Raw genomic sequence first — 288358 nt, 5'->3', positions numbered from 1 at the left:
ACAGTCCTGTATCAGCAACTTAAATAACTTCAGGTCAAACTTGAACTTTAACTTTAAAAAATGTATTTCCACTCTCCCCTTTAAGAATGATGGGGTTAAATTCTGTGTTTTCGCTTGTGTTTTCAAATATTTTTAACCAGTTTAAAGCTTCCTGACTAAACTGACGATTTTTGTGTACAGGCCTTCTCCTGAGGAGGCTGCTCAGTGGCGTGAGAGTCTGGACCGAGTCCTGAACAACAGCTGTAGGTTGACCCTCTCTTACTCTCACTTTTACTGACACTTACTGACACACAAACACTTGCAATGCACCCACAGCAAGTGGCACAATTAACTTACATTCTTTCCCTGGAAGCTTAACCTAACTTAAATGATACCCTACAAGGTAAATCTATAAACATTTCTCTTAAGACATTGTTTTTTTGGGATAAGGCTAGGCAGGTAGTTTAACAGCTTTTTGGCCCAATATAGATTCTGGGTCCTCATTAAGTGACTACATGAACAGATTTTTGTCCCCACAACATTATTTATAGCACAGGGTAATTGCTGGATTTTAATTCTCATTACCTCCAGGGCAGGCCTAAACAATTTCTTGCCACCCCAGCTGTCAAATTTCATACATTAATTTAGATTCTTTTTAAACAAAACATGTGAATATAATGCTCTGCTATGGCCGCATTTTAGACTAAGTGAATTTTACTGAAAAAAGACTGAAAACTGTATTCGGGAAAATGTCTGGAAAAAAATTTGGAAAAAAAATCTATTTATCGATTTCTAATGCCACCTTTTACCAATAATGTCATGATTTTGGGTTCAAATATCTTCATTTGTGACTCTTATGTGACTGTCTGCAATCAAATCAGCATTATTTCAGCAACCCCACAAAGTCTCCATGCCACACTCATAACACCCCACAAATATTTCTCTAGATCCTGCCCTGATTATCTCACAGATGTGACTGTGAGACACTGAGGAGTAGAGCTTCAGATTGGACCTATTTCAACTGACTGATGAAAAATCAACTTGTTAATCTTCAGCAAACACTGTCAAATTAATTTTAAAATGTTTTCAACCTACTCCTCAGTTAGAAGAACAACAGCATGGCTTCAAATGATTTCATCAATGAAATGACATGACCTGAATGTTGCTTGTTCACGTGCAATTTCAACGAGATGCCATTTCTGCACACCAACATTTTACACATAGCAGAATGATGCTCCATTATTTCCCCACAATAAGAAACGTCCTTGTTAAAATCCAAGCACAGGACACATTTCACCTGTTCTGGTAGCCTTTTCCTTAAACTCTGCAGTGTTCCTCCCAAGCAAACACTAAGGGCATCATTATTTCATACTATGGCTTGTTATTATGTAACATCTGGCACATCGGTTTAAAACATGCCTTCCCTGCGGTCTGGTGTCTGTCTAGTAGACTGTTTAAACATGTACAGTACACCTAGCAGGGTTTCCATAACAACCATACAGCTTGTGTGCTTGTTATTTTTTTGTATTCACACTGTGTTAGATATCAGTGACCATTTGTTTGTTTCATTGAATGATGGAGATGATGATTTTTATCGTCTCATGCACATTAACATACTGTATGCCCACCTTGCATAGGCTTACAACACACCACAAACAGCACAGGCATTTTCAAATCATACTAAAAAGTTTACAAATAAACTATACAGTTTTACATAATCAGATTTTCAAACCTCAATATCTAGATTAAAATCCATAAACTACAAACACATTGCATGTCGCTACAATTTAAATGAACTACATATGCTTCATATGTGTTTCAGCTGGGTTCCTTTATCAGTGATAGATTTTAGATAGTTAGTTTTGTGTCCACATCTTTATGCACAACCTTATTCTGTTATTATACAGTTATTCATTTTGTGCAACTGCATGTCAAGAAACTCCTCACACAAATAAACGTATATCCCAGAGTGGTTTAAGCCTCATAGGCTACTACAGCTTAGCTAAATTTTAGTGCCATTTCTCAGATTTTAAATCAATATCCCAATTTGCAAACTGCAATGTGAATTTTTTATCTGATACAGGATGAAGTAATCCAGGATCACCTTTGTCCAATAAAGTATTTTGCTAATGTAAACATCATGTACATCATAATTATTACATTACATTATCATAATTGGCAAGTTCATATAATAAGTCTCGACTGTATAACTGAATTTAATTGTAAAAACATCTAAATGATATGTATGGTGGTTGGAATTGTGTTTTTCCACAGACACCAGCTTCTGGCTCCACTGTATACTTCACAAAGTGAAAGCAGAAACAGAAAGCCTGAGAGCCAGCAGGACTGATGATTAACTCTAATGGCTAATGGTATTTAGCGATACGTGTAAACTCCCTTGCTAATAAGTCACTTAAGTTGCCCCTGTGCATCAAAACAGACCCACGCACACATGTTACTGACCGGATGATGTGAACGGAGAAGCATTTTCTCTGCAGACCTCAGTAGGTGGCAAAAGACCTTTCTAAGTGGCTCCTTCAGCACAGGGCTAAGAGATTTATGCTTCTCCTGTGTTTGCATGCCTGCACGAATGTGTGTATGCATCTGAGTGCGTATCGGCCCATGGAGGCTATGTGTGTTATGGTAACATCTCCAGGGAGAAGTCTAAATGATTCTACCAGCGTTGATTTATTGCACGGTTGCTGCAGACTGCAGTGCCGCGATTATTTACCTACACGAGATTTTACATTAACATTATTCTTTATGGCTTCTCCCTTGTTAATTCCCATGGGCTTCTCAATGACTTATTACCACTCAGACATACAGTAGCACTATCCCCCGTGCTTCGCCTTTAAAAATTGCATAATGCAACGTATATTATGGAAACAGGAAATAAATAACGTACGTTTACTCTCAGATAAAAAGAACACATTTAATTATAAGAAATTTTCATTGTTTCGTTATCTGAAAGATTACACAGCTTGTTCAACCTATGAGGGGCAGTGAAGTTAATTGAAACGTACAGAAACTAAAATAATTATGCACATAAATCTGGCAGAACTCTGCTGACATCAAAGTAATTTATTCTAAAAATCATAAATGCAAGAAAAACAAACTAAACATGATGCTACATTTTCTGCTGGTTGTTGCAGCTCTGAAACAAAAACAGCTTGTCATCAGTACTTGTGCGTGCGTGCTTCTCTTTTGTGTGTCCTTGTACTGAAGGGCTTTCAGAGGAAGAAAAAAAAAGCTGCAGCTTGATTGAGTCTCGGTGCTATTTTGAACCAAACTAGCCATCTAGATTGCAGATAAAAGCCTGGGGCCATAACAGAATGCTTATCATCTGCAGCACATGCTTGTTGAGACAATGGGACCTTTTTCAGGCATTTTGTTAAATTACAATGGACTACATTGAAATAAGCGGTTATTTTATCAAACCTTATTTTTTGAGAAACACCATTCTTTCTACATTGTCCAAATGAAAGTTGTGTTTCTGTTTTGCACACTGTTTTCGACATGTGCAAAAGGTGGTTGTCTGTTTTTGTAAACTGAAGCTTAGTTTAGGTATTTTGAATAAACATCTACTTATTCCTGATCTCTGTTTTGGGTCCATCCAAAAAGTTAAAAAAAACTCATACTAAAAAATGCAACAAAATGGACAATACGTGACTCTTTCCTGTGTGACTTGGAACATAATGATATTAAGGAAGAAGAGGTTTCTCAGTTCTCTCAAAGGCTCCATTACTGATGTAGTTTGAAGTCATTGAAGTCTTGTGACTTGCAGATTCTTTAAAAGTTTCTTTCTTAATTTCATAATTTATTACAGAGAATATTCTAGTACTTATTTTATACAGTCCAACAGAGGAGAGGTAAAAATGACTGAAACATCAGATTGTGAACTTGAATTCCCTTTTGATGTCATGCCATATGTACAGCATTTTGTTTAATAATCGTAGCAGCTGGGGATGGATGAAAGCTGTTAATTTAGGGATGAAAACAGATGGTCTGATTACTGTTGTGGTTTTCTGAGGGTCATTTTCCTTTTTATCCCTCACTACTGGGAAAAAATATGAATGAAAAAAAAAATTTATGGGCCGAGCTGACATTTTGACATAGTTTGACATGGGAATATTGGTGTATATTCTAGTAATATAATGACACATTTATTGCAGTGTCACTGCCATGTTTCTCCAGTAGCCTAGAACAGACAGACCAAACACTGGCTCTCGATAGAGCCTTACACATTTTTTGTATTTTGCAGCCACCTAGTTTTTCCTATGTTTAGAACAGGAGGATGAGGCAATGGGGTTGTAATCTGCAACTACAATGCTAGGTGCCACTAAATCCTACAAATTGGAACCAAATAACCACTTGTTGTTCTATATTCTATTCCTATCAATACCTGTCTCTCTCTCTCTCACTCTCTAACACTCCCCCATACTTTCTCCATCAGATGGTTTGAATGCTTTCCGCAGCTTCCTGCAGTCTGAGTTCAGTGATGAGAATATTGAGTTTTGGATGTCCTGCGAGGAGTTCAAGAAGACCAAGAACCCCATTAAAATGGCCGCCAAGGCCAAGAAGATCTATGAAGACTTCATCCAGTCTGAAGGACCCAGAGAGGTCAGAGACTCCTGTGACTTCCCCCTTTTTTATGAGCTCAATTCCACATGGAATAGAAAGAGATCATCACATTTAATCAGACATAGTGGGCTTTACATGATCACAAACTCTCTCTCTTTAATATAACATGAAAGTCACTTTAACTTGTTCACCCATCACTTGACAATAATCTGCTACTTATACAGACCACTCATTTTTTAAATATAAATTCTGTGCCAATTCTGCACTGCCACAATTAAGCACAAAGGAGTCTAATATATGCAGAGACATGGCCTTTCATCATCAACTAAGTTTGTTAAGATTACATTTCTAAATGTGTGCCGAGTACATAGGAAATCTACATTCTTTGGAAGATGCCCTCTGTATGTTGGTAATGCATGAAGCAGAGCATTTTTGGAAAAGTTTGTAATAAAAATAAATAAAATAAAAGAGAACTAATTGTTGGAGGCAAAGCTGCCCGTATAACAATGTCCATACATATGATTGAGTGAGAGCCTTTATCTAATCAGTGAACGAATGTGTAGAGAAGAAATACAGACATGCTTGAGTGTAAACAGATGAGGTAACAGACAGAGAATGTACTGAGACTCTGCACGCCAGTGAACAGCACGAGAACACACACCGGTAATAAACACACACGTGCTTAGCACATTTTCTGCAGTAATTCCATCTTGGGTTAGGGACTTCTAGCTCACTTTGGAGGGAAATACTGTGACTGACCTGAAGTAACTCCTGTGTGCTTTCTCACCAAACGTTAGATGAGAACATTGATATCACTCTTCTGTTTGGTTGCTTTATATTTACCAAACCGTTAGCTTAGCACAAAGACTGTAAACAATGGTTAACAGCTCTATGGGCTCCGTCCAAAGGTAACAAACTCTGCCTACTAGCACATCTAAAGCTCATCAATAACACAATATGAGCTTGTTTAATCTGTACAAATGTACAAGCGACATGTTATGGTCACACTATTTATTTTCTGCACAGGATGACTGGATGAAACAAAACCATCAGAAATAAAACATTGGGCTATTTTTATGATAATTTACAGAAGACATAGTGAGCACATAAAACAATAGCTGTTAAAAACATTCACAAAGTCTTAATTGTTTATGGACCAGAAAGTGTAAAACAAAAAATGCTACAAGGTAACATTAATGTGATCCATTGCAAGTTTCAATTCCATAACAGTATATCTAAGTACAAGCTACAACAATAAAATACAGCTTGACATTTAGGGCTGGGTATCATTTAAAAAAACTATGATACCAGTCATAAGAGAGTGATACCAATGGAGTACTTCAAAGTTTTGATACTACTTGGCACTCCTTCGGCCAATACCTTAATGGAATTGATACCCAGCCCTACTGACATTATACATAATGCAAGTTCAAACTATTAAACAGCACCATCATTTGGGCAGAATCTTGCCCTGGTGGCAGGGGTTAAGGTGCTGACCGTTCATAGTAAAGTCCCTGTTTCGAGCTGGGAACCCGTGTTGCCTGTCATTCCCGTTCTTTCTCCCCTCTCTATGGTCCAATTGATTATAAAGTCATGAAATAACCCAAAAATACTTCTAAACGTTCAGACTGCAGTTCATCAACACTATTTATGGTACATTTTACTGCTGATACTTGTTTTTTTCAGTTAAGTAAAACTTAGGATCCAAGTACATTTATGGAATTATTTATCTTTGAAAGACCAAAACAGCTTTATTACAGCTCAGAATTAGCTTATTACCACCAGTCTCCGAATGTTTTAAACAAGTTGTTGTAAACATCAGGTTGCTCTGGTTGGTCCTTTCCTTGGAATAATCACACAGGACTTGATGAAGTTTATGTTTATATTTCATTTGGAACAATCATAACAACTGGGCGGTTAAAAATAGTATCTTTCCTAAAATTGTATTATGATGATGTGGAATCATACGCTTCCTCTTTGTTTCCCTGAGTCCTGTCTTACAGGCACATCATCGCATTTCTGCGTACTTACATCATCAGTTTTCACATTTACCATCAACACGTTGTTTCTGACAACATGTCCTGTCATCCTCCCGCCACAGGTGAACATTGACCACTTCACCAAGGATGTGACCCTGAGGAACCTGGTGGATCTCTCCCCTGCAACCTTTGACCTGGCCCAGAAGAGGATCCACGCCCTGATGGAGAAAGACTCCTTCGGCCGTTTCCTCCGGTCTGAGCAGTACCAGGAGCTCCTGGTCAACTAAGCCTGAGCAGAAGTCTGAGGAGCTGGGGTGGGGAGGGGTGGGGGAGGTTTCAAACAGCAGTTAGCTAACATGAATATAGAAGGAAATTACTTTTTTAATTAAATCTTTTTAATAAACTACCACTGTGTAAGACAGCTCGAGAACCGAAGAATTTTATTTTACAAAATATCCAAAACGTAAAGGGCGAGAAGATTCTATTTTCAAATTATTCTTTGAATGTAACTAAAGGGAAAGACTGCGTTTTGAAATAGCCCTCCCTCCCCACCCAACACACACACACACACACACACACACACACACACACACACATTTGAACTTCTATACAAGTGAGGACCTCCCATTGACAACAATCATTTGTTTTCCTTTTAAAGAAGTGAGGGTCTCCCACAATTACCTCAAGTGTCAAAAATGCCCCCAAAAACCTGACAGGTTCTCACACAAAGGTAGAAGTACAGGAACATACAGGAACACACACACACACACACACACACACACACACACACACACACACACACACACACACACACACACACACACACACAAGTCATGATCCACATCAAAACAGATGCAAATGTGTTTATATGAAAAACATACAACTCAATCTTTTCAATTATGACCCAAAGTCAGTTCTTCATCATGAACACTCACACTCATGAAATTGAAAACATTATCAGACCCACAATTGTGCATCAAGGTGTTGTTGTAGCTTTGTGTAACCATGACCTCATTGACTGCCATGCGCAATGTAGCATTCTCCAAGGACTGTCTGATAAAGAGCAGTAAAAATGTCAGCAAAGGGGAGGTTTGCAATGATAATCGATTCACTAGGTGAGAAAGAGAAGAATACTAATCTTTCTTTGGCCTGCTCTATTTGTTTTCACTATCAACAAACAATATCCGGTCTGAGAAATCCACAAGGTATCCCAAGTAGTGTTTGCACAGCCTGAAGAGTTCCTACAGTTACATTTTTGAAAAGCAGTAACACAGTACAGCTGGGCCTTTTACATACCTATGGAGACAGTGTTTGCTAGCATAACACTTTGATGCATAAGTATAAATTAATGCAAGGCCGATGAGTTCATTCTGGCCACTTTGGTGCCCTCGGCCAGAATCCACTGGCGAAGAGATTGATCTCTTTCTTTTAATATTTTTCTCACAATTGTATTACTGTACTTCGATCAAAATGTATTCAACTTCTGATCTGTGTCATGTCATCAACACCCTATGTAACTACCTAGCTCACCTATGCCTGCCATGCCTAAATGTAAAATTGATGTGGATTGTTTTCAATAGAAAGCTAACTATTGCTAGGGGTCACATTGTAAACTAAAGCTAAAGTAACCAAATTAAAATATGAATAAACGAAAATCATTTTGCAATTCTGCAACACCTTAAATGTCCGGAAATGTTAAATCCTTCTAAAACAATACAAAACCCAGGTTTGACCCTCCTTTCCCTACCGCAGACATAAGAGTCTGATTCAGAGAGACGTAAGTGACATTTAAGTGATTTGTGGTTTTCCCAAGAAGACTCAAAGATAATACTGCCTTTGAGAGTGCTTGGAAATGATTTGACCTATAACATTTTCTGTCTATGGGGGGAAACCATTGGCAAAACTCTAAACAGAATGACAGTAACCCTAGCTGGTTGTTTTAAAAATCAATGGATGCACTGAATAATTTCCAGTAAGGACCAAATATTTTGTCATTTGTTAATAAAAAGGACCTGTAACAGAGTGGACCCTCCTCTATAATCAATGAGTGACTAATGATTATTATGTAACTCTCCTTTTGTTTCTTCCACTCTCTCACACTCACATAGACAGTTAGTTTGGATTTCCACCAAAACCCCCCTTTGGTTGCGATGCATCCTGTGAGAGCCACCCTTGAGAACAGTGCTGGCTGGTTGGCTCAGTGGTCGAGCTCCTTGGCTACCACTAAACCGCAAGTTGCTAAGATGGGAAAATCAAGTAGGAGGGAATCTCAGAAAAAAAAAAGTAAACAGAGCCGTGATTTTAAGGTCTGTTTCCCGTGTGATAATACCAAAGGTTTATGCATGCATGCCGAGTTACTAAAAAGGTCCAGACCTGGTTTTAGTGCTGGTTTTAATACACCAGTAAAAAACATGGGAGACAGAACTTGCAAGGTTGCAGCACTAGACAATGCCAATACTGGTTATTGAGAATCATTGTGTCATGGTGTTTTTAATTACAAACCATGGAGCACATAATATTCAAAGTCTAAACTCAAGGTTTAAGGAAATTCAAGGAAATAGCGGCATTGTAGTCACATAAGTGCATTCAAAATGTTCACAGTTGATAAATCTGACGTTATATGTACTTTTCTTTTGTACTTGTTTTTCCAGGTCAACACTTAATACTTTCAACCACAAGTTATTATTCACTGTAACAAAACACTGGTATTCACCTAACTTACACTAAGCTGAGACATAAGACGGATGTGATGGTGGATTTGGTGTTGGTGTGCAATGTTTAAGTTTCCTAAATATATACATTTAGTTGAATGTAGCAATCAAAGTGTGATTATATTTACTCTTAATGCTTTTTTATATTAAACAAAAGCATACATGTCTTAACCAATACAAGAATATTGTTATCTAGATATTCAGCACTTTATAAGTCCTTATTGTTCCCTTAAATCCGACTTTTCAACGTATTCATTAAATTTTGTGAATTTATAACTTAAAAGGCATTGGAACGACCCACAAATCTGAGAGATTTATTTAAATTTTAAACAGCATTGACAAGGGTTTATTATGGCACAGATTGGCCAGTCTGGTGTCATAACCTTAACTGTCATACATGTCAAAAATCGTGTCACAGAAAAAAAAACAATAGGGGCTTTAACAGTGTTGAGTATGCATTATTTGTTGTAGACTTGCATGTACGTTTGAGTCGACCACATAAAAATATATATGCATACAATTCCTGAAGATGTATTTATTTTACATGTAAATATCGACTATTTACAAGTGTCTAAGTTATTCTTAAATACAACAATGGAACCCATGATTCTTGAATGAAGAGCTGGCAAGGACTCTTCCCAGTCATATACACTGTTATAAAAGAAGAAACATTTGACTTTCAATTGTCACTTTGTTTTTTTTTTCATCAATATTTGTGTACATAAGAAGCACCTCATGATTGAGTCTTAAAGACTCCAATGAAAAGTAACTACTTACTCATAAAATGAAAACGCATTGCAATGCAGAACCCACAAAATCCTCAAAATCTGTTATCTTAATAATGAAAAATGCATGCTCCATGCACGTTTGTCCTATAAAACAAAACTGGGAACCACTCATAGAAAAACAGCTCCATAGTGCTACTGGGGTAAGATTATAGGGCACAATTTGGTACCAATAAGCAAGTGTTAGCATGTTAAACTAAGCTGGGGAACATGGTAGATATTTTACCTGTTAATGGTCAGCTTGTGAGCATTTCAGCGTGTTGATTAGCATTTAGCTCAAAGCAATGCTATGCCTAAGTACAGCCTCAAGAATCTGCAAGCATGGCTATAGACTATATAGACTTTCTTACAAATTCCTCCCCAAATGTTCTCCCAATTTAGATTACTCACAGTCCTTGACACTGCTAACTTACACTAGCTCCATGAGACATGATTTCTCCAGCTGCATCTCTTTCACAAGGAGGGTGTAATACATTGGATGTTCTAGCTATACAACTCTATCTATGCAAGCAGCCCAGTGAGAGTTACATATATAGTGGAGCTATAGTGGAGTTACAAGGACATGATCCCTCACTGGCTTCACACCAGTTTTGGAGGCTCGTCCAAATATGTCAAATATCATATGTGAAACTGAATAAAAAGTTTGGTGGGTCAGGGTTTAATATTTGACAAAATGTCAATGAATTCGGTTAAGTAGTTCTGGAATTATCTTTGTAACTATCCAAACGGACAGACAAAGACAAACAGGAGTGAGAACAGAAGGGAACAATCCTTAAAACATTCAAAGGAAAACAGCTTTAAGAAAACGCATTATTAAAAAAAAAAAACTGTTCCCTCGTTTTGTGATTCCTCCTCAGAGTAAATTAATCCTTTGAAAGAACAGAGCAGCATGTGAGGAGTAAACCACTAAAATACATCAGTGATGAGTGCAAAACAGAGCGGAAACAGATGCGGCTGAGGAACTGGCTGCCAACACAAACACTGTCAAAGGCTGACGTGGACGCATCTATTACTACCGCAGTTCCTAGAAATAGATGGAAAAGGTCAGATGCATTTGGTCCTCGAAGGAGGTTAGTGACATCTCTGACAAAGGTTTTGTTCAGTTCAACCCACTGCTTTTACGTGTATGGTAAACTGTCACATTTACAGAGGCCTTGTTGTAGCTTCAGAGAAAACGGAAAATGTGAGCTCACATAACAAGCCAGAACTCCAGAACCCTGTTATGCCTAAAGGTTTAAATGTCCAGTGTATAACCTTTAGGAGGATCTATTTCCATTAGAATGAGCTATTATTTATTTACAGCTGGCAAAGCGAACACTATTCAGTTGTTTGCAATCTGCAACCTCACCACTAGATGCCACTAAAACCTTTTCACTGGTTCTTCAAATGTAGCTGGTTCTTTAGGATCTATTACTGTTCTTGAAACAATGTACTAATGAACAAATAGAGTTTTAAGCACATAAATAAAACTAATGACTACCACCACCAGAGTTTATGATTCAGATTACAACCTAACCTCTCTGAATTTCACCTTATATGTGACCTGTATGGGCCAGTAGCCAAAGAAGAATCGTGTGATAAGGATTTCATGATAAAGTTTTCACAAAAAGATTAATTACGTCTGCTTTGCCAACAGTACTTATGAGCCCTCTAAACACAAGCAGACGTGCAGACATTTTCAAACGTCTCCTGGAGCACAAACAGTACAGAGCCCCCCTGGTGACATTGGATAAAAAAAAGAAATAAATGCGTGGCCACTAGATAGTTAATGCGTGGCCACGAGATAATTCACCTTCAGTAGCGGGATGGTTATCCATATGGAGCTGTCAGTGTCAGTGAGTGTCTGCTTTTGTATTCAAGAGTAGCTTTGTTATTATTGTCATGGCGAGTGTAATGTCAATAATAATGCAATGACGGGCTGAAGGAGCTTACGTCTAAGGAGGGTTTTTTATGGGTAGTATTAGTGAGTGTCTGCTTTTGTATTCAAGAGTAGCTTTGTTATTATTGTCATGGCGAGTGTAATGTCAATAATAATGCTATGACGGGCTGGAGGAGCTTACGTCTAAGTGAAGCCGGACATGTCACTGTTGGTAATGCTAAATACAGTCCCTCCAGAAAAACGCAATTATGGGATCGCATAATTCAGCGCATAATCAGACAAAGTCCGCACATATATTTATTTTCAAAGACGCCGCACTTTCGTCGCATAAATCACAGACTTCCGCGCAAAATGCGCGAAATATGAAATATTTTCCTCCTGTTGCCATGGGAACGTTATGAAGTGACGTCATCGGAAAGCTGCAAACCCCTCGAAGAAGACATTATGAAGTCCGCAAATCAGTCTCATTTGTGTGTTGTGTTGTGTTGTGTTGTGTTGTGTCTTGCTAAGAATTACTCCATGCCTAACCGCAAATGACTGAAGTATGTCATTGTAATTCATTCTTATATTAAAATACAATGAAATTAATTCAAACTTGTCCATGTTAACAATCAACAGTCTCTGCATGGAAATGACTGCCATAATTATCTCGTGGCCACGCATTAACCATCTTGTGGCCACGCGTTATTATCTCGTGAACAGTGATCAAATTTGAGATAAGAAACCATCTAAATGTAAGTTTAATACAGTCTGTTATCGGTGGGATTCAGTTTCAACCTATGGGAGACACATCTACATCGAAAGTTAAACGGACATGTTGCCATCTAGACTTGGGGAAAAAACTGATTTGTACTCCCCAGAATCTAAAATAGTCGGTGGTGATGGATTAAGACCATAAAACTATACAGTGTTGTCTATGATTACTCAAGCATCATTAAAAGGCAGAGGGCATAGGTGCTGCAGGATCGGTGAGCAAACACTTAGTTCCTCATTAAACACGGCAACCCTCCTCGAGTTGTTTTCAACATTGTGGCAAAGAGTTCTCACGGCTTCAGGGCTTTTTATAAGCTTTATAGAAAAAGAATGATCCATTTTCATGTGTGAGAAAATAAAATAACATTCTGATATTTCCCCTGGTGATATCTGTGGATGGGAGCGAGAACCAGAGCTGGCAAAGCTATACCCACAGGGTTTCTTGGTCAAGGTCTAAGCGGTTGGAGCTGTCAACCGAACTGATGACACATGAGCTGCTTACTTAAGAGTGAAGGTAACATTACTGCTTTAAAAGATGCCCTCAATTGACACGAGGACTACATATTATGCCAAGTTGGCATCCAGTTTTAGGTTGTGAGAACACTGTTGCTAGGTGACTGCCACTGAAAATGGAATTTGACTTAATTCCTTTTAAAGAAATAAAAATATTTTGTGTGCATGTGCGTGTGTGTGAATGATTGTTTAAGAATGAGAAAGGCATAAACAAAATATCTAATAATACTGTACAAATGTAAATATTACTTTTTCCACTGAAAAAGTAAAAGCCTGAGATGAGCAAAAATTATTTGAAATCATCAAAAAGCCTCATCAACATGGTGAAGTGAGGACAGCTTAAGATGAGTTAATATGTGGTCCAGTTACACCTAGTCCTCTGAGAACCACTATAATGCAAAAAGACAAGAGGGGGGAGCTTTCCACAAATTTGTGACAAATAAGGGCAACTGGCAGGGGGTGCCTAGAGAACAGACACTGAAACTCATACTACAACAAGCCAAGCAGCACAACAACAAAAGGAGGGGTGCCATGCTATGCCGCAGTTTTCTTTTTTTTTCCATTTTTGGCCTTTTATTGCCTTTATTGATAGTGAAAGGCCAAAGATAGACAAGGAAGGGGGGCAGAGAGAGAGGGGAGGACGCGCAGCAAAGGGCCGCAGGTCAGATTCGAACCTGGGCCACTGCAGCAACTCTGTACATGGGTCGCCAGCTCTACTGACTGAGCTAACTGGGCACCCTATGCTGCAGTTTTCACTGAATGGACTCCCAGACACTTCCACTGTACACCGTTCAGCCATAACATTATGACCACTGACAGGTGAAGTGAATGACACTGATTATCCGGTTATCATGGCACCGGTCAGTGGGGGGGGGATATATTAGGCAGCAAGTAGACATTTTTCCTCACGTTAATGTGTTAGAAACAGGAAAAAGAAGTAGCGTAAGGATTTGACAACTTTGACAAGGGCCAAATTGTGATGGCTAGACGACTGGGTCAGAGCATCTCCAAAACTGCACGTGGGGAGCGAACAGACGAGCTACTGTAGCTCAAACTGCTGAAAAAGTTAATGCTGGTTCTGACATAAAAGGTGTCAGAACACACAGTGCATCGCAGTTTGTTGCATATGGGACTGCATAACATTAACGGTGCCCAGGTGGTCACAATGTTATGGCTGATCTGTGTATATCACCAGTAATCACCTGAAAGACTGGGAAATGCAGTGGAGCAGCGATCTATTCCAGTACTTCCCCAATCTGTGGACAACATGATCCACAAATGCTCCATTCAGTCACCTTATGCTACCTTGTGTGCTTAGAAGCAATAAAACAAAAATAGACTTTCATTAATGTGTTTATTTGGTATAATTTCCTGTGGTCATGGTGAATAATGGGAGAGGTTTTAATGAACTATTTACAAAATGCAAAAAGAAATGAGATGTGGAAATCAGTGAGGTCAGTAAATGGATGTCGGTGAGCTTAAATAGAAAGAAAACAAATGCAAAGCATAGAGATGTCCTCCCCAAGGGACCTGAGGAGGCAACTTTTATGATTGCTGAGAAGCACTGGGCCAAGGCGCTCCTGGTTGTACTAAGCTGACAGCCACACCTACCACTCAAATATTAAGTAAATGTGTGTTTTGCAATAAAAGGCTACACAAATACCTAGTTAGCTGTGTCTGTAAAGCTGCAGGACATATAAGCATGGTTAGTGCTGCTTGCACTAGACGTAACTCTGCAACAAAAGTCTTCTGTGGTGATTTTTTGTTAATATTATAACTAACCCCTGCATTGTTACCACATTTATCAGAAGGAGTTGCTGTTGCAAGTTCATGTTATGTTGGATTTGATTTAGAAATTACAAGCATTCCCACCATATTTAAACTGACACATGCATGCATATACATAGAGCTAGACCTGTGAGACTTTGTGTCTTTGTCAGGGTTTTATATGGTACAGTCACAGTTCTGACTAAATTAAAAATTATCTTGCGGATTTATCAGCTGTTACAAAGGATGACCTCACAATGTCCAATCTATGTACGTATGAAGGCCTAGTCGTATTAACCCGAACCAGATGGTGTGGAGTGGAAATAAACTCAGAAACTCAGCAATGACGTTGACCTACATATGACAATCTATCACAATCTGATCAAGTACTACTGAAAGGAAGCACTTGTGCTGGAGAATGAACGAGACATATAAACGTAAGGTCGACAGATATTTTATTGGTTGAGTGTATAAACTCTTTTTTTTGCATGTTTTATTTGGAAACATCACATAATATAATAATAATAATAAAACTCAAGCAAATGAAGCATCAATTAGTATTCATTGTTACAGATGTTTCTAGGTCATGGTTGAGTGTTTTACCTGTTTATTCCTGCACTACAAATTAACGTGAAGTGCACTCCTACAGCTTCTGACTGTGGTGTGGAATTGTGAAGAGGAAAGGTTTTAATCACGTCATCTCTTACCTGCCACCCAGGTGCCCTCAGACTGGCTCTCTGGCCTTCACACCTGCTCCTTATCAGCTAATCATCCTGCTGACCTACTGCCTGCCTGTGCAGCTGCATCTCATCTTCTGATCAAGCTTCCTGTTTGTATAACACTCCTTCAACAGACTTATGTAAGAGCTGGCTTTGTTACCTTGCCTCTCTGTGTTAGTATTTCACCCACAATTTTGCAAACGCACAGTGTATGGTGTATAAAATTGAAAAAAGTTTGTTATTTTCTGCATTATGGAGAAGGTGCTAGCCATTTTGAACATCCCACTATTATTTGGGCACATTGAGCTTTCAGAGGTAGCACACATTATGTAATTTGAGTATGACGAATGGTCTCAGACATATTGCTCTTTACCACATCTTGGAAAGGCAAATTTATTTGCTGGAGAACACTGACAAAAGTATTGTGGTAAGTGCCTCTCATCCCCTGAACACCACACTGAAGTCATACCAGAGCACCTTTGGCTGTACACTGAGACTACATCAGACACTGAGAACAATAATATCAATATTTCTATTACTCTTTGGTATCATTGCAAATATTACTTTGCAATATAATCTCTAATACTACTTCTGTTTTTGTTTCCTTTATTTTACAACAAAAAACATGTTGTTTTGTTATTCTATTAAGCATTAGCGTTATCCTTTACTCCTCTTAGAGTTTATAGTTATTAGTCACTGTTTTCTCATGTTACTGTCATTTTTGAGCAATCTCTGGCACAAGAACTTCCTTTGGGATTAATAAACTTCTATCTTATCTTATTTTAATTAATGACAGAAGAGGCGTTGATCCAATGTCATAATGAGGTTACCTAACCAATGAAAAATAGGTCTGAGGCTTTAGGTTACATAGGGAATGGCAGTATAATTGGAGGGAAGGTAAAATCTTCATTAGTCAGAACAGGGTTTTGTGTTTTTTGGCATTCATTTCTGTTTTGCCTCAACAATGCAGGTTAGATAAAATGGGAAGTCCTCCCTTCAAATAGGGAGGACAAACAGTAAGAGTATGTATTCATTGCCAAGACCGCACTTTATGCACCACAAAGTCTGTCTCACTATTCAATATGCATAATGTGATTTCCAAAGTAATGTGGCAAGTTTAAAAGGACCAGGCGAGAAATAGAATTGCTCAATTTTAAGCTATAAGTTGTGATGAATACAGTATCTACATTTTACTATGGTTACATAGTTTTCATAAAAATCATCTCTGCTGATCTGCTCTTAAATATTGTCATGTTGTTGCAGATAAAAAATCCTGAAATAAGAAAGAATCCCTGATCCCAAACTTTAAGTTTACTCATATTCAGCTTTTTGTTAGACACAGCCTTCCTCTGTCCGTCAAAAACCTCATCTATTCAACAATGACTTCAGTATTCTTTCTATGCTAATAAACAAATTCCTTCTCCATATAATTAAAAGCGTGTTTTTGGTGTGTTGTGTTAGCGTGTGTTGTAGTTTTCTGGCAGGCTGTTTTTCTGATTCTGCATCCTTTGTTCTTCTTCTTCACTGGAAGTTTTGATGAGGAGGAGGAGGAAGGGGAAGTAGACTGTTCACATAAAGAAATCATTATGCATCAATTTTTTCAGATAGCAATATTTATATTTACGAACTTTTACTCTGAAAACTAACATAGTTTCCCATAAATATTTAATGGTATCATCACAAACAAGTGTCAAAAGATGTCACAAGGCTGTCACAAACCTGTTGGCACGAACAAAAATACAGCACAACAAAAACACAGTGAGATGAATCACTTCATCCCTGCAGTGTTTATTATTCAAACTTCTCACTACAATAAACCAGAGATCCAGACATGCAGCCCCAGGGATGTATGTACTGAGTGCATGTGTGTGTTCGTGCCATGGAGATCAGCGACTGTGCGCGTGCACTTGTCATCGTGTACGTGCTTTCTTGCATGCATGATCACATTAGACCACCAGATCATCCTGTCAGGGTTTAATTAGCAGCACACACAGCTGCTTGGTCTTAGGAAGGCAGGAGAGAACATTCAGCAATAAGCAGGTTAATGCTGAATGAACCTCTGATCAGGCCTGAGAGCCTGAGCCTGCACAGACCCTGGCTGGTATTACAGCTACAGGCGAAGATAGTACACAAACGCAAGCCTTGTACAACATAACCCCTATATAAAATGCTGTAGATATATTTCTCTTTTCCAAAATGAAAATGCAGTGTCCTGTGTGATCCTGCATTCATGGTATACTACTGACATTGACAATCCCCTCAATGTCCCTTTTAGTGTCACCCTTAGGTTGATATTTGTGGTTTTTAGTGAAATGTTTTAACTATCGGATGGATTGCTATGAATTTAGCTACACATAACCATGTGAGAGCCTGCTGACTCAAACTTAAACACAATGTGCAAGTAGAAGTAGTGGTGACTTTACAGCCTCTTCTTTTTAATTCATTTTTCTATACGGGAGGTATCATAGATGTCTGGAAGGATGTAGAAAGGGGTTAAGCATGCCCACAAGAAAATATTTTGTATTCAGCAGCACACATCTACTCATTGTCTTGTTATAAATACCCACCTGTCCTGTCCAGTAACCACTCAATGTGTTAGTCTCTAAGAGTAAAAAATAACAAAAAACTTAACAAGAAGCCAACCGTCACACACAGAGCCATCCTACAGTCTTCTTCCTACACTGCTGTGCCTTTTTAAAATAAATGAGTCGTGGGTTGAGCAAGGGCATCAAGCCACTACATTTGTCAAAATCATGTCAGCCCTGGAAATGGTTTAAACATTTATGGAATGGGACTCCTTTTAATTACCAAAAGCATATTTGTTCTCATTTGGTGCTTTTATCCCAACATGAGTGCAGTCAATTACTGCGATTGCATTAGGAAAACCAGACATTGTTTCAAATTGCATTTTCAAGCTGCTCACCCAGAGCGTAAGGAAAACTTTTATTACGAGGGGTTCATTTCAATCAGGCAATCCAAGACTGGGATAAATGTGTTAAGTGATTGCTGCGATATTCCATACCTATCAGTCAGTTCACTCTGGAATATCCCAGTGGCCAGAACGCCCAGAGTCATTAACTGGAGCTGCACTGAGATGGAACTGTTCCGGTGGGTGGGTCCTTCAAAAGGTGGGCCCAATTCAGCACAGATTTCCAAGAGATTGGCTCTTGGTAATCTGAATCAGCTTATTAGCCATTCATCATCAAATGCTATGAAGTCCTCATTGTCCATTGTTGCCAAGTCTTCAGGCGATGCCAAAGTAGCCTCAATTTTGCATTACACAAGTGACCATGAGCACTGTTTCCATCCCTTGTGCGGCAGAGAGAGACGAGGAAGGTTTTGCATTGTGTATGTTCAAGTTACCTACTGCAGCTTTAAGGTATGATTTCAACACCAACTTTGTAGAGGTTTGGTCACACTTACATACCTGTGTTGTCATATCTTCCATATTTGTCCATTTTAAATTATCTGCAAAGACAAAGGGAAAATTCTGACTTTACTCTTTTTTTAAATTTTATATTCAGCTTTGATTTACTTAAAACACAGATTTAACTGTACCTCTGTCACTTATTCAGATACTTTTCAAGTAAAACCAAGTTCACACATAATGTTCATCAGTGTGCATTTGTTTGACAGAAATATGTGGGCTGGATTGACAAGGCTTTTTTTTAGATCTGTAAGAAAATCTGTTGAAGTGGGTGCTTGTGGCTTTGTTTGCGATAATGATTACAATAATTATGACTGTCTGTACATTTCTCACAGTCATCATGAGGCCTAGTCTCAATATAAAGTACTTCGAATATATGATGTCCAAGTTAAGTTATGATGGATTTCTCCCACAGATAAAAGTGGAGCAAAAATACAAATCATTTACTCACCAAGCAATTTGAGTAAACATAAATTAAATATTTATTCCTTTGCACTATTTGTAATTGTTTACAGTCTACAGAACAGCTGAATGTTTCTTTTTATATATATGTGTGTGTGTGTGTGTGTGTGTGTGTGTGTGTGTATACCTATTTCTCACTCACATGTATGTACTTATTAGTTATATTTTTATTTTTTTTCTTTGTTCAGCTTTGTAAACTGTTCTGTGTACGTACATTGAGAGCAACTTAAAAAACAAGTAAAATTCCTTGTATGTGTACACATACTTGGCCAATAAAGCTGATTCTGATAAAGAGCCTGTGACTAGGGCTTTTCTGCCCTCGGTTCACGTTGGCTTGAAACATGATCACTTCATTGTGTAGAATTTGCTTTCATTGTCATTCAACTATAGTGGAGTTTAGTACTCAAAACAAGCTGAATCCTTCGTGAAGTGTTGGCACCCTGCAAGCCGAAACAAAGAGCTTCACTTAAGTTAATTTAATAAAAGAAAAACATTGTTGTTTCACTTAACTTTTCCAAGAAAAGTAGGAAATGTATCGATCATTGCACTGCAGTATGTTTCTGTAACTTCTGGTTAGAGCTCTGTTTAAAGGTCTCAGTTCAGAGGTGGTATTAGTGTATCCCTACAGGGCATGACTGTCCAGCAGGTGACAAACCCACAGACAATTATCTCCCAACTCTGCAGTTCCTCATAGCTCTACAAAGAAAATGAGTCTTTCAGCTCATTGTCTTTGTATTATGGCAAACACCTTTACTGTTTTGGTTCTGTCACATCACTCCACTGACAGCTGTTTCAAGCTAAAAGACAAAAGCTTTGAGGGAAACATAGTGCACACCAAATTCCGTTTTCTATTAACATAATGGTGAAAATAAATGTTATTAACATACCTAGCAAGACACAAAAATGTTGATACTGAACATATCAGTAAAGTGTTCACTGACAAACTATTTCACTTGTTTGACGCCAAAATAAAAAATGTCACAGTACTATCTACTCGGAGTGACTACAGCATTATTCAGAAGTTAGTATTTAACCCAAAAATCAGGAAGTGTAACCAAAGTGCTTTTGTTGCAGGAGTCTGGACACAAACCCTGGGCTGTAGTGAGACAGTCCTGCAACACCAACATCATCCTGTAACACCAACTTTACAAGGTGGTAATGCATCGATGTTGTGTAGCCACAGCCCATCAGTAAATGATAATAATTGATAGATTAACCAACAGATGGGTCAAAATTTAAAGGAAAACCCAACACAAACCTCCTAGTCTCTGGAACCCTCTCCATTATCCTATAAGTGTTTTATTGATTCACATCATTTTCATTCTCATCAAACCATTCAATGACCCTTCGTGTCCTGTATGAAATCATATGCATTTGTTACGTTTCTCCACTCTTTCATTGAGGTTTTTCCTTTAATTTGTCACCCGTCTGTATCTTTTGTTGCCTATAAGAGCACCAAATCAAACGATCCTTAACTGTACAAAACTTTGCTCAAGGGAGATTTACTAGTTTTTACTGTAGCCTCATTTCATGCTAGGAAATGCATCTTGAGTGACATTTTTTTGTTAAACTGCTACTTTCATGCTCAACCAATTATGTTGAACTTGTTTTTTTTTAAGCTAAAATCAAAAGTGTTCCTATTTCTTCACACATTAAGTATTCAGATTCTGAACAGAACAAAATATATGAAATGGATCGTTCTTGAAAGAGAGGCTTGCTTTTTATTTTTATTTTTTTGTCAGAGTATCTGGTGCTGGTATGACAAAGATGAAGAGCTGATGAACATTTTAAGGGTCTGGCAACACACAAACCTGCCTGAATAAACTGCCACACTAACATTTCATTATTCAAGTTTTTAATTGAGAATCTGTGTCACCTTCTGTTTTATTTTCTTTATGCTGTCTCAAAGGATTCACCATCCTGATCAGAATAAAATATTGGATTAAAAAGTCCATCTCATTGTTGAGTATTGGCATTAAATATCACTCCAAGTCCAAATTGTGAATGTTTTTCTCCAAATTCTAGCTGATGCCCCTCTCACAGAGTCCTCCTAACTACTCCCACACTCTCATTCATTTTAGATGACAGATAAGAATTCACACAAGCACACTGGCCCCAGTGGATTTATCACTTTCTTGTAGACTGCTGTGTTTTAGCTGCAGAATCCAACCATACTGAGGCTGACACACTAACAGCAGTATATCAGACAGGAATGAGAAGGTGTGTATGTTAATTAATTGTATTACTTTTAACTCTACCTCAGGAGGTATTTTGCTAAAAATGACCGCCACCATCATCTTCTTAAAGCATAAATTAACCAGCAACACAGGCTAAACAGCAGCATCAGCTCAGCATGCTCAAGATGTTTTCAAAGACTAACCTCATTTTAGGCCTGCATAGAAAAACTCCTGCAGTACTAATCCACTTTGAAGCGCCTGTATAAGGGTGCTGGTGAATTATTAACCCAAGCACTATTACTGATTTTTCCTCTAAAAAAGAAAAAAAACTATCTAGGCGTCTTTCATTCTATTTCTGTGCCTTTTACTAAGCAGAAAAGCAGGCAGACGGAATTAACAGTAAGGAAATATTTAGGCATGTTGTCTGTTAAAGTTAGATGCGCAGAAGATTAGATTTTAGCACGTTTATTTATTGTATAGTGCGTCGTGGTATCAAATGCATTGGACTTGAATAGGCATGGAGTTAGGCTGCGAGTGTGAATACAGCTGCAGTAAACAGCCCTAACGTCATGGAGGTAAATCAAAACAAATACATCTACCAGGTAAACCAATCTTAGACACAGAGGAGAACAAATCACAATCACTGTTGATGAAAATAGAAATGTGCTTTGAAAGACTGGAGGTTAACATGGACTTCAAAAATTGGTTTTGGAAGTTCAAAACTAAGATTTAAATGTCTTAAAATACTTAAATGCGGTGTCATAATGTCAAAACAGTTTTGGACTCAACCTTATACACTATAATATCATATCACAAAAAAACTTGTAAGGTATTTAACATGCTCTGCCAAGATATAAAGTCAGCTTTGCATGCTGGGATGTCTGACACTGATTTTGAGGGACGGATCTGAAGATGAAAATATGTTTAAAACACTGCAAACCAATTTAAGTGGGAACTTGCCAAGGTCAACCAACCACTCAGCTAATGTGCTGCTACATGTGCTTTCTGTTCTTTTTTTACTCAGATGTCAATTCAATTAAAACAGAAGTTCTGCTCAACAAAAGAGCTACAGCCATAGAAAGGATTTTCATTGGGTCTTGCTTTCTTTCTTTTGCCCAAACTGTCTTCTGGTGATTATTAGATAATAATGTTAGATTCTGATGATCTGCAGACATTACACAATCACTGCCGGAGATGATGGGAGACCGCCTTATGTCTGCTGATTACACATGATTACTCTGTGATTACAAAGGGACAGTCTGAGTCCCTCCATGAAAAAGTTTTTTTACTCTGTTACTCTTCTCTTCGTTTTCATCATCATAACAAGTTTTATTATGAGATAATTATCTTATGATCATTAGAAGTTTGACGTCAAGATTGTAAAATCTAAAAATTAGAAGAGGTTGCTGGTTCACTTCAAAAACACTTCACGGTGGGCGATGACCGTCCCTGATGATGTGTACAAACCTGTACTTGGGTATGTGTACCTTTTTTAGCCACACTAGGGACACGGCTTTAGGGATGGTCCAGACTGAAATATCTCAATGACTATTGGTAAGATTGCCATGAAACAGATATTGAAGGTCACAAGAGGATGAATCCTAGTGACACTGGTGATCCTTTTTATTTATTCTTGCGGCACCATGAGTTTGACATTTTTGTTTCCAAGAGAGATGTCGCAACAGTTATTAGAAGGATTGCCATGACATTTGGTACCGATAGTAATGGTCCTCTAAAGATATATTGTAATGAGTGTGGTGATCTCACTGGCATTTCTTCTAGTGCTATCACCAGGTCAATATTTTGCTTCATTACAAAATAACAACTAAAACTAATGACATTTCCAACTGTACTCCAGGTCTCAGAAGGTAGAGCATGTTGTCCATTAATTGGGCTTTCCTGTAGGCATGGCAAGGTGTCCTTTAGCAGAAACTGAACCCAAGTTACTCACAGCTCTAAAATTGCTATATAGAAATGCAGTCTATTTACTTGGTTAGCATAGCACAGGGGGGTAGTGATAGTTACCTAGTGATAACGTTAAGCATTAAACTCAATTTAGTTTAATGCTTCCCCAACACTGTTACAATAAGGTAACCTAATGTGACATTATCAAGTGCAAACTCATTGAGCTGCTAGAATGGCTGTCAAACTCTTGAAATCCAGCTGAAACAAGACTAACCACACACAAAGTTCTGATTATCCAACACGTCATTTTATTTGTGAATCGTCACAGATATAAATAGAACAATGACATAATTAAATAAATATCTACATACAGCGTCTTGTTTTCTATCCATCACAGTATACACTTTGTTAAATGTTTTAGTACGCAAGGTCACCAACATATTAACAGTTAATGAATTAAAGTGAACACACTATTAAGAACCCTGCACAAATGACAGTAATAAACATCAGAACAGAACACTTACTGCTTGACTTACAGGGGAATACTTCAAAATCCGGTCACAATTTAACCTTTTATTCCTACTGTGTGGCGACATGCAGCAGAAAATCAATACTATGTCAAAGCATACTTGAAATTCCCATAAGAAGTAGACAAAGCTAACATTTGCACAGTGCAGAGATCTTATCTATACAGCACAGCCGGTTGTTACTGTGGTTAAGCCTTGAGATATACAGCAGGTTGTAGACCAACAAATTACTAAAGTGGTGACAGTAATAATATAGAATAATATAGTTCCAAGAGATAGGTCTTTACTTTTATACCACTTATCACTGAATGTCACTCGACAAATTTTTTTGTAATGTCTGGTGTTCAGTTACAGTTAAATTGGGTCATTCTTATAAAGAACTTGATACATGACTTTAAAGATGTAACACATTTATATTGTTATAACTCAAATACAACTTCTCCTTCACGCTGTTCCACTGCTCCACTCGCACCAGGGCTGTTTTGAAGGTGTGTCTGTTGAGTGGAGGTAGCTTTAGATAGTTTTAAAATATTCAAATATGTATCTGATATATGCACAAGTAGACACAGAGTAACCACTTAAAACACTTAAATGACTAAATACGTCCAGGAATTAACAGCAAGTAAAAAAAAAGAAATAAAGTCTTGACCACATGTCACTTTAACCTTTAAGTCACCTTTTAAACCACTGGCTTGTCTATTCTATAAACACTGGTCACAAAAACAAGCCGATCTTTACCGGTGTCTACCTATCATACATTTTCAGTCTTTGTCACCTTCTTCTACTCTGTCCTGTTTGCTTGTTGTTTAAGCGCCACCAGTTAACGCCTGCCTGTTCCCGGCACAGTCACAGTTTTTCTTCTCCTTCTTCTCCTGAGCTGCGGTGGTCTGTGTCTGACACATTTCCTGGATCAGCTTGGAGTTGAGGAAGCGCCTGTACGAGTCTTTCTCCATCAAGGTGTAGATCATCTTCTGAGCCTCGTCGAAACAAGATGGGCAGGCGTTCTCCATGTTCTGCCTCGTTACTTCTCTGGTCGATGCGTCTAAGTTTACCTTAAATTACAAAGAATGAAAAAGGTTACGATACTAAATGAAAATCGATTTGAAATTTGACACACATGGAAAAAAGTGGAACAAAATACAAAATCTAAACCTAATCAACTATTTACTCAGTTTACTTTATTTCCCAATGGACTGTAATGTGCCAAACTGCCTTCATCCATGCAAAGCATCCAGCTTAATAGTAGTTCATGTCTCTTTTGTTGTTGTCCTGTTTATTCATGCTAGTTCTCAAATTCCTCGTATGTGTACACGTACCTGGCCAATAAAAGTGATTCTAATTCTGGGGATCATGGGGATAATCATCAAACCATAGCGTTTTAGCCTGTAATCAGGAAGGTGACTCATTGTCAGGATATAAGTGTTGTGCGTATGCATTATTCATAGTTTTGCAGTCACAATCAGCTTCAAGTATTCACTTCATTGGAGGAGTGTGCAGTTGCATTAATAAGATTTACAGTTATGCCCTTGAGGTGTGTTTCAGGCTTTGAAGCAATGTCAACATTTTTCCTTTTTCCCTTTTTTTCTCCTTTTTTTTTTAGAATCATTTCTGCCTTGTTTTGTCCACTTTGTAATATTTTTTAAAGAAATGCTGTATTAAAGAGCTTAAGTTAATGTCACATTATTGCGACAGTTTCCGCATACTGATCGAGCTCACTGATGGTTTGGAATTTTCTATCACTAATGTTAAGTTTCCGATAAAAGGCATTACCTCCTTAGGAGCATCTGCCTCAACATATTGCTGGTAGATCTGCTTGGCTTTGGTCGCCAACTTGGAAGGTACAGTCTTCTTGTAGTCTTCACAGGCGAGCCAGAAGTCCATGTTCTCTTCGCTAAACTCTGACCTCAGGAAGCTGGTGAAGACCATACGACCCGCTAACACAGACAGAAAGAAATATACATTTCATTAATACAATTACAGAACCATGAGTGCAGGTGTAGAGGTTTGAGATGACACACATTGGCAATGCTGATTCATGCTGTAGAGTAATAAATGATACATTGCCGCTCCTTTTTAAAAGAATAGGAAAATATAGCCTTGTCACATGTCCCAGGTAAAATGACCTCAATCTGGCATACTTGGTTGCCAGACGTTTTTATGAATGATGCAGCATAATCAGTTACACCGCTCCGTTTTTAGGTACCAGTGCCTGCCAAAATGCTTGTAACTACCCTGGCCCAAGCTGAAAGCTATATATGGTTTTAAACACACTCCCAGTTGTTCATCAGGTGCCAGAAAACAGCAACTGAATCATTATCACATTCATTTTGAGACATTAACATAATGACAGCAAGACAACATGAAAAAAATGGTGCATTAAGCTGCCTTTCAGGATGTGTCCCTGGGGGGGCTAGATTGATCTGGACTTCAGCTGGATTGCTTTAAAGCACCAAAGTTAAATAGGCAGCTGTCCTCCCCATGCAAATGGAGCTAAAACATTTCAGTTTCTGGTAATATAAGTTGTTAAAAGAGAGTGAAAGATGAAAAAGTCGATTCAAATTTGCTCATCTTGAGAGGAGAAATTAAGGACTCAACAAGCAATGCCAGGAAGACTAAAAAGCAGTGCAACTATACGGAGTTCTTACATTATCACAGCAATAATTTCATCCTGTCTTTTTGGAAGACAAGCGTTTTCCAATAACCAAACCAATTAATTAAAGACTGCAGTAAACACAGACCTGAGCCTTTGTAGAAGTCATATTTTTACCAAACTGATTAACTACTGCTGCTCCAAAACCCTACATGACTTAGTGAACAGATGAGGAGACCACTGAGACCAGCATAAGATAAACAAGAGAAGATCAGACCAATAAGGACTGACAGATGAAGGAAGACATGACGATGGAGTGGAAGTCTGTGGATGAGGTCATGGAACGGAGCAGGTCAGAACTCAGCTGGTTCCCTCAAGGCCATTGCTCCCATTTTGTGTCCATGCACAGTGTAATTCTCAGAGGGCTTATGCACACACAGACACATATAAACTCAACACTGGTCAGCGTGCCCTGAGGGGCCATTGAGTAGTGCCTTGAGACACGTAGCAGAAGACCAGAGCATGAGAATGTGTCAGAGAGTGCCTGTGTGTGTGTGTGTGTGTGTATGTGAGCACAATTTGTATGTTTCTTTCCTGCAGCCTCCTTAATGTTCCTTTAACATCATGCACACAGAATTAATGTGTCAGAGGATAGGAGCAGGGTGATGCTACTTAATTAGCGCTTCTTAACACATCTTCTGTTCTACTATTATTTTATTTTTAATTTTATCCCTGACAAAGAGTGAAGAAGGAGATTAAGCATCACTTGTCAGATCGCCAAAACCTTACTGGCATCCAGTAGCGAGGAATGTTGAGGTCAGGGCCTTGTCTGATTATATTCCCATGATTACAGCACCATCATGTCACATGAGAACGGACATCTTTAATTTTGAGGGGGTTTTTTTTGTAAACCCAAGAGAGATTCAGCTGAAGAACTAATGACTCAAGCATCCGCCTGACTGTTAATGTCAGTATTATTAGTATCCGACAAACTAATTTGGGTTTGCTTTGGATTTGAACACAAGCTCATTAGCCTCGTTCAAGCACAGGTTGAACTTCTGTAGGTGTGAAACAATAATGCAACACTTACTTTCACTGCTCATCATATGGCTGAAAGACTCCTTCCATTTCTCCACCTCAGCTACAGTAAGCACCCTAAAACACAGATACAGACATGTTCGTTAACAAGGCTGCATGGGCTTCCCAATTTCAAAGAAAAGCTGAAATATGCTCGTATGTCTGTGTAACTCTTTGCTAAGTTCCACTTCACAGAATTTGTCTTCAGGATGTATTAGGGATAGAAATGATAAAACTCGATCAATAAAACCAATCAGCTTGTATTCTCATTAGGAATTCTGCATAAAACCACTTCCATTCTGTGTACATAAGGTTTAATGAGGTAACTGTTTGTGCAGCACTTCCTCTATTGAACAGGTAAAGAAACCGACCTGCTGGCTTCCTGTTATCCCACCCAAACACATACCAAAAGAAACTATTTGAAATATTGTCTGAAGACATATTTCCATCATAAGAAGACACCTTTTTTTGGAGGTTTTCCTTTTGCTCTAAATCAGTACAGCCATTCCAGACCCCAGCTGCACCAATTCACTGATCAATAATGGCAGCAAATCCAATCATACCAGCATACGTCATCTGGCATTTGCACAACAAAATCTACAGTACAATAATGCCTCCCTAAAGATTTCATCACCTCAGAAACAATGACATTAACAAAAATAAATAACAGCTATACGCAATTAGAAAACTGTAATCTATATTCCTATTTATCACTTAAATAATTGTCACAGAGGCTTTACAGCACGTCTTTGTGTTGTGAATGGAATGAATGATACTGCTGCTGAACAATTATAGCAGGAAAACTGAATATTGATTATCTATAAGTGTCTCTGAATGGGTTACATGCTACTGAAAAGGGAAGGTCAGGGAAAGTGCCATCATTGCTATCCTGCTCATGAACATTAAGAGGCTTCTTGAGGTAACACAGCCTGAGAGCCGGTCATTAAGGCCAGAATATGCTCAAAACAACATGTTTCAAAATGTTTACCAGAATATGTAATCATATGCCCAAGTAATATGTTAGGCTTTAGAATTGTTCTCCATGGTAACATTAACCAACACCTGCAATACAATTACACACATGAAGGGAGACACAGGCTGATTTCAAAACAAAACAAAGCAAGTTCCACTGAACCACAAGATTCAAAAATCAGGCAGGAAATTATCTATTTCCCATTAAATAAAATGGCTTATCAACTAAATGCGTCAGTGCAAGCTCCCTTTCCACAACAGCCCATGCTTCTCTTTTCTCATCACCCTCATCATTCTCGTCACTATGTATCTCGTGTCCAGGCCAATGGCCAAGAAAAAACAAAATGAGTATTGGACTTAATAATAAAACTAAAACTCAAAAGTCTACGATTAAAGATAATTACTGAATAAAATGTATCATAAAGCAGCATTTATCCTTTTAATAACTGGGGGAAACCATATGCTATTTCCCTGTGGAGTGCTTATCCACATGGAAATACAATGAGTGAATTCCTTATAATGCAACATGTACAGAACTTCTCTCAAGGAAACATGAATGGAGAGTTCATTTATCTGAGCATTATCCTTGTGAATTTCTTCCAGAAAGAGCAGTTTCATGTGGGAACAGACAAATAAACACAAACAAATATCTTAAAACATCCACAAATTGAACTGGTGGAGATAAGCTCTTCTGACCTCTTTGCAGCAGCAGCAGTCTTCTCTTTCATCTGCTTCTGATCTGCTGCATGGGCTTCAGGCTTCTGGAGTAAGAAGCTTATTTTGTGCTTGATGTCTTTGGCGCTGTGGAGAGGCAGATGAGGACAGTGAATGAAATGCATCTTGGAAGATCTGTTCGTTTGCAGTAACACTATCTGACGTGCTTGTATGAAGATCTGCTCTTTGTAAAAAAGCGGTTAGCAACCAGTTCCTCTTTTTCTATATTTAACTTTTTTTTTAGGTTTAGGGATGAAATAGCAATTGTTTTACCTAAAATAAAAAGTATGAAGCTCATAGAAATCGGTACACACATATTTCAAAGCTGCATTTTATTGCTGTTATTTTAGCAGGAATATAATAACACTTTTATCCACCTGTTAAAACTTTAATTTGTCTTACCTTTTCAAGCATGTTGCAGGGAGTGTTGCAAGTCCTTTACACATGCTGCACTGTTAAAGATCCAAAGTCAGTACTGTTGCTGTAAATGACGAGAGGCAACAATGTGATTGTGGGCCAGACTTTTTATCAGTGTTCTTCCGTGGTTAGACAGCAGGCTGTGGGTGTCTCCACCCCCAGCAGTGGTCTTATAGCTCCAGAGTGCTCAATGACAGAAAACTGACCAATCACATGAGGCAGGGAGAGAGAGAGAGGGAGAGAGAGGGAGGGAGAGAGAGAGAGAGAGAGAGAGAGAGAGAGAGAGAGAGAGAGAGAGAGAGAGAGAGAGAGAGGGAGACAGAGAGAGAGAGAGAGAGAGGGAGAGAGATTGGGGAAATTTACAGCACACAAAATCGTATGTAACCAAAACAAAAGGTGTTTTCCACTGAGGGAGGCGTCACATAAATTTGAGGAATTACTGAAGTCAACACTCTGTGGAAAAAAAAAAAAAAAAAAAAAAAGAGCTTTCTCACACTGAAAAAAGAAAATCCAGGCATGGAAACTGTCTCCAGCCTGATTGTCAGTGCTTTCAGGGAGGAATTTGTGAGAAAGTGTTGTAATTTGTTTGTACTGGTGGACCCACTTTCCCTCAACATACAGTGGTGAGAGATTACAGTCCTACACATATTAATAAAACCCTCTTTGTGTCTCTGTCATACCACAACTGTATACTATATATGTGGCATAATGTTTGCTTTTTGAAGTGTGCAAACATTCTATTCACATTCCTGCTTTGTAGTAATTGGACATATTGCAATATGTACTCTAATGTACATTAATTAAAAATGCAACTTTTAAATGACACTGCCATTTCACACACACAAAAAAAACACCAATAGGGAATGATCCAATACATTTGCCAACAGCTCAAACTGTCATTGAAACTGTGACTTTGGGAACTCACTGCTAATTAAACTTAAATGAAATACTTTCTTGTTTTTGGCATCTATTTGGACCTGCCTCCCCCTGCCCCCAATTCACAACATACTGTACTATATACTTACCACTATACTGCTACTGTTTTGAACTAACCAAAAATGACGTAGAGCATGCGATTAGGGACAACAGATATTAGTTTTGTTCTCCTGGGGCTCTCCGCCACCATTTGCAGTTCACTTGACATTTGCAGCTCTAAGTAGCTTGTGCATTTGCACCTTTTTTTTGAGCAACAGTAAGAAAAAATCCAAATGTCCAGCACCACAGATCCACAAATTTAATTCATTTTAATTCAAATCACTTTATTTCAGAGGCACATAGAGAAGTACAATAAAAAAAATACACATAGCATGCAGTATAGCATTGCTGATTTGCAGTTTTGCATTGTATAGAATACAGGGCAAAAATAGGGTACACATTATGTTCCTAACATAATATCTATAATAATATAATAAAATGACTTTATTGATGGGTAGTCTTAGCTGCATGGTAATTCAATAACATAGATAAGGCGATGAATGAGGTAGAGGTCCAGGGCCAAAGTCATGTGCAAGTGTCAGAGGGTCAGGGAGGGTAGGGCACTGAGGAGCTGGACAGTCTTGGGGTCTGCCCTTCTCCATTGTGTCTTCACAAAGCAGTTCAGCCATCTTGCTCTCTTTAAACACCACAGTGTGGTCAAGACCTGTTCTGACCTTCAAATGAGATTGCCTTCCATTTACAAATACAAAAACTAGCTCAACAACACTGCAAGGTCCACGACCTCAGAACAGAAGAACAATTTGCACATCTATTCTCATGAGACAAGTCCGCAGGAGAAGGACGAATTTATTAAAAGTTGCTAAATAAACTCCTGCACACTGTCTAACTTGCAATAATACATTTATTTGTGGCATTTCTGTGCTAGACATTCATGACAATGAGAAGCAATATGCATGTGCAATAGGAATACGTGCAATAGGAAAAACCAAACATCATATAACAGTCTCTAATAACACTATAAGGCTCTATAAAAGTAAAACCCTATGTATGGAAACAAACATAAATGTACCCCAAAATTAAATTAAATTAAGTTAAATTAAATGAGTGGAAATGAATGCTTAAAGCCTAACGGCTAAACTGCCTTCTCAAAAGCATACATTGTAGATGTGCCTGTAGACCTGCATTTACATCTCACAAAAATGGCCAGACACTACATCAGTGTATATATATTTTAAGTAACCACCCAACCAACAGCATTTACTTCTACCCTATCAAGGCTGCATCCATTAAATTAAGTAGGTCCCTATAAAATAGATCATCCAGGCTCCAGTAGCAATCAAAACATGCACATTTGTGGATGAATCTAACATAACATATAGAAAAGTCACCCCCAGTAATCAATTTAATGAAAATCCTCCACATTAACATGAAAAAAATAATGCAGCATCAATGCATACATATACATAAATATACATGTATAAATAAATGTGTAAATAAACACAATCAACAGGTCACATCGGTAAACGAACCTGATAGACATGAATGTACATATACTGTCTGGACAGGAACAACACTTCAGATTAGTCTGAAGTAAAAAGGACATACAGCGATCTAGAAAAACTCATTATATGGGATCACAGGAAAATACTCAGCAATTCATCATTCAGCCCTTTAGGAGCCAATATTTGAAGAGTATGAATCCAGTAAGGCTTTGGGTAGTTGGTCATAGTCACCACCCCTAGGTGGTAACGTGACCTGTTCAACAGCTACAGAAATGTAATGAAGAGATGCCATGGTGACCACCACTGAAATGCACAGTTACAGGTTCATTCTGATAAATTCTGCATGTTGTGCGTTTGTGCTCACTGAACCTTAAGTTTTCTGGTTGTCTTCCCAACATATGCAAGTCCACAGTGACAGCATGTCATATAGATAATGTGTGGATGCACAAGTGATAAAGCTGTTCATGTGAAATGTTCTACCTGCAGGTACATGAGGGAATGGGAGAAATTATTAGTTTTCATGTTATTGCACTGTGCCCAACTGCCCAAGGGGATGCAAAGGTGACTTGAGGTTACTTGACTGGATTTCTTATTGTTGTCATAATTTGCATGAACCAGGTGATGCCTCATGTTTTCCCTCTTTTCCTTACAAATAGTGGTGGGTCAGACTTTGAGATATGCCAGATCTACTGCAGTAAAGTGGACAGAGTGATATACTAGAATTTCTTTTGTTTTTTTTCACTCTTTTTGACAGAGCGTGTCATTAATGGTGGACAACTTCTGAGGACCAACTCATAAGCTTGATAAATCACTGTGCAAATGTATTCACATTTTCATGTCTACTCCATTAAGCCCTCCATGGAAGAACAAATCCTTCTCAGTTGAAGAAACTGATTAATAGAGAGAGCCATTTTTGGGGGGACTCGGATGAATACTTGCAGCCAGCAACATGGTGTTTGTGTCAGTGTCCTTCCGGTAAAGTGCTGAAATGATTCAACCTTTTTTTTCATGACCCACATGCCTAAGAAACTCACTTTTTCATTGTTTGATGTAAATTATAGATTATTGTTGAAACTGGTCAACAGAGCAACAAAATCATAAAGGATCATGGAGTCAAGAGTTAGGACAACATCTGGCAAATATTGTCAATGAAATCAGTCAAGTTCTTTATATAGGCTTGTCTGTGCTACAGTGGGATGGCCCGAAGGTCAGAGAGTGATTTATGTACTTTTGGAAAATTGTATATTATAGGTTATAGGATGCTTGCAATATTGGAAGTCCAATTCTGATTCAGAAAGTCAGAAATCCAGCCTCTTTTTAGCATCTTCAAGATAAGAGGCTATTTCTTGTTGAAAAGAAGTGGTAGGGTCATGATTTATCTTTTTGTGATTTTTTTTTCTCAGCATCCTTGACCTAAGAGACAGAGAAGTCTGTGCTTACACATCAGACTTTCATTAACTGAAATGGGTTTCTGAACCAAAAGGTGCACTATTAGTCCAAAGCCACTGCATATAAATCAGGAGTAAAACCATTAGCTTGAGAGTGAGCTGAAATTTACTGGATCATTGAGGTCTAACAAATGTCAAAGGCATAAAACATTTGCAAAGCCAATTTTTAAGTGTTTTTAAATCCAGCATTTAATAATTTACATCCATATTTACAAGCTTGCCCTCTTCTTTCTGGCCTTTGTTGGACCACCACCTATAGATCAGTGGAATAGTGTGACGCCATTGGTAGGACTGTGTATCGCATCAAGCCAGACGAAAAATAGACTCTCATCAAAAAAGTGCTACTAGAGGTGTAAACAGGGAATTTAAGGTTTTTGTATCTCTGGCTTGTTAGTGCGACCATATTTGAATGTCAGAAAATTAGGTGTGAAAAAAAAATACTCTCATTTAAAAAAGTGCTACTAAAACAAAGAGCAACACAAAGCATTATTTCTGATCTTGGAGCATATAAGGCCAGATAATGTGACAGAGAGAAATGATAGAGTGTGACGAAAACAGAAATATTCAATTAGGTGGTCATCATGGAATGATACCACATCTAATCAGGCTCAAAATCCATTCCCAACATAAGGCTATGAGAATGAATTAATTAATTGAATGAACTAATTTGGCTTCAACATCGATCAGGTTAACAAAGAAAAGGAAGTCCCATGTCGGACAGATTCTTCAGGCTCAGCAGGAGGGAGAGATACAGAGAAACTCTGGGTTTGTTTAAGAGTCTGGGTTCACATGCTCAGTTATCATGGTAACTGATCCACAGTTTAAATAACCTCTCTTTCTGGAACAGAAAACCCAGAGTTTCCCTCATTGCAGGGTTAACAAGCACTCACTAAACCAATGCTTTCTAGAATACACCAAAGAGCTTCATGATGATAAAAAAAACACCCAAAGTGCAAAAAAATGATACATATATATCTTTATTCATATTTATTCCATGCCTTAATTATGGATGCACAATTGACTAATTGAAGACACTGTTTTTTACTATTTTCGATGTTTTCTTTTAAACTAAAAGTAAAAGATATGTTACTGGCATCAACCGTAAAGAGAAAAAAATATATCAACAAAATGCTTACAGTCTAAGTGGTCTGTTGTTAATGGAGTGAATGTGACCTAACACTGACGTTCCCAGTCTGGCCCTGCTTTGATCTGCTCATTCATCACGACCTGCGAGGCCAAGCTGACTCAACAGCCTCACTCCCAGGTAATAAATAAATGAGGTCAAGCTATAGGCAAGCAGATGTAAGTTCAAAGTCCAGAGGATAACCCTCCGATAAATGCATGCACCAAAACAAGCGCCGCCTCCCTCTTTTCTTCTTTCCATCTCCCTCCTTTACACATGACCTTACGTCTAAATCTGTAGCCCTGAACAGTTTTGTCCTTTTATCTGATGCCTACAAGCAGCTTGGATTATTTTCTCAGAGTGATTTAAGAGCCGCTGTAGCAGAAACGTACCTTCCTGATTTGTAGCCAACATATGTAGGCATTTAAAGCATGGAGGGCTGCCAAAGGTTCCCTTTAGAGGAAGAATCAACATTTTGGCCAATTTTGAAAAAATTACAATCATCGAGGAGGTCATGATGGTTGTTTGTGCATTTGGCAAATGGTTTTCTAAATGATAAATGTGCCAGCTCCCTATAATCTACTGACAAGTGTTTTCACACAGTTTGCAGTCCACTTTCATCAAAAAAATAATAGCCTCACAGATGAAGGAGAACAAAGACCACCTTCATTTCCTACAAATTACAGGCAGAGGAAAGTGTTATGCATTAGCAAAAATTTATTTTCAGGAAAACGTGGTGTTTCTTTGGTTGTCATTTGTCAATGTTTTTTTATTTTACATATCAGAGGATATATTCATATGTATTATATCTGCAAATGCTCACAGCCGACATATTACCTGGATAATCATACGTCTGTGGAAACTAAAATGGTTTCCACAGACGTATGGTTAAGATCAGGCAATTAAGTGCAACAATTTAGTTAGGGTAAGACAGCAAGTTGGAGTTGGATTTGCTTTGTCAGAATAGTCTGGTGGCATAGTAGACACGTTTCCTTATTTTACAAGTGCTGTCTTGTATTGTCAAGAAAGGGTGATTTCTTAAAGAGTGGGATGGGTTGTCCAGCTGTGATAGAATGCAACTTTACTATTTTATGCAACATTTGACTGGCTGGTTGCCGTCATGAAACCAAAAAAATATAAAATTTCTCAAAGGGAACACAGAATGAATGATTTACAGAGCAGATGTGTATGCCGTCGCAGACAAAAAGTTGTAACACTGTAATGGGTCCGTTTGGTTCCTGTCAGTGAGGGGTTGATTATGAATTTCCCCCTCGCAATCTCCTGTTACCAACGGCCACTCATCCAGACAGCAGGATATGATTAGAGCGCCAGAGGCCAGGCTAACACGGCGGCAAGGTAATGAGCCTGTGTGTTCCTTGCACACACATCACACCTGAGAAGCCAACCTCATCTCTCAACAAGCCTTTTCGACTGAATCTCATCAGGTGCAGCAGCAGCTAGACACAAATGTCCAGGCGTTCCTTAAGACCTGTTGACGGAAAGCGACAAATGCACAGAAAAGCAGTGCAAACTGGGCAGATCCTAGATTGTAGACTAAATGACAGAGATGAAAGACAAAAATGAAACTTAGAGAAAATGCAAAATGAAAGGCAACAGCAAGTATAGCAGTATATTGTATTCATAGTATGTTTTACTTTTTTGAATTGTTTTGGTACTATGTCCTCAATGTATTTAATTTAACCTTTACACCTATATACCTCCAAACTGGATTCATGTATGCATTTTCTGATCAGTCAGGGCAACAGCTTGGTTCCCCCCCTGCCCCCGCTACTCTCAGTGTTACTGTCCCTTTGTACTTCTTACATACATTGCTGTTTTTCCAAACGCCATTCAAATAACTCCTAATTTGTTGTTATCATACTAACCATAAATTACCTCAGAATACCTTTGTCTGGAGTTAATGGGAAATAGCCTCCAGGGATGATTCAGAGTAGAAATCCTTCTTTTCCATTTTCAACATGTGTTGTGTCCACAGCCTTCCTGCCAGTTTTGTTTTGACCAAAACAAAACACCTGAAATAACTTGCAGCGCTGCTAATCTCATTCAGCAGATAGGCACTTAGGACAGCAATCATCAGAGCATGTGTTTAATGCTGTGGGTCACACCACATTTACAATTTCACTGATGGCTCCAAAGGTCAACAGGAGCCAAGGCACAGCTGGATATGGACCCTCATAAACCACATCAAGTGACAGGGAATGGCCTCGGTAAAGTGGCTCAGGCTCAGTAAATTATCCCGATCACGCCTCTCCTCCCCACTGATCTCACAGCTCCTGGGACGATGGACATCAGAGCCCTTCATAAGCCATCGACTTCATTCCCATGAGTTAGGTAGAGGACAGATAGCGAAGGATAATTACGTATCTTGTATGGTCAGGAGCTGCATCTTTCATTATGAGAGACACTCAATGTGACAGGTAAATCTGTCAGGCAAGATGTGGAAATTAAAGGAGGGGCAGTCCCAGTCTGACGTCATTATTTAATTGAGGCTTGGCTTGTTTACTGACTTTGTCTTGAGAAAACCAAAATCAATGACTGGCAGTGTATCCCAGATCACACATGGGTCTGCATTACCACAGTTTTCCTGGCAACATTGAAAAGGAGTCCGCAATGTTGAACCGTCATGTCTGTATACAGTAGCCCAGAACGGACAAACCAAACACTGACTCTAGATAGGGCCTTTTTAAGAGGCCACTAATACTATACGGCTCAACTTACCCCGCTCCTATGCTCAACTTAGTTGAGCCACGAGACCACTTTTTTTGGACATGCTATATTATCGAAACAGTTATGTTTACACTCATTCTGTTTGTTTGAAGGGATGCACAACATCCTGAAATATATGCAGATATATTAGTTAGCGACAAAACTATGATTGCCCTGATGTAGTGATCCTAAATATGAAAAATGGCTCATCTTACCCCACTCTCCCCTATTGCGGCTCCAAACTGGATTCATGGTTCATGGATCTGCAACCCCTGTAGTTAAGTTATGGTTAATTCAAGGTAACTAATCTGCTTGGTTCAGGTTAGGGAAAGACTCACACATTGTCACCTAATCCAGTGTTAGTAGAAAAGTTTTACTTTAATTGTTAAAAGAAACCAATATAAAGTTGATAATGTAGGTCACTTTAGTGTTTGATGACCATGCAGCTGGATGGAGGTGGTAGAACTGACAGGCTGTACTTTTAATCTTGAATTCTTATTTTAGTAGTTGTTTTCATTGCCACCATCTGTTGGACTGGAAATATTGTGAATATAAATGTATTCTACACTTTGTTCTCACAGATAACATGTCAAGTCAGTCATTGTACTGTAGCCCAGTACTGTCATCAGTGGATTTTTCTCTGGTGAAGTGTCTTTAGCTGTCACTGTTTCCTTCAAGCACTACATGCTAACTACAGATTCTTTTTCTGTATGTCATTCTCTGATGAAGTGTGGTTAAAACCTTTCCAGTCAACACATATTCACTACTGTGCTATGCAGGCTCCTCCACCCCAACCTCTCCACATAAGGACCTAGACAGGACTAGAAGAGTTGTTTTTTATGAAAATGTCACTGCTGGTAACTTTGAGTAGGTTTGTCTGGCATGAAACTTTAAACATTGGCTGACTAATAATGGGTTGCTCGGAGATTACTGTAAAGACAGCTTTCATCATGCACCCTCAGCCGAGACAATTAGCATATCGAACCCAAACAACGACGTAGGCTTTTCCAGCTTCAGCTAAATGACCCGTAGCAGAGAACTCACCGTGCTGGTGCAGAGGAAGAGAGAAGGGTACTGCGGCCATGGCGGGCCATAATGAGCTGTGATGAGGTTACGTGTGGAACAGCATGCAAGATACTTATCAGAACCGCTGTTGTTGGGAGGCAGTATTCATAGCTTTGATCTAGCATGGGGAGGTTGTGATGATGGAGTTGTGTTTGTGCACACGCTTCACACACACTTGTTTATGTGCTTGGCACTGTGAGTGTATGTGAGTTCGGGATTGCCTGCGTGTTGTGTGTACGAGCATTTTTGTGTATTTGTGCGGCTGTGAAGGAAGATTAAGTGCTCTGCAGAGTGTTTTCTCTCCCCGTCTAGAAGTCATGAACACCTGGCTTAATGGGAGCCACTCTGACTGTGTGACAAATGATGTAACACTGATAGATAAATGCACACAAGACTTTCCCTTTTCTGGCTTGATGCTAAAATTAAAATGTTAATGTCAACCCCAGTAAGGCCGCTGCTGTCGTTGTACAGCTGTTTACAGCAGCCGGAGTTGTAACAAACCAGGTGGTAACAGATTGCTGCCACCAAAAAGTGGAGTCACTGGAGCTGAAAAGAACTTCACTTCCCAACTTTGCGATGTTTCCTGCTTAAACTGGTTTACAAATAAACTATATAAATAAATAAACCAAATTTAAATTATAAATATATCCACTCCTCTTCTGCCTTTGACAAAGAAAATATTTTAATAATGACGGATTGTTGGCCTGCACACCTAAAATCAGTTTTCTGTGTTTAACAAAGCCTCACTTCAGCAGGGAATCAAATCTTGTGGGCTTGACACCTCTCACATTTGTTATCACCACAACCCTCTCCAACAGTAATTGAAATGTGAAAATTTGCACTTGTGGAAGCCAATTTGAAACTAGAAAACTGCTCTCAGAACAACTGTTGATCCTATTTAAGTTGTTTTGAATCACACATAAATATAATGTTAAAAAAAGATAATTTGTGTTTGAAAACTGCCATGATTAAAGTATTATAATACTACATGTATTATTTTATCAAGCTCTGCTGATGATAATTGTCAGTCAGCTGGACTTTGTCTGTTGATGGTTTATAAAGCAGTCACTGCTGTACAATGTAGCACACAAACAACAACTTTCTATAAATATAATTACATCTGTGGTTATGTCATATAAACACTGACAATCAGAGGCAGATTGACCACGGCCCCTCTAGGGACAAGTAAGTGTTTTCGGGTGCCATAATGTGACCGATGGCCAGCCGCAGGCCGCAACTGTAGCATGGGAGGATGGTCTGTGTAATAACAAACGTCAGGGTCTCTCACAGGGAGAAAAGGGGAACCTCGGTTTATTGTTATAATGTCAGAGTGCATAGGGTTTATTACACATCCAGTCTGTTTTTAATATCAGTAGACATACCTTGTATTTCTGCTTTCCAGTGCAATATATCAGTGGTAAACATCACCAGGGTGTCCTGAAAGAAAGTATACAACTCATGGTGCACTGTGGCTGTATTTATCTTGTGTGCCACATGATGTGGTATTTACAATATATAGCCCCAAACCCAGTGATTTATTTATCTTGGTTATTTAGGGACTTACAATGTCCTGTATATGGGCAAATCTTGAAAATTCATATTTGTTGTGTGCCACATGAGCTGTAGATAAAATAACAACAAAATAACCAAAGACAATATGCCAGGATATACTTAATGATGTATAAATAAATTAAATCCAAGATGGTTCAGAGAAAGCACCAGTGCAGCTGAAAATGTTAAAGAATATGGGTGGACCTAATTGTAATAGAGCACTGAGTTTTGCCCTAATCAGTTAGTATTGAGTGACATATCAGTCCCAATGAAGTCATTATCAGTTGAGATTGAAGCTGAGGTCAGGCTGGATGCAGGCCCTTCTTTGAACTTTCTTTTTCTTAATTAAATGGTATTGAGCAAGACCCACCCAAAAACTACTGTGGTTTGTTATTTTTTTTTATTTTACTGTCCTGTAACAATTAGTTAGTAATTTATCTATTTAATCAAGTAAATTAGTTTTTTTTAAAATTTTTAAAAGAAAAAATATTTAAAAGGGGGAAAAAAAAGGGGGGGGGGGGGGGTGATGATGCACAATGAAATGCAACGATGGTAGTCTTTTGGGATTAACAGAAAAACGTAATAGAATAAGGTAGTTTTCCCATAATCCATTTAACTCCTTTTTAGTAATACTGTATTTTGATTAACCTGTGTGGTTACGTGTGTGCATGTGTTAGAGAGTGTAATTGTGTATGTGTGTCGTCTGTCCAATCACTTCCAATAAAATGGTCACACTAAGTCCACGATTAGCCTGTCATGAGGTGTGTAATTTGGGACATTAGGGTGCAAACAGTGATGTTGTCTCCTTTTGTTTGTCATGGAAAATTCTATTTTAAAGTCATTTTCCTCTAAACTGTTGTTTAACCTCACACGTAAGCACAAGGACAAGAGCATTTAAAACAACAGTGTAGATTAAATTTGGGACTGAAAACCACGAGCATGGTTAAAAATAAAACAAAATAGGCTTCTAATTTGTGTAAATCAGCCACAATGTATTTGGAACTTATGTGACCTTCCAAATCATTTAAGAAATCCAGATGGCAATACCATCAAACACTGTCTATATTGTATGGTTAGTATTACGTTTAGGATCCTGACTCTGTGCTGCAGAAAATAACAACATAGTTTTCTTGTTACAAATTACAATTCTTCCGGTGTTAAAATGTATTTATATCCATGAACACACCTAATCCAATAAGTGCAGCTCAGTAATGCAATTCAAGCTTGAAAAAACTGTTTTCTATGTTTTAGGTCAACAAGTAAATTTTGTCAATATTGCTACTTCACATTTAATTAAACAACCAGAAACCTCCAGCTCTTTTTGGGGAATGAAAAAAAAAAAAAAAAAAAATGAATTTAATTCAGGCAAAAACTATTAATAATAAAATGTATTTGAGTTAAAAATATTTATATATTAAAAGTATTCAATATAAGGATTGAACATGTTGACTGCATTATCCAATATTTGGCCACTAGGGGGCAGAAAAACTCAAGGTGACAAATGCACAGCTCCAATATATCACCTTATTAAGTTTCTGTGACTGATGTGTTAGGGAGCAGTCGCTTTGTAATCACGCAGCAGACACAGCTTAGCATTCCTGATTAGTCCAATATTCACCTTTAGCTCTGGTTTGGTCTCCTCCAGCTCTTGGCTCTTTTAGGTCAAACGCGTTGCAGACTTCTTTTATCCAACTGCAGCTATTTTTATGAGCATATATTATATTTAATGTACAATTTTCATTTGTTCATTTTCATGACCAATCATCACATAACTTTAGTAAAGTAAAAACTCTTCTGAAAGATTCCAAACAAGGAAATTCTCAAGTACCAATATGCATTGTGCTACAGAACATCAGTATTTGGTCAATCTCCCACCTCTGGGGACCTTCAAGTATGTCTGGCCAAACTCCTCTTAGTAATGTCACAGCTGGTGTTTTGTCATTGAGAGCTGATGGAAGACATCACTGATTGGTACATTTAGATAATAATCTTTCACCAAAACATTCAAAAAAGAACAACATCTTATGTAATACCCAGAAGAGCTGTGTGTGTGTGTGTGTGTGTGTGTGTGTGTGTGTGTGTGTGTGTGTGTGTGTGTGTGTGTGTGTGTGTGTGTGTGTGTGTGTCATGGATGACATACTGTATAGAGCACTGAGTGAACTGTCCTGTATCTCCTTGAGGGAGAACCACTGACAATATGGGGCCACCGGCACAGTGAACACTTGATCCCAGAGCACAGAGCTGCGATGGGAAACAACATAATCTAATGTACAGCTCAGTTTATTAAAATAAACTCACCTAAACCCCACATCGTCCATTTCTTTTTTTCTTTACGTTATAAATATAATGGTGAATGTCAGAATTTGAAATACTCCTCATGGTGGTCAGCCGTCTATTCACCAACACTTTTGGTCAACACTAAAAATTGTTCCACATCATTCCACAAGGTATATTAAATTGCACATTACCATAGCAACAGCACTGAAGCTTCACACTAATTAATTCTCTGGTGATAGCTACCTAACCATGAATTAAACTGACTACAAACTAACGAAACATCACTGTTTTGAATTGGTAAGTCAGTGCACTTTCAGTGGAAAATACTGGACAGGGTTGTTGTTCACTTCCTCCTTGTCCATTATTGTCTTTAAACAGGCTTCCTTATCATGTGTTACCACTTATAATAGCGGTAGTGAGTGAATTAGTTTGATTTATTACATCACAAATCATTATTTGTTTAGGAAACGTGAGTAATCATGTGTTTTTACAAGGTAATTGAAAAAAATGTTTTTATAATGGGAATCAGGGGGCAGAGGACTGATTTGTGCACTAAAGTACGTCTGATAACAGTAAAAGATTCATCTGAAACTCTACAGTATGTCTCAAATATATTAAATTATGAGTTTCGAGAAAGAGTACCACCCCTGTAATCTGAGTCACATCTTCCTTTACAAGAAAATAAGAATTCAGTCCTCAGTCAGTTTCCGTCATTTGTAATATTTCATCACAGTCATTCGTTTTTTTCATAATTTACATTTTTTGGGGCAAAGTCAAAGGAAGTTTTGTAGCAGGAGTTCAAAAACATATTGGGCAAAACCGGACTGGGCAGTAGATGAGTCAGGGAAATGATGATGGACTGAAGTTTTCCTCTTTCAGGTCTGAGGCACACTGTGGTGGGAAAGTCTGATGAGATGAACTGTTTCTCAGTCACAACCCTCAGGCAAGAGCCACAGTTGTTCCCCATTTCCACCTTAACTCATTCTTCTCCTGCTGCACTGGTTACAGCCCTCTAATATATCACTGTTGATAAATCAACCAGCCGGTGACGTCAGAGATTGGTCTCTGTTCTGTGGATGTTCTGAAGGGGGTCATTGATACATGTGCAGTGGAATAGTGTTATATTTGGTGATAATTTAGTCTGTTTGTCTGTATATATGTGTATATACAGTGTGTATGTGTATATATATATATATATACTGTGTTTCACCTGAAATTTTTTCTTTAAATTCATTTGGTATTATATGTACATGTGTTGTTTTAATCTCTTTCTCTGAACATACTGGGTATATTTTCATTAATTCTAAATGTATTCATAGTAAACCAGTTAGGGCCGCCCCAACTTCCACTGTAGCATTACCTCAGAACACTGTAAACATTCAAAGTACCTCCATGTGTGAGTTAAACCAAGCATCAGTTTTTGGTTTGACGTTGCAATATACTGTAGCACCACCTTGTGTCTTATATAAGACAGTGTACACTCAGAGTAAATTCACAAGAATGGACAGTATTTCTAGGAAGTGAGAGGAACACTTGGCTAATTTTCAACCTCATCTTTATGACCTTTACATATGCTGTCATCATTGTATGCATGTATTTGCAAAGAGTCTAAATCCTACACCTGATGATTCGCGCACAGGCCAAGCAATATGTCTTCTTGGTTTCAAAGCCCAAACTTTAATCTTACTTCTATCTTAGAACAAGAAGGACAGTCAGAGGCGGTTGCTTTATACCTCTGTGAGTGCTAAAATGCTCTCTGCCCTTTTCAAAGAAATGTCCTGGTTAAATACAGGTTTAAGAAGTGTCACATCAGAGGAGTCATCTGAAATGCCCCTTCCTCTCTGGCCAGAGAAAGAAAACTATTGATGGATGAAAAATGAGAAAATAGCAGTTTTGTTATTCTTAAATTCTTGATGCTTTTGAGGCGAAAAAGTAATGTTTGGACAGAAGGGGAAAAACTGTTTTCTACTTAAATTAAAAGAGTTGATTTTGTGTAGACTCACTTTATTAGGCTGAATTTATCAGTCTCACCTCACTGCTGGAATTTTGTAATATGTACGCATGATGTTGTGTTGATAGTATGCTAATGATAAAACTTGCTTTTGCCTTGTGAATCTCCACTCATAACAATGCAACTCTGGAATTTTCCAGTCAGGGAAGAACAGATACAGATGTATGGTACAATGTCTATCAAATGCCATGCCCACATGGTTTCTTGACTTGGGTGACATCTAGTTCCTGTTCATAGAAGCTGAATGTACGTATTGTAAGTGTTGCTTTGGACAAAAGTATCTGCTGTATGAATGTGATGTAAGGCCACAGAGGGTACACAGCTGCCACAAAAAACGGCCTTTACAGGCTAAATAGCCCTCCCTGTGACTGTTAAATTGACATTTGCAATTGGTAAATTCTTTAATCTGAGATCATGATCTATATAACATAATTCTCTAAGGCTGATGGGAATTCACCTTTGGTGGTATCCTGTCATAAAGTGTTGGGCAAGTGCAATTTTTACCCTGTTGGTCCTGATCACAGAACACAGTAGGATCCCCTGGGGGTCCATTAATGTCTGTAATATTCATAGCATCCAAAAGTTTGTCCAGATAAGTGGTAGATGAAGTATTACTTTATTAGGCTGTTTTCTACTTAAATTAAAAGAGTTGATTTTGTGTAGACTCACTTTATTAGGCTGAATTTATCAGTCTCACCTCACAGCTGGAATTTTGTAATATTGCATATGTACACATGATGTTGTGTTGATAGTATGCTAACGATAAAACTTGATTTTGCCTTGTGAATCTCCACTCATAACAATGCAACTCTGGAATTTTACTTAGTCAGGGAAGATCTAACAGATACGGATGTATGATACAATGTCTATCAAATGCCATGCTAACAGGGTTTCTTGTGTTTCTGTGTTACGTTCTTAATTTTACGTCCATTAATGTCTGTAAAATTCATAGCATGATGGCATTCCATCCAAAGCTTTGTCCAGATAAGTGGTAGATGAAGTATTCAAGTTAAGCAATTAGCTACATTTCAATTTATTTTATAACAATGCATCATATTTTATATGGCCATTTGAGTTGTTTTTTTTCCTAATCTGTCAGATAATCTGGAGTTGTATTTATGCTTGCAGCTTGAATTAGAACTGTGTTCTGTTTGTTTTTCTTTGAAACAAAACAGTATGTTGTACCAACAAAAAAAAAGATCACTGCCTGTTGACACGTTGACCTATGGTTTGTGGATTTCAGGCAGGGTTAAGTCAGCACATTGTATGTTTTACTTGTTTTGGTTGCTCAACCTTAACTCTGTGTTTCACTTATAAGTGTAACCATTAGGAAACATTTCACTTAGTTTGTGATATTCTTCAATAATCCAGTTCATGATAATTCACATTTCTTGAATCTGTCCTGCTGGATCTGTGCTTTGCCATGAATTTCAAGCCCCTTAATTCAGATTGGTATGTATGAGCTTTCATGTCCCAGCCCTTCTGTGTATTACACAAGTGTACCTGATAGAAGTTGCAACACAGCAGCTGCACAAGAAATATCGATTTTTAACCTGTTGATTCTGAGGAGTGTTTATTTTGCAAAGACAAAGGTTACATGTTTCACTATCACTGCAGTGACTGCACCATCTCTTTCCCCCTCAGTACAACCACTGAACTGGAGCAAAACATTTAGAATTGATTCAAAGTTCAGGAATGTTCCCCACAGCCTCCTTTTAAACAGTCTAAAGAACATTAGGGAATGAGAGTGAAACTCATTTGCAAAACAAATTATTCATTCTCTGCAAACTCTCGCATGACATTCAGGGATGTAATATTTCAAATAAGTCGAAGTTCAATTTCAAATTAAAGTTAAGCACTGAAAGATTGTGGTCAGAAGTATACCATTTCTTTTTGCTGAACTACAAACATCACACTACTACAGGCAGCTACAAGACCAAAGAAAGATGCTGTTGGACATACAGTAAATACATGGTTTGTGTGGCGATCTACTAGGGTAATATGCAGTGGTAGAAGAAGTACTAAGATCCTTTACTGAAGGAAAACACCATTAATGTAGAAATACTCTACTATATAACATTTAGGAGAATCTATTGACAGAATAAAATATGAATAGCTGTTTTTATTGTGTTTTTGTTACCTTAGAATGAACCGTTTCTATCTACAGAGGCAGCATGTCAACTTGCACTGCTTGTGTTTCCTCACACAAGTTTCTAATAGTGGAGATTTTAATTTAAAACCTTAAAGGACCAGTGTGTAGTATTCGGTGGCATCTAGTGGTTTAAATGCAGATTGCAACCATTTGAATAAAAGCTCAGCCTTCCAAGCATGTAGGAGAAACTAGAGTAGCCACGAAACTCACAAAAAATGTGAATGGCCCTATTTAGTTTTGGTTTGTCTATTCTGGGCTACAGTTGAAACATGGTGGCTCAACATTGCAGCCTCCATAGAAGAGGACCTTCTCCCTCTCTAGTTAAAAACATCTCATTCAGTGAAAACATAAATAAATATGCATGACTATGCATAAATAAATAACCATATTATATTCCATTTCTGCCAATAGGTCCTCCTAATACACACAAATTCCCCTTTAAACAGTACTACAAACAGTCACTACAGCTACAAAGCTTTCTGTTTCTTTACTGTGACGTAATCAAGCCCAGGAGGTGTAAATGTATTTAATGATGACAATGATGACCTGATACTGCTTTGGTCAGCTTGTTCAGCTGCATAATGAGCTATATGTTTGAATAGACTTCTGTTTCATTATTGACATCATTCTTTAACTTTTTGATTATGACTACTGTACAAAGATTAAGCCTAAAGAGTGGATCAAGTGACTTCCAGTCCGCTGACTGTCCCCTATTGATCCCAGAGAAGAGAGTTTGACTGCAGGGCTGATTAACTCCCGACTGATAAGCTCCATTGTGCAAGTCTGTACAGTAGCTGATTGGTTGGCAGATAGATCAACTGATGCAGCATTACTGGGGCCGAAAAAGGGGGTGTGGGTCAATGGTTATATTTACCTATGATGACATGAAGGTCAGTAAGGTTTGTGTCAGTAAGGTTTGTGACAGTGTGTGTGTGTGTGTGTGTGTGTGTGTGTGTGGGTGTGTGTGTGGGAGGGAGAGAGAGAGAGAGAGAGAGAGAGAGAGAGAGAGAGAGAGGGTGTGCTTATAGTAAACAGTAGCAGAATATAAAAGGTCACCATATCCCTCATGTCATCACATCTCTCCTACGTGAGTGTGTGAGTGTGTGTGTGTGTGAGAGTGTGTTTGAGAGACAGAGTAATCCCAGGCCTTTACCATGAAGCACTGTGTGTTATTGCCGCTGCTGCTGGCGTTGGGGTGCATGCACGTCCACGGTGCTCCGGTGGACCAGGCTGGCATGGAGCAAGGGTCATGTGATGACGCAGCAGCGATTGGCGCTGCAGGACTGGCTCTCACCAAGATCAACCAAGACCGGCAGGATGGCTACATCTTCAGCCTGCACCGCCTGTCCAGTGTTCACATGACGCCACATGTAAGTCCCGCCACTGAGTGCCGCCATGACACTGAACCCAGACCAGCTCATTTAATGTTCTTGGTGCTGTACTGTTTCCCTAGAGAGCAGACCAAGGCCATGTAATCATTTCAGTTAAAAGACAGGGCAGGTTTGATTATCAGGGTACTCATTTTTTTTCTGGGTACAATCCATTTTAAATTTCCTTGCTGAGATCTTGAAATGCGAAACCATCAGAAACAGATGAAGACTGGATACCATGAGAGAAACTTAAGTTGTGCTATCTTTAATGTCCGTTTGTCTATTTCATTGTAAAGTGCATTGCATTGTAGGTTAAAGTTAAACCAGGAGATAGCTCTACAAATGGACAGTTAGGTAATGTTCAATCCTGTCAAGAAAAGGATTTAGATAAGTGGGTTTAAGATAGTATGTTGAAATCCTGTCTGGTGGGTTTTTAAATGTATTTCCAAACCAAATGTCCATCATGGGGTTAAAAGTTGATTAAGAAACCCACGCTCAATATAGTGGCCAATTTAACTGCAGCGAATCTGTAGTGTTGACCTGAAGTGACAACGAGTAGGTAAGACAACCGCAAGAACGAAGCAAGAAGCTAGTTAGCAATACATAAAAAGCTGAGGCAAGGAAAATTTATAAGAGAAGATTAAAGAATAAGTAAGTAAGTAAGTAAGTAAGGCTTTATTTATATAGCACCTTTTTGGCACAGAGATCCAAAGTGCTTTACAAACAACAAATAAACATAAGGGTATAACCATACCCATCATCAAACAAACATAGGGAGCATGTAAATACAAACAAAGAAAGATAAAACAAGAGAGAAAGAATAAATTAAAAGAGAGACGACAGATGAGGAAACAAACAAGGAGATGTATAAAAAGGCTTGCCTGTGGAGGTGGGTTTTGAGTGACTTAAGGTGGGAAATTATAAATCAGGATTTAGTCTGCCAGAGCTTATCTGGCAGGTCGTCCCTAAATATGTTTTAGGTTTTGAAATTCATTATAAGTTAATTATGAGTGATTCAAATCACAAATAGCATCAAACATTGAAGTCAAGGATGTAATTAATGATGTGTCAGCTATGTAGCAAAGACAGATCTGTATTGATTGTGTGGAAATTAGGCGATACCACGGATTACTGGAAGGGTTACAGTTGTCATGGAAACATTAATTTATCATCAGTTGAACCATCACACAGTGAAATGAGAAGATCATTTCCATCAGGAAGTAATTGACTATAATTATTGCTTGATAATTGTGTGGTATGCGTACATTCTGAAGTGTGTGTGTGTGTGTGTGTGTGTGTGTGTGTGTCACAGGGAGGCAACGGCATGGTTTTCTACCTGACTCTGGACGTCGTTGAGACCAACTGCAGTGTCCTCAGCAAGAAAGACTGGAAGACCTGTGAGGCTCGTCCCACACATGACACACCGGTTAGATAACACACGTACACACACTCTTGCATGCACATATGTTCCTAAACAGGTCCACATCTAGTGTATACTGTTATGGCCTTTTTTTTTTTTTACAACAAAAAAAAAGTCTTTTTATCATTATGTTGTGTTGTGTGTTTTAAATTCTATTATGTTTTATTTGCTTGCATTCATGTTTTATACTTTCCTGCTCTTCCATAAAGATTAGTTAAGATAAGTTAGCAGAAAACAACTTCTAAAATAAAAAAAGTAATATAAAAGTAGTAAAACAAAAATCTGAATATAAATTAAGTCTTCTTTCTTTGTATATGTGCAGCACATTAAATATTGCATGTGTGTATTATTGTTTTGGTCTTTGCAGGTATATGGACAGTGCAAAACTGCCATCTTCATCAATAAAGTGCAAAGAGTGGTCCGTCTCTACAAATACAACTGTGTTATCAGACCAGGTAAGAAAAATACTAATAATAACAGCAATTGTTCTTTCTTTAATTAACATTAATTCATCTTAAAATTCTGCCAGTGTGGTGAAACAGTTCAATATCTTCTCAGTTTAGTTGAGCTTGTTTGACTCTCTTGGAAAGAAGTGAAACATATGACAGATTTTTAATAAACTACCTCAGATTTGGTGCATTGCAAAACAATAATAAGGCACATGCACGTTGAAATTCAAAACCACTTTCCTCTCTGCTCAGTTCCTGCAGCTAAGGTGGCTGAAGTCTGCCCTGACTGCTCGTCTCCCATCGCCATGGACAACGCTGAGGTTCAGAAGGCACTGTCTCTCTCGCTGGAGAAGTTCAACAAGGAGACCGGGTTGGCCAATCGTTTTGCTCTGCTCAAAGTCACCCGCGCTACCTCCGGGGTGAGTTTTCCAAATGTCCAGAACACAAATGTATCTCATGACCTACTGTATCCTCCTGGGTAAATGGTATGGTGACTGATGGTGACTGTTTGTTCAGAGGGAGGATGAATTCTCTTGTGGCTAATACCAAAAATATCAAAACTCTCGAGGGAGTCACTAAATTGTGGATGAATCAAAAAATATAATTAGCATTGTTTCTTTCACATAAACATTGAAAAACTTGTTGCAGGAGCAGGTGAGCAAACAAAATTACCATTCTAGAAGGTTCAACAAACTTACCATTACATAGAGTTGTACTAAATCAAAGTGATATTCCACCCAAACATGTTTTATGTATTCAAAACATTATTAAACACCGGATTTATGTCAGTTATTTATTCAAAATCTGACAATTTCCAACATAAAATTAGCACTGAATCTTCCAGAGAAACACTTTTCTGAGGTTAATCCAAATGCTTGCTATGTAATAAACAGAAATATTTTTTTCCAAAAATGGTTTAATCCACTCCTCTCATAATCCTCATGACCGACCCCTTTGAACTCCCATCTTAAGTGTGTTCAGTGGTCCCACCTCCTGCTCTTCCATCCGTCAGTTATTTTGATTATTCCTTTGTTAAAAGTTTTTCTTTCTGTGTGTGTGTGTGTGTGTGTGTGTGTGTGTGTGTGTGTGTGTGTGTGTGTGTGTGTCCAGATGGCCATGAAGATGTATTACAATGTAGAGTACACCATCCAGGAGACCACCTGCCCCAAGAGCGCAGAAGCAGCTGATAAGTGCCCACTCATGGAGTGCGAGTTCGCTGTGAGTCGTGACAAATTGTTGTTTCACAGCATTTTTGAACACAACACAATCTCAAACACTGTTTAGTTAAGCTTGCAGGATCTGTTTCGTATGTTAAAGAGATAGTAATCCTTCATGTTAATTATTGCTTTAGTCCTTCAGTTAAACAGTCAGTCCATGTGTCATGTCTACTTCTTCTCAATGCATCTCAACTCTTGTACTGTCACCAAACCCTGAGAGAGATTCAAGACAAGTTTTTATTCTGGATTTCCATTTGTGTTCATATCAGTTAGCAAGTTTATTCCAGCAGAGCATTCTTCTGAAATTCAGTTGTTCAACTATTAAACTTGACTTTGCCACAGGCATAACCATACCTCTGCTCCATTCTCTCCTCCCTTACTTGTTTTTGCTTGTTCTTCGCTCCTCAGCACAAGGGCTTCTGTAAGGCATCCCTCTTCTACTCTCCCACTAATGATGCTGATACCAGTGTAGAGTGTGAGATCTATGAGCCTGAGGTAAGACTCACTAAGCCATTATAAAACACACAGTGTCACATTGATGTACTGTATTTCTTTCACCTGTCTTCTTTCTTATAGTACAAGAAAAAAACAAATGCTCATGTTTTAAATGAACTAGAATTTAATTTATAAGAAATCAATTAAACATGAATCTGTCCCCACTGATTAGACTTGGATACAACTATTTAATTTCTGATTTGAACAGTTCTAGTTCATGGTTCATCTAATTGATGAGATCTGGTGCAGGGTTGGCACAATGGAGCAAAAACTTCAATTAATCAATCAAACAGGTTGCCTTGCACTGCCTGACCTCTTTAAAGCCATTATTTATATACCATACAATGTACAAAACTACAACAATAAGATCCCAGTAATAAAGTGGAATTCTCCTTCACAAATAGCTCCGAAAGCAACACATCCTCCTACTTAAACGACAGAATAGGTTGAATGACTCCCAAAACGAATGAGTACATTACATGGTTATCATTGTGAAACAGTTACAGTTTGGTTAGGTTTAGAAAAAGATCATGGTTTGGGTTAATACATATGGTATGTTATGTAAGTAAGAGTTAGGGTTAGTAAGTCACATACTTAATATAACTTGAACTTTAAATAAGTTAATGTTTGGTTTCCCATGGGACCCCAGTCTCCTGGGTAAAAGTCTCGTGGGTTTTTTTACCTATCCATCTATCTACCCCAAACTCCTCTATATGTGGACTTTCTCGCTTTTCATACTGCTCCAGTCATAGTTACTACGGCCACTAGAGGTCACCACCTAACAATAAACATACATATATGTCGTAATAAGCCGCTAGCACAATCGACCTATACAGCATTCTTGTTATGCAGTTTATGCTGTATCTTTATGGTTTATAACCATGGTGGTTATATCAGAACTGGTATGCACCATACATCACAATTTTTTTTTTTTTACTGTGTTTTCCAGGCTGCTGAGAGAGAGAAGAAACTGCACCTGCTAGGCGGAGAGACTGACCACAGCCACACTGACACACACGGACACAGCCACACCCACGACCAAGCACACGCTGCCGACCAGTCTCACACACATGACCACGTGCACGACCACACCAAGAGCCACTCTCAACACAACAGAACCCTCCAGCACGCTCACGACAGCGACCACCACCACACACATGACCACGAGGCAGGCAGCGGCCACAGGCACGCTCATGATCACTCCCATGACCATGGGCATGGTCACGATCACGTGCACACTCATCACGCCAAGGCACACAACCACAGTGGTGACTCACCCAACCACCACCACGACTACAAGCATGGTGACGCAGTACACACCCATGAGCACGACCACGAGATCGCACTGGACCACGACCACAAGCACGCTCACCTTCACGAGCACGAGCACCACCACCATCATCATGACCATGACCACGAGACCACAGTCCACGACCACCCAGAGGGCACAGTGAGGATGCTGCCCGCCATGGACCAGCCCATGACCCTGCCTGCCTTCCCTGATGTCCCCGTCGGTGGCCCAGAGGTGGGAGTCACCCTGCCTGCCAAGCCCAATCCCCAGATCCCTGAAGAGAATGAACCCGTCATCCTGCCCTTCCCTACCTCAGTCTCAGCCAAGTGCCCCCCTGCAGTGATAGGCACCACCCTGGTGGAGCAAGTCTTCAATGAGGACCCCATGTTCAAGCCAGCTGCATAAAGTAGCTTGTGGAACCCGCCTGGGAACTGATCTTTAAAAACTCACATAAAAACAGAGACTGAAGGGTAGTGAAGACAGGAATTTGCTCCAGACAAAATGGTGGTTTATTATAAGCACCGAAAATTTAACTTTTCTTGTCTCTCTTCACTTAAACCATCTACCCTACCAAAAAACTACATTTACATCAACATCATTTCTCTATTGGTGGGAAACTGGTGCAAAATAATCTGGTCATTTCCTTTTTTACAATCCTCAGAGACTACAAAACTGTAAACACTGACCACAATATGCCCATATTCACATGGCGGGACCATCTTCAACAGTTCTTCATCTTGAGTCACTACAATCAAGCCATCAAACATGAAAGTTTTCTATGTTTGCATGTTATCTAAATAAAAAAATAATTTGATATACCACAAATACTCATCCAGTGTTTTCTGTATTGATCAAAGCCAGCCATTTTGTGTTGATTCCATGCGTGTCCCCAACCCCCACAACCCCCAGTGTTTCCTGCCAGATGATCTCAGTCCTGTCACTTTCTTCAAAAAAAAGAACAAATGAAGGGTTTACATAAAAGGCAGCAGATGGATTTTCAAAAGGATAGTAGGTGTTTTATTAATTTGCTGACAATAGGGCAAAGAAAGTTACACCATTATAAAATTTTAAAACGCGTCCTTTCCTGATGTAAGTATATATTTACTGTGTAAGTATATGTGTACCCACAGCGCATAATATCTAGATTTTCAGGTGATTATATACTAATACCTATAAATATTTTATTACATTTCTGCCACAAAATTATCGTAAATCTTACACAATGGACCTTTTTAACATGTTATAGAATAGTAATGAATGTTATGAATAGTATAAGAATGTTTATGGTAAATATTCTTTAATAAAGTTACTTGTTTAAGAAAGCTGCCTTCTAAGTACGTTTGCGTACCCATACCGGTGCAAAATCTTTTAGTCACCAAATCAGTAATCTGTGAATGCTTCTTATTGCACTGATTTTGTATGCTATCTTGCCAAATAATTTCATTTGCATTTGGTGGGAACATACCATTGGATAGTTCAGACCTCCACAGGCAGACGGATACTCTAAATTTGTTATTTGAATAATAGCGAACTTTTCATCTGTGTTAGAATTCACATAGTAAAAGCTGATTTTTGGAGAATATCTAAATTGAAAATATTAGGGCTATATGAAAAATTATAAATTGGCAAAACGTTAAGTCAGTGACAGAGTCACTGAGTTATTCTATTAAAATGTATCATTCTGCTAAATACCACCAAGAAAGAGCTTAACATGTATATAATATCTGCATGTTTGAACTAAATTTGTATGATATGTTCAAAGATTATAGCAGATTAAATTTAACAGCCAAAGCCTGGAAGATTTTGGCAAGCCAGCCGGCTATATGAGATTGTATGGAATATGAATTTCAATATGGTGCAGATTGGGTGGCGAAAGGGCTCTCTGTCATTTTGATGCGTTTCATTCAATGTAAAACATGTATGTCATTACAGATGTGAGTAGTTTCTCCGTGTGTTTTTAGTCACTATGCTGTATTGACACACCAGTAATTTTGGGCCACAATGCTATAAGCCTCATGCCCTCCTTGAATAGTGTGTGTGTTCAAGCACCAACACTGCCCACTAGAAGTGTATGGCACAACGTCACCGTGCTTTGGGGAGTGGGTGTGTAGACCCCAGCCAATAACAGCACGCAGGATGTTAACCTAGCCACCAATTGCCAGATCGTAACCATCTGTAACCAGGAGGAAGCTAAACCCTACTCATTCTGCGTTGAAGTCTGATCAACATAAACGGGTAACTGCACTAACACATAAAGGAAGGTATGTATTTAGCTATATTTATAGCAAAAATGTTGGTATTTGTCTTTTTTGTGAAAATATTTCGATAGAAGATAATGAGAAGTGGTTTACGCTGTAGCCATTTGCAAAGTTTCTACATTTTGGCCCATGTTTTCACCTCCACTTGTACTTGTACAAGGGGAGTTGATTCCAAGCGGTCAACAGCTCCCATACTCTGTATAGGAGCAAGCTACAGACTTTTTACATACTGTAGATTTTTGATGAGGTGTTCCTTTTAACAATAATATTGTCACATCAAAGAAATTAAATTAGGTGTGCTGTATTTGATTCTGCTTTTCTTTTATTTAGTTAAATTCCCCTGTTCCCCAGTGAACTATGACCCCTCAGCCAGTCACTGACCTACCAAGCAGCAGATAACAGCTGTTTGTTCATCCTTTACCATCTGTCCAACCCTTTTTGTGATTTCGGTGTGTGTGTGTGTGTGTGTGTGTGTGTGTGTGTGTGTGTGTGTGTGTGTGTGTTGGAGGATGAGTGTGTACCTGCTAGTCCTGTGTCTGGCTTTGCTGCAGCAGGAGGGGGGAGCCAGTTCAGACCCTCCAGGCTGCAATAGCACTGAGGTGGTGAGGGTGGCGGAAGAGGCCCTGGAGCAGATCAACCAGGACCGGACACACGGATATATCCTGAGCCTGAACAGACTGTACGACGTCTCTCATACTCCTGAGGAGGTGAGGGTGAACTCTTGTACACATGCATGCACACACCGTTTTTTACACCATTTTCCATCTTGACAGACTTATTTACAGAGAGAGGGCAGAAACAGTGGATGGATGAGGAGCTTTGTTTGCAGCGAAATAAGAAGAAAAGTAACTGTGTTAACGTGTGTGTCCAGGAGAAAGATGGGTCACTCTACAAACTGACCATTGATGTCTTGGAGACCAGTTGCCATGTCACCAGCAGGAAACCATGGAAACAATGTGGTGTCAGAGGTATTGGTAGTGCACCAGTAAGTACAACATGGTGATGTATCCTCACTCTTAAAATAACCTCAACCCAGGGCCAAACTATAACTGAGCCTGCATTTTGTTTTTCATTCATTTAACACTTTATGCTTTTTTTAAGTTTTTTGTTCAGTTTTTATTCACTTTCCATCCGAAAGAAACCCTGAGATTTGTTTGTTTGTTGACCTGGTTTAGTCATTTGTGCATGTGTCTTGCTGTGTTTTAATTCTTCAGGTGTATGGAGAGTGTGATATGTCTGTCTATGTTGACTCTCAAGTCACACTTCAAAACTACTCCTGTGCAATTCGTGAGGGTAGGTCTATGGAGTCTGCGACTTCCTAGATGGACTGTTAAATAAACTCTTTGCCACAGCTACATTCTATTGACCGCTGACCCTGTTCATTCTTGTTTTTAGTTTCTGCCAGGGGACTGTTGCGTACTTGTCCGGACTGTCCCACAGTTATCGACCTGAATGGGCCCCAAGTCAAGGAGACAGCAGATCTTTCCCTCCAGAAGTTCAATAACGAGAGCCGCCTGACCAACTTCTTTACTCTCGAGAACATTACAAGAGCCAGTATGCAGGTTAATAAAAAAAGGAAATGATCAAGTAATCAACTGAATGATGTTTGTTTTGAGTGGAGATGCACAGAGATAAGGCTTAATGTCAAAATCTAAGACTACATTTCCCACAGATGATGTATATGATTTGTGTGCTTTGTCAGTGGGTTGTTGGTCCATCCTACTTTGTGGAGTTCACCATTGTGGAGACGGTGTGTTCAAAGACAACAGATGCCAGTGAACTGAGCGACTGCCCACCTATGGACTGTCAGTTTGCTGTGAGTCACACACACAAATGTATTAAGAGTGTTTTAAGACACTGATTTACTGTACCTGATCAGCGCAAGTTCATCGGCCTAAAGTTAAACAAGTATAAAGAATCACCAAATGGCTGTTAGATGCTTATTTTTCCAACATGGAAGACAGTTAAGAATTCTCCTTGGAGAATATGTGTGAGCTTTACCAATGGGAGAAATAGTCATAGCAAGTCATATTTGCAGTTTACGTATGCATTTCCTGATCTGCATGATTTGCTACATATTCTTTTACTATTTAACATAATTGTTCTTCATTGATTATTACTGATTGCAGTTTTAAGGTCCTGATCCCATGTTTGCCTGCTGCTGAGAGTACTGATATTACTTACAGAGAATAGTTTATATGTAATGTAATGTTAGTCAGCAGGCAGACCTGGTGAATTAGTGTCTCAATCTGTTATTGCTATTACTATTATTAATGTTCCTTAAGTTATTTATATTCTTTATATAGTTCCATATTGCACAGTTTATTTGTTTCCAAGGTCTTTGTACAACTTCCCCCATTGAAGTGAGTAATTGTTCCTGAATTTGAATGTCATTTTCTTAATTTTATAAAACTGTTATCAAAATAAGTATTGTTCAGTAACCAGTATCAAAGTCAAGGTATCGGCACCAGTATCCATCTATCCAGTATCTAAAGACATATAAAGATACCCACCCCTACCACTCATGTATACATTTACAAATGAACTTCGTTCCTGAATATTTAATTTATCATGTTTAAACTTCTTTGTATGTGTCTTGTCTGGGCTGTCGAGGTTGTTGTGCACACAAATTTTGAATCCAGACTACTCTTGATCTGTTTTCTCTCAGCATAGAGGCTTCTGTAAGGGCTCACAATTTGGCCGTAGTTTCGACAAGCCATCTCAGAAGTCTATACGGGTGAACTGTGAGATCTACGAACCTCAGGTACCTGTTACAACTGCAATGATGCACCACATAATAGGGCTTAATATATGATATCTATATGAACAATAAACCAGTTATTCTAATCCTCGTACCAATCGATTAAAGGACCAGTTTTAAGGTTGCAGTGGCATTTAGGGAGGAAGCTGCAGATTGCACCCACTTGAATACAGTGTGTAGGACAGGGTGGCCCCGAAAACTTGTGAAAAACATGAATCACAGTATCTGGCGTCAGAGTTTGGTTTGTTCTTTCTGGGCTGTGGTAACATGGTGGTTCAGCATGGTGAGGACAGCAAAGAGGACCCACTCCCTCTGTAGATAATATATATTTTCAGATCATTATACACTAATGAAAATATATCTATTAATATTATGTTCCATTTATGCCAGTAGAGCCTCCTAAATGTTACGCACTGGGTCTTTAATTGCATCTCTGATATCCTGATATATGAAATTTAGATTCATGGAGGCTTTAAGAGAGCATTTCTTCAAAATTGCCATAATAAATACAGTTTATTTTAACACTGAATCTAAGACTAAAGTGATGGTCGCTTGCAGTGACAAAACACACAGAGAAATACCACCCAATTCAGAAGCTCTACAGAGCTTTTTAGTCTTTTTAGAGAGAGCCCTCATCAATATATCACGTTGGCTGTTTAAGCTGATCGCAGTAAACTGTAAACTGTCTCTTTCTCTGTTCTCTCCCGCTGCAGGCTGCCGCTGTGGAGGAGCAAGCCCATGCGAAGGCCAACAGCGGGCACACTGAGCATCAGCACGACAGCCACACACACCTGCACCCTCATGAGCACATGCACTCAGTCACACCCAGCTCAGGCCTCACTGTCTCCAAGCCACAGGGCTCCCTCGGGACTGTGGTCAATAAGCCTGCTCCTCTCAGGTCTTCCCCAGCAGCCAGCTCCTGCCCCGGCCAGGAGAAACTCAACATTAAGATCATGTATAACATGGAGAACTGATTGGCTGGGCCAGGACGGTTGATCTTTGATCAGTTACTTAGCTACATTTTACCTGCATGTTGTAATTAGTTTAGAAAGACAACTGGGACAGGACAGTAACCAACAATAATGAAATTTCATTGATTGTTTGATTAAAGCATTTACATAACTGGAAGTTATGTGATTTTCTGGCATAGTCTGTGTGTGTGTATATGTATATGTACCGGCGTAAGATCACCCATTGCCTATTTGTTGTCACACCAATGCACAAATCTCTGCACTAAATTTTCCTGGGAACACCTGAGGGATTGCCCAATACCTGGGACAATCATTACCATCACTTAAGGTTCTTATGCAATGGAAATATTGTTTACTAGGCTACTCCAGTACATAGGACAGACCTTAGATACTTGGCAACCACAGATATTTCTAGTCTGCTCCGCTCAGCAAACCCTTTCACCCGACCATGGTATAAGAGAACATAATTCTTCTTCTCAGGGTGGATTTTTGTGAACTCATTGTACAATGTGAAGAGGACTAGGGAGCTGACACAGCCCTGAGGGACACTAATGCTGATTTGTCTGGGCTCTCAGAGGGCATTATTGACCCCTACACTCATGGTACAACTACTAAAAATCTTAAAATGAATTCTGATAAAGATCTGTGGGGTCTCTATAAATAATTTTATATGGAGTGCAGTCCAGATCTATTCTATTTAAAAAGTGTTTTAAGATAACTATGCATATAAAATTGCATTGAATTGAATTTAACTGAATTTCTGAACTATCCCTTCCTTCAGAGGAGAAGTCATGGGGTTCAAATTACCTTTTGCATAATTTTCACTTCTGTTCTGGTTCTTAAATGCCTTTTCTTGCCATTACCTCATTAATTATGTATGGTTTGTTGTTGTATATGATCAGTAACAGTCTCAGTAGCATTGTCCATATCCATCTTGTGAAAGATACTCCACTCAGTAATATAAAATTGAATAATGTACTAATATATCATTACATATGATTACAGTCAAACAGGGCAGGCAAACACATTTTTTGCTGTATGGTTTACTCCATTTTCCATATTGTGTTGTATGCTGCAAATGCTTAGTAGTCATTATTACATTATGGGTCGGGCCACACCCATCTTAAAACTCTCTCTTAATTTTGATCTCAACTACACACCTGTAAGGTTTCATGACTGTATCTTGCACGGTTGTGATGCTATTGTGTAGAAAATAGCACAGACCACAGACAGATATTTAAACCTGGCAAAGGACTCAAAGTCGTCTCAGTGGTAGTTCCCGCTACAGTTGATGTTTCTAGGAGCACATTTTCCCATGATCGGAGCCTTCCACAGTGTCCCTGACAACGAAAACATGCAGTAGGTTTTCGATGAGGCATTGCTTTAAATGAGGCTCTAAGGAATTAAATAATAGTGTCACTTAAAATGTAATTAGGTGTACTGTATTCTATCAGCTTTTTTAAATTCCCCTGTTCCCCAGTGCACTATGACCTTTCAGTCAGACTGAGTCAGCCATTGGCCTACCGAGCAGCAGATAACAGCTGTTTGCTCATCCTTTGGGAAAGAGGGGAAAGTCCAGCAACAGTCTCACATGTGTCCGTCCAAATCTTGTTTGGAAAAACTAGGATTACAGGTCTTGCAAAGGATTTACAGACCAGGGTCTGTGTTAGTCTAAATGTTAAAATATCTACCAGGATAGGTTTTCAATTGAGTGAAATTAGGGTTTTTACGTAGCCCATGTTGGAGGATGAGTGTGTACTTGCTGGTCCTGTGTCTGGCTTTGCTGCAGCAGGAGGGGGAAGCCAGTTCAGACCCTCCAGGCTGCAATAGCCCTGAGGTGGTGAGGGTGGCGGAAGAGGCCCTGGAGCAGATCAACCAGGACCGGACACACGGATATATCCTGAGCCTGAACAGACTGTACGACCTCTCTCACACTCCTGAGAAGGTGAGGGTGAACTCTTGCACAAACACACACACACATACGTGCACAAAAGTTTGAACAGGGTTCTAAACCGTATTGCATCTTGAAATATGCAACAGTATTTACACAAAATAGGGCGGAAACAGCGGATGGACAAGCATTGTGGTTGCAGGGAAATGTAAAACTAACTCTGTGTGTGTGTGTGTGTGTGTGTGTGTGTGTGTGTGTGTGTGTGTGTGTGTGTGTGTGTGTGTGTGTGTGTGTGTGTGTGTGTGTGTGTGTGTGTGTGTTTGTGTATCCAGGAGAAAGGTGGCTCACTCTATAAATTGACCATTGATGTCATGGAGACCAAATGCCACATCACCAGCAGGAAACCATGGAAACAATGTGAAGTCAGAGATATTGCTGATGTTCCAGTAAGTACCACATGGTGGCGTATCCTCACTTTTAAAAATAAGCTCAACCTGACCTAATTTGCATTTTTTAATATACTTTTAGACTGATGCCAAAGTTCTGCTTTGTTTAGCACTTGCAAGTTAAATTTATGCTTTTTTTAAATGTATCAGATCATTTTATTTAAATTTTCACGAGTCAAAATTCCAAATCCTTTTCCTGGTGCAATGGATTCCAAATCTAAAAAAGAAATTAAAAGGCTCAAATAAGTTTTGTAGCTCCAGAAAGCTTTTTATTTTATTTTTTACCAAAAATGGCTCTTCTGTACACCTACATCTGTGTGTTTGCGTCCTGCAGGTGTATGGAGAGTGTGAGATATCTGCCTACGTCGACTCTCAAGTCAAACTTCAACACTACTCCTGTGCAGTTCGTGAAGGTAGACGGACGGACTCATTCAGACTCATCTGGGATTATTCTTCCTTCATTACAGGATAACACAAAAACACATTGTGATAGAACACGTTGAAAGTCTATTTTGTTGGCACTTTTCCACTTAGCTTCTTCCCCACTAGTGAGGTGTGAAATTAAGATGCTGATATACACTGAATTGTTTCTCTATGCTCTGTCCTATAATACCTCCCTAAGGCAAGTAAACATGTCATCCATGAATGATTATGCAGGGTTGCTTTTAAAAAAATACTGACAAAATACTATACAGTTTAATTTTTTTCACAATTTGTCTCAGTGACTGAGAACACATCTGAATAAAGCAAGCTACCAGAGGGAAGGGAGGGGTGCTGAGGATAGCTGGAAGGGTTCACACTGCAGGATGGAGGTTGGGGGAGGAGTACCTGTCATTGTATAAAGTTCCAGGGTTAAATCCTTAACAGCCTCAGCTACAATTTAATACTGTTAATTCTTGTGTTTAGTTCCCGCCACTGCAGTGGTGGATGTGTGTCCGGACTGTCCCACAGCTGACAACCTGAATGAGCCCGTCGTCAAGGAGACCGCCAATCTCTCCCTGCAGAGGTTCAATGAAGAGAGCCACCTGACCAACTACTTTACTCTGGAGAACATCACAAAAGCCAGTTCACAGGTTAAGAAAACAATTAAAAAATCAACTAAATAATATTTGTTCGGGGTATCTATGGCCAGAGATTAGGGTTCATGTTTGCAAAAATGCATACAGACGATCTGTCTCTTGTTCTTTGGTTCTTATCAGGTTTGTCCTTCTAGCCTTCTTAGGGCTACATCTTCATTGTTCTGTACTCTTTAAAGGATTGGCTACTAAAATATGGCATAACTAATGTCTTTTTACTTTGAAAAGCGTCAGGGCTGGGTTTTGATGTCGTATGTGCAGCAGTGGCACTTTTATCAGGTTGATTATATTTGGTCATAACACACTGTGTGAGAAAGTTTAGAAATCTTGACTGAGCAAAAACTTTGCAACCGAATTATTATTTTGGTAAGCAGTTTATAGGAGTGTTATAAATACGTATACACATGTATGTAAGTATGATGTCTTTGTGTGTCAGTGGGTTGTTGGTCCATCCTACTTTGTGGAGTTCACCATTGTGGAGACAGTGTGTTCAAAGAAAACAGATGCCAGTGAACTGAGCGACTGCCCACCTATGGACTGTCAGTTTGCTGTGAGTCACACACACACAAATGTATTAAGAGTGTTTTAATACATGATTTACTGTACTTAGAAAAAGTTCTTCAGACTTGTCCAAGCTATTCAACTGTTGTGGATTTCTTTGCTCTCAGCATAAAGGCTTCTGTTTCGGCTCACACGTAGCCATTGAGGACGAGTTTGAAATCAGACTGCCTGTTGGAAAGAAGGACAGCTCATTTCGGAAGCCTGTAGAGGTGAAGTGTGAGATCTACGAACCTCAGGTACCAGCTTCAACTGCAGTGATGCACCACACACTTAATATATCTGATCTGCATGAAGAACAAACTAAGTCTCCTTATCCATGTACCAATCTGTTATTGTATCTCTGACATCTTGATATTCATCCTGAGATTTAGATTAAGGGAAGCTTTAAGAGAGGTTTTCTTAAAAGTTGCAGTAATGAATAGAATTAGTTTTACTGTCTCTTTCTCTGCTCCCGCTGCAGGCTGCCGTTGTGGAGGAGCAGGCCCATGCGAAGGCCGACAGCGGGCACACTGAGCATCAGCACGACAACCACACACACCTGCACCCTCATGAGCATATGCACTCAGTCACACCCAGCTCAGACCTCACTGTCTCCAAGCCACGGGGCTCCCTCGGGACTGTGGTCAATAAGCCTGCTCCTCTCAGGTCTTCCCCAGCAGCCAGCTCCTGCCCCGGCCCGCACAGACACAATCTGGGTTTGGGCAAACTCAGGCTCTGATTGGCTGGACCAGGAGAGATGATCAGTTACTCAAGCTACATTTTACTGCATGTTGTAATTAGTTGAGAAAGACAAGAAATTGTAACTTAAAGTAAAATATGGGAAGAAAATAAGGTATACCGACAATAATCATTGTAAATAATCCGATCACACTGATTGATTAAAGCATTTACATAACAGGAATTTGTATCATTGTCTTGCATAACATGGAAATATATAAATACATATCAGATTAGTTTAAATTAGATTCAACTTTATTGTCATTGCACAAGTATAGGTACAAGACAACGAATTCATAACCAGAAGTGCAAAGTAGTAAAGTGCAGAGTCATTTACATATGTTCAAAAGATGTAAAAAAAAAAAAAAAAAAAAAAAAAATTTAATAACATTATAGATATATATATAAATATACTGGCAAGATATTTACATTATGAATAGTATTAACAGAATGAACGCAGTGAGGTAAATACACTAAGATATATACGGCAATAGTTCTGTGGGGACATTTTAAAATTACTTTTATTAATTACAAGCTAATTGTTATATATTTAACCATAAAAGGTCACTTACACCACACATAGCCTACTTCACTAGTACATGAGGGTTGGACAGAGAAGTCACGAGAGGCAAAGATACTCCGTGAATAAAAGAAGAAGAAGCCATGAAAAGACTCTCCTTATCCTGAGAATCATCACATGTTGAGTGACAACAGTCTGTAATAAAAATATGAATGAACTATAGTAACAAACCCCTCCTCTTTCCCCGTACGACGTCAAGTATAAGGTAACACTATAGAGTGGCCTCCTGTCGCTGTCACCTCAAAATTAGCTCGCCGTGATCGTATAGTGGTTAGTACTCTGCGTTGTGGCCGCAGCAACCCCGGTTCGAATCCGGGTCACGGCAGTCTTTTGAGGTCCACCAAGGCTTCCGTCCACTGTCTTAATAAAAAAAGTGTTGGTATCGAGGTTTAACTTTACACAAAGTTCCTGAAACTATTTCTAATAAATAACCACAAAAAAGTTCCACATAAACATCAGCAAGCAGTTGCTGTTGACGTGTACAAACTGATTTTAGGCTTGAAATTACAGTTAGTCAGAAAAAGATAAAAGTAGAATTACTTTACAGACATTGTGAGTAGATAAAGTTTAAAAAGGGGCAGAGGAAATGGAAAAGAGAGAAATCCCCAGGATGCTTTGAGTCCTCAGCCTTTGAACATGGATGGCTGACACAACGTAGCTTACATAAAATTCACATCATTTTCAGTTTACAACTTTTTTTTGTCCAATTTATTATAACACAAAATAAAACAACAGCAACAAGTTTCAGTATTCGGATCCAACTACACAGTGTGCTGGAGTTATTGTGTGTGTATCTCAGTCTGTGTGTGTGTGTGTGTGTGTGTGTGTGTGTGTGTGTGAGTGTGTGAGTGTGCAGACATATGTCATCAAGACTTTTCTCCTTGGCTGTTATATCAGACTGAAAATGAATCACACCTCTTGGCCTTGATAGGTTTACTGCAGCGCGTTAGGCACCGGACTGAGTCAAGAGGCCCACAACAGAAGAGGCTTGCTCTGATTTGTGGCGACAGTTTCATAGGCTTGTTAAGGCCGAAGCACACAATGTGCTTGGTAGACGGAGAGAATGTGAAACAGTTCAGGGGAAGAACAAATCTATTGGACCTCAGGCTCCGGGGGAAGCTGGCTGAATACAAATTCATTTACTCATTTATAAAAGAGTCCTCTGGCTGCCGAGCAACAAAGTGACACATTTTTACTGTTACCCAACACAGAGTGATCCAAGGAAAGGAAGGGTCACTCATAAAGGCGCAGTAGCTCATACAGTGTCATATAGTACTCTTGACACTGGTGATTAATTAAAGGCAGTGCAACAGAGATGTAATCACTTTTATCTGTTTATAATGTGCAAATAAATGTTTTGTTTTCTTTTAAATGTTAATTAAACTGTAGAAAGGCAATTAGTTATAGAGATAGCCTCTGTGTGAAAATACACATCATCAGTTATGTTATGTTGTCTGGATGCAATAAAATGAATGTATGATATGTATTATTCACATTGTAAAAATAATAAGACATATCAGTCAATAAAGATGATAAATTGTGAAACTGTGCAGTTTTCACACGTTCAAGGAAAGTGCACTACCTCTTTACTCACTTCTGTCAGACGATTTCACTGATCTTATCTGTAAAAGTAAAAAAATACAACTAAGAGATCTAATTGTGCAAGACACTTTTATAAATGTTTTTTTTTTTTTTTCCTTTGTGAATTCACACAATAGATTATTTTTGTCAGAGAAGTGGAAATATTCTGCAATTCATAATGTGTCCACATGATGTCACCCTTAGCTTCCGTTTTCACTTCACAACTCTGGTGGATCTGCACCAGAGAGTTATGATATAAACCAATGACGGTCAATTCTTGATTTTACTTTCTTCTGAAGTGTAATAAGTGAAGACAGCAGGCAAAACATGAGTTGGGCTTGTTGGAAATACATATGTAATAAAAAGAAACATTGTGCTCAGGTCAGTTGTCTCTCAGTGGTTATAAGGACCGTCAGGGGGTCTTAAAGAAAATGTAAGGGCTCTTCAGATACAACAGTTACACAAAATAAAGTGCTTTTTTAAAGTTTTATTTTCAGAAATACTCAATACTTTCACCACTTGAGTTTTGTAAAAAATCCTTTAAATGAAATAATCTGGTTGGTCCTCACTTCAGTTCAGGTCGAAATATCCCAGCAACCCATTGTATAGATGGCCATGAACTATTCACAGTGCCCTTAAGATAAATCCTGCTGACTTTAGAGATCCTCTGACTTTTCATCACTATTTGATGGATTGCTGTATAATTTTGTGGAGACATTCATGTCCCCCTCAGGATGAATTACAGTAACTCTGGTAAATCCAACTCTAACATTCTAATCAGGCCCAATTTTTTACTTGTATTATACTTTGGTTTATTACCAAATATCCACAAAGGTTTTCTGCAAGACGTTCCCATCAGCCACTTGAGGCTGGCACCAAAACCAAGTCAATTTCCATAAGCTCCAATGTTAAAATGCCCAAATTTACAGCAGAAATAAACATGTTTACAGCCTGCTACAGGTCTCTGCTTTGGTCTCTATGGCTAATTACATTACTAAATGGAAGTATTCAAATAAAAACTATGCTGGACATCCGTTTTGAATGTATGTTCAGCTTTTCATTTGGTGCATCAACAAACACAACAAATAATCATTCAACTGCAGTCCACCAAGCAGATGACTTAATTAACACTGGGTTGTAAGAGCCTTGTATGTATGCAGATAATGGATTTTGCTGGCTTTGTTTGTGTATCAGAGGCAGATTATATCAGTAGTAATCATAGTTATAATACCCCTGAGTGTGAGCTGCAGTTTCTCTGTTCCGTTAATATTCCATGTGGTAACACTGCTTCAGGCACAATTAGAAATGTATTGTTGTCATCATTTGTCCGACTACTTCCCTTCTTGTCTGTCTTCACTGAAACTCTCCTAGGAGATCTACTCCTTTTAGTTATGTGCCCCACATTCTGTGAAAATCGCCATTATTAATTCAGCTTAAGAGGCCCTCAAGTGGTGTAAGGCTGTGTGTGTGTGTGTGTGTGCGCGCATTGATGTGTGCTCAGGCAGTCTTGTACTCACACACTCATTTGTGTGTAAGCTTGCTGTTGCTTGTGGCTGAGATATATGCCAAAGAGACAGTATCTAAGCTTCAGGGCTCCTGCTGACACACTGACCTCACACTGAAAGGAGTTGGCACCAAAAGAAAACCAAAGCTCCGATTCACACTGAAGCATGAGGCTGGTGCGTTCAGATGAATTCACTCAACAGAGCGTTTTTGAAAATTCTTGGATTTGAAAAATACGACCTTATTGTGGACAGAGGAAAATGGGTTTTCAGATTACATAATAGTCTCCCTATTTACTATAGTGCACTACATTTACTTTCTGAATTCTGACTGTGTGAATGTATCCACTGTATGGTGCCCGCAAAAGTTGAGAGCGACTCTATAGCTTTTAACACAAGATGATGAAAAGCAAGTGTCCAAAATATCCACTGCTCACTACTCAGTAAGCTACTGAGTGTCCATTACAAGGACCTGCACAGGTAACTTTGAGTGGCTTTTGCACCCCCAAATGTTATGTGTCACTTATCACCATGTACCTGAATCGTGTAGAATATGGTCATTTAACAGAATTTTCAAATTTGTAAATAGTTTTAAATTTGAAAGATTAAACTGGGTTGGCTGTGGCTCAGGAGTCCGCTAATCGGAAGGTTGGGGCGGTTCGATCCCCGGCTCCTCCCACCGGTCCTTTGAGCGCGATGCTGAACCCCAAATTGCTGCTGGTGCTGTGTCATCAGTGTGTGAATGTGTGTGTGAATGTGGCATGTAGTATGCAGCGCTTTGAGGGGTCGAAAGACTAGACAAGAGCTATATAAGTACAGTCCATTTATCAAATCCTGCATGCTCCTTGTAAACAAACACCTGTGAGCAACCATCCATTCATTTCCGAAACCACTTGTTGTGTTCGGTCTCTGCCCCAGCATGCACTGGGCAAGACACCTGAGACAAGCCACCAATAAGGGGCCTAACACGGTTTACCTCAAACAGTTACAGTTTCACCAAATCCTTATGAGGGCAAACACATCATTAAATCTGATTTGCGTAATACATGTAACTCTCATGTAGGATTAGTGGTATTGAGTAGAAATAAAGACCTCCCTTGACTCAATGACACAGGCTAGCAGGCTGCGGTCTGCCCAGATTGTAAAAAGCTTTCGTGGTATAGCTCAGTCAGTGCTCTGCTGAAAGATGCTACAGTATTGCAGTCATTTCTTTTATTTCCTGCTATGTGGCTGTGAAAGCCTTACAAGTTGCCTTTAGGCTTTTAAGTGGAACCATGCTGTTATTGTGCCCCGATCTCCAAACCCTACTTCATGTAGGGAGCATATGCTTTAGAAGCCAAAGCCCTAATCAACAGATCAACATGTATTTGAAGACCTGGCAGGGATTAGGTCGCTCTCTATCTTTTTTTAAAAGAGCCTTAAGAGCGCATGGGGTCCCTCAGAGGGGAACTGTGATTGTGTTCAGGAATAATTCCTCATGCAGAGACAGCAGCTGTTCTCGTCTGCCATCTAGCTGTTTTGTTTCCATGAGAGCAAGGTGGTCACGGGGACTTTTAAGCAAAATAGTGTGACACAGCAGTTTTTATGGAGATAGCCTTCAAAATACCGCACGAATAATAAAACGAGGCGATAATATAAGTGCTGTGTGGGCCTCAATGTCAATACGTGCTTGGGAACTTGAGGTCATTCGAAGCTTGGAGATTGTCTCGTATGTTTTAAAATGGTCAAGCTGCTATAGGTTAAAAAAGTTTCTATAAGGGAACGAATTTTGATGGATGATGATGAGGTTTTCATTCAACAGCGAGAGCGGCAATCGAGAGGGAGAGCCGAATGTTACATGACAAAATTTGGTAGCCAGTTTTGAACCCAGAACGGTAAAAGTAAGTCGTGCAGCATCATCCTGCTATCATATAAAACCCTCAGGACACCATTAGCAGCAGTACTTTTCCAAAGAGGTGTATTACTGCTGCCCCACTTCCCCTTCCCTCGCCGCCTGGGACTACCTTTAGGGGAGCGCTGCATCTTTACTCCCAGGGTGACACAGATGGTCTGTGCATTATACAACATGACAACTGCATTAAACATGAACACAGCTGTACTGTGTCTACAAAGCACAAATCATCGGTTTATGGAAGCTCTCTCGTACTGGAGGTGCTTTTATTCCAGATGCTTGAACAGAATGTGTGGAGGATGCTCAGTGTGAAGGATCCTTTTAAACACCAGCACATCATCATTGTACATGTTTGTTGGCAGCTGCATGTTCTGACCAGACTGTGTTTTAAGCTGATAACATTTTTTTTAAAAATATGTTTTATACGAAAGACATTGTTCTGCATCTTAAATATGTCAAGACTCCTACTGATGCAATTATGAATTAGTGTTTTTTTAAGTCTCATTTTGATGTTACAGGACTTTTCATAAAATTAAGGTTAGAAAGCTGCATTTAATCCTCAGACGACCAAAGTGAGGATTTAGATGTTATGTCTCTCTGCTTGTCCTTACATGTTTGATTACTGAAGCAGCCTAATCCACTAATGTAACAAACAGGGAAACATGAGTAATAACATTCAGAGATTTGAGGGACATAAAGTGTATATCAAGGGGTTTATATATTGATAAGGGGATCAAAACATTGTGAAGAAACTGAAAGGGATAAATCACATAATTCCTTATTCTTACATTGACCTCTATAGGTGCTAACAGGCATGGCCACTAGTTGGTAGCCTTGCCCTTTTTATTTTATCCAGAGACAGAGGTTTGTGAGCACTACAACCTCATCTGTAAGGCTATATTAATATTTCTTATTCTCATCAAAACAGACTGGATTGGAGTTTAATTACTACAATGTAATAACAATCTCATGTGCTATGTTTTCACTCAGCATGAGCCAACATTTTTTTCATATTGTGCTAAAAAAAAACAACTTTTTAAGTGAATGTATCACCTCTGTTAATAGAAAAGCCAATGTTGACTGAATAGAAATATGAATCATGGTGGGAATACAGTAGGTGACACCACGCCTCGGTTTGCCTCTGTGTGTGGAGGGTGGGAGGAGAGAGAGAGAGAGAGAGAGAGGGGGCAGGTACCAGACCTTGAGCCCCTCCTCCAGAGGAGCCACGGTGCGCCTCTGTTCCAATGGAAACAGGTGGGATCCCCGGACTCCTCCAATCACACCCCTCCCTCCATGCGGGTGGGGGTTGGGGGTGGGGGGAGTCCAGGGCAAGGAGGCAGGACCCAGCCAACTTCCACACTCACAGCAGGAAAAAGTCGGGAAAACACATCTGTCCCCCGCATGTTGCTGTTTCCTGGTGGCCCTGCGTGAGTTTTTGGAAGCTGTTGCGGTGAGTACCAGCGGGGCAGCGGTTCACCGGAGCGCTGCCGAACGAGTTGCCGCCACTTGGCCGCTGTTGAGGGCGGTGTAGCAGCGCCGCAACGCCGGGACGGTTCGCTGCGATGGAGAACATGTACTAACCGGATTTTTTTGGAATTGTTTTTCCTTGGATTACTTGCCGGTTAAACCGAGCCGCCTCGGCTTTTTTTTTTATTTTTTTTTATTTTTTTTGATAATCTCTTCGGTTCCTCTGGTAGTGTGGAATAGTAAATACTTTTTTTTAAAAATGCCTGCAAAAACCAAGTATAACCTCGTTGATGATGGGCATGATTTGAGGATCCCGTTGCACAACGAGGAAGCGTTCCAGCATGGGATCAACTTCGAGGCAAAGGTAACTTTAACGTTACATTCACACACAGCTGTGAGGCGTTAAATAAGCCTGCGTCAGCCTTTAACGTCTTATTCACGGATAACGTCTGTTTTTGGTGTTGTCCTCGTTGGACAACGTGTCCACAAAGACATTTTAGAGACACTGTACTTCTCTGTACAGGTTTTATATATTTAAAAGACAGAGCTCGTAAAGCAAGTTGTTTAGCTAGTTGAGAGGTTGAAGTTGCGCAGAGTTAATCATTACCTTCAGTGGACACTTGAAGTGTTTCACAAACGTTAAATAAAACCCAAATGAATTCCAACTGTTGTTTTATTAATGTGTTAATGTACCTGTCATCTTTCACCCCCCCTGCGGCGACAGTACATCGGCAGTCTGGATGTGACGCGGCCGAGCAGCAGAGTGGAGATTGTGGCTGCGATGCGGAGAATACGGGTGAGTGGAGTCTTCACAGAACTCCGTTTAAAATCCGTCCATTTTTCCGTTTATCGCTTTTCAGCTAATGAGCATATCTGGCAGAGTACGAAATGAGGGGTTTTAGGATTAACTGTGGCCCACGGCTGTATTCGGTGATAGTGTGATTGACTAAACGGCGATATCAGGAAAGCATCAACTTTTTGAAACTGGTTTTACTGTCCACTCCTGTGAAGCCAGTTTTGGTTGAAGTTAAATGAAACTGAAGTGATTGTGATCTGGGTTTTTATTTCTGATGCTGAAACTAAAGAGAACACCAAAAATTGTAAAAGTACAATGTGTAATTTTGCCAAGTATCCCATATATTGTGAAATATTGATAATATTGTATTGTTGGACTACTTGGGTGCCCTTTCCCACTGCAGCCCCCCCAGAGAATGGCCTCACAAATCACCAAAATAAAGTAGTGTGTAACAGCTGATTGGACACATTAACTGCAGTGTTATCATTTAGAGACTGTGTGAATGCACCTTGGAGTTTAAACCGTGCAGACTTTGTGTTGTCCCGGACTTGGCTTGCCTGGTGGGGGGGGGGTTAGGTCTCCCATGTGCTCCATCACTATTTTGAAGTTTCCTTTGAAGCGATGCACTGGAGTGTGATCCCCCCCCCTCGCTCCCTCATTCTGCTGTGTAAACCTAAGATTTACAGCTTTTTCAGCTCCAGAAAGTAGACTTAATCTTAATCAGTGTGTCTGCCAGCTTGGCAGCAGCTGGCGTAGCAACCTAATACAGGTTGTGCCAGTGGTGTAGAGGTATTTGAGGATTATGGTGATGAACTGGTAGGTGTGCTGGGATTAATTGGACGATTCCTTCAAAACCACACACACACACACACACACACACACACAGTGAGCACACATTTTTGTTTGTATTTTATTACTTAATGGTTTTAAAGGAATTTGAGAGTGCCATAAAGCAGCACTAAAATAAGGGTTATGCCGAATGAATGCACCATCAGTTCACTTTTCCTGACATTTAATTTCAATAACTGCCTGTTTCTATTAAATTGACTGTAGGATAGCAACGCCAGCGGCAGTCGGACCACAGTCTTTACCTGCGTGCTGTTATGTGATGAAGTTCCTTCCAGCAGGACAGCCACTCTCGTATACATGTGCACACACAGAGTTGAGCATAAGGTGCAAACTGTCCTTATTGCTGTGACCTGCTCCTATAAAGCGGACCTCCCAGCGTGCTGCCATGGCAGCTGTTGTTGTTGGCAGGAAAACAGGCTTTGGTTTGGCTCCGTCAGTGTGAAAATGGTTTGACACTGGTTTGACAACACAATGGAGGGAAACCACAGGTATCTAACTTGGAAGTCACACTGGAAAGCATGGGACTGCTGGACTAGCTCTGAGGGCATTTGCTTTACTTGGGCAGGAAGTAAGCCAAAGCAATTGATTTAAGAAGAAAATAAAGAAATTAAAACCTTAGTGAGTGAACAACGTTGTTTTGGCAAATTAAGAGTGATTGACCTATTTGGCAGGAGGATCGTGGCTGCTTTACATCAGATAGTTTTCATATTGATTAATACATGCTCACAGCAACCACAGAATTCTGACTGTTACATAACATGTTGTTTTTTTAAATTGTCATTCAGAATCTGAACCCTTTTTATTGAATCCTTGTGGCATAAGAAAATAAAACCAAAATATGTTCAAAGCAACGTTATTATATTTATGTCATCCCTCAGATTTAATAAAACTATAAAATATACAAAAATGTCTCCCCTTCCACAATATAAATGCTGGTTAATGCGTGAACTGATTTCTAAAAACTGGCTCTTCTGTGGGATTATTTATGACTACAACTAAGGACACAACATTTACTTCATGCTTACACTATACTGCTGTGTCACCACAATTCATGCATTTTATGACATTTTCCTTGAATTCCCAAAATTTTGTCCCATTTGAGTCGGACGTTTAACCAAAACAATGTGAATCGATATCATGGTCTTTTTTCATGTAAGGCAGAGACAACAAAAAAAAGGCTTTTAGTTAGAGAAATGATTGTTTTTACTCTCTAAACTGCTGGATGTTTTTACTGTCAAGCACATACAGAAAGTGCTGGGGAAGTATTTGAGCCAAAGCATTGTAAAGGCACAGATCAGAGGCTTCTACTCTATCCGTTGAATGAGCAGGAATATACAGGTACACTAAAACAATGACACAGTTTTCCATCCGCCGGTCGATGGCGGTGAATAGAAAGATTTCCAGACCGCTCGAAAGCCTTTCTGTTCAGTCTCTACAAGAAGTGGGTTAGGGCCCACTGCAGGTATTGATTAATCAAATTATCGAATGAGAACAACTTTTGCTTTATTAAAGCAATAGCAGCAGTATAGAAATAGTAAATATACAATAGAGAAAATAAGACCGGTCTGTTAAACGGTTTCAGAGTTTTCTCGAGGATTTCTTTCAGCAGTGGAGGGAAAGACTTCTGTTCTAACCCCACTGTACTGGTGGTACTTTCAAAGTGGGATATTAGTTTTTTTTTTTACTAAAGTAAACAATCTGATCCTTCCTCCACCTCTGCTTAGCACACCCACAGCCTAACCTGCGTTACCAGCCAAGCCTTCCCCTTTAAGAAAGGTGGGCTTGTGGGTAATTTGTGCCGTCCTTTTTTCGGAAGTGAGTCTTTCCCGGTGTATAATACCATAGTTATAATACCAAAGTTACTGAAACAGTAATGTTGCGGTAATGTTAACGTTACTATGGTGTGTAGCTTGTTAGTGGGTTTACAGCAGACACACTGTACAGAGTTTTTCTTCATTTATTCTGTCCTGTCTCTTCGCCCCACGCTATTTTCTCTCTCCAAAGTACGTTGTGCGACAGTCATTATCCGCGCAAAACACAGTGAGCTGGCTGTATATGCAAAGAATATGCATCGATGATTTTTAGTAACCGAGCTACTAAATCAGCGAAGAATCGTTTCAACCCTAAAGTGTAAAGGGTCATCTGGCAGAAGCTTGATTAAATTAACTACAATTATTTTTACTTAATTCAGTCATGACAGTGCTTTTTGGCTGCATCAAGCATAATCTTTTCTTACCAAGTACTTCAGGGAGAATGAACCACAGACTCATCTAGTTTCCAGTTTGTGCTTTCATGTAACTTTTGATGCCCTGTGGAGTTTCTGAAATAAAGTTTTGTAAAATGATGCTCCCCACAGTGTCTGCTCTTTTCCAAGATTCCTATCAGCCTCTCCTTTCTGCATAGTCAGTCAGAGCTATGCTGGTTGCCAGGCAACCGGTTGATGTATGGTGTCATTGTTCATTGTGTGCATGAGTCACCTGTAAGCCAGGAGCTGATAACAAACTAATGACATGGCAGGCAAAGCAGGAAAAAGCCACCTACCAATACGTGCGGCGCTGCAGGATCGGGTGTAGTTTGTGGGTCTCGTATGTGCACGCAAACACACACACACACACACACACACACACACACACACACACACACACACACACACACACACACACACACTTTGTGTTGTGCATGTTGTTCCTGAATGATTAATTACGCTTCCCGGAAACAAATGGGGAAACCTAGTTTATCACAGATGGAAAAACTATTTAAGCTTCACTTGGTGAAAAAAATGTATTGCTTAAAAAGTTTTGTTTATTAGTTCATGAAGTGTATCTGAGTTGTTCCCTTTTCTGTTTTAAGGCTGCAACTCCAGATTACTTTCATTATTGATTAGCCTTCTGAGCCTTTTGTGATTATTTGTTGAATTAATTATCTAGTCTCGAAAATGTCAGAAGAAGTCAGAAAAGATTTGTTGAAGCTGAAACAAGGAATGCGTGACATTTCTGCTGGATTAATTACATAAAAGTAGACTTGATTAACAAAGTTGTTGATTCATTTTCTGATGACAAACTAATAACTTGATGGGCTAATCGTTTCAGTGCTAGGTCTGTTATTTTCCATGTTTTAGCTGTGAAAGGTTTGAAAATAACCATCTGATACGGGTTGAATGAGCTTTAGAAAACAATCTTACCTCCTTTTTTTCTCACTGAGATGAACATGCTGCTTAATATAAAGGTCCTTTTATAAATGACATTTTTTATTATCATCATCTGGCAAAGTCTGGTAGCAGCTTATCTGGTTAAAAGGAGAGGAGACCTTTACAGTGAATTAAAGGGATTAATTTCTCATTAATCTGCCTTTGCTGGGTTAACTGACCGTAGGAAGATTGAGCAGCGTGGGATGAGAAGATTAGATGTGTCTGAGGTGACGTCTGAGGAGACTGAACGAGCACAGCGTCGGTGCTGGAGAGGAATAAAAAAAATGCTTTGCCCATCCCTCTCGCTGCCCGGCTGAACAGTGCAGACCGGGACCGTTGTGTGTTCACCGGGCAGCTAACAAGCATCTTTCTTAACACCAGTTAACGTGGTTAGAAAACCCAGTGGAAGTTCATTAATCTGCATTTCACTGTGCACATAAGTATCTTGTTACTGTCTTTACACTGTTCATGAGTTGCACAGTGTAGTTGGATCTGGAGTGCAGAGATAGACAGGAGGCAGTATATTAGCATTTTAATGATGCATCGCTGGAGTGCAATAACATGAACAGAATCAGTGTAGTATCTGGTTGCGAGCCATGATCTGTACACTGTTGACCTGTGTTAGATTGCGTCTGTGTTTGCCATATGCCCATATGCTCTGTTGATTTATGCTTATCTACCGCCAAGGCCTAATCTCACTCACAACACTTGTACAACTAACTGATATCAGGATAAAGGGACAGCATAATATACATGTTAACAGTAAACTCTCATGATACACTAACTGATTAATAAAGTAACAGTTTTCAGCTCTAACAGCGATATTCACACACGTCTTGGAACCGTAAATTGTCTAATTTAATGACAATCAGGGTACTTTATCATGATAGAATACTATGAGTGTTAATTTATATGTCTATAAAAAAACAAAAAATATTGATTACTTTAAAAGCAATAACAAGCAAATGTTGGAGTTTTAGTTTGATGAATGACTAGAGTGATTAATCGGTTTAAAATTAATAACTGTCAGCACCGATTTTAGTTTTTTTGCCAATTGATTGATTAATGGAGTAATTGTTTCAGCAGTATTGTCGGAGAATTTCAGAAATTTCCAGTGATTGAATATCAGCGACTTAGTTCATCCATCTTGCCAAATTCTCCCAGCTGGGATCAATACAGTATCACATTAACATGAACAAGCTGTAATCACTGTGCTGAGGCTGTGCTATTACCTGTTACAGCTAGGCTGTGTGACTCACTGAGGTAATTAGATGGTTGTTAGCGCCTTTGACTTACACTTTGAACATTGTGCTCTATCTACTGTGTGCACAGGAAAATACAAACATACAGTGTTTGCACTCGGAAGGTAGCAGCGGCTTTATGTACTTAAGGACTATCTCTCCCCTATCATGGCTTTAAATGGAATTTATAATGGTATCCTTATTTATAAGTGCTCACAAGGATGTGAGATGAGAATGACGGATAACTACAAAAGAAGAAACAGAAATAAAGAGTGTAATACAATAATGATGATGATGATGATGATGATAAGTGGCAATCATTAATATAGAACAGCTATGGTGCTGTTTATTATCACGTATCTGCCTTTAATTAGTGGCAGGCAGCTGGAGTTAACTTGCCTCCGTGTGACTGACATTAACAAGATATAGAAGATCAACGTCTGTCCAATTAATCCACCCAGATTATATGTGTCCCTCAGCAGAGATGTCTTTGCACTAAGAAAGAAAGACCTCCAAACACTCTCTTTTATAGGTAGTCTGTGCTGCTGTTGAATGCAGCGCGCTTTTTCTTTACTTCACTAAAAATGAAGTAATGCATCAGCACACAGCTCTGTCAAACTTTTTTCCTTTTTACTAATTTACAAAAGTAGATGACGTGTGGAAAATTACACAGTAACTAATTCACACTAAAAGTCCATTAATAGTGGTGTTAATGTTACAGCAACTGAAGCTGAAGAAGTGTCTTTGAAGAACCAGTATTTACTCTGAACTATATCCATCACGTGGCCAAAACTCTAACGGCACCTCAGCCAGTGGCACTTTTTATTAAGAGCTGGGCAAACTTGGCTGCCATTCTCCATACATGCCTGTGTACAGTCCCCGCTCACCACAGCAACAGTGGAGTAGCAGCTCTGTCTTTTTACACACATCTACGTAACGGCCTGAATCACTTTGAATAACACTGAGGATGTAGATGTAACACTGTCAGGTCAGAGGGAAGTCACTCGTGCTTTTGTCTGTACGTCATCTCCCTAGCACACTCTCACGTGGAACCCCCCGTAGTTGGCCTAATCACATTTTAAACCACGAGTTGAAGTGTCTTCAGGTAAGAGAGGAGGGTAAAGCTCACTTTACTATTTAAGGGCTTTTCAATTGCACACTTGGTATCATTTTTTTTCTTCAGTAATGTAGCTCTCTCCCATTTCCTTAGATGGGACTTTGAATGAAGGTGTCCTTCAGAACTAGAGAGGCTGTTCATTCCCTGAAGTAAATCCTGCTCACTGACCCCATCCAGCCGTGCCTCTGTTACATTTGGTATCTAAAAGTGAGTGGGTCTCATTTTGGTCATTTGAGTGACTATTCTCATCCACCTGATGACACTGAAGAATGACTCATGCAGCTTGTCAGCAGAAGTTGTTTGACTGGTTAAAAAGTAGTTGTTTGCTCGCCACAAGGCGTGACTGCTTTCGAGATCCCTGATATCAACTTCCTGTTACAACTTTCAGGAAATTTGGAACTTTGGAACTGTTTACACTTAGCATTAACCTGCGCAGTTACTTAAGCCAGTGTGAGATGGGGTCTTTGCTTGTTTTCCCCAAAGCTTAAAGCTGCAGTAACTTTCATAAATTGGTTTATTTAAAAACAGTTATTTTTGGAATAAAAGTTACCTACTGCAGCTTTAATGTTATGTTTTATAAAGGTATAATATATGTTTTACTCATGTTAGCAGTGGCTTTCTTTTATTTCAGGTGAGGCGATGGGCCTCCACTGTAATAGGCTGTGGGAACACTGCAAGGCCTAATACACACATGTCCCTTTTCATCAGAAAGAACTTCATCGAAGTTGTGTTCACCCCTTTGCTTTGTAGCCAAACCTTTAACAACATGGCGTCAATGTAAAGCTCTTTGTGTGGACTGTGACAGAAAGTGCAATGCTGTTGATGGAGAAACCGATGATGGGGGAAAAAGTGGTGAAAAGGGTATCTCACCTGGCAGTGTGTATTTTTGAGCCTCAAATTTGTTAAAAATGGAAGAATTTAGAAAACAGACCAAGTGAGTTGGAAAAGTGTCTTCTAGGCCTTTTGTTTACCGTGTTGGTGAAAGTTAAGAGCCAAAGTGTTTCTCTCCTGAATGGGTTTTTTGTTGTTGTCTCCTTTGATGGGAGGTGTGATGCATTTACTGCCCTCTGCTCTGACTTGCGAGTCTTTGCTGCCTCATTCAGAAATGTCACCTCTTCAGATGAGGAAGGATTAAAAAACCCCAACAAAAGGGAAGGAAGGGTAGAAGGAAAAAAAAAACACCCACCACAAAAAGTAGAAGAGGAGGAAGAGAAAAAAAAAAAACCCCCCCCCCCCCCCCCCCCCAAACAAAAAGGAAAGACAAAAAAAAAAAAAAAAAAAAAAATAAAAAAAAAAAATAAAAAAGGAAATAGATATAATTTATTTGTTTGATTTGGGGAAGATTTTTTTTTTTTTAAATTATATATTTTTATAAAAATAAAATTAAATTTTTTTTTTCTTTTAAAAAAAAAAAAAAAAAAAAAAAAAAAAAAAAAAATACCCCCCCCCCCCCCCCCTCTTTGTGAAAATAAAAAAAAAAGGAAAAATAAAAAAAAAAAAAAAAAATTTATATTTATTAAAACCTTTTACAACACCCCCCCCTCCCCGGAGAAAAAAAAAAAAAAAAAAAAAAAAAAAAAAAAAAAAAAAAAAAAAATAAAAAAAAAAAAAAATATTATAAAAAAAAAAATAAAAAAAAAAAAAGAAAAAAAAAAAAAAAAAAAAAAAAAAAAAAAAAAAAAAAAAAAAAAAAAAAAAAAAAAAAAAAAAAAAAAAAAAAAAAAAAAAAAAAAAAAAAAAAAAAAAAAAAAAAAAAAAAAAAAAAAAAAAAAAAAAAAAAAAAACCCCCAACCAACACCCCCCCCCCCACCCCCAAAAAAACCAATAACAAAATAAAAAAAACCAACCCCAACAAACCCCAACAAAAAAAAAAAAAAAAAAAAAAAAAAAAAAAAAAAAAAAAAAAAAAAAAAAAAAAAAAAAAAAAAAAAAAAAAAAAAAAAATTTTTTTTTTTTTTTTTTTTTTTTTTTAATCTACCCCTTTTTTTCTTTTATTATTCTCCAAAATCCCCACTAAAAAAAAAAAAAAAAAAAAAAAAAAAAAAAAAAAAAAAACACACACACCCCCAAAAAAAATCAAGCATCAATAAATTTCATTCCTGCCTGGTCTCGTCTCTCTCCACCACAGCTCTCTGTTTCTCTCTGCGAATTCTCTTCATCTCGCCCTCTATCTCAATTCCCTCCAATCCCGCCCTTTCTCCCCCTCTCTATCACCTTTTTTATTTCATCCCTCTCCTGGTAGCGTGCCGGCCCCCTTTCCATCCCCCGCGCTGTCCTTTTCCCTCGAACAATCTGTTAAGCCCCTCACATTGTCCTGCCCTTCATCAGAGGCCGGGTGAAACATTGGCTGATTCACGGGTTCTTTTCTCAGAAATAGGGGGGACTTTGTCAGCCCCTGCTGTAACTAATGGAGACACAGACTTAATTTCATCCCCCCCTCCCCCACCCTTTTATAATTAACGTCTGCTGTGCCACCGAAATATATCTCATCCTGCAGGATTTTTATTAACATTTTAATTCTGAGAACATTAAATAACCCAGAGATGCGTATCCAAGAATGAGGTCCTCCCATTTGCTCCTTGGAAGAGGGATTGTTCTGCTGTTAGGACAGGAAATCGCTTAATAAATTAAAAAAGGAGGTAGACATTTTTTTACTAATTTCAATCTGATTCAAACAGTAAGTGACAGTAAATTTCAAACATTTAGGGAGTTTTACCAGCGTTTTAGAGAGAATCTTATGTCTCTGTACAGATATACAGTGTATTTGCTGCTGGGTTAGTCGGGGAATTAATCCTCATCCAGTGAGTTTGAATGTTTGTGCATGATGAAGATATCTTTCTGTTTGAGGAGAACACACACCACCCTCCTTAGCCTCCAAGCTGGCAGTGACAAACTAAGCAAACAGCCTCAAACTGAGTTGTCAGCAGTATTAACTGCACTCCAATTACATCTTTACCTCTTTTGATCCCTCCCTCCATCTCTTCGTCTGTGCTTGTATCCCACAAACACGATGCTGCTGCCGCTGTTCACAACCCGCCGCTTCACTTGCTCATCGTCTGTGTCTGACAAGATAATGTAATGTAATAGCACACAGATGCTGCGGGTCTACCCCCTCTCCCTCCAGCGTTTCATTTAGAATCCTTTTCCCTCCCCACGCAGACACTACAAGCATCGTCGCATGCACAACCTGACTCTCCACTCCCCCCTCCTGTAAATGTCAGCAATAAATTGGCGAATGAGTCTGAGTTGTGCCCTGAGCCAGACGGTGGTGATGTAGGAGATTTGGAGTTCATGTTGAGCCGGTTGAGACTTTGACACGGTTGCCCCGCAGCATCAACATGGGAAGTTTGCGGTGGAAAAGATGCTCAGCCTGGCAGAGAGAAGAGCTTTCAGAAGTTGAGGAAAGGTCAACTTCAGAGGAACATCACTGCGCTTTCCATCAGATGTCAAAAGTAAAATACCTGCTTTGACATCAGTGATTTGAGTGTGGCTGAAGGTTTAATTTGCTGAAAAGACTCAATCCTCGGTGCCTTTTTCCACACCGATGAGTTGCTCAGGAGTTTTAACAGCAACTTTCCTGTCTGGTTTGGGGGAAAAGTCACGCAACTTTTGCAGATGCGGGGCAGGTCACCTATCAAACTGCAATGGGCAGCCAGTGAGGGACTTTTTTCATTGCTTGTGTTTCACAGTGTGGGACTCTACAGAGAAGAGGAGAAGCAGATTTCTTTTTTTAACATTAGATATGTGCCAGTCAGTATCAAGCACTTCTACATGGTGGTGAGGATATAATGTGGGGGTATATCTGTCGGTGATGAAATCTTCCTGAGATCTTCCCTGGCCCGCCTTTAACAGCCGTTTCCTGCCTGAGTCAGTATCTTACAGAGAGTTTCACACATTATTGTGTAACCAGTGCATTACATTGAATGTATATGGATGTAAGCTTTGTTTTTAATAGTTCAGCTGTTGAAATGAACTGTTCAGTCCAGTATGTCTGAAATGTTACTTTTCCTACAGAACAGAGGAAGGCATTGGACCAACAAGGGAGCCAGAAAACTGACATCAATATAAAGTGATCAGGTCTCAGTCAGTCCACCGGGAGCCATTGTTTCATTCTGAGCTGTGTGAACGTACAGGACACAGTTAGCAACAAGTGTTGTGCAATCTGTGCGAGTCTGTGCATAATCGAGCCAAATATTTTCTTGTTCCAGCTTGTCAGATATCAGCATTTGCTGCTTTTCTCTGTTTTGTATCATTGTAAGGGGAATATCTTAGACTGTGGGTTGGGGGGAAAAAAGCATTTTGAAGACAACACTGGGAATATTTCACTAAATAATGAACCAATTAACTGAAACAATACTGAAGACATTGATTGATAATGAGAAGAATCACCAGTGCCAGAGGTCGTCCTGTAACTGTCCTGACCATGGTGGTGAAGAGTTGGTGTGCGTCCGTCTGGCAGGGCAGAGGAGGCTGAGGTATCCCTGCTGAGGCCCGAGGATGCCATTGTTCAGTGGCAGGTGTAAAACTGGTGTCTGGATAGCTTGCGCAGAAGTGTGCACTCACGCCATGTCCACTTAATTTTCTGTCCTTCACAACACCCGGTCTATCTTGTGTATCCTTGCGTTGGCGGGGTGACCCTCCGACCTTATTCTCTTGTTGGAAATAAGAGCCGCAGACTCCGGCTCCTCTTCTGCTCACGTTCGGCCATTCCTGTTCGGCAAGATTGACGCAAAACATGCAGTCAGACGGAGATTACAACAAGGTTTTGGCACCTCCAGCAACACCTCTACAGGATTACAAACCGCTCGCTGACAGACCACACACACACACACACACACACAATGGCTGCAAACACCAGCTTTTCAGTCTCTGTGCTCCCCTTCCCTCAAAGGTCTGCTCCTCTCTGATTTCATTGGGCCCTTTATTATGTGCACAGCATCCACTTAACAGTTGAAAGTGGACTATTTATGAGCGCCTTCAGGAACAGGTGGAGAATCAAGGCGTCCAGAGATGTGCAGGAACAAAGTTCTCCCTCTGGCTACGTTTTCTACTCTACCTCCTCCTCTTTAGCGTCTTCTCCTCCTTTCTTCTTATCTTTTTTTTGTATGCTTGCTTCTCTAGGTATCTCTTCCTACATCTCTCTTCCTCTTCTTCTGCCTCATCCTCTGCTTTCCTCCTCCTCCACTCCTTTTACTTTATCTTTTCACCTTATCCCTTCCTGCCCTCCTCCTGCTTCTCCTCTTTTTCTTCATCCTCATCCCCCTAAGTTCCCCTTCCCCCTTTACTCCTCCCCCTTGTATTATTCTGTCTTCTTGTTCCTGTCCCTCTCCTCTTTATTCTCCTTTAGTTCTTCTTCCCTCTTCATTCCTCCCTCTCCATCTATTCACCTTGCCCCTTCTCTTTCTCGTCATTATGCTCCTCTCCTCCCTCCCCCGTGCAAAGTTTTGATCATTGTTGGAGAGCTTGCCATCCCTGCATACCGCCTGCATACTTAGCGTGGTTTTCATAGTTCAGCTCTCAGTGAGAGTGGCTCTTCCCCTCTGCACACCCAGCGATGTAGTTCCATGTTAATTTAAGGTTGACTAATTAGTCGGCAAATTGACATTTTAAAGCAACGATAAGCCCAAATTCTTACACAATAATAAGTTGGGAATGAATTAATGAACTTTCTTCCACAGCTGAACCCCAAGGTAGCGTTTTCACATTGCTTGTTTATCTGAACAAGACAAGTCGTGCACTCATTTGTTAACGACATTGAGTGATCAGAAATGGTTTAGAAATGCTTTCTGTGCTGTTAAGAGAAAGTGTAAATAAATGGTTTTATTGTAATCTGTTAAATGTGATGTTTCTGTTGAAGCAATCCAATCAGACCATCCAAAGCAAATCATTTACTATTTTACTACTTCTGTGGTTTACCCTTTAATGAAGAGACATAGGTCTTATTAAAGTTAGCAGGCCAAGAACTGGTTCTTGAAGGACCAGTGTGTACGATTCAGTGACATCTAGCGGTGAAGTTGCAGTTTGCAACTACGTGAATACCACTCAGCCTTCCAAGCGTGAAGGAGTGAAACTACGATGGCCATGAAACTCCAAATAAACATGAAATACCCTCTCTAGAGCCAGTGTTTGGTTTGTCCATTCTGGGCTACTGTAAAAACATAGAGGTTCAACATAGTGGCCTCCATAGAGGAGCACCCGCTCCTGCTGATATGGAACTTTGGTGGAAGAATGTCAGAAAACATATGCATATAATACATATTTATACCTGTTCATCCTGTATACTCACAAACATGGATATATGAAAGCGCACACTCAGTGGCACAAGGCTGAGTGATAATGTTATGCAGTCATCTGCCGCTCCCAGGCTGACCTTGGAGCTGCCCTCATCTATCAGCTCCGGGCTTCGGTTTTATCTTGCCTCTGCAACCATCCCTCCCCCTATCTCCTCTCTGCGGCTGCGTCTCAATCCTGCAGTCGGCCCTCCTGCCCTTATCTGCTTCCCTTTGCTGTATCTTAATGCTGCCAGCAGCCTATCAAAACACCTCCCCTAACCTCGGCTGCATTTCGGCGCTCCCAGGCCTCGCCCCCCTCTGTCCTTGGGTAAATCAGAGCTTCAGCTAACCTCCTTGCCTCTTTTTGCATTTTCTCTAGTCAAATTAAGTCTGCCAAATAATGATTCCCACTTCCATTAATCCTTTTAAAATGTCACAGGCGTTTTTGAGCCAGACGTCACTTTGCCACGGGAAGTTTAGGAAATAATGGTGTTTAACAGCAAAGTCAGTCAACAGTGTTGAAACCGTCATCTCCCATACATCCACGGCATAATAGTAATATTAAACGCAATACAGCTGTCTTGTATTCTTTCCTTGTCTGTTCCTCTGAAGGTTTCCTCTGGCTGTAACTGCCGCCACATGGGCTGTCATATTTTTTATGCACAAAAAAATTGGACAAGCCGAGGAGAGTATCAGACCACATCCGCCTAGGATTGCTTCAAATGATTCCCCTGCCTTTCAGATTGGCACAGATGAAAGAGAGTCAAGGAAATGGGATGATAGGGAGGTTACAGAGATTGTTAGCTCTCCAGAGTGAGTGTGTGTGCGTGTGTGCTCGTGTGTGTTTGTGGGGGCTGGAAGGATGAAATGATGTTGCCCTCCAATATGGTTTTAATGAAACCCTTTCCCCTCCACAGACACTTTCATTAAAGCTGCAGGCTGCTGCTGTCAGCCCTCCTTTACCCACAGACACTGTGTGGATAAACTCCTCCTCAGAAACCCCCCAGCACCACAAACATTCTTCATTCCATTATTATTTCTATGTCTTTCTTGTTTTCTACTCTCTCTCAAGCAGTATTGCTTGTTTCTGCCTCCCTTTACTCATCCATCCCTCGCTGTCCCTCTAACAGTTTCATTCTTTCTGGTACAAACATCTAATTGGTGAAGCAGTTCAAGGAAAATACAAAGAAAAAGCCACTTTTGTAAAAACCAACATCATGATTATATGATTTGAAAACATCTTATGTATTATATCGCAAAACAGTTTTATTTATGATGAAAGTTGTAATCAAATAGAATTCATAATGATAAATACAGCACTTAGAGGTAATTATGCAATCAACTGCTTTGGGATTTTGAATTTCCAAAACAGTATTTCTGTCATTCATTGTGGCATTTGGCATCGTTAAAGAGGAATCTATTCAGAATCTCTCCGAATCTTTAAGTAATTCCCGTTTGTGTTACGTGCTATTAATCAGTCTCTAATCAGACTACATTGGGTAAACAAACCAACTGCACAGCACTAAATGGATACGACATCCATTTAGTGCTCGAGCTATTAATCAATTATCAGGATTGTTGTTGATTGATATATCAAACAAAGAGCTTACAATGTGAAGATTTGCTGATTTTCTCAGTTGTATATCGCTACTTGCTGACATTTTTTACCTGATTGCCCCTAGATTGTTTTTTACAGAGAATCTTATGGAAAGTCATCGTTTGGGAAAAAAGGGCAGGCACCTTCAAGAAATACTGAGTGGATTGTTCATTACTGTATATCATAAGCAAACTTCAACCAGTTGGATCAACGAACCATATAACGCAGTCAGACTCTTATCGAAAAAACATTTTCAATTCTTTGCTCTTCATTTAATGAAGAAATACTTTCCAGTTCTGATATAACTGATGCTAGCAGCATCTATGCTAACTTATACGGGGGCCACGGACGCTTCTCACCAGCGCCCACCTCCTGATCGGTGTAGTCTGGTACTACTGTAGTTTGGCCAGAAACACATAACTTGAAGCCCTAAATCAAGATGGATTGTCGCATGATCTCAGGATCTCGCCAGTCCGGCTGCCCTGCAAGGTTATGAGATTTGATCAATTTATCTATTCACCTATTAATCAAAAGAAAGGAAAGAACTAGTCCGATTAAATGATAATAACAATAAGCGTCCCTTGCAGCCCTATCTCCATTGTAATGATGGACGACGGTGACTGCATGCTTTGATATCAATCTTGGTATCGTCCCAAAATATCATCCCACTCACTTATCTCTGTCTCGCTGCCTGCTCTCCACTGTAGTTTTTCACCTCGGCTGACATGCCCGTCGTTTTCCCTGCCGTACGCGGTGTCAGAGGGGGAACAGGGAGAAGATGATGCATATCTTGCTGATTGTCTCGTTCACAGCTCAGAGGAGAGCACACAGCTTAATTGATTTTAGTTTAGTCTGTGGTTGGGGTGCTGTGAGGGGTAAAGTAGCATGGAGGTCATCCATCACTGTCATCATCATCCATCACGGTGCCGGGGGTAGAGAGGATTAAAACACAAGTACAGGAAAGTTAAGAGGTGAGAAACACCAACTCAGTGTCTCATCACTTACCTCTTTTCAGTTCCTCGCTCTTTAAAGAGGTGTGTGGAGGTCTTTAACAGGTGTCTAATAGGCTGGCATTACATGTTGTTACCCTACGGCCCATTGATGTTTCACATATATCCAAATGATGATGTTGTTTGGTTTGGGTTTGCTGCAGATACGTTGAGGCAGTAAAGTTGATTTATTCCTGTAGCCACGTAGCCCGTAGCTGATCATGTTAGACTCTAATAGGGAAAACCGCATGGATGATTGTAAAATGCAAAAGATTTCGGCAAGGTCTCTAAACATTTTTATGTTTTTCAGTTGCAAAATTGGTCTTGAATCTCATTTTGATGGGCATTAAATCATCTGGAACTTGCTGACACCCTTACTCTTTGCCTGTTTCTTCTCTTGCTGCTGTATGCCTGTTTAAAGGAGAAACCGCAGTTAATTAGCAAAGAATTCCCCTTGTTGTCACCCTATGTTCAATAGCTATTGGGCATTTCTGCGGTGCAGCAGTACTACCCAGGCTACTGTAGAGTTTGGGGTTGAGACCAGATGATAACATTTGACTTCTGCAAATGTCTACACATCAGAGACACCCACAGTTGCCACCACTCTCCTCTATCCACCACTTTCCTCTGTTTTTCTAGGTTGGTAAAGAGATGGATAACGCAGTTGCAAGGATGCTGAAAGTCCATTTATAACTTTGTCCTCACCTCGTTGGTTCAGCTAGATTTCGGTCCATTCAGCCAAGCTGCTGCATTGCCTCTTTTCCCCCAAATCTGTTTGGTTGTTGTCATGTGAATGTCTGAAGTGTTTGCATTTTGTGAGGTCAAGTTCTTTTTTCTGCTGGTTCACCTCTCATGGAGAGTCGCTCACAAGAATAGGTTAATCCTTGAGAGACTGACACACGGGGTACGTGCTAGGCAGCAGCCAGGGACTTGTGGCAGGCATACATTATGGTGTCAGATATGGTCCACATGGAGTAAATGTATTGACCAGCATCTTCAGTCTGTTGTTTAGAGATGAGGACAGGAGCTGATGACAGAGTGCTGTCAGTTAAGCAGCTGTTATTGAAGATGCAGGAATCCAGTTACTTCATGCTGGCATTAGCACAGCAGTGATCTCTCTGTTGACTCCCTTTGTGAGTCCAAGAGTCCAAGTAAGACTTGTTTTTGGATGGTCGCAAATCTACTCAGATGGGCTGCTTGAATAAATGATACATTCAGTATATTTTATACATTTATTGAAAACACATAAAAGAAAGCATGATACGATAAGATGCGGAAGCATTTGCTGTGTAACTGTGTATTAATTAGGAAAAAACAGACAATTACTGTCTTACCGGGGGGGTGTTTATTATTATCACTGATTATTTAAAGAAATATGTCACCGTACTACCTTGTTGAGAGGTAATGGCTTGGAAATGTATTATTTGGTCACATCGTGTTTGCCAAGTCTTGAAAAGAGAAAGCAACCCCAGTAAAGGTGTTTTTTTTTTTTTTAAATAACTTCACTCTTCATGTCACAGACATCTTGTTAAAAAAGACGTAGGGGAGAGTGGGGTAAGTTGAGCCAAAGGGTAAGTTGAGCCACCCCTTGTTGCTAGGAAATGGTAAAAAACATTGATACTCTGGGGTAAGTTGAGCCGGTGGCTACAGCCAAAATACACTCAATAAGTGTATCCAAAAACATATTCTGTGTAACTTACCCCATATAAGTTGAGCCACAAGACCACTTTTTTTGAACATGCTATATTATCGAAACAGTTATGTTTACACTCATTCTGTTTGTTTGAAGGGATACACAACATCCTGAAATATATGTAGATATATTAGTTAGCGACAAAACTATGATTGCCCTGATGTAGTGATCCTAAATATGAAAAATGGCTCATCTTACCCCCCTCTCCCCTAACCCACAAACCTCTATTTGATCAGATTGAGCCCTCTGCACCCCCATACGGGAGCCCGTTCAGTATTTAGTGTTACAGAAGTGATTACTTTCATCCAGGTTAACATTCATGTCTGAACAGTTCGCTGAATATTGTTTTACTCAAAATTGGTCGATTTGGCACTTCACTTAGTTAAGTTCATGCTGGTCAGATTTTAAAATGGCAGTCTTTCTTGGCCAGCCGCCAGCATTTTTTATCTCACATTAAAGCACAAAATGGTTGGCAAAGTTCTGTTTTTGAGCTCAATGAAATGATGTTTCTGTATGGTAATAAAATTATACTTGGAGAGAAAAACACAGGGCTTATGATGGCAGTGCAGCTTCCCTCGCAATAATTTAATTGAAACTCCCAGAAAAAAAAATCTGGTATCGGAAGGCATTGACCCCTTCAACTTGAGATCCATAAAACGATACAATTTCATTCTACCATCTCCATTGAACCTGAGCCGTAAGCGATTATTCTGGGTTGTAATTTTTCACAACTCTCATTCATTTACCATGGGCGATGACTTTTTGTCCCTTCTCATATACTTGAATATTCCTTTAACATTGTGCGCCTTCTGTGCTGATTTGCCGCATTAGTATTGCCTTCAGCCGTCCTTGCAGAGTTCAGGAGGTCGGAATTATTTCCTGTTAACAAGCTCCTGTCGGGATTTGCGTTGTTGTTCATATGAGTCAACCAGATCGATAACAACAGAACTCATTCGGCACAGTGTTTTTCATTTGCAGCAGATTTTTTAAATAATATGTGGAAATACAGCTTTTCTTCCATATACGGGACTCCCAGTGCTTGTTAATTACTGGAGTGCAAACAGAAAGGTTAGTAATAATTACCCCAGTCATCCTATTAAGCTCAAAGCAGGAAATTGTCTCTAAAGTATTTCAAATAGCAGCATTCTCAAGACATATGAGTTCCCGGACCCGGTGCTGAGAACAGAAACAACATGAAAGCAAGCAAACTTATGTTGGATTTAACTTTAAGACACTTCGACGTGCGTTATGAACGTTTTAAACACAAATCCAACAATCCAGCTCCCACAGGTTTATCGAAAGACAAATTCTGTCTGAGTGGAAATCACTGTCTAGCTCTGCTGTGACTCCTCCAACTGCACACATGTCACACAAATTGCCCTAGCATAGCAGTATGATGTAATTTCATCAGGAATTCTCCCCCACCCTGCATTCTGTCGTGGAATGGAGTAACATCGGGGGTAGCTTAGACCCCGACTGCACTCGGTTAACCTCAGCAAAGTTTCCAAAACTGAGTCTAATGAATCAAGTTGTGCTGTGGATTTGGAGTCATCAGAGGCCAGCTGCTGTGTTGATAAGGCAGCATCTGAGAGCAGACATCGCAGCGCCCATGCACTCAAGGAACACGCATGATCAATCATTTAACAGATGTATGGCTGCTGTGTTTGTGTGTCTGATTTGCTTTCGCTGATCAAGGCGGCTTGTTTCAGCGATGTGGGTTTTCTTTTTTTATCTCATTAGCTGGTTGTGTGAAATAGAGCTGGTTAGAGGGCAGATCATGGCTTCATGCCTGCCACCAAGGGAGAGAAAATCCAAGGAGGAGAATATGCCTGAAGAAGTGGGGTAATGTTGGAAAAATCTATACAGCAGGAGAGGGAACGTCACAAAGTAGGAAGAAAATGTGAACAAATGAGGACATAAACTAAAGAACATTTTCTTCTGCTGTTGAGGATTTGACTGGAAGTCATTAGAGCCTGGCCGATTCTCATTTTAGAATTAAAATAGACCTTTTCTATGTGTTTCTATGTGTCTATATTGTGCTTCGACATGACTATGCAAAGGTACTCAGAAGGCTGCTTTCTTGAACAAATAACTTTATTAAAAAATACTTAAATATTATTGAACATATCAAATATTATATTACCCCAAGCATTATACACCAGGCGGAAAACAGATTTCATATTCGCACATATCAAGCACATACGCCGATGCCAATACTGGTGCGATACTGATATGTCTGCATCGGCCTCAACAGACCGGTATATTGGTCGGACTCTAGAAGTCACTGTTTGATTCTTCAAAACCAATTTTCAGAAACACTGAGTACAGCCATATTTCAGGCTCATAGTTTTCATTTATTACTTATTTTCACAGAAAAATTGTGGGTGATTGGTTTTCTTCATCCCGAGATTTTATGTTCCCAAGCATCAAAACGCTTTTTCCTTTCATCCATAAAATGTCAGAAGATGCTTCCCAGACCCCAGGGTAATTTCTTAAAGTAAAGTATTCCATTTTAAATAGTATAAGCAGAGAAAAGTAACAAATCACCTTCTGAAAAGTTGGAACCAGATTTTTTTTTAGCAGTTTTGCTTAATAAATGAACTAAATGATTTTCATTTTCAGAAGTATTATTAATTTTTCATTAGCTAACTAACTAAAAAAATAAACGACTGTTTGTTTCAGAACTATTCATGGGTGAACTTCTGATTAGGGAAGTCAGTTTTCCATTCTATTCCCAAGAGAGTACCACTGTGCTAGACACACTTTCCTACGGGAAAATGTTAACAACCATTTGCTCCACTGAAGCTACTCAGTTGCTACCGATAAAATAGTGGTCACACTGGGCAGCTCCCAGTGGCCGACAGCCACATTCTGGATATACAGAGCAGTTCTTAGGTGTGTTTAAATGCTGGAACACACAGCATCATTAGACAAGAAAAAATACTGCAATTAGTCACCAGCTGGAAAATTAAGAGTACAGTCTTAACCCTTTGTACCTTTTTAAAGTTTAAAAGCAGCTATTTATCCCACACTAATGGAGAATTAAGCTGTGGAGAGGTTAACAAGGTTTGTGTGTACTGTATCCTGTACCGAACCCCACTTTAGTGTCAAAAACTCTCTCAGTCAGCACTGAACAAAACTAACCATGCATTGTTCTCTTTTGGCACGCACTTTGGTGTTTACCCTGAGACAAGACCCATATTAACAGAAGGAAAACAAAACCTGCTGAAAGTAAGCCAGCATAACCACATGTCAGAGTATTGCCATAAATCAACAGAGATCAATAGACCTATGTTATGTGGTATTTATGCAGCATGAGTAAAACAAGATGTTGAGCAAATACCGGCGCACGGCAGGACATACTGTACTCATAACAAGATGCTGTGGGAATGTGTGTGTGTGCATGTGTTGAGGGGGCCGGTCTGTTGTGGGTACAGAATTGTAGTTTAACCTGTTTTTATAATGCTTAGGATGTGTGTAATGTCAACATTTCTTCTCACCCTCCCTTCTCTATTGAATTCTGGGATAGGTTTAACCTCTTCCACTCCACTCTTCCTAATCATAAACCCATTTTGTCTTTTTTTTTTTTTTTTGGGGGGGGGTCATTTTATACAGTTGGATCAAGTTTCAAAAATCAATACAATAAATGATTACTATTGGGACTAACATCATCACACATGAATACATGGGCGGTCATTGAATCTACAGCTTTCCATTCATACCCAATTTAGGTATGATGGGGGGAGGGAGGGGGTGTACTGGAATGTTTCAGGAAGGAGATTTTATAGAGGGGAAATGGGAGAACAATAACTCTGGCTTCAGTGTACCACAGTCTGATCAGTGGGGCAGTGAGCTGCCTGCCTGCATTGCAAAAAATGGCGCACACAGCAGGAGGAATTCTTGTGCTTAGGCTCTAAAGCTGAACTCTGCAAGATTTTATTGCAACATGAAAAAACTGAACGCCTCAGTGGTTTCAACAAAAGGCCCAAAGTGTCCATCACAGCCTCAGGATGTGAACGTCTTTAATGGAAGAGACCAACCCTCCAAATTTAACTTAAAATTAGTTGTTGGTCCATTTGCTCCAGGACACTAGCAACAGGACACTGCCGTTTCAAGAATAATACTGTTTTCGGATCTTATATCGCTATTATTAAGGTTTTGTTAGGTTTAGGCACAAAACAACTTGGTTAGGGTTGGGGGAAATATCATGACTTGGGTTGAAATAACCATTTTGTTAAGGTTCAGGGACATTCATCATCATGGTTGAAATAGTAATAACTTAACAATCACAATCAGGGAACAGCCACAGTCATGGTTAAAAGAGACCAACATTGACCCGTCTTCAGACTTTGCTGCTCTATAACATCACTTAACGTCCTCCTTTGCTCCCCACAGACAAGTGTAATAATTACTACGGCCACTAGAAGGCTTTGTCACTTGAATGTAAACATTGTGCATTTGCTGAAACGACTCGCACTCTTGTTCTTTTTGGGAATATTGTCCCAAACGCACAGTGAGCAGACGGCCTGGTCTTTTGCTGGGGCTAAAATTCCTGACGGTGATTCAGGAGGAAAGGCCAGGTGGTTAGCGTTAATCCCCTCTATGTGCTCAGTACAATTTTCGTTATATTGTAAGATATCTTGTGCTGCCTTATGGTAGCGTTAAAATAAAGGTCATGGCGTATCCAAAAGGGAAAGAGTTTATTGACTGAATGAACTTGGAGAATGTCAGAGTGTCATTTAAAATGACACGAGGAAGGTACTGGATGTTACTGAAGTGCTGGAAGTTATTGTTGGAATTATTTGTTATTTTTTTGTTTATTTAATTTTACCCTTTGTCAAAGAATCAGAGAATCTGACAAAATACCTTGAAAAATTTCCTTTGTGCTTAAATCCCTCTCGTTCTAAGTTGAGAAAGGAACAGAACAAGTGATGGACCTTGAATGAAGAAAGAAAGGAAGCAGGTGAGGAAGTGGTTGAAGAGTTCTGAGACCAGTAGCTCAGATTCCAGCAGCAGCTGTAGTTTATTTGAACAGTTAAGTCACATTTGTTTCTTGACTGTGGTTGAAGGTGACTTTTTTTTTATTGCTCCTGTTTTTTAGGCTTCCTCAGGGAATGTTTTCTGTGCTTAAAATCTTGTAAAATATTACTTAAAACTTCCCACGGTGCAGAGCTGTCGTAGAAATGAGCCACTGGAACGCTGTTAGTGGCAACATTCTGATCCTCAGCACTCCTTGGAGCTGGTCTAATTTGCCATCTCACCAGAGACTCAAGATAATTAGTCCCAATGAGGGATTACCTTCCGGCCACTGCACATTTCAGATCAGCCAGACAATATGACCGCCCTGTGTGACCCCAGATGCCACAGATCTGTGAGTGAACTCTTAACTGGCTTGCTGGAAAGCAGGGAGGCTGCTTGTTTGACACTTGGTGAGGTTGATTAAGTGAATTTGTATACAGATCGCTTGGGATTGCACTTACTGAGCTGAAAGTGTTGCTCGTCAATGAACTGCCTCCTGGTTTATTTTCTTGCATATAGTCACATACATGTCGAGTTTTACAACCACAGCATTTTTTCTTTTTATTTCCTTTCATCAGAGGGTCTGTTTTGAGTTGATGTTGCATTATTTTCTTATCACTTTCATCTTGTAGCATCCTTTTTAGAGTTCTGCACAATTTGCAACATCCTAATTGTCTTGTAGATAAAGGCAGGTCCCTAACTGACATGGGAAGCTAATCGTTTTATTTTAAACTAACTAATGGTATGCGGTACTAATTAGCCAGTCTGCTGACTTATTGGTTAAATGTCACTGCCAATGTGCAGAGCTGACTTTTAGTTTGTTGGTAGAGTTGCAGGGTCGGAAGATGTGGAAAGTGCTGACTGACTGATATCAGAGGATCTCAGAATTCCCCAGTGCAGTTTAATCCAATAAATGCATGTGAAAGCCTTAAGTCTTGTTTTGGATACACTAATGTACATTTCCAAAGTGGAAATTAGCAGCTAATGAGATACTGTCCACATATAGCTGGCACTGCAGGATATTTGACATACTTACATTGTTTTGCATACATTTATAATAAAACATTACTCAGTATGCTTAAGAAGGTGAATGATGGTTAGGGTTCTGTTTTATGCTGACAGCACTTTTTCCTCAGGTAGTGTATTATTAACATCAGCAAAAAATGAAAAATGACATGACAAAATTGACTCATTTGGAAATTTATAATCAAAGCTTCCCCCTTTTTTAATCAGAATATGTAGTATTGGAAACCATTAATAACTTTGAGCATGACAAATAACCCATGATGATAATAAACCAGATCTAGAATTAAGGTTCATATGTTTGAGCATAAAACATGGAGTAGTGTTTCGTTCAACAGTCCAGACGTGGAAATAAAGCAAGTGTTTGACTTTTCATTTTAAAGTTAAGCTGTATGTATGCAAAAGGGCTGGTTTACAGCCCAAAAGACAGAACTTATTCGGTTTTGATTGTTGGAATATCCATTTTTGTGATTACATTTATTTTCCCTGGCTTGGGCAGATAAAATAATTTTGACAACACTACACAAAATTTGGTTTGTGAGATGGAACCGGTTAATGCACTGAATAATGTCCCTTGTGGGGACAAACATCTCCATTTCAGCCCGTCTTCCTCATCTCACATTTGTCCTTGTTATGTCTTTGTTTAATCTCCTCCCACTGCAACCGTACAGCTGTGACTCCTGATGTGGAGTCTTAATCTATCATCACTCAGACAGGTTTACAGTCAACTAGCACTAGTTGAATGAATGGGCAGATGGATGGATCAGTGATTGATCTGTGCACATTATCAGATCATAAATGCCAGTATTAACAACCATAACAAATTCTAACAATGCACACATTTTACACAGTACAACTATGTTCTTAGGTCATGTAATGGAACATCAATTATAACACAGAATAGTTCAAATATTGTATCTTCTCATGCTCAAGTACTATCAAACATCCCTTATGGAAATACTTCTTCATTTTATTAGTGGAGGTTCCGAAACTTACAGTTAATAAAAAGGCTCCAAAGCATAATACAAAATAAGGGAATGATGTCACTTAAATCATACTAAATGAAAAGCCATAACATCTCACAGTTGGTGTTTTTAGTTATATTAGTCATATTTAATTGCCTTACTAGCACCACACTGTCACTGTTCATTTAGCTGCAGTATTCATTAGGAGCTCCCAGTGGTTGTACAGTTTTGAGGTTTGATAGCGCATCCTCAGAGCTTAACATTGTAACCTGTTACTAAAATATTCATAAGCCCTAGTATCAGAGAGCTTTGAAGTCTGCCAGCACCTGTGGCAGAATTTTCTACCAAGAAAGAGGCTGCTGTTTAAAACAGGCTGCATATCCTGTTCCCGTTTGAAACCTTACAATGGCATTTATATTTCCCGAATCTGCCTGAAAAACGTTAAGGGGGGAACTAATATCCCTGGCTGTTGTCACCGCAACTCTCAAGGGACAAGTTCAATTACGTGTCCAAAGCTCTGACCACAGGACCTTTACCAGGTTGCAAAAATTCCTTTCTTTGGCTATAATTCAGGGCACAATTTGTGAATATGAAACTTTCTACTTATAAAAACACTGGATTCCTCAGTAATCTGTCTGCTCTCTCGTCCACAACTACACCTCCAATTCTTCAAACCTCAGAATTTGTTCAGTCTGCAACATAATCCCCCCCCCTTTACAGGAAAAGGGTCTGAGTCATCCTGTAGAAACAATGGTGTGATTCTGACACACCCTCGAAGCCACAGTAGCAACTTTTAGTTCAATGCAGAAGTCCTTCAGTAGGCATCCTGTCCTTTTGTCCATGCATGGCTGGCTAATGGGTCGTCCCTGGCTCTCTTTCTGAACAGTAGTGAATTATAGTATTAGCTAATGAATAATGACATAGGAGGACTTTGCTCACAGTGAAGACCTTTTCTGCTGTAGCATGCTATACTTCTTCTTTAGCCATGCTATTAAACATTGATCATGCGCTAATAAGGGGGGATGGTATGCAATCCACTTCCTCGCCCTTCACAACCCCCCGATGATGATAAATTGCCTGACGCAGTGAGCTATGATAGCTTAGTTTATTCGCATAATTATTCACCACAGCTCACGTGCATCCTTTTTGCTTGTTAATGACAACCAAAGACAAAATATAAATTGGGATCAACTAGAGTTTTCATTCAGAGCCATGCAGTGTAGGTGGTCAAATGTCAGCCAGCAGTAGTTGGAGTGGGTGTTCACTTCCGATATTTTGCTCCCGTGCTTTGCTGATAAACAACTCAAAATAAATCCAAGATTTTCATCACACAGTTGATTTGAAATTGATTGATGAGGTAGCAACACCTTCAGAGCTGCAGGTTCAAGGTGCTCACTGCATCAGTAATGGGGGGTGGGGTGATAATATGCAATATTTAGTATAACATAGAGCTAGCTTTGGTTCAGATTTTTTTTCAGCTCTCTTTTTAATTTTCTGCTTGCACAAAAACCTCAATAAGATTAAAACACCTTCCGTTGTCAGAATTTGAATAAAGTCTTAATGAGTATGTATACGGCTGCTAGCACTGAGGTCAGTGTCTATAATCACAGCCTTTGGTGAGGGTTATTGCAAATAACAATGCTGTTAATGTTGCTGTAGATCTGCCGGAACTGGGCTTATGTTCTGGTCTACTGTTGTACTGATTTGAATGACCCTGTAATTAAGCTTTGTGCTGATTGGCTGGATAATTTTCACATTTAACATGCTTGTAAAGCACAATACCATGAGAGTGGAAATTGAATATGAATCACAATTTGCAACATGTTGGAGGGCACCGTGTTGTGACTCGCGCAGTGAGTAAACTAAGGTGTTAAATAGTGCCGTATAATAGCCGTGCATGCATGTATACATGAGGCAACCTCGTGGGTCTGAGTCTCACGCAAAAGGCTGCACACTTCAAATGTGCTCGTAATAATAGATTTTAAAGTGTTTCCATCAGAATGATCAGAATAATTATAAATCCTCGTAATGAATGGATTATGAAGTTTATAAGTACTGGATAGAAAACGAGGAAGAACACAGGAATAATTACAGCCCTGAATGCTCCTGAACTGTCAGGAGGACTGCAAATGAGCAGCTCTGACACCCGCACAAGTTTGATTTGGCTTAACGTTTCTGCACATGAATAGGTGAGTCATCTTTGCCTCAGTATATCAAAACATCATTAGCAGTTTTTTATTCTCAAAATCGAGTCCACTTTTCCGTTCACTTCCCTGCATTGCTGAAATCTTTGAAATATCCACCATTGTTCTGCAGAGCACTTTGAATGAGTTAATTTGATTATTTTTGCGCGCCTTTAGAAATCGGCCCTGCCACAACAGTCTGAACCCGAACTCCCCCACCTCACATACCAATGAGCTATGAGAATGAAACCCAGATGTAATTAAAACCATAAAATATATCACCAACTGCATTAAATATGCAACTAGTTATACAGCTATAACTGCATGAGAAGGCTGTGGGTTGGAAAGATGCCTGCCCACAGCTGAAGTAGTGTGGACCCTGTAGCAGTTATTTTTTAAGCCTAGGTGTTATGAAATGTTCAGATTTAGTAGTTACGCAGGTCACAGGGCCATGTTTCTATTATGACTGGGATGAAGGTAGAGCGCTGTAGTGTCAGAAAAATAATTTGTCAGTGTTGTGTTCCTCTTTCCGATATAACAAGGGAAGTAGTATTGATTAACTCCTTTGGCCAGTGAAGGAAGTTAGTGTGTTTTATTCTTCTTTTGTCACTGGCCTGCTGTCACACTCAGAAACACAATTAAATTCTGCCAGCTAAAGGCTTGTTTTCCACTTTGCTAGACAGAAAAACATTTCACATGAGCAGGGTTCCTTTGCAAATCTGGAAAGTCTGCACAAAATCTCAATATGCTTAACAAATATGCTGTGTTCTGAAAGCCATACTCGAAATGTTTTCAAATGAAAAGCAGGTAGGAACTTGAACTACAGTGTCATTATTACTACAAGCTTTGAAAACTTTAGTTCTATGCCTCCCTCAAAAGATGCGAGGAATGACATTGTCAGCTTTTGTAGGTTGTACGTATGCTCATGCACAATGAATGAGATTTCTTTTGTTTGTTTTCTTTGGGTTTCTTTATGCACCCATCTCTAATCTAGTGATGGTTCAGATTGGATTTCTCCTGTCTGGCAGAGCCTGACCTCGCTCGTTTCAGCTCCACGTTATCGCAGCGTGAGGCTAAATGACATTCAATTGGAGAAATGAAGCTAAGGTTGTCTTGCTCCCCAGGCGAGTTTCATGTGGAGCTGATCAACTGCGGGATGCTAGCAGCCTCTTGAACACTTGAACGCTTTATTAAGATGGATCTGTCCAGCCTCCCTTCTACTGATGACAGTGACACAGGCTGCTTGTGTAAACGTCAAGGCCAGGAGTGTAACATCTACGCCTGGATGAAGGCTTTTTCATTTTAGAGACAGATTAAAAAGGGGCAACTCAGTTAAGTGGCTTGTATTACTTTGCAGATATATCCCTCCACCTCACTCCAATCTAACTCTGTGCTCCCATTTCACTTCATGAAAACAATCTCTAATCTCATTTTTTTGTATTTTTTCTTGCATTTGTTTCTTGCTTTGTCATTATTTTGTACGTCAAGATAGTACACGTATACTTACGAGGCAGGAGAAATGAGAAAACGGCCGACACACATAATGTGTAATGCTTCCCTGAGTACTTGATACAGCTCCTGATCGTGCTAATTAAAGTAGATATCACCACTGATGCTGAAAGAATTAAAAGGTTTTGAAATTAAACTTTTTTTTTTTTACCAAATCAGTTTTGTCTCTTGTGTTTATCACACCACAGGTAATAGATGGAAGACGTGGATCTATTTGCATTGCTAATTTTAGCAGAATAAAATGTTAACTGTGCCCATAGGCTCAGGCCAGCTGTAGACGGAAACTGAAAGTGAGTTGAGCCTCATGTGAGAGGTGATAATTAGATGATAGCAGTCGGTTCCTGGTTCAAGTTCCGGGGAAATAGAAATCTCTGAGGGGAAGAACACTCCTTTTTGACAAGAAGTCATGGTGGTTTCCTTTAATGAGACTTATATCCCTCAACTGGCCAGCAGTATACGACTGTGACTATACAAGCAGCTCCCAGGTCTTATCTGAGTGTTTGTCACAGAGTATGTGGAGCCATGTTTTAAGGCAAAGAGGCCATCCGAATCTGCCAAAAGCAATCCTGAGTGAAAAAAATTCAGCGTTTTTGTACTTTGAGGTGGAATTTGTTTTTTGTATTTGAGAGTGTGTATGCAGCTGTGCTCATTACATACTGTAGGATTGTAGAGGTATTATGTGGATGTTGACCCGTTGTTGGGCAAGCAGCCAACGTCGTATTTAACTAAGGAAAACACAGTTCCTGTGTTTGTGCTCTTATCTTTGCTCCATCCAGTTTTCTGTGCATAATGATATGAGTAACTAAAGTATTATAACTATAGATGGAATAAGAATGGAGTAGTATTAAATTGCTCACACAGTCTACAGAAGTTGTGCGGTGGGTACATTGGCTGTCAGGGAAAAATTGCTGTGCTTTATGTTGGAACACAACATCAGAAGAGGGTTCCAGAGTTGTAATGAAGTGCAATGTGGACTAGAGTTAGATCAAATCATGGGAGATGGATCAGGCTTTTTATAACTAATGTTGTCCGTGAAAAAATGGATTGGGCACATAGGTTGGGTTTGAATGGGGCTGTGTTGGTGACAATATGGCAGTACCTTATGTATCGTCACTATACAATATGTTGTGATATATTGCAATACTGTCAGCAAGGCAGTGTATTGTGTTTTCAAAAAAATCTAGTTTTGGGAAAACAGTCATAGTGTAAAGAACACACCAACATACAAACCTCCCGGGGTATCCCAAATGAATGTGTATGAATGAATTAGTTCTGTGTGAATGGGTGAATGTGGGGTAGTGTGGAAGTGTGTGGGTGGTAGACTAGAAGTCACTATACAAGTACAGTCCATTTACAATAGCGGTTGGGGGTTTAAACACAAAAGGTTTTTGAGAATTGATATAATACCACAAGCCAAAATAACGCGATAAAATATTTTCGCACAGAAAATATACAGTTGAATGTCAACATATTGGTGCACTTTGCTTTGTTAAAACAGTTCAGAAAAGTGTGCTGGTCTTCAAGTTGTGTGCCTCAATTGTGAAATGGTAATTCTGCAACTGTCAGAGAGAGTTTGATTCTTGTCAGAGTCCAACCTGGCAGATAGCGCCTCTCTTCATGCATGAGAAGAGTTAGTGCCCCAAAGCCAGACTGAAAACCACTTGGACGCGTATTAACACCCGTTTATGACTAACGAGTCTCTCTCTGTCAAACCGCTTAGAGCTCATTTGTTTTGAACTATACTTTGAACTGTACCTAATGACAGAGTTGTCCGCTGCTAATGCAATTCCCCCACCCCCTGTCTCATTGCCAAAACTTTCAGTAGGCCCGAGTCCATCCATCAGAACAAGCTTCATCAGCGCAAGCCAGGCAGTCGTATCAGAAATAATGTGTTCTTTATAATGGGATGGCCATAATGTTCTTCACAGGTTGGGGTATTAACTGAGTTCATACATCACCCACACTGCAGGAACTAGTTTGACATAGAAGCACCTCTGGGATGATAGGGAGGTACTCTGCATACCATTGGTAGATAATGATCAATATAACTGCTGTGAACTAATGGGAAAAAGTAAGGTGAGTGAGCAGGGTTTTCCTCATGGGTGCTAATTAGAGGTTAGCTTGTTTCAAAGTTTTTCCTCATAGATACTTAAAATGTATAGGATGGTGTTTATACATGAGGGTAAAGGCCGGAAAGTTATGAGATGGTATGCGAAATGTGGTTAAATGTCGAAGGAAAAAAGAAGAAAGAAAATGGAAAGAGGAGGATATGAGTGGTCAGCGTCAGACAAGGATAAAGGAAACCGACCCCCTGCTCCAAGAAATGTTCCTTGCTGCGTTGGAAAAGCCTCTGAAACATCATTTGAAGAGCTGCATTTCAAAAACAAGATATCTAGTATCTTCTTTTTCCACTTGGCTGAGCTAAAAAGAATAAGTAACATAAATGAGGACGATGGTTGCTTCTGTAGATAAAGAACTAAAGAACTCAGTGTCTGCAGTGATGGTGTGATGCCAAGCAGATAGTACATTTCAAAGAAGAAGAACTTACTGCCTCTTCTCCAACTGGAACAAACCTTTACATTTCATCAACCAGGGACCTTTCCTCTGATGTCAAAATCGGATCATACCTTCGCTAAATACTTTTTGATCTACACAATCGAGCTGCAATGATTAGGCGATTAGTTGTATTGAGGTAAATTGTAGTTGAATTAATTGGAAAGTATTTTGATTGATCAGTTAATTGTTTCAAAGAAAATATGTCCAAATTCTCTGATTTAAGCTTCTCAAATGTGACCATTTTCTGGTTTCTCCTATGACGGTAAACTGAATATCTTTGGCTTGTGGACAAAACAAGAGATTTGAGGACATTTCTTTTGGACTTTGGGAAACAGTGATCAGCATTTTCTGGACCAAAAAACAAATCAGTTAATCTAGAAAATAACTGACAGGTTAATCAATGATGAAAATAGCCATTACTTTCAGCCTTACTACATAATGATGCCCATCAAAGAAAAACTAAAAAGTAATACCAAACTGTTCTGGTCTGCAGTCCTTTGAGTGCTTTGTTGTTATTTTATGGGTTTTTTTCTTGCTGCTTTTATTCTGCTGTCACTTTTTTTTATTTTTCAAACGTTTTCTTACTTTTGGTCAGGAAAGTGTTGTCAGCTCTGGTTTCATTCTTGTTGTAAAGTCAGTTTAAGGTTGTACTGAAGGTTGTTTTTTGTCTGTCTGACACCTGCAGAAAAACTCAGCAGCACAGTGTTGTGTGTTGCTGAGTTTTCAGCCCTCCTTTTCTTCTTGCCCAACAGTACCAATAATACACAGTAACACCTGCTGGGTGTTGGGTGACCTCATAACGGCATCGGCACGCAGACACACGCCAAGAGAGAAGGCTGAGTACAAGAAAAACAATTGAGAAAACAAGCTATAAAGGCACACATTTCTACCCAAAGATATCAAAACCACCTATCTTCAGATTAGTAGCGAACCAAATGGAAGTATGGTGGCCTGAGACAGTGTTGCCCTGTTTCTGAATTGTATAAAATGACGCTTAATATAAAATTTTACTCGTTGTCACCAAGATAAACAGGCATATATAGCTGTCTGGAGTTAACTTTATGACGCAGCTTTGGAATATAAAGTTATCCATCTATTTGCAATATGTGTAGGATCGGATTTAGGCACGCTCACGTCTGAGTGCTGTATATAGACCAGCACGCCAAGCATTTCCTCATGTAATCCCAGTCGTCTACTAGGCATCACGCGTGATAAATCATTGGCTCCAAGGGGAGATTTGCAAAGACTGTTTTAGTGTGAATAATTTCCTCCCCACAATAAGTGTGCATACTTTCAGCGTTCCTCTCGGACAGCAGCGTTCTTACACCTTTTCTTAAAAAAGCAAAATCACAATCAGAGTACCTGATTTTGTGAAAGATAAATGGAAAACACATGCACCTTGGGCCCTATAGCTTCACCTATCCAATCGTAGCTTCAAGATTGGAAACATAGCACTTAGTGTACATTGTTCCTTACAAGCTCAACTGTTCCCTGTGGCTCCGGCTGCCAATAACAGCGCCCTGGGAGACAGTGAAGTGTAAAGCTGGAAGTGTAGAGGGAAAACTTCTGTAGGTCATCCAGGGCAAACACATGCAGGCAGCCACTCACACCTGCAAGAGAGTAAAAAAGAATATCTGTCAATACTGGTTGTCAGGAGGAGAAGGAAAAACTCCAAAGTGGACTCACTCACATGCAGAGGCACAAGCACACGCACGTTCTCACCTTTTCCAGTGACCATGGTTCCATTTTTTTTAATTACTGAGCTTCACATCTGCTGATCATTTTTCAGTCAAGCATGAAACCCAGCCAGCTTGTCCCCGCTCAGCATCAACGCCATTCTTCACATTATGCAAATCAGGAGAGGATCACAAGATTGGGAGAGGTCCTGCAATCTCAACATCCACAATGGTGGCAATGACGATAATGAGTCCAGCAAAAGTCCAGCAGGATGGTATGCGTTACCATAGTTACAGTGCTAAGTTGCTTAAATGTAACAGCTGGAGCTGTAGGAGGATACGATGGGTGTAATTTAAGAGAGAGAGAGAGAGAGAGAGAGAGAGAGAGAGAGAGAGAGATAGAGAGAGAGAGAGAGAGAGGCTGAGTTGTAGATGGAAACAGGTGATACTGTATATACAGAGAAATACACCCACTCTGCAAAGTGTTTGGATTTGGGCTGCAGTCTAAGTTCATAGGAAATAAATACAGCAGCGTCCTGCTTGATCACTGGTGATGTCTTAAAATCTTAAGTTTCATTACTACCTCTGTTTCTGAGGCCACTCTATCCACTTTTGCATAATACATCCGTGAGTTTGAAGACTCACCTGATGCCTCAACGCTGCACATTCTATGGCACAGAATTTTACATTTGCATGCAGTGAAGGTTTCTGTGACAATGAACTGGACTCATTAAAATGAATGCATTTTTGACACAGTGCTATTGTCAGTGATCTATAATTGGTATTTTAAATCACATTATTTAGTAGTCTAGTTACCAGATTTACCTTTGAAGTATGCTACCTTACCTCTATTGAAGCCTATCAGCAACAAAAGGTTACATCTAATGCCATAAAAGAAGTGGAGAAAGTGAAGTAACTCATGCATGCCTATTTTTTTTTGTATGTAATGAATTCAGTCCACTGAGGAAAATAGTCATGACTTGAGCCCCACACTCATTAAGTCATATTACCAGTCCTGTCATGTGGTGATCCACCAGAGGTTTGGCCCTTGTCCCTGTTAGGGCTCAACCCTGAATTTTCGGAAGTATCGGTTTAGATAATGAGTATAATGAATGAAGAGCTGTCATTAGTGTTAGTTTGTCAGGGTGTGAATGAATTTAATAGTCTTTTCAGTAAATTGACCGGGTTAAGCCAGAGTTGGGTTTAGTGTGGTTTCATGTTGCTTTAATTTTCCAAGTAATGTGAACTTATTGCTTCTATGCCATTACATTCAGCTAAGCTTCAAAGTATCCAGCTAAATGCACTTATTTGTCAACCTCATCTGGGCTCAGTTGAAAGTTAGATGTTTTCCTTTTAAAAGTCTATGAAGTCTGGAAGCTTTCTAGGACTTAAAGCAAGGACATCACAAGCATAATCAGGATGAATCACACTGTATCAGTAGTCTGCTTTACATTCATACTCAAAATGATTTTATATTCTGTAGTATGTTTAATACATGTTACTGTTCCAAAAGGTATTTTAGCTGTTTAGCTTAAATTGTCAATTTCTTTGACAAACTGAGTGTAGTTAGCTACTCACTCTAACTTCAAGTGATGCTGGTGGTAAAGAAAAAAATGATCACAGTGTTGAGTGCGGCTCTGAAGCCGGAGTTGGTAGTTGCATTGCTGAGAGCGGCGCATTGGTCCGTGAGCTAGGCAAAAAGAGATCCAGCAAACGCTGTCAGCTTTGATACCATTCTTCCCTGGGAAACTCTGGCTTTGAAAGGCATTCCAATTACAGTAACTTCGCCTTGCAAAGCAAAGCCTGTATCACTAAGTAAGCCTGCCAGTCTGCCCTGTTTTGTACTCCATATAAGTCCAAGAGAGCTGTCTGAGCATGGTTCTACCTGCGTGAGTGCATGCATGAATGAAAACGTGTGTCAAGAGTTCGAGCGAGGGCCAGTTTAACTTTGGCGGTGTGTCAGAGCGTTTGCTGACAGGAAGGGAGTGCTGCAGGGGGGTTGAGTCTGATAGCTGCCCACTCATATTAGCATGCAAATGTGATGGATGGTTACAAGGTCTAAAAGTGGACCAGACACAAACATTCAAAAATATCAAAATTACTTTTTCAACATTACAACACATTCTTTCAAGTCTTTCTTACTGTTTGTTGAGCTCCCGAATTCCTCAGCTACAACAGATAAAAGTGCTAGTGCATGCGTGAACACACACAAACAATAAGTAAATTCATTGATTAGTCAAGTGACAGAATTGTAAATCACAGCTATTTTTTTATATTCAGTTATGCAATTTAGGATTAAATTACTCAAGTGTAGAGTTGCAGTTTTTCTTGATTTCATGTCTCTACACAATAAGTGTTAACAAAGTTTTACTGTCAGGACAAAATAAGCAGTTGGAGGACACGTTGGGTTGTGAAACTTGCAATGGGTATTTGTCTTTATTGCAGCCGTGTTGTAGTTAGAGATGTTCCGATACCATTTCTTCCTTCCCAATACTGATTCCGATACCTGAACTTGTACTGTATCAGCCGTTACCAAGTACCAATCCGATACAAGTAAGTTCTGAAATTGATGGGTAGGGCGGATCTTGATTTTGCTATTCTGGGAAGAAAAATGGCAAACAGGACACTGCTGGGAAGTAGGAGGGTCCCATTTGAGGGGTAAAACATTACATGGTATCTGATCGGTGCACTGGTATTTGTATTGGAACAACTCTTAAGAAGCACAGGTGACTCAACCATTGCGCATCTTTTTTTGGCCAAAAAAAAGTCATTTGAACTTACTGAGAATATGAATGAACAGTGAAGAAGATGATTATGTCACTGTTGGAATCCACTGAAACCAACATGAATTCAGAGTGACCACAGTTACTTTTTATCACGCTTGCCTTGCCCTGGCTCTATGATACTCCAAAGACCATCTCTATTTATTGACACAGCTGATCAGGCAGTGGCTGCAGCATCAATAAGTCATGGGTTGGTGTACTGAGCCGGCCTTCCTTCCTTCAAACTTCGTTGCTGGCAGCATTCTTCCTTCTGCTGAAGTGCAGTTCTCTTTTCTTTACTCCCTGAAGTTGAAACAAATATCAGGACCAAAGCAAGCTGCCAGTCAGCCTCGGTCTCGGCTTCCCTCTACTGCTTTTTCCGTGGTCTGCTGAGCACGCACAAGTCCAGGTCGGCCCCACATCACAGTGTCCACAACTGCCATTGTAAGACTGTGACAGCATTTGAAACTGCTCAGAGTCTGCAGGGAGAGAACACTGAAATGGAGGTGCCTCTTCTACTTTTTTTCTTAAACATTTATCTTTTCAAATTCCCTTCCCCTGGGCATGTGCACAAAAAGCCTTCTGCCCGGGTCGCCCCCTTTATGCTTATGTTGGATGTTGGTTGTGTTTTTTGCACAGAGGGTAATCTGAAACTTCACAAACCAAGCTTGTGCTATAGAGAAAGGGATGGTACAAACATTTATTTAATTTCATGCAAATAAAGGTTGTTGTTTGCTGGGCAGTCAACCATTTGACTGGATAAACAGGATACCTGGATTCAAACCTGCATACTCGCATCCACGCGCCAGATGCTCCACTGCAGGCTGACTTAACACCCCAAATCTATCCGCACCAGTGTCTGCCTGTTCGTTGGCGTCACCAGATGTGAGGGAATTAATTTCAATCCCTGTGATGAAATGGGAGACAAGGAGAGACATTTTAAACCCTGAAACCCTTTGGAATAACTGAAAAGGAGATTACTCCACTCTCTGTGGAGCAGTTGAATAATAATGTTGCAGCATTAAAGGAATTTTTAATTTTCACAAAAGCGCTTTGACATAACTCCCTTAATCACAGCCTTTTTTATCAAGAGAAACATTGATGGGGAAATTTACGATGCCCTTTGCTAATGGAAGGGCCTCAATGGAATGTTTGATGTTTGCTTGTGAGGTAAATGATAACCAGACTGGGTTATTGGGGAATATTCTGCAGAAAGCATGACTGAATTACATAAAAATCTGCTTTAAATGTATTATTTTTTGGTACAGGCTTTTTTTTTGTACAGGCCATATGCCCGACATGAACATCTTCTCTTCATCTATACAGGGTTTAAGTTTCATTCTCCTATATTGTTTGAATCCTATTGAGAAAGCTTTATCTAGAGCTGCCTTCTGCTCTGATGGAGTGGGATCATTGAGGATCACTATCGCTAATGCAATTTGCTCTGTTCCATATCTAATATTACCTGTCTGTGAAGGTGAAGCAAGGCTGGCAAGAAGAGAGATAGTTGGCTTTTTTCTGTGGGCCTGTACGACTCTTTCTGATTTTTCTGTTCTCACTCTCCCGCCACATCAAGCTCAATGCTTTCTGCTTTGTAGACACTAAAAGCATCGTTCTGAATTTAGCTTTCACCGGTTCTTTCTGTTTTCTCTATTTCTCGCAGTTACCAAACCCATATGGTCTGAGTGAGAATTTCTAACTACTCTTCTATCAGCGCTACACCTTCAACCTATTCAGTAATGTCACTGCAGGGTGGATGGAATTTTCATAATCAATCTTGTGAAAAACAGTTCGCCTTACCTTTCTTGCTCCCCCTTTCAGGCAGTCTTATAATTTTGTTTAGACAAAGAACCCCCGCCCCCTCCCCCACTCCTCCAAAGCCATTTAAATTCACCAGCAAGTGCTGTAAGAGAAATCCAATTCTGGCCACCAACCTATGGAGTAGAAGAACAAAGCGGGGCATTTGCATGGAGTGCAGGGGAAATGGTGTGTTGTGTGGGAGATGAGACCGAGAATTCCCCTGATTGCTTTACTGATCAGGATATTGAATAGGTGCTCACAGAAATTGCTCTGAAAAGAGAAATTGGCTAAATAAACCAGCGAAAAGTAAGAAAGGACAAAATAATTTAATGGGAAGCAGGTGAGGCACAAATTATGAGCTTGATTTTACGTAAATGAAAAGGTTCTTGTTATTTTTACAGACGTTTTTTATAAAGTTTTCAGTCCAGTCAAAGCCGCTTCCCAGACAGAAATGGGCTTGGAAGTGAATCTGAGTGTGACTATTGGTCAGGTTTGAAAGCGGAAATGTTCTTGTCCTCTGAATTGTTGGCTAAAAATTGGAGAGATTTCTCCAGTCGAACAAAAGAAAGAAAATAACAGTGGCTTCAAGTGGCTACAGTTGAAATTGCCACTCATTCAAAATGTGCAGAAATAACAATAATCTTGTCTGAAAGTAGAAATATCGTAGTTATAGGTCAGTGGCATCTCAGACCTTATTGGTGTGTGGGGTCTCTATCCAGGATGGGAAAATAAGGCTCCTTATCCAACTCCCTGAACATATGGGTTTGCCATTCAGTTGAACACAATAGGGGTGTGGCTGCATTCAGTTCACAAGCTAAATGATTGTACTGGTCATCCTAATTTATATGTATGTGTGTATATATATATATGTATGTATTTTGAGAAGAATGCCTCTCTGCCCTGGAGCTTGCTATCCTCTCTTTTCCCTACTGGGAAACCAGTGGCAGAGCTGATAAGATTGTCAAACATGGAGCCTCTGGCCATAGCTCACCACAGCTCCGGCATCCACACAGATCCACCTTTACTTGCTGTGTAGATGAAGGCAAGTACAGGCTGTTGGTGCTTCATATAACAGCAATACCATGAGATAAGATAGAGCAGAACAGAGGAACCCGTCCGCCACTAGTGTCTTGAATATCAGTAACAGTACAGACCAGACACAGAGTTGGTACAGTACATACACTGTGTATGTATGTGTGTGCTGTGTGTTTTTGTGTGTGACAGCTCCCCCCTGGCTCTTTGTGAGGTTCTTCCCTTGTCAGGTTATTTCAGGCTTTGTTTGGCTTTTGAGTGGAATAATCTCAATGGAAGAGGAACAACTGCTGGGAAAAGTATATCCTGGAGCATCCTTCCTCTTTATATGTGTGTGTTTTGTGTTTTCTGTGAGCGACAGACATTTGTCTCTGAAAATCCTTGTTCCTCCTAGCAGTGTGTGTGCATTTGCGTGCCTGTGTGTGTATGTCTCTGCTTGTATGATCACGCCTGCAAGCATAGATGATTGTGTGTATATTTACTAGAGGTTTTTTTTTTTTGCTGCAGGGGTGTGTGTCTCTGTTGATAAGTGAGCTTGTGGCAGCAGTGGCAGTCCAAGACAATAAAAAGACCATTTCCTTGACTCTGCTGGGAGCAAGAATGCTGCGGTCATCAGTCTGATGCCCACATTACTATAAGCCTTTTAACAGGAGCCTTTATAGACAGAGCAGAAAAACTGACCCCTGTGGCCAGCTCCTATTGTCTTTGTTTTGCTGTAGATGATGGAAGACAGAAAAAGCTCTTTTCCAACAAGAAAGAGATGGTGAGGAAACAGAGAGAGACATGTTCAAGATAAGAAAGTCTGGAAATAGAGGGGTGGTCATTGTTTTGGTGTCTAATTCTGGACATATAACCACTTGATGAAGGCTCTCATCCAAAGTGCCTTACTGTACATTAGCCTGATTGAATAACTAGTAAAAATGGCCCCAGTGGGAGTGAAACTGTGAACCCCAAAAGCACCAGTGCCATGTCTACCCAGTAAGCTACAGCAGTGCTGGAGAATCATAGCAGATGATACACTGCAAAAGCTGTAAGAAACGATAGTGGTGAGGGACCACGATCGGCGGTTGCATAACAGGCATTTTCACATTTTCAGACTTGCGGTCTGGAGGTAAATAATAGCCAGTGTCACATCCAAACAACCGTAATGGCCGATAATGAGCAACTGGTCTTTGCCAGGACAGACAATAGATGATTCTGCTCTATTTTCCCTTCCTGTCTTGTTTCCTCAGCAGGCTTGGCGTGACAAGGAGAGAGTGATACAAACACAACTTTCTTTGTTGTTACCCATGTATCTGGAGGAAGAAGTGCAAACATTATTGTGCGGAAGACACTAGAGAATATTCGTTTTTAAAATACGGAATTTGTAAGTCAGTTTGGCATTGGTCTAACTGTTATTGATTTATCCTTGTTAAATTCTGATTAGTTGCCTGCTTTACCGTTGCCTGCAGAGGTGTCTTATGAGCCAGAAGCAAACAAGGCAGAAAATTACTGATTACATGCACCTGATAATGCTTCTACTTCACTCAAAGCACAAAGTGGTTGCAAATATGTTGGTTTTTTTGTGTTAAGCTGATGAATAAATCTTTTTGTCCCACCACATGGCCTTACATGCAGAATTCAGCAGTTGAAAATCAATGCAAAGCATTTGGGACTAGATTTCACCCCAGTTTTAAAAACAACAAGCCAATTTGTTTCTGAATGGTTGGCTGATCCACAGAGGAAGAATATATGACTCAATAGGTTCTATCTTTTAAGGTGGAAGCTGCAATTCAAGTAAAAGTGGCTGAGATTTGTATAGCAAAGCTACACATCAAGTATGTTGCTTTATTTTTCTTTTCAAATTAAGTTGGTGACCTGTATTGGTCCAAAAAGCCTGATTGGAGTATCCTTACAATTGACAGCAGCATGAGGAAGTGATCCAAGCTTGGGAAATACAAAAAAACACCTCTTCTATAGTGACAAAACTCTGTCTAACTGAAGAACCTGGGCACAGATTGTCCCGATTCTGAAAGGTATACTAAAGACAGTGGACAGGGACAACACACATGCATGTTTGCATCTCACAGACGTACGCACGTGCAGTATCATTTGGGCCAAATGCCGACCCTACTGGTGGAAGCGTCGTGCTGCAGTGACTTGTTAAGATACTGCAGCAGTAATGAATGAAGCCAGGCTCACATGCATATTCCTGAGGAGACCTACCTCCGCATGCAAGTGAACTTTTACATTACATTATTACATTCATTTGGCAGAAGCTTTTGTCCAAAGCGACTCACACTAATTGCATTCAAACCACACAGGAGCAAGAGTTAGATATCATCCAAAATTAGAAGTGTATCCCTTTTTAAAGAGGCCATATTATGCTTTTGGGGGGTTTTCCTGTGCGTTAGTGTGTAATATAGACTTTTTTTGTGCATCCTCGCCAGAGAGAGTTACTGCTCTGGCACTTGTTTGTATTCAGCCTTTTGTTCCATTACAATATTACATCACATTGTAACAGGCACCACCTATAGGCAAGGTGACTATCGAGTCCCGCCCACTGAAACCAAAACTTTAATTGAAGCAGTTATTTAGTCTGCCCAAACATGATAATGATGACCCTAACCCTACATTAGCACTGGAATGAATGGAAAAATCCTGTAAAAGTCCACCAAGAATGCTGTGCAATTAACTTCAATCCACACAGCTTGAGGGAATCTGCAAGTAGGAATGTGTTAAAATTCCCAAATCCAGATGTGCCGCTCTGATGTCCAAACTGGAGCTGTAAGCTGTAAACATATACTACCTGAAAATATCGACTCAGAAAATTAAATACTTATTAATACATCCTCATTTTCATTACTAAAATTAGAAATCAGGCTGCAGCACCACACAGCACAAACAGGTGTTCCTCTACCTTAAGGCACTGTATCTTTTAAATAGAGAACTGTGATTATATAGTCATGTGTTGAAATCCCCTTTCAGGTTTGAAAGCTTTATTTACCTAAGGCCTGATTGACTATTACAGTGTGTAATCTGCTCATTAAGCTGCAGTCTGCCTCTGGGTACTCTTCAGACCTCCCTTGTTGGCAGGTGCCACTGTTTATAATCCCTGACTAATACCATCCTTGTAATACTTGATACTGTCGTGTATATTTAGCTTTTTGTCAGCAAAAAAACGGAAAAGGACACTGTCTCAAAAGTAATGGCATTCCCCTAATCCAGTGCTAACTGGCCTTGTAAAACACAGCTCACCGTTGTTAATAATCTTGTAGGGAAGGTACATGACACGTTTTATATGATCCAGCTGAATGATTTATTAAATGTGATCTCTGCTAATGATACCCTTTGCAGTCCCCTCTCTGACTAATATTTCACTCTAAGGTATATTTGATGTGTACAAACAGGATGTCTGCTTTTAGTGCCTGTCAGATACATTGTGGGCAACTTCATTAAACTGCCAATTAATGCTGTAAGAGCTGATAATCCTTTACTGTGTCTTCTGAAGGGCTTTATCGTGACAGCCAGTAACTGCTCGGCCCACGCTGTAATTTAATTCCAGGCAAGACAACACTGTCAACAGCAGAGGTTCCTCTCTGTAATTGGTTGCCTGGTGGTGCTTTTTCGCCTCCTGTTTGTGATTGTGTGTCTCTACATGTGTGTTTCTTACTGAGGTGAGGAGATTAAAGCTGTAGTGGGAGCCTCGGTAACACAAAGATTCGGCGAGTGTTGTTTAGTGTTTGCTTTGGGCATTGTTCTCTTGTGTTCTGCTGCTGTTAAAAACAGTCCAGCTCTTGGGTGGCCTTTTGTTGAGGTTTCCAGTCCAATGTGTGGCACAGTGCTGTCATATGGAGCAATGTTAGCAACAGGGGGATGCAGGCCCTGACAACTTGGCTGTACATCATTGTCCATACAGGATGCAATGACTTTCTGAACTCTGCCAGCTACTAAAACATTTGTTTTCCAGGAGACTGTCGTCATCAGAAAGATGACAGCATTGGCCAATTTTGGTCAAATATGATCTATGAACGACCTATGTTTATATTTTCCTGACAAGCAGGGACTGCTGGTCACATCCCATTTCCTTGACCAGCCTTTAAACATAGCGGATGCAGATGAGAAAACACACATACTGTATAATTTTCTTTTGTAGGAGTCGTTTGTTGGGGTTTTTGAAGGCAGTGACAAATGATGTCATCCTGTAACCTTAAATCACAGTGTGGTTGCTGTATAGTGTCTCATTTCCACTAAACATTAGATTCAGCAAAAAAGAATAAATATAATATATATACTATTCACTGTTTTTTGTAATTGGTGAAATATTCAAAGATAGAAGTTAGAAGTTTCATGTTGTCGGTTGCTTCCTGCATTTATCAAATAAAAAAAACTAAATCAATTTTGGCTGCCAAAATGCTTTTTGTCTCTGCTTACAGTCCAGTTCCGTCGCAGCCTAGATGCCATGATAGCACCCAGCAGAGTGTGCTGCTATAAGCACTTTTAAAAGTATTGCTTTGACTAGAGGTCATAGTTTCGGATAAGTTAAGGTAAAATACCAATGATCCCTGGGATTGGGAATAACAGTGCCTTACCCACCTTTTCTTTATCACTGCCTATACCACGGAATAATAGTAGTACAGTGTGGCAGAAATGCAACGTATAATAAAAGAAAGTGCTTTTTTAGACCTGTCTCAGTCTGCTTCCCTCTCTGTCTTTGGTAATTCCATGTTCTATTCCTCTCTTCGGGTCTACCTTTTTATTTTGTTTTTGCTTTGTCTGCCTTTCTGATTTATTCAAACCACAGACAGTGGCTTGAGTCTGTCAAAGTATGAGTAATAAATGGACCCGATGCTGGACTTAAAAAGGCTTTTGTTAGCATCATGGTGAAAGAATCAAACCTCCTTGCCATACTGCAGACATGAATAAAAAAAACACTGAATACCTACAGAGAACAGCAGCCACCCTACATTAAAGCTACTGTAGTCTGTGAACACACACACACACACACACACACACACACACACACAGTAAATTGGCATGTGTCACTGAGGAATTCAGAGGATGACTGACTGACAGCTTTTGACATGGTAATGAGTGTGACTCTCACCGGACCAGCCACTCTCCGATAGGGAATCTGTACACAAGAAAGGTTGGTGTAGATAAAGAGACAGTTTAAAACACTACCATCAGACCTAACTGCAGCCTATATTCACACACATTTGTCTCAGTGCTTGTTGGGACATGATCGCGCCATCACTCATTTGACCAAATCCATGTTATTATATCACTTTCTTTCATCTGTAGATTGGTTTTCCTAGATCGGTAGATCGACCTCTTCAGGGACAATAAAGTAGATGAAGTGAAAGCTTTTGTTGGCGTTCTCTTTTTCATAATTTTGAAGTTGTTGGTGTTTATTGTCGTCTCTCGTCCCAAACTGTCGACTTATACAACATTTGCTGTCATTGCTGCCTTGTTTTTGTTAGGACTGGTCCATCTGAAAAGTACAAAGAGAAAAGGAAACAGAGAGATTGAGATTTGACATATTTACAGGCTGAAATAGTGCAGATAATGAAAGTAATGCAGTCTTCCATCCCTCTGAGTCAAACAAGTGGAGGAAGGGAAAATGTTCCTATAACCTACTTTCTGGCCCTTCAGGCTTTTCATCCTGCTGTGCTTACTCAACAGGTTGCTTTGATACTGATGTGGGTACTCAAGTGCCACCTGATCCTTCAATTAAAATCTCTGTGGTACTGAAAATGATGTTTTGCTAAAAAAAGCAATTTTATTTTCTTGCAATACAGCTTTAGTTTGTCACCATTATAAGGTTGCAGTATACTTGACTTTGCAGTGTGCCCTGAAATGTACTTTACTTATTTAATATGTGAATATAACACAATATAACTGTTTTATTGAGACGCTTCTAATGATGTTTTTCAATTGTAAGCATTTGAACAGAAGGGTGTTACCACCATATAATACTAGCTATACAATGCTGTACAGAAACAGTGCTTCTCCTTATTTGTTTGTCTTCTCATGGATCATAAACTGTTGAGGATGCTGACCGAACTATGATATCATTTGCCACCCATGGCATATTTAAGACCCTTTTACCAGGTTCTCTTTTTTAAAGGGGTCATTCCTGGACATCATTTTTAACCAACTAGTATGTTCACATTCACTACCCCTGTATAAAATCAAACACGTTTTAAAAATGACCACTAATTTAAACTAATACATCTCCCTGCATTATCATTGTAATCTGTATACATGCTGTACTAGAACAGAAAGCTTGACAGGCCTATCAATAGTAACTAAGGGGATCGTGGTTTCAATTTGCAAAGGGTCATTTGGCTGCGATTATAGATGAGTTTTAGTTCCATTCTATAAAAATATTCCTTCAGAACAAATGTAATGTCCCCAACCTGGTGTGCCCTCATAATAAAGAGGAGTACAATAAAAATTATGGTCTTGCTTTGATATAATCAGCGGTTCCACTTTCATTTGACATCATCAAATGAAATATATTCTGAATAAAAGAGAAGCTGTAATCTCTCTAACCAATGAGGGCCATTAGCCGCTTCAGCTTTTATACAGCAGGGCGCTGAAAATGAAGGCGTGCTAGAAGTGATTTGTCAATACACCAACTGCCTCTAAATTGAGTTTGTCTCTCTATCCTTTTGAGAAAGAGAGGGATTTCTCCTCTGACATGGTTCAATAAGAGCAAAGAAAAGCCCCCGTATTTATCTCCTCACGCTCTCACTGCTGTTCGTGGAGGAAAAACTAACAGGAAAAAGGTAGAAGCTGATGAGAAAGACTGATTGAAAGGCTGAAATTACTTTAAATGACCTTAGTGGCTTACTTTCATCTATGCCTTTGATAGTAAATCCATGCTCTGGAATCCATCATCACATCATACATTTGTCTGGAAGATGTTGCATCTTCAAATCAGCTTCCCACAATCAGTCAGTGTATGGATCGATCAATTTCACACGAAATCCGCCAACTGAACAGCACTACAACCACCCTAAGGAAGGTAGAAGACACACTAGCTAAAGATATTTCTAATGAAAGAATCTGATATATCATCATCTTATGCTTTAGATTATAAGTCAGATGGGTATTGACTGAGCTGACAGGAACCTCTGTAACTCTCAAGTGAGGCAGAGAGTGATATCTCTCATTCTTTAGATGTCAAGATAAGCATCTGTTGTCTTTGAAGCTTATCTATCTCTATGTACGAATCCATCCAACATGGGTATAGATGTATGACCTCCGAGGGAACAGATGGAGAGAAAGAAAAGAGATCAGTCAGGCGGTAGGCAGAAAACGTGCAATTTAGGAACTGAGACGAGGAGACAGTGACAAAGTGTCAGAGGAGAAAGTCTTTAACTATGCATTAACGCTGTGACAGTCGACAGAAAAATAGATTTCTCTTGTTTCCTATAGGACACAACAGGAAACTGTGCCAACAGTCTTGGAAAGTCTCATTTATCAAGCCTGAAGACTAAAATTCAGAAGTAGAATTTTTTCACACTTGAGACAGTCCAGATGTCGAAATGTCTTCTTAAATGGATGCAGTCCCAAATGTTGCCTTTTATGTATTAGTGATACATGTTGGACCAAACTAGAATCTCTTCTCAGCAAAGAGAAAACTGATTTTAAACTGAGTTTATGGTTGACTGCCAGTCTTTATGACATTTTTTTTTGAGTGTCTCAGTCTGCTGTTCTCACGAATTCAGTGAAAAGGTGTTGCCGCAGAGTACAGAAACTGACAACTCAATGCTATAAACTGCCGCCGTCAGACTTGTAACTGACTGAATTAGATTGGAGGACCCTAAAGCAACAGCCTCCTGTTCACATTTAATCACCTGTTTGCATCACATCTTCAAAGTCATACAATTAAGCCATTTATTCTTTTGATTGTTCTTTCTTCCCAACTATGCTGTTGGGTATACAAGATATACACTATGTGGGCCAAAGTATACGGAAAATGGAACAAAGAGCACGGACACCCCAATAATAATATTCCATTCCAATACCATGGGTATTAATCTGCTGATCTTACTCTCTGCTGATATTACCACTCTTCAAAGGCTTTCCACCTGATTTTAGACCCTGCAGACATTTTCCTCCATTCATGTACAAAAGCATCAGTGAGGTTGCACTGATGTTGGGCAATAAGGTCTGGCTTGCAGTTCCAATTCATCCTGAGGTATTGGATTGGGGTTGATTTCTCAGATTCTGAGAAAGACCCTTTCTTTTTGAAGCTGGCTTTATGCATGGGGCCATTTTCACGTTAAAACAGTAAAGGTTGTCACCTAGGTTGAGCTTTTGGTCATATCATATTCCATGGATTGAGTTCATCCATGAAAAATGTATGATTAAGACTATCAAATACATCTGAAGACTTGAATATCAAACGCTAAAGTGGCAGATTCATTAACATAAACAATTATTGTTAAAAAAAACCTCATCAAAACCAAACAATTGAAAAACTGGACAAAACTATAATCTTTCAAGTGCATACTGTGAATCAGAAAACGGTATTTGTCACATGTATGTATTCTTTGAAACTGTAAGTTCATTCTTGACCTTGGAAATGGCAGTTGGTAAAACAATCTCACCTCAGTGTCCACTTAGTACCTGCTGAAGCTTTTGATTATATCGCAATATCTTCCTCAGCAGATGGAGTTGCCCCGTTGTCGTATATTTGTAGATTTCCAAATTTCCATTTCACTGAGAAAGCTGAGATTGGAAGATAATTTTTGTCCTTGGAAAGGTATGATCGAAAGCTCCAGAGCATACTGAGTATACTCTGGTGATATTGTTTTGCCAATATATGTATTTACTTTAGCGTGGCCACATCATACATCACTTTTTAAACTATTATGTTGCAGCTTGTATGGAAAGGATATATATATATATATTCTTTTTACATCAGTCTAATGTGATCTCAAATTGGTTTTCCTGAGAAGTTTCTATTATATTGCTTTTCTTGTTAGACGCTAAATGCACAGGCTGATTTGCACTTACGTGTGTGTGTGTGTGTGTGTGTGTGTGTATACCAACATACTGTATATTTGATTGCAAGTGTTGGCTTCGATCCAAAGACACTGCTGCGTCGCTGAGATTGATGAAACATGATGGACCCTGTAGCGTCTTCAACACAAATGGTTTTGGAAAATGAAATGCCTTTTCATAAACAACATTGCTCGAGATTGAATCAGCCACCGGTCTGTGGAGAAAAGGGGAGGGGGAGGATGTGGCGAGCAAATCTCAGAAAGGGGGAGGTGGGGGGGAAGCGTGAGGAGCAACTGAGTGTAAAAGAGAGAGAAAACACAACGAGCCCTCTATCAATATGGTTGTGGGAATGAGTAAAAAAATGACAGCGGTAAGAGAGGAGAAAGGAACATACACAGATCCACTAGAATGGCCAGCAGTAAAATATTAAGATTAAGATACGGATGGTTAACGGGCAAAAGGGGGTTCATGTATAGGAGAGAGAAAGGGATGAAAGCGTTGTGGTTGGCAGTAGTATGTGGCGGTGTAAAAAGCTGAGAAAGATGGTCTCTGGGGACTTGGGAACTGTGGTCTAATCAGAAGATGCAGCAGAAGTGCTTCGCAGATGAGTGGATATACAACACAGGCTGTTACGTTACTGTGGTCGAAAAACCCTATAATTCAGTTGAATTGATTCTTTTTTGTCCTATTATTTTGAAGTGGAATTGTGCAAGCTCACCTATATCTATTATCATGACCCTCAGATCTCCAGTAGTGCATTATGAGTTTGAGAATCTTTGCATTGAAACAGATTGGAGTTGATTTGAAGAGCTGCCACTTTTATTAGACATTTAAGCCATCATTGAAATGTGAGGGGAACAAAAATTTGATCGGTAATGATATGAAATGATCATTCTACGATTCACAGTCTACGATTACAACGTCAAAGCATCTAGAAAAAGCAGTGGCATGACTAAGGGAACATATGCATTCTATCTTATGGACAACAAAATAGTTCTGTGACGTTGTAAAATTAAATTGTTAATGTGACCCTGACAACAAATCCAAGAAGTCAGCTTTTAGCTCATCAACCAAAGAATCAGATGCACCACAAACAAATAGGGCAACTGCAATTTTTACAACATGGCACTATGCTTTCTGTGCTGCGTTTAAAATAATTTGACTAAATTAGATGTAAGGTGCTTTTAGAAACGCCAGTGGTTGCCATCTCCCCCTTAGTTCCCCATGTAAACATGTCAACAGCCGTGCTGCTGAGGTAGGCTGCAGTGGCAAGGAGAGAGGAGGCGGCAGCCATTCTCGTGATTGCCCGCTGCTATTTGCTGCTGGTGTCAGGGTTGATGATGATTGAGCTTTTTTCAACTTGTGTGACCATGGCAACCATACAGAGGAAAGCGACACATGGGCGCACATAATTTTGCTGGTACCTGAGTTTCTTGAAGTACACACCAGTTAACAAACATATCAGCCAATAAAATTGGATTGGATGAACCACGTGTCTATCACCGTCTATCACAAGCGAACTATAGATCAGATCAACAAACCATATAATATGGTCAAACTCTTATAGAAGCCAGTCGGGAGAGGAGCAAAAAAACAGAAACATCCAGAATAAAATAAGAAAGACAGAGACACGAGTGAACATTCAGTATGTGTCTTGTATAAAAGTTGTAGTGAAATAGGGGGGTGAAACTGAACTAAAGAAGACACTGCTTCTCACAGCAGGAGTGCTCTAGTTTGCTCCTGCGATGGAGAACCGAAAGAGAGAGCCTTTTATATTGTAGATGTGGAGGCCCGGCTCGTCCTACAAGAGCTCTGATTGTTAGTTTTCTTTCTTTGTGTGGCAGTCCCTCTGGCTCTCCTCTGGCGGAGGTGTCAGAGATATTGTCTGCTTCCTCTATCTGGGTGATTTAAGGTTTCACTGATTGGTTCTCAGGTGTATCTATAGTCGGCCCAAGCGCCCGATGACTCAGTAATCTGTCTGTCTTTTGATGTATTCCAGTTATACTCCCACTCTGAGTTTCTTCCTCTTATAAAATAGTAAAAGACGAACTAGTATAAGTGTACAAACCATGTGAGTGAAAGGGACTTTTTTTGGTCTGCCACCTCTATCGTTGAGGTATGATCAAGTAGCCAGCTACTTGGTTGACATTAGAGAGAGATTGCATAAGAAACCCACACATACTGTTGACAGGAAAGGGAGACAGGAGTTGGACTCTTGTCTCTGGTGTCTTTGTTCATCCAACAATTCACCCTCCCTGACCTCCTCCCTCAGACTTTTTGCTGTCACATTAATTCCACCTTTGCCACTGACCATGAGAACATTCCTCAGGAAACACAGACGTGGGCTGTTTATTGTATTTTATTTTTTGCAACCATGGGAACAAATCCAACAAATTCATAGTTAGAGAAGTTTGAGTAGCTTGAGTTTGACCTTGTGTAGGGATTGGATGGTAAACTAGCACTAGTTAGCACAGCCTTTGATGCTTGTATTAAATAAGACCTACATTTTTGCAGGTACAGGTCAGGCCATGGCATAAATCCTGATCCTTGCAAACCTCCTGTTATATTCTGATGGTCAGTCCAAGCACAAAGTGAAGGTGATGTAACAGTTGAGAGCTTAAGGTAGTATTTGAGAACTCCAGTTTTCAAGGTTGTTGTAAAATATTAAAGTTCAGTTAAGGATGTGCTTCAGTGGTGGACACTTTACAAGGAGACAGGGCATAACATTAGCACTAGCCACCAGCCAAATGCTGGTAAAATATGCAAGTGGCTGGTAGATTTGTTACACCTGCCAGCCTAAATAACAATGGTGATCTATTGAGTGGCTGGCCAGCGAATTGAATCCCACAGTAACAATGTAACTATATGGGATATGCCATATGTTAGTAACCAAGCATTAGCTCTCTCAGAGATCCTCCTACTGATGCACTTCTAATGTTGTAAACCAGTGACCAGCAACATGAATACTCTACTGGCTGCACGATTGACTTTGTGTGTAGTTTGAATTGCAGAGAGATAAAGAAAAGAAACATCTTCCAATGAAAAACAGTCTTAGTGTGAGCAGTGACTTCAGGTGCTCTATGAAGTTTAAAACCACATGCATTTCACTTCATCAAGCACCTAATGACAACACGACAGTTTGCACATTTAAGAGACCTTGACTTTCAGTTTGGGTAATTACAAGCTTAATGACCTGAGCTGTTAATTAAAATGCATATTATCACTGTATCATTGCCTCGCCCTCCCCATCTCTCCATATCTTCTCCTTTTCTCTCCGTTTTGCCTGTCTCTGTAATTCTTTACAGCCCTCTTGACCCCCTTTCCTCTCTCTAGAGTAGACACATCATTGAGATGCATCTGTGCTCGTGATTGGTCAGGGAGAAAACCTGCTGCTCAAAAAGCACTGATTTGGAACAAATTGACATGTGGGGAAAGTGGAGCCTCGTGGTGTGTGTTCGTCTGCGCGGACGGAGGAGGCTGGGCTGACTTCGCAGGGCTGGCCACCACGCCAGCAGAAACAGTGTTCCCTGTATGAAATATGGACGAAAAGTTGGACTACAGCACCGTAATCATTTCAGAAAGGCCTTTGTCAATGAGCTGAATAAATAGCTTGTTTAACAGCATACCAGGCGCCCTTTACCTCAGCAAACACTCAAACTGCTGCCCTGCTGAGATCATTGAACACTTTCATTGACTGCCATTAGTCGACTTCAGCTGTGTACTGTATCCAGGTGTGTGTCGACATGTTTATTTCAGTCTTTTATTTTGCTCAGCGTACGTTCAACCTCCCTCAATGAATTGTGGTCATCAACAAAAACGCAGGCTTGTATTGTGCTCTCCTGGCTCCCGGCTGATATTTCTGAGTGAAAATAGCACCACTGGCTGAGGACGCCATTGTGTCGGTGTATTGGAGTCTTTGTTGCCAAAATGATGGATTATACTGGAAACAGGAGGAAAGGACCTTTAGGAAATGACGACCTGTTTATCAGGAAACTGCGGCTGCAAATGTTAGACTGACTTATTTGCATGATGGATGAGCCTATTCTTGGACTGAAGTATTCATTTCATTTTGGTTTGTTTACATGTATGCTAATATCCTGTCACTGCTTGGCGTACCGAAGCGGTCCATCCTTAAACTGCAGCACGTAAACAAATCCTGTTTATTGTAAGCCAGAGCAGCCAAACACAGGAAATACCTGTCCACACAAGACACAAATTAATTAACAAAACAAAAAAAAGAGAAATGCCCATCACAGTTTACCATAGACTAATGTGATATCTTCAAATTTCTAATATAGCAATTAAAAAAAACCTAATCCCCTGCAAAAACCCAAGACAAAAGCAAAACACAAAATGTTTAATAGGAAGAGTTTCATACACTGCTTCTGGAGTTGCTGATTCACCTTCTGATCTCATTAACAAAGGAATGCTAATTTATAATTGAAATAACTGAAATGAAATTGAAAAACTGGAAGCACACTTTACAAAATACTAGACTAAATCAGCTGAACAACAGCTGTTACTATGACACACACACACACACACACACACACACACACACACACACACACAGAGAGACACAGGGCTCATGTTGCCTTGGCACTGCAATCACGTTACCCAAGAAGGTCATGTTTCTCTAACAGAGAGTTCACCTCTGTTGAGCCTTTTGTTGGGTGTACAAGAGCACATAAAATGAGAGATATTGTGAAACCGTTAATGATGTGCCACAGTGGAGTTGGATAAGTGTGAACATCATGAACTTTAGGTTACATTTATTTTTAATGCCAAAGATTTTTAGCGAAATAAAGGACTTGATGTGCAGAGGCCTTCAGTCATGTGAATCTACATCTCAATTTTTTTTCCCCCTGCTGTTTGTCTTCCTCTTGTGTCAAACATTATTGAGGCTGCAGTTGAAATGACAAATTTAATAGCATTTTAGGTGCAAATCCGGGAGGCTCATCTAGCAGAGACATTAGGGATTATTCCAAATGACCTAAACTGTGTTGTGAGCTGTTATCTGTGCTCATTAAAACACCCTCACCACCTCATCTGGTGTAGAGGTGCTACATTTGGGGAAAAGTCAGACTGAATAAATTGCCAGTTGTGTAAAATGAATGCCTGTGCGATTCCTCAAGTGCAGCAGTTTCTGTGGTACAAGTGTTTTAATTACATGCATTCATATTCTCATATTATACAGATAGATGCAGCGGTGATATCATAAATCATATCGCTGCTGTACCCTGGAAAGGAAGCTGAAAGCACCAGGGAGAGTGTGAGCTTTGCGGTGGTAGATGTGCATTCAATGATGGGGCCATATCAGACAGGAATAGACAGGCTTATTAGAGTTAAGTGCTTTCTGTCATATTATGCTGCATACACTTAGCAAGTCAAACCCTGCTTGAAGTCTGTTAAATTGCTGCTGTAATCATCTCTGTGGAGGTCAATCATGCAATCCATCAGGCTTACCAACGTTTAAATCTTGTGCAGCACAGTCAACATTACAGCAGATTACTGCGCACCCATAAAACTACCAATAAAACACATTCATGCACTTTGAGACTTGAGAATAATGGTTTGTGCTTGTGCTTTCTCTATATTACTGCATGAACATATAATGTAGAATAATGATAATAATTTGTTGAAGGTATCAACAGGTTGTTGAGTACAGTGGCTACATTTTTGTCCCTGTTGATTATGGTATGGTATATTCATTTTATTATTTATTAAATGAATAACTTGCAATTTTACCAAAAACATTCTGGTTCATGTTGCTTCCCTCTCCCCCACGAGCCGGGTCGTAACAACATTACCTCTCTGGATAGATTCAGAAACCTGCTGTGTAAACCATTGTTTAACAGTCCACTGGTATAAAGAGAACAATGAGTCTTCCTCAGTATACAAACTGTTCTTTCATTCAAAAATGAAAGTGTAGTTTCTGCTGTTGTGGCTTTTCTTGAGTAAGTTTGTTTCAGTTGTTGCTGTTTGGTATACTGTATGCCCTCTTTTGAATGAGCTCTGTACACTTTGTTGTAAAAAATTATAGTTCATCATTATACCAGTATGTGTGTGTTTATTGGCAAGAATCTTCCGATATGATACATATCACGATTACAGTTGAGTATATTGCAATATATTGGGATACTTTAAGACAATATATTGGGATTAAAAAAAAAAAAAACTGTCAAGAACACAGATGAATAAAATCTGAGTACTATTTGTTTTTGACTAACTGATAAATTGTTTAGTCCAAAAATGGCTGAAAATGGGGACAAGTGCTCACCACGGTTCCTGGAAACGAAGGTGTCATCTACCTATTGCTTACTTTATCTCGATAACATAGATTTGATTCATAACTATATGAGTTTGAAGCTGGGACCGAAAAAAGGTTTGGCAGTTGTATTTAATAATTAAACCAACTAAATCTTATCTAAATTGTTGTAGGTGAATTGCCTGTCCATCGACTAATCAATTAATCAACAAGTAGTTTCAGCACACATACTTTTACAAGGCAGGCTGGGACATAGGAACTTGTGGACCCTTCATAGGACCCTTGGCAAACCTCACACTCTTTGTCCATCAGTCAGCAAACAAAACACACTGACAGCCAGGACTGCTGTGTTACAGTCAGCATGGTTTGTAACCCAGGGTTGAGGAGCTGATTGGGTTCCTGCCCAGCTTTGTTGAAGCTGCTCGACTTCACAGAGCGATGCTGACGAGGCCCTGAGTTCTGCTTTCTGTCAACCCCTGTTATACCATAGACCATTCATAAACAGTCAACCTGTTGTGATTCAAGGGCACAACATATAATGTAGATGTTGAATATATGTATGCTGGTAGAATGAATGACCTTCTGTATTAAAAGGAGTTTTAGGCTTAGATGTCCATATGCAGGCACAGTACAGCCTCCATAAAATGTTTTCTTGGAAAAATGGACTTTAGCCTCTGATATCACTTCTAAACTGTTTTTATATGTATGCCGTAGTAAGTATCTAGAGCTAAAATAATAATACTTAATGAAATGATTACTTGATCAATATAAGAAATTATACTAATAAACGACTGATCTAAGTCCTTTTTTTTCAAGCAAAAGTGCATAGTGTAAAACAAGATACACATTGGTTCCAGGTTCTCAATTGTGATTATTATGTGTTGGATTTTCTTCTTTTTCTTCTCTAACTTAAACAAAAAGTAAGAGCTCTTGATTACATAACCTTAGGCTTTCTATTCCGAACATTAGACCAAACAATTAACTGATTAACTGCTATGTTTGAGTTTGTCTGCATACCTTGGCTGGCTGCAGCCGGGTGCTCTAAGTTTTGTTACTATAATTCACCAATGAATCATTTTTATTTAATTTTATTTCATACAAAAGAGAGTATGATTTAATGGCTCTTCATTTAAGGTCTCAGCAGGGATAAAGAGAAAATATTACAGGTTAACACAAATGAAGAACAGCTCTTATTTTATTGAATGTGTTAATGCTTTTATAAACCTAAGGGGAGTGTGTTACTTCACTGCTTTTATATGAACTTGAGTCTAAAGTGTTTACAAGGAAAAATGCAACTGAATTAGAGAAAACCGAGTCAATATTAAATGAGTCCAGAGTGACACTAAAGAGGACAGACAATCCACTGACAGAGAGGGCGACTGACAGCTACAGCAGCAGGAATATTGACGGATTGATTGACAGAAAGTGCCAGCGAGCAGTTGGAAAAACATGACAGATAAAGTTTCAAACAGCATCTGCGTTCAGATTTGATTTAGAGGTGACTGAATGCAACACGTGGTAAACACAGTCAGACATCGTCTTTATAGCAGCAGCATCAGCATCAGCCTTTGTATGACATTGCAGATTTTGTGCTACCAGTCCTGCCAGAAGCTTTGGATTTTGGCAGCAAGTGAACTCTTAAAGAACTTCATTAGGCAGAAAACCTGCAGAGGCCTCGGCCAGCTAAATGTTATTTTTTCTGTGTTTGCTGGAGGTGGTGAAGTGAGTCAACTTGTCAGCTGGTTTGGACAGAGTACTGTCTCACTGCTGTTGCTGTTTTTCTTGCTGTTTTAAGTTTCCATTTCTCACTTCCTTGCACAGAGCAGATTTCCCTTGAGCATCAATACATGAAACTATAATTTAATTTGAACAAAGAGGGTGTATCTTGCATTATCTCAGGGTGGAAGGTTTTATCACTTAGGCTCATAACACAGTTGCTTTCCTGCAAAAGATTGCTTGCTAGTGCAGCATTAATGAGGGTATACTTTCAGTGGCACCATAGTGTATCACCCAGCAAGACACACAAACTAGCCAACTTAGTGAGAGTGCTGACGGACAGAAATAGAAATACAGACGGAGCTAATGTCTCTCCGGACTACCATGACAGGTGGTTCTATACGTCTCAATTACATCCCACTAATTCAGAACACCATCGATATGTGGAGGATTGTTGTAGAGGGAGGCAGGCGCTCACCTGGCTGCATGTGTGTTTGCATATTACCTTGCACTTGCATATGAATGCAGGATTCCAACAATAACGTAAAAGCCACTTGATACACTTTGTACACCTGCTTTGGATTTGATATGCAAATGAAAGTGTTTCCACACTGAATGGACTGGTCGGCCGCTGCAGTGCTGTTGAATGACAGTGCTCACAGCTCCATTAGAGACGGAGGAGATGATGGAAGCTGTCTCAGTCTGATCTATGGTGTTTAAATTGGCTGTGACAGAGGTCTCCCGACCATGCTTTGTTTATTCAGCAGGGCTTATTGTCATTTTCTGTGACCAATCTGTTCATCATCACATAGTAGAAGAACTGTAATTGGAGTGGATATAAATCCCTGCTCTATTATTACAATTGTTAGTGTCAAGGTGGGAAAGAAGTTCAAGTCAAGAATTTAGTTTTTAAATGTTTCTTTGTACAATTCACATGGTGGACCTCAACTTCACTCAAGCACCTGGTTGGGGTTAAGTGCCTCGCTCAAATGAATTTCATGGCCATTCAGTTTGTCAGATGCCAAAAGATATAACAATAAATAATTTTCAGACAGCTTTGGCTGTCTTGTAGCATTGATTGTTAATAACTGGCAAGTACTGAAAAGTTGCATATAATGGTCTAAAACATCTATTTTTGCAGTTACAGTGTTACTTGCTATAGGCAGTACATGATTGGTGAATGAATTACGTTTTTTTTATTGTCATAAATACAGCTATACCCAGCTCACATGAGCTCACAATAACCCACTAATTAGTATAAACCAGATCCAGAATGCTGTGTATACAAACATATTACGTTGTCTACAGCAAGTGAATCACTAACAAAACCTGCACTGTATATGTAGAACAATGGATAAATCAGAATACATACTAGATAAATATTCCGTCTTGCCTTCTCTCCAGGCTTTTGAGACAAAGTTAGCAAACATCAAAATTAAATAACCATTCCAATTTCAGAGTTTCATCAAACCATGTGATGGAAAATTGACACTCTTAAATCTTCAAAGTATGCACAGTACAAAAGAAAGTGGGATTCCCAAATCACACAACTCACAGTCAACTTCAGTGGTCAGTGGAAATATACCAGTTCTCAAGTGTGCGACTTAAAATTGTTGGCTTCTAGATAATTGAGTTGTAACATATGATTCATGGCCATAGCTAGTCTTTCTTACTTACTCTTACTTACTCCTTGGTCAGATATTGCCTCAGTTAATCAGAATATTGTTCATTATTTACAGTATTTTTTTTTCGGAACAAAGTTCTTGTATGTCTGTTTGTATCGAGTTGTAAAGAGTTTTTACTGTTTTGTCGTTTTGAAAAACATTTCAATTCACTTGACTTAAAGATGCTATTACATGAAAGTGGGCCAAAATATTTTTCAAATTCTTTCATTCGTATCCATTGTTGATCCTGAAGGTCATCCTTCATTTCATGTTTTCAGTCTCAGGCTACAGCAATTGTGTATTTCCAATTGTGTGTACTCAGTCACAACTCACTTTCTAATGGGAACAGAAAGAAATTGTTATATTGTCCCTGTTAAAATAACGTTCTTTCTTCAGCTCAAAGCCCCCATGTAACTGTCTTTTAAATAACAAACAAAATGTATAAATGAACATTATATTTCTTCACTTTCTGGTACTGTCCTTTATAATGTGGCCTCCAGACATGACTCACACTTTTCCGTCTTTAAATATTTGAACAGTGTGACTGTCTGTAACAATGTCACTGTCTACCTTAATCCCTCAAAATATTAATACATCCCTGTGTGTCTTCTCTCCACAGTATGAGTTCAAGGTGAAAAACATCAAGAAGAAAAAAGTCAACATTGTGGTGTCTGTCGACGGCGTGAAAGTCAATTTGAGGAAAAAGAAAAAAGTGAGTTACTCCTTTCTTTTATCGGAGCTCTTATTTCTGACGTGGAAAAGAAGGAATTGATTAGAACTGATTTTACTGATCACTTTTAAAGCACGTCTGGGACTGGCCCCAAGCTATGTAGCAGCATTGTTGACCCCCCATATACGCAGCCTTAGATCCTCAGGTACTGGCTGTTCTGAAGTTGAGGCTTAAATCCGAAGGTGACTGTTCTTTTACCACCAGGGCCCCTGGGCTTTGGAATGACCTGCCGGAGGAGATAAGGCTCACACAATCAGTCACTTCCTAAAACCCATTTTCATAGACTTGCTTTAATGTGATGTAGTTTTGTATTTTATTTTATTGCTTCTATTGCTTTTGTTCTCTCTTCTTTTTGTATTTATTCACCATCCTCATCTTTCATCTTCATCATCTTCCCTCGACCATGTTTTTCTTGTTCTCTATTTCTGGCCTGTCTCTCTTGTTTTTGCTTCATCTATAAAAGCACTTTGTAAACTGTCTTTAAAAGTGCTATATGAATAAAGTTATTATCATTGTTACTAGAGTATGGTAAACTGCCAAGAAGACAAATCTGGTTACTTTTGTAGTAACAGTACCAACAGGTACTGTAGGCTACAATGTCTTTCTATTAAGCTTTAATTGGCTCCCATTATCATTGTAACAACGTACGTTTCTTGTAACATCTTAAACTGCTTCTTATTCTATAGGCTCATATGTTATAATGAGAGAAGTTTAAATCTCGTTACTATTAGAAACTATGCTTATTTCTTGTCTTCATTGGAGGTGACAATGTGCTGCTGTTTAGCAAATAGCAAACAGAGACATGAAGTTGATATAAGTGGGTGATACATTGAATTAATTTGATTAATTAAGATTTTTGTGCTTGCACATTGTGTGAAATCGCTACATCATAGAATCGTTGTTTACAACATGTACAAAAATGATTTATGGTTATTTTCATCCAGGAAGGAAAGACTGAGACTGAAATGGACTCTGCTCACTGATCTAAGGTCTTGGTTTGTGTTTGTTGATGAGATATTTACCTTAATTTGAAGACATTAAGCCGCTGTAGTCTAGTGGACATTTTATGGTATTGTATTCTACTTTGTTTGGTCTGTCCCTTACATGTGGAACTGTTATATTTCCATACTCTTCTTAATTGAAGGTTCTGTCAGTAGCCGGACACATATTGAAAATATGTGTAATGTTGACAGCCCTGCCACTTGTGCTATACTTGTTCGCTGTTTTGCTCATGTAGCCCTGAAAATATGGTGTTTCAATCATGCTGTAGTATATAACAGCCAGACAAAACACTGTTGTGCTAGATGTGGGGTCAGTCACTTTAAAGAACCAGACCAGATCCATTTCCTGATCCACAGGATGTGTGTGGCAGGAGGTGGTGATCGATCCTCGTCCTAATTAGAAAGCTGATAGAGGTGAGCAAGGAGACATTGAAAGGGAGGACAAAGGGCCTGAGAGGAATCGAAAGTGCAGGCGAAGATGGGACAAGATGTTGAAGAGTAAAGAGAAGGGATGAAAAGGGAGGATGGAGTTAAAAGAAGAGAAAGGAGCGAAGAATAAACTTGAAGAAACTGGAGACGGGGCGGGGGAGTGTGTGTGTTGGGGGCGGGGTGGAATCTGCGGTGAGGCTCACAGCTGTAATCCACAGAGACAGACTGGAGAATCACAGGGAGTCTGACAGGTAGAAAACCAGTAGATGGGAACAAAGGGAAGTTAATTTAGCAGTGCCGTCCATTCTCCTCACCTGCATTCAGTTTTTCATCTCAATACATTTATCCGGACTTAAAACAATTCACAGTTTTTCATGGTTTCAGGCTGCTTTTAGAGTCCTCTAAAATGTATTGAATATTTAATGTAACAGTAGTAACTGCCCAGCATCATCCTGTGTTAAAACTGTTGCCATTTTTAGACAGATTATATACAGATTATTGTTTTACCGGTCTGCAGGTTGGATGTGAAAAGTTCAGCATAGCCAGATTTTTTCAATTTATTTTTTACCAACCACTCAGAAGTCAAATTTCAAATAAAATGAATGGACATGACTTGTTGATCTTTTTGCATTGGGTGCAGAGTTGATATGTGGACAATTATCTCTCTAAATTCCCCCAACAAAGCTGCTGCCACCAGATTCTGCTGGAAAATATTAAATGAGTAATGAATTTAAATTGATTGAACCCGAAATTTTAATAAGCTTCTATTAAAATGCATGAATCTATCTATCTATCATTTTAGTGCTGCAGCATGAAGAATGGTATCTGTTGAAATATTTGGCTCCAGCAAACAGTCATGAAAGACTGTAATTATTACACCATATATTAGACTCTAAGTTAGTCTGCATATTTACACTCAAAAAACATGGCAAATTTGGATATGTAGAATTTCTCTATTGCATGTATGCAACACAGGGAGACATACTGACCTTCACTTGTTCTTATAGGCAGATGTAAGTCGCAGATATACATTAGTGTCAATAAAAGAAGGCTTAATTGAGTTGTCTTAATGGTCCTCTAAGGAGCAGCCTATTCTCAAATTGTATTTGGTTCTGTTTGGGCGGGCCGCAGTTTGGATGGGCTTTAATACAGTTGCAGAGTGGGAGGAATTACTTCGGAAAGTAGAAGTTCCGTTCATTTTCTCCATAGACAGTGTTTCTCCATGACAGGTGCCTCACAGGTCTTCTACAGCCTGAATGGTGTGAGAATTAAACAGCAATTGCAGATACTTAAGGGGTTAGTGTAGATGCTGCTACAACAGTTATATCAGAAATGGAGAATATTTCTTGATTGAAAGGATGAAAAGAATGGTACTGAAGGCTTTTCTTGATGGGATTTTTTGTTTTGCTCTTCTCCTGAGAAGAGTTTGATTATGTTATATGGTTCATTGATTTGACTGATTAAAGTTTGCCTGTGATAGACAGATTATTAATTAAATCACCTGTCAAGGGCCTTTCAAAAGGGACATTTTACAAACATGTCCCAGATGGTTCTGTGTAACAAACCATCTGGTGCAGTCAAGTTAACGGAGGCTGAGGTTTGTGGGTATTGTAATTTTGGCCATCCGCCCCATTTAATGGTATACTATTCTATACTGAGAAACATTGAAGACTTTACTAAAAAATAAAATGGGAATTTACAGTCAGGAAAGTTAAAGAACCAGCGATTCCTCCCACTCAGCATACTCTGTTAAGTCTATTAAGATCAGATCTGACTGTCCATTGGGTCCAGGTAGACTTTTCACTGGTCCACTTCAGATCGGGTCTAAAATTTTGAAGCCATGAAAATGTTCTTACTCGAAAACAAACCCAAGAGAGAGAAGATGTGTGACGGAAGTGATTTGATTGAACAGCCCTTCTGTGATGTATTGGCTGATGGGAATAATATTAAAGGCATCATTGGCTTGCTGGCTGGCTGGAATGAAAGGCAGGGTCGATAAAAAGATGTTCTGCCTCCACCTGTTTTCTTGTCCCATTTGGCTCCCTGAAATGTCAAGTGCAATGGTCAGCAATCTATTTACATCTCTGAGTACGTCGGAGCCAATGAAAAACCGGAGATTGGAGTGATTGAATGATTGAGTCAACAAAGCAATGTGGAGATGGGAATCAATATGAATAATTTCGGTGTGCTCATGTGTTGACATTTTGATTGTGATAAACTGGAAGGTAGATTTAATCAAACAGGCAGACAGACAGACAAAAGGAAACCGTAAAGATGGAAATGAATGTCTCAAAGATGGAGATGTTCTAATAATTTCCACACCAATAGAAATAATCAGATGCATCCCACTCTCGATAATGATACAAGACGGAAATATATGTATTAATTTTATTTTGTTCAATTTTCAGTTTAAAGTTTGAATGAATGTTTTTCCTCCCTTCAGTCCTCTGCTTTATGTATTAAAAATTCACTTTTGTCTGAACTGACAGTTTTGTTTTTTTTTTGTTTCCACAGAAGAAGGAGTGGACGTGGGATGAGAGCAAGATGATGGTGATGCAGGATCCCATTTACAGGTAAACTGGATTATTTTGTACATATCATTTTATTTCTTTAGTCCAACTTGAAATGCTCATTTATTTGGTTTTTAATTCTTATTGAAAAGACTTCAGTCCTTATGGCTCATTGCGCCTCTTCCAAACAAATTTGAATCCAAACTTGATTAAATACACTGTGGTGGCTCAGGAAATGAGAATCTTTTGTCTCTGTCACTGCAGGCGTTGACATTTCGGAGAAGGAAGGATATTATTGCTCGTTGATGATAACTTTTACTGACACCAGAACAGAGCAGCACAAAGGTTTCAGAAAAATAGATGAGTTATTAGGAAGTGTTGATGCGTAAATACGGTATATCAGAGATAAGAGGACACTGATAACATGGAATACAGAGCTGTGACAGCAAAATGTGTGGAGTCAGAGATGGGTTTTTGTCTATGGCTGAACAATACTTTTTAATATTGCATTTTGAGAAAAGGCACTTTGGCAGAAGATGCAATAAAGGCATTTGGAAAAATCGTTTCAGTAATGTAATGAATAAGAGAGGTGATGATAATGAGAACAAGTCCTGAAATGGAAAACTGTTATTGTAATCGTCACAATATTAACACAACATCTTCAGTAATTCTACAAACCAATTTAGTCAACAATTATGAAACTGAAACTTAGTGTCCCTTTTAACAAGCCAGTACTTTTCTCAAACAGCGTATCACATTTTCCTGCTGTGCGCTTTTGGCTGCAGCTTGAGGCACCTCATTTACACCAAATGGCTCTGCGACCCCACCCTTCCTTATCCTCTGTGGTTGTGGAGGTGGTTAGGTTTTGGGTGGAGGATCTTTCTGCTCCATGATGTGCTGGTGTGAGGGTGGTAGCTTCATTACTTGAGGTGACTGAGGTGACTAAGTGTTACGGGTTGGATAATATTTCTAAGAACATTATACATTCATTTTAAAGGACAGAAGCCAGTGCCTTCCAGTGTCTCTATCTTGCACTGACTCTGCCTCATGCAGCGTCCTGGACAATCTGGAAAACCTGGAAATTTAGAGACTAGTTTTCCAATCATAGAAACACCCCAAAATTGATATTGACCAAATATCCTGCAATTGTATTTCAAAATAAAATAAATTCTATGTGATTTGAACTTATTCATGCTCCGCTGAGGCTGCAGCAGAAACTTCGTCTGTGGTGAGAACAGCCAAGCGTGCCACGAACACGAGGTAACACAGAGTGGAAAATGTTCTTTTAAAAAGAGTGGGAACACTGCGCATCTCATTTCCTACATAAGGACATCTTCTGTTACCGAGAAATGCAGAAAAGACACATAGTCTCAATATGGAGTATATTGTTCTGTGTGTGTGTGTAAGTGTGTGTGAGTGTGTCAGAGAGCAAGGATGTGTTAGTGAGATCTGGAGTCTACACATGTCTACACTCAGTTCATTCAGTCCATTTGCTACAGAGTTAGTGCTGAGAGGCAGCTCGTGTGAATTGGTGGCTCAGATGGATTGCCTGAGAAATGAGAGGAATACACCATTAATCTCTCTTTCTCATAGACACACACACTCATACATGCAGTCACCTAGAAGTTCCGTCAATCCAGAGAAGGATGCATTACTAAACTAGTAAGGAACCTTCATATTCTAAAGAGTAGTAGAAAGAAAGCTAAAGACTGGTTTTGCCACAGACACACACAGTTCATATTCTGTATTGAATGACTCATATTTTATCCTCTCTTTCTGCCTTCCCTACATACACACAGGCACACACACACACACACACACACACACTGACACTCTCACTCCCAGGCGGGCACAGCTCAGAAGTGCATCCAGGAGCCCAGTTGGGGCTTCAAGCTTTGGAAATGATTCTGTCAGAAAGATGGATTTTGCCTGGCTGTTTGTGTAAGCATCTCTGAGCTTAAAAATTCGGAGAGATTTTGTTTGGTTGGATATGCCTTGGCTTGTCCCGCTCATCTGAGCCTTGTGCACAGTTTTTGATATTACAGTCACAGAGTTTCCCCACTGGAGGCGGCTGGATTAGCTAGCGGGAGGTGGGCGTAAAGCAGAGAACGATGGGTAAACCTCAATCGATCAGTAGCTGTCATCTGCTAAGCTGAGTCTGACACATCCTGAAGCCATCTTGTTTTTTCTGTTACAAGACAATGGCCCAAACACGAGCCTCACTCAAGTCCTGTACGGTGGAATAGACCGGTCCCAAGTCCATTATTGGCTTATTATACTGTATGAGAAAGAAAATTAAATGTTGTATACAATATTCACCTTTGAATTTAGGTCCAATTTGGTACCGATGATGTCAAACAGCACTTCTTTAAAGGAGCTATATGTAAGAATTGACCACCTGTTGAATGCATGCTCCCCTTCCCTTAGATCTTTAATTCTTTCAACCAACAGCTAACTTAACACTGTCAGTGACGTTACACAAATTAGCTACCATTATAAGCTATCGCTAAATAGCCACAGCCACGGACAGTTATTGCTCGCAGTTGCAGCAGAGGGATCCATCCTGGCAGTTACACATCAGTTTCTTGATGGTGGATGTGACTGCCAAGACATATCTGTCAGCTACGGCTCAACAAGGAAACACCAGGGGAAACACTGAACTGAAAAATCTGTCAGAAAATCCCTCCTCTTTAAACATACAGTACATAAGGGATGTGAATGTTGTACTGCAACTATGCCTGGCTCTGTCCTTATAAATGTTGGAACCGCTTCCATCACAGAGCAGGGTCTCAATACCCAATCCTACCAGAAGCAGGTGTTAATTCAGTAGAAGTGGCCCACCGCTGCTGTGAACAGCTGTGGAAAACCCTGAGTCATACCAGATGAGAGTAGGAGTCTCTTGACCTTGTTCTGTTATCAGACAGTGTATCCTCTGGTGGCCTTGACAGATTAAATTGAATTAATAATCAGCCACATTCTTACATGAAACTTATGTTTCAGCTCTGTTTCTTCTCACCAAACAGTACTGGGATATCTATGTCCTTGGCTTCTTTCAAAGTTATGATACACTGGAAGTTAATTTGTTATCAATATTCAAGGAGTGCAGTTAATATCTCTCAGCTTGAGCATCGCGTATCTGAATTTTATTTGAAAAAAGTGACCTCATGCGGTGTGCTGTCTAGTTATAAGCAGAAGTGAGATCAGTCTATAAATGTAAATGTGGGAAAGATTTAGCATGTGAATCAACCTCATATCGTTAAAGTATAAATTAGAAGGCCACAGGAAATCCCCATGTGAGACAACACGGTGAGAATGCAACCTTTCGGTGATACTTTTGAATTAATGCGCTCCGTGGGCTTTAGTGATAAATATTCACGTCCAGCTTTTCAAATGCAGGGAGAAAAATGCACATCAAAGACCCTCGACTGTTTTAAATGCTCCTGTGTGTGTTTTTCACATTCACAGGCGCTGGACGCTGCGTGTCTAAATCATTTGGGAGGATTTAGCCGAGCGCTTTGCATTTCTTCTGTGCGTTCCTTTTCATCTTCAGCTGCTTTCTAGCTGGGGCTGCTGGCTGACTGCCACCAACTCTGTCCACCACCGCGTATGCAACAGTGCTGGCAGGGGCGACACGGCAACGATCACACTCAATCGCATTTACACATTTACTTGTAAACATGTCTAAAGAGACTTGTGAGAGTCCACCAACTTCCAATCCCCCTAATCCTAAATCTGACGTAGCCCATTAACTTGGAGACAATCAAGAAAATATCTCCCCTCTGAGGGTCTAAAACTGTCTAACTGTCTAACTGTCTAACTACCTAAGGTAAGAACAACAAAGCAGACATTTAAAAACATTTACATATGTGCAAGGATATGCAAGAAGTGCTTCTCAGAAACACTGCACACACAGATACAGCTTCACACTCATACATATTCATTCAGACAGTCACAAGTGTGCCAGCATACTTGAAAGATTTATATACTGTCCTATAAAACAATCCACATGGACATAGACAAGTAATCTAGAAGACATTTAACAACTATTCCGTATCACGTACGGTCCCATGCTGCACTATAACTATAAAACTATGTCTACTGTCACTACCACCTGCTCAAACAATGTCAGATTGCTGTCAGATAAGGCAGGTCTGAGGCTGATGTAGCTGTACAGGATGTAGCCGACTCCTCCCATCTGAATACCACCACTACTACTAATAATCATATAAAATGGTAGAGAACTTTTCAAAAGCTAAGTTACAAAGTACTTCACATAAGACAGCAAATGATTAACTGTTTAGAAAAGAAATGACACTGAACCAAATTAAAATTTTAATTAGGCTCGGAAGACACTTTGCATGTATACCATTAACCTTGCGGTACACTTATCCCGTACAGTTGAATAGACCGGTCCCAATATTGGCACTCACACTAAATGTAATCCAGTAAGGCTTTATTCATACAAGAGAGATCCTCAGAAATGTTAAAGAAAAAAGAAAGACAGCATTACTGCACTTCTAGGATGTCTGTTTTGCGGTGGAGTTCAGCTTTATTCATATCACAGCACAGTCTCAGTCGAGACTAGTTGGCTACAACATGTACTGTAAAATACGACTCCATTAATATTAAATGAATTCCATACAGTATCTGCCCAGTTTAAAGTAAACCAAATACATAAAAAGACAACTCAATTGAAATCAAAATAATTGCTCCCATCAAAACCCTCCAAGATGAGAGGGGCTGATTACGACCAGTGTAAGTGAAGTTCTCCTTTTAGACTAGTAAGCTTCTCTATTGTTTATTGGATACAATTTAAATTGAGTGCTTTGTCATTATGTCGGTCCATTGTATGCTCTGTGCCTACACTCTGCTCCAGATGAGTGTTTGATTCACTCATATTATGTCACTTCTAAAGAGTGGAACTGCGTGGTGAAAAGTGATCAGACAGGGTGCAGAATGTTTTGGGCACTCCACGTCTAACAGGTCTGAATGATGCAATATCTACTTGTGACCGGACCAGTCGCAGATTGTGGCCTTAGTGTGGATTCGAGTTGTACCAAGAGGACTGAAGAGGTAACATACATATACATACAAATACATATTCTTGCCATTCTTATCCTTATGACCCTTGAGATTTATTTTGGGACCCCATGTGAAGTCTAGACTGCTCTTAATAGTCCTGGAATCTTTGCAGAGCTCTTTTCCACCAACGAGAATGGAATTTATGACACTAATTTGCACAACTTGCCATATTAATTGTGTTATGTTGCTCACCATTTCATCTATTTTGCAACTGTTCACCCTCTGAAAGCACCTTTAATGTAGCATTGCAACGAGAAGGAGGCAACACTGCTGCATGTTTGAGCTCTTGCACTCTGTTGTTGTCAGTGATGCTCACATCTGCTCTTTGGCTTGTATAGCAGCATCATGTGTCTGCAATTAAATTAGGTCATTTGCAGCCGCATGCAACCTGTGAGTAGACATGACCCTGCCAGTGGTGCACAGTTACAGCAATCTGTTACAGCCTACTGCTAAATCCAACACGGTTGTCCTCATAATACAACAGTAATGTTGAATGTTTGATTTTTTTTTCTGGCCATCATGTAAAATTTCAATTCAGTTCAGTTCAACTTTATTTGTATAGCGCCAATTCATAACAGAAGTTATCTCAGGACACTTTTCAAATAGAGCAAGTCTAGACCGAACTCTTTATAAAGTTATTTACAAAGGCCCAATACTCTGCGATGTACATAACTGTTTGAAGCTGTACATTGCACTTAGCAGGTCTCTTCTAATGCAGTAGTAGCTCTCAGATTATAGTAATTATTCGAATAGGCTTCTTGGCTGAACATTTGAATCTTGAACAGAGTAGAGTTCACTTGCACCATCCAAGGCGCTGAAATAGGCTTTTTTTTTTTTTTTTTTTTTATAAATTCTGATGAAAAAATGGATAATAGAGGACTTCTGAAAGAACATAAATGGAGAAAATTGTGAAAATTTAAATTGAGTTCAGAATTGTACTGTAGCCTGCGAAGATTCATAAAGCATTAAGATGTGTATGTGTGTGTGTGTGTGTGTGTATGTCTAAGGCAGGTACATGTGAATCACACCTGTCTGTGTCTGGGATTCTGTGGCCCCCCGAATGGGCCATAATGTCCCAAACTCTAAGGGTCTCCTACTTTTTCACAAGTAGACTACCACAAAAGAATCATATTACTCTCCATGGCATTGGAAATGTCCTGGAAAATTATGTTTTGAATAGAGATTGAGCCTGACTCACACCTAGTGAACGCTATGCTGCCCCACATGATGGAGTACACCACCGTGTACTGTTCTCTTTGTATATTTTCCATTAGAGTGAGCAAAATAATATCTAACAATTAAAAACCAAATCAGCTCCAGAGAACAGTTTATGCTCCCATAATTTGCACCAGAGAGGAGACTCAATTATACATCAGAGGAAATGTCTCCTCGACTCCTTTGCTGCACACACCATCTGTTTCTTCTTATTCATCCATACTTCTACAGAAACACTATATGGTCACGAGTCATCAGATACTCGAATATATGAAATGAATGTCTAAATCAAGTCTTGTTTTACTTTTATTACATATAATGCATATTGCACAATAAGTAGTCATTTGGGCAGTCAGGTGAAACATACTGTAAAACCTGCTTCCTTTTTAAAACGATTACGTCAAACGATCTTTGCGTTGATCTGAAATGTTTCGTCATTTGGAGAAAGTGAACTAGTCCGTAAACCAGTGTTTTGAGGGCCTGTCAATATGAGTGACTGGAGAGACCAACCACAGAGAGGAGGACTGTTCTTCTAAATGGGATACATGTTTAATTTATTGAGCCACAGTGCCATCCAATTACAATGTCCTTCAATGGATACTTTGCAGATACGTTGATGAAATGCCTTTCCTTACTATGTGGATTAAAATCCTTAAAAACGTATTTGCTGTTGCAGATTAGTAGTATATAAACACAATTTTTGAGAGACCAAAAGTATCATAAGCTGTCATGTGACATCTTCAAAACTAATTAGCATTTTAAAGGAATAAAGGAAGTTAACATTGCAGAAGAAATGGAGACTAATGGCTAATGATATTTTTCACCAGCCATTAGTACCTAAGCTGCATTGATTTGATTCTCTGACCTCACAATAGGTACGGTGGACACTGAGGGTCACATTCATCTCAACCAGTACACATAAAAAACACAGCGATGAAAACCTGGCCCTGTGCTGTGATTCCAAATTATCTACCGGCTATCTGGCCAGTGTCCCCAATTTATTTTTCTATTCTATCCTTCTATTGCCACTAGTCTCGTAATACTCATACATATTGACTACACAGGGCCATACCTTTCACGTCTCCCGAGATTACCTGTGAAATCCTTGTTTTTGTCTTTTGTGACATCTCAAAGCCATGAAGTCAAAATCTCATGGATAAGAACAAAATTTTAAAAAGCTGGCACAGGGCTAGTCCATAAAATAATAAGGCGTTACAACTGAAAATTTAATATGCAATGATTAAAACTAGCTATAGTTACCAATGTTGATTTTTTATAAGTTGAAATAAATAAATACTTTCCTGTAAGTCTGGCTTTGTCTCCTAACACAGACACTGCATGTGTGTGTGTGTGTGTGTGTGTGTGTGTGTGTGTGTGTGTGTGTGTGTGTGTGTGTGTGTGTGTGTGTGTGTGTGTGTGTGTGTGTGTGTGTGTGTGTGTGTGTGTGTATATTTTACATTCCACCTGCCTGAGAGCCGCAGCCTCGGGGCAAAACCATCAGACCAACTCACTCAGGAGTGTATCAGAATCCTCTGGATCAAACACATCTACCCACCCACACACATCAAACTGGCAGCTTGAGCACCTTTTTTTAGCCAGCGTACGCACAAAGTTCTAGGAAAACACAAACATACGCACAAGAAAGTCATCCAGTTGTAAAAAAAAACCCACACACAAAGTCTTTATTTATCTCTGAAGCATGCATACATATTTACACACACCATTTTGACTTTAGGCCACCCACCAATTCAGAGCTGGAGCTGCAGGCCTTGGAGGAGTAAAACAACACTGCGGCCATGTCCAGAGTACTAAACAACTTAACACTAAATCATTTATACACTTCACAAGCTGCTTCATTTAGCAGTATGTCTCAAAATCGTGTTTCCTGTAAATAAGTGCAGAAAAAGCTGGAAGTACCAAGACAATATTGAGAAGTGATGTGCTTATTATTCCGCCTGGTCTGAAGCTGTTGACTTAAAATAATGCTGGCGTAGGAAGGATCCATAAATAAAGACCCTGGAGTTATTTGCTCCATAACAAATGATGAGCTACATGGCAGTGGTATCTATGATTTCTGCTTTGAAGGTAGGAGAGGTTGAGAGGTAGGGGTTGAGAGTACCTCAGGTGATGAGTCTGGGCAGTTTGCCTTTCATATGGGGAAAAAGTCCACATGTGGAAACCAAATGTGCGCATCGACTTTGATTTGATCTCTGCTTTGTAAAAACAGTCCAGATCCTACCTCACGCAGGGTTGCCAGATGTAAATATTAGGAAAGCACATATATTTTTGTTCCCTATGGTTATAGATGATTTGATAAATCATTTCAGACATGCTTTAGGATCATGATGAGTTACAGCTGAAATTATTCTTCATACACATATATAATTAGTATCCCCTTAATATGTCAGTGTTGGCAGGCTCGCCAGAGAAAAACATTAACACACACACACCAGTATAAACTGACAATAAGGCGGTTGGGTCCTCATGATTATTTGTTTGTGTAGATGAACACATAAACCAGGCTTGGTGGATTCTCTTGGTGAGTGAGTCTGCGAAGCTATTCCTCCATCCCTGGTGTTTCATAACTCACTTAGTCCCATGATGAACAGATGGCACATGCAAGCAGTTGGTAACCGTAGCGGCAGATGATTGAGGAAGCTTGTCTAGAATACAGCTTTACTTCCTGCAGATACGCCTGTAATATCATCATTTCACACTTGATGAAACATTTGTGCACACTGATAAAACTTATCTGAGCTGTTTGTGATTTTAGTTACACAATTATCCTTAATCCTATTTTTTAGGCAAAAAATATATAAAAAACTGTTATACTGATTAAGTTGAAGGTATTCAGTTCTGTTATTGAATTTTTATAAAAACTTAAATTTGACTTATATACATTATTGTGGCAACCTTGTTGTGACTGATACTGGAGCTTTAAATTCTGTTATATATTCCTCTAAATTTAGATGCCTGTAGGTATGTCGTTTGATAAGACATTGCAGAGGAGTAATGCCAAATATATCTTGTAGGAGTCTCTACATTACATTGTTATAATGTTATTATTGGTTATGCAATGCGTTAAAGTAAAAAAATAAAATATTGGCAGACATATTCCTGTCAGATATTTAAAACTTTCAGAACTTTGTTCGATATAAATTGGTAATTGCCTCAAAACTCAAAAAAAGAGTTGTTCAGGCTACAACTGTAATAGTGTGTCAAATATTTTATCTTTCTTTGCTGACTCTACACTAAACATGACTGCACCGAGCAGTTTCACATGACTTGAGAAACGTACTTGCTTGTGTCTTGCAGCGTTTCTATGCGGGTGTGTGTATCCGAGAGTCATTGGAAAGGAGTGAGAGTGTGTATGTGGTACATGTGCGTGTATATACATGAAGTATCTGTCTCGGGTTACCACTTCTCCAGCCGTCAACTGTGGTAATTGCTGTCATCCTCTGAGAAGCCGCCCGCCCTCGTTGACTCCCCACTATCAGCCTGTATTAGAAGTGCTTGGCTCTGCCCCTTCATTCTCACTTCAAACCCCTCCAGTAAGAAGTTCACACCCACCCAATTAAAGTCAATCTTATGTTTGTGTGTCCTAGAAACACCCTGATTATGTGATATGGAAAACAAGCTGTGATCTCCACGCATTTTGCTTTGATATTTCAGTGTACTCATGCCATGCTAATTACACACTGCTAATCATTGTGAACACACACATCAACACAGACACGCACAGGAAAAGCCCATAAAGTTTCTCACAACCCCATTCAGTCCTATACAATCTCTGTCTCAGCAGTATGCTATTCCTCTGTGCTCTGAGCTAATGGACTGTCCAGTCAAATTTGATAGTGTGCTCACTGCCCCAAAGCGGAAGAACTCACAGATGAGAAAAGTAATGGAAAGAGCTATTTCTCTTGGAAAGAAACCCCAAAATATAGCTGTTAACATTTAAGGGGTCAGTTCACTTAAATTACAAAAGAAGTGCTCACGCAGTTTTGTTTTTATGTGCCCAGTTTTTGAGATATCTGTCTTTGAAGCTTCAGTAATGACTCCCATATAACGGAAGTAAAGGAAATTTCATCAATGCCCCTCAAAACTCAACAGCATGTCCTGGTTGGTCTAGATAATCTGCAGAGTAAGCCTGGGCAATAAAACAATACCAATATATATCAGCAACACTTCGTCAATAGGAACTATAAGAAAGTTGTTTAATAGAATATTTATAGTTTCACTTAAATACATTAAATGCAAACTGCCATTCATTCACTGCACCCTATACAACACACACTCAGTAATTTATTATGGCCAGTATTGACATTGTGGACACTTACACTCTTTATAAGTGGAGTTGTGCAATGATGATTTTACTATCTTTACATTGTGACACATTGCATTGTGGGATTGTTAACAGAAAGTGGTGTACATGCCATAAACGCTACTTTTCCAGTGGGGAATTTTAAGATAATGTTTTTGGCAGACGTGTAACTGGGGGGGAGAAAGAGGAGTATGACATGCAACAAATGTCGCCAGCTGGAACCATCCTGGCAACGCTGCGGCAGCCATACGGCATGCACTGTAACCATTCGGCGCTCTGTGCAAATTCTTGAGAGCACTTATAGTGAATATATTTCATTGTAGTGCACGAAAGAGGGAGCTTTCTGACACAGACTATGATTATTGGTAAAACCAAACAATCTTTGGTGAAAGAAAATGTCTCGAATGTACCTTTTAAATGTATTTTAACTGCTCATAATCTGCCAGGAATTGGTATGTTTATTATTTCTTTGTAATCTGGATCCTCTGACTGGATTCATGAAACCAGTTGTGGGCACTTAATAGCTACTGTGATTCCCAGGAAAATAAAGTTTTGCACAGCCAGTTGAGTCTTTTCCCACACCCAGATCAGAGGGACCCTGCGGTTCTCTGCATTATTACAGCGCTGGACACTGTCCAAATACTGAGAAAAACACCATGAGCCAGGCTTAATCATTGACAGTCTCAACGCATAACAGTGTCCCCCACAGCTCGGGCAGCCTCTGTCTCCTCCCAGTGTGATCCATAATGGAGAAGGTAAAAAAGAAGCAGCCTTCAAATAAAACATCTGTACAGCACCAGGTGATGCCTGTGAAGCTGGTTTGGGGTCCTGCATTATTCCTCCAAACCCTGCTTTGACTGACGTTTTTAATTTTGTTACAAGAACTAGTGAATCACCTGACTGGGCCTACGTTAATCATTTCTGTCCCGAGGAAACAGATGTCATTAAAAACCTGTTGCCTTAATTTCCATGATAATGAAGCTCTTTGGATTTCTGACATTTGTATATTTCAAGGGACAAAACACTTAAATCAAAACTGTGTCCTCGATCCCACAGTTAATGGTACACATACGCCGCATACAGATATCATTTGAGTTAATGTATGTCCTGTGTGTTTTACTATGCTGTAGTTTCATTAGTTATTTAGTCAAGTTTTATTCACTTCATCATATGCTTTTTAAAGTTTTAGATTTGTCTTTTTAAAGCCTTAAGATGGCTTAAAATAACAAAACGTAAAGTCCCTGCTCAACTCAAAAATAAGTTTTTCTGGGCCCCTGGTTAGCTCATTGGGTAGAGCTGGTGACCCATGTACCGAGGCTGAGTCCTTGCTGCAGCGGCCCAGGGTTCGAATCCGACCTGCAGCCCTTTGCTGCGTGTCATCCCCTCTTTCTCTGCCCCCCATTCCTGTCTATCTTCAGCTGTATCTATCAAATAAAGGCAATACAAGGGGAAAAAAATAGATACGTTTTTCTTGTTCCTACAGTGTGATGTTTGATCTTCACTGTGCAGAATGATGTATGTGCAGAGTTTGACACTAGAAGGATGTTTTCACTTTCATCTGCTGAAAGTGGAAAGGTTCTCTGTGCTCATTGAACATCTGAGTCATGCCTGGTCTAGTATGCACTACTTCTTTTACAGAAAAACCATATCAGACACACGTTATTGTTCCAAGCAGATGATATATATGTGTATATATGATATATACAGTATGTCTCAATATAGGGGAGAGTGGGGTAAGATGAGCCATTTTTCATATTTAGGATCACTACATCAAGGCAATCATAGTTTTGTCGCTAACTAATATATCTGCATATATTTCAGGATGTTGTGCATCCCTTCAAACAAACAGAATGAGTGTAAACATAACTGTTTCGATAATATAGCATGTCCAAAAAAACGTACCCCATGTATGGGGTAAGTTGAGCATAGGAGCGGGGTAAGTTGAGCCGTATCCCTACCCCCCCCTCCTTTACCCATGTGGTTCTTACATTCACAGACACCATGAAATGATGCCTTCCTCCTAAATATTTGGTCACATGATCAATGTTTTTTACCATTTCCTAGCAACAAGGGGTGGCTCAACTTACCCTTTGGCTCAATTTACCCCACTCTCCCCTATGTCTGGAGGTAATCTTTAGGCTTTTGTTCATAGCTTCCGTAACATTGGTCACCCTGAAATGGAACTGTAACACTAGATTAGTTGTTTGGAAAGAAGAAAGTGGCAGCAAAATGTCAGCACATTAGTTCAACGGGCCTGTAATTGTGTCTAAAATGACCTTTAACTGTTAACTGTGGCTGTGCAGCTCAGAGAAAACAGCACTAACTAGAGAAAATGGCTGTACGGCTGCCATGATTATTGGATTTACTGTCCTGTCTAATCTAAATTAAAACAATATCTGGAAAGGTGATGTAGGTCTTAAAAGGCATTTTAATTTTACTTTCTTTTGTCTATCATGGTTTATAGCTTTCCAGCATATTTTTGACTCATGCAATATATTGATCATCTCAGTCCTCAACTGAATTAAATGGCCTCGGAGGGTATAGTTCTGTGTTATTACCATTGCTGACACTTAAAGAGATTGCATTTCCAGAGAATGTAAGTGCTTCAGTTTGTGTGTCTGCATTTATTTATTTCTTCCACACAGATCCAAACGGCTGCAGCTGCTGCTATAAACCTCTCTCAATTGAATGTAAATGAAGATGAAGACGGTTCAGTTCTTGTTTTCCTTCTCTCTGCCCACTCATTGCTTTCCACTGCCTCCGGGCATTGTGTCCGTCTGTGTGTATGCGAATCCGTTGGTGTGTGTTTAGGTATGTGAGCATGACCTTGGTTTGTGTGTCTGCATTAGAAGACAGACCACATTCTCCTGGGTAGATCTGGGTGTGGTGGCTGGCAATGATACACACACACACACACACACACACACACACACACACACACACACACACACACACACACACACACACACACACACACACACACAAACACACACAAGCTTGAAACCATACACACTGATCAGTATACAGAACAGGAAAAGGTGATTTGTCTTTGGGAGTAAGGGCTTGTTGTGGCACTGAGTCAATTCTGCCGCCTTCTGCTTGTCATCTTTACACAATTGTTCCTCATCTTATAGATACAGCTGTATTTTATTTGTACTTACGGCTTACTGTTTTCATTCCTTACCAATTTTTCACTGAGAAATACCTTTAATTTTAAAAAGGAGATGGTCAAATGAAACTGATTTCTCACTGATTTTTGTTCCCGGGCACGAGAAGATGTTCCATTATCTGCTGAAAGATGTATTTGCCCCTCAATATTGATTGCTTTGGTCCAATTCTACCTGCACTCATTAGACTTTTGAGTACTGTTTACACCTCTATGCTGATACTTCGTTGGCCTGTTGGACGAAGGAATGTGTGTCTGCACATTCACATAATATTTGTGCTCTGAATTGCTATACTCTATGCAGTATATTGCTTTCTAGCTGGCTTGCAGTGAGCTCCACTCGCTGTGATGTGTGTGTGACTGTGTGTGTGTGTGTGTGTGTGTGTGTGTGTGTGTGTGTGTGTGTGTGTGTGTGTGTGTGTGTGTGTGTGTGTATTTATGTACATTTTCACACATCTGTACCCTATGCTTACATAAGGCGTGTATGCTACCTCGGCTTGAGGTTCTAAAAACCAGACTGTGGTTGTAAAGGAATTACCCTCCCACTCAGCTGACTGATTAGTTTTCATAACAACCTTAAGAGTTACACACACTCATACATATTTATTCACAGATGGACACTGTGGAATAGATGTTTAACTTAATTTGAGATCTGACTTGACATATTTAGCATGTTACTCCCTGAAGTTCATTCATATTAAATAAGAGAATGCATTACCACTGAAATGTATTGTTGGACTGCAGATGCATTTAATTTGTTTTAAATATTCATCGGTAAGCGCTGACTAAGTTAGGTTAAGGGAAAGCTATATAGTGGGAGGAGCTCTGTAAAGCTGACTAAATGGATCTTTGAGTTAAGACTATTATTTTCTCACGCATATTGATGCCAAGGTCAAGAATGTATTTCCATTCTTAAGTCGAAAGTGTGGAAAAGTTCCAGAAGCATTTTACTTACTGCAACCACTATAATAAGCACTGAGTTTTCTAGTATTAAAAGTAGTAGTATCCTTACCTGTCTACTTGGGAATGTTGGTTATACAAACCCCAATATCTTCACTGGCCGCAGGCCAAACAAGCCGAGCTTACCGTCCACAGAGAGTGTAGATTTTGGGTCCAGTGTGCCTGAGGGAAGGTAAGTGTGGGACATAATGGCAAGGCAGAAGTTGTCAAAATGTATTATACTCCCAATAATAAAGTGTCATATATCACTTAAATAGGTCACTGACAAATCAGTCTCACAAGGTCCATCAGTAGTTGTTCTGGAGCTTTCCATCCTATCATACGAATATATTTTCTTTTATATTTTCTTATTCAAATTATAGAATCCTTTTTTTATTTCTGAGGAAGGGTATTCTCGTCTAACTGATTTGAATCTTCATTTTTCTTCATATTTGTATCACAATTTAACTGTCTCACTATATCTTTACAGTCCTAGTTCTGAGCGCTTTACAGATTTCTAGTTCATGTTGGCTTAAAGGTTGAGATTGAAGGTTTATTCTCAATGTTGGAAACAGCAGTTGGAAAAACAGTCTTACCACATGGTCCATTTGTAGCTGTTTTGGAGCTTTCAGTGGTATGACTTGATCTTCCTTTGAACCTCTAATTATTTTTTATCTTAGTGCATACAACGAAACAATGCTTTTATTACTTCTAAACAAAGATAGGAGCTTCCTAATATGTAAAAGTCAGCACTGGCATCCCAACAATGCATGTTGGAGAATAACACTGAGTTAAAATAAAAGAGTGGGAGTGCGGGAGGAAAGGAAATTGACAGAAAGAGCATTTAGATTTGATTTATTCGACATCTCAAAATATATACACCATTACAAACACTGACAAATACATATTGATTGAAAATAACAAAAAAAAGTCAGCAAAATAACTAAAGGACAGTTTGGGTAGAAGAGGTATTGAAAAGGACATGGAGGAGTGGTTGGGCTGAAGTCTGCTGACTGTTTGTTTGGTAGAAAGTGAGAAAGGGAGGATAAGAGGGCAAAGTTAATGAGAAAACTTCACTGTGGAAGAGTTTTAAGATGTGTTCACTTTGTAGAAACAATAAAAGCTGAGGAGAACTTTCTAAAAAGAATCCTGCAGTCTTTCTCATTTTTGATGCGTCTGAGTTTTGAATTTATTATGACGTAAATATGCGTATCAGTCATATCCACATTGTTCTGTCTCATTCTTGACTGACTCATCCAAGTTGTCATTGTACCAGACTGATGACAGATATCTGAGTGTTGCTTTTTGTCGAAAAATATCAGATAAAATCCACATTCAAATACAAATAATCATGTTGGTTGCCTGCTCTGTGTCTAAGATTATACTATATTCTGTGTGCTGTATAATCCAGAACGGAATATTAAATATGTATAATGTCTTTACACTGTTAACACAAATTAAATTTTGGTCGTATGTGGTGAAAAAAAGACTGAATTAGAATGCTTTCAGCAGGAGTGTCTGCAGATTTTATATGTTAGCATCTCTTCATCCGTCTGTAATCACATATGTATGAGCTGTGCATGAGCTTTCTATGTCTTTTTCTTGCTTGGTTCTTTTTTTTTTTTACTTTTATCCCCCTCAGTTTAAATGGTGTTTTATTGGTTCAGTTTTCTTTCTCCTTCTACTTTCCCTCTTTGTGTCGTTCTCTGGAGACTTGGAAAAGATACAAAGACTCCATACATTTATCTAATTCTCATGTCAATGTTGCAGATTGTATGTATATGTGTATATGCATTAGTTCAATAGTTTTTCTCTCTCTTGATGTTTGAATATGTAGGTTTTGCAGCAAGGACAACAGATGGCTTAGGCTTCAAAGGGAGTAAAAGTGGAATACAACTAAATAAGGAAAACAAGTATTGAGTGAGGAATAGAACAGATAAAGGGGAGCAGAACAAGCAAGCTGTGCAATGACAGTCCCATAAGAAATGTTACTGTCATAGCTGGATGTTGAACAAAACTTACTGTAAATTATAAACAATCTAAAAGTTCTTGTCGGGCTGAATACCACCCCCAATAATCTCACAACTATCAAGGAGATACCTCCTGAAATACCTAAGATATGCCTGAGATACCTAATTCAGATATCAATGGGCAACCCAAAAGGCATCATAGGTGCCTGTGGGGAAATTAAACTGATGTAATTTTAAAAATGTATCATCCTTCTAAAATTAACTTGCTTTGAACCAATGTGGGAAGTAGCTGTGGAGTCAGACATTATTTGTAACACACCAATCCAAACTGCTGAGTAAGGTCAGTATCGGTGGATTGGGTACCACACCAATCCCAGGCCTCATGTTCCTTTCATATAAACGTGAGTGCAATGATTTCCTCACAGTATATGTATTTTGAATGTGGGGAAAAGAGGGCACTAGTATTGGATTGGGAATCGGAGTTGGTAACCTGACACGCTTGGTGGCTTCCTTGGACGACTTATCAGATAACGCAGTCAAACTCTTACCGAAGACAACCGGTAGAAGAGCAAAACCATTCAGTTCCATTCTTTGCTCTTCTTTCAATGAAGAAGCGGTAGCAACATCTACGCTAACCTCCAAACCACTGTGCATAACTTGAAGCTTGACAAGCTGGGTTCTTGGGTGATCTTGTGTGACTTTGTGATCTTGTGAATCCACTAGGTAAACGTACTGGTGCATCTTGAAACATTATTTAGACTAGTTTTGAAATGGTTCAGATTTGTCTGCAACATTTTCTTCTCAGAATCCTGCAGCTTCAAAGTCCAGACATGCACATTTTCACACACACTCATACACACCAACACATACATATGACCAAAACCAAAATTTATTGGAGATCGACACCCCTTAGGCAGAATACCAAAATACCATATCAATATTTTACCTGTCTTGATTTGTTTCCAGGTTTGTATATTTATGTGAGCGAAAGCGGGAGTTTTATTCAGTTTATCTGAGCTGAGCTCAGGTTATTGTAGGGCATAACATATTGATTTAGTGACCTCATTTCTCATGAAACACCCCCAAATAGGTTCATATACATGCACAAACCGAAGTGCTTACCTTTTTAGTAAATAATGTATCAAAGAATAAAAATGAGAGAGATCTGCAAACTTCTCACCTTGACTTTAACAAGTTCCGGAGGAAATTGCCTGTCTGCTTGATGATTAAGTCTGTTTTGTTGTGTTACGTTCAGAATTGCCAAGTCTGTGCTGTAAAATTTCCGGGGTTTTCTTTATGTGGGGACACAGGAGTTGAGCTGACACAACAGCTTTTCTGATAATGAACCTCTACCTTTTCACTCTGCCTTTTATAGTCACTTTTAATCAACATAATGCCCGATCAGTATGCTGTGTAATTAAGTCTGGTTTATTCTTGGCGATGCCAAATCCATGCTGTTCTGGAAAAGATTTGGGGTCTGGGCTATTGCGGAAACCTGTCTGTGTAATGAACTATGCAGGGAAAAGAACAGGGCTTTGTCTTTAGTGTGAAACGGTCAAAAGGCTTTGTATAACCTCTTTAAATGTCCTTTTGTTTAAAGTGGTACTCCACATTAAATCAGCAGCTGAATTCAAAGTTAAGTCATCCATTGCAGTTATAAGCCAAGACACATTAAACTGAGGAGCATCAGCAAATGTAAATGTTTTCTAACATAACTGTCAAAACCAAGGAAAAAAACTCACATTGATGTCTTACTGACAGGCTGCTGGGCTTTGTGAACTTTGTGTACTGGCAAACTCACCGCGAATCAGGTAACTACACACAAATCTTTTAATCTTGGCTGACGGAGACAAGCACTGAAAAAGTAAATAAATATGAACGTCATGTCACAAGGCAAGCACTAAACTCCACTAACACAAACACTAATTCTCATGTTTTCTGTGGTAAAACAGAAACTGACATCCATCACAAAGTGTTTCCCTTGCCAATTGTCTATGGCACTCCATGCGGAAGAGAGAAAAAGAGAAACTTGGGGGAGGGGAAGCTAAACTTGGATGAGATGGTGAATGGAGAGATGAGGGCAACACAGACTGTTAACTCTGCAGTAAAGCTGGAGGAGAGTGAGGTGGACCACAAGTGAACTGTGGATCTGTAGTAAAACCTGATGAAGTGGATTATAAAGTGGTAGCTATTCTCTCATTCACAACACATTGCAGTTTGCCCGGCGTTTTTGGATGGTTGTGTTCCTTGTGATGTCAGTGGTCCCTACTCCAGTTATGAATATCAAAAAATAATCTTAAAGATCCCCTCCAGACAGTAATTTGTGTCTATAAAAAGGTTAATTTCCGTATTTAAATCCTTCTACTCCTTCTACCTCATTAATAATTCCAGAATCTATGAATATGCTAAATTGGTTCATTTCTAAAGTTTTCCTGCTGGACGCCAGGTGTCTCCTAGTTTTAAACTACACTGTAAAGTCCATTCTCTACATGACTTCACAAATATGACGTCGCACTCATGCTCATACGCCCTGCCCCTTAAAAAACACATTTTCAATGAGCACAGAGAAACTTTCCACTTTCAGCAGATTAATGTGAAAACATCCTTCTAATCTAAAACTCTGCACGTACATCATTCTGCACAGTGAAGCTCAAACATCCAACTGTAGGAACGAAGAGACACATATTATTGAGTGGAGGGGGACTTGAACTGGAATTAGAATCCCTCAACCCCGCACAATGAATGCTTTTTTTATTTCCCAACTGACCCAGACTTGAACAGACTAAGCCCAAGGTTGTACAGTTCATTCGGTGCTTTCTCATTGCAGTGGGATCATCAGCACTTAAGAAACTAGGACGGTATAGAAAGTCAGACATATAGGACAGTTAGATTACGTGAATAGCTTGTTCAAACCTAAAAGAGAAGGCGGCATTTGCTAATTCTTTCTTCCAACAAGTTCAAATACATAAAGTTGTTAATTCACTTAGCCAGCTCACTCAGTCAGCTACGTACATTTCTAGACAATAAGTTAAGTTGTAAAGTTAAGATTTTCTTCCCAGTGTTAAAACACATTTGAGAACCCTATTAAAAAGTCGAGACGGATCTGGCCCTGTATTCTTGAATTTTAACACGTATACCAACTAGCCTAATGGGCAGAGATTGCTGTAATTACTGCTCAAAAGCTCTTTCTTTTAACGGCTGCAACTTCTACACTGTGCAGCTGATTGTCACTAAAACTGTCAATCACACCTGGCTCTTCTTACAAACGGCCCTAATTAGCCTTAGGAGGTCAGTCTAATTAACTATTAGAGTCTTAACACACCGTAAATATAACTGAGATATCAGAACCCACCTTTCCTTTCAGCCTACACCGTTAAGTCCAATGGATGAGCCATAATTAAGTCTTTTAAATCACATACAATTTCCAACACCACTGCCTGTATTGATTACATTTTCTGGGATTGTGTAATTTCTTAATGATTCATTTGCTGCCTATGACATAATTTGCTTGATTTCTTGATGGTGGTTGGCCAGACCAGGGTGAAAATGGTGCCCTTCAGGACTTGTCAAGACATTTCAGCTTCATTTTTTCGTTTGTCACGGTTTGAAGAGTTACACGGGCCAATATCAGATTGAAAGCACACAGTCAGCACACCAGCCAACCGGATATTTTCATGGCTCTACAGTGATCCACCGAGTCACGATGGATGTTTTTAGGGGGACACACTGCAGTATCCCACGTGCGTTTCATGTTACTGAAGCTGATACTGGGGCTTTTATAGATTTCCAATAACAGGATGGTAAATGCTGGGAGATTATATTAATGCAGATGTATTTGGCTTTCATTCCTGAAAATGATGCTCTTGCTAAAATAGGCACACACACAAACATACACACACACCTACCTATAGCCCGATCTGGCACAGGTGCATTATTGTATTGATTCCCTGTAACTGTGCGTTTGTCGATTCTGTGTGTGGCGCATTTTCTCTTAGCCTTTGATTTATAACAGCTGTGTTTCACAGGCAGCAATTTATCAAAGTAAAAAATGACAGAGGCCTTCTAAAACAAGCCCACTTCATTACTCAAACACCACATCACAGCCCCCTTGCATGATAGATTCAGTCTGTTAACAAGAAGGGCTTATTAACAAGGTTAGCTGAGTGTGAGGGAGTGTGTGTGGTCATCGAGAGTCTTGTTAATGAATACCAGGGCTAATAGCTGGGTTTCACGTGTGTTTGTTTGTGCATGTGGAACCTGTGCGGTCTTTAAACAGAAGCTTTTCCGCTTATGTTTTCCTGATGGAGACGAGGCCGCGGCAGGTTAAATGTGAAGGAGCAGGAGTTTTTGTTAAACTTGTAATGCACCGCTGAACTTTAACTCACCGGATGAGTCTTGAATCATCTGCTCAACTGTCTCAATCCCCTCTCAGCTTCTTATTCATGCACAATCTCCGTCTCGCCCTTTTCTCTCTCCATCTAGCCATTCACTCGTAATCCTTCACACGCTCCCTTTCCTGCCTCTCTCCATCTTCTCATTTACTTTGAGTGTCCATCCCTGCATTTCACTAACACTCTCTGGGCTTTCAATCACAGTCTTTTGCTCTTTCTGTCTCTGCCTTGTGCGCTAAAGTCTGCAGCCTTTTCCATATGGTCTCTTATCACTAACAATAAATTAAATCTAGGTGCCATTTGCCCGTCTTTATGGCAGAATTGTTCTGATGGCTTCTTTTTTAGGATTTCAATATGATTTTTTTTTCCTTTAAAGGAACCTGCTTGAAAGAATCTTTAAATAAAAACAAGAAAAAAACTTGTGAGTCAAGACATTTTATCACTGAATAATGAATTGCCACAGATGAGGGTAAAGTTTGAACAGTTAACATAACTGTAAATTGAATGATTCTAAATAATATATTACACTATAAATAAAAAATACATTTTAAACTTGATTTAAGAAAGCCTACAGTCTATAGCCTATACAATGTGCATCATGAATATCTAAAGCAGAATTTCTCCACAAGAGGATTTCCAAAAAAAAAATTCTGATAAGGTTCTTTTTACTTTTGTAGCAAATAAGTGTCTTAGCTATACTGGAATCCCCCTTTAAAGTGTTAGCTGTTAACTGTAGCATGTAAACTGCCCCCACTACAGACAATTTGACCTCAGCGTCCATAATGGTAGCTACAAACCGAGTTATCAAAAGCTACAGAAAATATCATTGTATTCATTATGTCTCCACAATGTGATAACATGATTAAATAATAGGGTGGCTCGAGTGTCTATACATGTATCACACATTGCATTCTGGTCTATTGATTGACCTTCTGCTGGAGAAACTTCCTCAGTGGCTTTCTCCCTGTATGATGTTAAATATTGAGTCAAGACATTTTGATTCTGAGGCACTGATGTACGTTTCCAAGAGGCCAGTGTAGATTTTAATTTAATTCCTATCTTATTTTTAGATTTGTCCTCCAAATGTCTCTGATTATCTAGATGATCTAAAATTAAAATTGATTAATATTGATCACCAGGGCTACAGAGTGTGTAAATATTTTTTATTGGGCAGAAAAGTTATGTCATGTTTGACTCCTTGCACTATTAATGATCTTTCCTGTTCTGACTCCAGAGCTGTTTGTCTAAATATCTGTGTTGGGATCAGCCTACCTGCTGTGTCATTGCTGACTGCTTGCTTTCTGCCAGCAGATGAAACAATTGCATCCCAGCTTTGAGGGATTGAAAATGGAAAAGTCTTCAAACTCCTACGAGCACATTTCTTTTATCCAACGGTATTGTTTCTGTTGTCACAGATTAAGTGACACTGCTACTGTGTTGATTCACACATTGACAAAGAAAAGTGACATTCATTCATGTGAAAATATGGATTTTTGTAACTTGAAACAAGAAAAGCAGCCCTTTTTAAATACAACATAAGAGTTTTTTTCCGTAGGCAGTATTTGTAGTCGATTTATATAGCCGTTATCCATCTTTGACTGCTTTCATGTGGAGCCTCTCTTACTCCGAGATCCGATCTATCTGACGCATCTTCACCTGAGTGTTTGGCAGCTGTTCCTGTACGAGACACTTGATAGAGATGTATCTGAGCCGTCATCTCTGCTCTACTTGGGGATTTGTCACATAAGCCAGTCAGCTAAGCTCACTTTTACTCACTCTTGGCTGAGCTTCACTTGTCTGGCAGCATGTAATGTTCCTTTTTTTATCATTGTCTGCAATTTTTCAATAAGATTCTCCGTAGGTGACAACTGGCAGAACATAAGACCCTTTTCCCATGCTTTAAACAGTCTGTAGGGAGATTGATTTTTATCACAGTGACTTAGGGTTGGGAGTGAAGGGAGTGCAAAGAAAGAGTTGAAAGGGGAGACAACTACAAAGTCTCTCCAAAGTGCAGCCGGATGGGAGCGGTCAGTTTTCTGCCAGTACTGTAGATAACACAGCTCGATAAAAGAGACTCTGTTTGTTGACATGGACACTTACATAAATGCTTCTGCGACCCTCATTAAACTGACTGACCTTGCCTGAATTTACAGTGCCACTGTAGTCTCTTGTGTATAATGTTGCCTTATTTCCAGCAGATACTCTGTAAACTGTATTGTCACATCGAATCCACATCATTTTCTGCTCTGAAATGCTCATTAGCTGTAGCAAGCAAACAAGGATGCATCAAACTACTGTTTAGTGTATGGACAGTGACAGTTACTGTGAAGCTAGACATATTGACTAAAAGGTTTTGCTACCTTTACCAAAACATTGTTTGAAAATTTAATGGATGAAATAGATGTTATCACACCTCTTAAAGGAAGACTACGGTTTATTACAACCTGGGTTCTGTTTCCATAGCTCTGGTCTTTGGGCCTATCAGTTATGGTATCACAGAGCAGTCCCTGAGATCCGGGAACACAGCAACATAGATGTAATTTGGATCAACGAGGCAAGAAACACAAGCAGTCAGGCAACCGGTTGTAAACAACAGCCAACAGGTTAGATCAGAACATTAGGACAAGCGGTCCATGTTAACATCGCCACAGTTTCCAGACAGAACTCCTGGTTCAAGTTAAACCCACCATTCTTGCCCACAGTTCTCTGCATTGAGAGATTATTACTGACATTACAGGTATGCTCCCTCTGTCTCCCTCCAAATAATCTAAACTTTTGGCTTGTTCACAACTCGTCTGATCATCTTTGGTGAGCGAGCTGCACACTTTGATGAGATCAACACATATTATGAATGAGAGACTCAATGGACAGACCTGTGTAAATAAAAGGTTTTCCTATAACAAGCAGGATTAAGTAGATCAGAAAACATCACGTTGTCCGAGTCCTCCAGACTTATACCACAGCGTGCCGTATGATGGGTTTGTCTACTTCTTTGCTCTATGAAATTGTATTAAAATCCTCACCTGTCGTCCCATCATCATTATATTGTTCGAAATCTGTTTCTCCACTGCTGAAATCTCGTGTTGTGTTAAACTGATAGCTGGCATTTTATCACGCATGTTGTGAATATTTCAAGTTGGACTAAGACAAACCACTACTAATGTGTTGTGAGAAGCTGTAACATCACTTAAAATATCTCTGGCAAATGAAACCCAATTTAATCCCAGCAGCATCACTCTGGATCAGAAACCTGGCTGAAACTCTCGTATTGTGTGTGTGTGTGTGTGTGTGTGTGTGTGTGTGTGTGTGTGTGTGTGTGTGTGTGTGTGTGTGTGTGTGTGTGTGAGAGAGAGAGAGAGAGATTGTATGAGTCACTGCAGATAGCGGTGCCTGGTATTTTGCTGCTAAGCAGAGTTGACAAAGACACCATCCATACCACAAGACCTCAGCTAGTTTGGCTCCCAGAGAAAAGGCCAAAACAAATACCACAGAAATGTCACAGAGTGTATAGATAAGACCCCTGATTTCCAGTACAAAACACAAAAATATGCACATACACACAAAACCAATATGCATGGAAACACACCCAGACACTCATTTTAAACAGAGACAACAGGGTCATTTGCATAATCTTCACCTAATTTCTTGCTCTTGCCTGGTTGTCTATTGTCTCACTGTGATAAATTACCCCAAATATACAACCAGGCTGCTTAATTAAGGCGCTAATTGCCCAATTAGGAGCTGTTCTGCCTGAGGTTTCTGGTACTTCCTACAACCGGTTGATATTTCAAGTTTAATGTATTAAGCAAGACCAACAACTGGCTTCTGAGAGGCATCCATTCATTAACCTTCAAAATCCAGCCGTAATCTGGATAATGATGAACTTATTGTGCTCTAGTGGAGATTTTCAGGCCACAGACAAATCATTTACGCATAAATGAGGCTACTTTGAGCATGCTGAAGTTCATCTTCAGAACATCTTGCATCAGATTCTGTGCATAGGTTTATAGTAGAGACTGTAATAGTTCATCCATTATGTTAGATATTTAGTTTAAATTATTCATTCAAAGTAGTGATGTAGAATGCAATCACTAACAGGGCTTGTACTGTTAAAGCTTGCCGATTTGTTTTACAATAATAATCCAATTTTTGAGCCTGATGAGCTTACTCATCAGGCTCCGATGAAGCCTTCCAGGTCACAGATGTAACATGTATAGCATGGAGGAGGCTATTTTGGTCTGAGTACACTGATAAAAGGTTGTAATAATGATTTAGGAATCTTTCTTTTATAGAGAGCTTCCTTTTTGCCCCTTTGCCCATTCAATTGCTGTTTATAAAAATCTTTTTATTAATGAAGTCTGCATCTCTTTGTAAGGTCTGAAAAAGGCTTCAACTTTCTTCATAATAAGCTTGAAAAAGGCAAAAAGGGGGCACAATCGTCATAGTAATAAGGTTGGTCGTTATGCTCTAATGAAAATTTTTCAGGTTTCAGCCAAAACATGAGTGAATCAAGCGTGAAGCTCATTGCTATGTAGATTTTAGAAACTTCTTCAAACTGGGAGCTGTGTTTTCGATTGTATTGTGAAGCTGTTCCTTTTTTTCTCCTTGCAAATTCCCACAGTGACGCTTTCTGCAAGTCTGGTTTCATAATTATAACTTGATTATACAGGGCGAGGAATACATGTTAAGTATTGCAATCATCAATTCATCTTGAATGTTAAATCTCACTGTGGGGAAAGGGGGAATTCCATTAGCAAAGCACTCTTTTTCTTTTTTTAGTCTACTTAACGATGAAACAAATACATTAAACATATATGTTATATATAAATGTTCACTGCCACAGTCCAGAATGTGTCAAGGTTTCCAACAATATCCCATCCTGGTACCCGAAGCAAGATCAGTAAATGTTTTTTTATGTTGAGGCAACTCAAAGCACTTGGTTCGGGTTAGGGAAGGATTGTTTGAATATTGTTGGTGTGAACCACGGAGTCTGATGTGGACATAATATGCTTTGGAAAACATTTCACTTCCTCCTGTTGTAGAATATTGAAATATTGCCTGTGAACCCATGCAGCAACAATGTTCTCAACCAGTGTATTAACTATACAAGTGACTTACACATGGAAAGGCAATGTCCACACACACAGCTGATTTCTGGATAAAATCAAAGAGCTGGGGTCACCAGATACTGTATAAGTCCTGCCTTCTACACTGTAGATTATTGACGAAAGTTCTGATTTCTGATCCCACCCTCTCCCACTTGGACTCTGAACACGACAATTTCCAGCTTCTTGCTTTCAGTCTTGTCACCATATTGTCACCTGCAGTGCTTTATCTCCCCAGCAGTGTTCTTTTGTCATCATAAATTAGATCCGGTGTGGAGCTTAACTCATACAATGTTCTCCCTCTTGCACGTTATTGTGTGCTATCTCTTTTGCTCTCCCTTTTGGTCCCAAACTTATTTCTTCCTATTTACCTGCTCTGCAGGATATTGTTTGTAGCTTCACTGTTGGTTGCACAGTCTCTCCCTACCAAGAGAACTCTATTATTGTCTCAAACTTAGTTCCCCCTGCATCCTCTTTCACACAGGATATTTTTAGTTGTAATAGTATTAACCTCCCCTGTCTCCTCCTCACACTGAAATGTAAAACTGTTGTCACTTGAGGTATTTTTTAAAAACTTTGAATTAAAGTTTACCTCGCTTTCAATGTGTGTCTCTGAGCTTCCTCTCTCAAAGTCACATAGATATCTCTGAGGAAGTCTGTTCCTTGCAGTTAATTTCTAATCTAATCACAACTTTCTTTACCCCACTCTTTAGCTTGAGAGCAAAAATTTGGTGTCTTGCCTTTGGATTAAAACAGGCTTAAAATAGTGTTTATTTTTGTCACACTGAAACCCCCAGAGAAACGGGCTGGGTGCCTATTTTGCGTCTTAAGATACATTCAGAAACGCTGCCAGGCTCTGATTCTGTTTTGCATCCTATTAAGATTTTTATTTTTTTCTAATTTCTGACCTATTTTATCTTTATCTTTCAGGATATTCTATGTATCTCATGACTCCCAGGATCTGAAGATTTTCAGCTACATAGCCAGAGATGGACAGAGTAATGTGTTCCGCTGCAACGTCTTCAAGTCCAAGAAGAAGGTAAGAAAGACGGCCCCTCCTCTTTTGAAAGCTTTCACCTTTTAAGTTCAAGTAAGAAAAGTCGTTACGGTATATGCTTGAGAGTGGGGTGCTCTGTTTTAAGCTGTACTGGCAGTGTGAACCAGGACAGCTGCAACCCAACAGAAACAGACTTTGGAGAACATTTCCCTCACAGTAAATATGTTTGGACACACTGAATTGGGTTGTCTGTGCCTGATCCGTCCCTTGTACCCAATCAGCACTGTGCATGTGTAACTCTCTCTCTCTCTAGCTTCTTCCATCATCGGCTCTGGAAAAAAACTTTGTGTTTAATTCAGAATGTCATTGATTAAAACTCTTTAAAACACATTTTAAAATCTTCTGGATGAATTATGTGATATGGTGACTTATATGTACATCCCATCTATAAGTATGTGAGGTGTCCTTGGGCAAGGCACTCAATGGCAACCTGCTGGAGTGCAGTTGCTCAGTAGCCTGCAGCTCAGACTGTGATTGCACTGGGTACCTTTCATGTGTTCTCTAACTACCCTGTTTAAAACTTGAGTGTGAATTGAATTGTGTGTGCATTTCCAAGCACATATGTACCTTGAACGTTTTTTTTAAATGAAGTGAAGCTTCGAACATGTTAAGAAAAAGACTGCACGTCCATTTTTGTCATGCTAGTGCATTGGAGAGGAGCAGCTACACTGCTCTTGTGTTCAAGACAGAAACTGAATTATTACATCACACTAACATTGGGTCTTTGTTGACATAAGAGAGGTTATATTTCATATTATCAGAAAATAAAATGAAAACATCATCGCTACCTGAACCGTGAACTGGTAAACCAAATTCGATTTGCTAAATTTAGTGATACGCAGAAGATAAAGAAATAGACTGCGAGAGGTGTGAGAAGAAAAACAATTGACTCCTGTGTTTGTTTTGATTTTCTATTATGTTTGTGAATGAATTTTGCATGAACTGCAATAACCAACTCATCAAACTTTGTTTCTGTATAATGGCAAGATGGAAAAAGGCAGCCGCTAAGTGTTTCATTTCCAATGTTTTCACAGTCTGTTAGTCTGTAGTGTTTAAAGCAAATAAAATCTAATCTAAATCTGTCTGCGTCACATCCTGGCAACCTCCAATAAAGAGACACACGGCGGTCGGACAGCAATAATTCCTCCTGGCACTATAGGCTCGTCATTGTTGAGGTTTGAGGAACACGTTGAAACCCCGTTTGGGATGGACGTGTTGCTGCAGAACCGAGTCCAGCAATGTGACACAGTTAGAAAATGTGCTCCCAGTTTTCCACTTTAGCTGCCAGTTCGCAGGATGTGATGGTGTAGTCCAGGGGTTAGCCCGAGCGAAGCACACACTGCCTCATTATCTCTTACAGACAGACCGACAATGACACACACACACACACACACAGACACACACATTCTGTTCGGAAAACAAAATGGAAAGTGACGCATACTGAAATTCTCCAGGGCAACTACAGCCCTGAGGCCAATAAGCTGTGTGTGTGTGTGTGTGTGTGTGTGCACAGCGGTAACAGAGAGACGATTGGGGGAAAAAATATTTTTAATGGAGATCATTATGTTTTACATTTACAACTCACTTATTACTGTCTACATCTGGATAATATTTCAGAACATTTTCAAGTTTGTCATAATTGTTAATATATTTTACGCTGCTACTGCATGGTTGCTAAAATGAGAAGAGAAAGTTTGTTGGACAGTTTGTTTTGAGGAGTTTATTTCTGGTGGAGGGTGTGGGTGTCTGGTGAATGACAGAAGGCAGAGCTTCGAATACACAGAAAAATAAAGTATATAATAAGTAACATATAAACTAAGTAAACAAAAGTTTATTTGGCTTAAGTGTGACGGATCTTTTTGGCCACTTGCCATATTCCCTACAACCATATAAACTTGTTAGCAAGCAGCCTGTTTACTCAGCCAGCAGACACAGAGCAGCATGAGCAGTATTCAAAGTCAAATATTTGCCTTTTTTAATGATCTTTTCTGCTCATGTGTTTGTTGCACTTTCTTCACCAGCTAGTTTTAAACTTTGTCTGCGTGCTGTTTGGTGCCGGGCAGGTCGTGTGCAGTGGGTTCTATCAGAGTATTTTTTTGCCGTAAACAGCTGAAAGTGACACTGATTAAAGCAGTAAGAGTGAACCAGGCGGTAAAGTTACAAGCTGTAAAACTGGTGGGAACTGTCGGGTCTCTGTAAATAATTTTATAGGTAGTACGGTCTATGCTCTATTTGAAAAGTATCCTGAGATAAATTCTCTTATGACTTGGCGCTATACAAATAAAATTAGAAAAGTTTAATTAGAAAACCCAAACAATGAGCTGACAGACGCTAGGCTCAGGTGGAAAGCAGTGGGGAAATTCAGTGTTGTGTGTTTATTCTCTCCCTTTCACACCAGTGTGTAGGATTTAGTGATATCTACTGATGAAAATACTATATATATATATATATACTACTCAGCATGTAGGAGAAACTATGGTGGCAGCGAAACTCTCAAAAAAAAGGCCCTGTCTAGACCAACAGATCCTAAATGTTACACAGTGCACTTTATGCAGCTTTAAATAAAACAATACCAATATCTAAAATAACATGATCAAATGAAAACAATATTCCATATAAAATACAATTCTGTCAGCAAGATTAATAACCCAAATGGTTATGTTCAAATATTTTCTTACTTGTTTGTGCCTATAAATAATAAATGAAGATCTTTCTGACAGAATGATCTACAATGTATGGTCCACTGTTTGTTTGCAGCAAATAGAAATCATTTCAGATCCTAGAACATTGTGTAAGGAAGATAGAAGAAGAAACCAAAGAGAGACAAGTCTCAAGTAAAAATAAAACATGTATAAAAAGGGTTACACAAAGAAAGATGTTAAAGAATGAAACAGACAGGCAGGAGAATGAGACACTCTTGGCATAATGGGCATATACATATCAAACATGCAATAAAAATGTCATCCAAAGCAGTGTATGGTTTTGTGCGAGTGCGTTTTGACATGTGGAAGGTTGCGAGTGTAAGATTAAGTAGAAGATTAAGCAGACTTTATTTCCCTCTTAACTACCAGCAGTGAAAGAACGGCACGGCTTTAAATCATGGTGGCATAAAAAGGCTTTAGTGGCCTATCAGTTCTAACTCTGAGACAGGCTGCGTGTCTCTCTCTCTCCCATTCGGACTCACACTCTCTCACTCTTCCCTTTCTTCCTCCAATCGACGGTTTAAAGGAGGCTAATGAATGACCTGGCCTCTATTATGTAGAATTAAAGTGAGAGTGATAGAGCAGAGACCAGTGAGTGTTCATCAGAATACTGAGCGATGCTTCACCTGACAGGTCAGTGTGTGTGGTTGTTGTTGTTTGTGTGTAAGCCTCTATAATGAGTGTATTTTAGTGTGCTTTGTCTGACTGGAAGAGGCAGTTTCAGGTGAGAAATAAAAGTCTGAGCGAAGGATCAGGAGGTCGGGACCCCTGCATCCCTGATTTTTTTCCTCTTGACGTCAAGTCTTCTGAGTTTTAGTGAAACTTCTCTACAACTGTCAAATAGATTTCTGTGAAATTTGGTACATACATTCATGCTCCCCAGAGGATGCCTCTTACTGACTTTGGTGCCACTAAGTTTCACCACCCTAAGGTTAAATTGGCCGACCTAAATAGTACTTTGCATAGTAAAGCCAGTCCAGCTGAAGACCATATCATGTGTTAGTATCTTTACAGCCTCTGTCCAGTCTTTATCCCATATCTTCACCACCGAGGCACTAACACATTAACAAGCCAAGCGGGAAGAGAGATGAGATGAAGATAATAAATAGGATGCATAAAACCTGGTTATGGTCTTTTAAACCTGATAATGGACTACAACACATCCCATCTCTGCTGCTAAATAGAGCCCTTCCAGCTGGCAGCTGTCCTTTTTTATGTTGTTATTGTTGCAATTATATTGATAGGCCACATGATTGATTGATTCCCCACTGGTTTAAAAACATAAAAAAAACAACACATAATGGACTTCAGTGGGTTAAAACAACAGCTCTTCTGTATTTATTCATCCAGTTATGGTGGATAAAGACTCATCTGTTGTCCACAGCCGGTTGATGAGATGGAGAGAGAGTTGTGGTTATTGTGTCAAGTGTTAATTGAGTTCTCTCTCTGTGGAAAGACGCCCTTCAACCATATGTTGCTATTCAGTCTCGGCTAATGGCTTCAACTTGTTCAGCCTTGGACGAGCTGAATCGTTTGCCTTTGAGGATGATTGAAAATAAATGAATGATTTCAAATCTTTCTTTGCTGAAAGGTAATTACATTGGAAAGTACTGAGCTACGGCATAAATGAAGCCTTCTTCAAGTGTTGTTGTCTAAAAGAAGTGCGTTGGATTTTCATCTTAACATTGGTGGTGTTTAAATGTAGGTGGCCAGGATATGACTGAAGATCAATGGTTTCCTCATTGACATTGAGGAGCGCTAACAAAAAAGGACGTACAGCTGTCTCCAAACATATCAACGATAAGGACTCGCATCATTCTTGACACAGCTTGCTTAAGATAATTGGATTTAATAGCCTTTCAACACTTTTTATTGAATATCCATATCTCAGTAAAATGATCTTCCTGTCTTAGGCTTTTTGTCTCTTTCCTGCTCTCTCAATTTTTTTCCTCTCTGTCAAGGCTGCAGGGCTTTTACAGCAGAGGTAGAAATAAGCCACAGTTGAACAAGTCGTTGCATACATAGGGTATGTGTGATTGCTTCTTTCCAGATACTACACATTGGTGTGATGTATTGATCATGAGATGTCAGTAGTGAGATGTAAACACATGCAAAATTCAATAATGCTCCCCTGTTATAGGTCAATGTGTTCTTTTTGTGAAACAGGATAGTTAGTTTCTACCAGCTCCGTCTAACTCACTCCCTGTCTTAATCTCCAGTGTTTCTGTCTCCTGCTATGTTTCGATTTACAAATCCTCTTGTAAGCTGTAGTTTCATGAAACTTGACCTGCGGTATCTACGCTTAGTTTTTTGAAAGTAAAAAATTTGTTTTGGTCTCTGTGAGTCTAGACTATCTGGTCTGAGGAGGAGGGGCAGGTTCAGTCTGGCATTTAGGGCCACAGCAGGACACCTTTTGTAGGCTGCGTCCTTATCCATCCTCTGAACAACTTAACCTGCTGTCTGCTCAGTCTTCCATAAAGCTACACCTGAACCCTGTCTGTCAGTAGACGGTAGCCACCATAATTTTCTATATCCTGCTCAGGGTAAAACAGGGCACCAGTCTGTCACAGGACTAATAGACATACAGTACCACTTTCATACTTATATTCACACCATTCCTGGGTCCACTCCACTAGAAAGGCTCAGCTAGCTGGGAAACCAGACAGCCATATTGGTGTTGATAGAACAGGTGAAGGCACCACTTGATTTTTTTTTACATCAATGTCTTTAATACTGCCTGCCAAAATGCCTGTTAGTTTATCTGGATGAATCAATGCAACTCAGTCATCACCCTCCTTCCGACCAGAGTTGGATAAGTGTCAGACGGCGGTTAAGGAAGGAAATTGATCAAATGATTTTAAAGTTGAAATGTAATTTAAATTAATCAAGGAAAGAAGAGAGAGAAAATAAATAAAGATGGACAAAAATTGAGAGAAACCGAGAGAGAGAAATAGAAACTTAACTTTTATTTGGTAATTGCTCATTAGATTCTGTGTAATTCTGTTGGTTAACAGTAAAGTTCATATAACTAAACTGCACACTGCAGTTTTATGTATCACCATGCAGAAGGGAGTGGATGAACTTCTCATGACTGCTGCCCTTGACAGCGCAGGATGTGCTAAAAAATCTCCAGGTTTGATACCCATATCCAGCATGGTGTCGCAGTGTGTGTGAATGTATGTGTGTTTGTATGACGTACCCTTGCTTTGTGCACCGCCTGAAAATCGAGCTAATGGTTCAGAAGAGTCAGCGAGGCATCATGACTTCATTTCATCACACTCCACTTACTTCATGCTCTCCCACTCAGACACGCTCACAGTCACACACAAACTTTCTCATTGATTAGTACTTATTTGGGTCTGATAATGTTTGTCTGCAGTGCACTCACACACTCACCTCTCTGCCCAGTGTAAGTCCTCCTTGCTGTCCCACTAATTTCCTTGAGGCAATTAAAGTGTTTGATGAACGTCAGGCCAGGCTGTGCCCTAATGATTAACGCAGTGGGCAAGGGTTCGCTGGTGCAACTCTCTAAATAAAACTCTTCTCCTATCCTCTGCTAACACCTTGTGTACTCTAAGTGATGGGTCTGTTTGTCTGTGGATGTGGTTAATATGTAAAGACAAGATCAGAGAGAATAAACAAGCTTATCAACAGAGGAAAGGCTTCAATCAGAAGTAACACCCTTGTAGAGGTGGGCGATATATATCGTTTGCGATAATATCGTCATTGTTGTTTTGACGATGTGCAAATTTCCATTATCGAGTATTTAAATTACTTTGCCAAAAATATTGAAACGCACGCGGAAACTCCTCACATCCACTTAATACACGGTGCAGCAACGCTCTCTACAGCATGGCAGGATTCAGTCACACGACTAGTGGACCCCACGTGATCACATGACCTCTCGCTAGCATCCTCCTTGCAACAGTCTAGCAGCACGTTGTGATGGTAGAGAGGAAATGCAAGCACCTCCAGTCCCTGAAGCTACCAGTACTTCAGATGATTTAGTGCCGAGACGTGGGTCTACCTCTCTGGCATGGAAATGGTTTGGTTTCGAAAAGACTTTTTTAGCGCAGCGCTCAGAACGCTTCAAGTTGAAATCTGTTCAACTTTTAACACCGCTGGGCGCTCGGAAAATGAGTTTTTGAGCACTCTCAGCGCTAAAAACGCGTTTGGTGGACACAAGTCCTAACTCAGACAATTCCAATCACATTTTAATCACTGATTATCTGATTATGACTGATTATTGTTATCGCCAAAATCCCCCAAAATAACGAGATATTATTTTTTGCCCATATCGCCCACCCTTACTCCCCTGCCATCAACTCATTGTTTACCCTGCTTTTTATTAAATTGCATTATATTCCCTTTTGTCCCTCATCTTTGCTCTAACCAAGATTTCCAAGAGGACAGCGAAACCACCGCTGAACGTCTGAGTAATCTGAGATAAATAATGCATTATGCTTTAGACTAGGCCCTATCCTATAGCCACTAAGAGAGAGTATTCTACTGCAAGGATCCAGCTCACTGGCAGTTTGATATATATATAGAGAGAAGTGAGAGATAGAAAGACAGAGATACAGAGAGGGTACATTTATTCAGTTCAATTGACAGAGAGGAAAGTGATGGGGAGAGTGATAGTGACGGAGAAAGAGAGCTAGACAGAGATGGTGACAGATGTCCAAGTTAAGAACTATTTCATGTCTTTGCAGCAGGATATATACAGACTTTGCATTTGAGTGACAAATCTCTTAGCAGTCTTGTCAGCTGACAAAATTGGAGATCCATTGGAGAATTGGCTCAGGGCATAAATGTCTAGATACAGGACAACTGTCCTGATAAAAAGTGAGTTAGCTGAAAAGGATTTGTGTGTTGGAAGGGGCCTTCCATTTGACAAAGGTATAAATAACACTGAAGACTTGGGCAAGGCACTTTTATAAGGGATTAAAGTAATTCCCTTGTAATTCTACTAGCTCCCTCCCTCTCAGCAAGTTTAACAGTGACCTTAGGGGGCATGGCTTCAACACCCACCAGAGTGAGTGACAGACTGGCCACAGCAGTGTACCAGGACCAGTAAACTGGTAGTCAGAGCTAACCAACCATAAGCAGCTGATGTCAGACTTTCCGTGTCCGCACTGGAAACACAGAGAATCCGCTGGAGCTTTAAAGTCACTAGAAGCACAGTCATGGCTCTTTGTAAAAGATGTGTGGTACCTGTGTTGTAGCACAGCTAGCAGCTGTGTTGTTGCTAAGGTATTGGCTCAGAGAAGCTAACTGTCTCATATGCAAACCACTGCACCAAAATAGAAAAATACTAAGTAGAGGCTTGGTAAATATGGGCATAAAATACTGTGAGCTATGCTTCTCGATCAGTATACGTTTGACAATGAACGCTGCAGTTTTACAGACTGCCACTCAAAGCAGAGGCTGGGGGAGGTGGTCTGGTTAACACTCTTTTTGATGACCCCTAAAAGGTCTACTCTATGTCAGCATTAGGCTTGCCAGGTTTAGGATGATGTAAAACAATAGAGGGCATGTTGAGCCAGTTTCAACACAAAATGCTGATTTTCATAAATTTGGTAATGTAAATAATAACAGCAGCATTGATGTGTTTCATCACAGTATAGTCATATTATTTAGTTGACAGCTCAAAGAACGCATTTTAGGGGGAAGGACCTCCTTAATAAAAACAGTTGCTAATAAGTTGTATAGCAAAACGTTGTCAGTATCTTCCAGAACAACCCATATGACAGTTCCAAAAATGACTCTTAATGAGCATTTTTTGATCTTCAAGTTTAAAACCACTTGGTAATTGTTAAGGGACGTCACCTTGGTTAAAAGAAACCAGTGGGACATGAACCACAGTGTCCTGTGTCAAAGTCGCATGCTTTGTTGACCCAGTCTTCTTATTAAGTAGATGTTCAGACCAGTCTGAACTCTGCTCTCCGCTCTCCCCAAAAAGTCTGTAAACAATTTCAGATTACAGAACACTGCTGGCAGAGTTTAACTGGAACAAAGCACTGAGCTCACATCACTGCTGTTCTTAAGCCCCTGCTCCGGCTTCAAGGTGTTTTTAGGATCGATTTTTAAGATCCTGGTAATATAAATATATTCCCACATGAACACTTGACTGTCTAGTTGATATGCTCCAAATATATATCCCTGACCTCTGTAGTGCGCACAGATTCACAGACTCTCTGCTGCTTACTGTACCAAAGATTAAAGACTACAGTGAGGCCGGCTGCTGCAGCTTTGGACACAAACTTTACTACTACCCCTCCTAACACTGCATACTTCTGTTCAGAAACTATTTTTATAAATGTTCCCGCTTCCTCTGTTTTGTGTATTCATTCTGAATTTTTAAGTAAATAATCTTAGTGTAAAGTTTGCCTCTGAATCGTAGCCCCCAGTTTTTTCAACAAAGTCTTTTTTTGTGCTCACCAACAAGTTTTTCCTAGTTGTAAAAAAAAATTAAATCAATGAGATTAAAAACTGGGACATCATCTCTGTGTGCCAGAACCAGTGTGTGGATGAGATGGATGCAGTTAAGTTATCTGCTTTGACGTTATTGAAAAGTTTGACTTTGATTAAATCAAACCTTCAATAGGGACAAACTGAGAAAGTGATTCAGGGACACATAAAAGGTAGATAGAAAGAAAGAGACTGTGCACAGCATTGTGTTTGCGTGTTTTCCAATCAGTCACTGTATGAGTCAGGGGAGCTCGAGCCTTTGGTGTGTTCACTGTGTACAATAACACCAGCATCTGCTTTCATCCCCTGTATAACTGCCTCTGGAAATGTCTTCAAATAAAAACACATGTGTTTACTGTCAGGCTGAGGAACAGCGTGGGGTGACAGGAATAGAGGGTCCACAGAGGAGGAGGAGGAGGAGGAGACGGGGGGGGGATTGATGGATGATGGAGGAGATGGAGTTGAAGAGAACAGCACAGCATGGAAGTACTGTACAGAGGGTCTGAGAAGGATGCAAGGGAGGGATGAGAGTAAAGAAGGTTTTTTTTTACAGAGGTTTTTTTTTTTTTTTTTTACAAAAATGAGACACTTTCATAAGTAAGCATTATATCAGCATGTGGGCATCTCTGAACAATCTCACCCCCTCAAGTGCAAATTAAAGGTTAACCAAGCTAAACCGCATCAATAATTCACTTGTGGCTCTCCATAAAGGTCTTAAACATGGGGACAATACTCTGGGCACTGTATTTGATGTATTTTCTGTCTTGACTCTGTTAGATTGATGTCTTGACGTGTCATTCTGTCACCTGAAGTTTCTTTTAACAGCAGTCTGTTCCAAGACAATTTTCTCTTCAAGTGACAATAACTAATCTCATCTTTCCTCAGTACTGGTAGAGCAACCCGTCTTATCTGTTTAAGATATTAATGCCTGTGGCTAGAAAAATAGAAAGGAGAGAAGACAGATGTCACAGGGGCACCAGCTGAAGATGGTTTACGCTGCATTGTCTTTATAATTCATAGTATGATGTCTGTTTGGACTTTGGCTGCTCATTTACACTCTCTATACTCAGCTACTCTTGGTCGTCTTTCTTGGGTTGGTTGATAACATTTCCTGTTACAATAGATACACAGGTCAGTTGGTAAAATGGTTCTAGCTGCCAGGGCTGCTTTTGACAGGCACACGTAGGCATTATTATATTCAAATAAAATGCAACTGATGCTGTGTATATAGGACTTATAGCTGTAGCTAATTTGCAGTCTTTATCCCTGGTTAGGCTTTCAAAGAGTAAAACACAAAATACAATACAGGGAATCATTACTGATTAATATTCCCTTTTAGATTGTTGTTATTGGTAATCCATGTACATTTATGTTTTATGTTACCATATACCACATTGTCCGTTGTCTCTTTTCTGAATAATCCTATGAAACATGCGTATTCTGACGATAAAAGCTTGGATTTAAACCATAACACTTTTGAAGTGGCAACAGGCTGTAAGTTAATTTTAGTGAGATGACAAATGCAGCTCTGTGATCGTTGGTGCAGTAGTAGCTGTTGCTCGGATTATGTAAGGGTCAGTATGACATTTTCAGATCTGGACAAAAATACCTATTTGGCTGATACTAGCAACTGCTGGGTAGTCACTATGGAAACATCAGCACTAAATGAAGCCGAAGCAGCATGTTTTAATGAAAAGAACGAAATAATAAGAAGAACAAAATGCCCTGAGAGCACTAAGACTGCAGACCTCGCCACTGAGCAGAAAGCAAACGTGTTTTTGAGTTTTTCTGACCCCAAAAAACAAAAACATCTGTCCAGGCCCAGCACCTCAGATATTGCCAAAACCGGTTTAAGTTTTAATGTAATAAAACACCCAGATGTATGCAATAAATTATGTTTCTCTGCTACGAAGCCTAGGGTCACATAATGTTCTGAGAGTGATCTGGACTGAACATTTTGTGGGACATAACTTCAGAGTTGATAACCGGGACAAGAAAGGATTTTGTCCTTTGGCAGTGTCTTGATTCTGTCCTGGCTTTTAGGCCACGCTGCATCTGTTCTGCTCATTCAGCTGAGGATGAGTAGTGTTTGGAGGCTAGGCCTCAGTGCTTTAAAATAACATTTTTCTCTCTCCACTGTGACAAGTCAGACTAGAGAGGCCTGATAACAGACAGAGAAGTCACCTAAGTTGGTTTCACTTGACCTGCCTTTTCAGAGCAGGGTGGAAAGAGTAAAGGAGGAGATAAGCAGACACATCCATCTCTTTGCACCTGAGGACAAAGGAAAAATTCTTCTGATGTTCCACTGAGTTTGGACTGTAAACCCAGACATGCTCCTCTTTCTGAGACTTATTGCGTTACAACATCAGGTGACCTATAGATAATTTAGAACTGCATTTCCTACCTATTGTGTGTGTTTGAAATGAAATACACACGTTTCTGGAACAAATCTGCGTCAAGGCTCAATATACAATACTGGACAACACTTCCTGGAAAAATACCCTGGTACATGAAGAAGTGATAGGTTTGACCTTTTTGGTTTGTTTGGAAACCAGAAAAAGATAAACCCCAAATCCAAGGAAAAGTCATCACAATACTGAAGAAAATGTTTGAATTTGGGTGTAAAACACTGAACAGCAATAAGCATTTTGAACCAGATGGCAATACAAAAGTGGTACCGAATGTTTTCCTGAGAATTACAACTGCATTTCTCTTTTTCTCCCCCCCCTCCCGCCTGCCCACCCACCCAGAGTCAGGCCATGCGTATTGTACGGACAGTCGGCCAGGCTTTCGAGGTTTGTCATAAACTGAGTCTGCAGCACACACAGCAGAACGCAGATGGACAGGAGGACTGCCACAGCGAAAAGAACGACTCCTCGGTCACAGGTACACAAACACACACACACACACAGAACATCATGCTCCTGCAAAACAGTCAGCATCCCGTTCTTAGTGCTCTGCATTGCTGCTCTGGCCTCAAGGTATTTTTGAAAATCTTGATACTTGTCATTTATCAGAACATGTAGTGATCTGTGCTCACTTCTTCGTCATAACTTTGAAGTATCAGAAGGTAACATTAAGAGCTACAGAGTGCATTGTGAATGTTTCATGTGGGAGTGCTGTATTTTCATCAAAGTTGTTGAAAGAGAAAAAGTATGTTTGTTGCAACCTTGTAGATGTTCCCTGAAAGTTCATGAAGTGACAAATAGGAAAAAAAGTCTACTGCAGCTATAAAATCTCTCTTTGAAGAGATATTGAAGAGTTCTCGTATTCCTTGAGTATCACTGAACACTGATATGTCTTTAAGAAGGCTATGGTCACTGAGGACAATATAATAAACAAGTCAGCGGATATGTATACAAAAATGAAAGATAGAATTGAGTCAAGAACTGTGGAAATAATGTTACAACGCATTCGAAAACAATCAACAAATAAACAAGAGAGAGAGAAACAATCGGGCAAACAGAAGAAGAGCAAGATGTATACCATTTTTTTGCCTCTCCATGAATTACTTCCACATATTTCAGCGCCGTAAAGTAGTTGGAAAACAATATGAACACGGTGAAAGAGAGGTCTGCCCAAGGTTTCTGCCTCTGTTTTTTTCCTTGCCGCTGTCGCCAAGTGCTTGCTCATGGTGGGAACAAGATTAACAGTATCTGAAATATTTGCATCCAAGTTGTCCGTAAAATAAATTGTATTATTGAAGTTAAATGAAGGTTCATTTTTAATGACAACCAATTATTCAAATGATTTTCTGTTGGAAGCAATGATGTCTTTTACAGTGTGCAACATATTAACCCCTTTCTCGCACAAAACACAGCAGGGGATTTTACAGATGTAAACACAACAGAGCGTCCATGCTTTTTTGAAGCAAACAAAACAATAAGAGAAAGAAATAAACAGGCAGGCAGACGTGTGGGTGGAGTTGATGTAACGGTTCAGGGTTCAGTGTGCTGGGGCGGTGAATGGCTGGAAATGTGAGGCGGTTGTAAAAATGTTGTGAATATGTCCAAAATAAAGAGTCTGATAGGAGAACCCCGGGACCATTTTGATGTGTGAAACATGGGTTTACATAGCTGACAGAGGTAGCCCAAGCTTGTGCTACCTAGCTAATCTGCTAGCATGCTTACTGCTAGCTGACCACCATTGGCAGTGCAAGCTCTTTTCATCACGTTATCACAAAGAATCCCATTCGATGTCACAGCGTTTCAAGACCTCAGCAGTTGTTTTGTTGAGTATGTTATCCTATGTTTAAAGACTCTGAAGATTTTAGGTTTGGGACAAGAAGAAGAGGCCACAATCCATTCGCCCCCATGTGAACGAGGTTTCAGCCCAGAAATAGTGCAGAACATACCTCATCCCCGTTGAAAGACGAGATAAACAAACCAGGAAGGAATGGGTTTTTTAGGTCATGGATAGAAATAAGGCCATGGTGAAAATGAATATTGAAGTCCAAAAATAATATAAAATCTGAAGTCTTGGCAAAACCTCCCCCTGTACGCACTCCTACACACTTCTCACACAGTCCTATGTCCTCAGATATCACAAACAGATAGTACCGTATACACACTCCGCACACATACACATTCCTGTCTGCATTGTACCCATGGTGGCAAGCGGGAGAGGGCGATGCTGGAGTGAATGTCACGGATGAGTCAACCCAAAGAAAGAAGGCACCACACAACAACACTGGTGGGCTGAGCTACTTTTATCCGATGCCTCGTGCCTGGACAGGATGGGCTCCACTGCAGCCCAGAGACACGTGGCTCTGAGTGGGGTCTGAGAGGACAGACACGGGGATTCAGCAGTTGGAAGAGTCCAAGAACTGAGCTCTTTCACACCACCGTTCCAGTCATTACAGCAGCCAACGCTGGTCACCCTCCACACCCCGATCGGAGAGTGCCAGGGATACGTTATCCCTACATCCCCCTTCCAACCCTCCAGAGACAAGCTCTCTTTCACATGCTGATAAGCCCAGAGATCACCCACACTCTATAACTGTACATTCATGCACAGTGCAAGGACCCCACATGCATACAAACTCAGGCCTTTACACACACTCGCTGTCATGGTGTGTTAAGCAACACAAGAGCCGTCACGCACACCCAATGAGCTTATCTGGAGAACTAATTATCATGGCAGTGAAAGGAGAAGGGATAGAAGAGTGGGAGATAGCGGATTAGAGAAACGGAAAGCTGGAAGAAAGCATGGCTAGTGGAGGGGAGGAGGAAGAATAGATGGATATTAGAGGAAAGAGCGACTTGGGATCATAGAGGACGAGAGGAGGAAGAAAAGATGAAATGTAGACATGAATTAGAGAGGAGGAGAGGGGATGGAGAACTGGGTTGAACAGCAGGGAGTGCGAAGAAAAGGAGACACAGCAGGAAGTAAAGAGCAAGTGATGATTTTCCTCTCAGAAGAATGTTTGTGCATCATTTCATACGTACATATAAGATGAAGAATAATCTTATTAGCAAACAAATAAATGTGTAAAGAATTGCTAATATCGCTGGAACTAATAAAAGCCCAGTCAATGGTGAACAACGCCACACTGTGGAACCGTAATGTTATCATTACAGTTCACATTAACATAAGACATAACAGTGCCACAGGCATCCAGCAGTTCAGTGATCACTAAATACTGAACACTGAAGTACTGAACTGAGCCTACAGGACATAAGATGGGGAGCCTTGATGACTTTGTTAGCAATATTCCAAATTGTTAATATACTGAACAAATAAAATTCTGTTTTCTTTGCAAAGGAGATGTGCTGCCCAAAGGTGGTATAATTGCACTTCTAATGCAGTTTCCTTTTTTATTTTCTGCGTGCCAGTAGGTTAAATAGAGGCAGATCATTTCACTTCAGTTTTGTATTGTTAATGTTTATTTGGTCAAAAACCCGGGAGGGCATTTGTTCATCTTTGGAGAAAGCCAAGCTAGCCGTTTTCCCCTGCTGCCAGTCTGTATGCTAAGTTAAGCTAACCACAACCTGACTCCAGGTCTGTTCTTATCAAACAGACGTTCTCCTCTAACTCTCAGGATGAAAGCAAATAAGCATTTTTTCCCAAAAGGCCAAACTGTCCCTTAACTGTTTTCACCTTGCATTAAATGCAAGCTATGCAATGAAGAGAGAGTCTTTTGTTACGTATTTTAGGATTTTACTGTTTGATATAAGTGCATCCCAGTTAAGGAATAAAGAGAGTAATTATATCGACTAAGTTCCTTTCTTCTTTTGAGTAGTTTTCATGTTTTTAAAATGATTGTGTTTTTAATGAAACTTGCTGTATGAGGCTGTTTGAGAGGCAGTCTTGAGTAAATAGTAGTAACTGCCATCTATTCTGGGTAGAAATAGCTTTGCCACTCAAGTGACTGCGGTCCCTGTAGCTCCCAGTGCAATCATATATTTTTAGTACAGTCACGTTGCCTGGAAGCAAATGCAATTCTATGTAGTGGGCAGTTGTCAATAACTGTGCTTGAACATGAAAACAAATCACATTCAAGTAAAATATAAACTAGAACTGGAACCTACGTTTCCCCTGTTATACAATGTTGTGTTAGGTGAGGGTATGATATAGAGGCAGCAGCTTCAGGCTTTGTAGTCAGGGGAAGAAATGTTCCAACAGCTGTGACAAACAGTGTTATAGTTGTGTTCTGGTGCCTGGTGAGCCAAATATATCACACTTGAAATGGTTAAATGTTCAACAAAAATCAGACTGCTGAGGTCAAAAACAATCATAATTTTGAGGGTTTCAACTTGCATTTAGTTAAATGAAGATTTTGCTAGAGTTTTTGTGGTGGTTTTATCGTAGTACTTTAAAATGTAGGATATCGCATATTTGTTGATTAAATGTGTGTGTTCTCTGTAGGAAAACATACCTTTAGTGTACACTCCTATTCAAGTGTTTCAGTGTGTTGATCTGGTGCATCACTTGTGGCAGCTTTTGTCAGTGTGGCCTCAGTCAAAAATCAATCTTTATCAAATAAAAAGAGAAGGACTGCCTCTGTTCAGTTTTGACAAAGGAGTCAAATAGAACCCAGTTCCAAGATAGTCTGAGTAAGTGTGGAGGGCAGAAGAGGACGAGGAAGAGTGCTCCTCATAAACAGTATTGTTGTCTGCATTGATTTTGTCTCATACGCAGATAATATTGTTGATCTCCATTGTTAATGTTATCTGCTTCCCCGAAAACACGGCCTGTATCAAATTTGGGCCAATTTGTCCCATTAAAAATGTATTAACAGTAATGAGAACAGTGTTCACAAACTCAAACCACAAAATGAAAACTCCAATGAAATAAGAGAGTGCTGGCAGCATTGTATTATATTTAGACTTGCACTGTATTACAGCTCTTTGTGTGGTAATATGGGGACTGATATCTCTGGTTTTTTGCTAAAGAGCTGTCTGACTGAACACCTAGAACATTAATATACATTTGAATAATCATACAATGTACTGTGGTTCTGTGGATAATGTTTTCTGACTTGAGTGCGTTTGTGTGTCCGCCCATGTGTGCGTGTGTACATGCTCATGCCCACATGTGTGTATGCAGGCGTGCGTGCTTATCCACCTGTATGTGTGTGTACTTTCCTCGGCTCAGCTCGGGAGCTAACAGGCGCAGAGAAGACAGCATCTGTCACCGAGGAGACAGATATTGACGCCGAGGAGGTGAGCCAGGTGCCGGCAGCAGAGGAGTTAAACCTCAATAGAGGGGTGACTGATTTGGACGCCACAGCCAAGACACCTGACCTGAACCACTCAGAGAACAAGGTAAATCATCCAGTGTTGCACATGTGTTCGTTTGCAGCTCTGACCAGCAGAGTCTTATGTCAAATCTCCTGGTGATCTTTCTCCGTGTGTGGGGCCAACATGAGTTGAGCGGTGGACAAATGGCTGTTAACAAATAATGCCTAGAAATCAATGTGTGGTGGTAAATTCAATAAGGTTATAAGAAAAAAAAGACATTAAAGTTCTCATTTCAGAGTTCAGTTTAGAAATGGTTTTATGAAATATTGCTACATTTTGCTTCTTGTATCGAGTTTTGATATTATTCGCCCTGGGCCAGCATTACCTAAGCTGACTGCACATTTGTTACCCTGAACCATCAGAGAAGTCATCCTAGGAAACTGGGAAAGGACAGGCACTACTATAATCCATAAACCATCTATCACAGTCCATCACAAACAAACTTCAGCCAGTAAGATCAACAAACCATACAACATTGTCAAACTTTTACCAAAAGAAAAATCTGTTCTATCAAGAAAAGCCTTCAGTGCCGTTCTTTGTGCTTCTTTCAATGAAGAAATACTCTCCAGTTCTGATTTAGTAGAGCAGCATTTACTCTAACCTCTATCGGAGCCGCCATTGTGGTTCAACAAACGGTGTCATTGCGTTATACCTAGCTGTGAAAACCCTGTAGCTGCCAGTACTTTCTTAAAGGACAAAGACTGGTCCGGTACCACTGTACCAGCCGAAAACGCATAGAATAAGTCCAGCTTCCTCGCAAGGTTAAGCATTCCTGGTTCTACCGCTGAATTATTTTATTGCCCAAAAAAGTGCAATCATCAGTCAAATTTGCAAACATTGTTTGGATTTTACACATTTTGTTTGCTTAAATATCTAAGTTGAAAACACTCTCGATGGGTGGAGTGTGTAATGCTTTTCGCTGAAAGGTGAAATACATCAAGAATGACAGTAAATGTGGTGTGACTCGAGGCTATAGTTACTGTGCCTTCAAGACAGCAGTGATGACTGTCAGACTAGAAAGAAAAAAGTGTTGTTGAGTTTTTGTCAGTTGGCAGTTTTCAGTTAATCGTGAACTTGGGTGATTTAATTTGTAACTATGGAAATTCTCTTTGACAGGTAATGTTCGCTTTTATGCACTAACATCTGACTTTCTTACATCTTTTATTGCTGTCTTCTGTGTACATCAGTTTGACATTTCTCCAGACAGGCACTTAACTTAATTTATGAAAATAACACATACTGTACGTGGCTAAGGTGACTGACTGCTTTTAAAGTGTTACGTTAATGTTTAAGGCTGACTTTTCTGAGAACAAAACAAGGTTGTAAAATTGAAAATGGCGGCTCCCTGGTGACCTAGAGGTCAGAGGTCCAGTGTGTAACGTTTATGAGGATATAATGGAAATGGAATATAATATTTATACATATGTTTTCATTAGTGTATAATAATCACCTGAATATAGGAATTGTTGTGCTTTTGTTACCTCAGATGTTTTTATCTAAAGAGGCAGCGGGTCCTCTTCCACGAAGGCCGCCATGTTGAACCGCGATGTTTCTACAGTAGCCCAAAACGGACAAACCAAACGTCTCTTTATAGGGCCGTTTTCTGGGGGTGAAGCGAGGGAGTTGCAGTCTGCAACTGCTAAAACACTTGTCCTTTAAATATTAGTGCTTGTATTAACCACCAGTAAAATCCAGTAATTAGCAAGTCTGTGTTTATGTGTGGCCTGAGAACAGAAATAGCTCCCACTACTTGGTTTCTATTCAGAAGCTGTCATCAGTATGTTGGCAGCTGAGCTCCAAGACTGCTACGCTAGTCGTGCAGTTTATGTGTTTGTGTTTGTGCAGCCTCATAGTGATATTTGATACCGCTCAGTCAGAGCGTCTGCTCTCTGGCCTGTGGAAAACCACCACCAGCAGTCTATGTATAACCAGAGAAATGCTCTCTGGCCTGTCTGGAAGTGTGTGAGCACGACTGTCTGGCTCAGCTGGCTCAGCGGCGTAGTGGCTGCTGTACGCTGGGATTTACAGTAGTATGCAGGGTTGTAATTGTGTTTTTGATGGAGGCAGCAGTAGGAAGATGACACTGCATGATGAGCGCAGAGAGGAGTGTGCATGGTGGTGTTTATTACGCTACTCTTTGGCTTGAGACCTTGGGCCCTGCATCAAGTTGGCAACAATGGTGTGTCATAATCATTTTATTCTGTTTTTATTTTTCATCATTTTCCACCGCCTGGCCTTGCTGAGTGCGAGGGAATCGTAGTGGACAAGGATAGAGGGAGGGCCTGGACTGGCTCCATGTGTTGTGTCGTGCCTGACGAAATGTTTTCATCCTCATTGTTATGTTATGGTGAAATATATTCTTGTTTATTTTATTGTAACATTTTATTTATTTTACAGTCCATTTGGAGAAATTGCATTTCACAGTTTCAAGATGCAACCTTAAATTCTCTCTTTCTCCACATAATCCCATTTGTTTGATTCATTGTGTTGGGTCAACAAAGAAACAAACTCCTGGAAAGATATCAGGGAGTCAGTGTTATGCAGCCATTCTGAATGAACAGGAATAATTCATGCATCTGGAAAAGGTATACCATTGCATAATATATATGAATTATATAATTTAAATGGATGAGTTATATAAAAAGACAGCCTCAAGTGGCCATTGGGGGAACTGCAGTATATAAACATATTTTGTAGAGAGGAGGACAGAATACTACTTACCATTTTCAGGTTTTCTGCAAGTTATAATACATTTAATTTCAAATTCATATATCAGCACTGTGCTTTCTAAATGGAAAAAACAAAAATAAAAAATAATACATTCGTGACTGGCGGGTTTTCACAACTGGCCTGCTTTTTTTTTTTTTTTATCAGATATAACCAATGCACCAAGACTCATCACTGGGCAAAAGAGAAGCAGCGGTCTGAAAGCTGCCAACTTTTAGGACAAAGTTTTCGCCCAACTCACCGTTATAGCCAGGCAATTATCTCAGGGGGCACATCTGCCAGCACAATCAACAAAATGTCAGCTTTTTTTTTTGCCAGTTACAGACCTCCGTTATTTATGGTCACTGCTGATCAGATGGTCTCATGCCCCGAAACTAATTCAAGGGAATGTTTTTATTTCTCAGTTCTTCATGTCCTTTTTCACCTTGCCACTAAAAGTGTCAAAAATTCCCCTTTGCAGGAAAAGCCCTGAACTGCAGTTAACTCTGGGTAATTTGGGAGTTCCTCCAGCAGTCTCAGTTAATGGTAAATAATTAAACAGACAAGCTCTTAGGCAACACTTCAGGCCAGAGTTTATTAAACTTTTCATCAGGACCCAAATGAGAACGTTATGTCACCTTAGGCTCCAACATACCTGTTAACTCACCACATGGAGACTCACCAGAGCAAGACTTTGAAAGCCATTTTGGGTCCTAACTCAGAGTTACAAAACCAAGTTATTCATCTGTTTAACAGTCCTTGGGTCCCATTAACGTTAGAGTTATGAGACCTTTCATTACAGCCCCTGATTGAAAGCAACACAGCGTGAAATCACTGAAACAACGAGCCCTCAGCGACGACCTCTATTCTCAGGTCATTGGAGGAAGTGTGTGTCTGTGTGTGTTACAGTTTGTGTAGCCGCATCTGCATGTACTGAATGTATTCTTTTCGTATTTTGTATTTTTCTTTCTTCAACACATTTGTCACTCTTAACAGCTTGACAGATTAAATGGGAATGTGTAGGGACAAGTGGGGGAGGGTAACATTGAATAAGATGTGGGTGCGTCTGTGTGACTCTACGTTAGTGCCCATGTGTATGCATTTTTTTTTTTGACACAACTGTGTGCGTATTTCCCCCAGCAGAGGGATTTGATTCACTACAGGGTTTCTCTGGAAGCTCATGAAAGGGAAAGCAGCCTGTGAGTGTTAAAGTTCATTCTCTTCCTGTCAGCTCCCGTTAGACTGACAAATCCCTCGGCGCCCTGCGTTCAAACGATCCCGGAGGACTCGGAGAGCACACATCAATCCTACCTTGGGCTTTGTGTCCATGAGGTTGAGTCGGGACGTTTACTTTGAAAAAGCTTGCCCCCGGTATCAGAAAAAGTGTTACTACAAGGCAAATTGGAAAGACAAAAGTCACATTGTAGAGATAACTGCATTTTACACATTTCAAGAGGTTCCACTTGGGTTTTTGTCAGAGACAGATGCTCACTGATGGTTTCAATAAAAAGCGAGTGCTGTGCAGAACAAAAGACAAAAAGAAAAGATCAGACTGTGCATGAAGCAAAATGCCAAGATGATTTGAAAGCCGTTAAACAGAATCCTTCTCCTACATCAATCTTTTGTTGATCTCCCGTTCAGAAATATGAGATCAGTGCCATATTTCAACTATAAGCTGTTGTTTTCTTTGTGTCAGTCAGGCAGAGAGAGACGTTGTGTGTGTGTGTGTGTTCACGTGTGCATGTGAGGTTTAAAGTGGAGCTATACAACAAATGCTTTGATAGAGGTTTTGCCTCTGGCCCACTTTCAGATGATGTCAGGCAGGTGTAAACACTCTGATCCCTGAGTGTAGCCCTACAGGCAGCACTCCACTGACAGCTCTCTTTCTCTTTCTCTTTTTTCCCCTCGTCCTTTCTCATTGGTGTGCCTCAATTGTTTTTGACTTCAAACTCCTGGCACGACCTAACATGGAAGGATTACTGATGGGACACAACGGGCCTACCGGGGCCCAGGCCTTGTTGCCCCAGGGGTCAGGGGGCCCCCTGGGCCAGAGCCTCTATTTGAAGTGACTATTAAGATTTCTCTTTGGGAAGTGACAGAGCTCAGTGAATGTCTTAATTCAAACTGAGTGCTGCCATAACCTAGAGAGTGATTTAGTCAGTTCCCAATTGAATATTCTAAAATATGAAATTTGTCTTCATTCTTTTAAAATTGCAGTGTGTTACATTGACCCCCTTAGCACATTGCATTGAAGTGCAATTTCTAAAGCATGTCAGTTTTTTTAACTGAAGAAATGAACATAAACTAGTTTATGTTTTTTGGACTTAACTATTTATTTGGATTTAACTATTTAACTGTAAATCTAAATTGTGAAGTATGAACATGAACTAGTTGTTTTTAATCTGTGTGAATTTTAACTAACTCTTGTGTGAAAGTGTAAACTTTCATAAGAAACGAGAGGAGGCTATAACGTTCAGTTGTTTGAGCTGCACAGAGAAATTGTATCTCAATGTGGACACTAGAGAGAGATATTAATTCCAGGAATTAATAAATGTAACCAGTTTAAAATTCTTTCTAGATAACAATGTGGATACGAGATACATTATAATGCAGGGTGTAAAGGGAGTCGTTGTTGCCTTCATATTACAGCTGTGCAGCATACTGAGACTGCACTGTCATTTAAATGCAGTTAAATTAGTAAAGCAATTTAAATCAAAACAACAGCATATCTCTGCTTTAAGAAAATTGACCCTACATCTCAGGTTTCCTTTGATGTTTTTCTACAATATTTTGCACATTTTGCTGTAGTAATTAGTATAATATCTGTTCAAAGGAGAGTCGGTGTGCATTTGCTCAGGCAGTAAGCTGGCCTGGACAGGAGTCAGACAACCTCTCCTCATTAATACTGAAGTTCAGATGCAATTTTTGAACCAGCACCTGAGTGTTTTGGTTCCCTTTTAAAATTAAATTTCACTAAAAGCTAAAAAGGAAAGATCTGTTTGGACGTGTTGTTACTTTGTAGGATGGAGGATGCATTAAAGCGTCCTTCTGTGTTTGTTCAGTCCAAACTTTCGTATTTGGGGGTATAATAAACTGCAGCCTCTACAGGTCACTGGTGCGGTTTTAGACTGATTGATTCTCTTGAAGAATTTTATATCCTTGATCGTAAAACTCAAATTGATCATAACAGTGCTTGTACAGTGCATAATTTTAGTATTCAGTTACTGAAGATATGTGCTGCTGCATTGGATGTTTTGTTTTACAGAAGTGTATGTTCTTTTTTTTAAGCAAATATTTAACTGGATTAATATGAATTGAATTGAGCAATTAGTATGCAAAGGAAAAATTGACATTATAATTCAAGGGGTGAACACTACAACACACCCTCCAAACACAGACACAGTAAACCACAGCAGGAGTCATAAACTCATATTGGCTTGGGGCCGCTGTTGGTATTGACATCTCATAGGAGGGCCATTTCAATGTTTAAGTACTAAAAGAAACTGCAATATTCTGAAACTATTTCCATTACTAACAACCATACTTAATAAAAAATGCACTTTGTATATAAAAGGGTAGGTTAAATTGATTGACTGAGTAACTTTAAAATAATAATGAAATGATAAAGTTACTCTTGCAGGCTGGATTATGTTATATTTTCGACCTCGTGTCGCAGGCATCCCTGCACTACAGTGTACCAAAATATGACTGTCCTTGCTGTTAAAGCTCAAGTCGTCATCGCTTTTATCCAGTGAGACTGTAAACATCCTGAATGTTGCTTTCACACATACGATTACTCACCTGGCCTCAGCACAACTGTGAGACGATGACATGAAGACTCGTGTAGGAAGGAGATTGGAGGTGTGAGGAGGAAGTGGAGCTAAACGTGAAATGGTAGAAATCACAGTTTTCCTGTTTGTGTGACTTATAAATGGATGTGTTGACACACATTACGCAGCCATCAACCTAGAAAAGATGCTGCAGTGCCAGGAAGATTAACAAGAGGTTCGGCATGGGACAACTTCCTGCAGTGCAATCAGTATGTTTTTGCAGCTTGCTCACACCAGGTACAGAAGTTGAATGCTTGAGTATAAATAAAGTAAAATTAGACTCACCCCATTGACTAAACCAGTTATTTTACCCTTCAGATTAATGCAAAACACCCTTTAAACTGGAGTGAAACTAAATAAAACTCACCAAAACTGTCTTTGTTGTCTTTTAGATGAGAAAATAGCTGCGAATCAGGCTGCTATGGCGGCCATTTAACGTCAGAGTACTTCCACTAACAGTGCTTGGTTTTTGCCACTGATGGGCTCAGACTGTTATCTAAGTGACAACATTATGGAAAGGATCCCTACAGAGTAAGACCTTTTGTTTAAGCAGAAACAGCCTTAATATCGCTATTGTTCGCCACCAGACTCTGGCATAAATAAATGCCGTAATTTTACCTTGCATATCATCGTTGTCAATCTATCAAAGTGGACAGAAATAAAGATGAGTTTGTTTTCATATTCATCTGTTAAATGGGGGAAGTTTATATGTGCTAACTTTAAGTCTCAGCATTTTACAAATGTGATTTGGAAACCTGAAATGGACTTTTCAGTGAAGTGGGATACATCTTGTGTCCAGCACATTTCCATATTCAAAAAGCATACTGTATCAGACAGTAAAAGTATTAATTATTCAAAGCAGATTATTTTTATCTGTCTTTCAAAAAAGTCTGGAGAAGGTCTTTTAAAGTAGACTCAGTCCGTCACAGCCCCTGGTCTAGAATGTCCCTCTAATCTCTATGCTTTTATCCACAGCTAACAACAACATCCACTTCTCCTCAGCCTAAACTCTTGAACCTTTTTGCCTCAGGAACACACACTCACACTTGGCCTTTTTCTCTGGTTGTTTCCTCAGCAGCCTCTACAGGACCGAGACTTATCTTTTTAATACGCTTCACACACAAGCAAGCAATAAAAGACAGCCTCTCAACTTTTCACTAACTGTAAACTCGATGGGTTTGTGTGAGAATATTGCTTGACCCATCTATATTTCAGAGGCGAGGTCCAAGGTTTTTTCCTGCGGGGGTTGTTGCTCTTGATAGCCTTGTGGTCTGATGATTTGATTCCTAAGTGTGTGTATGGACTTGTTAAGATGTGATACAACTTCAGGATGCCAGCCAGCGAGGAGTCACAAGGCCAGTAGCCAAAATGCTGTCATCATACGGACATTAGCAACTTAGCATTCCTCATTCTTGCCCTGTGTGTTTCTATCCACATCTGCTTTCATACTTTCATATCTGGTAATGTTACGGTATGCTGACCTGGTTTCATCCCATGTAGGAGGCAGTTCACCCTGAGCCTGGAACATGGGAATGCTCTCCTATGAGTTGTCAGCTGATAACAAACCACAAGGAGTGTTACCCCATGAGAAGTGTAAAACATTGACCTTTAGCTGTTCGACAGAGCTGAGTCAGTCCAGGATTGGTCAGATCTTTGCTTGGCCATTATTTTGATGAAAGTCAACCCAGATATTTCATGGGACTGGTTGAAAGGGTTACCAAATGATCAGGCACATTTTTACTTGCACAATTTGTTTCTCCCTTCTCTCTTTCACTCTCTGTACCTCTATCACTTTACTTTCCACTCCATTAGCCTGCATTTTGTGCTGACATTCAATTTCTCTTTCCAAACTGGGCCATGCGCATGCCAGGAATGTTATTCAGTGCAGCAATCCCTCATGTGCCACTCAATTTCTTGACTGAAACCAGAGTTACTAACATCTTTTAGGCTTTGACCCACTAAATCTGTGTTAAATCTGTGTTAAACTGTGGCAGAGCAGTCTAGTTTAACACTTTAAAACAGGGAGTGCGTACAAATTACAGATGTGAAATGATATTTTCTTGTGTCTGTAACTCAGGATTTTGTACAAACAAGCATGCTTTAAAAGCGACAATTTTAGTCTATCTCTCTAACAGATTTATACCTGCTAATACCAGATTATACACACACAGAAACACAGTTGCTGTGACAATAGGGGGGATCTGGGAAACTTAAAACGTGGTTACTCATCCCTAAATTATGGTTTAATTAAAATGTACCCTGATCCAGGACCGTATACTGATGGATTTTACAGATCCACTCTCAAGATAGTGGGTAATCTACTTAATAAACTACAAGCTGGAGGATAAAATGGCATCAGGAGGCTGTAAAGTAACAAAAGCATAATTTATTCCTATAGAAGAGGCATTTTCCATTTAAGACACATCTCTCACTCACCAGAAGATATAAATGAAATTACCATTTTAAAAACTAGTATTGCTGCTATGTAGCTTCTGGCCACCAATGGCAGCACTGAATGCTCCACTGCAGAGCGGCACTCATGGCATGAAAGGTTTTATTGACTTTAAAGGAAAGTTTAAATAATACTTTTTGTTACCTTACAGATTCCTGACATTGTTTTTACCTAGCTTAGGTCGCTACAATAAGAAGATTTTATACAAGCCAATGAGTTTTTTTTCCCCCAAACTTCATCGATTGGCAACTGAAATGTCCAAGTTCTTGAAGATATCCATGCAGAACTGTGATTCATGATGTATGGTTCTGCATCAGTGCTAATTAAACCTCCACTCGCTTGCCCTGACTCAAGCCAGAGTAGGACCAACCATCCCCAGGGTTAGGGTTATTAGCTTAGATCACAGCCACAGGACCTGGAGCTCTGCTGTTTTTCTATTTTTGCAGCTAGTTAATTGCATTCACCTGGCGTTCCTGGTCTAAAACAGACACTGATTAGGTACCTAGAATCAAAACCAACAGGACTCTGAGTGCTGAGGACAACCACAAAGAACCAGGGCTTTAATTACATGGACATTAAAATGAATGCAGAAAACTGAGTGACCAAATGGCATTATTAAAAATTAACAAGGTAACCGTTAGCTAAGAAAACAAGAATGGCATTTACGATAACTTGGACAACAACAACAATGGCAGTGGGGAAAGCGCAACAAAAGCAGCTAAAATAGAAAACCTCAAATCTGTCGCACAGGTGCAAATATTCTTTAACAAGCTCTGTGAGTCTAACCTCTACACCGTGCATTAAAAAAGTCCACAACCTCTTGTTGGTAATAAAATTTAAAATTGCCAATGGAAACAGCAGATGAAATGGAAATGTCTTATCTGAAAGGTAACACAACCGTGCCACATGACTTTTTTGTCAGCAGTAGATTGTTAGTGACTGTGGCCTGGTGAGTTGAAAATTTGACTTAGCTTGACCAGCCGGCCTGTTCACACCGGGAAGTCCAAAGCCAAAGAGATCCTCTGCTTTTCTGCAAATAAAATTCTTTGAAAGGTCTCTTGTCTGACCGTTGTTTGAAGGAAATTCCACCCCACAACCACGGTCCAAAAGATCGCCATCTCAGTGAGACTACCTGATTAAATAAAGGTTGTATGTACTGTACAGCAGCAATGTTCCTTTATCAGAAAAAGCTTGAGCATTGGTTACCACTAATATTACCGTCAAGAGACCAGAATGCAGTGCAGCCACAAGATGTTTTGTGTTTTAAGGAACACAGAACAGCTGAGTAAGCTTTTGTTACCCTCGCAGGTTAAGGCCTGTTGTCTGTGTTTGTCAAAAGAAAAATCTAGATAAGTAATAGATTAGATTACAACTTTATTGTCCAGCCAAGGCTGGAAAATCCTGTTTGGTCTCGACAGATCCAAGAAAAAGATCACAACAATTAATATAACATACACACAGTGTACAGCGTACCATCTGTGCATATGAATGCTGTTCGTTCAGTTTATTTCACTAGGTACAAATGAGCCATTATAGATTTCTTATGTTTTGTTTGCCAGGGGTAAGCTGTAGTGTTGTCCTGAGGGAAGCAGCTTAAACTCAGTATGGAGGGGTGTTTAGTGTCACCAATGATGGATAAAGCTTTCCTATGTAAAGCTGTGCTGTAAAGGTCATCCAATGACTTTTGTTTTCAGCGTACTATCTTTTCTGTTGTTTTGATGATCCTGGCCTGCATAGTGTTAGTGTTGTTTGTTAGTGTGAAATGTCCATTCCAGACAGATATTGCACAAGAATACTCTCTATCAGGCTGATACACGTTTTTCGAAAATGGTATTACTGACCCCCAAACTCCTTCAAGAGTTTACCACCTAAAGTAGGATTCAAAAATCAATTATTATAATCAGTTACTCTGGCTCCCCGTATATACCAAACTGGTTAGCTTGCTAAGCACTTCCCAAAGCACAGTTCAGTGTGCTGCATAGAAAATAGTCAAAAGGCTTGTTGGTTACTTGAAATAAATTATTTGTTTGTTTGTTTTTTGGCCTCTGGTGGGAGAAACAGGCTGCGAAAACAGCAGTGATATTATAACGGTGAATTAGTATGGAAAACTTGTTTCCAAACCATTGCCTCCTTACTCATCCGGCAGACACACAGCAACATTAGATTTCATTTGGAGTTGGGCGTCTGCCTACCTGGCAAATAAAATCCAAATATTCACTCTTCTTTCACCTCTGGGGTTGGTCTCCACCAACTCCCAAGGCAAATATCTGTCTCTTTGGCTGCCAAATGGTTCACTGTGTACACCAGCTAGTTGCTAACTGTGTCTGTCTGCCATTTATTGCTGGGCGGGTAGCGTGCAGTGGGTTTTTAGAGCCTTTTCGCTGCCTGATGTGGCCGAAGAATGACACAGAATAGTAAGAATGAACCAGAACAGTGGAGTCAAAGGCCGGAAAAAACCATAATAAGTTGAAAGATTCTGAAGGGACCTTCAGAGTCTGATTATAGATCACAACAAGCATCTCCTTTTACATAGAGGTAGTCATCTGATCCATTGTCAATATAAAAATATTGATTACAGTATAGTTGCTCTAAGTAAGGTGGTTTTAGTTTGATTCATGTAAATGTTCCCGACCTGCCCAACTTCCTCCCATGTTAGACATCATACATTATGGGCACAATTTGATGTCACAAATCTCAAGGTGGCAGCAGTTCCTGCCCCTGTCACTGAGATCATAATGTGCTTAAATGTTAAAGTAATATTACAAAGTCAAACATGGTGGGGGAATATTGTATTAACTGATTTATTCATAGAAACCTGGAAACTTAACCCAACAGTGTCAAAGCTTAATGTGAACACATCCATATAATGACTGTTACAGTGGATGGTGTGATCTGATATCACAGGCAATACCACAGTAGAGTGATCTCTCAGTCTTTTTCCTCAAGAGCCCTTGATACAGTTGTAAATCTGTTGCTAAGGCCGTCAGCAGTGAAGGAAGCCAGGCCCCGTCTAACCTCTTGGTGTTTCATTGCCTCTGCGTATGTGTCTGTCTGTATGTGTGGGAGGAGACCGTCTGTTTGACAGACAGAGAGCAGCTAGTGTAATCACAGCTGGAGGACGAGAAATAAAGACTTCCTTTATCCCATGTCATCTATCTTTAGGTTCCTTTTTTCCTCCCTGGTTTCTTCCTCACTTCGTTCTGTCCCTCAGTGAGTATAAAGGCTAAAAGATAAAGGGAGACTCCAGCTGCCTGCTAAGAACCTGTATTAGCATGTGTATGTGTGGGAATTAGATGGTAATAGCAGAACCCCCCTCTGGCACACCAGACTCGAGCAGTTATCATGAGTAATTTCAGTGGTAGGCCGTTTTTCCCCGTCCTCTTTAACTCCCCCACTCAGTTTGAATATTCCACTCTGCTGTCTTCTTTAATTGGCTTTGACTTCGGTAAACAAGTTTAGGATTCAGTGTACAGGGATGGATTGTGTTTTCTCATTCTGTACAGTAAACAAAGTACGGAGAGGCTAAAACTGTGTTTGAATATGCAAACGTCTTCACTCAGCAAACTTCACTGTGTTGGAAAGTGTGTGTGTGTGTGAGAGAGAGAGAGTGTGTGTGGGCATGTTCTACAAAAGCATTCATATTGGATTCGATGCTCGTCTTCACTTTTTGTCTCTCAAAATGAAAATTGATCACTGTGGATGATTTTCATCCATCCATCCATCCATCCATCATCTCAGCTAATTTACTCACTCCTCACGCATGAAACCTCCAAGTTAACGGACTTTAAAAATGATAGTTCTCATCACTGCTGAAGTATTTCTTTATGAATGGACTTTTTATTTCCCCATACCCATTCACAACAAGATTACAAGAGTTTCTCAATAATCTTTATCCACTTGACTCCTCAAACACCCATATTTTCCTGCCCTATTAAACATCCCATGTGACAGTTTTTCACATGCTGCAACCCTTTCTAGATCGGCCATCCGTTTTTGAGGAGGCATTCCAGGCATAATGCAGCTCCTGACAATAATTTGCCATCCAATCTTCATAGCTATTTGCTATTTTTGAAATTACAGTTATTGGCTGAAGGGGATGCTATAATTATAGGTCAAAACAAGGTGACGTATTTCATAAATTCTTCTTGGCCCAGAGGGGAAAAATGTTCACTGCTACCTCTCTGCTTCATTGACTCTTTATGTATTTTGGTGCTGTTAAAGCTGCATGACAACATTTGTGACCACCAGCAGGTAAACATAGTTGTCATATAATTTAATCTGGTTCTGAGCTTATCAAGCAGTTATGTACTTTCAACAGACGCAGAACTACATGATCATCCATTGAATTTAGGGTTTTGACCAGCCAACAAATGTAAGCCCAGTTGTCAATCTCCTTTTAGCTCTGGTTAGGTTCCCAGACCCCTTTGCTTGACTTTCTTAACCAGCTAATATTTCACTTCTCTTGGGTAGGTAGCACATACGCATATACTCAACATGTTTGACCTTTGTTTTGTTGAAAGCCTTGAGACTTAACCATACAGTCTGTGTCCCAATAAATGAGCTAAAAGTGTCTAAAAGCTGTAAAGAACTGCTAAATTGGGTGTTAAGCCAATATCTTCAAAACCCAGCAACTCACACCAAAACAGTCTGGATGGATAAATAGCACTACTAGAGAAAATTTATTAATTCTTAGTCGCACTGTTATACTCCCATTATGCTTCTCCAGACCTGATTGTTGGACAGTAAAATAGGTAAAGAATCCGTCTACCCCCCTCACCTTTCCAACGTTAGATTGTCTGTAATTGTCCGAAACCAACAATCTGACATTCACTCCTTCTTCCCACAGTGATTGGTCAGTTGTGCAGAGAAAGTAAGCTTGGTTTGAACTTCTCCCTCATTTTTTTTTTTCATGAACAACAGAGTGCAATGTCTTCCAAAAGAGACTTCCAGAGAGAAGTTTGCAACGTCGTCCCCGTATTGAAACTATATTGCATCTCCCTCCTCTCTATGAGCCTTCCAGTGCAGCTGACTATAAATGTGTTTGATTTCCAACATGGTCAAACTTCACGATATACCAACCACTTCTAATATAACCAAGCCCTTAGTGACACTTTCACATTAAAAGCTGTCTTTTATGTTGAATGTCGAAAATATATATATATATATATATATATATATATATATATTTGGTGCTAAATGCTGGCAGCACAGCCCAGAAATGATCATCCAAATACTGTGGAAGGTACTGCTAATGTTTTTTTTCTTAGAATATTCTGTTGATGATGACAATGGATGTTTGCACCAGTAAATGTAAATTCTTTTATATAAGTGGTTATTGGTTAAACTACCATTATTATAAGAATTTGTGGGATAGAACAGTAAAATAGAAGTTTTTATGGGCAAATGTTGGAGATGACTGCTCAGATGTATTCCGAATGGGATTTCTTCCCCATCTGTGTTGTATCATATTCAGCTGCTGCTGCCAGTCTGTTTATGTCTGTCTTCCTTTCCAGTTTCTCTATAATTGAGAAAAGCTCCTGTGTCCATACTGCTTGAAAGCCAAACATGTCACCATTTCTCCTCTCTGATAGTTCGACTGCTGAATCATCTTATTCACTCTTCCAGTTACTGAACATTCCCTGCTTGCCTGACGAGACTCGCTGTTTCAAAGCAAAAGCAACAATCCTGTTTAACATCCTTTACAGGCTGAGGCTTTCAGGTGCCTGAAAGTAGCCTCTGTGAAAAAACACGCTGAATGATGTGTCTCCTTTAAAGACGCGCTTAAGAGAAAGTGAGCTCATTTTATGTGATCTTACATGTTTCTGAGGAGTCTTTGTCAACTTGCTCTTTTCTTTAACACACACACACACACACACACACACACACACACACACACACACACACACACACACACACACACAGAGCTAATATTCATTAGGTGATGGCAAGAAACAACTTGTCAACTTGGGTAATTTCCTCTCATTAACCTAAAAGATCCAGCTCAGACAGGCTATCAGTCATATATTCCTCTCATGGAGAGTGTGTCTGCGTGTGTGTGTCTGCGTGTGTGTGTGTCTGCGTGTGTGTGTGTGTGTGTGTGTGTGTGTGTGTGTGTGTGTGTGCATCATTGTCTGTGTGCCACCAGAAGGTGCTTAAGGAGAGACAGATGGTGAAGTGTTTTGCCATAGATCCCTCAAGGCGGGTTCAGGTTCAATTTAATCAGGTGTTGACTTGTTTGCCGACCCCATCCGGCATCGAGACTCCAGTCACTTTGAAGCACCTTGCGTCTCCTGTTAGTGATGTGACATAATTTGGATTCAGTCAGCAACCTATTCAGATTCGGAAGCCATGAAACCGTTTTCAGAAATGGTTGATATCCAGCAACCAGTTTCTGTTCCGTGATCTAACTTATGCAAGCTGGGGAAAACAGGAACGCAGAGGTGACCCCAGCAGAAACCAATAAAGTTGTCGAGCCCGTCATGTATAAAGCGAGCAATGCACTTTTCTTTTTGCTTCAGTAATGTGTTTTCCATCTTTTTTTTATTAAGTACTGTGCTGTTTTGCGGCAAGACAAAATATTAAAGTAACAAAATTATTCCCAAAATATGGCAAAAAGTAGGGTTGCAACTATGTGTTACTTTTCCTTATCAATTAATCTGTCAATCATTTTCTCGAACAATCGATCAGTTGTTTGGTCCATAAATTGACAGAAAATTGTGAAAAATGTAGATTGCAGTTTTTGCCTTCAGCGTCTGACACACACAGTGGCTTATTGAGGAACCATTCTCTGATTTAACATTTTGATGGATTGAGAAATGAAAAACCCAATTTCCCCTTCTTTTTTGGGGGGGGCATTTCATGCGATTCATATTTGAGTCTTTTTTTCTGGCAATATATGGCTTAGTTGTTGTTGCTATAGCAAAAAAGTGGCAAAAAAGCCAATTGTAAATGCATCTGCAAAGCATTAGACACTGAGATGTATTCTGGCCAGATGTTGAAAAGGTGTACAGGAGAGGCATTTTTCCCTCCAAGATGCATACGTACATTTACTCTTCCCAGTGACTGTGTCAGTATTTTATTCAGACGTGTGAAATATCAACTCTAAATGCGGCCAAGTACATAATCCATGAAGTCTTGCCTGTGGGATATCCATGTGGAAGATGGCGTTAGGTCATAGCATGCTTTATTGTTCTCTGTGCCAGCTGTGGACCTTGTAGCACTCTTTTTTGTGGGTCACTCCAAGTAGGTGATTAATTTGGATAGAGCCTCATTGTGTGTGCCCTCATACCTGTATCCACTGAACAATGGCATCGGATCCACTTTGGACCAACAGTGGGTTTAGATATGTTCAACTCTTGCCCACTTTCAAATGTTGCTAATTTGGATTTCATAAATGGGACTGATGCTTTTTTTATTTTAGCGTGATTAAGGCGCCATATCTGCATAACAAAAATATTTTTGACTGGTTGAATGATGGAGAGGGCACAATGTGTGACTGGTTAGCAGAGCCTTGAAACAATTAGGATGCTTGATAGCGTTAGATGAAGGAGAACTGAGTCCCAGAGCTCATTATTGTTGGAGTGGAGTGTTTCAGTGCCACTGATCTGTATTCTCAGCCCTGCTCTTCCCACACTGGCGCAACTAATCAACAATTCTACATTTCAAATTCAGATTCTTGTTTTGATGATGACTTGTTCTCTAAGGCATTTTATTGATGCCATTGCTTGTCCTGATTATAGTTATTTATTCATTAATTATTTCTTCCTTCTTTCCGGTGTATTTGCATCCTCAACTTTGTAACTTTTTGTGAACTCGAGTTTTGAAAACTGATATAATAGTTTTGGTGAACTTCCTTAAAATCAAACAACTATCAGTGTCATCCTCATCCATTATATAAATAAAATTAGTAAAGTAAAATATTGAATGGTCCCTTCAAGGCAGTGATACACTCCTGCCAGACCATTCAGTGTTTCACTAATTGTTCAGATTTTCTATTTTTTTTTCTGGCATATTAAAATGTTTTCATTTCCATATCACTAACTATTGGCTTCACCCCCATCTCTCCTCTCTCTGATGACAGGCTTCAGAGGAGCCATCTCTGCTGATGTCCAGCCCCAGGATGCTGCTCCCTGCATCGGGCACACTGCCACCAGGTGCCCCCCTGTCTGTCCACCACCAGATCCAGCTCCTCCAGCAGCAGCTCCAGCAGCAACAGCAGCAGACCCAAGTGGCCGTGGCACAGGTGCATCTCTCTCACACACAAACACATGTAGAAAAAAGGTTCAAGCACGTATGGCAATATTAGAGATGCATACCATACTTTTCAAATTCCCTGTGGGACTGCAATTCAGATTCCTCCAATACGCTTGATGGTCATTACCATAACGAGGGGTACTTTTAACTTGAGCATATGTTGCCGTGGGAACTGTTCTTCTTCTCTGCAAATATACGGTTTAATTTGAAAGGACTAAAGAATGACAGCAGCATTACTCACTCATTCATGCATGGGCTGTTTCTTTGGCACCTAAAGTCCATCATGGCAACAGTTGTTGGCAACATCTGGAGGCAATTTTAAAATAAATAAAAAGACTAAAAGCTGGGAAACTCAGGAATCATCAAACTGTAGTAGTATTGGATTTATCCTCATCAACTTTACATTAGTGGAATAATTTCACCACTTGTATATATTGAGATAAATAACTTTTATTTTCCACAAGGTAGAACTTTTGTTTGCAATCCTCAAGAAACACATAGAAACATGCATCCCTGCATATACACTACTCACACATATAAATATAAGAAATAAGAAAACAAGCAGTACTGTGCAGTAGGCTTATATCTCTGCATTTCATTTATTCTGCGAAGAAAACTAAAACACCTGAACAACACTGAATTTATATAAGAAAATAAGTTTATGAAGTATGTATTATTGTTAAATAATAAATTAATACATATTAGAGACAAAGAACTGTTTTCAGTGTTAAAATATCGGGAAAACTCAGCTTTGATGCTATATTCACAGGACATTACCTGCTCAAAATGTATCCAAATGGCTTGTTTTCCTGCAGTTACTGTGTACACTGTTTGGGTTTTTTGTTCAGTTTATCAGTTGGTCTCTACTGTCATAATTATGCATTTAATATAATATGAAATATCCATAAAATATGTCACTTAGTCAGGGGTCACCTTCCTATGTGATTGTAGTGGAAATGTTCTCTTCAACACGACGTTTTGGTTATTTGAGGGATTAAAATATATACCTTCATCTATGAGCATACAAAATCCAAATTCATGCACTCAAGTGGATGGTTAGGAATAAAAAGCCTTGACTAAGTACCAGCATTTACAATTTTGGGGTTATCTCCATGCAACTTGTATCTTTACAATGTATGCAGGTTGCAAGTTCCTGGAAGCTATCCCAGGAAATAATTAATACATTTTGTATTAAATGAAAAAAATTGGCCATCAATGGCCACACCGCCTGGGGAAAAAGAAGCATGTGATCAATTGGTAGAGTTCTAGGATGATTGACGGAGTGAAGGAGATCAACACCCGCCTGCAATCCAATCTGGATTTGAAAAAGAAAGTTAATACCGAGTGCGCGCAGCATCAGACATCAATCACCCAGCGCTGAGTGGCTGCAGAGGGAGAAGTGACAGCAGTGGCTTTGGGCTTATGAGCTGGATGAATGCACACACATATACATGCAGCTCGTCAGTCTACTCGTAGAAGGCCACGAGAGTTGAAACTGCAATTTCACAACTCCACACATCCTCTTTCTCGTGCACCCTCACACACACTCCTGACCCAGAAGTGTCCCAGACAGTTAAATACAGAAGTCTCAAGGCTTCCACTGACAGCTACAGCGATTCCTGATGAAACCGCCTGTTCACGCTGAACTAGCTGTTCCCTTCTCTTGACCTGAGCAACGTTAGACCGATGCCTGCTACAGCTGACAGCTCACGCATTCAGACTGAGCGTGCCCAGACATAAATACCATTAATTATACCTTGATGAAGCCAGAGGTCACCGCTGGTGTACATTTTAAAACTGCTTTGGCACATGAAGGAAGTATTTTGCCTAATGCAGAACATTTAAAATAAATATGTGCTACCCTGAGGGTGGTTCTGCCTGACCTTGGCTCTTTTACCATTTAGCAAGGTTTCCCCAGTGGTCGTGACTTGTCTGAGCTGTTCTTACAGTTAGTTTCCACACCGCATCTAAATTACTTTCTAGTGACTATTCAGTTTGTTTCTCTTAAGACGTATTTGTCTAGTAAGTCTAACTCTGTGTGCTGCTGTTGCCTCAAAGGGTGCAAGATAAATAATGTGATAGGAAAGTAATATATATATTTGCAAAAAACTTAAATCTTTGCTTTTTTCATGTGACTTGTTGGATATTTCTACTTCTTTGTGCCCCTTAAAGTTATTATCTGAAATCTGAAATAATTTTAAGTGTACAGATTTAACTCAGCCATTTAAGTCCTTTTTTATCAAGTAAAAATACCTAAAAAGGTGATTTAAAAGTGAGGATTTGGTGCATTTCTGTTATGTGTTATCGTAAATTAAATATCTTTTGGTGTTGATCGGACAAAATGATATATTTAAAGCCGTCACCTTGGCCTCTTGGAACTTCGGGATTGCATTTTTTACTCTTTTGGAACATTTTATTGTTGGCTGATGAAAACAAAAAATTATTTATGTCCTTGTGAATCAGTTTTTATTTTCTACATTTCTCAAATCAAATCAAATTTTGCCCCTTTACTTAGTGAGTGCAATTGACGGCAGCTGCAATTTGGACCGAGATCGTTGTTTGTGTGTCTATGCACCCACACGCACACAGTATTTCTTACAGTTTCATGAGGACCACCCATCATTAAAGACCAAGTGTTTATTAGGAGAGAGAAGGAAACTGTTTCTGGATTTTTATACAATAACAAATAGTCTCTCCTACTCCCTCGCCATCTCAAACAAACTCCCTCTAACACAAATTTAAACTTGCCCGAGGCTACTTCTAACCAGCCGACATGAGGGAGCAGAGCTTACTCCACCACTGAAGGTCAAACAGTAGAAAGTACAAAGCTGATTAGTTCAGCCCAGATAATGCACATTTTGGGTGAAGACATAGAGGAAGAGAGGGATTAGTTGGCTGACACATTAGTCAAATGTGTGTGCATGTCTGTACAGCGTTATTTGTGTGTGTGTGTGTGTGTGTGTGTGTTATTAAGAGTTCCAAACTTTGTTTCCCTGGTGTCTTTGCCTCACTTTCACACCAGAAAATAAACTGTCATTGTTCTGTTTTTTACTTTTTGGGGTTTTTCAAGTTAAACTATTTGTTGAAAACATCTCACAGGATCACAAATCATCTATTGAAGTTACGTTAAAGGAAGATATTTCTCTTGTTTACGATTTGATTAGGTCTAACAGCTGGCCCCCACTGATTTTACAGAGTTGTCAGGTTGAGTGCAGCTCTGCCACGATATTCACTGCCATCGCAAAAAACACACAACGATGATAAACAGATATACAGCCAGGGAAAACCGATTTCTTTAAAGGAATATGCTCTATGTCCCTGGCTGTATGTCTTTGTTTATCACTGTTGAGTGTTTTTGTGATGGTAATCACATTATTATGGCAGAGCTCGTGAAATCAAACCCTGATTATGATAGGATTTTCTAATATGATTTACTAACATTTTTTCAGCAACAGTCATTCAATATTTACAGGCTGAAATTACCTCTCTATGTGCAATATTCATTTTAATTTTTAGTGGTGGAGTCCGTCATTCCTTGCAGGATTCAAATGGGCCCCGCATACACCATGGATTCACACAAAATGATTTAGCATTTAATTAGGTGTTACTGTTTTTAATTATTTTTTTCTCAATGATACCAGCAGCTAACTGTTTACTGTCACTCACCCACAGCTGTATCAGAGCTGTGAGGAATGCTACTGCTAACCAAACATTTTCTATTGCTCACACAGACTAATTCAACTGGTGTAATGTAAACTGGGTGAACCATTACTTTAAATTACTGTATCAATCCAGGATGGATTTAAAGCTTCAATTAATCAATCACTGCTTCATATTTCCTCTTTAATTAATTTTGCAATATTAGGAATAACTACAGATGATAAATTAAAGAAAATAATATTTCCAAGTTGGTTGAACTCTACTGGAGGAATGAACAATGTGAATATGTAAGTTCTTATTTGATGATTGATTTTGATTATGGTGGTGTAGAACGCTTTCCAACATGTCACACATTTTATAAGGTTGAGATCTGGTGCTTTTGAAACATAAGATTGGCATCATTGTCATCCATCCATACCATTCAGTGACCCCTGCATCTGCATTTTTTATATTTCGTCCCTTTGTTATTCAGGGGTTTTTTTTTTTCTAAATTGAAACAGATGATTAATGCATAAATCGATCTTCAGGAAAGTAAACTGGAATTTTAAATACTGACTTTTGGGATCTGGGAACTTAACAAATAATAGATTAATCAGGAAGAAAATCTACTGATTAATTGATAATTAAAATAAGGGGTAGCTTTAGCCCTACTCTTGAATTTGTCACCTGTCTGTATTTTGCAAAAAACACAAAGTGAATTTGCAATTTGGCAGCGTATTATTGTTGAAATAACTAATAGGGGATGAAATAGTGATTATTTTTACTGTTGCCCCCTGCGCTGATGAAAGTGCCAGTGACTTTGTGGCCCAAACTGGCAACTGGGAAAATCTTCTTGATGTTGAACCCTGCTGCAGTGCCTGAGCAGAGGTCACAGTGAATGGAGGAAAGTTAGCGAGCTAGCCAACTAATCACAGCTCGCTCAGGGATGAGTGGAAGTGGAGGTGTTTAATGAAGTCAGGGCAGTGAGGGAGTTCATTGACGATCTGTTTCAAGACGGAGTTAGCTCTGCAGACACTGCTCTGTCACTGCTTAATGACATTTGACCTCTTTAAAGCTTTGTTACTGATCTCTCCTTCAATCCTTCCCTGCTCCATTTCCTCCCTTTCATTCCTTAAGTCTCCTCCGTTTGTTCATTCAATACCATCTTATTTCCCTCACTCCAACATTTCCTCCTTTTCTCCTGCCACCTACACCTTCCTTCCTTCTTTCTTTTTTTTGTTTCTATTCAGCGGTCTGTCGTTTCTTTTTTTCCGATTCCTTTCTTTCTTTGCTCAAACTTGAACACATTCAGTATCGCTCGTATCTGTTGCTTGGACTTTTCTGCTTCTCTCTCTCTCTCTTCATCAAGCGCTCTCTCACCATCTTATGCAAATGACAAGTGTAAGTGCGTTTCTAATGGCTTCCTTATCGTTGCATTAGCAAAATGATCATTTCCCCTTCCTTTTAGGCAGAAACGATCTAATATTGGAGGGGTTTCAAACACTTCCACATCAAAGGAACCTGGCGTGGGCAGGGAATGCGATGATAGTAATCCTGTGTGAAGAGTACATCATCCTCAGCAACCAACCATGTGGAGTCACAACGCACAACCAACAGTCCTAATCTCCTTACACTACCAGTGGGAGAGTCACTGTTTCTCTGTCTTGTCTATAAGGGAAACGGTATCTTTTAAACAGTGTTATCTTTTAGTTTCTACAATTTCTGCTTTTTTTTTTTACAAGATTAGGAGGTTATACACAAGGTCTTCATATTGTCTCCTGTATGTAGAACCAAGTGCTCTTTGCTGTAGTGGTTTTGCAGAGCACGTTCCAGTAATAACAGACAATTTCTGTATGGCGCTGGATGAGGGGAAAATTGCATGATTCTTGGAATTATGACGCAAAACGAATTTTGAGGTGTTTTGATCAGCAAGCCTGCGGCAAAAAGCGACTCAAGATCGTTGATCGTTGAGTCATCATTGTGTTGTGGGGAGAGAGGTAAACAAAATGGAGCTGTTTTAAATATCTTAATTGATGTATGTTGAAATCAGTTCGATAGAGATGTTCTTGCATAGTAAAGAGCTGACAACATGGAAGGAAACTAGGCAGCAAAAAAAATTCTGTTGTGAGAGAAGGGAAGATGAAAATTGTCCTTAGGCACTGTCCTGTTCTGGGGAGCAGTTTTGAACAAAGAAAGCAATAAAACGGAAGAGAGATGCTGCTGCCTAATTAGAGCTTTAAGGAGTCATTTGAGTTGCTCGAAGCTCCTTCAATTTCACGACACTCAGATAAGAAGGCAGAAAACATTGGGAAGCAGCAGGTTTACTACCAAGGGACCACCATGATGAAATACAAGCGGAGCACCTTTTTAATTGGCTCTTTGTCTGGGTTCCATTTTTAGTAAGAGGTTTTGGATCTTCTCTCTTCAAGTTTTGAAAAGAATATTAATATTTCTAGAACTAGTGAGTTGTGGTTTACAAGTGGGTTGTCATAATGTCTGACAATGTGGTCGACTGTGTCCAGTCTTCTCTGCACACTGAAATCCGTAGATGTGACAATCTATTCACAAATGTATTTCTGTGTAGACCTGTTAAAGGTCCAGTGTGTATTTAGGTTTAGATTTCTGTTGGCAGAAAGGGAATATAATACTCAAAGGTATGTTTTCATTAATGTATAATCACCTGAAAATAAGAATTGCTGTGTTTTCGTTACATTTGAATGAGCCGTTTTTGTCTACAGGTGCCTGTACGTTGCGGCCGCCATGTTCAGTAGCCCAGAATGGACAAACAAAACAGGGTTGTTTGCGTTTTTCACACATTTCGCCGCCATCGTAGTTTCTCCCTTATCCTTGGAAAGGGAGGGGGGAGTGAGTTAGTTGCAATCTGCCATTACACCACTAGATGCCATTAAATCCTACACACTGGACTTTTAACTTGTCCTGTCGTCAAACCAGTTCCTGAGAAAGAGCATCTCCTGCAGACCGTGATCAAACCAATTTTCCATCTGTCCTGTATTTTTGTGATGAAGCTACGCCATTGGTCAGTTGAGTGTTGGAGGTTCCCTCATTGGCCATTGCCCTCTCAAATCGAATAGGTGCGAACGTTGGTTATGTGTTGTAAAAGGCACAGCGTTCTAAGACTGTCACTGATTCATCCCTTTTTGCAAGACTGAAGACTTTTAGTTTATGCCCCTGTACTACATTGGCCCCACACCGGTCTCACCTTGTGTATAAGTTGGACTGAGACCTGACAGTTGGTTCCAAATAACGTATTTTTCCTCAACTACTTAAAAGAACCAGTGGGGCCCACAGTTCAGAGAGACAATCTGAAGTTACAGTACGTGACTAACAATCTATTTTGTATAAGCTTTTCCTTCTGAGGCTACCGGTACCCACAAGCACAAACAAGAAACAAGAAATCAATAACCAGTCTATAACTCGCTTTGTTTAACTTTGGTCATGTTCCCCAAAAAACAATTCCGGATTCAAGTGATGAATAACAAAGATTTTATTTGTGAAGTACTTTTCAAAGCAAGAGTTATAAAGCCCTTCACACTGCACTAAAAGACAGACATGAATATGTACATTAAAAATACAGAAAACTAAGATAAAGGACACTAGGGAAATTAACACAAATAAATTATAAGTAAGAATAAATTAATAATTATCAATTCACTCGACTGGACAGTTTTTTCAAGGCCAAGTGATATCCCAGATTGGGAAGAACCATAAAAAGCCAATGAGATGGAGACACACGGCCAAATAAACAGACGTGCAGGTACAGAAAGGGAAACAGCCGGAGAGATCCAGCTGTAATTATTTAGGGCTTATCATCTCTCATCTTATCTATTTTTCATTCCATTTTTATATTTTATCTGTAGGACCGGCCTGTGTTTCCACAGAAGCTGGGTCTGGTCATTTGCAGAAATGTCACCTTGTGTGGCTGTATCGGAATGAGACGATGTGCTCTTTTTGATCAGATATCCAGACGACAAAGCCAAGGTCTGACTCTCAGAAGTAAAATATTTTTCCCATTTTATTTTGCTCATCTTGCTTTGATCACTGCTGATTTTGCATGAGTTTCCTCAGTGTCCCTTTACCAGCCAGTGCAGCTCAGTGAGACATTTAACATGGACAGCATCAGGACAAATGTGACACTTGCTCCCAAGGCCTCAGTATAAACCATGCTGCAGTGGCTGATGTGCTATTAGAGTTGTCAGCAGGGCGGCATATGTCGAAGTCGAGCTCCACTCTTCCATAGCTCAAGATGGGAATCTGTCAGCTGTAAATTACACCACCAAAGTCATCATCAGGGTGTCAGTCTTTACAAATGAGGTCTGCAGATGCGGCCAGGCCCGAACACAATCTGAAATCACCTCTATTTGTTGCTAAGTGCAAGGATAATGGAAGTAGATGACTGTCTTCCTCAGCACTTGTTTCTGTGTCTCATGAGTGGATATGGGAGAGGAGGAGGATTCAAGGCCTTGGGAAGGAGGCTGTGAATTTTGACTCTATCTTGTTTCTCTCCACCCTACCTGTGAAAAGAGGGAGGGACTGAGGGTGGAGATAGAAACATGAGGGAAAAAGAGTTTAAAAAACAGAAGCACAAGCAGAAGTTAAAAGAAAAAAAGGATTCTCCATAAAATGACCCATTTTTCTTATTTACCACCTGGGAACAGATGATGTTTTTTTTTCACCATTTCATGACGTTTTGCAGACAAAACAATTAATAGATTAAATCTTTCAAATAAAAAATTATCTGGAGTTCAGTTTACTCTAATTTTAATAAGAGGGGTAATTTTGATATTTAATCTGGTATAAATCAGAATGAATACAGGCATACAAATATTATTATAATAAGGACATCCTTATGCTACTAGGTACTCATTGCAATACAGAAGCAAACAATACACCCACAGCAATAAAATGGTGGATATTAATAAATATATTTTCTTAACAAGACAGCATTATGCTACATTAATAGATCCAGCATTAACATTGAAACTAAGTATGGAATACCAAAGGACTGCAGTGCATAGCAGTGTTTCAGAATGCTGAAGTGGCCTTGGTATTCTGTTCAAATACCAATTACAGTTTGTTTTGTAATTTGTCCTTTGATATGTGTCACCATTGACGTCAAGAGCCAAGAGCCTCCACGCTACCACGGTAACGAGTTCTGTGTTACCACATCAAGCAGAAATGAGAAACCAGGGGGTCATTACGAGTTTCAATGGCTTGTCCCGCCACATGAGGCCCCATGATTCACGGCGCTCTGAATATACACTGCTGCTTTTGTAGGTCCTTCACACCAACTGCCTTCCTTAAAATTGTTACAGGCACCTGTTCAGACGCACTCTAATATTGATTAAGCTATTTGTGTGTTCAAAACAGAATTCAAAATGGTTTACTGACAAGAATCAGTCAGGAAAAGCAGTAAGGAGCCCTTCTGGATTGTTACTGTTTAACATCATTGTAGTGTAATTGGATAAAAGCACGTTACACGCGCTTTCCTTCAGTCCTTCTTTGCCTATTAGACAGCTGACATTTGAAGTCCTGCTGGACCATGTTCAAACTCCGGGGTTAAGCTTCATCACACTATTGAGAGCCATGGTGTGTCTCCTGTCAGAAAATCATTAGTAAGTGGGCTCCTTCAGCACATTGGGCTTCTTCTGAACCATTCTTGTGATTTGAAACCTTGAGAATTCCTTCTTTGAAATAGCTGAAAGCAATTATGTGCTTAGGATGGGAGATGGCTGAATAGGGTGGGAGGTGGGACTACTAACATTTGATTTGGAGACTACTTTGAAGTAAAAACGGGGAGTCACTGCTGCTACAAAAGCTTGTAGAGGTGTGTGTGTGTGTGTGTGTGTGTGTGTGTGTGTGTGTGTGTGTGTGTGTGTGTGTGTGTGTGTGTGTGTGTGTGTGTGGGGGGAGAGAGAGAGAGAGAGTGTGTATCTGAACATGTGCACTGAGTGAACAGTGCCTTTTTTCCCTCTTATATAAATGACTCAGAGTGTAAAAGAAGTTTTATTCTTTCAGTCTTAAACTGAAAAAGAGCCTCTGCTTTAATCTTGCAGACCACAGCAGACTCTGGCTTTAAGGTCACATGGGAACCAGATCAGCCACTGGAGCTCTGCTACTCCTGTCATAAAAATGTAATAGAGGGAAGCCACAGTAATTACAAATATCTAATATAGTGCTCATGTTTTGTCATTACCTTGGACCTGTCTGAATATTTTCATAAGTCTCTATAATTGAGAGGTCAAATATGATGAAGACAAAAACCCTTAGAATAAAAATTATCAGTTAGTCTACTTATTATTTTCTTGATTAATTGACTGATTGTTTTGTCTATAAAATAGTGAAAACTGTCTACCACCATTTCCCATAAGCCCATGACATGTTCAAAATGCAAATTGGTTTTGTCCAACAGTCCAAAGATATAGAATTAGATATAAAACAGAAAATAGTGTAAGGTGACTGAAACAGCAAAAGTCAAGATTGCTTTTATTGTCTCCTGAATAAGAAAATTGTCTTGGACTGAAGGAATTGCTGCAAAAGAAAAACAGACAAGTCCCAATACACAATAAATAATCAGTTTGTGCTTAAGCAGTGGGAAACTGTACTTCTTATCAGGATTCATCAGCTCAACACGGAGCTGTCAGATAATCCTAATGGCCTGTTAGTTGGCAATTAATCAATTATCAAATTAATTTTATGTCAACATACCTATCATTCAAGCTCGAGTCAAGATATCTTTTCCACCTGACATTTAGGATAGCAATATCTAGTTAACTGGTCAGTATCTAACTTTAAACTGCTTCAACTCGATGCTGTTCATGAAACGCGTCCAGATGTTGGTTATCAATAACTTTGTGCACTTCCATCAGCTCTCCTTGTTCTTCTCTGAGTGAGTTTTTCTTCTCACATCCCCACCAGATTGTCACTGATTGATCTGTTTCCCTCCAACTGAAACAACACTTTGAAGGTTTCCTGTACTTTCTTGACATTGTTTTGATTAATTAAAAGGCAGTAAAAATCCAATGTGATTGATCAGTCACTGCCACCTGCTGAGCTGAGTCAGTCACATCTGAAAGCTTCTCATCTCCTGATTAATTTAGTTAATAGGTGAAGGCCTAAATAATAGCTGCTTTTGTTAAATAAATTGCTTCTGACGTGGGCAATAGCACTTTTGCCCGTTCTCCTGGAAGAAAATGTTTTATTTAATAAGAGTGTACTAATGCACCACACAGAATCTATCCGAATCTCTCCCATATTTGATAGCTGCCTTTTCTCAGAAGCAACATTAAGCCGGAGTTTTTTCATACGTGCTAAAATTCAAATTGGTCTGGCTTTTTTTATATTGTCTCCAAAGTCATTATCTTCAGTCTAGGACCAGCTTCTGTATTCATCTGCTCTCAGCTCACCTGAACCAGCGGTGAATCTTACAGAATCTCAGAATCTTACAGAAACTCAGAAACCTTTCCATCCAACTAATCAATAAATCATAATTCTCACATATTGAAAGGAAACTATTTCTGTCCGGATGATTAAAATGTAGCAGAGTAACACCTTAAATTGAAATAAAATTTGATTTAAAAAACAAACTAACTCTAATAACTCTTAAGTTCCAAGAAATTGCTTGAAATGTTTCACCTTTGTAATATTTTACTGTATCATACAACTGTGAAATAATGTGTGGTGACTCTATCTTTCTACACTCAGTGTGCCTTTGATAAATACAATAGAATTAAAGCTGTTAACAAATGAATAGATTATGTCCACAGAAAGAGCTTTTAATCCAAAAGAGATACTGGAGGTGTTAAAAAAGAGTTAAAAAAATTATTGAAATTGTAGTGGAGGGTGTATAAATTGCTGGCATAATGTCGATATGAATATGAAAAGGATAATTTTCTATTCTGTCTATTTTTGCTGGGAAAGGCGCACAGCTTATGGAAAGAATGGAAGAGGTCTTCTGTTCTTTTGTGAATCACCGCTGCTCTAACCTGTTAACATGAGCAGTGTGTCCATGCTGTACAGGGTGGGATTATCTAGAGTCTTTATTGCCTTTTTTCTCCTCAGTTTATTTTATTCTTATTATGGTTTTGCACTGATTGAATGTCAAGTGGATACCTGTAAAACTTGGTTTCCTCTGGTATAAAACTCTGCAGAGAATCCCACAATGCAAGAAAAATCTTTATTTTTCCTAAAATAAAGTAACTAAATGGTGACTCAAAGTTATGCAACACTAGACTGTCAGTGGTGACTCAAACAAATGACTTATAAAAGTCCAAAATATCAATGTGCTGCTCACCATAGAGCACCTTTCTGAATGTTTGTCATGTAGAGAAAACATGAGCTCAACAAAAGCTTGAAGGACTATGAGTTGTAGCCTGTCTCTCTGCTTTTATCTATCTCAAATATTTGAAGCAAACAGCACTTGCTCCTGATTTCTCCAACAAGCAGATTCTGTTTGAGGGATCAAGACACTTTGACCCTGGCCTGGGAAATTCTGATAATGACTAGCAGCGCAGAAAAATATGTTTGCATACACTGAACTGAGCATCTGTTCCTATCCCTCTTGTCTCCTCCTCTGTCTGTCCATCTACCTCTTTACTCACCTCCTCCTGTGCAGGTTCACCTGTTGAAGGACCAGCTGAGTGCGGAGGCCACGGCTCGGCTGGAGGCCCAGGCTCGAGTCCACCAGCTGCTGCTGCAGAACAAAGACCTGCTTCAGCACATCTCCCTGCTGGTTAAACAGATCCAGGAGCTGGAGACCAAGATGTCTGGACCCAACTCCAGTGAGTAGATCAAATACGAGGCTCATGCGCTTACATGCTGTAAGCTGGAGGTTATATACATTAATGCACACTTGCTGCCATGTACAAAGTGCATGTACAGTGTGTACAGCTGCAGAGAAACAGACACACATTGATGTTTTATATGAAGGCATGAATTTTTTATATTGTGGACAGGGTAGAACGAGATAAACAGAGGACAAGAGACAAAACAATATGTTTGAAAGACATAGACACTGTAATAGACCTGACATCACTAATCAGCCTGCTTTGCCTGACACCACCAGCCTTCTGATCCTCAGTAAAGGCAAAGAAAAACCTAGGAAACAATATGGATGAAACCTTGAGTCCAACGTGAGTAGGATTCTGAATCCCACAGAAAAATATGCAAAAGGTGCTGTGACAAAAACAATAAAATGGACAGTGACGGTAAGAAAAAAGAAATGAAAGATGGACATGACCGAGGAATAAAGATGGTAATTTAACATTTTATGCCACCACCTCTACTGCAGGTCAACACACACATACGCCTCTCAGTTAAAATCCTCCCATGTGACAGAGCAAACATCCCACACGCCGAGACAGCAGACATTTCCAGCTCTGTATACACCCCGAGTGAGTGCACTGCAGACCTAGACAGGCTTCTAAATGTAAATTCCAGTATGAGACTGGATTCTGTTGTCATATCGACCCCTCGCCGCCCTGTTTAACATGCACCGCACACATTCTGTCGCTGTTCTTTCGCCCACGACCCCCTCTGTCCTCTCCGTCACTCTCCCCACAACTTCACATATTGTTAAGCCTGCTCATCAGTTATTCAGACAATCTTCTCTGCGCTATCGCAGTCCAGTCTGCCCTCCAATCGTCACCCTGCGAGAAACAGTCTTTTATCTGATCAGCCAACATTTCAGGTATTCTGTGGGGAAAGTATTTTCTCTCATGCACCTCTGCATGTTGGACGTTTGAAAGGGACCTCATTTCCCACAAGGTCAACAAACTCTTCTATGGTAAAAAAAACAGATCTTAAATGGACATGAAATAGTATTTTAAGCACAATGAAATCCAGTAGTCAGATATTTTAACAAGTTTATGGAAACAGACCTTTCTCATGACACTGACTTGAACACAGGTACACGACTCATAACATTAATTATGGCTGTATAGTGCGTCAGTTTCAGCGTGGTGGGATTACATGCTGGCTCACTAGCATGACTTATTGACACACCTGAATGGAAAGGAGCCATCATTAATGTTATTAGTTACACACCTGTCATTTTCACGCTATCACAAGCGAAAATGTCCACCATGAGAAAGGTCTATTTCACAGCATTTGTACCTCATTTTGTACAATTCTACAACATGAAACATGGTCTGGTTGTAGATGAAAAGAGGTGGGGAACCCATGCAGGAGGTTTAAGCCCAGTTCATTGCTTGAAAGCCTCCTTTCCTTCAGGACTATCCAATACTCACCTCCTGTGGTGGCTCAGAAAAAAATGTAGTTTGCTTTATCGCATAGAACAGCTTGGGTTAACGGTTACTGTGGCGTCATGGTAAAGAAAACATTTAATACTACTGTAAATATAGTTGACAGGATTTTTTTAAACCACTCTGCTAATGATCTGTATGTCCTGCATTTATATAATGCTGCCAAAGTGCTTTATAATTTGCCTCTCATTTGGCCATTTACATACCAATAGTGGTGAGTTATAAAGGTGCCTGACCATCGGGAGCTATTTGGGGTTCAGTGTCTTGCCCAAGGTCACTTCGACATGTGGACAGGAGGAGCTGGGGATTGAATCACCAACCCTGAGATAAATGGACAACCCACTCCCCTCCTCAGCCACAGCGTAATAGTCTTTGTAGCATTTATCATATAAGACTAAAAATGAGCCCAGCTGCAGTTCATGTGATTTGCACTCAGTGCTGCTAAATGAGAGCTGATGCCGGGCTGTTTTGATGCTTGTTGTCTGTAAAGAAAGTGTATTCTGCTGCAAAAGGAAGGCCGTATGTGAGGAAATATTACATGGCCTGATGTTGTCAGCTCAACAAAAGGATCAGTGATTGCGTGAGTAAAAAATAAGATTTGTGGTAAAACTGCTTTAAACTGCTTTGACTAGATAATGTCATCAAACATCATCTGCTTGAGCCATTAAAAGTCAGTTAAAACACATTCTAGCCGAAGGCAACTGCAGGGAAGAGAAAGGTAAAGTTGTGTTATTAATAACAGTTTGTGGTGTTGCTGCTCTTTAGTCTTGTGTTGTGGTGCAGAGTGGAAAGGCCCAGTAGAGTAAGGCGGCGTTTCCACTGACTTGATCAAAACACAGGCCTCTCATTCATTTGAATGGAGGCAGTACATTGGCAGCAGCGTTGACCTGCAAAAAGGTTGAACCTGGCTCAACTTGTGCTTCAGCACAACGTCATCCGGCAAGTATTTCCACTGCCTGGACCTCAAGACGAAAGCCAAAGCAGTTGCAGGGAAGTTCAGAGAGTTGTAAAATCCTGTCTGTGAGTTTTTACAAACCATTGTACGTCTGATTTGCCTTTAAATTAACTAAACTGTTACTGTATAACTGTACCTTAAACAACACGTCACCATCAACGCAGCCCCTGCACAGTTTTAACACAGCTGTTTTCAATCTGAATCCCCACTAACTTTGTAATGCATCTTTTAATTTGTGTTTATCTCACATGCAGTGTTTCAACCTGACTATTGTCTTTCAACACTCCATGTGGTTGTGATCAAACAGTGCCGCAGATTTTACACAAGCTTTTCCCAGACTTTAAATTTCAGACGCACAACAGAGAGGAAGTAGATTATTCTGCAGGAGTGAGAAGTTTCTCTGGATGTTATGATAGATAGCTACAGCGTCGGTCCTATGTGAAGGAGCAAACTACAAACTTTTTAGAGTCATCTTTCAGATGGGCAGGTTAGTACTGATACTGAGTATTCCTTTAATGTATCTTTCTCTCAGTTGTTGAGCTGCAGGTCTGTTTTCTGTGCCCATAAAGAAAGAAGCAAAACATGTTTCACTGAGCAGCCCTTATGATGATGAAATGCTTTGAAACATGTTTTTTTTTTTTTCCTTTTCTTGCTTACCCAATCTAAAACCACATTGATTTATTGGTAACTGAGTGATTGATTTTGTTAGAATTTTCAAGGAGCGGTAATCTGCTCTCCGCCACAATTCACAGATATCTATATCACATACGTTATTCTTCTGCCATGATCCAGCGGGAGGGGTGATAGCAGATGAATTTAAATCAAGGCACAGAGCGACTCTTGACTGTGGTATAAAATATTTGATCTGCCCTTTATTTCTTGTCTCTCCCTCTGCTCGTTCATCACTGTCCACTCCCTTCCCTCTTTTCTACCTTTTCTCCTCCCTCCAGTGGGATCTCAGGACAGTTTACTGGAGATCACCTTCCGGTCTACGGTGCCCTCAGTGATGTGCGACCCCACCACGCCTAAACCCGAGGTGTCCGCCATCAACCTGCCCGCACTCTGCACCACCGACGGGACCAGCAACGCCTTCTCATCTTCCAATGGGAATCTGGGAAGCCCCCTAGGTAGGGACCAGTGTCTTCTCAAACTGGAGTGTTTCCGTTTCCTCCCCGGGCCTCCGCCTCCTCACCTCCCCTCGTCTCCCCCACTGCTCAAGGCTAACCAGCCAGAGAGCAAAGGTCAAGAGGTGTCTGAGTTGTTGTCCCGTGACGTCAAATCTCTGGGCTTCCTGGACTTTGCCAGGTTCCGCGAGTCAGGTATCGCCTCAGAGTACGAGTCTAACACGGACGACAGCGATGAGGATGAGGGGGAGGACGATGATGAGGGGATGGATATCTTTGGCTGGGGGACGGACGAGGAGACGCTGAGGCTGCTTAATGTTCTCAACAGACAGGGAACTCCTGACTGTCTGGGAGATGAAATAGCGGTGTAACACACAAACCTGCTCCCCTGACGAATCCTGTCCAGATAAATAGCCATGACTTGTTTTTGTCCCTTCACTTCAGACTACTGTGTAGGAATAACCATGTAGAGAACTAACCTCCATCTGGTGTGCACAATTACATATACAAGGCTTACACCATGTATTGGTGTAATGTAATTGTAGTTGCATATGAGAGAAAGGAAAGACTCCAATAGATACATAAATAAAAGCAACTTTAATTTAGGCGGCAGGAACTGAGGTGGAGACAACTCGAGTAGCCCCGATGTGGTCAAAATACATATCACGGTCTTGTTCGGGTAAGATCCTGAACGTATAAGTCACTGATGACATTTATTTATTTATTCATTTATTGCACATAATAAGTTATTATAAGAACATTCCCCTCCCTCCAGTGTGTCTGCTTTGACATACTTCTCGTAAATAATATCTATATATATATTTGATTTATCAAATTATTTATTTACTATTACTATGTTGTATCAGTCTTGGATCAGGGCTCCAGCTTGAGTTAAAAAGGTTTAAGCTTGAGCCGAAAATGTGTCCTGATCCGTCAATGTAGAGCTCTATGAATGTAGAGAGGCACCAGAGGAGACGGGGGTTCTCGTTTTAGGGTCAGCGAGTCAGTGCATGTCGTCAGCTAGGGCGTCCGTCTGTAACCGTCACACCTGTTGTCTGTTTGCTGCCTATACATATGTAGTTTATTTGCATTCAAATTTTAAAGTAGACAAATATTCAAATAATCGCATCACATTCACAGTCTTAACTCCTCTTACAAATATTAGCATCACCTTAAGTGTCCCACATTGGTCACACCTGTAACACGTCTCTCTGTATGCATCTAATCTCTAATCTATATGCATAGTCATGTATATACACTTATTTCTTACAATCCTTTGCTTACTTTCCTTCCTTTACTTTTTACTCTTTTCTTGATTACACACACAGAGCTCTTATCAATATAATACACCCACTCCCAAAATCCCCCCCCCCATCAGCTCTCTGTTGCTAAGTTTCTGGAGCTCTATAACAAAATCAGGGAGTTTACCTTAAAAATATTTCCTCCTTTCGAAACTTTAAAATTGTAAGTTAGTCTGTCTTTATCAGAAACATGTCAGGATGTAACATGAAGTCAAACCAAAAGGTTAGTTCAGGGGCAAGCTTTCAATTTGTCAGGATTGGGAGTGTAGCTGTCAGTCATCCCGGCAGGATGGAGACAGAGTTTGGGACTGGAGAGACTGATGAGCTCTTGTCCTTGCTGGAGTGAAAAGTGACTCTTCTGCTGAGCAAAGATGAACACTTACAGCCAAATCCGAGGAGGAACTTTATTACTGTCTCTATGTTTGGAGAGGGAAAGTCCTTTCTTCCTCAGCTCATAATTAATCAAAGACTATTTTTTGACAAAAAATCTGTGTCTGTACTGTATGTACAAACTTTGTTTTCTACGTCATCCCACAGTCAACTGTTGAACTGCTCCGTCCTTGACTTCCGTGGGCAGCCCTCTTTTTGTCTCCTCACAATTTGTTGACTTGGTAGTCAGAGCATGTTTGCACTCTTCTCACTTGTCCACACATTTCCCCGCTTTTTAATTTATGTAAAGCCGGGATTAGTTGGACCTCGAGGAACGCTGTTTGTTTCTTTTATTCATCCCGTAAACAAAAACTCTTCGCTCGTGCCAGAACAGCAGCTCACGGATGACAGCCAAAAGTGGTCTTGATTGTTTAAACCCAGCTCTGTGTATGGCGTCCAAGCACAATGCAGTATTAAAGTGTTCATTTTGTTTCATGAGTAAAAAGCCACAGAGTTATCTTTCTACGCATTGTAGCCCCGGTTTATCGGAGCACTGCTGTCAAATCAGTGCAGACAGGCCAGTATTTGGCAAAGGTAGATTCTGCAGAGATTTAAAGGGGAACCAGGGCCAGTTTTCAGTGTGCTCACTATCTTTTGCAAAGAGCTTTAGCCTGATAGGATCAAACCAATCTAGTGTCCAGTAAAGTAACTCCCAGTTAGCCACTCAGTTTCTGAGGGTGTTTGTATGAAAGGATAACAGAGATTTAGATTCTGAGATGTTTTTTCTCTGAAAGTTTGTTTGGGAATTTGTACCAACTTTGCTGAATCTAGTCTAGTCTAGTAGTCTAGTCTGTAAAGTGTGTTGGGGCCAGTAGTTCTATAGCAAACTATTCAGACACAAATGAGGACCATTTGCTATTTAATCCCAGGTTGATGTCTTTATGGGTCCAAACCTTGGACCTGATCCCAAATGAATGTGGGGAAAACCTACAGAATGCATTAAAATAATTTAAAAAAACAAATAAATGAAAGACCCAGTCTAAGAGAGGCTCAAGGATAATTAAACTTGATCTAAAATGCCGGTACCCCGATCAGACAGAACATAACATAACACTGGCATCAGCATGAGGCTCCACAAATTACAAGCAGCCACCACCAAAAAGAGTGGAAAGGCCTCAAAAACATGTTTTATCCAGTAATGATGACGATGCCCCATCTGATCAGGGATGGTAGCAAGTCTGCTCGGATCCTCTTGAGTGTTAGATGTATCATGACACAGACCCACAGAGGTAACAGAGGAACCTACGCAGATCAGAATAGGCTGGATATGGTTTTGATTTGGGTTTGGTTCTGGCAGGTGCAACTGTGAAGATCTCTAGTCCCAGGTACCCTAAGGAAAAGATTTTACTTGTTGATTTTGGGTTAAATTTCCATTCTTAATATGATCTTTATGACAGAAATAACAGGAATTGAGGGATGAGAGAGACAGAGAATGACATGCAACAAAGGTCCCAGGCTGAATTCGCACCCTGTTCCAAATGAGTAGAAAACATCTGCTGAGTCAAACTGGGAACAGTATGAAGGATGTCCTGTCTGTTTGACTCCCTCTCCTCCACGTCCCTTTTCTTCTCGTCTCCTCATCTACCCTTTTCCAACTCTTGTTTTTTTCCTAAAAATGCTTTTTATAATATGACAACTGTGACATCAACACATGGAAATCATACTTGTGCTCCTTTTCAAGATGCAGAATTCCAGGTGACAGGCTGTCAGACTACTCACCATCAGGGCAAAAGATAAGAAAGTGAAAGAGTTCACAGACATTAGACGAACGTTTCATCTCGAGTCATTCCAGCGACTGATGCAATCAACGCCAGATATTATGATAATTTAAAATCTAATGAAACAGCCCTTGAAAATATATTCAGACCTGTTGCAAAAAATTGTCAGTTAAACACGTCTCCACACTGATATTGCAGTCATTCCAAAAGGTGAGCCCATCTCATGATTCAATAATCACATTTAATCAAAGAACATATTGATGAAATTACGTCAATATCAGGTTCAATCACATTTTTGATTTATGCAGAGAGAGCTTACCTGGAAGCTTCGGGACAAGGATGTGTCTGCAGAACAGACATTATGAAAGTAATAACATGAAGGAGTTATCATTAAGTTATTTTATTTTAAATCACTTATGTCCTCTCACTTGTGCCCTCAACCCACAAATGCGACCATTTAAAATAGAGTAATGTAGAGAGAAAGTCTATGGTGTCTGACAATATCTAGTGGCTACACAGCACTCGTGATGAGTTGTCATCCCTCCTGAGGTTGAGGAGGTTGGTGCTCGTACAGTAAAGAAGCTGTCAATCAACTGTTTCCAATACCTGTCAAATTAAATTCTGAATATACACACAGAACGAAGCAGTCAATAAGTAAGGCATAACACACTACAAGACAATTGTAATGGATGACTTACTTTTGCACAATAACACTACCTTTCAGTTTCAGTGAACGTTGTCTAAATCTTTGTATCTATAGAAGGCCAGTTATAATGTCATATCGTATTTTCTTTTTATTTCTGTTCCTGTAAGGACTATGTCATAAGTATAGAAATAAAACAAAGAGCACAAACTCTGCTTTCTGTTTCTGGATCTTACCCTCATGTTATTGCCATGTCTTAACTTGCATGTCTTTGTTCTTAAATCTGTGTTTTCTGTTGCAGCCTGCTCTTGACACTTTTTTCTTTTCTAGCATCTGGGGTAAATACTCTGGGTTCTCTCTCTTGGCCTTCCCTTTTAATATCACCTATATTTCTCTCATGTGTCTGACTTTAACCTTATTCTTCTGCAATCTCTTGAACTCTGAGCTCTTCCTCCGACTTCTCCAAAATGCCAGACATGCTGTATTTCTAAACGGTCTCTTGTTGCTGATTTATCTATTAGAGATTCATGTTGTGTGTGGTTGCAGAAATAAGTACAGCCCCAGGCCTTTTACCTTGACAGAGACGCTGGAGGTCAAGGTAATCCCTAGGCGAAGGTCCTGTGGTGCAAAAGTAGTTGCAAGGAGCAGCTTCTCAGAAAATGTTGACTGATATTAACCTTCTGTTCATTGGTGTGAGCTCACCCGAGGGAGGACATTAGATTCTTTTGTGAGTTATTTGTGGGGAAGATTCAGTAAAGTTTGACAGTTTGAACTTATTCCTACATTCCTAACTAGTTATTGATTCAGCCTCTAATACACTTTTGGGATACAGTCGAATTTTGGAAATAAGAAGGTGTGTGTGTATCTGTGGGTGCTGGTGTGTGAGGTCAGTCATGGTCATCTACCATACTTGTGTGTCAGCCGATAGCTGGAACAATTGATTGACACCATCATAGGCTTTAAGCATCCTGGTCCTGGTCTCTAAGGTAACAGCAAGCAGCCTGTGTAGCTTCTGGAACAAAATGGCTTTTCCTCATGGATGTTTCTTTCATCAGACTTTCTGAAAACATGTTTTTCACGAGCCCAACACACCTCAGTTTTAACTGCTTTTCACTTTCTGATTAAAAACAACCCAGTACTTGTCTGCTAACTTATTATCACTTATTGTAAAATCGCCCTTCACAGTTCCCATGATCAGCAGATGGATTTAATGGAAGGTTAGATTTGTAATCTTTTGAATCTTGGAATTTGTCACGCTAAAATCACATATTTATTATCATAAAATCATGTGGTTGTTCTGCTTTGCTTTCATACCACAAACAAACTTTAGTCTTTAGTCTTATTTGGAAGCGGATGGAGACCTTCCTCCTCAGGCAGACTCAGTCCAGTTAACGCACCAGAGTTGGTTAGACATAAAAGCACCCTCAGTGTGGGTTTCGGGTGTGTAATTTGTATTGACAAACTGTCTGAAGGATCTAAAAAAAGACTCAAAAAGTTAAATTTTGCAAATCCAAGTATAAAGCAACTTTCTTTTTTCCCTAAGAAAACTGGTCAATGGGAGGAAAAGAAAGCAGTTTTATCATAAATGTGCACAATCTGGCTACTACATCTTGAATACTTATTTTGTATGATGTGTTTTGTGTTTGCTACAGGCATCAATTCATGCTCAATAAATGCGACAGGGCTGATGTGTGTTGCATTTCAACCCCTAAATTCTCCCATCAACAAATTAGATTCTCATTTAAAAAAATTATCCTAAAAGTCTCCCTTGTTCAGTTAAATGTTGTCTGAAACAGTAATTTATCTTATATTTGGTATTCAGAAGTTCTTTTAAACAATTCAATTTCACTCTCTGGCATCAGATACTATGCTTTAAACTGCTGAACTGCTGAGTCTAGTCTGATCTCAAATCTTTACCTCTGTCTGAGTTTGTCTCTCTCACACTCTGTGGTTTCCTCCCTCCTCTCAGGATTAATTAATTGTCTGATGGGGCTTGTCGTTGCCATCTGAGGGCCACGTTGCCAACCGGTCCAACCAAGCCAGGCACGCTTTGGCGACTTGTTATCGATTTCCCCGTCACAGGCATGTGTTGTTTGAAACTGGGGTTAACTACTGGGACAGCAAGGGAGCAGCGCGAATCAATAAGTTTCTTTACAAGCTCAGTCAGTCCTATGCAGGGACACACATAGACCCAGCTCAGACCGAGCCCGCCAATGTTTGACACACCTACACATAGTCTGGTTCTCAGAAATATTTCTGCAGGTTGGTTATAACATGTACAGGTTCGGTCTCTCAGGAGTAGAACAGTGAAACCTTTTTATTACTTTGGCTCCATTCTCAGTTTGAGGATGTTCACATCCCTGCTGGGTGAACAGTGTAGGACTTGTAGCACTTTTTATTAGGGAAGGAACAATAATTATCGGGGTAGATAAAGAATGGGCCAATAATGGGAAATGTATATTATTATGAATTATCTGAATGATCATATTATGTATGTATTTATGTAAATAAATGAAGCTTTGAAGAGTGAGAACTGGGTTAGGGTTAGGGGTTTTTGTTATGTTACTGTGATGTCAGTTATATTTGGTTAGGTCAGAGCTATATGGAATATTAAATCATCCATCTTTGCCTACTACATCTTAGTCTCTTTTGTCATCAGGACAATAGTCTTAAACATACAGACAAGCATCACAGGAGATTTCCTAAGCCTTCAGAAAAATGTTAATACTGCAGATTGCAGTTCATCAGTTTTGTATAAAGTCACTACAGTAAAGTAAGAGTTGATGTTTTGCACATCTGGAAAGCACTGAACCTTTCCCTGATCTTAGATTTAAGATGCAATTCCTTCTGTTTCAGTTATCACTCAGCAATGATAATCAGATGCAGGGGTTATATTTCCATCGCTTCCTCCCGTAGTTTGTGTCTCTGAACACGGCGCTTTTAAGTACCCATTGCAATAGCCCAAACACACAATTTCCTCAATTACACGATTAAATCCCATTAGTAAGTAAGGACAAACATCAATTTGATCCTTATTAGATCTCCCCCAAAATGTTTGGTGTTATCAAGTCAAGACTTTAAACACTCAAATATGTAATAGATAAATATAGTGATTATAGTTGTATATAGTAGTAAGTATAGTTTAATTTACCACTACATTTTGGCCTTCTAAAATTTGGGGAATATCTCTAAAACAAGGGGTACAATTGCTACACTGTTCAGCTGATTTAGATGTAAACATGAAATTAAGGCTAAAAGTAGGTTCGGGTGATATGAATAAACACTCTGTGACAGTATATATAATACTTTGTGATCTGATATTGCTGTAAAGAGGTCCTGATAATTGGTTTCCAACATTACCCACAATGGCCTTCACCTAGATCCTTTAAAAGGATAGCTGCTGTACGTATATACTGTATATACACAAGCAGTTTGAAACCCCATGCTTATTTTTTCATTTCAGACACCAAGTGCTAGAGTGCAGCCTACACAGCAAATCATTTGCCACGTAGGCAAAAGTCAGAGGATACCCCTGTCTGTGTTTCCAACTGCAGGCCAGGCCTTATCAACCAACATCACTAACACTTATGTGGCTGAATCCCTGCAGCTGGGATCCAAAACCTGATGGAAAGCTTGAAACCAGAAGAGAGGAGACTGTTATAGCAGCAGCATTGGTTTTAGGGTTAGGGGTAGGCTGTCCACATAATGTACTTTCTGACTACATTATGCATGTGAGATTAGCCCAAATAATAAGAGTTTGTTCAAATAAAAGTGCATACAAAGTAAAAGACACATACGTCACACATACACAAAGTATTGACTGTGCTTGTGAGGAGTTAGCTGAGGTTGTTTTGTTAATGTGAAGAAGCGCTGACAGAGACATGAGGGGTTAGTGGGTCGGATATAAACAAACACTCACCACAGACCATCACAGGCCTGAAATTAATGACCATGTCTGCACCAGACGAGCAGAGGGAATAAAGGACTTTAACAGCTGAGCAATTAATCCTCTGAGCTCAGCATTAATGATCAGAGCCAAATGGGCGAGATTCACACTGAAGAATATAACAAACTTATCTGCTCTTCAGAAGGCTTTCACTGTAGTAGTGAGTTAAATTAGTGTAAATGTGTGCCTTTGGGATTTGTGCGTTAGCATCTAGGTCACATATTGTGTATTTCTCAGCTTTCAGTGTACTCCAGGGCTGAAACTTTTTGTTGATTAGTCAACGATGCAGATAAAATGTATCATTTTGTGTCATTTATCAAGCAAAAATGCCAAATATTTACAGTTTTGGACTGTTGGTCAGGCAAAACCATCAATCTGAAGACACTTGAGCTACAAGAAGTTATGACACATTGAACATTGAAATATGAATAGTTTGATTAAGAAATTAAGCAATATTTAAAGTCATCCTTAGTTGCAGCCCATGCTCACTTTAACTTTGTGTTTATCCAGTTTAAACTGTAGTTTCTTTAGTCTGCTATCGTTTCTACCTGTCCCTGCCCTCTGCAGTATTACAGTGTTTTTCCCATCAGGTCATTGGATTTGAACTGGCGACCTTCCACTCGCATCTCTAACCTCCTGGCTGCCACTGCAAAGTCAGATTAGACGTCCTTGTGGAGGCCTTTTTTTCTTGCATTTGCCTCACCATTCACACAAATGTGCCAACACATTTAGAGGCAGCAGGAACTTGAGCAAAGCTGAGCTCATGTTCTGACTAGATTTTCGGCTGTGTGTCCACATCTGGATGTGGTGGCGATTTGCTTTGATGTTTCCATGATGCAGAGCTACAGGCCTACCGAGCAGCGGCTTGGCATGGTAATCTGGAACATGTGGAGCTCCAGATGTAAATGGCTAAAAGAGCAAACTGATCTTGAATCACAGCGCAGCTAAAGGCCTGTCTCAGCCACATCTGTCTGTCAGCCCGTCTGTCTTGTCCCATTTCTTCCTTTTTTATGCAGCTTCCTTTGTGATTCTTCACATATCCGCTGACAAAAGAAAGCTGACAAATGTAACGCACACTGAATTTAAAATGGAGATGAATGTCGGCATCAACCTTAAAAAGAGTCCCACTGAGGCAAGCAGGAACTGAAGGGAAAAAACAAGAGACACCTTTGATCGTTTTTAGCTTTTAGTCAGAATTCTTTAACTTTTTTAGTGTTTGATGTGTCATATTAAGACTCAAGATAAGACGCGCTCCGACACGTACAAGCTCCCCTTGGTTCACTCTGTCTCGTTCAGAACAAACTCAGATTGCCAAACACACTGTCACGCTTGTGAGGCCCCTTTGTGTTTGTCCCTTTCTTGTTTCAACGTAACAACACCAGCACAAATCCAGCTCCATAAAGAAATGGTTTTCCTAGTTTGGTGTGGAAGAACTGGCCTGCACAGAATCTTGACCTCAACCCCATCGAGCACACAGTGTCAGCCAGACTATCCCCCTGGGTTCCAAAATCTTGTGGAAAGCCTGAAACCAGAAGAGAGGAGTCTGCTAAAGCAGCAGATTAATGCCCAAGGTTTTGAAACGACATGTTCAGTAATCACATATCACATACTTTTGGCTATGTAGTGTACTAATCCTTAACAGAATGTTTACCTGAACCCTTAATGTAAACCTAATCCTTGATCAATTACATCCAAGTTCTAATCCGAAAATCCTGAATTCTGCCTTTGGATAACCAGAGGCTGGCAACATAATCTCACTTTCTACAAACATCCTTGTAAGGATTGAAGTACAAGGCAAAAAACTCACAGAGAGACACAAAGAGAAAGGCAGAAGGTAACCAAACGCCCAAAACGACAGACTTGTTATTTTCCTGCTGCCTCGTTTCTGTTGCTGCTTCATTCATGGCTACACTCCTTCTCTCAGACGCTCACACTCTTGGGATTCTTGGGGTCAGACAGACAGTGATGTGGCAAATGGCTGAATGAATTATTGATCTGATGACTTTGATACGGAGGAGACTAAAGGCACCCAAACATGTCTGGCTACAACCTGCAGTCCTGTGGTCTTCTGTTTTTATGCTCTCCCATTTTTTGTCTTCTATTTCAATTTAACCTAAATTTACGATCACGTTCCATTTATATCTTTGCAGATTAACAGTGCTGCTCTCATGGGTACTGGTGGGCATTTCAGCAGCCTCACCATATAGTTTGATATCGTAATTCCTGAACAATCCTGTTGCTCAGTTGTTTACTGTATTTCAAGTATAGCTCTCTGATAAAGTTTTGTAATTTACTACCTTGACTGCTTCGAGTTCAGTCATTTCCCAGAATGTTTATGAACAAGTGCCAGCAAGTGGAGTGAACTCATTTCATGTGGCTGTGGGATTCTACGTGCATGTGGAGAGGGTAATTATGATATTACCGTAATAGTGTAGTAAGTAAGAGCAAGCTCTCCCAGCTGAGAAAAACTGACATTTGTTCCCTTTAATTACAACATAACATGTGCTGTGGCTGCAATGCATTGTGGTCTGTTGAGGCCGCAGTGAGTAGAGCGGTTGGAACTGTATCTCAGAATCTTTTATGATGGGTTTCTCCACATGCGTCAGTATTTTGAAATCTAGAGCCGCAGAGTGAGTTTGAAAAGAATGTCAATAAAACTGACATTTACTGTTGATGCTTTTACACCAAGACTACTTTGGAAAAGGAAACTCAAAAATGCTAAATATGCCACTCTATGGCAGTGTCAGTCAATGCACCACTTTGGTCCTGACTGAAATATCTCAACAAGTTTTAGATGGATTACCATGAATTTTGGTGCGTGTATCCATGATGCCCAGAGGGTAAATCCTACCGATTTTGGTGATAATCTGACTTTCAGACTAGTGCGACCGGTAGGTGAAGATTATCCTGTGAAATATCTCAAAATCTTTTTGTATAGACATTCGCGGTTCCAAGAATATTTCTTTTACTGTCTCGTGTCACCATAAACATTTGTGAAGTGAAATGACTTGTCAACTTTTGGATGGGATTGCCATGGTGACACTGACTGACTGACTGTATTGTGTTCAGGAGGTAATGGGTTGCTGGTGTCACAAATTGTGGTAATATTCACCTTTACTTATACCTTTCTCTACCTTTCTATATACATGTGTGTGTGTGTGTGTGTGTGTATACAATATATGCAACAGTGTAAGATGCTCACTTCCTTTGTTGTTGTTGTTGACTTTTGCTCGGTTGAACTATTCAGTCTTGTGAAAGTACCATATGTCCAGTAAATGCATCCTGTTCAACAAATTACAAAGTATTGAACAATGAGTCTATAGAATGTGTTTGCACATTCAAATGAAGAACATTTGCCTCCGGTCTTTGTTGTTGACCTGGTAGAAACTCTCTACTTTGGGTAAATTTAAACTTTACTTGTATTAAACTGTACAAATATCCATCCACAGTCACCACACCAATTTCTGTGGTCTCTACTGTCTGTCTTTCGCTTTTCCGGGTTTTGCTAATCATCTGACATGTATGACTGAATTGTCAGAGAACACACTAATGCCATGTTTGTGTCATTGACAAACACTTTAGTCGGGTACAAGGATAGTTTTCAGAGTTGGGGAATAACATCATAATTGTAATGCTAGTGTACAAGGCAGTGGAAAGTTTGAGTGGGCCAGTTAAGAGCCAATTTAAATAGAGGCTTTTCAATCTGTTTTTAGTAGTTGGATAAGGTAACAGTGTGTAGGAGGCAGTACAGACGCAAATTGCTTTGTGGTGGATCTCTTTCCAACATGATCCTAAATAATTCACTCAGCTCTAGCATCTAATGTGATCCCCCATCTCTGTATGCTGCTAGTTTATCTAATTTCTCACCGCGTGTGAATAATAGCTGATTAATAGACACAAACATTGGCTTTCAATACGGACTTTCGTAGGGCCATCATTCTTTCTCCTACACACTTAGAAGGCTGAGCTGTGACTTAAACGCTAGATACCACTAAATCCTACACACTGGTCCTTTAAATAACGAGCAAAATCATTGTCATTGAAATATAACTTGCAGCCACCGGGGGTTGTATTTATAATTTTTCTTTTGTTTTATGTACCCTCTACATACTTTTAAGAGTGGATGTCCATTTTGTTTGTACCTTGCACGTACACAAGCATGATACACTGCCGCTTGACATTCTGCCAAGAAATGGAGCAGTGTGCCAACAAAGGCAAGAAGAGGGCTGGCAAGCAAACACAGACGTAAACTATGTAGGTTTTATTTTCTTACAAAAATTGGCTTTGCAAATGTTTTATAGGGAAGAAACAGATACACAATGAAATTTGGTGTGAAATAGTTTTACAAAAACTCTACAGGGTACCTTTACATCAACATCAACCTACATGAACTGTTACTTAATGGGTTTGTGTTTTCAAATATTTTCTCACATTATGAGCATTAAATGCCAAAGCTGCATGCTTGACTTGGCTGGTCACTCATTACTCATCACATTATTCCTAGACTGCGACATGTAACACATTAAATACCAAATTTTCCAAAAATAAGTACTGTCTGTCTCTCTGTCTGTGTTTCTGTCTGAGGTGCCCTAAAGATAATTTGAAGGCAAAAGGCTGAGACTGAGGCAGTAATTGCTCTTCTATTGAACAGTCAGGGCAGCTCAGCTCACCTCATTTTACGTCTCCGTCCTGTTTACAAAAAATGTAATCCGTATTGGATTCAGAAGAGATTATGTGGGATTATCCATTGCATGGTCTAAATTCTATAACAGAGAATCATTACTATTAGTTGTGATGGAGAGTTTTAGCTTTGCACATTCAGAGTCTTGTTTCAAAGTTTCATTAGTATTAGTTTCACTCGACAGTCTCGGTGCCATGTCGCCTAAATGCTGTTCCTGCCAATAAAACAAGCCCAGAGGGAAAAACAGAGTTGTAGTGAAAAGGTTACTTGAGGTAGAGGAGGAAAAGGTAGAAGAAGAGGAGGAGAACACAGGTCGGTTTTGTTAATGGGGCTTCTGTTTTCCCCTGAGACTGGGGGTCAGATCGGGAGCCTCAGCTTGTCACGACAAGATAGATGCTGACTGATGTTTTTGGAGATGGAATTCAAAGTTTGCTGCCCTGCTCTGTTTACGATTAGGTAGACCGTGTTTAAGAGGAGGAGGGCAGATCGGCTGTGACACAAGAGGAAGAGAGGTCAGCTTTGTAGATGGAGCCTCAGTCATCTGCGGAGTTCAGAGTTTACTGCTGTGCTGTCGGTTTCTCTTGATGCACTACTGAGTGCAGGAGAAAAAGCATATTTGGCTTATTAGATTAGATAGAACTTAAATGATGTCCTAGGGGGACACTAGGCTGGAGAATGGACTGTAGATAAGATGGAGACAGAGAGCAGTGAAGATAATTTAACTAATTAAAACAACTGAACAATCATGTAGGAAATATATATATATATCTGATATATCTTCATTTCAAAATGTGTTGGATTTATCAAAATGTCTGTTGATTATGTTTTTTTAATTCATGTTTGATTGATTTTACTTTTTCTATAATCCAAGCAGATGGAAAAAAACAGAATAATGGAGGCATAGTTTTAAATTGAGACATCCTCCTGACAAGCAACCTCTTTTGGTCGAGTGAATAATGGCTGTTGTCTCTCAGAAGCAAAGGTGGAAGTAGTGTGAAATTCTCTGTTAAAGCCCTGCAAAACCTCTTCAGGAAGTGGTTGGTTGGGCATACAAAGTGTGTTTCTTTCTTTCTTTCAATCGTGACCACTCACAATCTTTCCATAACCTTGATGATTTGCCTAATTTAACTAGACTTTAATCCTTTATCCTTTATTATTTTCATGATAGGATCATCTTCCAGTTATCTTCTCAATTAATTATTTATCTGTTAAGTGTCAAAAAATAGTCAAAATTGTCTATAAGTGTAAGGGGATCTTCTATTGTCCATATCAGAAAAATGAAAGCTGCAAATCCTCACATTGCAGTGGTTGGTGTTTTTCCTTGAAAAGTGACTCAAATTATTATTTGATCATGAAACAGATGTAGATTAATTCTTGATGATCAACTCATCAATTCATTGACAAACCATTCCAGCTCTAAGATCCTTAGGTTTTTAGTTCTGGTAAATTCTGCAACACCTTTGGTTACTGGCCGCAACCCTTAGAACATTTTGAAAATACCAGTCCAAAAGTTTGGAAACTCACTGAGCTGCTACTTTTATCAGAAATACTGTACAGAAGAAGACGAGATACTTGTGTATCTCTGTACATTGCAAATGTTATGTTTCATTAAACTGCTGTAGCTATGCTTGAACTGCCGCGTATCCAATGCAGGAATGGCGGACTCGACTGCCACTGACGATGCAAGCTATTATCTGTTGAGGTAACTAATGGGTGTACATATTTAATGTCTATAGCAAAATAGAATGGCAGCCATACATAGTATCAAAATTTGATACTGATGCGAATCTTAAGGATCAAGAAAGGCTCATATAAATAATTTCTGTAATGGTCAGATGAGTTGTTTCAAAAGGCAGTGTCAATGTATTTTATTGGTTAGATATGATATTTGTTCAAAACACATTCTTCAAAACATATTATGAATAAATAATGAATGTAATAAATGTAAAATATGCTCTTGATAAGATACAAATGCATAATTTATGTGTCTTTTCAGTTTTTTGTATTCTCGTACCTCCAGACCAACCCTTCGGAAATACCTAGAAACAGATAACCACACTCGTAAATATATCTTCAATATTAGGAGTTTTTAGTTTCTTTCTGTATACACAAAGTCATGAATGATACATCTGGTCTACCATAAAATTGGAAGTGAAATCCTGATGGGGCCCACTTTTCAAGTAGATAATGACTAAAAGCAGAGAAACAGTGGTGATGTGAAAGGCACCGAGTCAGCTAGATGAATAAGAAACTTTTTCCATTAATCTGGTCCTGCATACGGTCTCTCATCAGTCTGAGACAGACCCCCACCAGAGCCCACCAACTTTAATCATTCATGTTATAATGAATCCAGGTTAAAAAATTGATGAGCAGCTCTACCTCTCGTCTGTGCGACTATGTGTGTGTGTTTGAGTGAGCGGGAGGTATTTTTCTTCCCTCCTTTCAAACCTCAGACGACAATTTTCCTCTCGCACACACACATCAAGACACGCATGCACATCTTAATGTAGGCAAGTGAGGAGCTCTAATTTAATACATCAGTGATAATGACCCTGTCTGGCTTGAGGATTAGTGTGTTTGTGTCTTCAAGTGAGTGTGTTTCAGGTCACTCATTCTCTCAGCCCGGCACTCGTCTCTCACATATTCTGCCCTCACAGCGTCTCGCTCTGATGCAGCTTAGCTCTGATCTGTTGCACCAGTACATCATTACTCTTCTCTGGTCAACATGCAAGGCTCAATCAGTTTAGCGATTACAGGAGAAAAGACGAGGTGAAAATTGGATTAAAAAACTGCACAAATCTAATTATCACCATAATAGTCAGATTTAATTTGTATTTGTTGTTGCAGTTTTTTTTTATTACTTTGGCAGATAAGCAACAGAATCATAATGTCTTCAGCATTGGTCTCCATTTTCTGTCACTGTTTTGCAGACAGAAAGCAGAACTGTCCGCTCGACTAGAGGTTAAACTGTTTTAGACATCTTGCAGGAGGAAAAATGTTGTCTTTAGTTTCCTAGGGACTCCTCAAAACTTGTTTTTCATGAAACCGGGTAAAGTTCTGCCAATGGGGGGCAGTTTGTTCTGAGTGCAGTTTCCCAGGTTTCAAGAATTTCTTGGAAATAATTGTTTCTTTCTTTCTTTCTTAAAAACTGACTTGCAGTTGACAAGCAATCTCAACTCAAGGTGCTCTTACTCCGGAGCTTTCAACCGTCCTCATTGCCCATGTTTCCTTCGAACTGTAGATATTCAGACTTTCCTCTAGGACTTCAGCCATGTTGATGATGACAAAACAATCTCAACTCAAGGTCCACCTCATCAGCAGATTGAGTTCCATGTTTGATGGTTGAGCTCGTAAAAGCTCCAGTGCTTGCATTGTAAATTCCTGAAATTATTTCACTCCATTCACAGATTTATGACTATAATGTTGGAGGTCAATATCAGACTAATTGATTTCTTGAGAGAATTTTTAAAAACTGCTGGAAGGTCTCAACAAATTTCAGAAATCCTGGCGTAACAGCAGTGTACATGGACTGGGTCCTTGCCACAGCAGCCTGGGTTCGTTTCCAGTACTTTGCTACATATCGTGCTCCATTAATCTTATATTTGTCTGTGAGAATTGTTCAAAAACATACTTACCTATACTCTACATATCACTGAAGGGAAGTCGGAGTGTGTGTGTGTGTGTGTGTGTGTGTGTGTGTGTGTGTGTGTGTGTGTGTGTGAGAGTCTGGCTCAGTGTGTGTGTGTGCTGCATCTCGGTGACAGAAGTGGGTTACCCTCAGCTAAGAACAAAGCTAAGATTTTGGCACTTTGAACGGTGACGCCAAAGCCAAGCCGAGCTAATTACAACCTCACGCTGGCTGCCGAGGCGAAGTCACAGAGGCGCTCCCTGGGAGGAACACTGAGAGCTGATTTGACCAATTACGAGTTCCACATGAAAACTATAATTATAATTGTATCATGATTCATCATTATTCCTTATTAAAATAGAGGATGTCAGTGGAAAATGACCCTGCAGTGAAAATTAAAATTTATTGTGGAGCAAAAGTCTGTAATCAAGGTGTGAGGAGTGGAGGTGTTGATGTATGTCAGTAATCACACCTTGATTAAACACCAGATATGGTTTATAACTACTATAAAGCTGACAGCCCTGTAAGTAATTAAACATGGTACCATAAATACAGTATGTAGATACATTAAATTAGTTTTACAGTGGAAGTAGCTGTGGATAATATCCAGTTTAATGCTGAAATAACAAATGTCTGTCCTGAAAGAGATATTAGTTCCCCTTTAGAGTAGTTTTTTGCTCTTGTCGAAAGGTCAGCATGCCTGTCACAGAGGCAGATCCCTGTAAAACTGTTTTATTAAACCAGTTCCTACTTTGTCCATGACAAACAAAAAGCAGTCAACTCTTACAGTATTATGACCAAATTGACTGCAGTCAACTATAAGTTATCTTTTCTAATTCTTAAACAATCATGTACGCACAGTTCAAAAAATGTCTGCAGAAAGTTGTCACATTGCTCACTCTCTTTGACCACTAGTCCAAAAACCCAAACATATTTCCTAATATCGTATATAACATATATATATATATATATATGAAAGCTTCGTTCCGGAGAAATCCACACTAAATCTCAGTTCCTGTATTTCGTTCTACTGCTACTATATTTATTTCATTGACGTATTGATGTTCACTCAAAGCTTAAAAACAGTCTCAGAGCATCCACTCTAATACACCCAGACTAGTTTGGTCTCTTTATACTTTAAAGCACAAAATAACCTGATCGGTTCACTGTCATTGATGTTGTCTGGACTCTCATGTTGTGCTTTTGTGATAAGACTTGTTGTAACACACAGGGTTTGTAGATTAAACCATAATTATACTGTAGGATTAGCATGAATTTTCCTTTTAGGGTAGACTATCATTTCATTAGTGTTGCAGAAGATTGCGTTATCTCTTCAGTTGATTCAGCCGGGCCACCTGCTGCTGGTACATGAGTGGGAGTGAGAGCTCTCTGCTGAAGTTTTGTTGACCACTTTATTTTGTGCCCAATAAATGTCTCTTTACTGCTCTGTTTCTGTTCTGCAGGGTGCAGAAGAGACGGATTACATGTGATGAAATTACTGAAATTTAACCACAAATCACCTGAGAGTATGGGGGGGGTTACACATTGGATTACAACTGGAAATAGCCTTCCCAGTTCTGTATTGTTTCTAATCTGTCTGTTGTTTGACTAATGCTGTTAACTCACAGAAGCTCCTGAAGAAAGACAGAGAGAAATCCTCCTTTCAGCATTAATGAACGATCATTATTACAGATGGAATCCTTCAGGCGTGTTGGTAATTAACACATACATTAATCTGCCAGTGTTACACAATCCTCCAGAGCTAAACAAACAGAATGCAGTAGTGAAAGTCTCTTAAACTCTTATATTCACTCTGATGAAGAAGGGGCAGTGTGGAAGAAGAGACGTGAGACAGAGATACTGCAGGATGTGAAAGGGGCGGGTGCTGCTGTTCTGAAAACAACAGGAAGGTACTTACTGTAGTTGACCTGCTGATGTGATCCCCTTATCAACACTGCTGCAGTGTCTGTGTCTCGCAGCTCATGGAGGCAATTATAAGCCACTTCTTCTCAGAGTTATAAATCACTCACTCAAAACTTATGAACATTACGAATTATCGTCCATAAACCCACTCAGAAATCATAGGAAAAAGATGTTCCCTTTAACTGCAGAACTTACGTTTCCTTTAATATCAAAGTAATCCAATGATACATTGACAGTGCATCCAGGTACATTGCAAACATATTGCTAGAAGATAACTCGGCACGCTTTTATTGGTGTTATATTTTGCCAAAATAAGCTAAAATGATAGCCGACAGCTATAACTCACTTGTCTCCATGACAACGTGTTTCTTGGGTTGGGGGTGTGCAGTCGATTGATTTGTCAAAAATGATACAAGTTGTGCAAAATCCGTAGCATTACAAAGTTGCTATTTTTTATTTCACATGCTTTAATTACTTTATTTCTTGTTTTTTGAACTGTAGACATTTCACCAAATTCCAAACCTTGTTTTGTCCTTTTTTGTTAGTTATGAGTTGCTGCTCTGGTTTTTGTTGTGGTGCAACCGTGTCCTTGAACACTGCGCTCTGATTTTAATATGCATGTTGGTATTTGTGGACTTACAAACAGTGTGCCTGACAGACTGCTTCTTCTTCTAACGACCTTTCATTAAAACTATGCTTAGTTTAAAACCAAATGTTAGACAGTTTCAGCTGAAATATACAACGCACTGCTTGATTTAGAACAGACTTCACTGAAATATTACAATTCTCTAATTTTAATGCTTCAGTAAGTAAGATTTGTAGAAGAAATCCACCTGTTTCATCAGCTTAAATCACAGTGGGGCTGCAGCACAGAGGACGGTCCCATCTCCTCTAATTGGGAGGACATAGATTAAATGTTTGCCCAAATGAAATTCTCCGCTGTGAGGTACAGACGCTGCTGGGAAATCTCAGCAAAGGAAGTGACAAATCGAACAAAGTGTCTGTTAAACAGCAGTGAATGAGCATCCTGTCAGGAGGACACAGGACTCGCTAACGTCAGATCTTTCAATGTGTGGGTATTGAAATAACATTTTCTCTAGAGACAAGCGGCTCACAGAAAGAGAGAAAGAATGGTGTTCACCAGGCATTGTGATAGACTGAAAAGCTTTAGCTGCACATGGTTCCCTTCCATCTAACATTTCTGTGAGTGCTGCATGGTGGTGAGATTTGGAGGAGGAAGAAATTGATTTAAAAAGGGCACCATTCAAAGGAGTAAAGCTGCGAATATGAACAGTGAGTGTTCCAAATGAAAGCACTCGGCCATTGGCCCTTGTACAATACAGTGTGCGCTGTGCTGAGTGTTTTATTTATATTACAATATCATGTTATCAGTTGTGTGATTCACATGTAGCCTTAGACAGCATTTTACATTTAGCCCTCTGTCTTTATTTCCACCATTTAGCGCTGGCGTTAGACATTGTTTTCCTATGGAGATACACCAACGGTTGCAGCAAGGCTTTCTTGGAACACTGTATGTCCGTGACGTAACCCGTAAGCACCCCCGTAGGGACAACAAACTCATTCTTCATTTCCTTAATGAGACAATATTTATACACCCAAACCCTTCTTGATCGTCAAGTTCCTATAGGATAACATCTAGTGCCTGTTGTGTTAAACTGTACATAATTCTTGAATGGCCTTCAATAGCCTTGTTTTGTTGTGTTTAAAATTTCCCCAGCTGTTTTTCTGCTACTTCATGTACGTTGGTGATGATCCTATGTAGTCAGACTTCCCTGAATGCACAAGGGTCTGCCAGTTCCTGCATACAGCAAGCTGAATATCTAGATAGAAAGCACACAATGTAAAACGAAATGTAGCATTTTTAGATTTGATTTTGAGAACATTTGTATTTAATGAAAGCAGTCACTTAATAATCAAAGATCTCCGCACATACTTAAAATTAGGGTACATTTTTCCATGCTTTTTTTTTGTTACTATAAAAATTGATACCACCAGCTGCCCAATATCTGGCTCCCACATAATCTTATAATCTATAATATCCCCAGTTTTACTTTAGCCAGGGACCTTAGTCACATATTATCTCCGTCTCTCTCTCTCTCTCTCTCTCTCTCTCTCTCTCTCTCTCTCTCTCTCTCTCTCTCCCTCTCTCCCTGCCATAACATGTCTATATCATTAGTATCAAATGAAGGCAAAATGCCATATCTAAATCATTATTGTTTTCATGGATTTCACTAATGGTATATTTCCAACCTCATCTCCTTTACTGTAACTCACTTTGGTGGGGACAAACTGACCTCTAATCACTGTGGGTATACTGGCATTTGCACACAGCACTTTATTTGACAGCCTTTGAGAAATCACAGAATTTGCATTCGTTTAGAGTATACAGGAAACATAACAGCAGAGAGTTTCAGAGCTGGCTCAGGGACAGTCCAGCGGAGAAATGGTCATAAATAGTGATGATAAATCACATCTGTGTGTAAATGAGCCAGACTGAGACACCTGGGCACATTTCCAAACAGCGGGTTTCACCTTTTCAGCAGTATGAGCTTCTAGAAGACAAGTTGAGAGAAAAGCTGCAAAACATTAAATGTTTTTAATTAGACATACATTTTCCAGAGCGCATTGTTAGGCATTGTGCACTAACATCTTCCCTTTCTAGTGTCCTTCATGGAGCCCTTCAAGGGGCTTACTACATTTCAAAGTCCATCCATTACCTCTCCATTAGGAGTTAAAGTGGGAGGGATACGTGGCTTCGTTGTCTGATAGGATCAATAAGGATGTTTTATAGCCTGTGCAATGTGTCACTATTGATCCTGAGATCACTCAATGACCTTGATGTACCGTCAGTACACCCTGAATGACCTTGGCCAACAGGCAGAACATTGAGCAAAGCCTCAGGCAATTAAGTGCCTTTTATATCATTGTAATAAATGGGCAAGAAGCTATTTACATAGAATTTATACTGTCCTCTCAATGAGCTTTGTAAGCTAAGGGTATGAAATTCTCCAATGAGATCTTCAAACTTACACTTATTCTAACGGGACTTCTGGACTGTATTTCATCTTAGGTCCACACCAATGTTGTGCTATTTTTCAGTAGCCTAATAACACCACATTCATCTTCTTCTTAATGCCCTCTGGGTCAGATTCAGTCGTATCCAGTCGGATTTCCCCTGACATCATTGAAACAAAGCAGTAGAAACTCTACCGCTTTTGTCCACAGGGGCCGCCAGCATCAACAAAAACTAAAAGTTCCTTGTTGCTGCTTAAAATACACTCAAACAGAGAGCAGAACAGGTTTGAATGTGGCTACCTGCACAGGATCTACTATATAATTCCATTCATTGCAAGGTCCTCTGTGGTTCCACTTTACACCTCCCTGCTGTGGCGATTGCTTTGTGATTTGATGACTCCTATGAATAAGTGCTTTATGCTGTTAAGTAAATGTATACCTTTCTCTCTGTTCTTATATCCCTGTCTCCTTGAAGTTACTCTAAACGCCCTCAGTATCATGTTGATTCATAATATTGGACGACATTTCCTCTGGCCTCTGGCTAATGTGCTCTTGTAGATCTCTTGATTGGCTGAGTAAGTGAAAAAGGCTTTTGTGTGCAAAGGGAAGTCAAGGTTACCAAGTTTGATGCTCCAACTGATTCCAAATGGTGATATTTTCTCTCCATTTATCTGGCCGAGATACTATACCTTCGGGATATGTGTATGCATCTCCAGGCTGCACTCTTACCCATTACCTCCTCTGACTTGTCTTCTTGTAGAAGACATGAATCAGCAACATTTTTGTGTTTGAGCAGGATCAGTTCATTGATCTGCGTCTTTAGAGGTAAAATGATCTGAAATCTGATACTTCTTTCTCATTAAATGCCTTCCGAGAAACATTTCTCTCCAAGAGGTAAGATCTTCTGTCTTAAGTGGATTGACAACCACCAGAGCTCCCCTTTCATGTTTTGCTGTTTCTGAGCCTGTATTTTGGTCAGTTCCCTCTTCATTTCCATTAGTGTTATTGCTGTTTATTTGCATGTGTTCAGTTTTGATTTAAATGTTATTCCAAGATCAGTACATACAATAAAACTACACTGCCATCTGGCCCTCGTGTTGCACGCATTCCCATGAAATACCTTGCTGTGGTCATGCATGTTGTGTTCAAAGCTGCAGAGCGACACAGGAGAGGAACATGGTCACTTAAAGGTATACTCCACCAGATGCTTGTTTGTGGCGAGTAGTAGTTTTATTCAGCTTGGATTGGCAGCAGTTATAATGGTAATTCAATTGAGGCCCAAAGTGCAAACATTAATCAACAGCATTCATGCAATCTTCGGTGGAGTATTCCTTTTACTTCCCTTCAAGAACTCAGTTTGTGCATCTCATCCTCAGCTTGAAGGGTCTGCAGCTTTGCAGCATGTGCTGTTAAAAGCAGATACACATCTTCTGCTAAATCCTGCTGTGTATTCACCTTTTCTTTCCCCTGTCTTCTTTCTTTATTCCAGTCGATCAAAGTATGTTTGAGAACTCCATTGCCCAGCAGCAAAGTCCACAGATCTCCAGGCCAGGCCAGACCTCGGCCCGACGCTCCCCAGCGTCAGCTAATCCTAACCTGGGGTCCAGCTCCATCGACTCTCCATCCTCCGGAGGCCAACAGAGGCTTAAGAATGCCATTAATCTGGGCAAAGCTGTCGGCGCAAAGGTTAGCACAGCACAAAGCATTAAGTTCTGCAGGTCCACACCACACCTGCAGGTTCCCTTAACTGTGAATATTTGGGTCATAGAGTCAGTTTCATTATTTTATTGTTGCATCAGTGGAGTAATTTAATTCAAAAATACCTTTCTTTCTTTTTGTCTTTCTTTCCTCTTTGTTTCATATTTCTTATCTTTTTCTTTCTGTCTTTCTTTCTTTCTTTCTTTCTTTCTTTCTTTCTTTCTTTCTTTCAGGTCAATGACTTGTTAAGAAGAAAGGAGCCCAGCCACATTGGGGACATTGGGGTCACTGAGGTTAACAAGAATGTCGGTGCTGTGTGGAGTATGGACCAACTCAACCAGACCACTGCAAACAGGTACAAAAACCCACACACGCCTATATTTCCTGCTATTTGTGTTGTGAAGAAAGTACTTTTACATGGTGAGTCTAAATTTAACCTGTCTTCATTTTTATTGGAATTTGTATATTAATCCTGAACCCCAAATCATTATGAATTAAACCTTTATTCTCCTAAATGAATTTTCAGATTTGTGTCTCAAAGGTTGCTGGTTGGTTTAATCCCACACACTAACTCAGGCAGTTTGGTTTACTTTTGACCTCTCTGATTAAACAAGTCATTTCTTGTATTCATTTTGTGGATGAATATGTAGAAATCGCAAAACTTTCCAGGGCCACACATTCAATTTAATGATAAAACTACTGAAAGACATTATCTTATTGTAGGTAAAAAAAAAATATTAAATTACCCAGTCTGAGTGTGTCTGTCCCTGTAATTTCAGGAAAGGTGAATGATTTAAGACTTTTCCTGTGAAATGTGGTTTTAAATTAATAATGACACATCAAAGGCGCCTGTGAGACATGTGAAATGTAATAAGACTGAACTTTTCAGCTTCTCATCCAGTCAAAATGGAAATGGCTTCTAATTGTGTATTCATTACCTGCTAACATACATTCACTCATGCTTTCCAGCCAGGTTGTTTCTGTGTGTCTGTATTTGGGGATTTGTTCCACAAGCATTGATCTGTTGTCTCTTCAACTGAAGATCAGTCAAGCAGAAGTCATTTTTTAGCAGCTCTGCTCCCATTTGTCTCAATTTACTGGACTGTGAATAGATTTAGCTAAATTTATCAGTGATTTGTAAAGATTTTGCCGTACCACCAACTGATCCGGATGGGTGGAGCTTAGATTTTTTTTTTAACATAACAACTGATGGACTCCCTGATGTTTAAACCGAGATGCCTGAGATAAAATGTTCAGTGGACTCGACCCCAGGGCATTCAGGAGCATCTCTCATTTTCTGTTGATTTATTCGAGTATTTGCACAGTTAATGATGTTGTCTAAAAAGTCTACATCGATACACAAGAAGCCATAACGCTGCCTGACGCAGCAGTGCCATGAATTTGCTGACATCACCACAAACCATGTTCCTAACTTCTCCTGGTTGAAGGCAAAACTGTCCCTGAAGCCTTGTGCTGTGTTGTTCCTGTAAGAACATGCACCAATACAGCAGGAACTGAGGTAAACATACCCAGCCAGCAGCATGTTGTAGAAAAAACTGACTGACCGAGTTAGTCGTGTATCATCCACTAAACCTGCGAGGCAGCTGGATTCGTAAGATCATGCGAGAATCCATCTTTCCAGGCTTCGAGCTCGGCGCTTGTGTCTGAACACAGTGCTTACGGACCAATCAGCATCTTGTGAGGATCTACTGGAGGCTATGACATAAGCTATGGCTGTGATTTAACGCAAAGTGTGACAAAGTGTTTGAGAACTGGCTGTTTGCTTGAAGACAACAATGGTGGCTGCTAAAGAGGTTAGCATGGATGCTGCTGGTATCAGTTATATCAGAACAGGAGAGTATTTCTTCATTGAAAGAAGGGGAAAGAACGGCACTGAAGGCTTTTCTTGATGGCAAATATGTTTTTGCTCTTCTCCTCACTAACTTCAGTAGTAGCTTGACTACATTATGTTTGTTTTATCTGATTGGTTTGCCAGTGATAGACAGTGAAACACCATTGGTTCATCCAATCACATACCAAGTCGTAATGACAGCTTAAGATGGTTCTGTGTAACAAACCAGGTTATGTGTTTACTACTCTGGGTGTGTCAGAAGACATTTCTGGGGTATTTGAAATGAAAGTTGAGGAAATAATAAATTAAGTTAAGTATAACTTTTACTAAAAATCTTCAATTCAAATGCAGTTGACTCAAAACAGCTTGAAAATTAATACATCATTACACCTTTACCAGTATTGTTTTTCTACTGGACCATGGACTGTGTATCCAGATACATATCGAATCATCTGAGAAGAAGACATACACACCCTGCTGAACATACAAGGTTTTCCATCCCCTGATAACAAAAATATGTTTGGCCTCTTTATTTTCTCATACAGCACAGCAGTGCATATTGAACTATTTGTTTGTATCCCTATCAGCTCCAGTGAACAGTCATGCAGCGGTAATAATACGTTCTTTCTTATCACCGTGGGTTACCATGGTAATTTTCTGTCACTGTAGGGAGCAACCTGAGAAATAAGTATGTTTTTATACAGTTTTAGTGCACAATGAGCAGCCATTAGATTTGCTGTACCCTGCACCTTCTAATGGTTTGGCCACAATTCTAATTCGATCTATATTTTACACAGTTCATCAATACACAGTGCATCAGCTGTTTCTAATTTGTTGTATCTCATTCATATTGTGCATTTCAGCTTAACACTTCTTCCTAAAATCTCAACTGTTTCTGACAGTTTTCACCAGTGTAAACACATGGTTTATATTCTGTGTTGCTGGAAAATAGAAAAGATTTTTATTTTTCCCTTTTTAGGGTTTAGTTTCTTTCGTGAAGAAGACACTGCGTGTGTTGCAAACCTCCTGCAGTTTAATTAATGACTTTGGAAGTGGATACTTTCTAAAGCTCACCAGTTTGTTACTTTATTAATGTTCTTATAAAAACCAAAGGTATTTCTTTTCTTAATTACTCCTATTGTCAACCTGTTTTCTTGTACGACACGTAGAAAAATGTAGAAAATAAATTATATATTCTTGAAAACAGAACAAGGCCGTCACCTGGCAACAGTGTTTGAAAGACTTAAAACACTTAAAGTGTATAATAAATATAAATTATAATTTTGTAATAATTTTTGCTCTCTCCTCCTTCCCTTCTCTCCTCTCTTCCAGCCACATCTCCTCCTTCGACTCCTTCCCGCGGCTCGACCCGCCACCCCCATCAGGAAAGAAGCGCCTCCCTCGGGCGCTGAAGACCACCCAAGACATGATGATCTCGTCTGACCCCGTGGTCTCCTCTCCGGACACTGCCGAGTCTTCCACCGTCATCTCCTCTCCTGACAAGACACCCCTCATCGCCAAGGAGGAGCTGAGGATCAATGAGGAGCAGCAGCAGGGCGAGAAGGAGGAGGAGGGGTCAGAAGAGATCCCGTTGTCACTGGACCCAGCAGAGGAGAAAGCTGCTGCTGATTTGGAGACGACGGGAAGCAACGGCAAGGTTGATAGAGCGATAGAAGGAGAAGAAGATGCTGTGGAAAACGGGAGCACTGAAGGAGGCGAGGAGGAACATCAGTCCCAGCTCCAGCTCTCTGTGCCAGACCTCATCAACAAAGACCCCCCGCAGCTGGAGCCCAGAGCTAAGCCCTCCGACGTCTGGCAGAAGGTGTCAGACTCCCGGCTGGCCTCCACCCCCTGCTCAGGGAAAACTCCCTGTCGCATCAGCCTGGGCGAGGAGGTTCTCATGGGGAACGGCGCCCCCTACAGTAAAGGCACCGGAGTGAGTCCTGAAGACTCGGAGCCCCACCCAGACCTGCTGTCGTTTGAGTAACCAGCACAGCCGGGATCACCAGTTTAATATGTCTCAAAAAGTTTGGAACTCTTTCTTCTAATTCCGACTGCAGATGCTCAAGAGGTAAATCAAACAGACTTCAATAAGAACTGCAGATCAAATATTCACTGCCACTTTTAATTATATAACTCGCCCTGCTCCAGGGTTTGCTTGAGGAAAAGGGAACAAGTGCTTCCAGGAGCCAGGACAGGGGCCGGATCTGATGCTTTTTACCTTTTTAGAAACTTTTTAGATGAGTTTAAAGGTCACGGTGATACAACCTGGCCCAGCTAATGACACTGCCAGCTTCTTCCTAGTGATATGAACACAAGGCTGACCAGCACTAGATAATGAATAAGCAGCAAGAGAGAATATGGCTTAGAGGTGAGGGTTCATTATTATATATATAATGCAGAGGATCTTTTTTTCAAATGTAACATTTCAAATACAGAACACATAACTATTGAAGAATATAATTTTATCACAGTGTAGTCATCATGTTTTAGCTCTAAGAACGTGTCATGTCTGCTTTAGGAATGCAATAATGCCAGATAATGTAATAATGAATGTAATTAATGGAATGAAATATCCCTTTAAATGGGCTGAAAATGTAAAATCCTGTTAATGAATTTCTGGCAGGCGTAAAACAACTCCAAAGTGATATGACTGTTTCCTGAAAAAGAAAAAAACATTATTACTTCATTTGTTTTTCTATAAAAGTTTGGGTTGTACTAATCAGTATTAAGTTATTATATTATCAAGCCGTTAATTTCAAAAACCCTTTTTGACATTTTTAGTCCATGTCATACAAACGCTGCTACAGTGAAGCCAATTACTAACTGCGACTAATATGAGTTATACAGCGACATCATTTACATCCAGTATAATTAGAATAACTAAGTTTTAGCAGTGGAATCATATTTGTAGTAAATCTGGAGAACTGAATGCAGACTCGGGAGGAGTTGAAGGAAACGAGAGGAAGAGGCTGAACGAATGTGAATGTGTTAGAGAAGGAAGGGTCTCGGGGGAGTTCACTTTCAGTTCATTTGGTACAAAATGTCAAGCAGCAGTTTCTGTCGGAGTTTGACCAGGACTGGAAACCTTTTGACCCTCAGCGTCATCCATATTCAATTATTTCTGACTCCTTTTTGGTCCAGTAGGAGGTTTAGAAGTTGCTCTCTCCTACGCTGGCCTTTGGCACAGATTGTGGCCCTGAAAGTGACTATTGAAAGCTCTCAGCCAGTAGGGGTATTTATCAAAATCCCAATCAATAGGTAGATTCTGTTTTGATTTTTTTTTTTAAAGAGAAGAGAAATCTGGGATTTATTTATTCATATTTCTGAATACTTAAAAAAAACTGGATGAAAAGATTGTGTATATCAATATGAAAATCCAGGTGTAAACTGGAATCTAAAGATCTCTGGGCACTTTTTGTGACTCCAGCAGCAATCTTGGTTTTGCCACCCATTTTTCTGTTCACTTCCTATTGCTGGAAGCATAACCTGAACTGTCTCCACCAGTTCGGTTTCAGTTCAGAGTGAAACAGTGCCCTCTGGCAGCAAGAAACATAATGCTGGGAATTAAAATCCATGTGAAAAAGTTCATTTGTTATACTAATTCAAAAAAAAATAATTATTTATGGGAGCAGATTCAGATTATTTACATACATGCATTACCTGCGTGATGAGAATGGCTTCCATCGATGACAAAATTTGAACTGGATGAACCTGAAAGTGGAATCTTATTTCCCCCCGAAAAACCCTGACAGAGAGTCTCGATGGATAGCTGGGCGGCATGTGGAGGGCGGGCTAGTGAAAAGTTATTTTGGAGCAAAAGAGAGGCAAGATAATGAGCTGTCAACAGAAAGAGATGAAAGAGGTGTATTTTATTCAAGCAGATCATTAAGTGACAGACCAAAGACACAAATTAGCGGCTCAGTCAGACAGGTTGTTTTTGTCATATTGTGTAATCGCTCTGACAGGTTATCTCCACCCAAGTTTAGATTTGAGCTGTCTGTATGAAAAGAGAAGCAATAATTCATGCAGAAGAATTTTTGTTCTCCTTTATTTTCACTTCATCTACTAATGAAAAAGTGAAAACCAAAGTCAAAGTAGTTAAAACACTTTTGGTAAATCTTAAGACTTTTTGGACTCATCGGAGAGAATCTGGTGTTAGAGCTTCAACGATTGCGAATAATTCATATATGTATCTGTTAAATAATCTGTGATTTTTAAAATGTATTGAAAAATCAATCAGTTTGCATTTGTAACCCTAAAAAAAGAAATTCCAAATACTCTGATTTCAACTTCTCAAATGTGAACATTTTCTGGTTTCTTTAGTCCGCTATGACAGTGAACTGAATATTTTTGGGTTGTGGACAAAACGAGACATTTGAGGACGTTTTCTGACATTTTATGGACCAAACAACTAATCGGTTAATTGAGAAAATGACCGACAAATGAAACGATAATGAAAGTAACCGTTAGTGGTAGCCTTATCTGCTGTGTTCAGCTGCTTAAAGATGAGCTAACATTAGCAGTAGATATCCAGCTGTTGGATCAGTAGTATGTTCATTCAGTCTGCTTTACCTCATGTGTCGCTGTAGCAGGATCAGGAACAGGATGTAATGGTTGTTTCAGCACAATCAAAGTTCAGATCTGTACTTTATAACACTATTATCTGAGCTTCTGTCTGTGCGACTGCATCAACATTCACGGTTTTTTTCTGTGAGGTCCTGAAGCGGCGTCTATAAGTGACCACTGTATCCTTGCAGGGATTTCCTGAACCTCGAAAAAGAGCAAAGAATTCCCAGAATACAGTGAGACGGACACAGAGATACAGCTGTAGTTGCGGTCAGGTCATGCCCAGCAGAATGAGTGGAATGTGGAGCTGGACTCTGTTAGAGAAAGGAAGCTTTGTCTCTCTGACTTTGTCTGTCTCTCTGACTTTGTCTGTCTCTCTGACTTTGTCTTACATACTAAGTGCCCTAAAAGATCCCCCATTCATTTTAAAACTGTAACAAAACAAATGAAATTACCCAGTTAGTTTTATCTTGCAATCAGACTTATCTTCAACTTAAAGTTCTGAATAAAACCTGGAACTTTGTTTGTGGAGGCACATGCTGCTGTTGAGTTTTTCAAATGTCAATGTCAGCGCTTTGAGCAGCACAAACAAACTATCTCCAGCGTATTGGGGTGGCAGATGTCTCAGCTGTGGATGTTTCCAAAACAAAACAATTTGCATTGCTAGATAGCACGTTAATGGGAAAATCGAAAAAGTGACATTTGGGTGAACTGACCTTTCAAGATCAGGGAGCAAGAATGGAAAAATGTTCTGAAAATAAATGCATTGAACAATGAATGACATTGAACACAGCTTGAACAATGAAAATATGACCAAAACTTTATCAATCACACATATTAAATCCAGGACTTTCAAATCATATTGACATACAAACAACATTTTTAATGATTTTGATGCTTCAGTTGTGTTTTTGTGTTATTATTTATTGAACTGGAAGCCCCTGAATCCTGGTTTCAAATTACTTTTGTATTTCTAGTAATAAAAAAAAGGACTGACAACAATCAAGGGTAAAGTTTAGAGGAAAAAAATACTCTTGGATTTTATTTATGAGTTTAACATTCAACTGAGCTCTGTCCACTCTGAAAAGCAAAGAGAGAAACACAAATACAGAAAACTCAAATACAGAAAATAACCAAAATTGGCACAAAATCTGTTTTTTAATGACCTTAAAACTAAAGAAAAGTGTTGCACATTGTCATCTGTCTGGCTTCTGAAATCTATTTTAAGCAACACTAAGGTTTGTCTTTAGGATTCAGGTGATAAGTCATGAATTGTTCTACACCTGCATGAACCAGGTATCGGAGAACACACTCGATCAGACTGAAAACAGCTGTTTGTATTTAGTCGGAAGGTAAAAAGATGCTCAGAGGGCGACACACTGTCTGACGTGCTTTGTTTCATCTGCGACAGAGCAGCTCTGTCCAGTTACCCTGGCTCATTTAAAACCACTAAGATAGATTTATTTTGTATTTTTCTGATGAAGGAATGGCGGTGTACATTTTTATGGAAATTTTCTATCGCTCTTTTTACAATATCTGTGAATATGCAAATTGGTTCTTGCTCTAATAAATGAAGGAACGTGATTTATTTTAATATTCAGTCATAGAATCTAGTTATGGCAATCTGTGTTATTTAGCTGATACGAGAAGAAATGATCTTGCTCTCTGTTTTAATGTTGTTGAATCATGTTTTCTTTTTGTCTTTGTAAAGCCAGTTGACATAATTTCAGCAAATACGATGAATGAAGGACGCTAAATGCAGCACAGTTTTGAAAAGGCACAAACGGACCGATAAAGCAAACCTGGGACTCGATTGTATCTGAAAACTGCTGCAACTTAAATTAATTCTTTCATTTTTATTGAAAATATGCTACAAAAATCAAAATGTATAATTTAGCCTATTTTTTGTTTTATTTTCCGAATGTATCTTTTTTTTTTAAAGTGGGGATGTAATAACTCCTGTAATGACTGTAATCTTTTTTTATTATCTGGAAATAGACCTAATTGTGACCTTATTCCATGTTGTGTGACTCTGTGTCTTTTTTAAGATTATTGTGGTAACTTTCTTTTTTTATCTCTGTAGAAAAAGCCTCTCCTCGTTTATTCTGGGCATATCCTGTCTTTTATGTCTTTCCTTCGTCTCATTCCTGCGTCAATGGCAGCCAGCCTCCCACTCAGTCCTGCCAGCAAACTTCCTGTTGTGACGGCGCTGATGTCCTAGCCAGTTTTAGCAAGTTTTTTTTCTCCTCTGAATCTGTGTCAATCTTGAGTATAGACAGGCCTTCTGTGTCCTCCCTCTGATAGATCGTCTGTTTTTGGAGACGGTGGTGGCGGGAATTCAGAAGTCGAAGCTGCTCTGATGTTTAATTAATCTGTGTTTGTACTAATTCATGGAAATCCTGGTCTTCTTCCTCTTGGCGTCTGCGTGTGTCGCCGGCCTCGTGTTTGTTGCTCTGTCTTAAAGCCCGGCAGGAATACGACGGAGGATGAATCCAACAATGAAGACGACTGCCGGGTCGAGGCGGTTTATTTATCTTCCACATCAGTGGTGTAAACAGCCAATCAGCTAAGACACGCAGGTCATGTCACTGTTTAATAATTCAAACATGATGCATTTATTCATTCATTACAAAGAAATCTAGGCCTCTATGCATTATGAATCGTCAAGTGTTGGGGGCAGTAAACAGGCGGGATGAAGTCTGTACAGACTAAACAACTTTCTTTATTGCATGTCCCAGTATGAGTTTCTCGGCTAATTTGTGGAAAGAAGTGTTCCCCAGAAACATCGCACTGAAAAGTTTTGCCACAAAGGCCCCTCAACCCAACCCAACAGTTTCAGAACAAGTTACTGAAACTTTGGCAAACCCTTTGTTGACGCTCAGAGGCGTTTCAAGACTTTTTTTGACTGGGGTGGTACAAGTGGGGCACTGACTTATGCAGGGGTGGCACGAAGTATTTGTCTTCATATGGAGCCCGTCACAGCCTCTGAAAGACAGTGCGGAGTGGAGGAGGGAAGGATAATGAGGTGGCCAATCAGATTTCAGTGGTGGTCACTGGTCTCCTTATTTGAAAGTGCAGTTAGAGCATCTTTAGCTTCTGACATATTTCTGAGTGAATTTGATTTTATTCAAAAGTTGGAATCCCTAAGTGACCATAGATAATAAAAAGTGATTTATCTGTGAGTGCTGTAAAGATATATTTTTGCATATGTTTGCACTTTCATCAGTCTGCCACAGAACTGAACAAGTATTCCTTTTTGTTTTAGAGAGAACAAGACCCAGTGCTCTTTCAAGTCCCCAAAAACATTCAGACTGGCCCTGTATGATTCTTTGTGAGGCATAAATACATTCTTATCTATGCTCCACATTATGTTGTTGTTTGTATCATGGTGTTATTTGTACCAAGCAGCGAGATATATGAGAGGAAAATTAGCACAGCTATCAGACAGGCTGCCTTCAGAGAGAACGAAGCTGCCGTAAATGAGCTCTTCAATGAGTCGTTTTCAGAGCGCAGTGAAAATTAATAATTAGATGTTCTTTGTGAATTTAAAAAACAGGCTCCATACTGAGTGTGAGGTTGTTTCTGAGGCTGTAAGATCCATGCAATGTATATTTAATACATTCTATTATTTGATGAGGCAGCCAGCACCGTAGCACTGTGCTCTACATGCTTTATGCCGCGCAGACAGAGCGGAGGATTGGTAAAGTCTGCTCACCGAGGTGGAACACAGATTCACCAGATGAGGAGGAGAATGTCTAACTGATGAAAAGATGGGAACAGGAGTGTAATGATTACAGCCAGCTTCTCTTTCAAAATGCCAGCCATATATGGGATATGTGAGCTGAACATGTGTGTGGCTGCAAATACAGATGAGGAAGTGTGGTAAGAGATAAATGTCAGAAGAAGAAGGAACTCAAAGATAAAACTTCCCCTGGCCTCCCTGTGCAGATGACCTTTATGGATTCCTTCTTGTACCCCTCTGGATTGGGTTCCAGCAGCTATTGCATTAAACTTCATAGTCCTTCCCTTGTTCAGCCATTTATCACGCATGACAGACATAACATGACGAAAACAACATAAAAGATGTAACGCACAAGAGAGGGAGACTCGACCCTATGTGTATGTAAAGTTTCAGTTAGCTCTCTGCACAGAAAGAGCCAGAAAACATCCTTCAGAGAAACCAAGAGAGTACCTTTTACTTTTATACTTTGAGTACATTTCAGAGCCTTTACTTTAGCCCCTTTACCTGAGTAAAGAAGTTGTATCTGTACTTTTACTTGGGTAAAAATGGTGTGTTCCACTTCTGGATATAAAATGATGATATAAAAATGTATAGAGACTGCTGTAAGCAAGGTGTTACTAATGGAAAAGTTCTGAATATTGCACTTTCTTGTCGTATCTGAACACTGAAGTGGCCCTCCTATGAGATGACTATACCAGCTGTGGCCCCAAAATAAATTGAGACCCCTGCCATATGCAGATGCATTGTGCAGTATGTATTCATCCTGGTAATTCCTTTACAGCAGGAAGTGGCTTTTTTGGCTTTAAGCGCCACTGAGCAGCTTAAGACTGAACGGAGCCCGCCTCCAACGCTGTATCCAGTTCTCCATGCTGCGCCCCAGGCATGCAATTCTCACTGGATTGAACATGCTCCATCTCGGCGTCCAATATCTAGTTCTTAGTACGTCTATGGTCTTAATGCTGCTTTTGGGGATTCAACATCGCTGATATCTGAGATTCCAATTTTCAAATACATGGTCTCTATAAAAGCACTATGCTGTCATAAGGTTTCGATCAGTTTTAAATGAATTACTGTTATTGTTTTAGGCTAAAGAAGTCATAAAAGATGATATAACAGTACAAAGAATATTGATGTAGCTACTGCTTTATATGGAAATAGAACTGGCAGCTCAATCTCCCCTTGACTTGTATTTCTCTTGAGTTCTCTTGATTTGTGGCCACTACAGGTACCACTCTCTCTCTCTCTCTCTCTCTCTCTCTCTCTCTCTCATACACAGGCAGCACTCGACCCTCAGGAGTCTGCCGAAGCATTAGTCACTGCCAGCTGGCAGGATGGAGTTCTTATCAGGTTTATTGATCAGCATGGGGAAAGATTATAGCCCTGTGTTTGTGTGTGTATGTGAGAGAGACAACTTGAGAGCACTCTGTTGTGCCAACCCAGCACCACGAAGCCTCAAAACGGCGTAATCCACACAGTCATACCGAAAACTAATTACCAAAGCTGCCGCTGACAGCCACAAAATGTTTCACAACAAGAGTTGTACCAAAGCCTTGAGAGCTCCAGGTAATGGCAGGTTATTGATGGATAGATTCAAATATTACCTCCAGCATCTTCAGCAAACCTAACCTGAGTGAGCTTCATCCTCTTTGCTAAAGAAAGCAGCTCTGTTTATTGAATTGTGTTGTAATTCAAAGGAACTGCGCCAACTTAAGCCACTACAAGCTGTAAATCAGCGGCTCTCAAACTTTTTGAGTTTGTATCAACCATTAACGAAATTGGAGGAGTGAGGAGAAAAACAGCCAAACATGAACTCCACTGTGCCCTCATAATAATGTAGGCCATATTATCAGTAAATACCAGCTTTCTGATTGGTTGGAAGGCGTTCATTAACAGAACAGTGGTGGGATATTAAGGCGAAGTTAACCATGGAAGCAGTGCTTTAATGATGTTGGGTTATATAGGGGATAGTAGCCCTCAAATAAGGCACCTAATCTTTAATAATACAAATATAAAGACAGGTTATGATATTAATGCATCCTACCTTGTCTTCCTTTGGTAAGGGTTAACATTATAAGTGAGATAATACAATGTGTGGTAGTGATTTCTCACTAGGGGTGCATGTGTGTGGAAAGATTACAAAAGAAATTGTGATTTGGTAAAAATCTATCCACATATTTGTGCTTTGGGAGGAAAATAAATACACTGGTAGGATTACAAAGGTCTTTGGAAAATGTGTTGTCAGAAAAATCTATAAACTACAAGGCGAACGCAGAAGTAAAAACTGGATAAATGTTTGAAATGTTCGGCTTGTGCCTTTCTTTGAAAGACAAATGAAAACTTTACCAAACCAAAAGGAATAAAGACAGATTAAACCTAAACATCAATCATTCTATAATTACTGTGTCTTATATGAAAAAGAATCCACTTCCACCACTTAATAGAATTAAGGAATATCCCATTTAAAATCCATCAAAACTAATGCCTTTGATACAGGGTGTGTGGATAAAGGAAATAACAAACCAGAAGTGGGAATAATGTTCTCTGCATCTGCCTTGTCTCCATATATCAGGACACCTCGTTGCATATGATTAGTCTCTGAGGGCATACTTTGCTGTAATGTTCCTTCATTGTGATTGATTTACTGTGCACTATATTTTGTGGAAACTATCTTTAAAGATCCCCTCCAGATATGTATTAACACACAAACATATATATATATATAGTCTGCACAGAACAATAAAGTGTGTCTGATGTATTTTTTTCTGCAAAACAAGTATAATTTTCTTAAAAAACTTGTTTCCATATAATATAATATGCATATTTTTCTCATCTCTAAAGTTTTACTGCTGCACATAAGATGTCTCCTCCTTCACTGTAAAGTCTATTCTCAGTGTATGTGCACTTCAGCTTTCTACATCACTCTGTATAAGTTACACACTGGACCAGGACTGCCTTCCAAACTATTTGTGATGTCACAAATCCTGCTCGTAGGCCCCGCCCCTTAAAATCAGATTTCCAATGATCTCAGAGAAACTTTCCACTTTCAGCAGATGAATGTGAAAACAACCTTCTAGTGTCAAACACTGCACAGTCATCATTCAAACATCACACTGTAGAAAACAACTAGAAGAAAAACACATTTTATGTAAAGCTTTCATGGGGAACATTTTCAATTTTGATTTTAGCTGTGGAAACCGTTTGGTGAATCTTCTGTCGACGTCTCATGTACAGTGGCCATCAGAGAAGCCAGTGTGCTGAACATGTTTTGAAGGGAGACAATCCCTCTGAAATGGGACAAAGCCACTGTTGTTTTAAGAGAAACCAGAGGCCACCAGTGATCTTATTTCTTTACAGTTATGAATCCAACGCAAGGTATGCTCACCTGTGTTCCCTTTACAAGAGAGAGCAAGTTACAGAATCTAAGAGAGAAAATAAAATAGTTTTGTTTTATTTCTGTGTTTCTTCCTTTGTTTCCCCCTGGCTCAGATCCGCAGGAAGTGTCAGACATCCCTTGGGTTTTTCCTTCCTTTCCGTTATTCTTCTTCTTCCTGTCTGCCTCTCTTCTCTCTTCTCTCTCTCTCTCTCTCTGTCTCTCTCACACTTTCTCTCTCTCTCTCTCTCTCTCTCTCTCTCTCTCTCTCTCTCTCTCTGTCTCTCTCACACTTTCTCTCTCTCTCTCTCTCTCTCTCTCTGTACCGATGAGTCCCAGACAGTAATTGCTCCCGTCTCTCACAGCCCCAAATGTCTGCTCCTGCCTGACTTTGACTCCTGTTTTTTTGTTGTTTACTCTTGACTGACCAAAAGACAGAATGCGAGTCTTTAGAAAAAAGGCTTTGCTGTGTACGTGTATTTACTGCCTCCTTTGTCCTCACCTCATCCATCCATCCATCCATCCATCCATCCATCCATCTGTCATCTAGGGGGCTATTGCGGCCTCTTAAAGCCCAGACAGGGCCTCCTTTATGGGAGGAGGCTGTCAAAAGAAAGTCCTGCTAAACAGGATGGGAGTGGCAGGATGCACAGACAGACAATCAGACAGACATGCTGTTAACTGAGGCAATGTTAGTCTGTCTGTGCAGCGAAACAAGCCCCAGGGCGCTTTACTGCAAAAACAGTTATTTTAACAAGCCTTTATATTCAGTGTTGTGTTGAACGCTTATTTTTCTTCAGGGAAGAGAAACACGAATCTGTCTGTGAAATATAATTGTTTCATTTGTTTCCAGTGCAAATCAAAATCTTATTTGGTTCATTCTGGGGGAAAGGTTTTTTGTGTTACATGTTTCAAGAAGGCTATATATTAAGCTCTGCCTTTGCATTGCATTCTTTTTTTCATTTCCATTAGACTGGGTTCCCTCAGGGACTGAGTAAGAATAATCAAGTGCCTCACCAAAAACAAAACTAAAAAGCAGCAGCTAATAAATTCCCACACACCTCCAGAGCCACTTTCAGGGAGCAGAGAGCACTTTTTGTTTTAGACACGGAGGAAATCAGATGTTAATTGCTGCAGAACACAGGGCTGGCCTGGTATTTTTACATGTCTGCGCTTCGTTGAAAAGGTCAAGCAGGCTGCACTTAAGAGTACAATCTACACAAACAAACAGTGCTGCTGGTCTCACTTAGTGATTACACAGATGCTCAACAATGGCCCAACGTTACCCCTGAACTCCCAACCTCCAGTCCAGAAACCGAAGCACCCACATCCCTAAAGACAGTTATAAACACGTGTGTGACTTTAACTCATCCACTCAGCTGTGTTGCTGCTTTAATTTGGAGCAGCTTCCTGCAGTGTTGTGGTGTGTACACTTCATGTTCTTTGCCTTTATCTGTGGGTCCAGGCTGAAATACCTACAGGATGTGGACAGGTGTCTGAGGATGTGGATCAGTAAGGTGTCGGGCCACCTCGTGCCACCAGAACAGCTTCAGTGCACCTTGGTATTGATTCTATAATTCTCTGGATCTCTACTGGAGGGATGAACACCAATCTCCCAAAAGATATTCCCTCATTTGGTGATTTGATGATGCGCTGTCTAACTCACCCATAGGTGTTGAGTTGGGTTGAGATCTGTTGACTGCGAGGGCCACAGCAAATGATTCACATCATTTCCATACTCATCAAACCATTCAGTGAGCCAGGAGAGAAATGTTTCAACACAGGATGTTGTATTGATTTGCAGTGATCCTTTTCTCTGAGGGAACAAGTGGACCAGAACCAGGCCATAACACCTGCTCACTGTGGGGGTCAAGCATTCAGGCGTGTACTGTTCTCTTTTACACCACAGATGCACTCGCCCACTTGTCAAGAATATGGTTTCCACATCTCATCGCCAATATGGATTTTGCACCACTGAACTCTCAAATGTGCATTTGTCTTTGTAATGAGGGCTTTATGCACCGCTCCCTCTGAATCAGCTGGGCCTGCTCGGCATTTTATTCATACACAGAGCATGATTGGATGTTAATTATTTAATTGTACCATTCAAAATATGCATTCATTATGTTCCTCCACTCATTTCCTCAAGTCTTCCCTTTATTTGCTCCCCAGTGGATGAATCCAACTCACTTTTGGGAACCCCAGACTTTTCCTGTAGCTCCACCATAAAGCCGTTTTCAGTTATCCAGTGAAATATCTCAACATTTTCTGGACGGACATTAATGGTCCCCAGATAATAAATCTTTATGATTTTGGGGATCCTCTGACTTTTTCCTCTTGTGCCACCATCCGGATGACATTTTTGGTTTTCAGTGAAATGTCTCTTCAACGATTCCCCCTCAGAATGAACTCTGATCACCATTATCAGGTCAAAATTGCCCAATACTTCAGTTTATGACTAAATGGCTACAGCACATACGTCTCAGCTGTACTTTGTGTAATAAAATGATAGCATGCTAACATACCTAACGATGATGGTGAAGGATTGGCGAGCCGCCATGCTCATCAGGTGACATACAGAAAGCTTTTTTTTAAAAAGCTTTATTTTTTTAGTCGCAGTTTGGTTGTGTTTTGGCAACAAGACTATTTGGTTAAGTTCAGGAGAATGTCATGGGTTGGGTTAAAATAGACCCTTTAACAACGTTAACCACAAATTAGAGCGTGGGCTCCTGGCCAATCCCAGTGCTTGAATGCTACACAGGGTGTGTCTTTGGGATCCATAAGAACGCGGTCACTGAGCCTTTAGCATGGCTGTGGACTTGTGTTATAGGTTAATGTTCCGCGTCTGTTTCTTTTAAGGTCTCTTTTCTCTCTCGTAAGCACTTTGTAACTACTGTTTTTAAAAGTTCTATATAAAGCTAATTACTCACCGGAATATTTAAACGTGTATTTCAGAATATATATTCCAAAGGAGACGTTTCATAGTAGACTGAACATCAAATAGTGTCCTAAATGTAACGTCCATACGGTCCGTGAAATGCTGGTCTGAGGTCAATGAAGTGAAGTGGACACATTCTTCAGTTGGGCCCCAAACATGGACAACCACACTGCAGCGGAGTGTGCCTCTTCATCCAGACTATGATGATACTTTTTATAGGATGATATGGAAAAAGTGCTTTTCAGTTTTTCCCTCACTGTGAGTCTACTCACCACAGCGCCCTCTATTTATGACCGCATACATCTCTTACTTTAGACATTAGAAATAAAGTGTGTAGGCTGTCTTTATGATTTGAAACCTTCACCCTACAGTTACCCTCCTCTATAGTACTACAAGAATACATTTGCCCAGACTAGGCTAAACAGTTCCATCTACTGGTCAACCAAAGTCATTACATCTTTAAAAAAGTGACCCCATAACCCAGAATAACATTAATTTTGAAAATGAATATTCATTAATTCTAAAGTGATTAGTAACCAGTAGGCTAAGTGAAGTTCATTATTCATTCTAATTCAAAAATTGATTTTTTTCGAAGAAACAAAGAACCACAGAGTGGAGTCAAAAATGATCTTTGAGCTTCCACTTTTAAGCTATGATGACATTCTATACCTGAGAAATGTGTCTGTGATATTTCAGCGATATGGAGGTGAATGGTTTGTTTGTGGTAGAGCATAAATTATTAATAATAATGTATAATCTAATCTAATCTAAAATAAAATAATATAATATGATATAATATAATATAATATAATATAATATAATATAATATAATATAATACAGTGTTTATTTGTGTTTTGCAGGGTGTGATTCCGTGTTCAACCCGTCCATGTTTCCGAATCCTCCCACCTGTTCGCAGACCACCAGGTGAGTGAAACTGAAACTGTGAACTGAACTTTAAACAGATTCAGTTTGCAGCACAGTGAACACAACAGTGCGCCATCTTTGTTTGTAGGGGGTGATATTGTTTTGGGAAATGGCCAAGAGGGTTTTCATCATGACACAAACACAAACAAACTTTCAGTACAGTCAGGTTGTATTCATTCATTCAGCATCATATCCACAGCCTGGAATTCTTTTAAAAGGTTGGGAATTATTCCAGGAAAAGGAAAATCTGCAACATTTCCATTTCCATTTACTAAGGTGTGTTGGAATGTGGTTTGACTTTAGTCTAGGTAAACACTGATTGTATTAAATGTACCAATGCTGTCACAATTAGCTCATCATATCTGATCATTAAGTTCTAGATTGATGTGCAAGTCTCATTGTATTCCTACACACTGATAAAGCAACAGGAACACAGTTTGAATGATGTAACTGGGCAGAAATGTTTAGTATAGAGGATAAACTGTGCAGTGTAAGTACTGACCCAGGCTTTCTTTGAGCACCAAGTGTCTAACTGACCATTTAAAGTTACCTGTAAAATCTAAAAGAGGGAGCTTTTATTGTGTTCATTCAGTGTATTATAAACTACATTCAAAAGAAATCAAACCTGCTGGCATCATGTGGTGCACTGCAGAATCTAATGTGATTAAACTGCGTTACCTCTGTAGGCCTTTTTGAGATGAAGTGAGCAGCACGCACAGAGAACAATTACATACAACAGTAAAGTTAATAGATAAAAAGTAAATAGAGATACACGGTTTACGCTCACAGTCTCTCACTGAATGCATTGTCTGTTTTCTGAAGGCTTAACCTCAGACATTTGCAAATTGTATTTAACTTGTTTACAGCAGCCTGCAGTCTTTTTCTTGTTTATAAGGGTCATATATCTATATTTCTGCCCTCTGAAGTTGTTTATAATGCAGCCATACAAACAGAGCAGTACACAGGGTACCTTAAAGCAACAAAACAAACTGTATTAGTTCAGTGCAGTTTCATATAATGAAGATTATATCACATAAAGACCTTTATTATGACCAATGGAGAGAAAGTGGGGGCTCCTTGCTGTGCAGGTATTAGAAGCTGTTTCACTACTTGATGCACACGTTATCTGCTGTCTCTCTGTCCTGCAACAGTGGCTCAGGCGCTGTCACTGTGAACCTGAACCAGCGCAGCCCAGCTCCTCAGGGACCCAGTCACCATCCCATGTGGCCACAGCTACAGTTTGAGCTGCCCGACAGACCACAGGGACCGCCAGCGAGTCTGCAGCTGTGACAGTGCAGAGCCAGCTTCAGTATGGGTGCTGCGAGCCCCTCTGCTCCTCCTTTTGACCCTGCCTTTAATGTGTCCATGGTCCACCCTGAGAGGACTAATGGAGAGGTGAGGACACTTCTAGTAACCTTGATTCCTAAAGGTTTATTAAGGTAACGTTTTTGTTGACACATGGTTTTATTCTGTGTCTTGTTGCTGTTTCTGAGGGTTCTGTGGGAAACATGGAGACATCTTGCAGAGCAAATCAAAGAGAGGCAGAAACAAAGTGTGCAGATATGGAGTTGTTTTATGAGCTTGTTTTATTCCCTAAAATATTTATGTATTGCCACCATAGGGTTGTGTCATCATGGTCTTTGTGTCAGTGTGTGTGTGCTGACACACCCTCAAGAACACAGTAACAGAAAAACAACAAAAAGGTCCTCCTTTACTGAAATGGTTCCATCACATTGTGGACCAGCACACTGCATATTAATGCCACTAGAGCTGAAATCATAAGTAGATTAATCAGTTAGTCAATTGAAAGTAAATTAACTGGCAACAAACTTCAATATAATTTAATTCCTTTCATAATCATACTTACTACTGTACATAGAGTAAAACAGACTTTGTAATAAAAGTAGAGTATGAAACATACCAGTCAGTGAAAGACACCACAATGGACAACTTAATGATGTGACAGACATTATTATGATTTTATTGCTGAAATGTAAATCCTACCTGTCTATAGACATCCTCTTATTCAGGATAGAGTCAAACTTAATAAATTGTTCTCCACTTTCTGAGTACAGTGTCTCTGGAGCTCTGCTCTCCTGCAGCCACAAACACACCAGCCGATTAGGCTCCTTTCTTCTGTTTCATTGTATTGTTTTATTCGATTTTATCCTCAGGGATCATCCAACGAGTGCAGACTGGGACACAACTCTCCGTCTTCCTTCTGCCATGGAAACGAGGTGCAGGCGGTGGAGGTTCCACCCAGCTCGACGTCCTGCAGGATCAAACTGTTCCTGGACCACCAGGGTCCGCTGTGCTTCTATAAAGGTGATACCCAGAGGAGTCTGCCTACTACACCTACTTCAACCAGCCACACTACCCCACAGTGTCCACCTTCTGAACCAGGACCTGAGGGAGCATCTGAACATCTGCCTGCTATTAGGTCAGTAAATCTGAGCAATTTTTAATGTTACTCAGAAAAATGATTCAGGTACTAACTTTAGCATTTCTGTTACATCTGCCAGTGAATGTTTCCCAATAAAAAATAAAAAATAAAATATATATATATATATATATATATATAGTGTAGTGTCGTTTATTATAGATCATTTCTAATTGCCATTTTTATTGTTTTTGTAACCTGAATTTAAATATATTTTTGCTTTATATAGGATTTGTGCTTTTATAGCCTCAGAAGTGAGCTGTCAGTCAGGCTCTAGTACTGACAGTGTTCCTGCACTGATAGCTAGTTGGATATACTGTATATTATCAGTGAGGGCTGGTAATACCTCAGGGACTGATGTGCTTTTGCCAGGATCAGACTACATGACATCAGTCCATTAAGCTGTCATTTTATCCTGCGTAGTAGGGACAACAACCAATGTTATGTCGGTTATATGTTCTCTACTAGTTGGACATTTCTAACATTATTTGGTCACCATGGTTAACATTCAGGTGTCTGCGAACGCTGTCAGCTGAAGTACCTCCACTGAAAGGGGCCATTACAACTGCAGTGTCACGTAGTCTGATCCCTGCAGTGTTCAGCATACTGTAGATAGTTATAGTTTTGAAATATATAGCTGAGATTTCTGCCTCCACCCCAATAGTACAGGAAAATGAATTTTGTTTGTGGCGCTGATAACATAAAAATGAAAACAGAAAACTGACAGCACCTCTTTGCAAAAACAATGTCCCTGCTTCTCTAACCAATCCATAAACCTTTTCACTGGAACTACTTTCTACAGGAGGAAACTGTCAGTAACCAGGTCGTTGTTTTTGTAAAGACTTGCTGTTGAATTTTTAAATGGTGTCCAACCACAAACTAAAGGTCCTTTCACTTCCATTGTTTTGAGTAAGAAGTAAACGTCTAAACATCTGGGTGCCTCGTCGATCAGTTCATGATCCTTACAAACTTAGGACAAGAACACTACATTTGTTTCCATCTTCTGAAATCATACTCCATGAGACATTAGCTTCAGTGCAAGAGTTGGATTTTATTATTATTAACCGTTGACATAATCAGCAGAGAAACAAAGCGTTTACGAAAGACACAAAGACACACTGGAATCAGATCTTGTTGAAAGCTGCTACGTCGACACTCTGGATCTGAAACAGAGCAAAAGGAACGGGGTTATTCTCCAGGCTCCCTCTCACCTGGGGAACGGTACTCTGATTTCTGTTGGACAGTAACTAGACAATCCTTTGTTTCAGCCTCATTATGACCACATGATGGCAGCAACATGCTGGCAGTGACTGAGAAGAAGATTCACTGACTTGTACCAGTTAATGACACTTTGAGACTATTAGAATAATGTTAACTGAATGTCTTCTGATTTGTGTAAAATGTACACAAAAAACTAAATAGGCCTAAACACTGAATTTGTTTACTCATTCCCATTGGTCAGTGAAATGGCAGACTACTTTTTAAGACTTGCAGATTCCCTGTTAAATCACAAATATTAAGATAGTTGATTCCAGATGTTTAAAAAGTGTGAGTGCGTGTGAGCCCTTTGCAGGAGTGTGTATTGCACAGTACTTACATAGTCTTCAAACTTGGTGATTTCTTCCTCCAACATGTCTGTTCCCACCTTGTCGTCCTCCACCACACATGCGATCTGGAGCTTCTTGATGCCGTAACCCACAGGAACCAGTTTGGACGTGCCCCATAACAGACCGTCGGCTTGCACCGAGCGCACGCACTCCTCCAGCTTCGCCATGTCGGTTTCATCATCCCACTAAAAAAAAGGCAGGGGAAGAAAGCTGTCGGTCTCAAACTTATACATAAAAAATGTATTCAGCTGGTATTTATTCATATTTTCAGACTCTGATGAATGTGGAGTAAATCAGGACTCACAGGTTTGACATCCAATAAGATGGAGGACTTGGCGATGATGCCGGGCTTCTTGGCCTTCTTCTCTGCGTACTCTTTCAATCTCTGCTCTTTGAGTTTCTCTGCCTCTTCATCATCATCACTACCAAACAGGTCAATATCATCATCATCGTCGTCCTCCTCCTCCTCTTCCTCTTTTACGGGGGCGGAGGTCTTCTGCTGGACGGTAGTGCCCTGAACAGAGTAAAAAAGAACCACATGCTCACACGGAGGTGGTGACGTACTGGAGCTACGATAAAACTGAAACACAAGATGACAGAGTTGATAAAAGCGGTTGATATGAACTCACATTAGTGTAGGGAACTGAAGGAGTGGGAGCCGGGGTCACAGCCGCGGGAGACTTCTCCAGAACGGCCACACGACATTCCAGTTTGGAAAGAGCAACCCTCAAGTCATCGACCACTAAAGAAACAGGACCAGAGTCAGTGAGTGTTGTGTACAGGAAGGGAACACATACAAAAATAAATCAACATGTATCCTGACAGGAGACACTGAAATTAAACAACAAGCTACAACAATTCATTGTCTAGTTGAGGAGTATTTTTTGTAGTTTGTTGGTCATATAAAATGAGCAGTTTTTAGACATCAAGTCGGCTCAGGTTACGTCTGATGACCATTTGTCAGCCTTAACTGTGGATGGACAGACTGAACAGGTGATTAGGGCTCCAATTAATTATGCAACAAATATTTTCATTGATCTAACGTCCTCAATTAATCAATTATTTAGTATATAAAATATTAGAAAATAAGGACAAATCATCCTCATAAGCTGCATGCCAGAGGAGTCGTCTTGCAATTGCAGACTTTGATTACTAACAGTTTAAAAAAAATTATTGTTTATAATAATTATAAAGAAAAACTGAAAAAAACACTTGTATTATAAAATCTGAATGTTTGACAAATTGCTTAAAATTGTTATTTGTCAAATAAAAAAACCAAAAGTAATTGTGACAGCACTACATTTGATTATTCTGAATTGCTAATGGTGGCTTATGTAACACCCACACAGTCCCTGAGCACACTGAACTAGCCTCCACACAGGTAAACAAAACAAATGCATTAATATTTGATCGACGTCAAACCAACCCACCTTTGTGTAAGCTATGGTTCTCCAGCTCCAGGCTCTTAATGCGGGAGACGATTTCTCCTTGATCAGCTGCACTGCTGCTGCTCTGCACAGTAAAGACACAAAGACAGAGTTTACTGAGGGCAACAACTAATGGCCAAACCACAGTGTTAGTCCTTTCATCAAACCCCGTGAAGCAGACCTTGTATGTGAACACACGACACACAGCCAGCGTCCATCTCAGCAGCAGAAACACAGGAGCTGTAGATGGAGCCTGATAGAAAGTGATAAGCAGCTACTTGGTCTGCAACACTCCACACAAAAATATCTACAAGCGGAGGTAAAGGCTGAACTCAGATGAACTCAAACTCAAGCGGGGGGGATGTCAGCGAGGGGCTTCCAGGGACACACAAGCCTTGGCGGCACTTACTAGCTGGGACTGTTGGCTGGAAGGTTGAGCAGACCCTCTGCTACACAATGTATTCTTCAGCTGGGGGGGGAGGAATTTAAAGCATGAAAAAGGGAGGGATGGAGGAACAGAACAGAAGCTGAAGGAGGAGTGTGAAACAGAAAGCAAACTGATGAAGACCCCGTAGGGCTGGGAGGTTTTGGAACATGGCAGAATAAAGGCAGCTACTGTATGTCCATACTTATACTCATGTCTCTGTAGAGGAAGGTTTGTATGGCTTCAGCTGAACACCAAGCTTCTACTTAAACTATTTTTTATCAGCAACACAATTACACAATTTGGTTAAACCTGTCAGCAGGGGAACCATGAAAAGAAAACCTCCAAAAACTTAACTGAATAAAAAAAATAATGGGATTTTAGAGATACAAAACATGATTTAAGGCACTGGGATATCTTCCTAAATGTTACGACTCAAGAGGTGCAGGAATTACATCAGTCCTGCAATTAGGGGAACAATACGAACTTAAAACCTACCACTTCAGCTGGCAATTCACTTTATTTTAGTCACTTATTTCATGTAATTATATTGTAAAATGTTTGTATTTTATTTTTATTCCTTTTTTTCTTTTATTTTAATTTAGCCTTTTCTTCTATATATATATATATATATATAAGTTTCTAGTCTAGCTTGTATTAAATTATTTTATTGTTACAGCTCTTCAATCTATTTTATTGTTATTTTTTCTTTGTTGTATCGTTTTTTTCTATTCCATCAAGTTTGTATTCCCCTCTACTTCAGCCTAGACTTGGTCTGTCTTATTATCAGCTTGTCAGTCATTTTAAAGGACTTTGAACTGCACTAATTTGTATGAAAGGGGCTATACAAAATATACAAATAAAGTTGGATTAAAAGTCATTACAATCAGCAAAGCACACTATGCTGAGCAATCAGAAAGAATGTGCCTTTCACTGAAGGTTTCTCATCGTGTTTCATTAATCCGATTTTCAGGCCACATAATAGTGACATGTCAATGTGTGTACAAGAGGTGTGACCTTGGCTTATTTGGGGCTGCAGTTTGCTCAGACTACATGTTCAGTACTGTGGAGATAAGAGGCAGAGTCGGCCCACAGCGTGTACTTACTCCTGCTAGAGATTTCTGGATGTTCTCTCGGGCCCGAGCGATGTCTTGCAGAATGGTGTTAGCTCCAACATCCTTAAAGAAAAATAATAGGTGTCAATGTAGATCCATCCTTTACTTTATTCATCCTTTGCAAAGTTTCAGTAACACTAATATTGAGAGACTCAACAGATTCAATGCGTCTTTGTAAGCTATATTTATTTTCAGCCTTGTACAGCCCTCTTCATCATATCATCACAAAGTGCTTATGGCAGAGTGGATAGACTGCACCAAGTTTTTAAATCTGGTAAATGTAATATCAATACAAAAGAGAACTTCAAGAATGAACACAAATACGGTACCTGTGATGGTTGTGAGGAGCCGTTCATTCGCTCATAGAAGCGTCTCTCTGCCTCGTCATAGCGAGGTTTGTCAAACCAGATCTTCTCCTGGGCCAGAAAGTCCACGGAACTCATGTTTCTATAGACGAGGAGCGAGGAAGGACAAGAGAGGGATATATGAACACGACACAGGAGGTCAGGGAAAAAAGGAAAACATAAATCTGTATTACTACTCATAATAATTATGCTTAAAATCACTTTATATGTGATTTATATTAAATACATCTTACATTTTTCATCATAAAATGACTTATTTAATGTATTCTTTTATCTACACTCCCCACAAACAGACCACCCCAACGCAACTGTGCAACAGAAACGTTAAAATGGAGTTCAATTGGCAAAACGCAACAATGGCTCATACAAAAACAGTCATTCAGGAAATGCTGAAACAGACCTCAAGGTATAAAGAATCGACAAATGAAAAAGCAAGATGGACAATGAAAAAGAATAATGTTCACGCACTCAAAAAACAATGGGCGGAAACACATGATTACGTAAAGAAAAACAATGAAAGGTAAAACTGAAACATCTGGAGCAGCTCCATTCTCCCGGTTTGGTCATACTTGTCCCTCATTGGGGCGGGGGAGGTAACCGATGGCGCTTCTGGCCGCCGGCCCTTCTTCGCCACCGCAGCTTCACTCCCACTGTAACCATGGAAACGGCTCTCTGCAGCATCATACCGCCATTTGTCCAACCACACCCGCTCGTTGTCCGGGTGCGCGAAGTAGCAAACTCCGGCCCCCGAATCCTCTTCCTTCTCTAGGACCTCGGCTGGCTCCTCTTCCTCCTGAATAGGGAGCAGAGCGTGGAAGACTTCTGCTTTACCCTGCGGGACCACCCGTTTTTCCTCCACCGCCACTTCCTCATCTTCTTCCTCCTCCTCTTCTACAAGGCTTTGAGGGTGGTCGCTACTTCTGGAAGTGGAGGCGGAGCTGCAGCGTTTGGAGGAATTGTTACCGTACAGATTCTGGTAGAAGGCTGCCTCGGCGCGGTCATACAGCGGTTTCTCCAGCCACACATCTCTCAGCAGCTCCACGGGGATGCGGGGCAGTCCGTTAATCGACTGTCGATTGGTTGGTGTGACAGCTGCTTGTTGGGCGACAGGGGTGGCAGGAGTCGGGGCTAGAGACTGATATCCTTCATCGGGCGTTCTGGGTGCAATGGCGCGGTTGGGCTGGGCTGGGATGTCTAGAGAATTTGGAATGGACGGCATGGATGCTTCTACGAAGCGGCGTTCTGCTTGGTCAAAGGTCGTCTTGTTCACCCACACGGCCTGGACGACATGGTGGCAGGCCACCTGATCACCATGGTGGCACACCTGTCCTGAGGAAGATGGAGCCACAGTGGGCGGAGACTTTGAATGTTTCCCTGGGGCTGGAGGTGACCGGTTTGACTTGGTGGTCCCATTGGAGGAGCTCGCCAACCAACACTGGTAGAGGCTCTCGGCTCGCTCATAGATGCCGCGTTCAAACCACACACTAGCACACTCAGACTGCAGGCCAATGAGCCCAGCACGGGGGTCAGGCGGCTGGCTGGTCCTTTTGTCTGGCTTCTCTTCACTCTTGGTCTTAATGTCCACCTTCCCCTCAGCACGACTCTCGGGATTGGATGAACGTTTCTTGCGACGGCGGCTTTTTCCGCTGCGCTTTCCATCTCCGTTCAAGCTGCCGCTCTCTGGGGACGATGACGCCGTCTCTCCGTTTCTTTGACCTGATTCAGCCTTCTTCCTACACCCCAGTGCTGCATTTGCGGACCGGTCCACCTGACAATTGCTGGGAGGCTGATCATGCTCTGACTGATCCACTGCAGAGCACTGGGGGATCTTCTTAGACATCATCTTTGATCCGTTGCAGGAAAAAAAAACAGAAGAGAATAACAGGTACAGGCTTTTGGATTAGTTAGAGAGACACAGGAAGGTTAAAAGATACAAAAGGGATTGATCTATTAGACTCAGTACTACAAACAAACTGACTTTGTTATAGAGTTGTATGTATGATAATACACCACAAAATAGAGTCTACGATTCAGTCCCAGAGAAACGCAAGAAGCATGCAGGAAACAAGAAGAAAACCATGCAGATGAACAGAAGTGTTTAGTGAATGGAATCAACTTCATTGAGATTTGTCAAGTGTCAGTATAAAAGTAAAGAATCCTAATGAACCTAAGCTCACATGGTATAAACTCAGGAATTTAAGTAAGGGACAATCAACACTGACTTTCATGCTTTGATAGACTAACAGCATGAAAGTCAGTGTTAATGCCAGATGGAGGTTGTCTAAATGAAGCCAAAAATGTAAAATGCGAGTTCGGATCTGAGCTGCAGTTCCTGCTACATGTTGATTTCCCAAACAGACAAGCAACACTTACACTTTACACACTACCAGCACTGCTGGTAGACATGACTCGGGTTTGCCTTAGTGGAACTTGCTGACAATGATTGCTTTTAAGTACAGTTATTGAAATGAAAACATACACACAGCTATTGAGCTATATTTAGCCAGACAGCAAAACTCACATATCATCATGCAATGTATTTGTGTCCAGCTTGTTCTATATGCTTTTAAAGTGACACAGTAGAGTTCTGCAGTGCCATTATAACACTATAGCCCCTCGTTATCACGCTCATCCTGTGAAGGCATTTACCAAAAGGTACATTCAGTCAATGTCTGTGAATACTAATGCAAGCAGCATAATGTGTTCTGTTTAATTATGTTTTCATAAGATGCATTTAAGTATTATGGCTTTCCAACATTATAATGTAATGTTAACTGGTGCCTTATGTCTAACCAACACATAATTTCGAACCATTTTCCCCATAACTTTGTTGTAAACTCTTCTCGGTCAAATTTTTTTTAAATTTTGAACTCTACAAATGTGGCACAAGACTTGACGAACCTTGACACAATCACACAAGGACACACAAAAAGGAAAAAGGATGTGACAAATCAAAAGGCAAAACATTGGAGCTTGGGATTATAAATAAATAAAAAAAAGAGTAAAACCACATGCTAACCTTGATGGATCTTTGAAAAGCACTGACACCATGCACCATGCAAGAAAACTCATTATCAGTACTGGCATTGAGGTTATGCTCTTTTTAAAAAAAAAAAATTTAAAAAATCCAGACATAGCTCAAGCCATGCCATTTTTATGACGTTACATTATTCTGTTGTAATACAGGAAATGCATTCCCTTAATGTTTCACCATGTGGATGTTAGTAATATTGGCGAACACTATTGCACCACTGACATGGACGTGGGACTGTTTTGGGAAGGCATTTCCTGCTTCATGTTTATTAGAAAAAGCTCTTGACTCACCTTCCTCGGTAAAAGGCGTTGAGCTTATACTAGTATGAAAATCAAATGCTCAACACGTTCTTTTCATCCAGTTAACCGCAAGCCATTAAGAAAAGAAATTGAACAATCACCACCTTGCAAAAACAATGAAGCTGATACGTAAGGGTTTGGACAAAGGGCAAAACGAAAACTCAAAAAACAGGGAGGTAAATGTCAGCGTTATACAGAATACTCACTTGTCAAATTCTGAATGCAAGATGAGGGGAAAGAAGCTACGTGTTAAAGATTTCTCTAAATGAATACCTCTGATATCAAGCAAGAACTTCAAGCAACAACTTGGATGCATCCCAAAGCTTCCTCCCTCCCTCCCCCCTACTTTATCTGCTTTTCTCCTCCCTTCAAATGGAAGCCCCCAGGGACAGCTTAGTTTCCTCGCCATCATCAAAAATAAACATTTCCTGTTAAAAAATTGTCCTACCAAAACCCTTCAACCCAATTAGCCAATCAAGCACATTAGGGGTGTTGTTAAAACGGTGATAACAGCGCTCTTGTATGCCGACTGGTAGCCATGCTGGCAGCTGCACATGCATGCATGTTGCCAGATCTCTCTGCCACATTTCATAATTTCTTGTGTTTTCTTTATGGGGGGTTATTTTTATGACGCACCCCTTCTGATGCAGCTCTATTGACAACCAGTGTATGAACTGTTTTAGATAGACTACACCAAAACCAACAATGTGGTCAATACTTCGCAACTCCTCTAATCTAAGCTGGGCCTTGTAGGTTTTAACAAATGCTATTCAAAAACAGAAGGAAACAATGGACTATTTTAAGCAGCGTATTAATACACATTTGGCGCTCTAGTAAGTATTTCTGGCAGCAGGACGGTGTACGTGGGGATTGACTAAAAATAAACCACAGTGTCCATGTTAATTGTTATAAAAGGAACAAGTTTGACAACAATTGAGCTGTTCGGCACAGATACATTACATTAGGCTTACACTGTTGGCAGCAGGGATGCACAATATGATAAAACCATCATATTGCAATTACTGTGACAGATATTAAGTCACGATTAGTGTGGGAATTTAAAATCATGATGATGTGAAATTAGATACCAGCGTATCTCTGCAGCACTACAGTACTTCATTATAATGCCGTCTAGTCCCACATTTTACCTTTAACCCCCAAAAAAAATGCAGCTTCTGTGATTTACTTTTTGCATTTTCTGTAATATTTTGATTAATTGTGCATCCCTAGTTGCCAGCATACATATACAAATACATATCCTTTAAGTGCTCACATGAATATCTGCAATGTCATCATCATATAACCCGTGTCAAGTGTCCACAATCAATGATGCCAATGTAAAAGATTCCCATCCCCACAAGGAGATCAACTGCAGGGTCAGATGCATTACAACACCCCAGGAAGGGGTGGGGTACAGTGATTTACTCAAGGGCGCTTCAGCAAGACAGATGCTTCATTTACCATTAATATAGTAATTTTATTGTATTTAAAGTTGAAATAAAATACTCATACATCCTCAAGCACAAACCTGAAAAGTGTATCAGTTTAGGTTTAATAAAATAACAGCATCCTCTTTAAAAAAAATAAAAAATAAATAAACTTTACACTTGAAAACTTTCACTAAAAAAGGTCACCAATGTATCATGAAGGAAAGTCTGTCGTACAAGATGTTACACAATAAAAGAGAGAGGCACTAACATCAGCTCCCTGCTAACCTCAACATTAGCCATCTGTCATGCTCAAGTAGCTCGGATAAAACAGTAGGCGGTTAGCATTTCATTTAAAAGACCCCAAAACAACTCCGGTTCTTTTTAAAATGTCCCCACTACAGCTTTCGTTGTTTCCATTCGGTCGTGTATATAAAATGTCAGACTGTAACAGCGGCCATTGGAGCCGGTGTCCAGCCGGCGTGACATCCGCGTTAGCACTAGCAGCTAGCCGGTGGCTAGCGTCGGCTAACACACGCCGAGCCCCCCTGCGGGCTGCTCCCCCCCCGCTCAATGTTCATTCATTCCCGCAAAATGTCTTTAAAATGAACCCCCGCATTAATCCCCGCACTGAAAACCCCCGGCTGTCAGTCAGCGTCAGCGTTACTTACTGCTGTTTTCTCTTTAGTGAGTCCTGTCGGTGCGGAACCAGGCCGGTGGATAAAACGTGTGCTTCTCCAGCCGTGAGTGACAACGAGGAGGAGGAGGAGGAGGAGGAGGAGGAAGCAAGGAGCAGCGGGGGTTGCGTGATCTTAGACGGGAGGGGGAGGGGGGAGGGGGGGGTATTATGAATCATTAATGTTGCCCCATGTTTAATATCATGTATAGTTGACCCTCAGTGATGAGGTAATGTACATTAGTAGGGGACCTCCAGGAGTTAAAGTGAGTTTAAAGCTGCAGTTTATATATATAAAGAAAAAACTTTTTGTCATATTTTTCTTTATATCCTGATGGTTTTATATGAGACAGATAATCTGTGAACAAATCTGGTTCCTCTGGCTCCTCACTGTGCTCCTAAAATGACCAATCAGAGGCGAGATAGATAGTTGATTGCTGAGTCACATTCCCAGGATGGATGAGATTCAACAATCAGCTAAAACATATCCATATAGTTTATTGCAAATGCCATTAGGAGCACTAGAACGAGCCAGAGGGGGAAAAAAAAGTTACCTACAGCAGCTTTAAAAGACGTCTTCATGCACTTTCAACCTTTGTCCTAGTATAACCAGCTTTTACTGTTTATGACATCTTATGTGTTGCTGTAAAACTTCACACATTTCCCCAACTCTTCAACCCAGTAATGTGACAGACAAAACAACGGCAAGAAAAAAACTCTTGGCCCATGATTTCCCTTGAAATAGAAATCAAATTCTCTTCTGTTTCAGAATGTTTTCAGAAATTACATTTTGAAACCTTTGAAGCTTTTGTTTTTGCTCATGTTTGCATAAGAATATTCTTCTCTTTATGGATATAAACGAGTGAAAATAATATTTAGTAGCAGTTGTGGAGATCATATCATACCTCATTACATGATGCTTGGGCTCACTCTATAGGTTGATACAGAAACGTGGTGAGATTAGGACTGTAACTAAGAATTATGTTCATTATTAGTAAATCTTCCAGTTATTTTCTGGATAAATCAATTAAATGTTTGGTAATTAAATGGTTAACAAAACAAAAAAAGGTGGAAAAATGACCCATCACAATTTCCTGAACCCTAAAGTGAGTCTTGAAATTGTTTGTTTCGTCCTACCAACAACCCAAAACCCCCAAATATTCAATTTACGATGATATAAAACAGAGAAGAGCAGTTCCATCTATTTTTCCACTGATCTGTGTGACTTCATATCGCCTCTAGTCATTGTGAATTTGAGCTTCAACTCAAAAAATAAGTCAATGCACAAAGGGAGCCGGTTCACATTACGACACTTTATGAAGACCCATCCTACACTCTCGGCATCGTAGATCATGAATATTATTTCTCAACATTGTGTTATACACAAAGCCAGTAAATACTGTAGATGTTCACTACACCCGGGACAGAAACTATCAGCAGCTGCACAACCACGATCACTCTGACATTATTCCAAATTTAAGTTTAAAGCTTCATTTGGCCAAATATTAAATAATATATTTTAATATAATTAAATACATCCACACATTTCACTTCCATCCTGTAGTCCACATTAAATGCACATATTATACCCAATCATTGCTAGTAAGGCTTTGTTTAAACAAGTTGATTCTTGGACTGATCAATGCTACAGAGTAAAGTCACCCTCTCCATATACATTTGTGTTTCCTTCAGTACTCAAGCTTGCAGGCTAACATGGCCTTCAATAAATGTGCCTAAAATAGAATTACTGTGCATCTTATTGTGATTACAATATCCACAACCACAGGAATAATCTACTTTGGGCGTCACCTTACTTGCATTCCTGCCTCAGTGAGTAAAGATTGGATTATTGGTGTGCATGTAGAAGTTGCCATTCTCTCAAATAAATCACAGGCTCATGATCAAATAATTTACTCCTCAATGTCAAGATTAAGACAATATTTCCTTTTTGCTCACGACAAATCCCTCCGGTCAAAGACATGAAAAAGAGTATGAATGAGTATGAACTGCACTTAAAAAGGGAAAAATAAAAGGGAGAAAATGAAATAAAAAAAATAAAAAATTGGACAAGTCCTGTTTTGTCTTTGAGTTCCATTGTGATTGGTTGAGCTAAAAAGTCAGTTTATTGTTAGGCTTGAATAAGGTCCACTGAGCGGGTATATAAAGGCAAACAGCGGCCGTCATTTCCTTGCTGCTGACTTCCGGCCGAGCTCCCTGGCTCTCTCGGTGGCAGATTCCACGGCGCTCATGGTCGACGCCCTCACACCGCCCTGCTCCAGGGTGTGAAGCCCGTAGATGGTTGTTCCACCCGGGGTGCAGACCTCAGAGCGGAGCTGAGCCGGATGCTTCCCAGAGTCACGTAATAATCTGCCAGCGCCCTGCAACAGATGGAACAGGAACCAAACTAATGACGGTGGGTTCAGGCATTGTGCTGGCATGCATAAAATGTGAAAGAGTAAAGAGTATTCTTAGCAATAATAAAACTGCTGATGTCGCCAGAGTGAAGCAAAAACTTGCACACAGTGAAACTGACCAGAACAGTTTGAGATGCGATGCTGTGTGCCAGAGCACTTGGCATTCCCATTTTAACAGCTCCTTCTGCCAGCGCTTCAGCAAACAGATACACCTGCAGAGAGGGATCACATGCAGCCGAGTCAAAATGTGCACAAATTCTGTTTTCTTTCTGTTCCATAAAAAGAGAGAAGGGCACACAAGCGTGTTCGTGACCTTATATTACTGCAATGTACACAATTTCTGTGGTATCATATCAGGATTTTGTACCATTTCATGGTGTTGTGTTAGATATTTGTCAATGCTTTTTGGAAGTTGCTTTGAATTCCTTTTTAATTTTAAAAGACTTGAAACTTACTTTAGGTCATTATTTTGTATTCTGTACAAGTCTCAGTAAAACACTGAAACAAAGTACATTTTATATCAACTATATGATTAGATTCAGTTGCTTAAGACAACATTTTCAAGAAAGAGACAAAGATGGAGTTTGACTCTGTATTAATACTTTGTGGACTTTTCTTATTAGAAAACATTAACACTGAACAATAATGTAATTTGACAATAAAAGCAGAGATTCATTAAGATTCATTGTGATTATTTAAAGTCCTTACATTGGTAACTAAATATAAAACAGGCCTGAATCAAAATTAACTTCTCTATTTTGAGGAAGTCTTATTAGAAGAGTCTGCCAGCTGTTACAAAGTTTTTCCCCGAAACAGGGATACATCGATTGGGAAATTCTGGGCTGGTAGGATGCTTAAAATAACAATTAATTTGTTCATTATTTTGTGCCATGGGAAACAAAGAACGCTACAGAGATAAGCATCTTGTTGCAGCTGAGTCTATTTCTCTTCTCATCCAAGATGTGAGAGGCAGAGCTGAACAGCTGCTGACTGTCTGTGCTGCTGCATGGAGCACATCAGTGTTAGGTTGCGATTTGTGCCAGTGCTGGAGAACAGCGCTGACTATTTCCCCAACCTCAGAGTTAGAAAGAACCAACACATTTAGTCAGCGTAAAACTGCTGACGCAACAGATAAACATCAGCCACAGCCGAAGTCAGTCAACAAGGTGAATATCGGTGCATCCCTACTGCAAACCACACAATCCTGGGACACTCACAAAAGCGACTCCGCTCCCGCTCAGTCCAGTGTGGATGTCAATCCAGGACTCAGGTCCCTCCTCCACCAAACCACAGCGGTGCAACAAGGAGCGTAGCAGAGCTCCATCCTCCTGTTTTGCATGGGATCCGCGTGCAAACAGGAGAGCCCCTTCTTGAACCAAACAAGGGAGATTTGGCATCAGCCTGATGGCAACTGAATTCTCTGGCAGGAGCTTGGGATTGAAAGAGACAAACAGAACATTGCTCATCTTTAGATCACTAAGGAACCACCATTTCAGAACCATTACACATGTGCTAGGGCACTCACCTCTTCCAGTGTTGACAGGGTTACTCCTGCTGCCACAGACACAATTATGTGTCGGTCAGTGACGTGTTGGGAGATCTCATTGAGAACGAGTGAAACCAGGTGAGGTTTGACGGCTACGAAAACCACATCCGACCCACAGACCACCTCTATGTTGGAGTGAGTGATGGGAATCCCGAGCTCCTGAAAGCCAATGGGAGGGATGTTACTGATCCAAACGTTCACCTGCATGTGAAGTCCATGCTCACAGGTGAAGAAAAATCAACAGATCACCTCGTCTTACTGACAAATAATAAATAAAACACAGCATGCAGAGGAAAACCACAGAGAGGGGCAGGTGTAAAGTTAGGAACTTGGATCATTTGTGCACCAAAATTTGATATTAATTAATGTTACAGGTTGTTGCTCAGGTCAGTTGGTCAAAAGCACCCAGAGCTTTATCAACTGGATAGTGACTGTGTTTTAGTACTGAGCTGCCTACAAACCCCTAATTTATTCTTTTGACTAAATATTTCATCACATACTGCATCTATTTTTAATATACAGTTATTATGCTACAATGGCACACATACCACTATGTGTCAGGCAGTGGACAATTTCTTCTAAACAGAAATAATTCTTCAATCAAGAATCAACCAGCCAGAATCAACAAAAAAACAAAAATTCCCCGTTGCTAGTTTTAAAAAGTTGTATTTATTTTTTTGCAAAAAATATCTGAATACACTTTGGTTTTGCCAGGTCAGCACAATGTGGCGTTATCTGTGCACACAGGATCACACAGAAACAGAACAAGGTCAGCATTACATTGGGTTGGTTTGCAGGAGAACGATCCATTCACAAGGAACCTGATCTTACAAACAGCAACCGTGATCCTAAACTGCTCACTGTCCTGCAGTCTAAGCCATCCTTACTGAGACAGAACAGTAAAAAAAAAAAGTACCTGAAAGCGTCCTAGGTTCCTGGAGGATGGAGCGCTCACTTTGACGTTTACAGGAAGAACATTTCCTTTATTGGGGAACACACACACGAGACTGTTAACATCTTTACTTAAACCCCCTCTGCTCTGTTTCAACGACTCTCTCCTGACTCACCCGTCAAGATGCCCTTCGCGATGCCGAAGGCCATGTTCCCCGCACCGATAAAACCAATCTTCAGCTGCGAGTCCATCTCAGGGTCCATTTTGATCTAAAGAAAAAGAACAGATTTGAGTGGAAACATCAACAACACGCAAACACCTGAAGACTAAAGGTGTGAATCACAGGACAACCAACGACACAGCACTGTCATGACACAGTTCCCACAGTAACAATGGCATCACACATTATCACACATATACACCACGATTCTGTTATATACGATAACCCTGCGAGACAAGTAAAGCTGCGACCATTCGTCAACTGATTGATTAGTCGATCGACGGAAGATTACTCAGCGACTATTTTGAAAATCGGGCATCATTATGAGCAATCGTTTTAGTTATTTTTCAAGCAAACTGGTCACTGGTTCCACCTTGTCAAATGAGAGGAGTTGATTCTGTTCTTCGTCTGTGAGTATCTTTGAGTTTCGGACTGTCGGTTGAGTTAAACAAGCTATTTAAATACAGAACGTTGGCAAGACAGAAATTATAACGGTAAAGTTTTATAGACAACACTGAGAAAACTGTCAGCAGATTGTTCGCTAATGAAAATAATAGTTGCAGCATTAGAGGCAATAAATCAACTATGATGTAAATATCTTGTTAACTGAAGCAAAATATCAAGAATCAGTTATATATTTATCAAATGTATTGAGGTGCTTTCAGTTTCCACCGAGAGAACATATGTAACAGAGTGCACAAGCTAAGCTTTTCAACAATAAAGCAGCAGCATGTACATACTGTATGCGCCACAGAAAATTTCCCTAAACTAAAAAAAGCTGCCATGGAGAACATCTCCAGACCTAAAAACTGTCTGAAGCAAAAGGAGACACATCCCTCATTGTAACCGACATCATTCCAACGTGTGGAAATCAATCAAGAGCAGTTTACTGTAGCCAATCCTTCACCCTCGCTACATCCCAACACTACAGTAGATATCACAATAGATCAATCAATGTGATTCAGTACTACTGTGCTGTGTAAATAAAATATGTACTTTAGGGATTCTTGTATCAATAACACGTTGTCGACGGTGTCTACATGCACACAAAAAACCTGATTACTGTGAGATAAATCAAATTAAGGCAAGAAATCAGACTGCTGCCAGAGAGTGCTTTCCCTGTTCTGGGTCTTTTTGTCATACAACTGCATCGTTAACCCGGTTAAGAGTTTACAGGACCAAGAAAGCTGGTTCCTGCAGCAGAGAAACCTGCTGGAAAATCTGATTTCTCCCTTTAGCTTGTAACTTGATGACGTTTCAGAGAGCAGGTTACTCCTAAAAGCCGGGAGTAATCAGATTTCTGAACTGCATCTACATTTGGCAAACAGAACGCATCGTGGTGTTGGTATCAGCCAACGAAACATCTGCTGGTTCCAGTTTGTCCAGTGTGAGAAGTTGCTGCTTTTCTCTGTTTTAAGTGATTGGAAATTGGGATTTTGGGCTGTTGACTGACAAAGCAAGTAACTTGAAGGCGGCACTTTGGGCGCTGACAAAAATGCCACAGACTACAAAAACAGACTTTTTTGTACCAAAGTAGGCCAGATATTACTGAATACATTATTTTGCACACATCCTCTTGAGACCAACTACACTCAGTTTATTGGGTCAGAGGTAAAAAAAAAAAAAAACGAATGCAGCTTAATACAACAGACCTGCAATGAATCCTGCCTTCATGAAAATTATAATCCTCAGTTCTTGTTGAAACTGCACTGATGGTCATTCTGGAGATTGTAGTTCATGGTGCTGTTGACTTCTCTCAAAGATTTTACTCAAGCATTTTGAATGCCTTGACTCAACTTCCCATATCAAGTGTGTAGGAGAAACTACGGTGGCCTGGAAAAAACAAAAACCATCTAGAGCCAGTATTTTAGGCTACTGTAGAAACAAACGCACAATAATTCTTATTTTCAGGTGATTATACACAAATGAAGAGATACATATGGATATTATATTCCATCTCTTCCAATAGATCCTCCTGAATAATACACACTGGACCTTTTGTGCGTTGGTAATTTGCGTGCTGCGTGTTTTTTCTTGTACACAGGCACTTGGATCTCAATGAGACCTGTTTAAATAAAAGGACTAAACAACAATTATATTACCTTAAAGTGTTATACAAGCATTTGGGTGGGGCAGAATATTACAAACCTCTCTCTCTCTCTCTATTGCAAAAACATCACCACACACACACACACACCTCCAAAATGAGAGTGATGAACGCAGGAGTCACTGCAGGATTGCACTACATTTACAGTAAATGAGTGATATTAGAAACAACCCAGAGACATGTTCACAGTAAAGCACACAGTTGAGGAGGAGGAGGAGGAGGAGGAGGGGTGAATGAATGAATGCATGCATGCATTCTGGACCAACACATGGAAGTAATGAAATCATGATCTAATGACACATCGCATCCACGGTATCACCCCTACAATTAAATCCAGGTTCTGAGAGGTATTGTCCGGGCAGGGCTGCGGCCAGTGCAGCATGGATGCTTCTCCATCCGAGTCTTCAGTCGCTTCATCATTCCTGTCGGAGTTGACCCCAGCTCCGACCAGCGGGTGTCTGGACTCCATGATAGCCACCATAGTCTTCTCGTACCGCCACCAGCCCTGTATTTTGGTCGGGGCCGGGGACTCGGGCTCTCTCTTGCACTTGTAATACGCACTTTTGAGAAGTTTCCAGCGGAACTTGAGCTGGTCCACCGACCTGTGGTACCCGGCCGCCGTCATCCTCCGGTGGGCCACCTTGAACAGTTTGTTATTCCTCACTTTCCTCCCGTCCAGGCACTTCTTCATGTCCAGCTCCTTGAGGATTTCCAGGAACAACTCCGTCTCCTTCACGTCCCAGTTCTGCTTCTTGATGCCGGAGTCGTCCATTGTTGTTGTCGTGGCAACGTTAGCCTCGTTATAGCTCGGCGGCTAGTTGAACGCTAGCCCCCCCAAATATTCACACGGCTAGGTGGCTAATGAGGTGCTAACATGTTAAAACCTTAGCTGTGTTTCGGCTACAGGTGGTGGCCGATGAAATGTTTAAAAAAAAACACCCCACGATATCAGAAAAGACTAGCCCCAGCTGCAGCAACGAGCTAGGGATAGCTCGAAGCTAATCCAGGACAGATTAGATTAGAAACACAACGCACGTGTTTTCGTGTTGACTGGACGACCATAAAATAACACGGAGTGACATAAACACGCTGCCAGGCGACGCTGTGAATAACACCGGCTAACGTTGGTGGGAGGAGATTTATTCACCTGATTGTTTTTTGTTTTTTTCAGATTTTCGGATGTCCAGCGTTTTGGAAAGCTCAAAGTGTAGTTTAATTGATCCTTGGATTCAACCGGAGGCATCCACACACCGACCAGCTGAATTCCAGGGAACTATCGGTGGGTTTGTTTTTACGCTCCCTTGCTCGCTGCGCCATGGTTGGGCGGCGCCTTCAGCATCCTGTCGGCCACACATTCCGCACCGTACCTTTCCGTTTCAGCCGGGATGTAAATCAAACACACCCACACACATATTCCCCCCCTCTCTCTCTACTGTGCGTCCCCCTCAAAAATGCGAGTAATCTGATTGGCTCGTGGAATAGGGCGGGGAGCTGGTGGACGGGATTTATCTGTCATTGTGATCAGCTGTGTGTGTGTGTATGTGTGTGTATGTGTGTGTGAGGGAGCCCGGGTCCAAAGGAGTTACCTGCAAACTCAAACAGGTACATGCTTCAGAAATATTTCAGTTAGTGGCACGATGGTTGTTGTTTTTGTTGTTGTTTTGTTGTTGTTTTGTTGTTGTTTTGTGCACATGTTGCTGCAACAATTCGGCGTTTTTGGACGCTTTCTAATGTGTGATGAGTTTTGAGTTGGGTTTTTCCTTGTTTCCCATTTATCTATGGAGGGCATGGGTGATACTTAATGTGCATTCAAACAGGCGGAAACTGCAGATTTAAAAGAGCTTTCTGAGTTGAATTTGTATTTTTGAATCAAAATTTGTTGTGTTTTCCCTAATGCGTAAATTATTAAGTAAAAATGAGTCTTTTTATGGTGCCTTAATGATGCTTTAGTGGTGTACTAATATAAATACTATGTGGGGGCTTGTGCAGCAGAGCAGGCATGCCTGGGCAAGCCTCAGTGTGGTCTTTATTCAAACATCTGAATGAATAAATGAATGAATGCACATTTATTTTTATTATTATAGCTATATGTATCCTGCATGGACTGACAAGACTCCATATATTACTCATATATTCCAGATCCAGAATGTTGCATATACATCTTCAATCAATCAATTAAACATATTGGCTGTGTTGTTGTTGTTGTTGTCGCCCTCTAGCGAGCATCCAGGATATTATACCTTCTCCTGCAAGTTCAAGGTACATTTTAACAAGAGATCTACACCACCAAATAATCAGATTCATATCTTTTGTTTAACTCGAAGTAAAAGTAAGCATATACTGTAAATGTCAGATACTGTTGTAGAGGGTGTGGATCATTTAATATCACTCTCTGTACTGGGGAAATAGTATGTGAAGAAGTAGGTAGACCAAATACTATGAATTCCCTATGAGTTTTATGGCACTTGATCTCTTTAATTTTTCTCTGGAATAAAAAGCAGATATTTAGTTAAAATGCTCCTAATGGCAAGTAAAAAGTTAATATGAGGAACTGGGGAATGCTTGCTTCCCCAAAACAGGGCCAGAGGCTAGTTTTGTTTTGTAAATCTTCTTGTATTTAAAACTGATACTGCAAAAAAAAAAAATATTATACAAGACCCAGAATGGCGACATCCAGTCTGAGCTACAAAAAACACTGAAAAAAATATGGATTTATCATCTCTGGCCAATATAAAGTGTCAAAATGATGCATCGTTATTGTGTCCGGTTCCAGACATGGCCCACAGCCTGACCCACCACCTGTGGTTCCTGCTGATCAGCGTGCTGGCCTGTCAGTGTCCTGCAGTCAGCGGGCTGTTTGAGTGGCTGAAGCGGGCAGATGCACCTCCAGCAGCAGCAGCACCTCCTCCTCCAGCAGCTGCAGCAGTCCCAGCGCTTCTCGCAAAGGATGCTACGTTTGAGATGGCTACTGCCGATGAGAAGTTTTTGGCTGAGGCGAAGCATATGGAGATCAGCCCGTTAGACAGTTGTCATTATAAGGTAAAATTCAGCCTCTGAGCCTTGAAATGCATCTCTGGACATTTTCACGAGATTGGACACGGTAGCAGTTGCCAGAGTAGTCTCTCAGTAGCATTGGTCCACTATTGGTCCACTGGTTTGTCTTTAACATGTGACCTGCGCTGTAGGTGGTCGCCCAGCTGAAGGCGAGCTGTGAGAGCCTCTCAGAGGAGCAGCTCGCGAAGCTTGGAGTCGTTCTGTTTAACTGCCAGTCAGAGAGTGAGGGGCGCCAGACCTACCCGTGTACAGAGAAAATGGTAAAATATAAAGTTATGATTGAAAGAAAATGTTTTTCATCGATACGATTTGTGTGTTTGGTCCTTGTGGGGCTCTTTCTGATCTCATTTCGATGTTTCAGACTATAAAAGAGTGTACAGCGGACATGGATTCAGACACTTGGAATGCTTACCACATAGTGAGCAACAGAGCGCGCTCAGTCTGCTACGCAACTCGCCAGCAGCTCTTCAGACGCAGAGCAGAGCACACTGTCAACACTCTCATCTCCACAGCCACAAGCCAACTAGACGCAATGAAGGACCTGAAGGTAGACTTCTCCTTTGCCCCTTTCGTCTTCATGCTCGGAGTGTGCAGTGAAGGATCAGATCCTGCGTGGGTTGATTTTTCTGATCGTGGTGTTTTGTGACAGGAGGGCCAGCAGGAGCTGAAGGAACAGACTGCAGCCTCCTTGGAGAAGCTGCTGGACGGCCACAGTGCTCTGCAGGCCCAACAGGGGAAACTGTATGAGGGCCAGGAGCTAATGGACAGTTCACTGAGGGACAACCTGCAGCGTCTGGGCCAGGAGAAAGCCCTCATCGCCTCTGGACAGGAACTGGTAGCCCAGCTCATTCAGGGCATCACAAACAGAATGGGTAAGACAGACTGAAACACTCCGCGTGTACTCGGCTAACGTCACTCTGTCTAGTATCATCATGTGTGGAATATTTATAACCCGTCCTCCCTTTTAGAGAACGTGAGTGAGAATCTGCAGATCCAAGGCTCGGAGGTGCAGGACAGCCACAAAGCCATTGTTAAAGACCTCGCAGATGTCAGACACCAAGCTCAGGACATCTACCAAAAGATTGGTAATCAAAACAGAGCGTCACAAATCCAAATTCGTCGGTTTTAAAAGCTGTGGATCAAATCAGCTCTGTCTTTTCTTTTTCATTCAGATCACAGTATGTCGGAGTTGCTGCAGTACCAGGACCAGACCTCTCAGTATTACTCTGACCTGATGAACAAACTGGAGCGCATGAACAGCACCCTGGGCTTCATGCTGCACTACCTTGATAACATGCAGGGCCGGATTGAGGAAAGGCTTCACATGATCCAGGGCTACCTTGGCTGGGCAGGTGAGACCCTCAGCGCAGTGACCACGTTTGTCCAGCTCGGTCTTTTGTAATGAATGGTGAATAAATACAACAAACACTGTTTAAAATTTAAAGTTCCTGTAGTCTACATCCATGTTTTTATCCAATCCAGGACTGAAATGATGAATTGAATTCAGAAAATGAATCCGAAACAGTTTTTTATCATTCCAGTCATTGTTCTAAGCAAAAAGCCTCCAGCTTCTCAAATATAACGATTTGACGCTTTTCTTTGTCATATTCTTTGTGTTTTGGACTGTTGCTTGGACAAAAAGTTACCCTGGGCTCTATGAAGTTCTGATGGGCGTTTCTCATTTGCCATTTTATAGAGTAAACAACTGATCAATCGAAAAAATAATCAGCAGATTAACTGATAATGTAATAATTAATGTAACATTATTACAACAATTAGTTTCAGCCCTAATAAAACCAAAGGCAGATCTCAGTGAAATCTCAGAACTTTGATTTATTGATTTTTATTTCTGGATTATCAGACACAGAAAAATAAAAGAACAAAAATCCAGAGAATAGCAAATTAAAGTGAAAACAATAATTTATAGAAAAGGACAGTTAACAGTCTCGTCTGTTGAAGGAAAGTCAGCCAATATTATATAGATGTAAGATATTTGATTGCTTTGGTGTAAAGGATTTTAAAAAGAAAATAAAATTTAAAAAATGGGACCCCACTGAACCATTAGGAAGATAAAATCAACCAAAGTCTATGAGATGACTTCAAACCACTGAAGGCTAAGATTTTCTTTTCTTTCCGTGGATTAAGTTTTGTTTTTTTTTCTCTGTGGTTCTTGTGATTACAGGGTTGAGCCTGACGGCCATGTGGTCGTGCATCGCACATACAGGTTACTTCGTCCTGTGTGCCGTCCTGCTGACGTTCCTGCGTTGTCCCGGTTTCTCTCGAGCCATGCTGCTGCTCACCGTGCCTCTTAATGCAGTGGCCGAGGTCAACCAGCAGCCGGCGCTGGATCTGACCAGCCTCAGCCTGCTGCTGCTCACTCTGTCTCTGGGTACAGACTGAAAGCTGTTTACAAGGAGAATACAGCACCTCCAGTATGCTCTTATACTTGTCATAATGGTGTTTTTTTTGTATTTGCAGGTCACTGGTTTGTGAGTCAGTTGTGGGCCTGCTTCCAGATCAGAGGGAAGCCAGCTGCCCCGCTGCCACTGGCCCCATGTGAGATTGTGGAGCCACAGAAGCAGCCAGTTTCATCCTGTCACTCATACCCACCGTCCTCTACGCCGCAGAAGTGAGTCTGCAGAGTTCATTATAGAGTGTACTAACTGCAACTACTGATTATTTTTACAACCTGACAATTACTTACTCGATTGTTTTGTCTATAAAATGACTGGAAATTGTTTAAAAAGCCTGCTATCATTTCCCAGAATCCAGGGTGACATCTTGAACATGTTTTTTTTTTTTTTGTCCAACCAACAGTCTGAAACCCAAAGATATTCAATTTACAAAGATAAAAACAGAATAGCAGACTAATTAGTTCAAATTCCCCCTCACGCCTGTATTCTGGACTCATTACAGAATTAAAACTGCTCTTAAAACCCATCTTTTAAAACTAGATTACTATATATCACTATATTACTATTATACTGTATTAGCTCAATCATATTTTATAATATACATACAATAACTTATTGCTTATTTCTTATTACTTTTATGGGTGGGTATTTGATATTACAATAAACAGCTGATAAACTGTACAATGAAGCCAAACAGTGAAAGAAATAACTGGTAGGAAGTTTGTGTAAAGCAAGGGATTTTGGAGGAATTTTGAGCAGATCATTTCCTGTGAATATTGCATCAGGGGTGAGTTTACCTGATATTTTAACAATAATCAATCATGCATATATAATAGGCTATAATCAAAACAAACTTCCACAATATGTTCTTATTTCTTAGTAAGTTAATTTGATGCAGTCTGTGTTTAATTGTTTTCGTCCTCAGAGATGAAAAGGACGGCTTCGTGGAGCAAAACGCCGCGTTGAATCAGGACAGCTTCATATCAGGTTTGAAATATATAAAATGTACCTCTACAGGAAAACGTTTGACAAATGGTTCCCTTTAAAAGCGATACGAGATTCAGTTACTCATTTGATCTCACTTGCGTCTTTGTAACCAGGTGACCTGGGCATATCAGTAGTGTCTCCCCCTCACAGGAAGCCGATGCCAGAGTCCAGGTTTATGCCGGTTATCGGCACACCCAATCACTCCACTCCCAGGCTTGTGCCACACCCTGTTCTGTCATCGGTGAGCAAATTGAGTCAATGTGACTGAAGAAACTATCTCAGTATCTCATGAATTATTAACAGGAACATTTTGTGAATGAAGGCTCTGGTTGATGACATCCCCCTGAGGAACCTGGGAGGTGCGTTTAATGCATTGAACGACTCGCGTGATCTGGTGAACGACTCACGAAGCGCGAGTCCTACCCCGTCGCTAGTCAGCAACAGGTCAGGGTCTTTAAACATGAAAACATACGGCCTTTTTCTACAGTAGATATTTTGGCTTTTGCTAGTTCTTTTCAATGAATAATTTCTCCCTCTTTCCCGTGGCAGCTCCCTATCAGGCCGTCAGCTGTGCAATGGCATCACAAAAACAGGAAAGGCCTGTAAGAAGAGAGCTGTGCCTGGACAGGAGTACTGCAGAGTCCATGAAGGGGGGCACGTCTCCTATTTTCACTCCTGAAATACTCGACTTCATTCCTTTTGATAGGGGGCCTTCTCTGAACTCTTATCAGCTGTTACTGTGTCGTCATTGTAAGTTCTGCCTGCTTTGCTTGAATGTTACGTTTACTAAATGAGCACTACACTCGCAAATTTTTCAAATCTACTTTTACTCCTATGTTTTTACCTGTTCACTTTTAAGTTAATAAATTATTTCTTTACCTATGAGTCCGTCTGTACATGTATTCAAACAAAGCAGTAATAGCAGCACTCTTTAGGTGGTTTGTGTATTTATCTTCCTGTGAAATACAAAAATGTAAATAATTCTCACAAATGCAGATTCAGACAAGACACTTTAAACTTATTGCAGGTATAAAACATTTATTTTGCTCAGTGCCAATACACCAAGTAAAAAAAACATACAAGCCACCAGCTAAACAGCGTGTACCATAACCGTTCTGTTCGTTAAATAACGTGAATCAAGGACGGGTCATTCAAAGGTCCTGTATGTAACATTTAGGAGGATCTATTTGCAGAAATGGAATATAATATGCATAACTATGTTTTCATTAGTGTACAATCACCTGAATATGGTAATCCTTAAGTTTTTGCTATCTTAGAATGAGCCTTTTATATCTACAAACACTGCCTTCGATGGAGTCCACCAAGCGAGGGAGTTGCAATCTGCAGCTAAACCGTTGGGAGGCCACTAAATTGTACACACTTAGGGATTTGGATGTTTAAAGGCCCAAATTGGTAATTGAGTGATTAAATGTTGAACGCTAGAAAAGATGTATACTGGACTTGAAGCAGTCAATTAATTCAAATGAGTAACACTACCATAGTGAAATAAATTCTACATATAGGTAGTAGAATACAGTGCCTACAGTTCCAATAGATTGTTTACTACAGTTAAAGAGGAGCAGGGGGAATACACATGGTATTGCAGATGAATTCAAAGTGCTCACAGTGCACAGTGACAGAATCCAACTGACAGACTTCATGCAGTAACCACTGTCTGCCTGTGCAGATGAACCACCTCGTTTTCTTCCAGCCCTCTCCACTACTGCCTCCTCCATCTGGATCGACAGACTTTGTGACAGGTTGTTTGGCAGAGGTTTCACTTCCGGGCTGAGTCATAGTTGGCAACAAACCAATCACAGGTTTCTTTTAAAGCTGTACGTGAAAGCGAGAATAATCAGTGAAGACACGCAGCAGCAGTCAAAATGTAATTCTCTTTTTCATCGAGTATCTACAATATCTGTCCTGATGGCATCTCAACAGCCATGTACATACACAGATATACACAGTGAGTCAGACCCACCTTGTTTGAAGGGTGTGAAGGTGAAGTCTGGCAGGTAGTGGCGCAGCTTTGCATTGCTGGCGGTCTTTTTGAACTGACCGTCTGATTTACTGGTATCAAACTAGAGGTCAGAGGTCAAGGAAACTACATGGAACTCTACAGATACGTCATGCTTTCCAAAATATTCCAGGTTTTCTGGGAAAATGTCCACATTCGAATCAAAATTTCGGGTTCAAGTTCAAAATTGAAAACAAACTTTTTCTACTCATTCATACTTTCAGCTACAAACTCCATTCAAATCTTCATGTTGAATGGACAACAGCAGAACGTGGACTATAGTTACCAACCTGCTCAAAGGCAAATAATTCAGCATGATTAAAAGGATACCACCACTTCTCCTTTAAAGTCCAGTGCTTGCACAACAGCTTCTGCTGCTTCTTTGATGGACACTTCGTCTTCCTCTCCAACTGGAACCAGCAAAAACAACCCAGGCATTACTTAGAATTAAATTCAGCTTTCACTATTGATATGCTGTGTATGAAGACTCACCAGAGAGAATGATTGGGTCGACCTCTGGATACTCTCTCAAGACCCACAGGAAGAGACGAGCCAGGTCCAAAGAGTAAATGAACTGTCTTCTGGGAGTGCCGGAGCCCCAGACCACCAGGGGCTTCTCCTCCTCTAATCATTCACACAAATGAGTCCATGATTTATATGGTTCCATGTATCCCCACTATCACTATACCCCACTGGTCCAATATGACTATTACTAATCTTACATAACCAATCCATAGCAAATTCTGTGACAATTATTAAATTAAATAAATGGTAACAACAGCACAAACTTCCTATATATACAAACTGTCAAATGAATGTCAAATGAGTTCAGGTCTTTTATCAATGAGCAAAATTAGAGCTGTGCATCCCTTCTAGTTTATTTAAGAGAATGCCACTTACTCTGAGCAATGTAAGCTTTGTGTATGAGGCCTGGCAGCACATGACCGTCCTCAATGCTGAAGTTATCATGGGGACCAAACACATTAGTGGGAATCACAGCTGTATAGCACTTCCCATGCTGCTGGAAATACGCCCTGTGAAACATACACACAGTTTTAAAGACAATTCTTATTCATTTGATAGTGTGAATTTACTGAACACGCAAGTTCCCACCTGTTATGAACATCAATCATCCTCTTTGCGTAGGCATAGCCGAAGTTCGACTCATGAGGTGGACCGTTATGGATCTTGTGCAAAGAGGTAAAGGAAAGTTAGTCACCATTTAAAAATGTATTGATATAATATGCCAGTTCCCAGCACACACATTACCATTGTCTCATCGATAGGATAGGTGGTCTTATCAGGGAAGATGCAGGTGGATAAGCAGGAAACAACCTTTACTGCGCCAACTGCATGTGCTGCCTGCAGCACGTTGTCATTGATGTAGATATTGTTTCTCTAGAGGAGAGAGACACATAAAGATTACATTCTATGACCCAACAAAGTCTACTTTCAACACACACACACAAACATTCAAACATCTGGGATCATTTTTTTTTGTAGTAACTGCAACTTTCTCATACCCAAAAGTCCAGGTTGTGCTTCATGTTCTTGAAAAGCCCCCCAACCATAGCAGCCAGGTGAATGACGTGGGTTGGCCGATGTTTTTCAAACACCGCCCGCGTCTCCTCCATGTTCCTGCAGAGAGGCCACAGCAACACAGAATGAGGACTGTTAGAAACCAAACATCAAATATATAAAACCACGTGTTTGAATATCAGTCATGGGTACCAGAAATCTCACATGAGGTTGGCATCTTTGGAGGAGAGGAATATCCATTGCTCCCCCTCCTTGGCTGCCCCCTCCACTTTGACCACATGCTGTATGGCCCTGCCCACCAAGCCGGACCCTCCTGTCACCAGCACCCTGACTGGAGCAGCGTGATCGCCCTGACTGCACATCTGTAATATGACACACAGGAGCAGATCATGTGACCTACAGGTGGGTGTGTGCTGCAGCTCTGCTCAGCTGTTTGCAGGGGTGAGGGGCTCAGGTAAATGCCACGTCATTCAGCAGCTCAGTGGATGTATGCTTCTACCACAAAACCCCAATAAACCACCAGAGGAGACTCAAAACCAAACTCTAATAACTAACACTGTCTAACTTACTGTAGCTTACCTCTATTATCGGGGTAACGTACAACGACGGTATCCCTTGGGGCCAACCTTTGCTGTTACCTGCTTCTCATTAGAGGAGACCAGTCTGTGCAGAGAAGAGTTGAGACTTTAAAAAACCAGCAAAACCAGTTAACGTTAATAGCCAAAGTTGATGCTAGGTAGTCAGCTAGCAGGTAACCACTGTCACATTCATCTCTTTTTCTGCGAGTGTTTTGTTAATATAGCTAAATAAACTGAGGCTGAACTATATCGCAGGTAACTTCAATACAACCAGTGTTTCCTTTTCCTACAACTGTCGCGATAGCACAGCAGACCAACGCTAACTCGGAGATAAACAAATGTTTGTGTTTGTTTCTCACCGGCGAGCTGTAAGGCGCAGACAGGAAGAAGGGGGAAAAGTCGGCTTCCGGTCACAACCTTCAAAATAAAAGTTTTATTGTCGAACAGCTGGGTTGTTTTTATACCTCAAATAGGCCTCCTGAAGTGTTTTAATTATGATGAAAGTGGAGAGACATAACACATGCATCTGATTTTAAAGTTTGATTTATTAAGTATTTGTCTCACAGTGTTTGTATATGTTTTTGAGCTTTTACTTTTAAATGTAATATACAGCAAGAATCTTTTTAATGCAGTTTTGTTTTGTATCTGCTCATACTAACAGCCTTTCACTGCACAAAACGTTCATTTCTGTTTGGTAAATATCATATTAATGTATCCAGAACATCAGGCTATGCATGTTCCCAAGTTCAGAGCTGTTTTCAATGGCTTTATAAGTTTTTATGTATCCTAATAGTGAATCTCTGTAACAGAAAAGCACAAAAGGCAGCACATTTAATGCATCGTCTTTAACGTTTTAATTTGTGTTTCATTATTATAATTTGAAGCATTCACCAAAACAAAATATTATTTACAATCCATAAAAAGATTTGTGAAAAGTTTAAAATATTACAAAGCTTGAAATATACAAATTTCTGCAGCAGTGAATGGACCTTTGTAAGAAACTGTCCCGGTTCCTCTGGATAATCCACAGACTTCATTGGAACTACTGTCTAATGAAGAAACAATTCTTTTAACAGCAGAGTCACTTTAAAAGCCCAAAGTCTCTCGCTTTAGTATTATCCAGGATTATAACCAATCAATTCAAGCAAAGAAACCTCACACTCATTCATTAATTGTTTGTAAAAGAAGATAAAGATATAGTCCTTTAATTAGCAAAACAGTAAATCACAGTAAATAAAGCCTTAATTTCAAGGATTTGGTGTTTTTTTTTAAAAATATTTTTATTTGAATGGCCCAACATCTTCTTCAACATCTGCTTCTGTCTACTGAGGAGACGAGAACCTGCCGAGGAAGAGGATGGATTTGGTCTTATTGTGCCTGATGAAGAAGAGGAAGGGGTGGTCCGCAGTGAAGTGTTCCTCCCTGAACATACAGAATGATACCATGCCCGCTGTGGCTGCAGCCGCCTCCGTCCCCTCCTCGTTCACCTCTACAAAGGCCTTGTGGGCCACTGTAGACAGGAAGAGTCCTCCTTCACCGTTCATACCGGACAAATCCGCCTGCGCCGCACAGAACACATCTGCCATGCCCAGTTTGGCCAGAGGCTCGCTGAGCTCGTAGTCTTCCTCCAGCTTGAACTTGGGCAGGTGAACGTGGACATCTACAGATTCCATGAGTTCCCTGTTGGTCCATTCGTCCAGGTTCACACGTGTCAGCTGCTTCTCCAGCTGGAACAAAACACACACGTTGTATTGCAGCAAGAGTTGATGTAATGAATTACAGTTACCTTTTTCTATATCCCGATTAAGTAACTTGTAATCTGTTACTCCCCATGCCTGCATATAATCATGGATTGAGCTGGACTGATGCTTTTAATGTACATATGTTTCTAACCTTTATTTAATCAGGAGGTCCCTTTGAGTAGAGAAAAGCAAACGGAGCCATTTTTATGTTTTTTGGTTTGTTCTCCACAGGGCCCCTTTCATAAAAGAACCAAAGTGAACCATATAACTGCCTTTTGTTTGGTGGTACTGTAGGTTTGTAGGTTTTGTACCTGGAGCAGCGGGTCAGGGCCATTGTTGGACTCCTCGGGCAGCAGGATGAACATGCTGAGCTCATTATCCACGTATGGCAGCTCCAGGATCTGCAGGCTGAGCTCAGGGACGTAGTTGAAGTTCAGCTTCTTCATCTGGTACATCATCTGGACCATTTGTTTTCCATTCTGACGTGCAAGCAACACAAACAAATCAAAGTGATCTGGTCATGAAAGTCTGTTTTTAGTTTCCAGATCTGCATATCTATACATGTGTAAATCTAGATGTTTTTTTACCTTTGCGCTTTTAAAGGGCATCTCTTTGGTGTTTGCCGCATCAAAGCGGTGCAGCCAGTTCCCCTTAAAGTAGATGGCATTAACCAGAGCCAATCTTGTCATAGTATTGACTGTTCCTGGCTTCAGAAGATCTTTAATCTTATCTGAAAGGAAACACACAGACAAAGCAACCGTTGTACACTGATTCAAAGAGGATGCTATCGAATGATTGCTTTACAAGTTGTCCAATCACTTTCTGTCTGCTGCTCGACCCAGCTGTTGATCTCCTCCCTGCAGGCCTCTGGAGCCCCGATGAAATCAACTGCCTTCAGGTCTGCCTGGTAGTGCTTCTGTGTGGCTTCGAGGAATTGCTGCAGAGTCATATATAGTTAATGATTCAATCTTAATGTCTGTCTTCTAGGGATGTAATGATACACTCAGCTCATGATTTGATACAATTCACAATACTGGGTTCACAATCTGTTTTTCTTATTAGTTTTTTTAACAAAATTATATTGAAAACAAAACATTTTTAAATAATATTTATTTTATTTACTATAATAAATTGAAACTGCAAAAAAAAAATTGTATTTCCTTTTTTATAAACATGAAACTTCTTTTCGCCTTGATATCACAATTTATTTTTCATCTCACCAATGAATCTTTGTATCACAGTTTAACTCAATATAGCTTTACATTCCTCGTGTCTTCTGTGATAAGTGTAAACTGAACACTCACCGGGAGGAAGTTGAAAGTATTTTCTCCATAAAGACGGTTGGCTAGTTTCAGGATGTAAGATGCTGATGGTGAGTTGATGTCAGCGTTCAGCGTCGCAAAGTCTGCATGGACGCCTTCACCGGAGCTGAACGACAGTGCCTGTGTGACAGTTTGGAACAGCAGACTTTATTCTGGGTTCAAAAGATTGTGTTACAGTAGTAACTGCAACACAGAAAGAACATTACATTGTTCTTGAGCCATGCTACTGTGACAGCTTCTGGTACTTGTGTTAGAAATGTAAAGATCTGGTTATTGGACAGTGGCAACATATTTAAAACTAACCTTTACTGTTAATTGTCTGCAAACTGTTAAACTTGCAGGTTATATGATATTATATGATGTGTAATATTGTCAAGCTTCTATGCTGTACATTTCCCTCGTTGCTTTACTGTACGTGAGGTTTATATTTGCCTGATTTGTTATTCTCTATTTGCCTTTTAGTTGCCTGTAATTGTAATGTTCAGTTGTGTCTCTTGTTTTATTGTTGTTAATTTATGTGCATGCTCCACATATTAGAAAGGTTGGGCTGCAACAATTCAAACTAACTAAATCAGTTAGTTGTCAACTACTAAATTAATTAATTAAACTATTTTGATTAATCGATAAATCTCTCCAAATTCCCTGATTGCAGCTTCTCAAGTATTTGAGACAAAACAAGACATTTGAGGACGTTTTTTGTTCTTCCAACTTTGTGTCAGCAGTTTTGGGAAGGCTCTTCCCTATTTGTGCCCCCATGCACAAACCCCATCCAACACCTTTGTCATGAGCTGGAACGCCGACTGTGAGCCAGGCCTTCATCAGCGTTGGACCTCAGTAATGCTCCTGTGGCTGAACAGGACCAAATCCCTGCAGCCGGGTTTCAAAATCAGGTGGAAAGCCTTCCCAGGAGAGTGGAGGCTGTCACAACAGCAGATTAATGCCCATGGTTTTAGAATGACACATTCAAACAATCACATATGGGTGTGATATTCCTATGTCCTCATACTTTTAAACACATAGTGCAATTCTTGTATATTTCTGAATGCTATTGTGCATTCATTCAACCTGCAACACAATCTGGCACAACAAACACAGAAGTCATAAATCAAAATAAAATAAAGAAGAACAAAGCCCTGAAGATTTACTGCACCCTTTCAAAAGCAAACAGGTTTCATGAACTGAAACTGCCAACATTCTGCTTTTAAGCAAACAGTACATGACTTGTTTCAAAAGGCATTTATTGGGGTCAAAGTACAGAGACTAGACTTCTCTTGCCTGAAGAAGACACACCTTTGGTTTGAGCCTAGATACACACCTTGGCCAACCGGCTGAACTTCAGAACTCACAAAATTCTTTATGGAAATCAACCAGGATTTCATAATGCATGTTACTTTTTTATAACCGTACTACAAAGTTACCCAGAGATGTCAGGTGATGGAGGAGGTGCGTGTAACAGAGAGACAGAGTGCTGACCTGTGCCATCTGAGCAGCAGTGTTTCCTTTAGCGCCCAGGTAAACCATAGCCAGGGCTGAGCTGATGCTCAGCGGGGACACAAAGATGTTCTCACTGGGTTTAGCTTGACTCAGAGTGCGGAGCAGATCCAAGGCAAAACATGTGTTTGAGTCGCTGATGGCGGCCATGACTGATGACGTGTAGTTGTCCTGTAATGAACAAATGCCATTTAAAAACGGTAGAGAATTTTATATTGCAACAGACAGATTTTAACATAAATCTAAATTGTATTTTATAGCTGTTTATAACTGTAGCTTGAATACATTTTGCTCCTAATATACACTAATAACACTATGAGAGAAAACGTCTACATTTCAAACCTTAAAACAGTTAAAAATCCCAGTAAGAAGAAATGTGGATAAGTGAATGTAAACCTATTTACCTTGGTTGTATGTCATTTCCTTTGCTCTCTCTCCCTCCCTCACCGTTTTCTGTCTTTATCAACTTTGTATCAAACGCCTAAAATAATCTTTACAAAGTTTTGCTGCAGTAATGTGTGTTTTACTTTTCTTTCTTTCCCTCCTGTACAGTATGTTTATATGTAAATATAGAGAAACACACAGGAAGAATATGCTCTTGGAAGACAAATTATCCAACAAACCAAACTAATCACCACTTCCACCAATACACATAAACATGAAGACATTAATAAACATTCACAATGAGAATATTTTACCCCTTACATAATTTTAATGATCTATTTTGCATAATGCAGCCCATTAACACTGTTCACCTGGACACTGTGCTGCATAAACTTCTTATTTAATCCTATTCATATTTAGATGGTGTATGCAAAGATCATTAAGGTGTTTTTTCCAACCTTTCTCGCCTTTAAACTGCTGATTTAAATCTTTTCAACGCATTTATAAACAGCTGGTATCACAGCGTTGGTGCGTGTGAAACTGCGTTCACTGCCCGGAAATCAACCCGCACACGTCGTTTTATTAAACTGCTGTGAAACCCGAACAGTTCAGAAGTGTCCGGATAAAGTTACATGACACAATGACACAATGCGGTGCTGTGCGGGTTCTGTGCGGGTTCTATGCGGATGCACCGCAGGCCCGTCGGCGACATTGTTACATTACCTGATGTTCCAGCACAGACAGAAGCACGCTCTGCTCGCACACACTCAACGTGAGGAAGAGTGGAAGCAAAACAGAAAGACAGACCCGAATCCCCAAAATCCGCCCGAAAAAGGAGAAACGGACAATTCCCGGGACGGTGTTTGCGGTTAAATGCAGAAGTCCACTGCTGCTCATTTATATGGAACACAAAGTGCGTCTGTGGGTGGGACGCGTGAATGGGCGATAAGTCAGTGAACAATAGCTGCACACTAATAGACCCATACAGCCGTACAACCGTGTGCACCACCTATAGTACAATGTCTGCGTGGTAGTCTGGAACTTTTAATATGGAACTTATTAGACTTTATGTTTTTTCTGCACAGCAGCACACTGCGGTCAGTCGAGCCAGCAGCAAAACCATACTCCATTATCAGGAAGTGGCTTCTTGAATCGTAAAACTGAGACAAGTCATTTCAACGTGGTCTTCAGGCTACCATTACTTCAAACATCTTAATCTTAATCTTCGTTCCTGTAGTCTGTGTACAGAGATTGATATTATAGCCTTCACGTTTTCCTTTTATTACACAGATGTAACCAATAACTAAGTCGGATGTGTCATTTCTCACAAAAATCCACATGCTGTGTAAGAACTGATCCCTCTGCAGAGGAAAAATAAAACTGTTTGAGACCATAACTGCTCTTCTTTATTAAATATCTATCCTTAAAAGGTACAGTAAGAACTTGAATTTAGCTACAACAAGAACACAAATTTACAATCGCTTCAGAAATGTTTCTGATTGGAGGGCTTTTCTCATTTTTATTTCAAAGTCCTGAGCCTCTTGTTTGAAATATATGGTATATATATATATAAATACATTAACAGATACTATTTCTATGGCAGTCTTTGTGTATTATTTTGCGTTCGAAGAACTTCAAAGAAGCAATAGATAGAACTTAGATAGATTTTTTTTTTTTTTTTTAGAACCCCACCCATCTCAAACATTTCCGTCTAGACTCAGAACAAACTGTTCTGTAAACAATTCAAACATTTTCACCTTTTAATTTTTGTATTTAACTGTCCTATTATATTTTCTTTAACTCTCTGCTGAAATTATTGTCTAAGACTGCAGACCAAAGGGACCTGAATCAGTTTTTTCTTTTGCTCATATTTCAATTCTGATGTATTATTATAGATTTAGCTCCCCAGTAAAGTAGATCAAATGTATTTCAGAGAAAACATGGACATAATGTGGAATGTGAGGTTTAGTTTGGTGTCTTCAGGATACATTTTCATGTCTGCCTTACTATAAATACACTGGGTACTTTCTCAGAATACTGACTCTAGTGAAAGTGAATCCGCAGGCATTATTTTTTTTTAGTATTGTTAATGGAAAACTGTAAGAGATGAACAAATATACCCTAATATACAAATTCAAAACAGGCAAAGTCAGGATTCAGTTTTTGTGTCATTACTTTAATAATATTTTTCTGGTGTTGCAGATTTTTCATTTAACCCTTGACTCACTAGGCTTGATGGTTTGTATATAGCAGGTGTTTCTTTTCACATTGGCTCAAGGTAGAAATATATCCATTGTGCAAAATTAGTGGATACAAGTTTTTTTTTAATTCATAAAGAGCACATGAGCTTGTAGGGTAAGTGTAACTGGCCTCAGACAGAACAGAGGTTGCTCTGTTGAAACGAGTAGAAAGGTGTGTCTGTGTGATTTACTGTCTGAAGATTGTCTCCACCCTTCACAGAGGCTTACAGTAGAGCCATGGCAACATCTGACACAAGATAAACATTTCTGATTCATAGCAACCTTAGAACTCCAGACCTCTCTGTTACATAACCACCTTCCTATAGACAGTCACACTATAAGCCCTCATTCCCCATGTTCTTCCTTACACCTGAGCGTTAGACATTTATGTGCCAGTGTGATACAAAGCAATACTCTTCCACATTTTTTAGTTTCAGAGATAAATGACACTCAAGTTAAAAAACAGTTTCCTAATTAAGATCAAAATATCAAATAATAAGTAGCTTAAATAAGCATAACAATCTGACCAAGGATTTGAAACGTT

General features: G+C 39.9%; 9 protein-coding genes and 1 non-coding gene across 20 annotated transcripts in view; 5 read left to right on the top strand and 5 right to left on the bottom strand.

Moving 5' to 3' along the window:
• Positions 1 to 9926, top strand: part of LOC127350689 (regulator of G-protein signaling 5) — a 12555-nt gene extending 2629 nt beyond the window's left edge. The window contains exons 3-5 of the mRNA XM_051377520.1: positions 181 to 242; positions 4433 to 4599; positions 6662 to 9926. Of these exons, the coding sequence (XP_051233480.1) occupies positions 181 to 242; positions 4433 to 4599; positions 6662 to 6826 (394 nt within the window). The 3' untranslated portion in view covers positions 6827 to 9926. The remainder of the gene's footprint in view (positions 1 to 180; positions 243 to 4432; positions 4600 to 6661) is intronic.
• A 13996-nt stretch (positions 9927 to 23922) lies between these two features.
• Positions 23923 to 30087, bottom strand: rgs4 (regulator of G protein signaling 4). Its single transcript, XM_051377494.1, has 5 exons — positions 29920 to 30087; positions 29500 to 29604; positions 27845 to 27909; positions 25935 to 26098; positions 23923 to 25216 (listed from the first exon to the last, which is right to left on the bottom strand). The coding sequence occupies exons 1-5, from the start codon at positions 29961 to 29963 to the stop codon at positions 24971 to 24973; spliced, it is 624 nt and encodes a 207-aa protein (XP_051233454.1). The 5' UTR covers positions 29964 to 30087; the 3' UTR covers positions 23923 to 24970.
• A 17705-nt stretch (positions 30088 to 47792) lies between these two features.
• On the top strand, positions 47793 to 63833 carry fetub (fetuin B). The gene is made up of 15 exons (XM_051377457.1): positions 47793 to 48096; positions 49409 to 49522; positions 49884 to 49971; positions 50218 to 50384; positions 51076 to 51183; positions 51591 to 51677; positions 52627 to 53370; positions 55557 to 55576; positions 55735 to 55933; positions 56098 to 56211; positions 56441 to 56519; positions 56622 to 56788; positions 56929 to 57042; positions 63040 to 63168; positions 63393 to 63833. The coding sequence occupies exons 1-15, from the start codon at positions 47881 to 47883 to the stop codon at positions 63648 to 63650; spliced, it is 2604 nt and encodes an 867-aa protein (XP_051233417.1). The 5' UTR covers positions 47793 to 47880; the 3' UTR covers positions 63651 to 63833.
• Positions 63834 to 64482: 649 nt separating this feature from the next.
• On the top strand, positions 64483 to 64554 carry trnah-gug (transfer RNA histidin (anticodon GUG)). The gene has a single exon. It is a non-coding gene; the product is annotated as a tRNA-His (tRNA).
• A 5954-nt stretch (positions 64555 to 70508) lies between these two features.
• LOC127349852 (carboxyl-terminal PDZ ligand of neuronal nitric oxide synthase protein) lies at positions 70509 to 241093 on the top strand. Of its 4 annotated transcripts, none has more exons than XM_051375837.1 (13): positions 70515 to 71034; positions 71395 to 71466; positions 128204 to 128296; positions 132259 to 132317; positions 159374 to 159482; positions 171424 to 171559; positions 176222 to 176439; positions 193484 to 193645; positions 205928 to 206093; positions 209481 to 209657; positions 232449 to 232645; positions 232891 to 233012; positions 235842 to 241093. In XM_051375837.1, the coding sequence occupies exons 1-13, from the start codon at positions 70930 to 70932 to the stop codon at positions 236494 to 236496; spliced, it is 2271 nt and encodes a 756-aa protein (XP_051231797.1). In that variant the 5' UTR covers positions 70515 to 70929; the 3' UTR covers positions 236497 to 241093. The 4 variants fall into 4 exon arrangements, with proteins under 4 accessions (XP_051231799.1, XP_051231800.1, XP_051231797.1 ...); XM_051375838.1 differs by having other exon boundaries at positions 70516 to 71034; positions 176270 to 176439; XM_051375839.1 differs by lacking the exons at positions 232449 to 232645; positions 232891 to 233012; positions 235842 to 241093 and having other exon boundaries at positions 70509 to 71034; positions 209481 to 213955.
• A 12431-nt stretch (positions 241094 to 253524) lies between these two features.
• On the bottom strand, positions 253525 to 263062 carry LOC127349895 (elongation factor 1-delta). 5 transcript variants are annotated; one of them, XM_051375961.1, is made up of 11 exons: positions 262863 to 262939; positions 260756 to 260980; positions 258001 to 259274; positions 257396 to 257513; positions 257058 to 257129; positions 255937 to 255996; positions 255531 to 255612; positions 254730 to 254842; positions 254405 to 254614; positions 254091 to 254285; positions 253525 to 253656 (listed from the first exon to the last, which is right to left on the bottom strand). In XM_051375961.1, exons 3-11 carry the CDS (start codon positions 259272 to 259274, stop codon positions 253618 to 253620), a joined length of 2163 nt encoding a protein of 720 aa, XP_051231921.1. In that variant the 5' UTR covers positions 260756 to 260980; positions 262863 to 262939; the 3' UTR covers positions 253525 to 253617. The 5 variants fall into 5 exon arrangements, with proteins under 5 accessions (XP_051231921.1, XP_051231920.1, XP_051231923.1 ...); XM_051375960.1 differs by having other exon boundaries at positions 258001 to 260980; XM_051375963.1 differs by lacking the exons at positions 258001 to 259274; positions 260756 to 260980 and having other exon boundaries at positions 262863 to 263062.
• Positions 263063 to 264160: 1098 nt separating this feature from the next.
• On the bottom strand, positions 264161 to 271107 carry pycr3 (pyrroline-5-carboxylate reductase 3). The gene is made up of 7 exons (XM_051375969.1): positions 270372 to 271107; positions 267895 to 267988; positions 267744 to 267808; positions 266807 to 266986; positions 266499 to 266711; positions 265401 to 265493; positions 264161 to 265245 (listed from the first exon to the last, which is right to left on the bottom strand). Exons 1-7 carry the CDS (start codon positions 270816 to 270818, stop codon positions 265048 to 265050), a joined length of 1290 nt encoding a protein of 429 aa, XP_051231929.1. The 5' UTR covers positions 270819 to 271107; the 3' UTR covers positions 264161 to 265047.
• A 76-nt stretch (positions 271108 to 271183) lies between these two features.
• On the top strand, positions 271184 to 277386 carry bmb (brambleberry). Of its 3 annotated transcripts, none has more exons than XM_051375966.1 (14): positions 271184 to 271325; positions 272266 to 272305; positions 272820 to 273085; positions 273232 to 273360; positions 273462 to 273647; positions 273750 to 273972; positions 274069 to 274185; positions 274273 to 274452; positions 275283 to 275489; positions 275579 to 275729; positions 276440 to 276501; positions 276615 to 276742; positions 276824 to 276945; positions 277051 to 277386. In XM_051375966.1, the coding sequence occupies exons 3-14, from the start codon at positions 272822 to 272824 to the stop codon at positions 277178 to 277180; spliced, it is 1899 nt and encodes a 632-aa protein (XP_051231926.1). In that variant the 5' UTR covers positions 271184 to 271325; positions 272266 to 272305; positions 272820 to 272821; the 3' UTR covers positions 277181 to 277386. The 3 variants fall into 3 exon arrangements, with proteins under 3 accessions (XP_051231926.1, XP_051231925.1, XP_051231927.1); XM_051375965.1 differs by having other exon boundaries at positions 271184 to 271648; XM_051375967.1 differs by lacking the exons at positions 271184 to 271325; positions 272266 to 272305 and adding an exon at positions 271560 to 271648.
• Positions 277387 to 277519: 133 nt separating this feature from the next.
• On the bottom strand, positions 277520 to 281033 carry LOC127349900 (GDP-L-fucose synthase). 2 transcript variants are annotated; one of them, XM_051375971.1, is made up of 11 exons: positions 280995 to 281033; positions 280637 to 280720; positions 280262 to 280419; positions 280042 to 280156; positions 279788 to 279916; positions 279632 to 279705; positions 279419 to 279552; positions 279011 to 279142; positions 278849 to 278928; positions 278483 to 278582; positions 277520 to 278334 (listed from the first exon to the last, which is right to left on the bottom strand). In XM_051375971.1, exons 3-11 carry the CDS (start codon positions 280417 to 280419, stop codon positions 278279 to 278281), a joined length of 978 nt encoding a protein of 325 aa, XP_051231931.1. In that variant the 5' UTR covers positions 280637 to 280720; positions 280995 to 281033; the 3' UTR covers positions 277520 to 278278. The 2 variants fall into 2 exon arrangements, with proteins under 2 accessions (XP_051231931.1, XP_051231930.1); XM_051375970.1 differs by lacking the exon at positions 280995 to 281033 and having other exon boundaries at positions 280637 to 280988.
• Positions 281034 to 281465: 432 nt separating this feature from the next.
• Positions 281466 to 286552, bottom strand: serpinb1 (serpin peptidase inhibitor, clade B (ovalbumin), member 1). The gene is made up of 7 exons (XM_051375968.1): positions 286298 to 286552; positions 285173 to 285361; positions 283682 to 283819; positions 283197 to 283314; positions 282965 to 283107; positions 282689 to 282856; positions 281466 to 282362 (listed from the first exon to the last, which is right to left on the bottom strand). Exons 1-7 carry the CDS (start codon positions 286469 to 286471, stop codon positions 281958 to 281960), a joined length of 1335 nt encoding a protein of 444 aa, XP_051231928.1. The 5' UTR covers positions 286472 to 286552; the 3' UTR covers positions 281466 to 281957.
• Between the last annotated feature and the right edge of the window lie 1806 nt (positions 286553 to 288358).

This window comes from Dicentrarchus labrax, unplaced genomic scaffold (assembly GCF_905237075.1).
Source record: "Dicentrarchus labrax unplaced genomic scaffold, dlabrax2021, whole genome shotgun sequence".
NCBI lineage: Eukaryota > Metazoa > Chordata > Actinopteri > Moronidae > Dicentrarchus > Dicentrarchus labrax.
Note: the sequence above shows the minus strand (reverse complement) of the source record. Positions and strands in the feature narration are given on the sequence as shown.

Excerpts from the sequence above, each read along its gene's own strand:
- bmb (XM_051375965.1), top strand. The coding sequence starts at position 271,586 with ATGTGTGTGTATGTGTGTGTGAGGGAGCCCGGGTCCAAAGGAGTTACC. Across the intron at positions 274,186-274,272 it reads GGACATCTACCAAAAGATTG|ATCACAGTATGTCGGAGTTG; the intron begins GTAATCAAAACA and ends TTTTTCATTCAG. Across the intron at positions 274,453-275,282 it reads GGGCTACCTTGGCTGGGCAG|GGTTGAGCCTGACGGCCATG; the intron begins GTGAGACCCTCA and ends TTGTGATTACAG.
- fetub (XM_051377457.1), top strand. The coding sequence starts at position 47,881 with ATGAAGCACTGTGTGTTATTGCCGCTGCTGCTGGCGTTGGGGTGCATG. Across the intron at positions 50,385-51,075 it reads TCACCCGCGCTACCTCCGGG|ATGGCCATGAAGATGTATTA; the intron begins GTGAGTTTTCCA and ends GTGTGTGTCCAG. Across the intron at positions 53,371-55,556 it reads CCATGTTCAAGCCAGCTGCA|TTAAATTCCCCTGTTCCCCA; the intron begins TAAAGTAGCTTG and ends TCTTTTATTTAG.
- LOC127349900 (XM_051375971.1), bottom strand. The coding sequence starts at position 280,419 with ATGTGCAGTCAGGGCGATCACGCTGCTCCAGTCAGGGTGCTGGTGACA. Across the intron at positions 279,143-279,418 it reads CAAAGCTTACATTGCTCAGA|AGGAGGAGAAGCCCCTGGTG; the intron begins GTAAGTGGCATT and ends GTGAATGATTAG. Across the intron at positions 278,929-279,010 it reads CGACCCAATCATTCTCTCTG|TTGGAGAGGAAGACGAAGTG; the intron begins GTGAGTCTTCAT and ends TGCTGGTTCCAG.
- LOC127349852 (XM_051375837.1), top strand. The coding sequence starts at position 70,930 with ATGCCTGCAAAAACCAAGTATAACCTCGTTGATGATGGGCATGATTTG. Across the intron at positions 171,560-176,221 it reads GAACGACTCCTCGGTCACAG|GCGTGCGTGCTTATCCACCT; the intron begins GTACACAAACAC and ends GTGTGTATGCAG. Across the intron at positions 176,440-193,483 it reads TGAACCACTCAGAGAACAAG|GCTTCAGAGGAGCCATCTCT; the intron begins GTAAATCATCCA and ends CTCTGATGACAG.
- LOC127349895 (XM_051375960.1), bottom strand. The coding sequence starts at position 259,274 with ATGATGTCTAAGAAGATCCCCCAGTGCTCTGCAGTGGATCAGTCAGAG. Across the intron at positions 257,514-258,000 it reads CCCGCCCCAATGAGGGACAA|AAACATGAGTTCCGTGGACT; the intron begins GTATGACCAAAC and ends CCTCGTCTATAG. Across the intron at positions 254,286-254,404 it reads TCTTATTGGATGTCAAACCT|TGGGATGATGAAACCGACAT; the intron begins GTGAGTCCTGAT and ends CCTTTTTTTTAG.
- rgs4 (XM_051377494.1), bottom strand. The coding sequence starts at position 29,963 with ATGTGTAAAGGACTTGCAACACTCCCTGCAACATGCTTGAAAAG. Across the intron at positions 27,910-29,499 it reads ACTGCTGCTGCTGCAAAGAG|GGTGCTTACTGTAGCTGAGG; the intron begins GTCAGAAGAGCT and ends TCTGTGTTTTAG. Across the intron at positions 25,217-25,934 it reads AGGCAGATGCTCCTAAGGAG|GTAAACTTAGACGCATCGAC; the intron begins GTAATGCCTTTT and ends TTGTAATTTAAG.
- serpinb1 (XM_051375968.1), bottom strand. The coding sequence starts at position 286,471 with ATGAGCAGCAGTGGACTTCTGCATTTAACCGCAAACACCGTCCCGGGA. Across the intron at positions 283,315-283,681 it reads ATACTTTCAACTTCCTCCCG|CAATTCCTCGAAGCCACACA; the intron begins GTGAGTGTTCAG and ends ATGACTCTGCAG. Across the intron at positions 282,363-282,688 it reads GCCCTGACCCGCTGCTCCAG|CTGGAGAAGCAGCTGACACG; the intron begins GTACAAAACCTA and ends GTTTTGTTCCAG.
- pycr3 (XM_051375969.1), bottom strand. The coding sequence starts at position 270,818 with ATGGACGACTCCGGCATCAAGAAGCAGAACTGGGACGTGAAGGAGACG. Across the intron at positions 267,809-267,894 it reads CGCGAAGGGCATCTTGACGG|GAAATGTTCTTCCTGTAAAC; the intron begins GTGAGTCAGGAG and ends TCCCCAATAAAG. Across the intron at positions 266,987-267,743 it reads GGAACCTAGGACGCTTTCAG|GAGCTCGGGATTCCCATCAC; the intron begins GTACTTTTTTTT and ends ATTGGCTTTCAG.